Source organism: Dicentrarchus labrax, unplaced genomic scaffold (assembly GCF_905237075.1).
Source record: "Dicentrarchus labrax unplaced genomic scaffold, dlabrax2021, whole genome shotgun sequence".
NCBI lineage: Eukaryota > Metazoa > Chordata > Actinopteri > Moronidae > Dicentrarchus > Dicentrarchus labrax.
In genome coordinates, this window is record NW_026136717.1 from 12,642,960 (window position 1) to 12,931,317 (window position 288,358).

A 288,358-nucleotide genomic window follows, 5' to 3' on the forward strand; every position below is an offset into this window, starting at 1 on the left:
TAGGTGTCAAGTGATGCTGAATTCATTTACTGTTTAATGTGATATCCTCGCTGAATTCAACACCACATTCATAGCTAACTCGCTTTCTGTCTCTGCCAGGCAAAGGCAAGGAGAGATGCTGATGAAACAGCAGTCACAGAACCTGACAAATGAGTTTTAAACCCCAGAACATACGGGTGCCACTTCTGCCTAGTGCTTGCTGAATTTAAGCTAAAATTAAATATTCAATCAGATAAAACAACCTAAGTGTCTTAGCACTCTTTTCCTCCTCTATCTGTTCATCCTGTTGTGTGTGTGTGTGTCCGTAACAGAGTGCCAGTCTGATAGCAAGATACTACCACATGCCTCCTCTGATAGATGTGGAGTCACCTTGTTTTCTTCGCCCCCCCTAGCCGAGTTCTCCTTTTGTAGGTCTGATGACTTCATTGCACCACACACCAAAGCTAGCGTAGATAGCCTGAAGGACAGCCAGACATAAGAGCATGGTGATGCAGAGGTGCTTTGTTTGTGTGACACACTAAAAGTCGAGAAGAGAAAGTATCCAGGGACTTCGCCTGGAACATAAGGAACTAAGGGCAGCCAAGACTTTACTGCACATAGTCAATTATTTTTTGCTCTAACGACTTAAACGCTTGTCCTCTTGGTTAAATGGATTTATGTTGTGAACGTCAGCAATATCTGAATGAATAAAAGTAAAAACATTCAGAATGTAATACTCCATTATTTGCTGATACTGGCCGATACATGGAAAGTTCTGGCACTTGTTTTTTTCCCCACTTCAGGCGCCCTTCATCATCATCATGCCTGTTTCTGCATCTCAGTCACATCGGACAGTTTTTTACCTTGACAGCTAAAAGCTAGTGAAAGCAGTGACTGATCAAGGCAGCGATGATTCCTGCAATAAAAAAAAAGGGAAAAAAAGTCAGACCGCTCCGAACGAAGAAGAAGAGGATGATGAAATGAATGATGAAACAGATGAGGTTTTAATCAGAATCTCTCTATGCTGGCACTCCGTGGGAATTCTTCACCTCATCAGCCCTCTGTATCCTCCCCCACTGGACGACGGGCAACCTCCCATAGTGCCTTGCTGCGTGGCCTTTTCAATAATGTAGAGGGGGAGAGAAGGGAGACAAAATGAGAGAGGAAACGATTTCCTGGCGCTGTGGGAGCCCCCTCTGTGACATTTACCTCGAGCAAGACCCTCAATGTGTGTGTGCGTGTTTGATGGCCCTGTTCCAGACTAATGATACCCCCCTCTGGCACACTCACTAGAGGCACAAAACTCTCCTGATAGTGATGCCACACATGTCCTTTAGAATCACACTGACGGCAAAGGAGGAAGAAAAGTGGGGAGATAATAGCGAAGAGGGATAGTAAAGCATTTGGAAGAGAAAAATCGGAGTAATACGCCCCCCACAACCCCCACCCCCTAGAGTGGAGCTCAGGTACAACAGAAGGGCGGGAAGTGAAAAAGGTTAATGAATAGAGGAGACAGTTTTTGTCAGCAAGTGACAGAGAAGGAGCAGGAGCGATCATCCTGTTTAATCCATCAGTTCCACCTGTTACCATTTCATACTTCATTAACTGCCCCCCCACCCCCACCCTCGTTTTCAGCACTGGGTGGTCTCCTCTGTCTCCGCGGGGAGTCTCCTACCCCCCACCTGGACACATGGCATCTATCATTACCCCCCTGCTTCAGCTCAGGGCCTCCAGAATGTCACACAGCTGGAGCGTGAGGCTGTGAAGACAGATGAAAAAGAAAAACCCTGGTGAATGTCATTAAAAAGACAGAGCACACTTCTGCTGCCCACAATTTAGTTAACGTTTTAGCGCTGCATAAACCAACTGTACACAGAGAGGTGTGTTTTAAGATGTAATGAAAACAATCTCACCTCAAAGTCCATTTGTTAGCTGTATCATATCGCACGATCTTCATGATCAGAAGGAGTTGGCCCACTTGTCAGGAAATTATAGATGTTGAAATCTGTTTCTTCAGAGCTTTTAAAGACTTCTCATCCATGTTCGCTTAAAAGCTGACGTTCAGTGTTCGTTCTTGACCTTGGAAACAACGTAAGGCTAATTTATTCTTCTTCGTTTCTGGAGCTTTTGATAGATTTTGATACCTCTGCTTTTAACATGGGCAAGAAGTCCTTGAAGTGCTCAGAAAAAACATTGGACCCAAGACCCACCCTGCTTAGTTACTTCTGTGTGATAACAGTGGTCATCAAAATTCTTCTGCCAACAACCCCAACCCTAACCCTATTCTCTTTCTAACTCCTCTAACCCTTACCCCAGAGGGAGACTATGAAATCTATCTTTGAATTAATCAGATATGATTATGACGGTAGAAGGAATAGATCCAGGGCCGATTCGCTCCATGCAGCTGTTTCGTGGTCTTGTTTTCTGTTACAAGGTATTACCTCAGATCCTGTCCTGACCTTAAACACGGTATTTTGGAAAATATTCATTCCTCAAATTTTAGCCAGACGTTGACAAAAGTGGCTGTATTGCTGCCCGGTCAATGTTGCTGTTGAGGTTACAGATAATAGTTGGATAAACGTGGAGCTCTTCGTGGAGTAGAGCAAGCAGCTCCCAAAAGATGGGCTCACATTCCGCCTCTTTATGGCCACAGTAGCCATGTTTACAACGTGCAATTTCTCCAAATGAAAAGCGCTCTTTAAGCATAAGAAGGATGCAAGTGGACAGCAGGACTAAAGCTGCTGGAATAAATACATAAAATGCTTAGGCTGGAATCCGGGGAACAGAATTGTTGCCCCTAAAACATTTAGTCCCTCATGAGGTGTATGCGCACCAACCATACCCAGCAGATGGTCCTGCCAACAACCTGAGGAAGACCCAACGTTTTGCACATGGGTGCTGAGATGGAGAATAGCACAATGCTGAAAGTTGTTCAGATGACTGCCACCTTTTACTACTTCACCCCAGATGGTGAATACATCTGTAATCAGAGGAGTATGGATCAGCCATCAACCTCTAAGGTATGTATTCATATAGTCATATGCCAACACGAGATCGTGCCAATATTAATGTCATGCTTTTTGTCATAATAATAATTATAATTATATAATATTAAGTAAGAGATAATTCCCAATGAGGTGTCCGTTATCAGGAATAAATGGTCGAAGTGGGGACAGTTGCCTTCACTGAGTACATTAATTAAATGAATTACTAATAGCTTCCTACTGTAACAATTTAATTTGACATGCTAACAATTACAGTTAATGTTAGAGCAGGCACACACTTTTTAATCCATTTGTTACACTTGATTTTATTTGAAATCTATATATATATATATATATACCTTGTCAAACTTTGGAACAAATGCATACATATTCAATAAATGTTGAGGATAAAAACAAAAAAGTTAAGAAAAATAACTTATTTTCACTGTGGTCCTCTTTCCAGGATGACAAGATAGTAATACATAGATAGTCGCAGATAACTGAGGGACTCTAAACCACCACAAGGCTCTTTAAAATACAATATATATTAAAAAGAACTGCGAGGTTAACATAGTTACACTTACCGTCCATACATACAAACACACACACACACACACACACACACATTCACAGACACCTCACCAGGCCTACTACAAACTTTTGCTCTTGTATTTTCGTGCTAAGTGATGATTTAACTTCACTGTTCACTGTTAGAAGGAGTGGGGATGGTGAACGGTCAATTCCATGACAACTGGGAAAACTCCACGTGATAAACACCATGTGGCACACACATTCAAACCACACAAATCACACACACACACACACACACACACACACACACACACACACACACACACACATACAGTGTGTGTATATATATATATATATATATATATATATATATATATATCTTCCAAGCTCACATCAAAAACATTAACCGTATTATGCTGAGACAGGGCTTTGTTATTCAATCAGTTATCATCAGCAGACACTGTCAAGTCTTTAAGATGACTCGGTGTCAGGGAGCTGGAAAGAGGTCACAGCTCAGTGTCAACGTTTGTATACACAGAGAGAAGAGATATGGCTGACTGGTCGTGTAAATCACCTATCTGTCTGTGGAGACAAACTTCAAAATAAAGTCAGAATGTGAAGGCTCTGTCAGAGATTAATGCTCAGACTCAGAATGTAAAAATAACCTGAGAAAGCTCTTGAGGTGTAACGTGTCAACCACAGTTAGATGGCTACACTACATACAACACATCTAGTATATAACAAACTTTGTTTTTATTATTTAATTATGAATCAAGCCTTAGTTGCAGATCATTCTTTCTGCTTGTATCTCGAGTCATATTGTTGAGGTTTTTGGCATTATAACACATAATATGAGGTAAGGTGTCGATTACTGAATGTACTTTCTAATATTTGACCTTGAGACATTTGACCGTGTCTTATGTGGTGATCTGCAGCTATTTTTTGCATCAAATATGACACGAAGAAATATTGCCAACAGCACTGGTTCCCAGCCTGGGGCTTGGGAGCCCCCAAGGGGTCACAAGACATAAATAAGGGGTCATGAGACAATGAAAAGGACAGAAAAGCAGAGAAAAAAATGGAAGAAAAGAAAAAAACTAATATTATTATACGCAATGAGATCTTTTTGAGATTTTTTTCTTTTTTACTGGGTAAAATAAAGTCTTCAGGCCTCTAAGAGTTACTTGTTTCACATAGTCATGACTCATAGACATAATCAACTCAAGTCTGAGTCTCACAGTCCAATGCTGACCCCTTGTGGATCCCAGAAAACACTACCACTAACTAATTTGGAAGGCACCCATGCTCTGACTAAAAGCAGCGATTAAAAAGCTGTGTGATTTTTACTTTTTAAGCTTCCTGTTATCAGTGAGCCCGGCCTGGTGGCTGCAGCCTGTCGCAGCAACAGCTCTCTGGCCAGGTCTGGCCTGCCGCTCTTGGCCAAGCAGTGAGCCAGCTGAGAGGCTTTGGGTTGGTGTGCGGCAGTGGGCAGGCCTCTCCTCCACATGGCCAGGACATGGAAGGCCTGGGTGGACAGGCTGTCCCCAGCCCGGAGCTTCACCAGCTGAGCAGCGCTACGGCGGAGACGCAGGGACAGCACCAGAAGGGCTACCTCCTCCTCTGATAGCTCCCCAGACAGCCAGAGAAGGAGAGAGTCTGACAGGGAATCTGGTGGGTGGGCAAGATAAGAAGGATAGAGGTGAGGTTGAGAATTGGCTTTAGACATTTCTTGGTGCTTTTATATTATCAACACTACCCAGCTTGGTTTGGAAGATTAGAAACATTTTTAGTGTCTAGGGCTCAATAAAGATATTTCCTGATACTGATGTATATCAAAATATAGCAAATGTTTGCGAAAGAAATGTAAAATAATCAAAGTGATGCAACAAAATGTGTTAAACTGTAACATAATGCATATAACACCAATTCATTAAAGCATAAATTCATAAAAATTAGTTTTTGTTAATTCAAAGCAAGCAAATTAATTAAAATTATTCATTTGGATAATTTGTAGAGCGACAGTGGTGGAAGTATACAGATCATTTACTTAAGTAAAGGTAGTAACACAACAATGTAAAATACTTTATTATACTTTGTTATACTATGTTACAGGCAAATGTCCTGCTAATATTCAAAATCTCACTTAAATAAAAGTATTATTAGCCAAATGTGACAACATTTCAACATGTTCACAAGTTTAATGTAAGAAATGCTGTGAAACAAACAAATAAAAGCAGGTTGGTGTCCTAGAATTATGAAAAAGTTGAATTTAGAACATTTTGAAATCAGTTCATGAGCATTAAAATTGGTTGTAATAGTCTTTCACTGGACAATGACTCTTGTTCAACATATGCAAGTAACCAGTAAAAATAGCTGTTCGATAAATGTAGTGAAGTAAAAAGAAAAGTGATCGGTATAATATATCCTTCTGAAATATAAAAGAGTAGAAGTATAAAGTAGTGGAACTGGAAAAACAAAAGTAAAGTACAAGTACCTCAAAACTGAACTCAACTGCGACTGTACTGAGTTACCTAGCCAGCAAAAATCTGATCATATATTGACGATAAGATGAAAGCAACCAGCAGCAATGACAACTTCACACTGAAGATGTCACCACTGGAAGAAAAGATGGATTCTGCTCAGCCCTGCAATACATTTTAATTGAAACTGTAGCAAATGAATTATAAATAAAAAGATATTCAAGCAGAACGTGTCACCCACCCGTCTCCTCGCATAACTTCACCCTGGCTATGATGGGCCGATTGATGGTTCTCACCTTCTGAAATGAAAGAGAATAAAATGCTAGAATATTCTTTTACTGTGAAGGTCAACACCAAGTACACTGTGGAATTCCTTGTGAATGCTTCTGCACCTTGGGTAAAGTCAGAGACAGCTTACAAACGGGATCTCCCAAGAATTTTGTGTCCGTGGGGACTGGTCTGTCACCTCGCCACTCCATCTGACCTCTGGTGACCTTATAAAACATGGCCGTGCCCTTATAGTGTGGGGAGCTGTAGTTCCCAAACGGGTCCACTTCTGTTAGACGCACCGAGAGGTGATTCTTCTGCTGACTGTGGAAGGTGATTCGCTCGCGTGGGAGATCACGTCGGCCGTTCTGAGTTCCTATCACAAAACACGGACGTGCAAAAACCTGTTTTAGTTTAGTTAATTAGTTACCCGTAGCTCAAACATACCTCAGATTGTAAACACACGTGCATACTGCAGGCTGCCTGTGCATAATCCATTCACTTTATTATGTGGTCTGTTGTATCCAGCAGCTGGAAGACAAACCGGTTTTGACCTGTGGTAACTTTATGACTTCCCCAACAACAACAACAGCCGTTTTATTATTTATGTTGTTGCTGTAGCTTCCTTTAGGGTAGCTTTTTTTTATGTATGTTTTGCTACATCAAACCTTCTTTTTGTTTCTTTCCCTTCATGTGAAGTTCAAGGCGCACATTCAGCACCACAAAGTGTGCAGAGACGTTTTGAATGCATGGATGACTCCACACTGTTAGAATACCAATCATAGTCAACTGTGCAAACAGTATATGTCATCTTTAACCACTAGTTCAACCTGTTCAAAAGCATTGAACTCTTGAACCCAGGCTTTTCAGGAAGTAGGGTCAGGTGTGTGCGGCCAAGGTAAACAGTCCCATATCATGATCCATCTGGATCAAGGTGGTCAGACAAACATTGTTGTCCCTAGAGCTATGCTTGCAAAACTAGAAGAGGCTTTTCAGATGCAAAAAAGTAATCTGTTCATTACGTGTATGTGGAAAAAAAGTGACTAGAAAGTGAGTTTTGTCACTTTTTCTCACCTTTTGTAAAAAAAACGTTAAATTGATTCTTTTTTGCATCTGCAGAGCCCTTTCTGGTGTTTTTTTTTCTCAGTGTTCAGGAAGTTTTTTCTATTATAAGAAACTTTTGTAATTAGTCAGCAAGTCAACCTCAGGTAGAGTACCTGTGGAGGTGATGTTGCCACTGAATCGCAGGAGAAGCTGGTCTCCTTCACACATGGAGATCTCAGACGAGGTCTCCGCGAGGCCCCCGTAGCCCTGGGCTTGCAGTTTTGACAGCTCCCAGCTGAGGTCTCTGCTGGGCAGAGCCACCACCAGGACGGTGTGAGGCTCATCTGGTCTACGCTGGAGCACGACGGTGACCGCGTGGCAGCAGACCGACTCCTCCAGCTCCTCTGCCAGGGAGGTAAGGTGGCACGGCTGCAACGGAGAGAGAAGACGAACCACCAGCAGTCTAAGAGGAGGGAAAGGAGAGTCGGAGACGGAAGCAAAGTTAAGAAGATGAGCTCAGCGGAGAGATTAGATTGTTGCTGAAAAGAGGGAAGAGATGAGTCTGTTATCATGGGCCTGAATATAGACTTAATATACTTAAAACAGAATAAAGAATTCATATTACCTACTGTTCAAATATTATTCCCTGGCGAGGCTGTTTTAGATAAGAAAGATGAAGAGAATTTATAGCACATGAGAAATAACTAGAATCCATCCTTATTGAAGGAACAGTTCCCAATTTCCAACTAGGTTTTAATTTAATCTTGGTGACTAAAAACAGAAAGGCTATGGCATATCTTTATTTTCTCATTGTCTATGACTTCTTTAGAGATTACTTAACATTTTTTACCATGTACTTATGTTCTGACATACGAATGCTAAAGCCTGGAATTCAAAGCATTTAGGCCCCCCTTTATTCATACTGCATTTCTTAAAGCCCTTACGTGAAGAAAAGCTTGCTCTAAGTCTGGTTAGTTGTACTGTTCCACATTTCTTATCATGCTGTGCCTTCGACTGAACATGTCTACTTGAAAGGATATGAGGTGGAAAAGTGGTTGCACGAGTGGTAAGTACTTCTAGATGATGTCTTGTCGATGTATTTGACTCTCGATTCAGCAACGCGAGAAAGTAAACAAAATGTGATAATTATGTCCAATGTTGTTTTCCTAAATCAGTATGCAAAAGGTTCTTAAAGTTAAGAGTATTATACGGAAGCTCAAAAAGGCAAGTGAATATTTTTCCTTGTGATAATTGGTTTTAAATTTATTTATTTTTTAATCTTTGAAAACAGGTAAAAAACTTTTTTTGAAGATAATTTTTCAAGTTTACTTTTATTTCAGCTGTGACAAGGTAAAAAAGAAAGAAAGTGAAAACTGGTTAAAACTAATTTTCACTTTCACATTTTAAACTTAAATGTTGTTCAAATATTATTTTTTACCTGTTTTCAAAGATGAAAAAAAAAATGTACTTGCCTTTCAGGGCTACCGTAGAATTGTCAATTATTACAACATCTTTATAAAGAAAAGAAAACACTGTGTGGACCAGCTTAACTAAAGGAATCTTACATTCGTGTGAAATACTGCTGTGTGTAATTTTGTATTACTGTCTGTTTGTTTACTGCTTTTCTGATTGTATCTGTGTGACTGCAGATGAAAAGCTTAGCTTAAAGCTAGCTCTGGAACAATACATCAGATTGTAACATTTAATACTGTAAATGGTCCCTGACAAAAAAAAGATATAATAAATGTCACTGTGAAATGTGGAGGGTAGTAAAACCAAATGGTCCCAGCCTAAAATATCTCAAATATAATATCTCAAACTATTCTCAAGTAGTATTACTTTGTTTCTTATTCCAGCATCTCCAGAGTTATTCCCGTAAGGCTTCACACATCAAACCCCATCATGCTGAAGTTTCCAACAGAGCTCATTGTCCACAAGTAGGAATCCACAATTTTCAGAGCACTTCAAAAAATGAAGTGTTGTCCTGAAATATGCAAATCCACTAATCCCTAATTTTCTGTTTCTCTGTGTGTGGCCAGGGGCAAAGTGTCCTCCCTCCTCTCTGTAGTGGGAGGACTCCTGATGACAGTCACAGCTGGGAGTCGGTGTCTGGATGTGGCTTTGAGGACGGCCCAGAATCCGGCTAACCTGCTGCGCCTGTCCAACACACTGATTGGCCTCATGGGCCTCAGATACCAAATGCATGTGAGAAAACTGCAACTGCTAATGTCAATTAATTTATAATCTTTAAGGGAAAATGACCAAAACATGCACATATGGCTGTTTTATTCTGCTTAAACACTGAAAGATCCTTGTTTACTCTAATTACTCTCAACTTTTTTTTTAAACATTAAAGTTTTGAGTCTAAACATTGTAATTATTTGCTAATGTTTTCTGTATCTTGCAGGCTAACTCCATGGCAAAACGCAAACTAAAAAGGCTGTATTTCACTGACAGGTGTTGAAGAAGTTACTCTCATAAACAAATAATATTCATTGATTTTTTTTTTTTTTGGCCATTTCCAGTCCTGACTTTATTAAATATTGTTTATTTTGTGGCCTCTATGTGTGTTCCAGTTTCAACAGCCTCTTTGACATTATAAGAACAACACTGCTACAAACTCCTGATTTGAAGGTTTTATGCTGGTTTCCTGCGTCCCCTGAGCAGCAAACAAACCTGGAGTCGACCTTTGCTCACTGCATCTCGGCAAGAAGGTGCGTAGTCAAATGAAAACAGTTTTTGGTCCTGCTTCATTAATCTGCAGTGGCTGAGAGTGTTTTCTGTTCTGTGGTCAGATGCAGGATATATTACATCCTCATTTGTGGTGTGAGCAGCCAGCCCGTTCTGACGCTGTGCATGGGAAACAATGGCAGCAAGCTGAAAACCTACAATCCTTCAAATCAGCTACAGTGGTTCATCAACTTCACCAGCAAGACAAAGGGAGATGTGGTAAGAGACAGAAGGTTACAGTTTGGCGTCACAACACAACTCGTGTGCTTGTAGGATATCGTTAAGGGTCTTCTGTTGATACAATATTGTATGTTTTTTCAGATTTTTCTTTTACTGGGTGGACACACTGGAGAAATCTGCGCTGGATCTGCCACAAATTCTGCTACAAATGAGCCTACGAGTCTGACCCTGGGTTTCTCTGTGCTGTCTGTAGTCCTCCTTTGGATGTTTCTGCCTCATATTGCAGTTTGTGCTCTGATCTATTTAGGCTGGAAGGTAAAACAACATAGCCACAGAGTGCTGCAGTCACTGATATGCTCATCATAATGCTTTTTTTAATCACAACCAACAGTTTGAGGTTAGAGAAAAGATGCCTGTGCTTCAGCTCTGAATACTTTATAAAACAAGGACCTTTTTGTCTATATCCAACCAGGAGAAAATCATTCACGCTTTCATATCTAATTCACAGTAATTCTCTGTATTTTCTGAACCAAGCCTTTCTTTGCAGCCTTCGACTGGTCCAGAGCACAGCAGCAGGGTTTCTAACAAGATCAGAAAACCATATTACCTTTTCTCTTGCCTCCCTGCAGTGGCTCTTTGTTAGCTTTACAATTTAATCTACCATTCTAATATTTATCCAAAAAGCAATACGTGATCTTGATCAAGGACATAATCAAATATCATAAAGCCAACCCCACAATCCACTCCGTCCATTTATATTTCCAAGAAACAACTGAAACACATTTTTACTCATTCGTTTTTTATCTCTTATTTTGATTCTTTGTGAGTTAGTGAGCTAGTATTGTACAGTGTGTATGCATCTTTCTTGAATTGTGTACTTCTATTTTGGTCCATTTCCTGGCTTTCCTATTAATCCCTTTGGATTACCTGTGTTAAATTTAAAGGACTGTAAAATCATAAAAATAAATTTAAGTTTAACCTCTCATTCTCAATAGTTTTAATATTCATTCATTAGCCATTCACATTTGCATTAATAAAATACATGTTGCAAACCTGTCAAAGTGCTCGATCAACTCTAAGGACACCAGTCCGTTTTGCTGGTTCCTGACTGTGACTTTGTCCAGGACGGTCCACTGTTTGTCCCTTGAACCCAGAGCAATCAGCAGCTCATTGGACATTTCCTTAGACTTCAGAGAGGCACCCAGGATCCTGAGAAACAAGTAAAAAACAACAATATGATTTCATATTTAATATTTATAACAGGACTATGAGTCTACAGCTATGTTTGCATCTTTGTGAGGCTGTGCTTTGATGCTAAATCCTAACATACTAAAACTCTCACAATGACAATGCTAACATCCTGATGTTAAGCAGGTGTAATGTTTGCCATATTCACCTTTTGTAGTTTAGCATGTTAGCTGAATTTAGCACTAAACACACAGTGCAATTAAGGCTAATGGAAAGTCGTTATTTTTTCATCAAAATCACAACCTGATGATGGCACTGGATGAAAAGTCACCAAAGTTATGACGATACATTATCTGGGAACCATAAATGTCTGTACAAAATTACATGACAATCTATGCAATGGTTGAGATTTCGGTTCAAAAAGTGGTGGACCAACTGACCAACCAACTGACTGCCTTTTTTGCCACGATGCCAGCATGCTAAAAACTTTTATTCATTATAGATGGTTTGCAGTTTTCAGTAGTTAAAGCATGATTCTCATCTGGGAGCTGCCTCCCACATCTCTGGTCTTTTATATGCAATACTGATCCTCTGATATCTGTATTTCAGCTCATAGAAAAAATACAAAGAGGCTACACTTCACTCACCTCCTTCTGTGGGAAGCTGGTTGATCCCACGGTGAAAAAGCACCAACAGGCCGAGACTGATTGTCATACCCCTCCCCTTGTCCTCTTGCGTGCCTCTTCTTTTCAGGGTTCGGGGGACAGGGAAGGGTGAGAGTGAGGGGTCTTCTCAGGGGCTGAGAGCATGGATGGGTGAGGTAGAGTAGTGGACTTGTAGACACCACCGACTGGTAGGCGTCACTTCTGGACTTGATGGCACCCAGAAGGACGGCATCAACCGTCTGGATCTGAGGCAGATGAGGAAACAGCTGTTTTAGGCAGCAGTTTGAAAAGAGATGCGGCGTGATGTGAAAATATATTTCATTCCACACTTTTGTTTTGCCGACAGCATGCTGTTTTATCAAAGAGAGACATGCAGAGGGGGAGCTGTTGGTTTTTTGACGTAAGATCAAGAGACGAACTGCTGTGGTGAAGTTAGTTCACAGATGATTGGACTCAGAAGTCACTTCAAATATTGGCCACAGCTGTTCATTTTTCTACCTCAGAGCAAACATCTGCGAAAACTCAAGTCTGTGAATTATAAGCAGTCTATCTGTTTCTCCTTCACTCACTTGCTTTTTATATCCCCCTTCCCTTAATATGTTTTTCTGTTCGCATTTTTTACAACAATTTCAATATTTTTTTGATCATTTAGTTCTTTTTCCAAAGCTTTATCTCAAATTTACAAATACGTTTTTACCCTTTTCTCAATCCCAAACTACCCTCAACAAATCGGTTGAGCAAGCCTATGTTATAACACACTTGTATTAAAAGTAGTAAGAGACAGATGGATAGTGATCAAATCATCATCGCCATACCATGGTTTGTGCCATTACTGGGGCAGTGAAGGATCCTGGGAGGTAGTTAAGACAGATTCGGGGGTCCATGGGGAGCTTGAGGGACAAACCCTTTGTAGGAACTGTGTAATTTTCTCTTTTCAGACAGGAAACCACTGCAAACAGGCCCAAGGTGTACACCCTCACCTCTGCAAATGAGCCCTGGCAAAGACATAAGAAAAACAAACACAATCATCTTTTTGGACATCAAGTTTTTATACAGATGATACAATTATCCATGCAGTTGACTCCTGACTAAATCAAGCTATCACTGACCTCCAATGTGCCTTTCACAAGTTATAATTTCAACTATTATAATTAACCCCTGAATGCACACAAACAAATTAAAAACAAATGTAAAGGTGATACTGTCCGCTCAACAAAATGTAGAACATTTCAAACAATGTGTGGAAGAGAATTAGAAAAGGTCTTCTTATACAAATATCTTGAAATATGGCCGGATGACAAATAATCCTTCATTATTGTCAATGATAAACTTATAAAGAAACCTAAACCCAAACTAGGTTTTTATTTAAGTTTTAAGAATTGCTTTCCCTCTGGAGAAAAACATCTTACTTTTATCTGTTTACATCCTGTATATGCATGTTTTCTACCTCTGAAAAAACTTTTTGTACTACGCGCCCTGGGTTTGGAATTATTTAGAAGAAACACTGCCTTCATACCACACATTCAAATGCTACATTAATTTTTTATGAAGCATGTCACTGTTTTCTCCTCTTTATACCTCATTGTATGCTATGTATATGCACATCATTGTGCTATAAGTAAAGGGTTTTTTTATGACTTTGTGTAAACTACTCTACAGTGCCATTTTCAGGTCTGTTGTGGAAAAGGGATGTACCTCAGGATACCTCCTGACTAAATGAAGGTTAAACAAATTAAATTAAACAAATACATTTAGAAATATATTCTTTAGTTAATGACAATAACATTATAGAGTTAGTATAAGTAATATAGAACTTTACCCTCTGCCCTCCATACGGGCCCTCTGTTGTTACAGGAGTGATGTAACTTGTCCTCCTCTCCCCATCAACTATCTTCACAGCGACATCCCTATAGTTGCCACGGTAACGTGCACAGAAGGGCACAACCACAGTCACAGGGAAGTGGAGGTTAGCTCCGTCCTGAGCTTGGACCCTGATCACTCTGCTAACCAGTTCCTCTGAATCGGCCACCATCAGGCAGCTCAGGGTGTCGGCCACCTCGCATCTCAGGACTTCAGCCACACCCATAGGTGCTCTGATAAAGCATGCGTCTGGTACATCTGAACGGCTGTCCTCCTGTTGACCTGTGAGCCTAGAAATAATTTTAAAATAGATGATATGTGCACAGAAACAAAGCACGCTGTACAGACATGATACTGCTTGTATATTATGCTGTTACAGTATTTGCTCTAAATATTGTTTATCATCTTTAAGCTTCATTTCTAGCAAAAAGTGCAACCATCTTAAGTATTTCTGAGATGCTGGAGCACGCATATTTCCATATCAGCTTCTTCCAGACTAAGCCTCTGCCACTGATCTGAATTTTCCTGATTTGTTTGGCTTTTGGACAAATGTGGGCATTGACCCGGCAGTGAACTGCATGAAATAGTCGGCAGTGGGAAGGCCAAGCGGTCCAACTGTGTACAATTTGTGATAAACCACCGCAGAGAGTTTGCTGCTGTATCAGTGAGCAGGAGAAATAAGGAGAAATCGAATCACGTCCAGACTCACGAGCTGGCCCCATACGAGCTTGCATGTTTTACTGCCTGTAAAAATCCATTATGTTAAAGAGCATTTATGCTTTCAGCACAGCGCAAGTTTACTCAAAGTGGAATATTACAATAATGTGCTATAATTGCATACTATGCAACCAAACACTGTGTAAACCAGCACAGCTTTATTTTTGATTGTAAGTTTTTAAGTAAGCTATCCTTTTCTCATCCAGGTAGGGATATTCATTCTCTGCATTTGACCCTAATAATAAAGGATAACTTAAAAACTTTTTCAATGAAGAGCTGGAACAAGCCAATACAGAATATATGATACTCTCAGACAGCATGGATGAGGAAAAGGATTTTTAACTTCCTCAGAGCAACTTTAAGGGAAACAAAAAAGAAAGTTAGGTTGAGGGTTAAAGGGGACAAAAAGGTAGTAATTTCATGAACTTACCCTACTGTGATCCATTCATTATTCATCTCCTCTTTGCCCTTGTCATTTACCCTATTCGTGTCCTTTTCTGTCTCCTCACAGAAATCTGTCTGTCTATCTGGAGAAACACAGTCCTCATTATCAATCCCTTGACTTTTGACCACTAATTCTTTCCCTGTCTCTTCCACATTGTTGCAGTCAGAACTGCTGAATCTGGAGTCCAATGTTTGTTCAGTATCAGGTAATGACATCGTATGACTTTGATCATCTCCATCTTCAATGTCCTTTTTACATCTAGAGTCAAATTCAAGGAAATTATGGGAGTTCAAGGGGTTGTTGTCATCTTCACGTTGCTCTGATGTTTTTGTATCTCCGGTCTCCTGAAGGGCTGCACCCACAGGTGAGGCCTCCTCCGCACATGATTTGAGTATTTCTTCATCCAGCTTAGTTCTGATTGTGTTCAGTTTGTCTATAATGTTCTTTATGTCCTCCCCAACACTCAGACAGGTATCACTGAAGGAGTCTGAACAAGGTGTGACTTTACATTCGCTATCTGAAAAAATAAAAAACAGGTCAACAGAACAAAGGCAATTGTGTGTTATATCACAACAAAAATATTTGTTAAAGGAGTGTAAGAAAACTTTAGAAATATACACAATAAGCCTACATCTCTGCATTTCTGTAAAGAAAAAAAAAGCCTATTTAGTACGAATGATTGTTAGAAATTATGAAAATGCATAATATAGACAGAGAAAACTCTCAGATCAACATTCACAGGAAACAATCTACTCAAAATGTATCCAAATCACTTGTTGTTGTTTTTTGTTGCTGTCTACGGATATTGTTTTGCATTGAATGTAATATGAGATATCCATAAATTATGTCACATAGTCAGGGGTTGTCTCTTTACTTAATGACAGAAAAGGGGTCCCTTAAGAAAAAAGGTTTGGAACCACTGAGTCGGATAAACTTACAAACACCTGTTGTAGATGGATGTTGCTGATCACTGCCCCCTGCTGGAGACTCGGGGAACATGTGGGCACATTCTCTGAGAACTTCTCTCCACGCTGTCACTCTGTCTGAATGAAAAACACTCAGCTCCCTCAGCACTCCCAGAACTTTCTTCTTGCACTCCTCCTCCTCCACCTCTCGCTCTCCATCAACATTTCTACTACTCTCTTCATCCTCTCTTTGACCTTCTGCTGGACTGAGCATCCCTTCTTCACTCCCTCTCTGCATTTCCTCTCCTCCGCCTCTTCCTGGTTCTTCTCCTGTGCATCTCCCGCCTCCCACCAACGCTCCAATGCGATGATCTCTGCGACGTCTGACAGCTTCAAGCCCCCGAATAGTTTGAGTCAACGTGTTGAGGAGACTGTTCTCCCTCCTCCTGTCACCAAGAGACTGAGCTTCATCCATCTGTTCATTCAGGTGCAGATTCTCATCCAATGCTCAGCTGAAAAATACAACAGATAGAGGTCAGAAGTGTCTGATTTGGCCTGTTTTCTGCCTCCTTTTTCAGTCCATCCTGCACATGGCACAAGCAATTCACTCCTTTAACAAAATGTTGGTGAATAATATCAAATATTCACTAAAAATACATTGCATTCCCTTGTGTACCTCCTTTTTATATTTGAAGCTGAAGCCCCGTTGTTCGCTGTGTCCTTGGCATTCACTGTTGCTGTGTACAGCTTTCCTAGTTTAGGAGCCAATGCTGTATTTATATGGCTGCCAGCAGTAAAACATGTTGCCAAGGCGACCGCTGGAGGCGTGGCGGGGAGGGACAAAAGAGGAGCCACAGAGTAAAAAGACTCACAGGGAGACAGAGTGCTGTCCTTCGGACATCTCATCCCTCTGTTCTGCTCTTCCGTCACTCATTTTACTGCAGGTACGCCCAGACAGTAAAAGCACAACGTCATCTATTTAACTTCACACACCCCTGAATCATAAAAAAACAGGTAGTAGTTACTCATTGATGAATTTGAGAAAAACTTTTATTTTAAATACAAGAAATGTCACTTGTTTAGAAGGCATATGTTGAGGAGGAGGTTGAACTCACAGGTGGCAGAAGAGCAGGTTTCTGAAACAAAAGCCGCCGACAACAACACAAAAGCTGTCATTTCGTGGGTTTTCTGTGGTGGTTATGGTGTTATAAAACCTCTGTGGTGGAGGTATTCAGGTAATTTACTTAAGCCACATCATAGTAAAACTATAGTGTTGCTATCCAGCTATCTAGGTGTTGATCCAGTGAAAAGTTAATTTCAGAGTGCTATATGATTGATAATACATTGTTATATTGGATACAGTTTGTAAATGCTGTGGATTGTCCATGCACAGCGAATGATATAATGATAATAATTTTAGGTACTTTATAAACCACTGGGTTGGTTTAGAGTAAAGCAATGCACTGTATTTTATAAGATCATGTGTTTTGCAAGTAAAACCTTAATCTGAAACGTAATTAGAGTCATATAAATGTACGGAGTAGAAGTGTAAAGTAGTATAAAATTAAAATACTCAAGAATAATCTGAAAATGTTTACCTAAATACAGCGTTTGAGCAAATGTACTGAAGTCAACAATGTCCTGATGTTTACGTTACATCCTAATGAGAACAACACAGTTTAAAAACCTTTTAGTACAAAGCCAGTATATTTACCAGACAGACAGTGAATCTACAATTATAATCCACTTTGGTTGAATTCTCTTTATTAGTCTGAAGAAAAAACGTGTTACGTGCACAATACCAGGATCCTGAAACTGAAGCAACTAAATGGAATTCAACCATCGTTCATTTTATTATTTACACGTGCTTTTACTGTGACATGTGAAGATGAGAAAGGCCTATTTTGCTCATTACAGTACAGTCACAGTGCTGCAGCACTCTGTCCCCACCATGTGGCTGACTCTGCATACTGCACCTTTATATTTCATTATGTATTTTATCACTTTTTATTTTTATAAGGAGTGATGATGCCCATCGATGGAGGAAGAAAAAATGAATATATTGTACATATGATATAAAAAGGGTGGCTGTGGCTCAGGAGGAAGAGCGGGTTGTCCACTAATCAGAAGGTTGGCAGTTCAATCCCCGGCTCCTCCCCCAGCATTTCAAGTTTCAAGTGTCTCTTGAGCAAGAAACTGAAACCCAAAATTGCTTCCAATGCTGTGAATGAATGTTAGTTTCTGTTTGTGTTTAATCTGTCAATTCTCTTGTTTTCTTATACATATTGTCTTATATATTTGTTGTTGTGCATCATTGTTATACAGCAATACAGCAATACCATGTACAGTATACAATCAATGTTATACTGCAGTATACTCCCCATTTATGTAATGAAATATAATAAATAATGTTAGATTATCATAATGAAACAACAAGTGTTCGTCCCCCCCCAGAACTCGTTTCATTAAGTGTGCAAGTGAGCCTGCCGCATTCCTGCCTGTGTGAATGTGTAGCCCGGGGCCTCGGGATCAAGCTGGGACATGCACGTATTCCCAGCAAAACATCACAAGTGCCTCCACTTTGCTGTTCTCCAGTGCTTGTCACATGCAAGCACACTTTTTTATTGTAGAATTAGGCTTACTTAGAACAAACAGAGCTCAACGAGATTGACTTTTCTGTCAAAACCAGTACGCAGATCCTTTACTTCAGTATAAGTACTATTGCCACACTGAAAATACTAAAATAGTAAGTAAGTAAAAGTAAAAGTAAGTATTATCAGCAAAATGTTCTTCCTTGTATCAAAAGTGAAAGTAGTCATAATGCAGTAAAATGGTCCCTGTGTCTTACTGTTATATATGATTTAAATGAATATTACAGCTGCATGTTGCATTTTACTATTACTTTATATGTTGTTGTTTAATCTAAAGACATGCATCATACTCAATAAGATCACCATATATTTGTAGCATTGCTGTCCTGTGAGAACCATGTATAAAAAAAGTCAACTTGTATTCAGCTTTGTGACTATACATTTTCCAGCTAATCCAGGTGGGTTTTTAAACAGTTATTTAACATTAACATTTAGTTTAAGAAGAAGGAGAAACGTCTCAATCCATACTTCACTTTATTAGAAAAATTCTAATTCAAAATGACAAGATATTTAGCTGGACAGGAAGGGGAAAGTAACTGGTAACTAAAGCTGTCACACAAATGTAGTGGAGGAACAAGTAGGAACATTTGCCTTGGGGATATAGTGGAGTAGAATAAACTGGAAATACTCAAATGAAGTATTTCAGTAGCCTAAATCTACTTGATTCCACCACTGTTAGCAGTCTGCAATAGGGATTTCTGCAGTTTAGGAGTTTTTAGGTGAGGACTTTTTCCTCTGAGCTCTTGGCCCTGCGCTGGAATGGGCGTGGAGTTGCTCTCAGCACAGAGGGGACGGAAACAGACGAGTGTCTAAAAAGCGCGATGTGAGTACCGTCAACGGAGACTGTGAGCGGCTCAGAGTGATGACAGAAAGTGAACACGGTGCGCGGATGATGCCCCGAACTTTCCTCCTGTTCTTAATCCGCAGGTAAGCTTTACCAAGCACCGCGCGCACGCACGCACGCCGACGTGCTACGTCAACACTCCGACTTTGATGTGTTCATTTATCGCCAAAAAGCCGACCAAAGTGGGCGCGCGACTGAAATATCTTCAATTAAATTAGCTTTTTGGACGTTAGCAGCGGGTTTATGACACTTAGCGATGACTCGGGGAGATTTAAAACAAGTGTAATAAGAAGGTAAAGTAAAAAAACTGCGTCACTCAGACTTAAGTTGGTGTGTGTTACATTATATCCACTGTGGTGTAAGTCCAGTAGCTGTAAACACACACGAGCACATCTGGCACGTGCAAACATCAGCGGTGTTGTTGCTTTGAGCTTTCAATGAAATCACACTCTTGCCCAACAGCTTTTTCACAAAACTGGGCTTTGCTACATTTTTAAAAGGACTCTTTGATTCTTTTGAGAAATGTGTGTGACCGCATCCTCAAAACAAACCCTTAATGTTGAGTTTTTAAAATATTTAAATATCTCAACACTAGAAGAAAAAAACCAAAAAAACAAGCACAGGTATTTTTTCTCAAACCAGGAAGGGGACACACATTGGACTTTGTTCAAAACTAAGTATGAGAAGTATGAGGTAGGTAGGTAGGTTGTGTGTGTGTGTGTGTGTGTGTGTTGGTGTGCATGCATGGGCGTGCATGCTGTGACTCACCCTCTCTACCTTAGGACCATACCTGTGGTGGCAGCCACACTTTCAGATCTAGTTTTGTTTTGCAGAGGAAACAATATCTTGGTCTAATCAATTGTTGTTCTCCTTGTATGCATCATGTGTATGTCTGCACACACATGCATGCACACACACACACACACACACACACACACACACACACATTGCTTCATATCTTCCCCTGCCTGTGTGGCATGTGCAGGTGGTTTACCCTGTGAAGTTCTCTTTTTGTTCTGTGTTATTGATCTGCACACACTGTGGGCTTTGACACCGGGCAGTAGCTGTGGATCACAGCTCCTATATCCAGCCCTTTTAATAATGTTTGCTGAATGTGTGGGCTCTGTGGCGCATAGCTTTTTTTTTTTTTATGTGTTTGCACGTTGTGTGAGTGGGTGTGCAGGCACCAAAAGGCAGAGATGGTAGAGCAGGCCAGGTTAAAATGTAGGTAGCAAGCTTTGGCGTGTGCCTGTGCTGGCTGTTAGCCAATACAGGTCCCTGCATGTTAACACTGCAATACACAGCTAGGCAGGTCTGTTAGATTCTACTGGTCTCTGTTGTGAGATCTTAATACAGCAATGCGTGGAGTTGTGGACTTATATTGGGCCTATGTGGCAGTGTAGCAGCTAAGGTGTGATGTGTGCGCTTACAAGATGTAAAGCTTTTAAAGGCCTTTGAGCACATATGAACACAACTGATGTCAACACTGTGACAAAAATGTTTTTTGCCTTGTGCAGGCAAGAGGGGAAAATATTCTGCATTCTCACTGGGTTACAAAATAGCGTGGTCATTTTTTGTTTATGTGCATTCTGTGAACTACTTGCATATTAGGCCCGCAATTGTAAGCTTTGTGTGCAGAAAAGCCACAAGATTGTGTTTATTTGAAAGCAGAAGTAACACTTCATGTCGCTTGTGTACTGTAGGTTTGCAATGCAAAAGAGAAGTGGACATGACAAGATGTTGACAATGATGTATTTTCCTGTTAGTGTGTGTGTGTGTGTGTGTGTGTGTGTGTGTGTGTCTGTGTAAGAGAGAGAGAGCCGTTCTTCAATTCATCATCTGAAGTGATTGTGTGAAATCATCAGGAAACAGACATTTTAGTATAGCTTAGCATTAGCAGGATTGTTACCTGTGCGTGTCTCTGTGACGGTGAGCTGTGATGTAAAGCTTGGATTTTTATCTGCTGCTGTGGTGAGTGCTGTAAAAAAAGAAAAAAGATGTCAGTTGGACGTTAAGGAGAAATTCAGTGTGTTTGTTATTTGATTCAGACTTTAAGGCGAGTGTCGTACCAAAGAACCTGACCATAGAGCCACACTATGATGGTGATGTGATATTTCATCATAGCTATTGCTGCTTCCTGCTGTTTCATCCCTGAGTGTTGCAAATTTAGGTTTGGTTCTGTCCGCTGCATAGCACGTTTGCTCACTTGTTGATGAATGTACCGCACGCTCATCTGGTATTTTCTGAGAGGGCATGAAGGAACAGACGGCCAAATTTAACGCCTGTTTCCTTTATTACTAAGCGTACATGGGGAGATTTTAAACCGCGCTCATGTGTTAAAGGTAGATGTGAAGCAAGGAGACTGTTAGCCGAGCTTAGCTTAGCATGAATGTTTAAAGCAGGTATGAGAGTGGTAAAGATCCTCTCGTCTAACTCTGGGTAAGGAAGGCGAATGAGCATATTTCTCAAAACGGTTACCCTAATGAGTCGGAGAATAACGTCATCAAAGTGCTATTTAAAAGTAAAAATCGACCTTTAAAGTTTCACCTGCTGAACTCCCCTCTAAGACAAAATCAATATCCGCTCTGAACAAGTTTGGCCTGTAGGAAAAAGCACATCACTAGAGCCTAATAGATATTTTATTCCTGTTAGAATTTCAGAGGCATTTCAGAGGTTAATAATCTTGTCTATGGTACAAGTACAACGATTAGATTCAGTTTGACAGCACTTACAGCCTCTTAAGTTTACAGCATTTCCCTTCTCCCATCACTTACTTTTATCTGTTTTTGTGTCTGCAGTTTGAAGCCGGACTACTACATCTTCTGAAGGTTTTCCTCATGTGGCAGAGCTGAGACTAAAGCATCATGTTGGAGCCTCCAGAGTCTAGCCAGTCTGAGATTGTGGAGTGGTTGCACACCCTCCGCCTGTCCCAGTACACTTTATGTTTCCAGCAAGGAGGCTATGAAGCTCTGGAAGACTGCAAGGGCCTCACAGATGAGCACCTACTGCAGCTTAAAGTGTTTCCGACGGGCCATCGCAGGCGCATCCTCCGAAGTTTGGAGGCACTAGGGGTGAAGCAGCAGAGCGGTGGAGAGGAAGATGAAGAGGGCGGGATGGAGAACGGGAATGGCCAAAGGAAGCCTGTGCCACACCCGAGACATATCTTCCTCAAGGATAAAAAGAGAGGGACTTCGTGTCAGCACCACCAGTCAAACGAGAGGAGAGATTTGGAGGGGAGTCAGACTTTACCTCCAGGAGCAGGACTGGGAACAGAAGTTGAGGACGTCCCGGAGAGCAGACCCCTCCACCCGCCTAAACCGGCCCCGCGCAATCCCCAGAACATCCGAACATCACCCTCTGAACATATCTGCGTCCCTGCCTTTGTGTCCTTTCGCAGCGATAGCAGCAGCAGTGAGTCCCTCTCCATTTCTGAGATGCCCTCCGACTGGGAGATATCCTCAGAGGATCCCTCGCTGTCTAGCACCGACTCCCTCTACTTTCCTGCCGAAGCCTCCTACTCAGTGCTTACTGAGGACAGTGGAGGTTTTCAAGGTGAAATGGTGGAAAACTCCATCTATGAGGCACAGCCCAGTTATAAGGCTCCTGCAGGGCCGTGGCTCACTCGCTCCTACCGGCTGAGGCACCGACCAGTCCCTGAAATCCCAATTCAGACCATACTGCCACTTCAGGACAGGTAAACTTACAGTTAAACTTGCTTATTCCCTTTATTGTCAAGAGTCAGATGAGAAAATTGATACCACTCTCATGTCTGTACGGTAAAAATGAATCTGTAGCCAGCTGTGGGGTTAGCTTAGCTTAGCTTAGCATAAAGATTGGAAACAGCTAGTCTGACTTTGTCCAGAGGTAACAAAACCTCTAAAACTCACTATTCATTTTTTAATCTGCACAAAAAAACATAACTAGTTTTTACCCATCTTTGTAATAAGCTAAGCTAACTGGCTGCTGGCGATAGCTTGGGAGTGATGGTTTTACGCTTTTGTTTTTGTACAAACAAGATATAACATGTGTGATACTCACAAATCAACATGTTGTATCTTGTTGGTGTTAATAGGCAGACTTCGTTAAGCTAAGCTAACTGGCTGCTCTCGGGAGCTTAGCAAAAATGAGACTCAATTCTGCTCATCTAAATAATCCTTGGAAAGGAAGCCAATAAGTATATTTAATAACAATGTGAAGTGAATTTTTGAATATGTTTAAAGCCAGGCTAGCTCCCCCAGTCTTTACGCTAATCTAACTGGCTGCATGCAAATGTTGAACTATTCCTTTAAGCATGAAGTTTGCCTTTATGAAAAATGTATAAGCAGTATGTGAGAACTAATCAAACAAGTTGGAAGTGCAAGGTGAAAAGCTCCTGGAGAAAAACATTTTGTCACAGCATGAATGAATATGAAAATAAGACTTTTCAAAACACAATGAAAACTTCCTCTCTCTCCTCACTCTGTTTCACGAGAACCTGAGGCCTTCATATTCAATTCTGCTTTCCACGTTAATACCTTAATACTATATAGTGTTGAACTCTTGAACTGTAAAACAGACTTCCACGTTCCTATTGGGAGGTCCTGTAAGGTGTTATAAATGGTGTTGCCTATTTTTCCTCACGTGCTGCATTAGTGATTCTAATCCAATGATTCCTCTTCCGCCACAGGAGCACACCACCAGCGCAAACAACCAGCCCTGAACACCTAACCGGCTCCGAAGGTCCCACCGGTGCAAACAGCATACAGAAAGGTACACAGTCTTTCAGCTGCATCTGCTTCATCTCTGCCATGAATATTTCATTCAGCAGTAGAGTCAGCGGTGCTGTTGTTTGCCCGGATGAAAGAAGTGAAAGAAGATGAGGGTAGTGCGTGGGTGGGGTGGGGTGGAGGTGTTTGGCGGCGGTGTCGTGGGAAACGGCGTCGCCCCCGTTTCAAGCGCACATCTCACAGGGAATATGCTCTCTCACATCTTGTCCCTCAGCGAGACCCTGGTGTGTATTCCTGTAGCCCGGCTCGCCAAAGTTTTTTAAGAAGTTGTTTAACTTTGCTTACAACGCACAGGCTTGTAGTACAACCAGTACAAATATATGTTTTGAATTTTTCCTCCTCCCTCGCTGGATTTATTGGGCTTAGTCCACCCTCGCGTCTCATCTGACGAGACACTACGTGAGCTGCTGTCTGTGCCGAGGTAGACGCGTTCTCCTAGGATTATGTGACGCCTTCCTGTGACGACAGCCTCTATGAACGTGCGCCGAACACCTGTGAGCATGTCAGTCTTTTTGGGGACCGTATCTGACTACGTTGTGACATTCCCTCTCCCAATCATCTGCGGCATATCAACAGTTTTCTGTCCGTTTTCAACACTTTATCCTCCCTCACGTTTTTTTTGGCTTCCCCCTGCCTTCCTTGTTCCGTGTACCTTTACTGCAGCAGTCTCTTGGTAGACCTTGTTTTTCCAACTTTTTCACTGTATGCAACAAGACTGGGAGTTAGACTAGAGAGAAATGCAAGACAGTGAAGTGGGTTGGGAGGAAGGAAGAGGAGATGGATGCAAAACAGGCGGAGAGATGGCGGAAGAGAGGGAGCCGAGGCGGTCCCAGAGCAGGGAAACAGGGAGCTCAACTAGCGAGCTAAATCTCCCTTCACAGCAAGGTCTAGCAAGGCGTTATTTGACATATTATTTTACCCGAGCATATTTGAAGAGTTTATTCCGAGATGAGATCCAAACCTTGGAGGGAAAAAAAAGTGCTGTGTAGTCCCAGAATTGTTGTTGTATTTAATCAAAACTTGCTATTGGAGGGTGACAGAATTTTAATTAACACCCAAACACATGTTAAAAATAAGTTTCTTTCACAAGGAAAATGTCATTGAGAAAACACATCTGTCTGGTGCTTCTTCACCAGCTCTGCAGCAACACAGCAGACCAGACAAATTATTCAGTGATCAAGCAAATAGTAAAAAATTGCAGCTGTTGGTCTACTTTTAAAGGCATTAACATTAACTTACGCCTACATATACATTTAACATACACGGCTCTGTTGAATGCACTTCCCTTTTTAAGCACTATACATGTGTTGGGGTGTTGTTCCTGTAACATTGCTGTGGTGTTGACAGGCATGACCTTGACACATGACCGCCACCCCTTCGTTCCTACAACAAAACCCATAAATCTCACACAAAACTTTTACTACACAATACTGGAGAAATCAGGTTATATATTTAGTAATTTATATATATATATATATATATTCTTTTTCAGGCTAAGTTAGAAAACTGCAGCAGCACAGCAAAACTGAACAGCTGTTGCCATTTTTAATCATCTGTTAGAATATTTCAAGTTTTTTTTTCACAGAAAATGTATAAAACAAGTGAGGTGGGACTCTTTCCTCCCCTCCCCAAAATCACACAGCTCACAAAAACAGTCTTCTTCCTGAATATTTTTGAATCTGCCAACCTCAATAGGCAGTTCTCAACTATCCAACAAGGGATTTTGGGGTTCTACACTAAGCAAGATGTAATATATGATTCAGGGCCATTCTAAAAAAAAATATGCATGTGTGCCAATGTCTGTCCTTGATAGAATATTTAAAAACAATTTGTCAAGCAAAAATACCAAACTTTAGCCGGTTTCAGCTTTTCTGATACGAGAATGTGCTACTTGTTTAAACCTAACACAAGTAGACTCTGTATGACAAACACAAGCAAACAAGCGAGACGATTGGTTAGTGTATTCTTAAAGCGTTCCACCGAGTCATATTCGCTTTATTCCACTTGAAATCAATGAAACCAGGCTATAGGAAACAATACTGCTTTGGTCTACCAACCAATCAACAAAACAATCATTAAACAATTATTATAATAAATAATTGCTACATGAATTGATCACGATGGCTCTCTGTGAGGCAGGGTGATGGTTTGAGCTTAATGCTAATTAGCATGCTAATATCATCACAATGCTAAAATGCTGATGTTAGGAGGTACAGAACCATATTCACCATACCAGTAGACCATAGATTAGCTAAATAGCTCTAAACACAAAGTACAGCAGAGGCTGATGGGAATTTTATAGAACTGTAGATTATTTGTTATATTAGTATTTGCTCAGTATTATCTTTCTTAAGTAGCCTAACAACAACAACAACAACAACAACATGAACAATAATAGCAACATGATGAATGTAATCTAAAAATAATAACCCTTATTGTGATGATTATCTTCCTCATTGTCATCATTTAGAAGAACAAAATGGTGATTAAAAAGAAAAGAAAAAACACTCTTGACTGCTATTATTCTTGAACTATTCGCCAGTGTATTCATGGTACCAGTGACTGAAATAATAAATTGTTCGGTGACTCATTTGAATTCAGACGGTGGCTGTTTGTGCTCAGTGTGGGAGTGACACAGAGGAGTGATAATAACAAACTGACCTGTAACTCCCTGACTTAAAAGAGCTTGAATGAGGCTTCATTCAGAGCAAAATCAATCTCCTCACTAACTCCGAACTGATGCCCGCGTCTAGGTTGTTTCCCAGACTGCGACTTGAGAGAGCGTCTGGTCAGCGGCAGATAAAGAAGCCTGCGTGGTTGACTGGGAGAAACAAAGGCAGAAGCTGGAGACGGAGCCAGTGAGGGAAGAATAGAGAGAATCAGACAGGAATTGAGTACAGTAGCGTCCGGCGGCCCCGCGGAGAGAATCACCAGTGGCCTGAAGGTCGGCTGATAGATGATGATTGATGGTTGCTATCTGCCCACCAAGCCTGTCCGTGGAGAGGCTGTGAGTGGATACTATCATCAAGTAAACTGACCCTTTCATAAAGCCCTGTACGTGCCCTTTGTGCCCCTTCTGTAATGGCCTGCGTTGTTTGGAAGTGTGTGTCTCTAAAGCTTTACTACATTCACAACCGTATTGGCGCGAGTGCATGCACTCATTTGACTGTCCATTCTTTTATGTCTGTGTTTGTCTCAAGGCATCTTTATGTGTCTGAGGGCGTTTCGATCTTCGTACGCCACCGCCTGCGCGCGCGTTTCTGCTTCTCCGCCTGTGTCTATGTGTGTGTCTCGCCCCCGTGGCGGCGTCTTCTGGCCCTCACAATCCTCAGGAGAGGGTGGTGTCATTTTTCACAGTGACAGGCAGTGGCCCACGCAGGGTGGCCCCGGGTCTCCAGACTAATAGTGTCTGGCCAGAGTCTCTGTCCTGCTTCTTCTTCTTCTTCGTCTTCACTTCCACCGACCACCGACCACGGTCCCTGCAGGAGCCAAGACAGAGAAATGGCCTTGGCAGAGACTCAGTCTGCTTGAGGCACACTGAGGAGGATCGTACTCCCAGTTGGGCTGAGAAATGGCCGAGGCAGAGAGATAGGCATGCTAAAACAAAATTTAATTGGTTTACTGCTTACATGGATCAAGGGTTTGCACATTTATTCAGATCAACGAGTTGGTTTAATCAAAGGGCACTATAACATCTGAGTGATTTAAAAATCTAACTGGAACAATCCTGTTAAGCTCCTTACTTTCATGCACCCCGTTTAGGCCTTCACTGCAAGTTTTAATGCCGTGACAAAAACCACTATTGTGTTGTCTCTGTGTCCTTTTTAGCTCCACTTCAAAGAGCCTTGACGCCCATTGCTCCCTATGGAGAAATGTTCCTGTACAACAATCCTGAAAACACTCCGGTAAGACAGCGTACACTCCCACTAGTGGACAGTGAGTAGCAGCTCACCAAAGAGGAACAGACATTTCTCAGATCTTCAACACTATCAACGTTGTTTCAGCCACAGTCCGCACACCAGACTTCCCTCTCGGTGTTAATGCTGTCACCATGGACACGTACCAGAGTGGAAAATGTGCTTGTTTCAGTTTGCCCTCTGAGGTTAATGGAAATGTCACCTAGCCACTAAAGTTAACATAGCTTAGTGCAACAACATGATCACAGTGTCTGACTGAAAGATGGACACTTTCTTTTCATCTGATGCTAATCTCTCCTGTGCTCTGTAGGACCAAGGCGCTAAAGAAGGGTTACATAAGGGTTTTAAGGACAAGATAAAAAAGAAGAAACAGAGGTACGGTATGCTGATACTCTGAATGTATAAATAGAAATTCAAGTGCTCAGAAAGAGAACTACTGACCACTCACTCACGTTTTTGTGTGTGGTGTTGCACATTGGATACACTGATAAGATTTTATCCTGTTCTGCAGCTGCGTTCTCGAAACCACATTGAATTCTCCAGCCAAGTAATTATTTTATCTACTCATGCAAGTCAGTTTGGTGTTTTTTAAACAGAGTAGTGCTGAATATTCAGATGCAGATTTGTGGTTTAAAAAGATGTAGCCACAATATAGATGCAATGTTTAGACTGATTTATGAATCATAAATATAAGACAGTAGTCAGGGTGATAAAAATCACCTTGACTAATAGATTAATTTAGATTATAATGCCAATTATGGAGCTGTAGTAGGAGGAGGATATCAGCTGAGCTCAGCATGAAGACTGCAGGCTTGGGAAAACGGCTAGCATGACTTAGTCCGAAGTTCAAAAGTGAGTGACTTCCTGGAGTTAAAAAAAAACCCTCCAACATGGGTTTTTTGCATTTCAGTTTATGTGTGACTTAGACAACTAAAATTAGAACTTTGGATGGAGTCAGGCTGCCATAACTTACCATGTTTACTGTCTTTATGTTAAGCTAGGCTAATCACCTCGTTGCTTTAGCTCCATAACTGACCACTGACTGATCTTCTCATCTAACTCTTGGCAGAAATGTGAATAATAAATAAAATAAAAAAATAAAATTTGGAACAAATCTCCAGTGCCTGGCTTTTGGCCCACAGTTATATTATAATATGTTTTAACAGAAATTAAGATTTGATTGATTGTTTAATTAATATATACACATATTGTCACCCTAAAGGAGTAGTTTGAGATTTTAGGAACATATCCTTATTTGCTTTTTCCGATATTTAGATCAAGATCATAAAGACTGCAAGCCAGGTGGAAGGGCTAGCTTGGCTCTTTGCGAAATGTTCAATAAACTTCTAAATTTGAAGTAGGGCTATATATATTGTTTGTTTGAGGTACACCCAAACAGAAATGTAACATACCATCATGTTATGATTTAACTATTTCCTGACCAGGTTCAGTGACTTCCTGTTGCCACTGGGCAATAAATAGTTACAGCATGCACCATACACCACATAAAACCAAAATCTGTCCTTGAATTAGCTTAAATGGTGCTAGTAGGCAACAGTTGCTGTTTCTCCCTGCTCCCAGGCTTTATGCTAACTTAAGCTCATTGCTTCCTGACTTTAGCTACATAATTAACATTTTAAGTGTCATACCTAAAATTCTGAACTGTTCCTTTAACGTCATTGACGCTCCTACAGAAAAAAGGTGTCCAAACCGAAAGAGCTAAAGGAGAAAGGGTCTCCTCCTGCTCCTCCGACTATCCCCGACCCCTACAAAGACGAATACTCAACGGTGGACGAGTGTGCCACCATTTTGCCGCAAGCCGGTTTGGACCAAAGCTTTGCAGTGGCTCCTGGGGGCCTTGATGTTGGATCAGCTGCCTCTGGCCCTAAGGACGAGTCTCTAATCATGGTGGAGTGTGACCTCTACTCGGAGCCTGCAGAGGCTCTGGGCGGTGAGGCCAGAAATGCACTGCCTGATATTTCTCCATACGCATGCTTCTATGGAGCCCCCAAAAACCAGGTGCTCAAAGTGGGTTGGCTGGACAAACTGTCGCCACAAGGGTAGGTTACAGGTGATGATGGTGCTTAGAGACATTATGAGACATTAGAAAGTCTTCTCTATCTGATATAAAAATACATGGAGCTGCATGAGACTCTGGTGAATGCCAGTTTTACTGCAGCTCCACATTGCAGAGGGCAATGCTATTCTTATTTTCACAACCTTTCACCTCCATAACCCAAAATGTGCCTCAAGGCCACTTCCTGGCAAGTGGCAAGTTAAGTCACCACAGTACTCCAACCACTGCTTCCTGTTTCGTTGCAGACCTTTTTCATTCTGCTCTATTTTCTGCTTACCCTTTTATCTTTGATGACTATTCAGAACTGATAAAGGGTATTAGAAACGGGAGCCTGAAGCAGATCTATCCATAATGCAGTGCGCAGTCGAAAGGAAAGGAGAGAGAATTGGAGATAACCTTGTAGTATTAAGGCGCACAATGTGTTTGCTTTCACTTAGTTTGGCTTTTTCTGGCAAAATTACATTTTCTTTTCCAGAGTCTCTTGGTGCCACCCAAGCTATCAATCATTTACTTCCTTGTTATATTCTCCTTCACCACAGAATATTCATAGGTTTGGCAAACTGCCCTTGGGCTGTTAAATATTTAAACTGAACGTGGCCATTTGTTTTGATTATGGTAATTGACAGCTGTTGATACAACTCTTGACATTAATGAATCAATGGCACTCTTGATGAAATATGAGGAGCTGTTCAGGGCAGATTTAGTTACTGGCTTACTTTGTGACAGTTATTTATTTCATTTTTTTTTTTTAGAGCTGCAACGATTAGTTGATTAATCAATTAGTTGTCAACCATTAAATTAATCGCCAGCTATTTTGACAGTCGTTTTGAATCATTTATTAGGTAAAAAATGTATGATTTTAGCTTCTCAAAAGTGAATGTTTTTTTTGTGTCTTTAGTCCTCTATATCTATAAACTAAATATCTTTCACCCTTTTCTGACATTTCATGGACCGAACAACTACTTGATTCATTGAGAAAATGACTGACAGACGAATTAATAATAAAAATAATCGTTAGTTGCAGCCCTGTTTTGCGGCCACTGTTTTTGTATTTGACTTAAAACTAGCTTAGTTTGGTTGAATGAGCCAGATGGATTGAATTTGCGCCTCTTCTTCACCTTGCAGAAAGTGTGTTTTTCAGAGGAGGTGGGTCAGATTTGACGGCGAGAGCCTTGCCTACTACAACAATGACAAGGTAAGTTCGAGAAAAACACATGCACGTCCACACATCCCCTCCCCTCCTCCCGCTTCCTGCTGACACACCCACACCCTCCGCACGCACACTGGCAATTTCATTCCTCCGTTGCAGAAATCCATACCACCAGCTGCTGAGCCAAGTTCTAAGTGTTCCCTTCTCTTTCTCCTCCTCCTCTTTCTCATTGTCATCATCATCATCATTAGCTTGGCAGGGTAAAGAATGGGGGCAAGGACAGAGCGACATTACGCCATGCGTGACAGGCCAGCACTCTCTGTGCCCGCCCAGCCATAGAGTAAAGTACATTGATGTTGGCACCTGACCAGTTCCCCGAGAAAGAAAGGAGGAGTGGGGAAAGGGGAGGGAGAGGGAAGACTCTCCTCCTCTCTTTTTTGCTTCCCTCAGCATTCCTCCCTCCCCTGTACCTCTCTTCATTCTCCTTTTTGTCTGACAGCTGAGTTTGAAATTTCGCTTAGCACTGCCTGCCTTGTGATCAGAGAGAGGGAAGGATGGAGGAGGAGGAAGAGAAAGGGTGAGGGTGTGGGGGGGGGGTGAGAGTACGGGGGTTGAAAAGGTAGAAACTGGAGAGGAGGCAGATGAAGATGCATGCAAAGATGGCAGCTTAACCGCCACCTGTTTAGTCTAGACACAGTTTTTCTTGAATGTCACAAACTTTCTGGATTGTGGAAACATTTAGAAGTTAAATTCGTAAATGTTTTGCAGAGGACACACATGGTACTTTACGTGACCATGTGTGTCCTTTGGAACTTGCATGCTGTTCAGTACTTTCTTTTTGAATTCTTTTTTTTACATTTTTAAATGACCATATGTGTGATTTTGCAACAATCTACTACACTTAACATAAGTGTAGTAGATTTATTTTTTATTATTTAGATGTAGTAGATAATACACATACATTTTGTATGTGTATGTATCTAATACAGTAAATATTGAGGCTGCATTAGTGTTTTTCCAACATTACATTATTGTTGTGAGGTGATTAGGGTGGGGTAATGTTTAAAATGCTATTTGGTGCCATTCACTCATTACTACTGACATTGATTTTGACGTCCACAGTGTTTAAAATCATCCTTCTACAATATCTGCGTATGGCAACTACAGCAAGTGTTTTAACCTTTAATATCATGTAGCAAAATATGCCAAGCTGCTCAACGCATCATTATTAAATAAACATCTACCTGAATAAAATATAACCCGAAATTGGAAAAAATCTGGCCAAGTTCTCTGTGCCAACTTCTGATACTTGACTCTTTTCAATACTTAATGCTACGGATCCATTTTAGTCTGCACTCCAAGACTATTGAACTTCACTACCCAGCCCTGGAGGTAAGGCAGTGCAGGCTTTGCTAATCAATCTGAACATAAACCGAATTATCACGCAACAATGATGTAACTCTGACAAACAGAGAGCAGATTGTAGATATGGTAAACATAATGTTTTCGGTGATCAATTACACCACTAAAGTACATTTCAGAAATCTGCTAACTGATTTTACACCAAACAGAAAGGAAAACAACAGACATGAATAGCTTCCTTTGGCTTAGAAAAACATTAAAATCAGTTGAAAGCAGAGATGTGAAGTATACATTATTTGGATTTGAGGTGTTAAAAACTTGTATAAACCCTGGTATTTTTCTTTAAAAAAAAGACCTTTAATACATGAATTCTGTTAACTGAGTCTCTAGCGGCCATAACCTACCTGACTTAATGTGCTTTACCTTCATGTTCTCGCTAATGACCATTGGATGTATCTTGGACTAAGAACAAACACATTTCTGTGTGTGTGTGAGTGTGTGTGTGTGTGTGTGTGTGGTGTGTGTAGTGTGTGTCAGTGTGTGGTGTGTGTGTGTGTGTGAGTGTGTGTGAGTGTGTGTGTGTGTGTGTGTGAGCGGTGACCTCAGCGCCCCTTCCCAGGGCCGGCTCGTTTTTGCTGCAGCAGTATTGCACAACAACACAATCAATGATGTGGGACCTGTCTGATGCCGGCTCGTTAATCACTTACTAATTATAGCCCGCCATGCTCTCTCGCTCCCTCTGCCTCTCTCTCATTCCCCCCTCGTTTTCTCTTTCCATTGCATTTGTTGCTTTATTTATCAGGACACGCTCTGTCGCCGGCAGAGTGGGAATCGGCAGGGAGGCCGGCGAGTCAGCACTTTATACTCCGTGTCACTGTCGGTGTAGGCACGGCAGTTTTTTGGGAAGATGAAAGTTTGCCTGTGTGTGTGTGTGTGTGTGTGTGTGTGTGTGTGATAGAGGGAACAGGGATTGTTGTTTAGACTTTTTAAAGTCATCCTGCCAATGTGACTCTCCCCTCTGAGAAAACGGAGGGCTTCATCATGTTTTGGGTGAGCGGAGAGGTCGAGTACAATCTCTCTGTCATCCCTGCTTTGTGAGGCCAGCTGAGGCCCCCGTACCACCCTGCGCCGCCACCCACTGCCACCTCCGCAGGCTGAGCGTGGGGGTAGAAGAAGATTGCACGGGCAGAGAGGAAGTCTCTCAGCATCGCTTTATGTCAGAAATTGAAATATGAGTTGATGGTTTGCTTTCCCTCACTGTGCAGAAACATGAGTGTGTGTGCTATAATACCTAGTGCAGACTTCAAATTGCTATACTGCTCATTTTTTAGCCCACATTGTTGTGGTGTTGACGTAGGGGTGCAAACCTACGCTATTGATCTCAGACCATAAGTCCATTGATTATAGGATTACTCCATTTGAAGGAATACTATTCATCTTCAGTCCCCCAGGTGCTCTAAGAGGCCAAAACTTGCTCCAACAGTTTGTTGTATCACACATCAGTTTACATACATCAGTATAAAAACAACTGAAATGAATTCTAATTAAACTCAGCTGACTCTGACTTTATCGTATCATGTATACATGTAATTCTGAGGCTGTACTTTAGCACATTTGAGCTAAATACTAATGTCACAGTGCTACAATAACATGTCTACAATGAAGACTAACGTTTACATACAGCTGAGAATGATAATAATGTAAGGTTTTTTAGATAATTGGTCAAAAGCCAAAGAATTGTGGAACTATAATTTTAAACAAAAATACATCCTTTCAGTTCATTAGCAATAAAATACAACCTTGCTTCTTTCGGTACATACAGGGGTTTAGCTGCTGCATCCTTACTTGGTCTGTTATGATCAGTAGCTAATGGTGGCTAATGCTAGCTAACGTCATATAGATAGTGCTCTGTAACTTACGGGACTGAGCCAATTCAAGATGGCCACAGTGTTGCTGTTGAGAAAAAGTCGCATATAGCCTCGCTTTAAAATTTAAACCTAATGATAGAGCTAGAGGAAAAGTCAGATGATCACCAAAATTATGATATAGTTCTCCCAAAAAAGTAGCTAAATGAGCTTTTTAGCGTCACCAAGAAAACGTTTGTAGCATTTTTGAAGCTCAAGGGCAAAAGTATAGAATCCATTTGGACTTGAAGCCTTTTGTCTCAAATCTTAAAAGACTGTGCAATGTGCACTTGACTTCAGTTTGGACTGCAAGTAATCAAGACTGATTGGTTTGATCAGCTTATCATGTTGTCCAATCTGCCTGTACACAAAAAAAAAAAAAAAAAGCCTACACACTGAAACATTCCCATGCTTGTTCTCTTTTCTCAAACTTTCAACACCCCCAAAACTCTTTTTGTAGTTCAAACCCCTCTGGGATCTGTCAGCCCCAGACAGAACTAATCGCACTTAATCACAGTCACAGCTTGAAGGTCTCTGGCCGCGGTGATGTCATCATCGGGGTAGCGGAGGTGGCGTGGGAGAGTAGCGAGATCCTCGGTCTCACTTCTCCCTCTCTGCAGCGTTGTATCCAATCCGTCTCATCAATCACCCCTTTCGCCTGATTTCGTCAACACTGGGATTGACTTGGGAGAACGCTTTGGTCCTGAGATGGAGTCTTCAGGGTTCCGATGTGGTGTCTTGTCTGTCTGTCGGTCTGTGTGTGTGTGTGTGTGTGTCTGTGTGTCTGTGTCTGTGTGTGTGTGTGTGTGTGTGTGTGTGTGTGTGTGTGTGTGTGTGTGTGTGTGTGTGTGTGTGTTTGTGAAAACTGTCCAAAGCCTGGCTTCAGGGTAGTGAGGGGAGGAACAGAGGAGGGTGGCTGGGAGGGATGAAGGGATGAGAAGATGGGGGAAGGGGGTGAGGCTGAATAAAAGGCCAAAGGGGAGATGAGGTTTTAGGATCGGGGATCAGTCTTTGAGTGTATCAGTCTCCCTGATTGTCTGTCTGTCTGTCTGTCTATCTGTCTGACTGACGCTGCAAAGCTCTGTCTTGCCAAGCCTGACAGCTTCTCTGCTTACTCCCTTTGGTGCCTTCCCAAGATGCCCCTAGCTGACGCTTACTGTAACACCCCAAGTGTTTTTCATATTCTTTTATTTATCCTTGGTTTCATTTTGATCACCAGAACCCAAAGTATGTGATACCCTCAGTAGAATCCGCAGAGAATTTATCTTAATTTTCATTCACGGTTTCGTACATTTCCAGGTGTTTATTTTCATATGCGTTCCGCGGCCTGGTTATATTCTGATATCCAAGAATTCTTAATTATACAGAGAGTCTTTTAAGAATAGATGTAATTTTAATTCACCTCAAGGTAGATTCAGAAACTTGAATATAAGGCGATAGTTTTAAAGCTGCATTGATCAACTGAATATGTAGTGAAAAGTGAAAGTTGGTGCTTATAGTGGCGCATCCACAGAGAATTATCACCGGATGTTGCAGTTTCCCTCGAATCTACAGAGTAGTTTTGTTGCTTCTTTCAGTTCATTGTTTTGGTATTCTTTTCTGGCCCTCAACTTTTTTAAACTTTAAGTAAAACGCCATAGAAACTTGTATGCTACCTGCCCAGCACCAGTTGGCTGACAGATTAGCCTCTGGCCAACATAGAGGAGCATTTAGCAGCTAAGGAGGCAGGTATTTCCCTCAGGAGTTGGTAGAGACCAAAAACTGAGCTAAAAGGAGATTTAATGTTGGACTTAGAATCATCAGGTGAACACAGACATGACTTCAAATGAATGCTAATGTTGCTCCATGTCTGCTAGATGTGGAAAAAAGCTACTGTACATAAGGAGATAATATGTTGTTGTGTAGGTTTTGTTGTTGTGTTTATTACACTGGCATAGCTTTAAGCATAGACTTGATTCTTTGACTTGAACCGAACTTAGGCCGGAGATATACTTGCACATGATGGCTGCCTTGCGTATCCTGTGTCAGTTTAGACCTTTGGTTGTGTACCTCCTTAAAAAGCAAGTTTATCTCTGGCTGTACAGGACCAGTGTGTAGGATTTGGTGGCATCTAGTGGTGAAGTTGCAGACTACAACCAACTGAATGCCTTCTTAGCATGTAGGCGAATGAACGGAGGTGAATAGCTCTATCATTAGTCGGTGTTGGGTTTGTCCATTCTGGACTTCTGTAGAAACACCTCAAAATCTTGTAACGGTAAAAAATAAATAAGGCAAATAAACCAGGTTGTATTTGCATTGACACAATTTTTTATTATTTGACTTAAATTAATAGGTTAATGTAGACATTTTTGAGTCAGGTTTGATAAACTACCAACAATATTCTGTAAAAAAAACATTCAAATGGTCAGCATTCAGAGACCTGGAAGTTTTGCAGCTGTCTCACTTTATGAAGTCTTGTTGCTTAACTTGGACTTGCCTCAAAACAGCTCTGCATGGGATTAACATCTCTAAAATCATTAAGGCACCCCGCTTGGTGAAGCAATGAGTAAGGATGCAGTATTGCCCACAAGCCTCGTCTCAAAGGTGCAGTTTCCTGCTGCCACCAGTCGGTGTCCTCATACCTCCATTGAAAATTTCACCGCTTTTGGAAATGCCAGAACCTTAACTCCATGCTTGGTGGTAAAACCTCTTTCCACCCTCTTTTACCCTCCTCCCTGCTTTCCCCACATGGCGCCTCCATTATTGTGGGCTTTAGCTCGATTGCTCTGCCTTAATTGTTTCCTGAAGTTTTACCGGGTTGTTTTCGAGACGTAGAGAGACACAGTCATCCACACAGGATAGGCAGTTTCTACAAAGGGGACCAAAAAAAAAAAAAAAACCCACAAGAAGTGACATAGGTTGACAAATGTTGGGTGGCTAGAGTGAGTGGACGTGGGAGTGAGAGAGTTTAGAGTGGGAGGTGGGGGTGAAAGGAGGAGGCCGGAGTGAGGGGGAAATGAGTGTGGAGAAGATGTTTGGTAGAGGGAGGCGAGTCAGGTGTGTCTGTTATTGGAGAAAGAGAGATAGTTAGGCCTCATTGAATCCTTGGCAGTCCTTCCTCTTGAGATTAGTCTGTAAACATTGTTTTGTGTGTGTGTGTGTGTGTGTGTGTGTGTGTGTGTGTGTGTGTCTGCGGGCGGGTGGGCTGCAACGAGCGGTGTCGCGGCCTGATTCCACCGTCTCAACGCTGACCTCTTCTTTTCACCATCTCTCCGCTGACTCCGCCGTTGGGGTATTTACAGATGCACAACTCAGCAATTAAACAACTCTCTCCTTCATGACCCCAAAACTAGAATTAAAACAATTAATTACCGTTAACCCATACTTGGGGTGTAATTATTGGCGCCAAGCTAATTCATCCACACACACACACACACATACACGCACGCACACATGCACTTAGTTTCTCCTTTCCTCACCTTCCTTTTAACTTCTGTCTAAATTTAGAGAGAGAAAGAGGGAGATATCGGTGTGAGACTCCTGGGGAGAGAAATGCACAAGGCTGGCTGTCGGTAATTAGGTTGAGCCACTTCTTGCCATTGTTAACATCCTGCTTTAATATGAGAAGGACCCCTCCCTGACCCTCTCAGGCGTCTTCATTTCGACATGATGTCTATCTTTCCCACATGCCTCCCTTCTTTTTTTCTTTTCTTCTTTCTCTTCTTGATTATGGAATTCCACTGTTGCCTCTTCTTCTGTTTTTATCTTTCCTCCTTTGTGTCCCTTCCCGCTCTTTCCATTTTCTTCCTCTCAGTCCTCTCCTTGGCCTTTCACACAAACCTAATTTCTCTCTTCTTTTTTTTTTTTTTTTTTGAATTTTATGCTCCCTCCATCCATCCATCCCTCCCTGCACCCACCCTCCCCTCGCTCTCCCTAACCGACTGTGCCGGCTGGTATATTTTTGGCTGCGTGGTCTCTAGAAATAGGCTTTTGTGGATGGCAAGGTCACTCGGCTTAATTAAGAATGGCGAGTGGGAGTCAGAAGTTCACTTCCTTTTCTTCCTCTATTCATCCTCCCTTCGCACTCTGCATCTTCGCAGAATGCGACGGCGGCGGTACAGTAGAACGAACGTACAGTAATTGCGCATGGCAATCACCCACAAGCCATTACATCGCGCACAGGACTGCAGAGAATCAAAATTCAGGTCAAGCCCGTTGAAGAGCGACAGAGAGAAAGAGAGAGACATGGTTTTTTTTTTTTTCATACTTTGCAATGATAATGACATTATCGACATGAATAATGCAATGTCTGCAACGACCCCCTTTTCTTTTTTTTTATAACCCAGTGATTTTCACGCCGCTACCGAAGCGTAATGTGCTGTCCTCCAGTTCACTCTATTGCGAGAACATTACAATCTGAGATGTTCTTGGCTTTTTCCAACTACTTTAAGGGCATCTCTCTGTTATACTCTCCACATCGTGGATTGAATACTGATTCGATGGCGGGACCATTCTGTCCTCGCTTCTTTAGAAGTGATAATATTGATGTCTGATTCCTTTTTTTTTTTTCTTTTCGCTTATTCTGTCTCCTTTTCATATTGACAATGACCCAGTACTTTAATTGCCATTGTCAAGGGAGACTGTAAAGAGGGTCATGAAGCCTCCAGTGCATCATCCTCCTTATTTGGATGCCTCCACTGGAGCTGCTTTGGGAAAACATGGGGGTAATGAAACAATACACACACAATCCAACCCAATCCCACTTTACCCAACAAGCACTTCCTGTGCTTCACCCAAATCCCCAGTACAGCGTGCCTGTGTCTTTGTAAGTTTGTTTTCTGCTTGTATATTTGTCTCCTAACACCCAAATGACAGCACTCTGAGTGTTATTCTTGTGTTTGGGGCTTCTTCAGTGCAACGTTAATTCACTTTTTGGGCCGTTTCCTGCACCTCCATTTCAAAATTGCACATATTTCAAGCCTGTAATTTGAATTATTTGTGTTCATGTCAAAGATTGCATCAATGCAAATTTGTCCTGGCTTGCTTAACAACTCGTACGAAAACATATAGTATGAGTTTCCTGTTTGTTTTCCTGCAAGCAGCTTTTTGATTGAAATGCTTCTTGTCCAAGAGCCTCCTTGCCATTTATCAAAGTTATTGCTTGAAAGGGAACGGGGAAGCTATTTCTGCAAATAAATTTGACGCTGTATTGATGGGTTATGGCTCGAGTTTGATGAGGATGTCTGTCAGTGGTGTTTCAGATTGAATGCGATCTCAGCCGGCGGTAATACAACTCAGAATTACACATCTATTGATGCAAACAATGCGCTGGAAAACAGTAATTGCGGCTCTACAGATGCAGATAATAGGAATAAGCAACAATTCGATAACATTATTAGCATGCATGAAGCTGCGCAGTGTGTCAGCTTTGTGTTCATACACCTATTTGGTGTGTGTTTTGGCAGCGCTCTTATCTGTCTGTTTGTGTGTCCCCCTCTGTGTTTAGGAGATGTACTCCAAAGGTATGATCCTGGCCAGCGCCATCAGACAGGTGCGAGGGCTCGGTGACAACAAGTTTGAGGTAGTCACCTCCCTTCGGACCTTCATATTCCGGGCTGAAAGAGAAGGTACGACAAGTGCATCCTTCACCTTTTCTTTTTGTTCTGCCTTTCGTCGTCATCTATCAGCCGCTCATTCTGTTCTCTCTGCTTGTCAGTCGGCCTCTGTCGCTCTGACCGTCTGATTCCCTGTCTGGCCTTGTTTTTCTCTCTCGTTTTCCCCTGTCCCCCCTCCTGCTTCCCTCTCTGTTTGTCTGTTTCCCGTCTCTCTCATTCTTACTTCACTCTCTCTAAATGTCTCTGAGGTAATCTTCTGTCTCACTTCTTTCTCTCAAGTTGTGTCTTTTTCTCCACTTGCACTTTTCTCTCTGTCATTTTCCCTTTTTCCTGATACCCGCTCTTTAAGGACATTTTCAGTGTGATTAGAGGTTCTGCATCAGTATCAAAATCATTTTTGCAAGATGGCCATATGTAAAGAAATATCTGCATTTTGGGAAATGTGCTTTCTTTCAGAGCGTGATATGAGAAGATCAATCTCATGTCGGTGTGTTAAGTGCAAAGTTGGGTTGTTTAGCCTGGCTTAGCATAAAAATTTAAGATGGCTCCGTCTGAATAATAAAGAAATGCAGCTTCCAAAAGCATGAACAATTTATTGTGAGAGTTTGTAGTTTTAGGGGGAGTTGTGTGCTAAAGTATTAACTAGCAAACAACATCTGGGTGTAGTGACTTTGTGCGTAATCAGACATTTACACATTCTTCTTGATCGCCACTCTCGTGTCTGTGTGCTAAATATGATGCTACGGCCAGCAACCGCTTAGCTTAGCTTACCATTAAGACTGGAAATAACAAAACAGCTAGCCTAGCTCTAAAGCTTACTAATTAACCCGGTATATCTAATTTGTTTCAATCCCTGTTACAATTTCTGTTTAATCTAATGTGCGTTAAATTCAGAGCTGGATTCAGGACCCGCCAAGCGTAAAGACTGGAGGAAGACCGCGCTGACATGGCTAGTCTCGCTCTGTCAAAAGTTAAAAGTACACCCAACATCTCCAAAACTGACTAATGACCATGTTTCTTTTTTTAGCATGTACAGAACAAAAATTTAAGATGATAGCTTAAGAAGAGTTAGTAGGCTTGTTATTTAACTTTGGGCCGAGGCTAGTTGGGGGATCGGTTGGGTACAGTGGTGCTTTGGGAGATCTTGGTGGCAGTAATGACTTCATGTCCCTTTCTGAACCTGCGTTGTTCTGTCAGTCTAAAGGGGCAGAATGTGTAAAAGAAATGAACAAATTCTCAAATCTCAGCGGAACCATCGTTTAATAGTCTCGTTCCTCCTTCCCCTCTTCATCCCTCTGTCAGACAAAACGAAGTAAGACTCGTCTCTTCTTATCGTCTTTCAGCTGGAAGCTTTGTCTGTGTCGGCCTTAATGAGAGGGGAAAGAGACACTTCCTGCTCCTTACCTCCTGCCTGCCTGATGGCAGTCCATTAGGCAGCTCAGGTCAAACTGCTCATTCGCTAATCGAGGGTCCGTTGCTAGGGTCAGACGCCGAACGCCCTTTGATTCAGGCGGATGAGTGAGATTGGAGGAACGTGAGTTTTGCATGGTTGTGGCGTTGAGAACCTTTGACTCATTGCGTGGTACAGGGTGAATATTTGAGAACATGGTTGAACTGAAAGATCTTTATTGACCAGATCATTGAGACCTAAATGCAAGTTATTGATATATTGACATCTGTTGGGCTAGGAACAGAAGGATCAATATTTGACCTTGTGATTATAGGCATTGAGTATTTGCTTATTGCTATTGATTAGTTCAACTGGTCATTTCTTATTCAATGCTCGGTTAGAAATTCGTCAGAAAAATGTATAGATAATATGTTAATGTGAAGCTGTTTCCTCGCCCAAAGCTGCAAAAAAACAAATCGATCACAGCTTAAAGATGTACATTATTTACCCTTACTTTACTTATTTTTATAAGAGCATTGCATTATATACGTTTGCAGCACCACTTAAGTCAGAAAACAGCCATTCTAGACAGAAGTGGATGTATTTGATACAATCTAAAAACCATGGATTTAAGTTATTGCTTTGTGGCGTACTAACTAACTACATGTATGTATGGTCAGCAGCAATTTCATGTTCTCGTAACTACAGTGGTGGAAAGTAACAAGTACATTTACTCCAGTTCTGTACTTACTGTACTGTAACATCTTGTGGTACTTGAGCATCTCCATTTTCTGCTTCTTTGTACTTCTACTCGATGACATTTATTTCATACCTTCAGTTACTTTGCAGATTTCGATTAATAATACACAGTATAATCAACAAATGAATAATGATGTATTATACATTATGGCATACTCATAAATTACCTGGCAGTTTATAGAGTGAAAAATAAGCTGCACCTTTACCAGTAGCAACAAATGGGCTGTTCTGCATAATGAGTACTTTGGTACTTTAAAGGTACACTGTGTAGGATTTAGTGTTATCTAGCAGTGTCATTCCAGTGTTCGGTGGATAATTCAGATTTGTTTTACTACATGGTCCTGCGACCTACCAGCACCTGACTGTTGTTGGCAGTTCATGGGGAGTTTTGTGTACAATTCCTATATTTAGGTGATTATACACTACAGTGGCTGATAATAGCTAATAGAACCCCCTATGTTACACACTGTACCTATTAAGTATATTTTGATGTTGGTACTTTCACTTAAGTAAATGTATTGCAAGACTTTTACTGACAAAGTAGTGAAGTAACACATCTGAGTACTTCTTCCACTACAGTCTAACTACACCTTAAACTTCTGTACTTGATTCTTCTACTACAGTGATTCTCACACTTTTTCACATTAAGGACCCCTAAACTGAGACAAATTAGACCACGGACCCCCGTTTTATACGATTTTGTCCCAGGGTCCCCCATCGGATAGGACTATTAGATGTTTTACAAAGAAAGTATATGAAATCCATGACCAAAATAGTCATACTTTCTGTCATTGTGTTGCTTATGGACAGAATTATAGTGAAGGTTTTTCCTAGGGACCCCCTGGGGCTCCCAACACCCCACTTTTATTGTTTAGGTCAATAAATAGAGGAAAACCTATAATCTCCTTAACGGTTAATAACAAACACGCAACACTTTCTATCATCTCATGCATACACTGAATTACAGCCTTTTTTTATGCGTGTTTGTCATCAACCTCATTTGTTATCATACAGACAAAAAATTCCATTGGATCTCACTTTCAAACTATTTTGCATCACCTCTGCTTTACAAAGCAACATAGCCAACAATTTTAAGCCCTTTTAAACTTTTTTCCCATCTATTTTCACCACACTGAACACCAGCCACCCTCCCTCCTCTCCCCACTGATCCAGTGCATCATCATATCGATGACTGCCAGCTTTTTTTGTCTGCTTATGAGTTGCGGGTCCTCAGCAGCAGCATTTATCACACTGTCTGCTAGCTGATCGTCATACGTCACGCTCAGCTGTCGTGACGCGAGCCGGAAGGGGGTGGGGGGGTGGAGAAGGCTGTCTGATTTGGAGGTGGCCTCTGACTGCCTGGGATCGGTGGGAAGCCTCTCGCAGAGGTGGCTGCTGCTGTCAGAAAAGAAAGAGTTCGGGGGGAGAGAAGAGAGAGGGAGGGAGAGAGAGGAAGAGTTAGGAGAAAACTTGGCCTCATCACCTCATGCATCTTTAAACAGGCCCACTCGCCTTGTGGCGGAGAGTCATCAATCTTAGGGGAAACACATGAGAAAGAGGGAGACAGAAGGAGACAGAAGGGAAAGAAGGAGTAGGTTAGTGAAGTGGAGGTAAGGAGCTGCTGGGCTGATGCTATAGAGGTGAGAAGGGGGGGTGGGAGAAAATGGGGGAGTGATGGTCAGAGGAGTGGGCGAGAGTGTTAAAGGCGTCCAGCAGGGATTATTAGAAGAAGGGGGATAGGAAAAACAAGGCAGAGGAAGGGCTTAAATGAGGGAATAACAGGGACGGAGAGAGGCAGACACGCAATCTCGGTGCGAAAAGGCAACAGAGAGGTAAAGGCGGGAGACGGCAGGGGGAGATGAAAAGGGCAGAGTGAAGATGGAGAGAGGGGAAAGGAGGAGGGAGAAGTGAGTGAATAATTGAAGGCCACCGGAGAGAGTGTGCACACAGCTGTCGGCTGATTCTCCACTTGGTCCGCAGGTGGCCTCTTCCCTCAGGTACTGTCAGCTTGAGAGAGGAGAGATGGAAGGAGGAAGGAAGGCAGGCAGGGGGAGAGAAGGGGAGAAAACGGGAGAGGGAGGGGAGGGAGTGATGCGGAGAGTAGTGGCAGCGAGGGGGAGGAAAGGAGAGTTTGGCAGGAAGAGACACGGCGGAGAGTGATGGAAAACGGTCAGGACAGGGAGGAGAGGTGTGGAAGGGATGCAGACAAATACGCTACAAGGGAGAAGATGGGATTTATGGTGTAAAGAAATGTTGATGATTTGTATTCTGATGCTTTGGCAATTGCCTTTCTACAAGCCTGCTCCTAACACGTGTTGGTTTTGTTTGAGATGACAGCAAAGAGAGTTAGAGAAAGATGTAGAGAATAAGTTGGGAGAACAACAGAATGGTTGGGAACAGGCCAGAGAGAGAATGATGGCAGAAATATAAACTCCCGAGGACATAGAGTGGGAGTAAAATTGTATAAACTGTAGTGCATATTTCACTTTGCATTATTTTACTACCCAGTGGTTGGTTTTAGTTTTCCCCCTTTCTTTAAACTTGCATTGATTTATTTGAGCACAGGGTTGTGTTTATGTCTGCCTGATGAATGTACGTCCAACATTCACTCTCCTTTTTTTTGCTTTGTTTTGGTCTCCAAAAGGAAAATGTTGGACTCGTAAACATCTAACTGCTCTTCTGTTTTCATTAGCTAGCCACTGACTTTGTCTGCTGTTTTCAGGCAGTATGCAGCGGGTTTCTCAAAAAAAATTTCACAAACGCTCTTTAGACTTGCGATAAGATGATAATTCTCTGTGGCTTTGTCACTGTGAGTGACACACAAAGTAAGTTTTCTCATTGGAAATATAAAACATGAATTAGTGTATTTAAATTTTAAATTTTAAATAAACTTGGCCTTACAATGGAATTATCTTTTTGTTTCAAGCTAGCTTATTGGCTAGCGTGGAGTATATGTTACCACATATGTTGACCCGAGGTCCACTATGCCGAGATAGCAAAGCTTTCCTTAATAATTAATAATGATTTAATTTAGATTTTAATTGGTCCTGACTAATAATGCTGGATTCTTGTGAAAACTTAACATGCACATTTTCGATAAGGTTCCTATGAATTGGATTATTGTTTATTACACCAGTTTATGAACACAACATTTTAACAGTTGAAGTATGTAGGTGTCTTAAGTTGAGCAAACAAGGTAATACAATAGTGAGTCTAAATGACTTCAAAGATATAGTATCTATAGGATTTCTGTACTGCTGTTTTTATGTTACTCATCAACTGACATATGCAGATACCAGTATGCCTGTGGTAAATGTTTAAGTCCGTGTTGTGCATGTATGTGCTGGTGAGACAATTTGAAATGAGAGAAAAACAAAGCAAATGACCACAATCCCTCTGGTCGCTGTATTTTTTCTTCTTCCTTTTTTCTGATTTTATTCCCGTTGATGGAGACTGCGTGGGCGGCTTCTAAGATCTCCGTCGAGCGCTGAGTGGACCTGGCTCTCATCTCATCCACTTTCAGTGAGGATTATCTGCCTCTCTCCTCGTCTCTCCCCGTGCAAAGTGGAATAGTCTTTCAAATACGTGGCTATACATACAGTCCTTAACAAGCGGCAAAGGTAGATGTGGCTGTCGGGTTTTAGTGGAGGAGAGTAGCTGTGCGTTCTTTTTATATGCCTGCAGAGGTGAGGCCATGTTTGCACACAGAGCGAAAATAATTTTGGCAAGCACGCCGGAGGTTCATGTGCGAGACTGTGTGCACAAACAAACAAAAACATATATCATATGCAAGACACATTCAGGCGGACAAGGCAGAGGCACATATGCTGACACACAGGCGTATAGGCATGCCACTGTTTCTCTCAATCCTCCCACCTCCTTTCCTCGCTCAGATTGACAGCTTGGTCTGAAGAGGAGAGTGGAGGGAGTGAGGAACGGCCCTGAATAAATGAACAGGCAAATAAGAGAGCGCGGGACAGGTAATGGAACTCAGAAAGCAGGGTGGGAACGGAACAGTAAAGCATGGTGATGTAAAGAGCAGTCAATAATTGAGAAGGGTATTCATTATTGATATCACCTCTTTGTAAATTCATAAGAATCTGGGGAGTAGCCTGACCATTGCTGAGTTTAGGACCAGGCAGCGGATACAGTATTTGGGAACTTAGAGGGGGTAAGTGTGTGCTGGGAAAGGATGCTCAGAGGAGAAACTTTTCCTCAGAAGTAGAGAGGCTTGCATGCAAGGTCAAAGACGGGCACATGTCAGTAGAAGCTGCAGGGGGTCAGAAGGTCACAGTCAAGAAGCTAAATAAGGTCAGTTGAGGACAATATCAGGTTGACAGTGGCCACAAAATGATTGACATGACACTGAGAACGCTCCCTCTGCCCACCCCCTCTCTCTTTCCCTCTACAGAGGGAGAGACCAGCAGGTCACTCCAAAGGTAATGCAAGCCCACAGTTAGCTCTGTCAGACTAGAACGTGGAAAAAGACAGAGCAGTTTTTGTCTAAAAGTAATATAAATAGCACACATGCACAAAGTAAAAATCATATTAAAAATGAAAAACATCCTAATTTAGGATTATTTGTGTAATCATGACAAATGATAGCTTCTGATAAAGTACAAAATGTTCCCCCTGAAATAGCCCATTGAAAACCTTTTCATACCCATTGCATAAATTAATTTAAAAAAGATCCAAGGATAATTAGACTAGATCCAAAACGCGGTCAACCCAAACAAACCCAAATAGAGCGATAACACTAAAAGCAGCACAATGAGCCACCAGCAGTCAGAAAGACTGGGAACTGCACTTTGTGAAGTAAGGGGTGCAACTAATTGGCAGACTATTTTCTTGATCGATCGGTTGGTCTGTAAAAATGTTTTAATTTCTCAAAGTCGAAGATGAAGTTGTCAGTAGTTTTTGTTGTTTGATCAAATTGTCTAAAACCCGAAGACATTCAGTTTACTTCCATGTAATAACTAGAAAATGTTTTGTTGATCAATTCATTAACTAATCACTGCAGCTCTAGTGAAGTGCAAGAAAAACTTTATATGACACATATTGACATTTTGACACACCTAAGATCTTAGTTGCCTGTAACCAAAGTTGACCCATGAAGACCTAAAAAAGTGCCATGACAATCCATTTGTGTTGAACAAACTTTGCATCTTTTTTAAACTTTGAAAAGTTTCCCACCTGCCACGACCGCTTTATGAAGCCAGATTTTTTGCCTCTAAGTACTGTTGGTTCAGGCTTCTTTTCCTTGATATATTTCCAGGGTTGTAGGCGATGGTTTTGTAGAAAATTGGTAACCACCACTACGAGCATCTGCAGCTAAACCATTCATTGACCTATTGATAAGCAGTACGATGTTGACGTTCTTTTTTGAAGGAAATGTGCAAAATAGGACTTAATATTAACTGCTATAGGCTATTAACTGTGTAAATATGTGTACCATGTGTATTAGTCGTCTAGGTAATGAGATGTCCAGTACATGGAGGTCTTGGTTGCATCCCTCTGAGGTGCTTTAAGCAAGACTCTGCTTCCCTACCAGCTCCAGGTCTTTTTGTCCTTTTAGATTAGCGGTGGGAAGAAAGCGGAAAGACTTTGTTGAGATCGATAAAGAATCACAAAACAATTATTCTCTCTATTCTTAAATTGGCATGCTTCAAGAATTTGTTAACCACCCACAAACACTTCCTCGTGCGCCTTTAAGCCTACACAGTTAATGGTACAATTGATTTTGGTGACATGATTTGTGTCGGTGGTCTTTCTTCTTTTGGCAAAGACCTGGCTCATAATAGGAATAATACTGTATAACAGAATGAAACTAAGAAGTGATCACACCAAGTGTAAAGGCTTCTCCTCTGTACCCTGAACATTTTTAATAAAACACACAAGAACTGCTTGGAAGTACACACATCAAGTCCTCTGTTTGGGGGGAACATTCATGCGATCCTCCATCCTGTGCTCAGATTCACGGGTATCCAAAAATACATTTCCTCTCCGACCACGCTGACGTTCACTGAGCATCACTTTGTCACTTCAGAAAAGTGTCTGTCATTCTGTCAGAGTATTGTTTTTGGATGATGAGTTGATAGCCACACAGGTTTTTGATTTGAAGTGCATTTACTTTTCAAAAACTTTCTTCCTTTATGGTTTCTCTTTGTCAGAAAAAAAAGGAAGCCTTGTTGCCTTTTGGCAAATCTGCAGGTCCATCCCGACTGATAGCTTAGTTTCATCAGTTTACAGAACAGTTTTGATTCCTTTTTCTGTCTTGTATTGAACAGTTACCACAGTGGGTGCTGCTTTGGACTAGTGGTGTGTGTCTGTGTGTCTGTGTGTGTGTGTGTGTGTGTGTGTGTGTGTGTGTCTGTGTGTCTGTCTGTGTGTGTGTGTGTGTTTACAATCCTCTAGTATCTCTTGTGTTTCCACTTTGCTGGCTTTGATAGCACAGTGTCTTGGGTGGTAGGGGAATGGGCTTTACAGAGCCGGTTTCATGTCTTCTTTTATGTCGGTTTGAAAAGTTGTAGAGGAAAGATATCTGAGAGGCCTTTTGAGTGTACGTCGTTTGAATGTAAACTTGGGATGGAACAAGATACACCATGCTACACTTGAGCCATTTAGCTGTGCTGTAATCCAGGGTGATATTCAATAAATTAGAGATTCAGTGTCCTGTTCAAGGACAAATTGTTTTTGAAGTCCCAGTTATAGGACGCTCCCCCCAAACAGAGATTGTCCAGTCATATTTTAGCAAGGTACTGCAGGCCTGTAATCTTTGAATTTCTCCATATGCATGTGGCTGTAGTAGCAATACTGTTAGCAGTATTGCTTTAAATGGTGGTGTCTTTTTTTATTTTAGCCTTTCAAAAACCACAAAACACAGAAACACAGAAGTGTAAGGAATGGATTAAACAGTGTATTTGTTCTGCTTTTAATGTTAGCATGTCCAGCTAACTAGGTTACTACCTTCAGTAAAGTAAAAACCAAGGCCAAGAGCATTGACAATATATATAATTAACGGAGCTTCCGGGTTTGTGAAGTGAAGCCAACGCAGATGGCCTTAAACCTGTGTTCTATGTAATGGCCAGCAGGGGGCGGCTGCATTGGCTGCAATATAAAACTATAGCCGAGAAATTACCCGACTTCTCACTTGATTTATTAGCTCAGTAAATTGTTTCTTAATGAGTTTATGATGTCAAATGCTGGTTTCAAGTCTTCTTCCATACATCATGAAGTTAATTTTCGTAAAGAATGGTGCAATTTAGAGTAAAACAGTTGATAAAGCAGGGTATACTTTTAGGCGTGGTTACCTTGTGATTGATAAATGTTTCTCCTTTTACGTGGACCATCAGTCATCTGTTAGCATGATATCATGTAGCAACCAAATGCATATTTAAGACCCCCTTTTTAAAGAGTTCTTACTTTAAGTGGCAACAGCTGTGATTTTAGCTTGCACAATCAATTCAGTCAGTGGCTAGAAATGAAAATCCTGCTTTTGTGTGTCTGTCTTAAATCTAGGATCCATTGTTTCAATAATTAATAAGAATTTCGAAGGTAAGTCTGCCACCATTATCACTGTAAACTGTATGTGCCGTGTAAGAACATAAAGCTTGATAGGGCTCAGTGAAGTTGTTCTAACCACAAGAACTTTCTAACTTTTTTTTTTTTTTCAACAAATCAAAGTGCTAGTCCTTTACAGGTGAAATAAACCCATCTGTGAAATGTATTCACACCTTTCTGTGACTTTGTCATTTTCCAGGTTGAGATAAATGAGTGGATTCACAGAACTATGGCTGCGTCTCATTAAAAGCATATTTTTTAATTATATATTTTAATTAGGTGGTGTGTTTGACTCAAATTACCCCGGCTACATCTCGCTCGAGGCTTGCAAAGCTCAGAGTAGCAGCTATCTATATCTCTAGTGCTAGACTTTGCACTTTTAAGCTTTGCAGGATATTCTTTTTTTCCAGGGGCTAAGTTAATTTTCACCAGTCGTAGCTCATCCTGCGTTTCAATTACTTTTCTTTAAGACTGAACATTTCTGTATCAGTATGAAATGGAGTTTAGCAGCCAACAGTCCAGTGTAACCCACTGAAGGGGATGCAAAAATGATGAATTAACAATATGATTCAAAGCCTTTAAGATGCCCCAGTCTCTCTATGTCTGATTCTCTTCTTGATGTCGTTCTCTCTCGCTTTTACTCCTTCACACACTTGTATCCACATGCATCTACTTCTCTTTTTGTCTCTTTCCGTCTCTCACTCGTGCACATGTCCACAGGGGAGCGCCAGGAGTGGATGGAAACTCTTCAGACGGCCACGCGCCCCCCCGCCTGCGGCTCCCAGAAGCGCTCCAACAGCCTCCCCCACCTCTCCTCCACAAACAAGCGAGGCTTGCTGGAGCTTCGCGGTTACAAAGGCAGAGTGCTTGTGTCCCTGGCGGGGAGTAAAGTCAGGCTCTGCAAAACAGAACAGGTACTTCCAACACCGCCGGGACTTCTTCTCTACAGGATGACAGCTTCCTGTTTGAAAAGGGAAGATAATAATCACAGCCTATTTTGAAGCAGATGAGGCAGAGATGGAGATGTTCATGAAAGATATAGAGATGTTCATGAATGTCTAATGCAAAAAAAGTAAATATAATGTCTGAAAATGCCCCAGGGTTCACTGATATTTATTGCGCTCCATTTTTGGTGGGTACAAGCACGGGAATGACTGAGTGTAGCCAACTTACTTATGCAACTTTGTTGACCAGACATGCAAGTGCAACTATGATCAGTGCAGAGCAAACTGGAAAAGATGTGGAGAAAGAAAGAATATATAGTTTGTGGAAACAAAACTTTATTAGCAGATAGAATTGGGACAATCGTTTCCTTTCCACGGCCGGATTAACCCACTTGGGAGGCAGGGTCAAAAATGTGTGCGTGTCCCTCAACAAAGACAGGTAATGATATAGTACCCGTCTCTAGGATCTTACCTTTTGGGTTGACATTCTGCTTTTGTGGTGGATGTTCCCAATCCTTATATTACCACTTACCAGCTGATGAATGCTGGGCTTTGCATACTGTCGAAGGTTTAGGGCCCTGGCGCATGTCCCCTGCTCCTCTCATCAACCTTAAAAGTACTGCAATCCCAGGCTAGTCAGCCAGCAGCACTATAAGTGGCAACAATTGCCCCTGCCCTTTTTTCTTTGCTCTTGTGCCAAATTGCCCTTTGTCCAGCCAGAATTTTTGGTGTTCTGAAGAGTCACTTCCAAGCATCATTGTTGCCCAAATGTCACACAGTAAGCACCAAATGCTCCTCTGGTCAGCCCAAGTGACCACAAGTGATCCTCTGATGTGCCAAGTGCCCCTTTTGGTTCATCCATTTGCCCTTTTGCGGGCAAATGGATGCCAGATTATTACTGCTCTGGTGTGTCCTATAGGGCAAACATGAACCATAACGGGAACTTGTTCCTTTTTCATTTTGAGAATCTGTGCGCACTAATCTCTGAACAAGTCCACCAGAGGACAAAATCCTTGTGATTCAGATAACAACAGTGTCTCTCCTCTGGAAGCACCTTTTGTCAATCTGCAAAAACCCTGAATCCTACACTTCCCATAATGCAACTCCAAAACATCTCTTCCTTTCGCCAGCAGCACTGCCTTTCTTCTGGCGCCACCTTTTGGTTCATTTTGTCCAATTAGTGGTAAACATCTAAGATTATTAGATTTCTTTCATTTAAGTTTGATTTGCTTTAATAATCGTGGAAGCCTGGGTTTGCTGTTTTGTGAATGCACGTGTATGTGTATTTTTCTCAATTGAGAGAATGATGTGAGGGTTTGAGCATATTCCTTTAATTTCACACAGTCCGCGTCATAACATCAGTCCTCACATAACAGACACAGTGACGGCAGTTTTGATGAGAGATGTATACAGTGAAGGTTTGTAACTAACATATGCAGTAATGCGATTCATCTTATTGTTTTGTGGGAGTGTCATTTTGTTTTACACTAATTTAATTTGAGTGACACTTTTGCATTGTAAGTATTGCAGAATAGGTCTGCAATACTTAATGTTATGTCTGCAAGTTCTTTTAATATTTAATTATATTTTAGCCCGTTTTCCCCTCTTGTTAAATCTGCACTTAACCACTGATTCAAGAAACTAATCAAGTATTCACAAACATTTTATTTGTCTAAATATACCCTTTGGTTAAAGTGAATATTTATGCAGTAGCTGTTTGGACTATTAATCATGGTTTCTTATTTTATTAAGCAAGGCATTTTAAGTTCTGATTGATATTCTGTGCTATTTGTACAATAGCACATTTGTGGGCTGAAATCTCCTTTAAATATAAGCGACCAGCCCCTGCCTTAGATGGCAAGGGCTAAGAGGAAAAATAAAACTTTCCACATGCAGTATAAAAAAGGTTAGTCTGGTCTTAACCTCAGTACTGTGGCAGTTTCTCTATAAATCCTGAACTTCTCTTCCAGCAAATATCGACAGTGCTGCACCTGCCTTTTAAACTTTATGTGGCTTAATTCCCATTACTCCTGACTTCATGTGTACTTTATAATCCCTCAAACTGCTCAGTGTCATATTTATTCTCTGGATACTAGACTGTTCTTGTTTTTGCAGCTTCTGATGAATTTCCACTTTCAGTGGCTACTCTAGTGATTTACTCTTGCGCTTCCATAAATCTTTTGAGAGACTTGCATAGTCGGATCGAAGCAGCAGAGGACGGAGTATCCAGACTTTTAGGCACTGGCACGGGTCAAGTTCAGAAGGTACCTATATATATGATGCGTGCTTGCACACACAAAGTAAAGTTGTGGCTGGTTGTGTCCTGCACAGAATTAATAAAACAAAACTCACAGGTAGACAGGTTTGCAGCTGATCGGAAAGGATTCTAGATCAGGAGAGCAGTGAGGCTGAATCACTGATACATTATTTGACCAGCCACTGTTCGTATAAAAACAGACACCTCCACCTTTTTGTTTTGCCGGAAAGTTCTGCATCGTAATCCACTCTTGCTAGCTTCAGCACAGAGTCCGATATCAGTCTGATATCAGTCCACACAGCCACATCTCTGTTTTTAACTTTGGAAGGAGCCAGGGTAGCTGTTCCCCCCTGTTTACAGGAATGGAACACATGGCAAAATGTAAATTTGTCTGACTTGTTTTCACAGCACGAGTAGTACCCATGACTAGGAAACTAAGTAAAATTTGTTAAGTTCCCTTTTTACACACTGCTAAAATATTACCGGCTTCCTTGTAGTGTTTTACCCTCGCATTACCAACAGGCCCATAAAGTCAGTGAACTCCTTTAAGTAGCCTACTTGGTGTTATTCTTACAGCTCTTTCTGATAACTTACATCTCCTCTTAACTGCAGAATAAAGAAAGAGATAAGTTTTCTCTTAGTCATAGCTTCTCCTGAGTCTTTCTTGATGTGAGTCCAATTAAGCCCTGATAGTCCCTGCTCACGTTCACAAGACTCTGTTCTCTGCCCACTCCTGTCCCGTCTGCAAGATATCCTATCTGAGATGGAAAGATACCTCATACTTGGTGACACTATTCCTTAAAGTGCCTCGCACGTATTTGTGTGCGTATTTGATAATGCTACCCGCATTCAGCTCATTTCCATCCCTCCTTGGCTCTCATTTTGTTTCGCTCGCTCTTTTAGTTTTGTTGTTTGCCTTTCATTATTTTCTTCATTAGCGTGAACAAACATCTTTGTTAGAATTCTCTTTTGGGTATCACTCCATGTCAGCACATTTCCACTTCCTTGATCTGAGACAGCAGGAGAAACGGGGAGAGGGTGGGAGGGGGTGGGGGGGGGAATCAGACAGAGAACAAATTAATTGTATTATTTCAGCTTACAAGCTAAATCCCCGACATAAATGCGGCAGCAGCGTAAGTGCGTTTTGCAGAGAGGGAAGGGAGACTGCAAATGAAAGACAAGGGAATAAGAGACAGACACAAAGGAGATAGAAGTACAAAGATGAAGTGAAAGGGATGGAGGGGCGGGGGCACTTCGGTGCAGAGGGCGCATGAGTGAGAAACGAGCGTTGGTGGTTTGTAAGAGAAAGGAGAGCGTGATGGAGAGCGAGAGCGCAGGGAGGGAAGTAGACCGTTGCCCTGTTCAAGTTCAGTGGAGTGGAGTATTTAATCTAACATGATGAACGAGCTATTGGAAACATCATCCTCCCAGCTCCTCCTCTACCACCCTACCCCATTTCTCACAGACCGTAAAGCCCTGTGATGAAGCTGTGTTTAAGGTCATTTAAACACCAAGGTAAAGAAAGTCAGACGGTGTGCAAAGTGTGTCACGTAAACAAGTTTTCACTCCGAGAATGATCTCCCTGCCACGGGCTGCATACTGTAGGCAGATTGGTACAACCAGGGTAACTTGTTTCGTGTCTCATCATCTCATACATCACAAGTCCTCTCTGGTTTGTGTTCACTCCGGTAGCTGAATGATTGATTGACTGTTGGATTATCATATTTCTTGCTGCCATCTTGTATGTCATTTAGGTTCCCGCTAGCTTAGTGGAACCCAGTATTGCCAGTGAAATCTTGGTTGAAACAAAAATGCCTCCCACATATCTTTTACTACTACTTAGCAAAAGTTACACATACAGTAGAGCCCTACTCTGGTGGGAAAGGTACTCTGAGTATACAATAACAGCAAGAGTGAGGATTTAATTAATCTCTACTTTAATTAAATCTCTTTCTCATTTGCACCTCTTTAGATCTGCTTTGTAACAATTAACATCATCCCAAGACAGCAAGGCCGTTTTGTAGAATTTGTGACACAGGAGCACGTCTCGTTTCACCAAGGCCCTCGTCTTGTAATGAGTTTTGTTTCTTTTGGCATACCTGATGCAGCTGAAAGATAATCAGCACATTTTAAATGCTCTACTGTATTGTGTTGAGTGCAAGTTACACCTGCATTATATTTATTTATGGCTAACTGGATGCAGCACAACAAGTTCATATGGTGAATGTGTTGACAGTTGCTTATTTACACATCCGGCAGACACAGAGCGACATTAGCATTCATTTGATGGGTCTGTTCACCTATGAATGCTCAATATTGGTCAATATTAACTCTTCCTTTAGCTCTATTTGGGTCTCAAACAACTCTTGAGGAAAAAATTTTTCTTTTTAGCTGCTAAAGGCTAGCTACAAAGTCTATACCTTTTGTCCGCCATTTGGTACGAGGCATATAGGGAGTTTGGCATGCCTTTTTTTTTTGCTAAAAACTGGAGCCTTTTCACATTTCACATTACACTACACTAGTGCTGTCAGTTAAACGCGCTATTAACGGCGTTAACGCAAACCCATTTTAACCGCGTCAATTTTTTTAACACGAGATTAACGTTCTTTTTAGCCTAGTTTAACGCGTAGCATGCTAACATTTGCTAATTATCACCAATTGTTTGCACATTAACAAAATATACTGGATACCATTGGAGCCAGAATGGTGTCACCAAAGTCAGTAGGATTTATCTTCTGGTGACCATCAAGGTCTGTACAAAATTCCGGAATCAGTCCATCCCAAGGTTTTTGAGATATTTCAGTCTGGACTGTGGTTGACAGGCTGAACAGCACTGCCACCCGAAAAGGCACGTTGCTAGCATGGCTAAAAAAAATATTGACGTGTGCATCTTTAAATATTAAATCAGATTTACAAAGTTTGATCTGAACAAGCATATGATTCATGCCAGATCCAGCTAGGTTGGCACTAAATTGACTCATTTGGGATTAGAAACTCAACCTCTGGACCTTTTACTTTTGCCAAACCTGCTCTTCACCGGCTGAGCTAAATTCACACTGAAGCACAAGTCAGACTTATAAAGTCTTTATAGACGTGATCCACATGAACACTAAAGTTTTATGAAATATTGTCGACCAAATGACTGACAGACCAACTGAGTGACTTTTACTCGCTGCTGGTTGCACTTCAAAATCTCTCCTCACTTAAATACATGATGTTCTTACTTGAAATATTGACTAGATGCTTCTTGTTCAGGTTTAGTACAAGTGCATTCATCACTTGCCTCTTTCTGTTTCTCCACATATTCAGTGGAATTATTTGTCTTTTTATCCTCTATCATCGATTGTAGCTCCTTGCCGTTCATGGCTTCTCGGTCTCACTCCTTGATGTTTAAAATAATCTTTCAGTCTTTTGTCTCCATTGAGTGTGTGTGCTCTTTTAAACCCACCTACCTCTGCGAGACGCAGTCTTTGCCTGCATGCTTTTAGAGCATCTTAAGCTGTTGAGTGGACATGGAATTGGAGATAGAAGTAGAGGCCGCCTTTGCTTGTCTGGCTTCTTTTTAGAGCTGCTCGGTGCTGCGGAGCGACTGACTCACACAATAAGAGGTTGGAAAGCTTTGAAAGAAATTATAATTGGATGCATAGCTTGAATATTCAGAGTGGGCTTTACTCAGCACTTACCAGGTAAAGGTTATTCATTTTAGGTGCAAGAGAAATTCCATTTTCTCTCACACTTAGCAGGAATCTGGTGTGTTTTCGTGATTTGAGTTGATGAAGTTCTCTTGAAATGCTTTATGTAACGTGGTATGTGAGCAAAAAAGTGCATAAAATCACGCATGCGTAATAGCAATCGCCCGGGGCCTATTCCCCCCCGCCCCCTTGAGCACCATTATTGCCACCTACCCCTTGGCTGTTGTAATTGGGTGAGTTATTTTTACTGCCTTTCCTTCCTCTTCCCATCCCTCCTTCCCTCCATCCTTGGTGAATTAATTGGAGAGGGCAGGAGGCCACGGCACATATTGGGTAGGTAACGAGTGGCGAGGGCTGGACGGCCGCTAACACCCAGTGCTCTAATTGGCTGCCTGAGAGGGATGAGGGTCATTAGGTATAGGTGACTGCTTTGCCCTCTCTGCACAGACACGCACACTCACATGCGCATACATTCAGAAAGGCGTGTATGTGCACATACGACACGTCCGTCTCCATATATCAGTCCAGTGTGAAACAGGATACAATAATACATGTAAACCACTTCCTCCTTCTGTTTTTAAATCGCACCCGCTCGCTGCCTTCAGATCCTTGGATGAGCCGAATGGTTTGCGGGAATGGGCTTCGGATGAGGTTGGTTCCATGCCCGCAGCTCTCATTACCACGTCACGCATCTTCAAACCTCAGAAACATGCAGACTTTAAAAGAGCAATGACCGTACGTAGTTATAATTGATAGGGTGGAGCGGCAAGTTTCGGCTGCTTCAGAACCCTCACATCAAAACTTTTAGCTCAATTAGGACCCGGCCGTACAGTGGACTCACTTGTCTCACTCTCTGTCTGTCTCTTAAGTCGTCCTCTTCCAACCTCAGAGTGTCTTAATTACGCAAAATGCTTCATAGGATCTGATCTCCACGCTGCCGCTGTGTTACTACTCCACTTGTTCAGTATCATTGTGCGGAACTGTTCGGGAAGGAGAATAATTGCTTGGATCTTCCGCCGCAGTCCTCTAAATTTGTTTGAAGTAGTCTAATTGGGGCTAATGATGGTCAAATGAAGATTTTGACAACATTAGCCCCAATTGAACCAACCCACACACAGCACTGAAAGATCAGGTTGGAAATCCTGCAGCGTGCAAATATTTAAGTGACTTCCTCCTTGGGTTGCAATCTGCAAAATTTGGCTACACCGAGAAGTTTGCAGCTAATTAGTTGAAGACTTCTGCAAGAGACGTGGCAGCGCTCTCCCCCACATGCATAAACACACACACGCACTCGTCTTTGCTCTGCTAGGCCGTGTATTCCCAAAAAGCGCCTAATCAACAAAGATGGTGTCGATTCATTTTCCTCTCTTTGTTTGGTGTAATTAGTGTAAATTGTTTTGCTGGTGAAGAACAGCTAGCACAGAAAACACACATGCTTTATAGCTGGCACAGCGTGGCAGCGTTTAGCGCTCCTCGCTAAGGCGGTGTTTTGTGATCCGCTGTTGAGGAGTATTGGCGCAGGTCCTGCTTTTGTTCTGGCTCTTTCTACACACACTCACTTTTCTTTCTGTCAACTGCTCAACTGACCCCTCACCCGTCTCACCCACTCCCTGCAAGGATTACCAAGACCTTCTTTCACTTATGCTTTCTCCCTCCTTCCCCTTTCCTTTGTGTTCTCGCTGTTTTTCTCTCCCCCATCTTTTGACTCATATTTTTTGGCTTTGTCTATGTGCCTCAGTGATGGAGTAAAGAGTGTATATTTTTTTTCTTTTTCTATTGTAATTTTGGATGCCTGTGTGTGTTTTTGTGCTCTATTTTGATGTTGTGCCTATGTGTGTGTGGGTGTTGATGCACTTCTTTTGTCTTCCTGTCTGTTTCTTCTGTCTCAGCTCAGAGCTCAAGGCTATAGAAAACGGTCTAAACTGCTGTGAGTGTTGAGGGTGAAGCGGAGAAGGGAGGGTGCGATGCAGAGTTATAGTGGAGCTTATGAAAACTGTGCCTCTGTATCTAACCCCTATTTCTGAAATGGGCCTCAGAAAACACTGAGGCTGAAAGCTTGGGTTGGTTTGATTCCCCAGATGCACCTTTGCCTTTCGCAGAGCTTTGCCGTTTCACACAGGTATACACACACATGCACACTCCATACAACAACACACCCTATAGCCTCTCTTTCTGTCTTGCTTTAACTCTCACGTCTCACACACACTTGGTTTTGTACGTCATTGGTGAGAAGGAGAAAAAAAACCAATGACTGTTTGGTGCGTTATTGGTCTGTCACAAGTTATTTTCAGCCGGCCTCTCACACGTCTAACTCTATGTCCAGTGCCATTTCCAAAAAAAAAACAGCCCACAAGATGCCAGGCAGCTGAGACTGAAAATGTCCCTGTAGTTATTGTGGATCTTTTTTTTAGTGTTTGTTAGTTTTCATTAGACCAAATGACATTCAAACCCCATGTGGGAAACAAGTTGTGACTTTAATGAGGCGACCTGTTGATCCCATGTTATTAGAGAGAGCCTCTAATTTGGCCAAAAACGGCTTTGTCGTGGTGTCTAGTAAAGGACCCTAACATTTGGGGCCATTTGGGAATACATTTGAGTTGAGAATTGAATAGTTTCTGTGTTTATTTTGAACATTTGCAGGACACATTTTCTGGCTATAAAAGTGGGAACGTGATTCAAGACAATGACTAATGCTCAGTTGACATGTTTCTTAGCTGTCCATCCGTGCTTCTATTTTCCGCCTCTTGCAGGTCCTTGTCGGGGTGGTGCATTAGCAGGAAAGGTATTCCTTCCTATCTATTTCCCAGAGCTCCTCATGGGAGCTGTTGGAATACATGATCCCAGTTCTGGGTCTGGCCCACGGGTGTCCTTCTAGTTACCTGGAATACCTCCACAGGGAGGGGTTCAGTGGGCATCCTAACGCGATCAAACCACCTTAACTGGCACCTTTTTTTTTTGAAGGAAAACAAATTCTAAAAGGGTGTTAAATGCTGAAAATATTTCTTGGTGAACAGCGGCAAGGCTTGCGGTTTCCTCTTGCTTCCAGTATTTAAGCTAGGCTAGACTAGGCTAATTGACTCCATACTTAACGCATAGACATGAGAGTGGTATTGATCTTCTCATCTCTCTCCAGTAAAAAAAAAAAAACAAAACAAAAAAAAACAAGGCCATTAATTGTGGGTGTTTTTTAAAGTGGCTCCATCTCTCTGTTTGTGTTTTTTTCAGGACTTTAAATCAGGTCTCGCTGTAGCTGAAGTGGAACTGACTGCTGCCAATATTAGAGACGCGGACCGCAGGTGCTTTGATATCAACACACCCTTCAAAAACTTCTGGTACGTCTGGACTCGCACTTGCACGCATGTGATTGTGTACATGTATGCATATCTCTTTTCCCGAGTCTCTTGCCCATCTTCTACCACAACAAAGAGCTATTCATGTGTCTTTTTATTTCTTCGTGTGAGAGAGAAAAGTGCGCTCTTTTCTGTTTGATCTCAGGGCTCTTACCTTAACAGATACTCTGTTTCTCAATGCTGTTTTCATCATCTGAAAGGCGGATGTCAGTGGAGGAATATTTCCTTGAATACAGGTGCCTCAAAACGATGTATTCAACAGGTTGACACTGCAGCCCACCTCCACATTTGTTTAAAACCTCACCTGGAGGTTGTGTGTCAAGACCTATTCGTATTCCTGTCTTTAAAAAAATCTCCCTGCATTATCATCTCATTTTAAACATAGTTTGGGAAATGCCCTTCACATACACTAATCCCCTTGCTACACTGTATTTTAATCTCAGTAATCACATCTCATAAACCATTTATAGTCACAAATTACTAAAACCAAAAGACAAGGGCAAGCATTTTAGTTAATCTGCTCTTATACATGTAAGTATTTTTTTATAACCCTGGCTTTCACTCAGAGGATTAATTCAAACCTGAATGTTTTTAAGGCTTTAAAATAACAAAACTCATCAAACTTATCTGCCTCCTTTTTTTTCTATCTTTTCAGAAAGATGTGCAAATATAAAACCATTATGTATCATGAAGTTAAAATAAGCTTGAGTGCCATTTAAAAAGACCAAAGTGAGTCAAGTGAGCAATAAAGAACAAATTGATGAATGAGATGACATGAATGTTGAGAATCTTTGCTGAGATCCTTTTCCCACCTATTGTTTGGTGGTTTTGATCCAGTCCTGTTAGTTCTGCTCCATTACCCTGTTCACACTGACTTTTAAAAAGACTGACTGTCATTCATTGGACAGTTGTGGTCACTGTCATCCTGCTACAGGCACCTTCTAAGGGGGGGAAACCACATTCTGGTTACTGACAGAAGGCCACCGCACATTATGTGTTTCTTTATGTTGCTGTCACAAAGGACAAAAAAAGAAATTACTCATTATTATTATTACTTATTACTTATTATTAGTTCATACTGCAAACTAACACCTAATGTTATGATTATAGATGTTGGTTAACCTTTTCGGCTAATCTGTTTGGTTTGGTGGATTATGTCATATTAAGTTTGTCCTGACTGAGGGACTCTCCAAACCTTTGTTTGCTCAGGTTTGGATCTGTGGATGAGTTGGTAAACTTGTTTTCCCCTCAATTCAGTCTTTTTTCTCACGTTCAATCTGCTAATTGGTTAGTATCTGATGCAACAGGGAAAATAGGGAAAAAAAAGGGGGAAAAAACTTATGAAGAGCAACAGAGGAGGGATCCCTTTTGCAGGACAGACATGAAATAGATGTCACATATTGGACTGTTAGCCTCCCTGAGCCGCTAACGTAGCTACCACACAGCCCCTAACTTAGCTACAACACAGGCACCGTGCAGAAACTTTAACAAACGACATGAATGTGCTTCTAGTGACTGTAAAATTGAGGGGTTTAGATACACTTTAATATCACAAACAAAAATAAAAGTTTCTGATACCATTTGTTATTTTTAAATGATTCAGTCATTTGAAACAAATGTATACACTTTTATTGTTTACAAAACAAAATGTAGTTTGTTTTTGTTAGAGATGTAAGTCGTGAAACTAATGAGCAGGCGTTGTCACAAAGTTAAGACTCTGCTCTAATGAGAGACAGAGAATCTCCTCATAAGTTTCTTTTGACTGCACTTTAGTGGCACTCTGTGTTCTCCTGTCAGTTCTCTTTCACAAACCGGCCCCCACCACCACATGGCAGACTTATTGGTCATTGCAATAAACACGCTACATGAGAACAGGGTCCTGTACAAAAATCACTACGTATAGATTGGGATTGTTTTTTTATTGAAATCTCCCCTGAGAGCTTCGCGCAGGTATCTCTGCCTCTGTAGGGCACAAAGCCTTTCAGGTGACTTCAATCCCTGAGGGCCTACAATCAATGAGCGCACTGCTTGTTTGTGCTGTAATGGCCCATTTAGAATACAACCGTCACAGCTGCCCGGACAAAGCACGGCTTGTTTGTTTTGTGCGCGCTTGTTCGCTACTTTCTCTTCTTTTTTTTACCCCTTCCCTTTTTGCCCGTTGCCTTGTGTAAAGATTTTTTCCCCCCTCATTCCTCTACCTGTCTGTTGTATGTCCGATCGATCTGTTTGTGTCAGCTCCCTTAATGGTCCCATCGTTTGGCAGCTTCGTTATTACGCTGGACGTAATTGCCATTTTGTGTGAAACAAAAAAGAGGTGGAATTAAAATGAGCTCAGGTCTCCCGAATTGTTTTGATGAGGTGATTGCTGAAAGGGTTTTTTTGTGTGTGTGTGTGTGTGTGTGTGTGTGTGTGTGTGTGTGTTTGGATCAAATCGATTGGTAGCCCTGGGAGCGTTCTCCTACCTGCTCAAGGTGGGGATTAGTGAGAAACTCATCTAATCACTTTAAGCTGTGGAGACTCACTTTGGCTTTTTCATTGTTTTGCTGCCGTTAAATGGACAGAGCGTTCAGCCCGCTGTGGTAGATGCAGTTGCAGACTTTTTATGAGTAGAGAGAATGACAATGAGGCGGAGAGGAGATGTTACCAGACAAAGACACTCAACTTTGGAGAGAAGAAAAACTTTGTGCTCTTCAGATCAGAAAGCACCTACTAAAGTAAAGCTGCAGATAAATGCCTAGCTCAAGGGCATATTGAAGAAAATCCATGTTTGTCTGGTTTTGTTTTTGTTTGGTGCATACAACTCCATTGTATCAGTGTGGCAGCAGTAAAAAAAACTCTATAACTACTGTGACTGTTAAAACACTACTCATATTGCCAGATGTACATGGAAAAATACTGGCTGCTTTTTTCTGTCTTAAACAAATCTTAAGTATTTACAGCCTTTTTAGGACCAAATTTAATTTAACTTAGAATTTTGTCTCCGTTCACTTACATTGGAATCATGTTCAAAAGCTGTATTTTTATCTACATTTACAGAGATACTGCAAATATGACCCGATGGCGATGCTGAAAATGCTGAAATTAAATGAAAATAAATGTAACTTTTGCGCAACTGTGTTAACATAATCGCAGTTCTGACTTATGATTGATTGAATCTGAAGTCGGATGTTGTCTCAGGATTGTTTAGACTCCTCAAACTGTTTCACACTACCTCATTGAGTCTCTTACGATCCATCAATCAGGCAGTTGCTTGAGAAAATGTTGATCACAATGTTGTCATCATTCTGCCTCTTGAAGTGTTGGACACTTCGACGGCTTTAGAAGATCACTCTTGCTCTCTCATGCCTTCCCCCACTTTTTCCTAATTTTGTTTTAATCTTTTCTTAACATCCACCTTTAATCCTTTGGGTGTAATGATTAAAGAAATTTCTCTTCTAACTTTGGATCGGGATAACTCATTTCAGTTTAATCTTTTTTGGCTTTAACTGTGAGGACAAAAGTTATTTAGAGGTGTCAGTGACTGGCATTCACCGGTAATAAATGTAATCGGAATGACTGGTTGTCATGTTTTGAAATAAATATCAATGCTCCTCAGCTTGGACTGATGAAGTCTTATTTTTAAAAATAACTTATATTTAATAATATAAACCATTTTATATTTGACTCCCTTACCGTTATGTCCATTATGCATGCATGCAAAAGGAGCCGTATTCATCATTCATGAAGAACTATTAGATTTGCTCACTTACATGTAGCATGTAGGGTAGCAGAGGAGAAATACCTTAAACAGCAAATAAGATAAAGGACACCAGTGGGAGTAAACTTAAATCTAATGCTCAATTTAACTGAGAATTTTGAAAAAAGTCTTTCAAGCCACTGCACATGGAAATTGGATTCCCCAATTTAATTGTCATTTCACATTTTATACAAAATACATTTTCATGAGAGGGGACTGTTACTAGGTCCTTGGGTGGATGGGGAACCCTGAAGCTGACTGTAAAGAGCAGTATTTCCAACTCCAGACCATGAAGGTCATGCAGACCAATTGAAATGAAATGTTAGATGTGCTTTTTTAATAGAATAGTTTGACCTTTTGGGAAATACGCTTATTTGCTTTCCTACCAAGCGTTAGATAAGTCAATGATAGCACTCTCATGTCTGTCTGTTAAATATGGAAAGCTTTAGCCAGGGGACAGTTATCTTAGCTTATCATAAAGACTGGAAACGGGGGAAGAAACAGCTAGTCGGGCTCTGTCCAAAGCTAACAACCTATCAGAACCTCTATAGCTCAGTAATTAACACGTCATTCTTTTGTTTATGTACAAACAACTAAGTGTAAAACCAATGTTTTTCAAGTTGTGTGCCAAACTATTTCTTGGCTGGGAGCAGTGACTTCCTCAAGTCTCTGCTGGTTGCCTGGGAACCTCACAGTGATGACAAGGTTCCAGGAAGTCACTGCACCCTGCCACGAGATGATCTTACCTTTGGACAGTGCCACACTCGCTGTTTCCCCTAAGCTTACCATCTCCCCTTCTTGTATTTAAGCTAACAAAAAGACTTCTCAATCTTCTCATCTAGCTCTTGGCAAGAAAGCGAATAAGCATTTCCCCAGATGTCAAACTATTCTCCATAAATTGTTACATAAACTGTCAGGTGTTTGACGGCTAAAAACGGCTGATTGCTCTCTTAGTTTACTTTCAGCTTTGATAACTTTTTCGGGATAATTACATGGAAGCAGCGTGAATAACATCAAAGCTCTAAGAGCCCTGTGTGGTGGGGAGGGAGACGATGCAAGCCTGAAGCCTGTGGTTGTGAGGGTGATTGACATATTTCCACAATAAGTGCGATTGCTTGAAAGTTGTAATTTTGGGGAAACACAGCGCTTGCATACAGCTTAGTTATACCTAAATTTAGAATCGTAGCAAAGACACCAATTTTATTATTGATAGCTTGTAAAACATAGTAATTTCATCCCTGCTCCACCTCTTACATTTATGTTGTCTTTCATATAACATTAGCTGTTTGAATTCTTTATGTATTATTTTTCCTCTACCACCTGTTGTCCTCACAGCTGTGCATTATTTTGCGGCTTCGGCCTTCACTTCGCATCTAAAACTCTGCAGCTTAGGGAACATTTCGCAAACTCTGCCTCCTGCCTCCCTTTGGTCCTCTGTGGTCGTGGAGGCCATGTTGTAGTTCACCAGACGATGTGAGCAGTCATCTCTTTAGACGGGCCCTGGGCCAGAGTGCGGTGGGCACAGAACGGCTGAACCCAATCAACCTATCGATCTCTGCTGGGTTACTTGGGCGAGGCTGGCCCGGTGCACATCCTCTGCTCCGGGCGAAAGCTTCCCCTCCCCTCCCCTCCCCGTCCTCTCCTCCCCCCCACCCCCCGACCTCATCTTCCGTCTTACTTCACACCGGTCGCCAGGTTGCCATGGAGACCAGTGGTCCCATTTCTCCTGTCTAAGTGCTTCTTTCAGTCAAGCTAGGACCGTCTCTCCTCCCTCCTTCCTTCGCTCTCTCAGTTTTATATATGCGCTGTTCTTGCTGTCCGTCTTCTTCCTCGCACATGTGCACAGATTGCTTGTTGCATACACTTATCAGACTCTCAGCTAATTTTGAGTTACTCGGCACATTCAGCAACTTCTTCAGAGTACATCATGTCCATTAAAAAAACCTGTGCTGCCTGTCCCTGCGAGGTATCTTTATAAATGCTTGTTAGACTGTAATAGACATTTCCATCTTTCCTGTGTGTGTGTGTGTGTGTGTGTGTGTGTGTGTGTGTGTGTGTGTGTGTGTGTGTGTGTGTGTGTGTGTGTGTGTGTGTGTGTTTTCCAAAAAAAATCTCATTCTGGAAAACTAATGAGTAAGACATAGATGGATTGAGAGACAGGTGAAACTCCTAATTTGGGAGGTTTAACAGTGCAGGCCTTTACTGTATGTGTGTGTGGTGTGCAAATGTATTTCATATATTTTGGATTTTTCCTGACCTTCCAACTCTTCCCCTCATCAAAAAATCTCATTGACTTGACTTGTCAGGTACTAAGTTTCAAAAAACGTTCAAAATGTGGCTGCTCTGACCTCCCAGGTTGTAGCGGTACATGTAGGTGAGGTGTGTGTGTGTGTGTGTGTGTGTGTGTGTGTGTATGTGTCTCTGTTGACTTTCTTCAGCAGTACTTTTTATAAAGTCAGTCAAAAAGCACATTGGGATTTTTTCACCCACGATTCCGTTTTAACGAGAGCAGGTGAGCCGTGTGTGAGGAAGCTTGTTGTGAGTGAAGTAGCCTTAAAACCAGCGTGGTCACCGAAAGACATCGGTACCAGCTGATGTGTTCGCTGCTGTTCACTCTTGCTTTACCTGTGTCTGTGCTTGGAAAATATACAATATATCTGTGACAGAGAACGTCTCTCTCTCTGTGTTTCTCTGGGAGATTTGTCCACTAGTTAATCAATGGCGGATACTTCCCGGGATAGAGAGGTTCTTTGCTGAAGCGATGGTGCAAAACAGAACATGACGGGCCACCACAGTTTATAATGGGAGAGGCTGCTTGTAGGGCTATATACTGCCCCGTCAGGACCTGAAGAATTGAAAAGCCGGCACCTGCTGTACTGCAGAAAAACAAGTACCTCGGCGTCGACTTGGTACCAAAGTATCAGTTCTCGTGACAACTCTAGCCACTGCTCTTGTGGGAAGGCTGCAGGGCTTTGCTCTCATTCAGCCACAAGTGCACTAGTGACGCCAAGCACTGATGCTGGGAAATAAAGGTTTAGCCCGCAGTCAGTGTTCCACTTCATCCCAGAGGTATTGGATGGGGTAAAAGGAGTTTATGTGCAGGCCAGTCAAGTTCCTCCGCACCAAACTGGCATCTAAAATATCATTCGATGTGTTGAATGCACTAAGTTACTGTAACTGGGTTACAATTGGCTTTCTGCAAAAACCTGGTTTCTAAAATGCATTGTACATGAAAAACTTTGTTTCCATAATTAAGGGGATTAGAAAAACATGGTTTCCCCTGCTAGAATTCTCCCGACAAAAGTACATTTTTGGTTATGTACAGTATGCATCACTAGGTTTCTCATTGGCTTTTTACATGAGCACGTGTGCATGTCAAAGACTGAAGTCAGGGAAGGTATGGCTGCGACAGGCTGACAGCAGTGCAGAAAGAAAAGATCATTACACATAAAGATGCCTCCTCCCATTTAAAATAATTCCATCCAAATTCCGACAAAAACTAAACTCACACAAAGTTCAAAAAGTCCAGGTAACAGTCTACCACCACTGCTGTTAAAATAATATAGAATAATACAATATTCCCGTAATTTGAAAATAATTCCAATACAATTTTGGCCATACAGTGTAATTGCTGACATGAAGGTGAAGTATAGTCTCAGTCACGATTAATGCAAATAAATGTACCTTCATGTGGGAGCACTTTTAAATATACAGTATACTTCTATTGGTATGAAAACGTTTGAGCCTCTAACTGCACTGATGTCAGCAGAAGAAGCAGCATCATCACTTATAATACCACTATATAACATAAGTGTTGTTTTAAATGTATATCCAGGCTGTTAATCTATGTTGATTGTCCTTTTCCGTCTCCATTTCTCAACTTTCCTGAATCTGATATTAGAAATAATATCCTGAAAAAATATCCTGCATTAGCACTTTTATAGATCTTAATGGTGCAAGGTAAGACGGATTGATTTACCTGCCCAGTCGCCCCCTCTTCCCACTCCCCTATCAATTTCACCAAATCTATTGCAATCACACATAGGCATACACACTCAGCAACCCCCCCAAAACTACTGCAAATACTGCACACCCCCGTAACCCTGCCAAGCTATACTATGCTGTTTAATTGCTCTCTCAAATCAAATCAATAACAGTGAGGCATGTGTTGGGGTGGGGGCAAAAAAAAATCAATTGTTGCAGCTTCACGGCCGAGTCAGAACGGGAGAAGGAGGAGTGGATTGAAGCAGTCCAAGAATCGATCGCTGAGACACTCTCCGACTATGAAGTGGCAGAGAAGATCTGGTTCAACGAGGCCAACAGAAGCTGTGCCGACTGTCGCGCCCTGCAGCCGGAGTGGGCGTCTGTCAATCTGGGTGTGGTCATCTGTAAGAAGTGTGCAGGTAAGGGACTCGCGTACACCACTTTACGCTTGGCTTCCTTCAACTCTCTGATGCAGACATTCACGTCCTTGATCCAGGCACACACAAACACCGATAAACAACTATACATATATAGTACATGTAAACACGTCTGCCCGCACACAGATCATTATGTGAATCGAAGCAAACACCAACTCCCACGTTTTGTAATAGCCAATATAATTTATGACAAAATGTGGGGACATTTATTACATATTGGGTTCAGGCTATTTATTGACATTTGTATTAAAAAGAGCCAGATTGTTACAAAATGCGGGTGTTACATTGTGTTATTACATAATGTGCCATTACACACCTTGTATATGATAGTTCTTAAAACAGTATGGAGTATGCGAGTATGGACCCCTTAGTTGTCGCAAGATACATTTAAGATATATATATGTATAAGAGAAAAAACACTGTATTTTATGGGTAATGATTTCTTAGAATTTTTCCTGGAAAAAAACTACATAATTTTGTACCGACTGTAGGAAAAATCTTGGTTAGGATGTAGTTTATCGTGTCTAACTGGGTCTATATGCAGTTTCTTTCCAAGGGAATTTAAACCCAAATAAATATCCATTCATTATTTCTTACTTACAACTTTATTCTTTATATATGTTTAATTGGAAGCTGGTCTGTAAACAAATTTCACATGAATGTTCAGCGGACCTGCTGTGCACCATTTAGACTCTCCAGATTATCCTAGTAACTCATTGCAATTTGTCAGTAAAACCACGTGTCTGAACTTTTTTTACCTTTAATTAATCACATAGGTTTTTACAACAACCTTCATAGGACATTTTTACAAAAATGATGTGTTTTTTTTTTTCTTTCAACTTTTCACAAAATCTACTACATTTTACTGAAATGATCTGAGTAGTGAACATCATTCTTTACTGAACTGCTCACCACTCACAGACATCTGCAACCTGTGATGGGGGATGACAAGTCAGCACTGTCTGGCTAATGGAAAGTCACAAGCCAAAGCGAGTTAAAAAGACCGTTCTCTTGCTCATATTAATTAATATTATTTATTCTTCTCTGTCTGACGTCATAGCGAGAGAAACAAAAAGAGACCAGAAAGTAAGAAAAGCTTGTTAGCACTCAATTCTTAATCTGTACGTGTGGTCTGGTGTTTGTTTGTGTCTGTGTGAGTATGTACTCTGACCCAGAGGCTCTTTTGGAATAAGTTCTCAGGTGATAAGCCACTTATGGGAGTTGGTGTTTGCCCTCTGGACTCTCTAATCTATTTGGCAATGCTGGATGGCTCAGATGAAATGACAACAAAGATTAAGCCACGGGCGAGAACTTGGGGGATCCCAAACTGCTTCTTGACCCGCTAAACATGATTAGAGAGAAGCAGCGGCCATGCTTGATCTAGAGGGATTGCTGGTTGGTGTGTATTTTTTTTTCTTCTTTCCTCTTGCATGCTCCTATACATATTCCCCTCTACAGATCTTCTCCAGGCCTGAGATTTCTCCAAGAGTCTTAAAGTTTTAATGCGATTCTTCACCTCACCTCTGCAAAGCCCATGTAATTGGTACGCATCAGATATCCAACATCCCTTTTCAAACACCCTTAAATGATTTCATTTGCAGGGGTGTTTAATATTACATTTTGTCGACACGCTGGGAGAGTGCGGGTGAATATCTGCAACGAGGAAGCTGTCCTCACACTGTGCTCTCCTTAAATTAGGTGGTGGTCCATTTGGAATACCAATGACTGCTCGCGCTTTTAATTAGCGCTCTTATGTCATGGACAATAAAGAGAAATGCTGAACAAGAGAAAGAGGAAAGAAGTAATGAGAAGGCTAATGGTGAAAATGATCCCACATTGGTTTTCCTCTTTTTGTGCCAAGACAGAATGAATTTTAATAGTCTGTAGCTTCCCTCTTTGATGTGAAGCTACAGACTATTAATATTTTGTCTTTGTTTGTGGAGACTTGAAGGACAGCTAGGGTCCAATATTTTCCATTTTATTAAAAAAAGATGATCTTTGTTTATTGTGAATCTTGTAAAAACATCAAAACACAATTCCACAAAAACCTGGATTAAAATGTTAGGAAAAAACTTTTTTAAATTACATGAAGAGACACAGATTCCTAACCAGTTGCTCATTTTTTCTCCCATTTTTCTTTCTTTTTCTTTTCCCTACGATAAGCATAGTTGTCCTTGTCAAAGGATGACTTTGTTTGCTGTCTTCTTGCAACAATATAACCATTACTGTGTGTAATCAGCTACTTAAGCTACTCAGCTAAAATAATATTGGTATTATCTGGTGAAAATGACAAAAACTAAAAACTGGTAAGGCTTAAACCTGCATTAATTGATTTTTTTGGCAACTTGGGGGCAGAGCAAAAACGTTTTAACTTTTATTATTGTTATTATATTTTTACTTAAGATAATGTTAGCAAACAATTGCCTATTTACACATAGAGCAGACATATAGCAACATTAGCATGCAATTTGAGTCCTTGGTCTAGCCAGAAAAACAAGGTAAATTCAAAATTCACTTTCCTTTTAGCTCTGTTTTGCTCTCCACCAAAGTCTGATAAATAGTAGTTGGCTGCTAAAACTTCCCAGTTTTCACTGAACTTTGTCTGTTTATGGATCAGGAGTGTTTATGAGTTTATCAGAGCTTTTGTGAAACCAAAACAGTAAGCTAAAAGACACTTAAAAGGCTGAGAGCTGAAGGGGAACTGCAGAGTCAGGTAATAGTTCTCTGTTGGTTTGTCACTACAACAGACCTCTGTCACACTACAGATCATGTATCATCATCATAGTCATTTGATCCAATGTTAATATAAAAATATTGAGTTGTGTAGCTCATTCCCACTCCTGTTGGTGGTGGTGTTTCTCTTAGATGGTTAACTGGAGACATAAGCCCATGTCCCAGCCCTTCCTCAGTAACTTTACTTCCCCAATAACTGAAGCTGTCCCTCTTTCTACACTGTTCCTTGTGTACCCTCCCACTGTGATACCCAGCCACCCAGAGGAAATGCCCCTTTCCGCACATATAATTGCAATAAACCAGGATGCAACTTGTAGACATGTACGCTGGTAGTTGCCATGGTAACCCACAAATGCAGTTCTCATTGCTTTGTTTTGTTTCCTTCTGACTCATCATTGAGTGAGGGGAAAATGGCACACAACAAGTACAGGGGGTTGGAAAAGTGCTCCATGAACTGTCACTTGGAAAGTTTTTAATTGGGGCTGAGATCCTCTGCGGGTCGGGCAGTTTTTTTTTTTTTGTGAAAGCTGCTGTGATGGGAATGCCCTTTTGTGTGTGGTTTTGGTTCTATTAGAAAGATAAAGACATTTACAACAGGCTATTTATATGGGAAAATCTCACCATGTACCCAGTGGCATGTGCAAATGCACACTTTTTTCAGCTTCATTACCCTTACACAAGTGAAAATGGTCCTGTGGTGCTGTGTGACGCAGTGGACCAAGCGTGGCCGTAGCAATTCAGCAGGTGCCCAGAGTGAAATGTTTTCCCTCCGTCACAGGTAAAAGTGACAGAAATCTGGCGCCCTTTTTTTTTTTTTTTATCAAACTGGACTCGTGGTCTCAAAGACTGCAATCATTCCTCTCTTTTCAGTGTCACTTTGGACAAACCAGATATAAACACAAGTCTGACCACATGAATGTATCCACACGTGACACTTTATAGTGCTTTCCCACATGAAACACGTACAGTATCACTGAGAACAGACAAACATGGACAGTAGGGTTATATTATTGTTGGTGAATTGTAAACAAAATTCTGCTATTAACCCCAAGATTTTTTTTTTTTACTGAATCAGTTTAAACCATCTTGCTCAATTGCTCCTAGGTCATTGTTAAAATGGGTTTGCTAAATTCTTGTATTAGAAAATGATGAATTCATTCAGGCACAACCTCCTGGGTGCAACAACTGCATAGTCTTCCTTTCCCTCGACAGACTTTTCATGTTTTTTTTTTTATCAAACTAGGTTACTCAGAGCTTATTGAAAGTTCCCATTTCAACACACGTTCTTAAGTAGGTTGTAGATCACACATTGCACATGTTCATCTGCGCTAGTAAAAGTCCTTCACAACATGCTTATGTGCTTATGTAAGTGATGCCTCCTCAATCTAAGTGCCACATTTGATACACTAGATAACACAATGCTTATAGTACATACATTGAAACATTAAGGATATATTTTCCTACCTATTTAATTAAAAGGGAGACAGAATTTTGTAAATATTGTATTCTCATCATATTCCTAATGGTGTTCCACAGGGTTCAATACTTGGTCCACTCTTTTTTTCATCATACATGCTTCCGCTCAGCTAAATTAGAACACTACATGATGTAAATTGTCATAGCCATGCTGACGACACACACTGCACATATTTCTATCGCCCAATGATCCCAACAGTTTAAACTGTTTAACAGACTGCCAGCTGCCATGTGCAACAACATTATAAGTTAATCATTAGAAAACTGTAGTTATTATAGAAATGGGTGCTGATTCTAAAGACATAGAATAGAAAACATTAGCAGTAAAATGCTGCCTGGGTACACATGGAGGAATGAATATTGGTTCAGCTGTCCAACTGTTTTGGCAGGAAAACTGGGACTGTCCTTTGTTCTTAATGTATTCCCCATTTGATCAAACCAGACCACTATGGGATATGACCTGGCATATCAGATTCAAAATCCTATCTGGGAGCAACGAGACCAGTCAGTTAATGTGTCCTGGTGCCAGATTTAAAAGGCACTACAACTCAGGATAGTTAGTTTCTCTTTTTAATAACTTGGGTGACAAATAACTTAATGATTTCTGGTATCTGTGCTCTCTAAATCTGTGTCAAGACGGCCTTTTCACAGCTCATGGCCCCACATTTTCATTCACAGCTGCTCTACTTGAGCATAGAAGACAGTAATGAGATCATGCCAAATCTAAATCTAAAATTATCCTCCTTTACACACAGGACAATAATTCATATTCACACATACAGCGTGTTTCTTCCAGATGTATTATGCATGTATGCTCTGTCTTTGGCCATAAGCAACCCCAGAAGCTTCTCGTAAACCCAAATAAACATGCCGACCCACAAACACAATGAATTACTCATGATTCATTAGCAATTAATGGGCCTCGTTCTGTGCTTTCATTTCCAATTAGGAGTGCTGAGGGGACTAAATATGTCTGTTGTGAGTGAGAGAAAGGGCTTCCAGTCATGGTCTGTTTCTGCGTCTTGTAGCTGCCTGTTTATTGTTTACTCCATCTTTGATATGTGATGTGTGTTTGTTCAGATACTGCGGAGATTTCCATGCATAGATATATTCCTTACAGTCCTTGTTTTTTTTTTGTTTTTTTTTCTCAAGTGAACCTTTCAGGAACCAGAAGCGTAGCCTGACATTTTTGAATGTATCTAATATCTAACTGGTTCATTAAACCCAGCGGTTGTTTGAATTTCTGAGTGTGAGTGAACTCGTGTTGATGACTGTGTCTTCCTGTGTACCAGGACAGCACCGCTCCCTTGGCCCAAGTATCTCCAAAGTGAGGAGCTTGAAGTTGGACAGCAGTATCTGGAGTAATGAGCTAGTGGAAGTACGTACTGTATGTTGTTTTGTACATTATCCAACGCAGTGTCGCACATTAACATTACTCCTACTTGGCCATTTTATATTGGAATATACTGAAGCTGTTTTGACGCATACCCCCTTATCCCTACCAATAGCTCTCCAAATAATTCTCACCTGTACTTCTCCATGTTCCTTAACCCTCAGCTCTTCCTGGAGGTGGGGAACAAGAACGCTAACAGTTTATGGGCTGCTAATCTTCCCTTGGAGGAGGAGCTCTACAGCGGGGCTTCGGCGGAGCAGCGCGCCACGTTCATCCGCAGGAAGTACAGGGAGAGGAAATACCGGAGGGTCCTCGAGGGCTTTGATGACCTGGAGCAGCTTAACCAGGTACAACTTTCATGAAGACAAAAATCAGAACACTCAGAATGGATATTATAGAGACTGTGTTTCGAGGTATTCAGCCAGTATTGGTGTAACATGGTGACATATTCAAATTTTAGTTCATTTGTATTCATATATTAACACTTTGAGGTGTTCTTGTCGTCTTTTACTGGCCATTGAGTATCTCTTCTTGACCAGTAACTGTCTCGGTAGGACAAAATACTTTGCCTTATATTCTACAACCACTTTGAGCACTGTTCTAACCAAATGTTTGCTTGCTTCACCACAACAGTAAACTGTATGCGCCTGTCCGGGTTTTCACTGCTTTTCTCTGTAAACAAGTCGAGCAGATGTGGTGCAAGTAGAGTAGCTCCTTGCTGACTCCATCACCGCCATGTCAAGTTATCCTCAACATTAAAGTTAGGGTTAGTGTTTCATTGACTGTGTCTTTAAGTGTTGTCTCAAACACACTGACTACATTAGTCTGTTGACTGTTGCCAGAAGTTCTTTTTCCTTTTGAGTGTTGCACTCTCTACCTGGAAGTTGTGCTGCATTTCATATCTAGAATACATTTGATTTAATGTGTGCATAAAATTCAGGGTGTATACCTGACTGGAAATGTCAAAATATCTGCTGTTATGGGGGCCATCGGAAGGTTGGTTTATATCTAAAATATCCATTGCTAGCTATTTTCCCAAGGGTTAGCAGTGTTATGTCTTGCTAGCTGTCTTAGTTAGCATAAAATTGGCTAGTAACAAACAACCAGCATATCTTTAGATGTACTAGCTTTCCCAAACGACAAACAACCAGCATGATGTACTATCCGGTGGTTTTCGGCAGTTATATCCTGCTAGCTACATAGTGTATAAAAGAAATAAATCCATTTCAGACCTTGAATATGTTTTCTACTTCTACTTACCTATTTTTCTATTAAAGTTGGAGCAGAGTTTAACAGAAGTTCACCAACCATGCAGTGATAAGTGGTTCCTACAATAGTTTCATCTGTATATCTAAGAAGCATGGGACATGGCATACTCCATTAGCTAAATCCACTAAACCTGAAAAAACCCATATGTTCCTGACCTTTTGACCATAAGTAAAACTGCACTATACGTTTAAAAATGCCAAAGGGGAAGTCTTATCGATCTCAAGTGTAAGCAGGTTGGCTGTAAGGCCTTCTCTGCCAGTTTGTGGTTAAGAGTTTATTGCTCTGGCGAAAATGCTTTTTTTGTTTTTTTGGCTTCTGCTTAAAGAGAGGGTCTTAAAAGTACAACGCACTGAGCCTCTAAACAGCTAAGTTTCCACCTGCGTCAGCATTTACGCAGATCAGCTCCCTTGTATTGTTTTCTTGAGTAGAAATAGAGGGATGGAGATGTAGAGAGAAAGAGGGAATGAGGGGGGGAAGTAAGGAAGAGATAAACTAGCTAGCTAAGTGGAAAAGTGGATTAGGATCCACAACAGAAACGCTTGGGTTGGTTTTATTGCAGCTTTTGCTGGATTTTGCTTGTGTGTATATGTGGGAGTGTGTACATGCGTGTGAACATGTGTGCTTGCTCCACTGAGGATGCGTGAATTTGCTGTTTTAGTGGGAGTTTTTTTGCAGGGTGGTGAAAGAGAGGAAATGTGACAGACACAGAGAGTGTGGCTGCCTAAAAGGGTTTGGCCAGTGGAGGTGTGTGTGTGTGTGTGTGTGTAGGGTGTGTGTGTGTGTAGGGTGTGTGTGTGTGTGCACATGACAGAAAGAGAGTGAGAAAGAAAGGACAGAGGGAAATGTGGGTGGTTGTGTTTGCTTTCTCTCTGTCTAGTCTGGCTTTATAAATGGGCTCAACAGATTTGATAGGGATCAATGTGTCATATGACAATTATACACACTATGATTCAACATACTGTGTATGTGTTTAAATAATAAAAACTCTTTAAAGCAGTTGCACTTATCTTAACATAAAGTAATAAATCACCAGCAACCTATAAAAAAACAAAACAAAACAAAACAAAAAAAGAGTATTTTTAACATAAACAAGGACACTGAGTCTAATCTCATTGGACACGTTGTTCCAGTTCTGTGTCACACTTACTTACTGTAACACAAGTGTGCATACAAAAAAATAAAAGCTATATAAAACCCATTCCTTTGGGAGTCTTCTCTGGAACAAAGACAATAATTTCCTCATTGACATTCATGCAATTTTGAAATCACGCGATGGCATTTTAACAAGTTTTATGGGCCCAGCGGTCATGAAACTCACTCAACACACGCAGTAAATTACTGTTTAAAGTGTCAGTTCCAGTAATGAAATGAGAATAAAAAGGTAGTGAGGTGATTTACACCTGACTCTATCAATATGTCTCTTACATAATCTCAACCGTGCACGCTCATTCCCGTTAAGGATGTTTTCATTCTGCGTCCGTTTTTCATCATTTCGTGCCCTCTCTCTGTCCCGCTCTCTCTGTTTCTTACTCCCATGTTCCCCATTAGAAGCTCATATCCCAGTGACCTCCACAGAGTCTCCGCAGGCCACATGACCTAGAGAAGGGGGGGTGTCAAAGGACCTTCTTATATCATTACACACACACACACACACACACACATAAACTCTCTGGTGGCTGCAGTAATTGCTATGACACGGAAGGTCATTTCCAGAGACGATACAGAATAAGGCCAGGTTGCATGGGACTATTTTGCCTTAATCTGACCCGGTCTTCTGGTGAGCATGTGTGTGAGTGTGAAAGACAAAGCCACTGAGTGAACAAACTAATCATATCTTTACATCTATATATATATATATATATATATATATATATATTTGTATGTTTTCTGTTGAAAAAGATACAGAAACTGTGCACACTGATAGAAATGCATGTGTGCTTGGAACACACACACACACACACACACACACACACACACACACACACACACACACACACACACACACACACACACACGTACTTAAATATCTTTATCCCTGTGCAGGTCCTTTGCGTGGGTGGGCAGGTTATATTGACAGGTACTTTGTTTGTGTGTGCACTTTGCCTGTGTGTATATGCGCAGCCTCACCGCAGCCACACTTTCAGACAGATCTTGCTTGTTTGTGGCAGATCGATGCAGCTTACTGACTCGGTCCAAGTCCGATGAAAGGAGAGGTTGCTCGTTGAAATTCCGCTATTTGCCACTCGACTCCTCTGTTGATCCACTTTGTTGCGGGTCATCGTGCACAGTGTCACATCAATTGACTGGACTGATAGGAAGAGACAGACGGAGAGAGAAAATATTTTCCTCAGTCAGACTGTATTCTTCTGAGTCTTTTATCTTGCTTCTCTTAGCTGGCTTTCGCTGCATGGAACAGGTGAATCGTTTCAACAGAGTGCGCGTGCATGGCTAGACACAACATATATAGGTACAGTATGGTTTCTGCTCCCATTAAAGGAGGAGTTTAACATCATGTATTTATAGAAGCAGAAGTTTGTTTAAGGATTAAGTGCCAGCCTCCATGGGTGAATGTTGAGGCCAGTGCAGAGGTGCCTTTAGGAAGCACTTCTTCTTATGACCACTGGATGTTGTTACTAAAAAAAAAAAGTCTTCCGGCTGAAGTGCTTATATAAAAGGACACAGGCAGGGAATATAGGAATATAAGAACGAATTAAAGAGTCAGAAATGTCCACAAGAAGTTAGGGCCTCCTTTCTTCTTATCCCCTTGTGGCAGTTTCAAAACTTCTTTCTTTCAGGAGATATTAAAGTTTGTGTAGAAGAGAGATGTCTTTGATTGACAGGTGTCTCAGCCTATCACAGCCTGCTGTGCTGGTAGCTGTTTGATCGTTCAACTCTCCCAGGCTTTCTCCTCTTTGACTATTATTTTTGTGGATACTGGGTTAGCTGGCAGAAAATGTTAAACCCAGAATCATGTGTAGTCCCCATTTTCTTTTTATCATTAAATGGCCACTTCACCTATTTTACACAGAAGAGGTGAGTTTATTTGTCACAAAGGGTTCTACTCACCCTGTGAAAACAGTTGTAGGATATCTTTTGTCGTGATATCTCGGCTTTGCTGCACAAATTTGTACCTTTTTATTCTTTTAATATGACTCTTACAGTACCCTCTAAGTTGAAAATAGTGTTAGTGTAGGTTGTAGTTTATTTAAAATTGGAATTGAGCGGAAGTGATGCTAACCTTTCCCCTTTGTTGAGGTCTGATGGTGATGTACAGTTACTTATGTACTTACTGTATGATTATGTGCACTTTAACATGAATTTAAATTATAACTGTAGTATATATTTTTAACCTGGCAGTCATACATTTTGTACTTCATACTTTGTGTCATATTAAAATTATAGCATAGCTTGAAAACATTTAAAGGCAAAGTCCACAAACCAGTGTGTGTTCCTATACATGGAATATAATTTTATGTCATTCTACATGTCATTCTTAACATTACATTTTTTTATTATTGTTTAAGTTTTGTATTTTTTCTCAAAAAAATGTCAAACTGATGCTTGATTTTTATTTTTAGTCTTATTATCAGTTTCATATTGTATGTAGCTTACATACTTGTTTTAAAACAGTATGCTTGTGTTTCCCTTTGCCTTGGTATGCTCTGCTGCTGTTATTTGCTCAGCTCATTGTTATTCATGCCTCTATTCCCACATTTCTCTTCTTCAAAATTGTTAGTTTCATTATATTTAATATGGCCCATTTGTCCTGTTCTTATTTGCTATATTCCTTTTTTCAGGGATTAGAGATTTAATGATTCCCACAGGGAGTATTAAAGTTTGATCTTATTTTAACTTCTCTTTTGAGAGCAGTGGGCAAAACTCAATTCTAAACTTTATATGGTTTCCTGACGCCACTTTATGGACTCTTTGTCCTCTATCAACCTGCCATGCACACATAGACACACAGAGCGACACCAAGCTCTGTCGCTCTGCTGCTCCTACTCAAGGAAGTGAGACCATACTCACTTTTCTGAGGATTTTCACAGGTTCTTTGTCTGGGATGTGAAATTTTTAAAGGTATTAATCCAGCTATAGAAAGCTACTTAGAAATTTAGTGAGCTGCAACTGCACTCATTCAGTCTTTTATTAGTCTATCGCACCAAGAAACGTTAAGTGACAGGTGGACTTGCATAAATAGGATTTGCAACCTCTAAAAATCACAATTATTTGACTTACAGTATAATCCTGCACATGATTGAAGAACTTTATAAATGGCGTTGAGACCTCATGGGACCCGTAGTAGACCCTGAGCCAAGGCTTTCCGAGAGACACTCTTCATGTGCTTTTATGTGTTTACAGGCGCTGTGTGCAGCTGTGGTGTCGCCTGACGTGCTGCAGACCATGGCGCTGGTGTTCAGTGGGGCAGATGTTATGTGCGCCACCGGGGATCCGACCGTCTCCACCCCGTATCTCTTGGCCCAACGTGCCGGACAGAGGCTACAGATGGAGTTCCTGCACCAGAACAAACTCTCTGGTAAGCAACTATGCGTGCCCCCCTTTAAATTACTCTCGACCACGCCTGTCAGGATTGCCCTTCCTACCTGCAGTTTACAATCATTAGTCAACAGAAGCAGACTTTCATCTCTAGCCAGTGATGAGCCAGATTTATCAGGTGTAGTTAGCTAGTTAAGGTATGCTAACTGTGTGAGTTGGCTTTTTGATTTTATTTGCTGACATATTAAAATAAGAATTGTGCGAATTGTGTCTTAAATATGCACTAATATGCAACAAAAAGTTAGCATCCTCCGTCACCATTAAGCTCCGTGAGACATTGAAATAAAGCAGCAGCACTGTTCTTCAGGGGAGTGCTAGTTAGCCCTAATATCATGGCACATTATTAGAAGTAATTATGCAATGTAGTTAAAATGTTATTTTGTTTTAACATACTGCTACTATATTACTTGTTACTAAAGAGTTAGTAAAAGTAAGCTAAAAGTAAAAAAACAAGCTGTACCAAAGGTAAGCTAGTTGGCCGATCATGCTAACGTTGTGTTTAATCGACTTCTTGAACGTTTGGCTCTTGTGTTTATGGTTTTGGAAAAGGTTTGTGAGTGCGTACTGTTTCACAATGACTGTACACACTCTTTAATTCTATAACAAAAGGACAAATACAGGAAACTTTTCCATGGCCAATGTTCAACCCAGGTGAGGTGAGCTATGAGACAGAATAACTTATATATTCTCCTAGTCAGACCTAAAAAAAAAATAGAAATAAAAAAATAGACCTGACACGCTCACATAAATCTGTGAAAAGGCCTTTAAACTAGGTGTGCGAGTTGGACTTTTACAACCGTCGGCGCCAGATATATTCAGCCCATTTTCTTTATACTTTAACAAGCCAATCATGTTTAAAACTCACACTCACCGCTGCGCCGCCATGTTTATAAAAGCACAGTGGGAGGTTTTTTTTCCCTGACTGCCATGAATAGGAAATGAAGGCAGAAAAACCCACAAATATGAAACCACCATGTTAGGTAAAAATTTCTTTCTCTCTCTCGCTCTTTCTCTCTCTCTCTCTCTCTCTCTCTCTCTCTCTCTCTCTCTCTCTCTCTCTCTCTCGTTCCTACTTTCACCCAACTCTCCTTTGTATTACCCACCTCATGTTCCTGGCATCGGCGGCGTGGCACAGATGTGCTGCGTTCTGCGGCTTCCTCGTGACGGGTGTGTTTTGTTTGTGTGGTTCCGCACAGGGCTGATGAGGAGAATGTGTTTGATTAAAAGAGCGAGAGAGGCCGTTGGCTGGGGCTGCGGGGAGACTTTCTCGGGTGCTATATTTTACATAATGTATGCGCTGCATCTGTGCTCACTCGCCGGCACCGAGCCTGTTAGGGACTCCTAATTGCTAGCGTGGGTCACCTGGTCGCCATGGTGACGGCCATTACTTGGAGGTGTGCTAGAAGACACATAGAGGAACCCACACACACATATTCACATTCACACGTGTGGTATTGTCCACCTGAAATGTGTAGCATGCAGGCAGTCTGTATATGCTCATTATGTGTCTGGAAGTTGTAGGGCTTCATCATTACCAGGCAGACAAATATGGAGCTAACCAGAGTCTTCCTGTAAAGAGGGGTGTCCAACTAAACTGACTGACTACTGCAGGCGAGAAGGACCTAGGTCAGCAAGGTTACCAAGAACCCAAATGCCACTCTGCCATATAGTCACAACTTGAAGAGAGCTGCACTGACTCTGACCTGAGGCAAGATCTCCATTGCAGCCAAGGAACACTGTAAATCTGTCAGTGGCCACAAGGCAGCTCGCCTCCTAAAAATATGTCAACCCAGGGTCACATGCCACACTAAAGATGGTGTCTTTCCGTGTGCGAAAAATGACCACCAGCAAACAGATTTTAATTTTCAGATCCTGAAACACCAGCCCAGTATCCCTCCTTTTTTATATTTGTGCAGAACATGAATGTTTAATACCAATGCAGGAAGCAGCAGTAATGTATGCCATTTTACATAATCGCAATCTTTCCTTAACATTATTTAACATTAGTTCACCATTCCTCAACCCCACCCTGAAGAAACTACTGCTTTGAATCACAATGCACAGCCGTGAAGTACGTTTCTACAGTTTATTATGAGCCATGATATTGACTGATCCCAATGGTATGTGTAATTTACAGCATGATTGAATATACGTGTTATCCATCAACACTGCTGTACAAGTGACAGTATGTACATATTTATCCAAGGATTAAAAATAATACGCCAAGAACAGACTGTGCCACTCCTTAGATCCCAAGTGTTTTTTTTAACTGATCACCTGGCTGAGGAACACTGCCATCCTTTATAGCATCATGAAAAAGCTGCTTGTAAAATAATATAAAAGCACATATCTAAAAATATAATTTGTGAAACGACAGTGAAGAAATAGACTATTGTTGTGTGCCGGAAAGATTAAGGCTCCACACTAAACACTGTCCAGACTCCCTGTTTGACATTTTCCTACTGCCGGACACATTGTCACATCACACAAAGCTGTGGAAAGTGGCGTCTGCATTGTTTTCTGCTGCATGCAGCCCCCAGAGCTAGCAGAAAGAAAGACTTGTGAAATTTCTGATTGAACAAAAAATTGAACTTTTTCAGTTGCTGTGCGCAGCGTTATGTCTGGCAGAAACCGGGAGCAGTTCAATACCCACATGACACCATCCCTACTGTGTAGCGTGGTGTTGACAGAGGGAAGATAGAGGGAAGAATAAAAGGAGGCCACATAGCAGCCGATATGGAGGACAAAACAGAGTTCAGAGTTGTTTTTCAGAGTTTTACAGACTCCATCGTTGGGTTACAGTTGACAACAAGACAATGGTTGCACTCGTGCGAGGTTACGTAAGGACAAATGTTAGTAGGTGTCTCATTTTTTTGCAGCGTTGCGTGCGTTTCACTTTTGGCTGTGTACTTAGTGTTTCTCCGTTTTATTTTAGCTTTATAAAACACCACAACAAGGGTGCACTTCACCACATGCATGGTGCTGTAAAACCGGAAACTACATTGAGCGAAATGACAACAAACACCTTTCTTTACCAAATTCACTATCCCCCTGGTGAGAGACTGGGATAAGCCGGCAACACACACTCGTCTGACACGCCGAACAATCCTCACTTGTAACAACTAAAGTCTAAATTGGAGTATCTCTTAGTGTGAAGAAAAACACTGCTGCTGCATCTCTTCACAGTGGGAATCACGCTCTCGGTTTGTAAAAATAAAAATAGGAGAACCCTCCATTTCCCCTGGATACGGTGTATCAAAACAAAGCTGTCAGCCTGCTTCTCCCAGAACCTCTCCACCGTCCCTTCCCCTCCTTGGCGGCTCATTTGTAACTCCAGCGTTAGGACATTCACTGATGGCAGAGCATTGGCACTTCATTAGCTCCTTCTCTCTGCGTCTGTGCCAGTGCATGCTTGTGGGCCTCGATGGACCATGTTCTTCCGCCCACACCTGCCCGCCCCAAACCACCCTGGGATACCGTAGGAGCATGTGGATTTACATATCCCCATCCCAGATTTCATTAAAAAAGCCAATGGCGGCTCTCCGAGGCGGTCTCTCTTCGCATTTTAGGAACCCATGAGGGCGGCTTCAATGATGGATCTATCCCTTATAGTCAAAGGCTTCCACTGAGGTGGTTTCTTGTATATTTTTAGGTTCCTTTATCATTTTTTATGTCCAGTGTATTCCCGTATGTTACACTCAGGAGGCTACACAGGCCACATGAATACAAATTACACCATCAAAAATGTGTATGTAGCATAAGGTCCCGCAAGTGTTGTTTTCATCACTGGGCAAGGGGCAATGATTTTCGATTTGGTGTTCAGATGTGGAAAACATTTTTTGGCACTGTTAAAGCTAAATTTAAAAAAATGAACATGAATCTATTTTGGCACAACTCATGTCTAACCAAGCTGTTACCAGTGTCCGTCCTGTCACTTGCCAGTGTGAACAAATACTGTGGTTACTGTACTTTAATCTTAGCTGGTACCACTTTTTTTGAATGCTAATTTACAGCCTCGGTGGTTAAGGAAACACTCTGTAAGTAGGCAGTGTTGGTTTGAAATTCGCCCCATAATCACCAAAATGAGCATTATGAATCCAAAAATGGTGTCAATTTCCCACATCTTGCTGGCTAATTTAGCAGGTATGGAGACCTGATGGTGTGGCCAGTGTTGCTGTAACATCTGTGGCTTAAATGGACCACACAGAGGACCTGTTCTGCCAATGAGGACAGTTTATTAACACACAGAAGAAGTTTCAGACCTTGGACTTGTTACTCTGCTCTGGTGCCACTGGTCCCTGTGTGACTGGGTGGACAAGTTAGTATTTGGATCTTAAATGTTGCCGGTGCGTAACTTTAACAACTGAGCTCCACCTGCCACACTCGGGATCCGTTTAACCCTTTTTCGATGAATTGACATATTTAAAATTTTACCTTTTGGCTGCAAATAAATGTTACTTAAAGTTGTTTAGTTGTATTTCGACCTTCATTGGTGGATTGTAATTTCAGGTAGCATTGACCAAATTACACGAAACAAAAATTTTTTTAACAAAGAGGTTCTGTTCAGCCATCTTTACACCGCCCAGTGTCACAGAATGTATTAGTGATGAGTCAAAATGGGGCAGTGCAACAAGCTGTAGACAGAACATTGACATAATATCTCTTGAAAAGATTTTCATGGTGAACGTCAGCAAACAGTTTCTTATTTATATATCCAGCAGACAAAGAGCAACATTACCATTCATTGGAAGTTTCTGTGTCCACCTGGCAAATCTAAGTCCAATATTAACTCTCCTTCTAGCCCTGTTTTGGTCCACCAACACCTGAAGGAAATATCTGGCTCTTTAGCTGCTAAATGGTGTTCACTAGCTAGCTGCTAATTGCACTGCAGGGCAGGTGGCGTGCAGTGAGTCCAGATCCTTTAAGCTAAAAGCAGCTCCCTGCTGCGGATCAAAATGAATTTGATGGGAAAAGTTGTGGAACTGAAAAGCAAAATAATGAGCTGAAAGACCGTAAAAAGGGGTAACCGCAGAATTGGGTGATATTTCTCTGTGGTTTTGTCACAAAAAGTGACACCTTTCACATAAACATAGTCATTTGACCCATTGTTTATATAAAAGGATTAGGATTAGTGACATCTAGCGATGAAATTGCAGATTCAGCCAACTGTGTTTGATTTGTCTGTTCTGAGCTACTATAGAAGCATTGGAGGCTTAGTGGAAGAGGAAATATAAATGGCTCACTCTAAGATAACGTAAACACAACAATTATTATTTTCAGGTGCTTATACACTTATGAAAACATACCTATGAATATTATATTCTATTCCTGCCAATAGATCGAGTGAATGGTAAACACTGGACTTTTAAATAGTGCAGCTTTACAGCAGCTGTGTACACATACTATCTACAGACACTGGAAGAAAGTGTTGCCTTTATCCCCTTGGACTGTCTTACTTTTCTACAAACAAAAACTTAAGCCATTAGAACTATTCATAACTCATATAAATTCCACAAATAGCGGCTTTAAAGTTGCAATTTTGATTCCTGCTCTAAACAACATGCAGCGAGACAGTGAACCCCTGCCAGCTCTTTCACTGTAAATCTCTGGATAAAAGCATCCGCTAATGCCTGAACTGTAAACAGAGCAATGTAAACATGTAAATTGTGTTTTATGGCGGCCCTTCACTCCACCCAGGAGGCCATTGTACTGTAAAACCAAGCTAAACAGCAATACCTCTTACTGTTGACATCACTTCGCTTCTTCTTAAATGACACACCATGGATTTGGAGGCAAAGAAGTTTTATTGTTGCCACCCTGGCATCCCTGATGCCTCGAATCTCTGAATCTCGCGGCACATTAAAAATTTATCCAGCAGGCTTTCTGTGTGGATAATAAAAAGATGGAACACCAAGACACACACTCACACACACACAAACACACAAACACTAAATCAGAGGCCATGTTTCATCTCGGGTCTCCGTTCTACCCTGTTGTTAGCAGCATCGCAAGGCTCTGCCAGTTTCTTCTGTGCTTGTTGATGTTGTTTATGTTTTTAACCAACACGCAAACTGTACACTTGACTGTTAGAGGTCAGGAGGTCACAAGCAGCTGCTGAGAGATTTTTTTTTATTTTTGTTTTTTTTATTTTTTTTTAATTAAGGCATTTTCCCTGGTGGAGTGTCTTTATGTGGATGGTTTTAATTTCGAAGGGACGTGCTTTTGGCTAAAAAGTCTTCGTTTGTGTGTGTGTGTGTGTGTGTGTGTGTGTGTGTGTGTGTGTGTGTGTGTGTGTGTGTGTGTCTGTCCTCTGGCTAAATAGCGCAATGAATAAATTGGTTTAATTTTTACAATCATGTACCTTTTTACATTTAATCTAGTCTTCTGGCCTCTTTTTAAAAAAAAAAATCTTTATCTGACTTGTACATGTTATCTGTGCTTGCCTTGCATGTGTTCAGCCATTTGTGTTATCATTTGCTGTGTGTGTGGCTTCACTGTCTTTGTGTGCGCGCGAGTGCCTCTGATTACCCCACTGTCCACTGCTTGTCGGGGACCACTTTGTGACCGTTGCCGTGGGCGACCAGATGGCTAATTGAGCACTCTGTCATGTCACCTTCCTTCACTGGGGACTGAGCCAATCAGCACAGGCCAGACTTCTCAACTGCCGCCCCCACAGACATCACAGTCCCATCTTAACAGAGTCCAGCTTTAGGGGCCCAGAGGGACTATTTCGAAGGCTCACAGAGAGCGCCTTGTTACAACTGATACAGCATCAAGCCACTGGCTTATTTACATTCTCTGAACCTGAGTGGTTGGGAAATTGTGTGTGTGTGTGTGTGTGTGTGTGTGTGTGTGTGTGTGTTAGACTCACTTCCCTGCAGTTTGCTGATTAAATTCTCAGATTCCATGTATTTATGATGCTGCTATTGGCAGACTGTTCTGTGTTACATTCAAAGCTAAATTACAGATGTTGCTAACTAAACTGACCAGGGCTTTATGTCACCTGCTCCTGATTGGCTCTGCATTCTTGGCATGGCATCAAAAATGTATTGGGTTTGTTAGAAATGGCTACAGTGCTTAAAAACAGTCGTATCATGCCAGATTTGACCTTGATTTGAATGCTACTTGCTATGAGCTGGACTGATGAGGGGTTGATGATGGTTTATTTATTTATTATTTATAATAACCATGTTGGAGGTCAATCGTCAATTAGTCATTTAATCAGGAAGTCTCATTGATCGAGACCAAAGAGAGACCTGAGAACAAATTACATTTACATCACAACATGACAGTGCAGTCACACAAAGCAGTTGTCACACACAGACACACTAATTAAACCATTCACAAGTAATTTTAAAGCTTAGAGGAGTTTCTCTGACTTTAATTAATTGAGCAGTTTGTTCCAGTAATAAGGTGCATAGTACAGAAAATCAGTCTTTGAGTTACTATGAGGAACTTTTAAAGCCAAACCAAATTAACTGCCGTGATTTAATTAAGCTCAGTTCATGTTAGATAAACAGTACATATTTTAACCGTACATTTTTTTAAAATCCCATCCCAAAAACATAAATTATTTTTAATGTACGCTAACCAGAGTAACTACATGCAGGCAAAAACAGGCAAATGACCTGTACTGCTGTGATGTAGTGCTGCACTATAGTACAGTCCTACATCACATCTGGGTGTGGCTACACATGCAGCTACTACACCTTGCTGTCACCTAGCTGTGTTTGTTACTGGTTGAACAACTTTCTACCTTTAACCTGTTTAATGTTAGTGTAGCTATGCTTTTCCTCCATTTCAGTCTGTAAAGGCCCTAAAAAAAATGTTAAATCAACTTCCAATTATAAAAGATTGGATTTAAAAATATTATTATATTATTTTGTTATTTCTTCAGTCCAAACACACATCACAACATCAAGATATTGCTCTGCTAGCTACCAATAAGCTTTTCTTTTTTTAGTATTTATCTTCAAAATCCCTCTATTTTCTTTTCCTGTAAAAACATAAAAATATTTTTGAGGACTCATCTTGAACTCTGGGGGCGGTTACATAAATGTATCCAATCAAATGGGATTTTGGGTGAGTACCAAACCCTGCCAAAGTAAAGAGAGGGATTTTGATATAAAAATACTCAAAAATCTTTTTTTGACGGCATCCAACAAGAGATAAATTAATGATCAACACAGGGACACAGGATTAGACTTAGATTTAGGAATGGACGTGTAGTATATTTAATTTTATATCACAAAATATATATTACACATATGTCAAAATTCTCGAACAGAATATCAGATAGTTGACACATTTCTTAGATGCTTTAAACATTATTCATAATGGGAATTACATTCATGTCATCAGTAAGATTAGGCTTCCATTTCCTTTGGGTGCTTAAATGTGATATATGACGTACATTTTACTTCATTTTTTAGAATAACATGTTACCGTATTCGTAGTATTTCACTGTAATTCAAAGATTAATAATGTGTGTGAACACACTTAATTAGTTTGACACAATCCCCAAATAGAACACATGCATTCAGAAGAAGCCGCCTTGTTGAATTTACTGATTGTTTTTCTCTTTGGCCCTGAGATGAGGCGCCAGTGGTGTCAGTAAAGGGTGGAAATGTCGCCTCAATTAAAAGTGGTTTCAATTAAAGTTATTTTACCTTGCTTGATGAGAGAGCTGGAGGTAGTAAGATAAAATCTGTAAGATATTGCCAAGGCCCCAGCAGAAAATTGAACCTCAGAATTGAAGCTAATTGAATTTGAGAACGATAAGGTTGAATGTGGGGAGCTCTTAAAGCTAGCAAGAAAGGATGAGTACAGGGAGTTTAGAAGAAAAGGGGAGAAATGAGGCAGCAAAGCTTCTAATTTAAATGGACAAAGATGAAGAGAGGATGGGGCATAAAACTCATTTTTAACCGATAAAGAACATGGAGGTTTGCGCTTTGAAATGCTCTAAGAACATCTTATCTTTGACTTTGCAAGAGAATAACCATGTGACAAAGTCATGACTAAATAAACAGTTTGTATAATCATGTTTTATGCTGCTTGTGGGAAAAAATAGATAATCCTGTGCAGCTTCATTGATGCCCACAGGGAAATACTGTCCACATGGAGGTCAGAGCTCAGGTTTAAGAACAGTTACCATGAAGCTGGTAGAGAGTCGGTGCACTTCAACAGTGGGGTCTCATAATTGAGCCAAGAATCCACGTTTTCTGGTTTTTAGGGATTTTACGTAAATGAGAGTTGGATATAGGGATAGAATCATATCTGGGATTAGTGCTATCTGGATCTGAAAACATTCCCACTTTCCAAATCCAAACCTGTTTGTACGACAACAGTATGGAATAACAACAATGGTTGACATGTCCCGGAAGCTGGAATGTTGACTGATAATATCAAGATAAAATCTGTTGCTGTTGCAGTAATACGGGCAAAATGCTGTGTCCCACTGTGGGACTGCATAGGTGATTTAAAAAAATTGACTACCATGGGTAACGATTCTCAGTTACTGGTCGACTGATGTAGGTTGTTCAATGGCCGATGGCAATATTTAGAGAGCAGAGCGAACGATGGCCAATATATAACGCCTGTATCAAAAAAGTCATGTGTAATTCTATTATTCCATGCACTTTACAATCTAATATACATGGTTATCTTAGCCAGTTATATGCTGTTTTGTTATTCATTAATAAAACAGATAGATAGATAGATAGATAGATAGATAGATAGATAGAGACATTTTATTTAAAATTAGCACTTAAATATTACCGGTGGAGGTGAAATGGTGACAGAGAAGTTCAAGAGAAAGATCAGATTAGTGCACTGCCACCATTGCATTCATTGGGAAAACCATTTCCTTGCTCATCTACTGTGTCTCCCACCCTCTTGTAGATTTCCCAAGACTGGAGCAGTGGTCGGAGAACACCACCCTGTCTGACGCTTCCCTCTTCATGGATGGCTTCCTCTACATCTCCTCCGGCCCCACCAAGACGACACTGGATCGCCGTGGAAGAGATGGTGAGTGTAAATGCCGTTTTGCAAACCCCTGGCAAGGCCAATCAATCCATCAATCCATTTGTAAGCAATTTAAACTGCGTGTTTGTCAGAGGTCTACTCCAGTTAAGCGCTGATCGATCAATCAGTGTCAGTCTGTCAGCTGTCAAACTGCCAATCGTTTAATCCGTACACCAAACAGTCCAGTCAAAACGATCAATGAATCTGTCTTTCAAATACGTTCTGCATTGGTCCTCTGGGAATGCTTGTCAGACAGAAGTATGTTCTTAGACGACCTAGCAGTGAATGATCCACAGAAGTACGGGGTAAATTAGGGCTAGGTTAGAAAAATTTTAATAAAAAGAAATAAAAGAATTTCTGAAGTCCTTTCTACTTCAACTTGAATGATGCTTCCCTGCAATGCTTCAGAATTCTCCGTCTTTTGTTTTCCAAGGCAGTTTAAAACTTTTAATCAGGCTCCATTTCACACTCAAACTCTTCAGCTGCCACTACACCTCCTGCTCTGCAATGGTCCCACTTCTCCAAACAGCTGGAGCGTTTCTTGGGCCCATGGGTAATTAGGAGAAGGAGCCAGCTTTGGAGGCTGCCCCTGGGGATAGGGGGGGTTATTGGGGAAGGTGGAGAAGTGGGATGGAGAATGGGGGGAGGTGGAGGAGAAATAAGGGGGAGGAAGGTGTCCGGGTGGTGGGAGATGACAGCTTGCAGCTACCTGCCACTTGGATGAGCTGAATCTCCTACATCTTGGGTAAGACATCCATCTCCATTTCCATAACACCACACACGCTCCGCTCTTATTGGTGGGTTGTACATGCTGGCTAATGAACAGGGCTGAGGCCGGGGAAATTGCCCCTTTAGTGAGGACTGGAAAAAAATCCTACCAGTGTCATTTGAAATTCTCATTATTTGTACATTATTTGTAATAGAATTATAATTATAGTATAATTCCAATGGATTGCAATTTGGGTCTTAATTTCAGAGTTGTTGGCCGTCGTTTCTGTTGGTTGTTGTAATATTGTACTCAATTGCTGACATCTGGGAGCATTGCGACCCCACTACAATGTCTGATGGGTCAAGTAACAAGAGTGGTCAGATGATCAGACTAAATTAACCAGATTGTGGACATTAACCTGAAAGTGTCGCCAATAAACCGGTGGCAAATTTTACTATTGACATTTGTTGTCTCGTCCAAGAAACTGGCTTACCATTGAGTTTCCACAAAACCTTTATTGTGGTTTTGGCTTCTTGCCCGTCTGACTTGTTTTTCGCAATGCTATGTCCCTACACCTCAGCAATTAACTTGGTAAGTACTTGTACTAAACCTGAATTGATCGATTTTTTTTTTTTCTGCATAAACAAGCTGTAAACATATTGGCATATAATCAACCAATAAAGTACTATCACATACACTTTTTCTAGGCTCTATTAGCAGAAATGAAATATAATATGCATAGGTATGTTTTCAGTACTGTTAAATCAACTGAATATTGGAATAATTATGTTTTTGTTACCTTAGAATGAGCCTTATATGTTTACAGACGCCGCGGGTCGCCTTCCATGGAGGCCACCATATTTTTACACTCCAGAGGGGACAAACCAAATACTGGTTCTAGATTTCACCACTTAGGGGTAGCAGGAACAAGCTTTAAACACAACAGTGACATATTATCACTGTATATTGTTATGTTGATTGTGATAGCAAACAGTTGTATATTAACACATACAGCCTACGCAGAGCAATATTATTAATTTGGAGTCATGTTACTGCCTACCTGCTGAATGCGAGTCATATTCACTGTCATTTGACCTATGGACTACTATGTTAGCCAGCTAGTCGCTAACTAGTAGACAGTTGATTCATCAGAGCTGTTTTGCTGAAAACAGGTGCCTGCATCTGGAAATTATGCTGATGAAGGTGAACCAAAACCAGCAAAGTTGCAGGCAGTAAAACCAAAATAATAAGCTGAAAAACACTAAAACGCTCCATAGAGCTGGGGTGAACTCCAGAGTTGGGTGATAATTATCTGTGGGTTCATCAGTATGAGCGACCCCTTTTACATTCCAAGTAATTATTTTGTCCATTATACATAAAAATATAAATGAGAGCAGCTTTAAGTATTTGTCTTTTCAGTGTGATCCCTTATGTTAAAATAACTGCAGAAAAAGAACACTATTCTGTTCTTATATAAGCCCATTGGTATAACAATGTATGGTTTGTACAGTTCAGTGAGCTCCTGCTTGAAATGGAGTAACGCAACAGGTGTCCATTTTGTCGAGGTCCATTTTAGTCACTCTACCACTTCCAGACGCCGCACCCTTCCAGTTGTCTCCCCTCAGATAAGTGCTCGTAATATTTCGGCCGATAAATACCTTGTTATTTCATCTATTATGCAGAGCCGTACAAGTTTGGCTTTTGTGCTTTAATGGCGCTTTAACTGCAGCTCCAGCTGCTGAAAAATTCAAGGGGGGTTGTGAACGCTCGATGCGTTCCAACTTCTTCAATCATGAGGAAGCGCTGTCAGGACTTTGTGAGCATGGAGGGATGAGGTGTTTTTGAATGTACTCCAGGATGCCTCTCGCTCCCAGGCTAATGGTTTGATGGTCTATAGATACACCCAAGTTCTTAATAATTCATAGGTTGTGCTCAAGGCTTAATAAAAGCACTCTGCCACGGCATCTTAAACTTTGCCTCTTTTTTTTTTGTGTCTGGAGACGACTCCAATAGGCTTTCATGCTTCCACTGATGGGAGCTAAATTCAGAGTACGACATAAATTAATTTGGCAAGCAATTTTGGTAATGGCCTTGACTGAGGTGGCACAGGGGATCATTGTGCCAGTCCACCATAATGAAAAAAAATACTGTGCAGCTTAGCATTTAGTGGAAAAACAAACGTGTTCAGTCATGATGCAGCTGGGAATATAGATTAGGATTAGAAAAACAATGTTCCTTGTTGTTTTATTTGTGCAGAAATCAAGGTCGAACTGTTTTATCCTCCAGCATGGCACCACTTTATTAGCTGTTCTGCCGAGCTACGCTACATTCAGGTTTACGCAGTTGATTCTAGCGTAAATGAAGTCTCCCCCTTAAACGGGCTGAAGAGTGACTCAAGATACTTTCAAATTAAAGAGTGTGTACATGCTTTGTGTGCATCTGTGTGTGTCTTTGTGCCTCTGAGAGTCTTGGGAGGAAAAGAGAGACAGTAGGCAGTTACTGTCTGAAATGGTGAGTGGCAGCAGGGAAATGGCACCCCTAATTTCTGATTAGTTTTGTCTTTTTCCTCATCAGCTGCGCTCTGTTTTTGCCTGCAATAGTAACGCTTAACTGTTGGAGAGAGAGGGTTGGAGGAGGGGGGAGGGGGGAGGGCATTACGTTAACAGTTTTATTGAGGACACATATCTGAGCCCATATGAACATTCAATTACTTGCATCTACAAAGCTGGAGTCTGGAGTTTTTTGATAATGAACCAAATCTTCTTTATGGGTAAAAAAAATAGTTTTCAAAGGATGTTAAATGATTGGAATTTATAAGCAGTCATATTTATGTTATTCTGTTTTATATATTATGAGGAGCACAAAAAGCCTATTTAAACAATTTGTCTTAATCTGGTATGCTTTTTGGAATATCTTCATTACTGTGCCTCTGCTTGCTTAAATGAGTGAGTACTGCTGTTGCTTAGGCCGGAAATACATGGCAGATAGTGTTTTTTTTTTCTTTATCTTATGCCATATCTGTCCATTCCTCCCTGTAATGAAGTGGGCTGTAATTCTGGCACAGACAGATCGTTCAGATCCCTTCAGTTTCTCGATTTCCATTTCCAGCCCCCTGACAAGCTGTCCAGCAGATGTCTTCATCACAGATATTTTAGTCTGATGGTGAGATAGGCAGAAGATTGGCGGAAGGGGGAGAGGTGGGAGAGTGAGGGAGGGAAGCGGGTGATTTAGTGGAAAGGGGCACGGCCTGCTTTTTCGATGCATACTGAAATGGGTGTCTGTGCAATGTCGATAAAAAGTTTAGGGGGGACATTGGGTAAATCTGGAGTAGTGCAGTTAAAAATAAAGCTTGAGACACAATCGGAGTCAAAACTTTTGAGTAAATATGTTATTCTGTAACTTTTATTCTGGTCCATTGAGTCAATAAACAATAAGACAGTTTAATTGCCACATTGATGACTTGATTAGTCTAATCAACCAGCTCATCTTGCGTACTCAGAGCATTTAGCGAATTTTACAAATTGCCCAAGTAAGAGAGGAGGTGGCAAAAAAACCAAAACAGAATAGAGTGATTCCACATTCCACATCTTATCTGGAAAATGCTATGTGGGGAGCGCTCTTGGCGTACAAGCTAATTGGCCCAATTTAGCTGGTGGAGGCATGTACCACGGTTGGCTTCCGCTAGCGTTGTCTCTGGCGGCTGGTTGTGGACTCCCGTGGAGAACGGCTGGGCCACAGGGCCATTGCTGTGTGTGGGGAACAGCTGGCAATGGACGCAGCTGCTTGATTGTAAATCAAGCACTATTGTTCCCTCCATTGCACTGGTGCTTGTGTAGAAGCTAGTGCTATCCCACCCGCTAAGGAAATGCTGAACCACAAACAAAAAAGGGAAGAAGGATGCTTGCAATTCGGTGATGTGCAGGTCTTTGATGAAGTCAGTTTCCTGGTGGAATATCTTGAAGGCATCCAAAGACATTCACTGCTGCATTAAGAAGTAACTTGCCACAGATTCCAACACAGCTGAATAATAGTCACATTTAACTGAGTGAAACTCATTGCAGCTATTCCACATTTACACGGCAGTCACACCACAAGTGTTATATCTTGAGTTATATCGGTACAACCTTCTGCCTGGTTTGATTTATTCTTTCACTTTCAGGCCTCCAGGAAAATGTCTAATTTCTGTCAACATAACCTCTTCTGTCTTCACAGTCTACTGAATCCCTTATATTCACTCAATTCCAACCCAAACGAGATAGCTGTATCTGAAATGACATTTCTCAAGCATTTGTAGTCTCTAAACACCTTTTGCCCCCCCTTTAATCGCTATCCCTTCCAAACCGTCTGTTTCCCCAGCATGTTAAGGCCTTATGTGAGTATCTGTTCCTGTAAGTCTGCTGGCCATTATTAGTATAATTCTTCACAGACTGGTCGGTCGAGTGGTGAGCCCATTCATGTGTCCACACTGTCTGGACCCAGGATCCCGTAGCAATTTGCTTCCTGAATTCACAGTGGGATTTTTAATGTCTTTCTCCTTGGACTTGAGAGGAAATTAAAAACATTTTTCCCTTTTTCTATAGCGTAGATAAAAGATTTTGTCAGACATTGTCTGTTCAAGGAGACAGGATCCGGATGCCAAATGTACCAACATCAAAATGAGATCTATTAATATTTCTGATGTAAAAGGACAATCAAAACCCTAATTTGCATATTTCAAGTTCTATACACTTTGGGATTTTACATGCCCTTGAACAGAGGTTTCCAACAGTTGACTTTTTAAAAATCCATGTCCTATTTATGTCATTTTTAACCCTAGGTTGAAGAACTATTGGTCTGAGGTAGTGGTTCCCAACCTTGATGGTTCGAGACTCCTTTTAACTAACTGCAACCCATCATCACCAGTTGCATGTGTTAATAGGCTGTAATCTTGTCAACCAAAAGGTCATTATTGCTACTATATGTCACAGCCTCTCAGCCCACCAGACTCAATTGACAAAACCAGTATTTTTATCTTGCAGACAATCATAAAACATACTTCAAACTGGACATAAACAATAACAACAATATAACTCACCAAAACATTTGGTAGTCTCTACACTGTCCTCAACAATCACAACTGGTTTGGTTGAAATAAACCCTTAATTCACTGAGTTATGTAATCTTTGCACCAGTCAAAGTATGTCCACTAAAATGCTTTTGCCACTGTCTCAGTGATTTAGTAGTGTCTGAACATTTTGGGAAGATCACAGATATAGACCTTTTGTTTAGCAAGAAACAACCGTAATATGATTATTGCTTACCACCAGACTCCATTGACAATAACTGTAATTATACCTCGCACATCATCGCAGCATTGTAACTTCATTCAAAGCAGACAGAAACAAAATAAAACTCACCAAAACTGTATTTGTTTTTCCATTGTTCCAACAATCACCAACTCTGGTTTGGTAGAAATTAATCTTTAATTCACAAAGAAAGATTAGAAAAACAGCCACTTCAGACACTATCCTCAAAGCCAACAGTTGCACACAGAGAGACTCACATTCACTAACATGCACACGCGGCAATACTCACAGATCAAAAGAAGGGGAGGGAGTGTGACGTCATTCTGTACTAAGGATGCCTTCAATCTACTACATATTTACATACCAAATAGTTATTGCTGCTCTGTTAATATCAAAATATCTGATATATATAAAATAATCATTTAAAGTCTGTGCTAAGATAAGATAAGATATACTTTTATTAATCCCCATTGCATAGTAATACATCTAACAATTGTTGGTGCCATCAGAGGAAAAGTCAGGGGGTTGTAAGTATCATTAAGATTTTGAATGGCAGTACCACAGTTTGTACCAATCATTCTTGTAGATGTTGCAATATTTCAGTCTGGGCCAAGGCTGTGGACCAACTGAACAACTTTGCCATTCGTACAGATGAAAAATAGGATTTTGGGTGGCAGAAGTATATTTTTATTTCTGCTTTTGTATCCACTTAACCATCTTCTGACCCCTCAGATTTATCTTTTGGCTCCAGTTCAGGAACCATTAACATTAGGCAATTACTGTTTCTACTTGCCAGTACGTCAGTTCGTCCATAATCTAAACTTTTTAATAACCTCTGCAACCAAAGGATCCATTCTAAAGCAAAATATCTAGATAATCAGTGCCTTTACAGCTGTCTGGCAGCTTATGATAGCAATTGACTTCAGTTAAGAAATCAAGTGTACCTCTTAAGAAGATGATTGCGTGAGGGTTTCTGATGGTACACATGAAACCATTCATTTATTATCCTCTTAGAGGAGGGACAGAAGGAAGGAAGGCGAATTTCCAGCAAAGTGTAGCACAAAACAAGAACTTAACTACTCTCCGGAGGAAAATGATGGACATGACATTTTGTGCAGAACCTTAGCAATCCAGGGACACATTTGCAACGGAAGTTAGTAAGTGCATTACGATCTTTTTCGTCGCCAAGACAACAGTGCGTCCTGTCAGATAGATTGGACTGGTAATGACTTTAAATACCAGAGTCAGTCTCTTTCTCTCTCTCTCACTCCCACACACACACACTCACACGCCCATACGAACTGCTGCATGCACGGTAGGTTTCAGATAGAGACGATGATTCTTCAGCTGCTGGAATTATTTTTTCTTGAAGCAAAGTGGGGTCAGAAGAACAGTATTTTTGAAATGCCACAGTAAGCAACAAGATATGAGTCGTTTTGCAGTCTTAAAGCCGTTTGCAGAATCGTGTCCAAATTGTTTTTTTGAGACAGAAAATACAAAGAAAAAGTCAGAAAGAGGCGTGCAGAGAGGCAGTGCAAGGGTGAATAGAGCAAAACTGACATCCTCCTTTCCTATGCTTATCACATCCTTTTTCTTTTAACAGCCAGTTGTAGACACTTCCTTTTTTTTATTGGAACTATATCTGTTCCTTCAGAAACATCACACACAGTTGGCAGAGGAATGCACAATTAGCATATTCATGAGATGAATACAGTGGAAACTTTGGAGTCGCAAGCGACAGGGGGTGGGTGGGGGGGGCTGTTTGTGTGTGTGTGTATGGTGTGTGTGTGTGTGTGTGTTTGTTGCAGAACAAAAAAGCAGATGGCACAGTGACTTTGAAAATCCAAAATTAGGTATGTTTTCATGAACTTCATGCTCATTGGCTATGTAAATCGCACAGTCAGACAATCATAAAAGACAATGTTGTGTGTTTTCCCGCTTTTCCACTGAGATCATGTTTGTTGATTGAAATCTGTTCGGCACTCGTAGTCTCTTTTACTCGTAATTCTGTGCACGAACCCCCTATGCTTGAAATAGATGGCCTCTAATGGCTGGAAAAATGAAGGTCCGACTTCCTCACATAAGTTATCTGATTGCAGTCATGGAGTTAAAACTTTGTTGTGGACACAGACTAAGTTGTCAGTGAGCTGTAAGTGTTTTGTTGATTTGGAAATGAAGGCCCCAGTCTGCCAGTTGTCTTCAGACTGTGGTTTTACTAATTACAGTATGGATGTTCTCTTTTCTCCAGCGTTGTTTCTTGGATGTTTATTCTGGAAGGATATCAGCTTAAAATGCTGGCCTTCAGGTGGTGTGATCTCTTTATGTCCACATGGTTTGGCTTTGGATTTGAGTTTGAGTTAACTGCACCCTTAAGAAGAAGAAAAGCGGAGGCCTATGACACTGTCGCATCCCCATACATCCATCCATGTGTGAAAGCTGGATGCAAAGAGTGTCTTATCTCCGAACTTTTCAACGATTTCTTGGTAGTGCTGCCTTAGCTCGTAGAGAGTCATTAGCTGTGTTAAATAGGGCTGGAGTGGTGCTAATTGTTCACAAACCAATCACTAACATTGCAGGCTCTAATTAATTTTCTTTTTCTGACTCTTCAAACAATAGGCAATTTGTTACATTTTATCAGTATGCAACTGAATGGCTCTACAGTAGTAATCCAATAGAGGAAGCAGACATATTGGATAGTTCTGGGTGCATAAGTAAAGGAGCTATAAATCGTCTTAAGTTGGCATCAGATCAGTTTACAAAATTAATCCTCTATTGAATATTTTTCATCTCTTACATGGAGCTGTGGGACTATGTGAAGTCAATAAAGAAAACTTCCAACTTTTTATATTTAAAAAGTTAAATTCATAAGCAATACAATGCTATGTTTGCTCAGCTCAGTACACTGTGAGCTTTTGCTGCCTCAGCCTTACTTGGTCTGGTATGACTATTAGCCTTCTGTTGATAATGTTAGCTAATTTTAGCAAACCTTAGGCAGGTACTGCTGTACGACTAACGTTACTGAGTCAATTTACTTTGCTATTTGTGCTATCGTTTCAGCTTCCGTAATCACTTCTCCTCCTGGTGGTTAGATAAAGCATTGCAACTGGTTTCAACACATGGTGCTTAGGGGCATTACAGATGGCTGCTACTGTAAATTAAACTACACTTTAGTATGTCACAAAGCATTTCAATACTTATTTTCTAAAAGTAATACCTAGTAAAAAAGAAAAAAAAGTTTTTGGTGTTTCCATTCCACTTGCTCTTATTTAGGTTGCATGGTAATGATGTCTTCAAGAGGAAAAATGTGAATTATGGTATAATTGCTACTTGTGGCCATGGGGCACACTGTTCAGTAAAGTTACACAGTCTTGCTTAATATGAAGAAGATTCACAGTTTAGAGGCTAAAAGATAAATGTAAGTCATAGTATAATGAAATGTCACGTCAAACACAAGCAGCCTAAAACATCATATGTTTAAGGAAGTATCATTACAATCATGTGCTGCCACAGAAATTTGGTTTACAGTGAATAAATGGGTGAACATAGTGTCATAATCTCCTGCCAAAGACCAATGTTTGCATTCCTTCTCCCACCAACAATCTTTCCCTAAATTTAACCATGCTGTTTTAGTTAGTTGTCTCTTTTAGCTCTATCAAAGGGGATACAAGATCAGCAAAAGCATTAAAGGGGACATTTTGGAATGTGTATATTTCAGACATGACACGCCGTTGGTGTACGCTGGAGGGCGGCTTCCTGAGTTACTATGAGAGTGAGCGAAGCCCGTCAGCCATCGGCAGGGTGGACGTCACCGAGGTGGTTAGCCTGGCTGTCAGCAACACGGAGACAATGACTGGAGCTGGGTATGAACACACACACACACACAGACAAAAACACATGAGCACATGATGAAAACATTTTATCTCCAAACTTGTATTGTAGCTTCATAGATGTTTGTTTGATTTTGAAAGTATTTTCATCACCTTAACTTTAAAGGATCCTAAACCTTGAAAATCACCAGAGTTTGACTTCATATATAACATTTAATATGAATCCAAATATTGTGCATTAAGTGTTCATTTACAGATAATTCAAACTTTGCAGCAATTAAGCCGGGTTATCGGGCTTTCATTTACACACATCCTACACACAAACACACATACAGTACACATACAAACCTACTTTGAAGGCTTAATTTGCATCCCCCACGCGCAATCATAATTTATATATATTTTTTCCAACCTGCTTTAAGGACACAATTTTTACATGATTTATTTTATTTTGTTTGGCTAAATTAGTATTTATTGCAAATGTAATTGTAGCACATGTAGCATAAACACACAAACACACGTGTAAACACAAGCTCCTGCATAGTTTCTCTCCTTCGTCATATGGCTCATTAGCATAATCTTAATTTGAGCATTATTCAATTTAACAGAACCCATCAGGGCTTTATGAGTGCTATATTTCCTGTTTACTTTGGCGGGGGAATGCAGGCGAACGGCTTTAACTGCATTCCCTCCGTTCGCTTTACCGCGCCACCTCCCCCTGTCGCTTCTCTCAGATTATGATTCAGTAAAAAAGAAAAAAGAAAAAGAAAGTTGCTCCGACAACAAACTTTTCTTTTATTTCTCCTGGAAGTGTTACAAACACACAGCGAAGAAACAGATGCCTCCGTCCTCTCTCCACTCCCATTGGGTCATACTGTTTGTGTGTGTGTGTGTGTGTGAGTGTGTTTGTGTGTGTGTTTGTGCGTCTGATAATGGCTTATGATTAAAGCATAAGCCAGGTCCTTAATGACAGCAGCAGATGTTATGAAGAGGGAACAATGCTTTTATTTGTACATATTATTTATACAGCCATTAGAAACACATCTGGACAACTAAAACTGTGACCTTTCAAATGAGCTGGACACATATGAACCGTCATGACCGGTCACAATGATAATATTGTGTATGCGGGGCCTCAACAAAGTAGCAGTGCTATTTTAGCTTAGCGCGTACAACCCAGTTACAGGTCACGACTTCGCCCCCAGAAAGGCTATTATTTCTCTGTCGCCAGCACTCATAATGGCTGTACGTTTCACTAGATTAAACTCTGCCTCACTCCCTCTCGCTTCTGCAACTCCCAGCGTTCCCAGCATGCCGAGGGACGCCTCACCTCTTGACTGTCTGGCGCTCATGAATATTAACGTATGCAGATGACACACTCCCACCAGCAGCCTATCGCCGCGCTACAGGAGGCCGTAGGTGTCGCTTCCATTAAACACAGCATTTGGGTAATTTCACCGTGGCAGAGGACACCGTGAATTATAGCACGGCCCCCGACACATACGTCTGCTAAAGTTGTATGAATATTACAAACCCACTCCTAAGGAATTAATGCAAAGGGAGTGTGTTGGCTGGCGATAAGTCGAGGTATTCTCAGGACTTTTTTGACTCATCTCGCCTGTTTCGACAAGAGTATTTCTAAGTCGATTCTGACCTTCAAAATTCAGCTGAAAACCTTGGAAACAAACCTTTTCTGCTCTTTTCTCTCTTTATTTTTTTACACCATTTCTTTTTCTGTGTTGCTCTCTTTTTTGCCGTCTTCAAGTTTTTTAAAGGCTTTTAGAAGGACTTAGTCGCTAACTTTGCCAGCGAGATGAGTTACATACGTGAGGGCTGGGGAATTAAGGTTTTCTCAGAGCACACAAAAGCCTTAAGGAGAAAATAAAAGGCTACAGAAATGCATATAGATAACTTTATGCATTGTTTAAACTACAGGTGAATCTTGTGCTGCAGACTCCTCCACAAGGAAGAGTGCGGTTAAGCTCAGTCAAACTTTTACTTTACCACTAAAAATACTTTTTTTTTAACTGCAGCACGCTCAATAAGCACATGAACTGCTGAATTGTAATTAAATAGAAAAAGTTGAATATTTATCAATTCTTTAATCTTGTAATTCCAGATGTCCAATAATTAACACATTTGCCTTTGTCTTAGCCAATTACAAATCCACTGAGGTTGTACTCTGCTCATGTCAACAATGTTTGGAATGATTAATTAATTAGAATTAAAGAGAAAGTCTGTACAGTTGTAAATGACTGAAACCGCTGATTTGGTCTTTTTCTATAGTAACATAAAATAAACAGGCCGTAGAACGTTGTGCAACAGTTAAAGCATTAAACCTTCAGGCTGTGGTAAGGTAGGACTCTCGTATATGAAGATTCTGGGGAAATCCGGTTAACACGGTGAAATTCTGCTCCCATCTATGCGTTTAACAGCGTTTCTATCAGCCTTTGTGTGCGCCTGTGTGTGTGACAAAGACATCAGAGTATTGCAAGTACTGCCGTGTTATCAGTGTGGTTGAAAGGAAAGATCAATACTGCTCCTATTCAAAATAATTTAACTGAAAGTCTGACTACGAGTGAAACTAAGATCAGATAAAACCCAAACAAGTCTCTTTCCACAGCTGAACAGTAATTAACGTTTCATTTTATGTGCATTGCCGACTTTACTGCTCTTATTTTTAGGTGCATCACTTAATGATCTGTCTTTTATTAAAGAATTGATCCATTGTATTTAATTGTTTTTTTATTTGGTAGCTAGATGGGCTCCTGAGCTACACTAATGTCCTTTTGGGATATGTATTAAATTGTGTGTCATTGTTACTGCTGTTGTTGTGGCATTATGTCTGGCTTGTTTCCACTTTGAGGTATGATAAAGTTATCAGATCAGCGTGCATATATACAATAGGAAAGCCGGTGTGCCTTCTCTCTACAGAGTAAAAGAAAAAGGAATCATATTCATCACCAGAAAAAAGCCAGCTTGGTTCAATATTACAGTACTAAGTAAGGGAAAAATCTGATCTCTGACCAGTCGCATGCTCAATTTTACAGTAACCAGGTTATTCTAGTACCTTAACCTGAATTCTCCCAGTAACCTGGTCTCTTGCGTGCACATAAATAAATAAAAAGAGAGAGAGCAGGTGTGCAACCTTTGATAAAATAAACAAGAAAACAGGACAGAAGAAGGAAAACAAGAGCAGGAGAGAAATCAGTATCCAAAAGATATAAAGCATCTCATACATGAGAGACACAGAACATTTCAAATTGAAAGACAAGCACAAGAATGTGTCTCTTCCCTCTCCCCAGCCACTCCCTCCCTGTGGGAGTCTCATAATGTAAGTGTTCGTCTCTTATCCCTCTGTCTTCTCCTTCTGTCCTTTCTTTATGATACCATTTGCCCGGCACATCGACGTACCCCTCCGCCGCTCCCTCCATCCCTCCCTCGCTCTCCCTCTGGGACCCCTCTAACAAGCGCCCTGCACACCTGCCGGCAAAGAGGACAAGAAGGAGGAGGAGGAGGAGGGAGGAGGCGAAGGGGGTGAGGTCACGCAAGGGCACACAAACACCCATGTCTCGCCTGTTCCCCTGACACGTGTGAGAAGAGAGCGACTCAGCGCTGCCGTGACCCACCGTGACACGCCACCTTAAACACCCAGCGCTGTAGCATTTAGAGGGTCCGATGGAAAAAGGAGCTACCGCTTGGCAGTGCGCGTTCAAACCATTAAGATAGTGATACTCTAACCTCTGCATCTGTATCTATCTGAGAGAGAGAGCGACAGAGAGAGAGAGCGACAGAGAGAGAGAGGGAGAGAGAGAGAGAGACAGAGAGAGACACAGAGAGGGAAACAGTAGGAGAAAGACCAACAAAGATTAATAGCTGCCTTTTTGCTTCCGACAGCAAGGGTTTTGCCTGAAAGTAAGTGTGTGTGTTTGTGTGTGTGTGTGTTTGTGAGTGCATGAAGGATTATATATTTGGTGTTTTTGTTCATATACATACGCAGGAGAGTGAATTTTCCTCACAGACTGACTGACACACATCGTACAAAAGCACATTCACAGTGTCAAGGCTAAATCTGAATATCTGAGCTACATTATAACATGGTTTAGGCAAAGGCTTCCCTGTATCAGTGGGAAAGGTGAATGTCTCTACACATGAATAGACAAAAAGAGAGAAGAAAGTTCTATTTATTTGCAAGCACATCATATCTGGATTGGATGTGTTGAGAAATGCAAGGATATAATAATCAGAAATACTTGACAATTGTGGTCATGTTACAGTTGTTCCCATTTTAAAATATAGGAAATAAGACGCATATAAAAATATCTGCATTATACTACAATATATAACAACAATATATAAGCGTACATATGTTTTTATATATATATATAAATAATGTTTTACATACTGTCCCAAAAACAAATTCCACCCGCCACCAGATTGTTTATTAGTTGTGTGGCTAATAGTAAAAATGCAGTATCAATACCAGAGTATTGCATAATAATTATTGCACAAAGTGATTACTGTTGCACAGCTGAAGATATAAATGATCAATAAATGACGGGGTTCTAGCTGCTGACAAAGGTGAAAGAAGCCTATTGAATCAGTGTCTGACATTCTGAGGGAAGTTTGATGGCCACAGGCAGGAACGCCGTTGTTTTGTCGCTCTGTGGCGCATCTCTGTGGACCGAGTCTTGCACTTAATGCCCTCCTCTGAAAATAAAGACGGCCTTACTTGTAGAAGACTTCAGTATTCTCAGCCCCCTGGATGGATCCACAACCTTTGTGTGTCACGTTAAGCCACAGAAGGCTCAATACCTGAAGACTGGAAAAGTGAAAGAGCTTCACCCTTGTTTATTATTACCTCTGAGGCACCCTTTTAGCAAGCACTTGACCTCCAACAGCTCTAGTGAGCTGCTCAGGCGTCAACACATTAGAGTTATCACTGTACAACACAAGGACACACAAAGACATTAAAGTGGCAATTCCTTTTCACACACAGAACAGACCAAATGATTAGATTTAGATTGGAAGGAAAAATAAATATAGTAGATAAAAACATCCACAGTGGGCTGATCTCGTCCCAAAGTCTGCGTCCACCAAGTTTGAAACGTTCTACCGGCTGCTGCATGTGCATCCGCTGCCTTTGCTGCTCCTCATCCGGTCGATTGGAAGCAAGTCGCAAGTCCAATCAGACACAATTCAATGATTTTTCAGCAATAAAGCCAAAGAAAATAACAGATTAAAACAGCATTTAGAAGGCGCTACCACTACATGCTGTTACAAGCGTAATAACACAGCCATGCGTGTGTGCAAATACACAGATTTGGCTGTTTCTTTGCCTGCTTTGTGTGTGTGTGTGTGTGTGTGTGTGTTTTGTGTGTGTTGTGTGTGTGTGTGTGTGTGTGTGTGTGTGTGTGTGTGTGTGTGTGTGTGTGTGTGTGTGTGTGTGTGGACATTTTTCCATTCCAGATATCTAATAGCGAGTCGTGTGTCTCTGGCAGGACTGTGTTTACCGTGGAGCTGTACCTGCAGACAGAGCGAGCGCTGATTGTCGGAGCTGAAACACAGGAAACGCAGCATGACTGGATCCAGGCGCTAACAAAGGTGACACACTTAGCATACAGCACGCACACACACACACACACACACACACACAAAACACACTTGTTTTCTTTGCCTTCCTTTTTATAAGTTTGTTTTTTCGCTTAAAGTTACAAAGAATAAATGTGCCAGAAAAGTACAGTGCATCCATCCAGTACTTTTTTTCATTCACTTTGCAGCGTGCACACACACACAGTCGCACACATTGTCCTCGGTGAGCCCCGTGCTTCCTGTGCTTCTTTCAATAAGACAAGTGGTCTTACTATCTCTTCCCCCACACGCTGACAGGATCTTGTAATAACACCCTACATAAATATGTTCCCTATTCCCTTTTTTATCTCTTTAATCCCAGGCAACCCAGTCACAGATAGTGGGAGGTATAGCTGCATTAGTCCATATGTCTCTCCATCTGCACCATGGGCCTTTCACACCTCCGTATTTCAATTTGAATCACAGAACAATGGCCAGACAGAGCCGAGCGAGCGGGAGGGAAGGGAATGTACTTAGAAAATAATTCAGCAAGGGAGCAGAAACTGAGCAAAGGTTTATCCCTACAAGCAGAAGTCTGTACCTGTTGTGTTTCCGTGTCGCTCATTTGTTTTGAGGTGACACAGGCAGTGGAAAAAGTTTTAAAAGTGAAAGTTTTTTCATTTGAGAGCCTCTCTCTCTCTCTCTCTCTCTCTCTCTCTCTCTCTCTCTCTCTCTCTCTCTCTCTCTCTCTCTCTCTCTCTCTCTCTCTCTCTCTCTGTTTATCCACGTGACTCGCAGTGCTTCGTCCCGCCTAAAGTCGAGGGACTGTTGCAGAGAGACAGCGAGCTGATTGGCAGACTGCTCTACAAAGAGGGCCATGACCTGTACCACTGGAGGACAGGCTGGTTTATGCTGGAAGGCTCTGCCCTGCACTTCAGCCCAGGAGACGAGGAGGGAGAGGAGGAAGTCCTTCAACTCAAACAACTGCAGGAGCTCAGTAAGCGTATTTGCATTGTTGTTTTTCTATTTCAGCACACCGTGTCTTGCCGCCCTGCTCTTTAACCACAAGCACGTAGGCATTAAGTTACATTCCTTGTTAAATCGGATGGAGTCTCAGAGGTAACATAATAGCTCGTCCCTCAAAGGCCAGCCTTATTTGTTTGCAAGGGGTCAGTGGTGCAAATTAAATTTCAGTCCCATCTTTCAGCATCTGTTTTTGTGGGAAAATCAGATTTTTTTAAATAAACATTACAACAGACTAAACCTGTTGCGAAAATTTCCCAGCCCAAGGGCAACATTGTCCTCATCTTTGAAGCCTTTTCTCTTGTAAAAGTGAAACATGACGAATACTTCCATTAAAACACAACATAAGTCCCACATTTGTGTAATGCCACAGGCTCTTGGAAGCAGCCGCAATGCTTCTCTCTGGTTAGTTTGCGTCTTTTCTCTTCATCTTGACATTCTGTGACAGCGGTAATTCTTGGCTGCTTGACACACGATTCTGTTCCAAGAGACGCTTTCCACTGTTTCTCCACTCGTCGGGAATTTATTTCCTCTCAGGCAGCCGCACACATTACACGAGCCATCTGAGACGCCTGTAGGTGAGGGCTCCCTATAGGCTTTTATGGCTAACTAACTCTTTAAAAACCACACTATAAACAGACATGAAGAAACTTGCTAGCCTAGCAACATTAAAGCTACAAACTTAGACTTTCTCAAATGTAATATTCAGAAGAAAATATCTATATCTGGTCCAGTGCAGTACTTTGCAATGATCTCAGCATTGAAATGAATTTATTCTGCTGAGAAACTGTTGGTAGTGCTGGTGTGGTGCCCGCACTGAGCTGAGCATGATTTACCCTTTTGCATTAATATATGTGTAAAAGAAACACTCATTTTTGGGTAATGCATTTATCTCAGCTCTTTCCCAAATTACCACAGTTTACACAAGCAAACCCGTCCCTGGTTTTAAGAGCTTCGGTGCAGCTTTTTAATACTCAATAAATCAGGTTTTAAAACCTCACAGCCCAGAGTGACCATATCCGTTTATGGTTGATAGGGTTAGTGGTCAACTGCGGCAACTCAGTGATGAATTTGTTGAGATTTTTTGGGCTTTTTAAAATTCACTCTCACCGTTTTGATATACCGAGCAATTTCCAAAAAAGCTACCAATCCGTAACACCCTCCCACCACTTGCATTTATAACTACTTAAGGACCTCATGGGTGCATGCGAGCAACTAGTGTCAGAAGACATTTCAGCTTCTCACACCATTACACAGATCTCTGCTCTAATTGGCTAGCTTAGTCTTCCATTATAGAAATCATCCTTTGAGGGGACTGGAGGAGAATGACAAGATGCCACAGACTTGTTTATGAGAAGATGTTAATATGAGGTCAGTAAAGGTTAATATTATGTAATGCGTCATCAAGCAAGCATCGGCTAAAATAGGATTCAGATTTCCCTGAGCTGTTGAGCTCACAAATTGTGGCATGGAAACATAATTTTGGACGGACTCATGTGAAATAAAAATTATATAATATTCACAGTATGATGGTGTCATGCATGTAGCATTCTTTCCGCTGCCCACTAACATGAATTTTTGCCAATATCTCCACATTAGTGGCAAACACCAGTTATTTAAAGGATAGAAAGTGGAGGGAAGCAGCCAGTCACGGTGGAAGTTCACACATACTTTGGCAGATCGATCGATTGCACCAGTGTGATGTGCGAACAGAAAGAAGGGGGGGTGGGGATCAATGGATCTTTTTAATCCATTTACACCTCGACGTGGATCAAATTGCGCAAAGTGCCGCCCGTCTTCTCACCTTGGGGCGGGGTAAAGAACTGCAGCGGTGCTCATTTTTATTCCCGGCTTTCTCAAACCATATTTGTCACAGCCGGGGAGCCGCTAGCGCCAGGAGGGACTGTGTTTTGTCAGGGGATGGTAGGTTCTGGAGCACTGAAAGGATCCCTTTAGGAATCACAGTCTGTGACATGGGATTAACTGTTATTTTCTCTGCAGTGACACCACCACATGAAAGGTGCTCCTGTGTAGCAGCGAGGGATTTGATAAGTACACTTTTCAATTAAAATCCCAACATGCTTCCAACATGCGTCAGGAGTTCATTGCAAGTGTGATTCTGGTTTTCTGACTTAAGGCTGGCAGAGTTATGACTCTTTTCTCAAAAATTACTATAGAGCTGTTACTCATTTTATCCTTAATTGCCTTGTCTGTTGTTCATTTTTTTTTATCTCAACCCTACGACTAGGGCAATCTTTACTGTCTTTTGCTTATTGTTCAAATTTAGTTTATCGATCTTTGTCCGTTGTTCAGTATTCACTCCATGAAGCACTTTGTTTTTGAAAAGTGCTTTATAAATAAATAAATTCATGATGAAAAAAAAAAAATCCCCGAAGAACAAGAGTGAACTACCTCTCAAAATGGCCTCCTGGGGGCTCAGCTGTGTACTTGAGAGAGGATTGATCTTTTTGTGATGCCTTGTGTCAAGATGTCTGCCGCACAAATAACTCAAACCAAAGTAAAATGAGGGGAAAATGACAGATACAGTTGGATAATCATTAACCTGTCACAGTGCACAAATCAGCCTTCCCACCCAGAACTTTTCTAAAATGAACGGTTTTCAAACAAGATAAGCACATTAACTTTGAACTCATTTGGTGCAATTTTCTCAGTGGATTTCTCTTAAGGCTGTGCCTAAATACAGAAGGAAAAAACGTTAATCCCACTGCTCTGCTCACTCATCTAAAAATTAAGATAGGCATCAGCACAAGACTGCAGTCCTGCATATTTAGTAGTAAAATTACAATGTGTCCACACTGAGGTCCGTTTCAATTTTAAGATATATTCCAATCACAACTAGCATGTTCAGAAAGAACTGTTAGTGATGATTCATGTACATTTGGAAGTTAACTTAAAATACCAGTGTGCAGGATTTAGTGGCATCTAGTACGGTGGTCCTGAAAGGTCCTATCTAAAGCCAGTGTTTGGTTTGTCTGTTCTGGGCTACTGTAGAAACATGGTGGTTCAACATGGCAGCCTCAATGGAAGAAGACCTGCTCCCAATGTAGATAAATACCTCTCATTCTAAGGTAACAATAAAGCAATGATTCATATATACAGGTGATTGTCCACTAATGGAAACATATCTATGAATATTATGTTCCGTTTCTGCAACTACATCCTCGTAAGGTTACACATTTGACCATTAACACTAACTGATTGCCAATACCTAATTCTGATATATTACCTATGGTAACCTACAGCTACACATAAAAGTTAATATAACCAATCCAGTGTTGCTAAGATCTTATTCCAGATATAGCTGTATCAACACATACTGTATATTAGCTATTAAATATCAAGAAATGTCTTTTAGAGAGTACACTACAGAGTCTGTCCATTGGAAATGTCCCGTCCATTACATATCTTTTGGTAAATTCAGAAATGTTTGTCTTTTGCAAACGTTTATGTTTGTCCAATATATTGTCATCAGATTTTTTTTCAAAATGCTATGGCAGTAATAAACATGTGATCCCTTAACTGCTTTCCAACCATAAACACAGCCAGTTGTGTTCATTGGAGAGTTGGTTCAATGCAGAGGAACTACCGCTGAAAGTCTCATCTCTGGGCTTGTAATATTACGATGTTATCATATAATATGTCAAAAATAAACAACACTTAATGCTCCCACTGAAAATGTTTACCAGCACCCTAAATCACCCTGGGAAAAAAACATATTGGAAATCTCTTACAGGACGGCCAGTATAAATTAAAGGAGAGAACAAGGCCGCAGACTTAGTTCCTTATCACACAAACATATTAAGTAATAAAAAATGTCCCACTGAGCTGTAAGATGGATAAAAGAGTTTTGCTGTGTGTTTGTTCAAACGGCGATGACAAGTGTTTTGCATTTACCTGATAACGCTGTTAATAAACCTCTCAAGTCAATATCCTTCTCTGAAGTTCTCTCCTTTCTTGTTGTTTGGATCAAAATGAAATATTTTGCCCTTGAAAATCTGCCAAAGAAAGTAAAAAGCAAATTGTATTTGTCAAGAGAGACTTTTGGGGATTAATTGTTTTGTTTTGTTGTAGCTCAACATGCAAAGGCCTAAACAAAGGACTTGTTAGCCAAAGTAACACTGTATATGTAATTTTTTATTACCAATCCTCTTTCTTGTGTTAACAATTACACAACATTTCCTGTTGCTGGATATAATCAGTGTTTTTACAAAAGAAGCAGGTGCAGGGATTTGGTATTTTGGTAGAGGAAATGGAAAGAACATATTTTTGTTTCTTACCTTTTTTTGTGTGTGATGTGATTGTGAGATGAACCATTTAAGATACACAGTACAGGCAGAGAAACCATGTCCACAGATAGCATTTCTTTTGAAGCCTCTGAGATTGAAATTCTTTGATATAAAAAAAAAATAGTTCAGTTTTGTGGGAAAAGTGCTTCTCATTTCTGTATGTAAAATACGAAGCTGTCTTAGTTTAACCTGCAACACGTCGTTTTATTTTTTTTGTTACGCTTTGGTTTCGGTCTGGGTTAAACAAAACTAGGTTTAGCGTAGCTAGCAGGTCATTAGCTAAGTTTAGCACAAAGCACCTGAAACAGGGGTGAACAGCTAGCTTGACTGTGTCGAAGGTAAAAGAAAAGTCCTACAAACACCTTATTAACACCTTTTGTATCTTTTTCGTTTAGTCTTGACAAAAAACAAAGCGTAAAAACATCACATTGTAGTTTAAGGTAAGCTAACTGGCTAGCTGGCAGTAGCTTTTTCACCATACAGACTCTGGGTAACAAAGTGAATGTGTATTTGCCATTTTGGTGCACCGTGACAAAATATAGCATTATTTAGTAATGCCGGGTTGTGAGGGCAGCTAGTTAGCTAAGCTCTCAGTCCACGTTCTTCTCGTTTTGATCGTTGCTTTTATATTTACATCCATTATTTGTGCTCAACCAGTGGGAACTTGAGTGTGATGAAAGTGCCACATGTTGTTGCTAGGAGATTTTGGGACTCAACTGCAGAGCCTTGTATCTTTTTTGTACTGTCTTTCTGTTGTGTGTGTGTGATTGTTGCCTTGATCCAAGCAGCTGTTTGAACCCACAGAAGAGATTATGGCAGAGCTTTCCAGTCCCTTAGCCCTGTTTTTCTGTATCCCTGCACTGTTATTTTTAAGATTGATTGTACCAATGAAGAATGGCAGGAACTCTGTCTTTTTTTTTTTTTTTGTTTAGTTTTATGTTAGATCCTCAGTGTAATCTTATTTGGTTGCATTTGCTCTAAGTTTATGTAAAGCTTTGTGACCACTGACACCAGTATGTAGGCCCCACTTCTCTTTAAACCACTTTTAGTAAGTCTGTAACACTTAAACTTTATCCAAGTTCCCCATTACAGCGAGGAAGTGCTATTGACTGCCATTGGAAGTGTTTACGACACTGTACCGTTCCTTCACTGTTTTTTCTACTTTATGTACATTTGAAAAGACTTGTCAGATATGTCTAGACATATTGTGCAGTGCATTATTTGCCATGACTGCTGCATAAAGTAAATTAACACTTAAGAGATGGGAGGCCTTTCTTTGACAATGAATGCATCAACTTTCAGGTTTCATGGCTGAAGCTTCTAAGTGCTCGTGCTTTTCACAAAGACTGAACAACTGTAAATGTCAGACCTAAACTGTACTCAATGCGTTATGTTACATCATTGCGGAATGCGGTGTTCTTTAAATATTTTGGAGCCTGCATTACCTACAACCTGTTGCTATTTTTTCTCCCCCCAGCTGTCTCCACACATACGGAGGGTGAGGAAAAGATCCAAGTCCTGCTGATGGTGGAGGGCGGAAGGTATGTCAGTCTTTGAAAAAAAAGGTGCTAATTGGCAACACAATTGTGATACAACAACACTATGCATTATGCAACGCTGTTGGCTTTGATTTTTGCATTTGTCTTGTTAGTCCAAATGCACTTTACCTACTGTAACCATCCGAGGTAATTAAATCCTCGCTGGACTGCCCGCGTCAGTTACTGAGATGAGGTGAGGCGGCACCTGACACAAGCCAACAGTTTTGGGCTCCCTTTTAGAGTAATGCAAAGATACTTTGTGTTTACTCCGTTAATTGCCCTTCGTTTGTGTGTTTTTGATCAAACCTCGGGGGGGAAAACCGGTGAATGTTTATGAATGTGTGTTCTGTCAAAGTGCTTTTGGATTCCTTTAATCTTGTTGGTTGTGTATTTAATGACTTTCCAAATACATGGACAACTTTTCCTCCTAAAATATGAAACACCATATTGTTGCTGGCAATTATATGACTGTGAACTTCATTAATAATTACTTTTCCCCCCCTTGTCTTTAATAGAACAGTTTACATCCATGGCTTCAACAAGATGGACTTTACACTGTGGCACTCTGCCATCACACTGGCTTCTGGCACAGATGGCAAGGCGCTCAGCGACCAACAGCTGACTAAAAACGGCGTCCCTATTATAGTCGACAGTTGCATTGCTTTTGTCACTCAGTACGGTGAGTTACATTATATTTACGGCAGAGAAAAGTTTTAAAAAATTGGTTCTGCATGACTATTATTATGGTTTCCCCCTTGAGGAGCTGATTCATCCAGTGTGCTGCGCCGTGATGAGAATTTCATGCTTTCTAATGTTGTCTGGCATAATGCTCTGACATTATCTCGTATTTTTAGAAATGTAGAAAATGTTGTCCAACTGTTCGCCCCGCTATTACTGCAGGATCCAAAATATAAACACAAAATCTATATTACATAGTGCCTGTTGCTTTATCAATGCATGATAAATGCAAAAAGGGGACTTACACAGAGCCATTATAAGTGGTATGCAATGTACTGTAATGAGAGATTGGCATAAAGTTAACTCTGACTGAAACTGTAAAGTGGTACAAAAGGTTAATATACCTCACAGTGGCAATTTTATTCTACCTGCAATTTACATTCAAATGTGCTTATGTAACGTTGTTAAATCCCACAACTTAGCACACATAAGGTTGCCCTATAATTGTATTTAGTTATATAGAAATCTATGAACCGTCATTTGTTGTTGCAGACGTTACACATCAGAGGGTATTCATCATCAGACAATGACTATGTGACGAAATAAAAAAAAAGTTATAAAGTAAGTGAGCTGTACCAGTCAGTATATTTTATTTCTTATATCATCCATCTATCGCTCCCTAACCAGGTTTGTGTCAGGAGGGGGTCTACCAGAGGCCGGGGGACCCTGGTCGGGTGGCCCTGCTGCTGGACGAGTTCACCCGGGATGCCCGTAACGTGAAGCTGAGGGAGAAGGAGCACCAGCTGCAGGACGTGACGGACACCCTGAAGAGCTTCTTATCCCAAGCAGAGGATGCACTGCTGACCAAGGAGCTCTATCCATACTGGGTGTCGGCTCTGGGTGTGTGAGCTGTTGGAGTGACATGAAAAGCAAATGCTAATGTTAAAGCTATATCTATAGCTACTGTAGACACACACAGGACATGTGGGGTCAAATTTTGCTTCACAAATAATGTAAAAAGTATGAGTCTCATTTCTCTTATGCGCCCATGGTCGGGTCTCAGTTTATAGTTCTGTGTTTACAGCAGTTCTCATTTGTGTACTTTTCAGATGAGAAGGACGAGAGGCAGAGAGTTAAGAAGTACTCCACCTTCATAGAGAGCTTGCCAAAGATAAACAGGTCAACCCTCGATGCTCTCCTCCAACATCTGTACAGGTACACGTACACACACACACACACACACGCTTCATACTGGAGACACATTCAAAGCTTGCGCTAGTGAGGCTATTTCATGGTCAAGGTCGCAGTCGGGAAAAAGTTTATTACCCCAGAGGAGAAATGCATGCGGTTAAAAACTTCAAAAACATGTCATGAAGATGCCAAAAGAGTCAACAGTGTAGTTCACCTACAAGGTGTTTTAATTGAGTATTCTGCTACTTTGTATGTCTACTCCACTAAATTTCAGAATAAAATATTAAAATATTGAATAAAATATTTTCTTGTATCTAAGATTTTATATAAAAGTCTTATGATCAACTTAAACATATCCAGTGTTTCACAATAAGCTCAGAGAAAAGTCCAACATTTATTTAAACAGATTTGTGTTTCAGAACTTAGTTTTGTCCCTTCTTGTCTCTCCCCTTAATCATAAGCCCTCAGATTTTTCTTGTGATAATTAAATCTGTTCGTTAAACTAGTAGCTTAATAATAGCTGTCGTATATAAAATATATCAGTTAGAGGGGCCTTTTACTGCAGAACCACTATTTTTTACTTTGATACTTCTTCTTTAATTCTTTAAGTTTACTTAAGTGTGATTTTAAATGTAGGACTTGTAATGCAGCATTTGTACATTGTTGTACTGGTACTATTACTAAGGTGAAGCTTCTGAGTTCTTCTTCCACCACTAGTACATCCATTATATAACTAGGAACTGTGAATAATCTGATCCCTCCGTCCGTCTGTTGGATGAATGATACAGTAATGAGTGATACAGACTGATCAGCGGACACTTCTGCAGAAACTTGACGGCACGTAATTGGACATGAAGATGGAGCAGGACACTTTATTTATACATGGCCATCGCTGAACAGTCTTCATCGTGTTCTTGATTGGACTCGTGGTCCGTAGAACAGGCGCAGCTCCACAGATCACAGGCGTAACAAGTACGGAGACTCTAAAGGTCCTCTGCCCTGAGCAGCCCTAGGGTGGCTATACGTCACCTGCTGATTAGCCTGTTGCCCCTTCTGCTCTGCTAATGAGTCACTCTGCCCTTTTTGTCGTGTGTGTCATTTATTTTTTTGCCCGTCTGACCAGTCAGGTAAGACACTGCCTTGTCAGATCTCGGATTTAGTCAGAGATACTGTACTTGCTGTATGTGGAGGGTATATTACTGTATTAATATTATTATTATTAATAAATTAAATTATATATTATCAAGCTGAAAAGGAGAGGTTTGTTTTTGTCACTGCAGCAGTAGTGTCCTCGGGTTAGAAATGATGACTCAATCCCATAGTGCTTGTACCGTTTTGTAAGTAAAGACAGATCGAGTGGCTCGTTATTAAAAAAACTCCAGCAATTAGCAGTTGAAGGACAGGACACAAGTGGTGCTATATGTGGCTATAGGGGCCTCTTTTCTGGGAAAACACTCCCTGTTTATTATTACTCCATAACGTTGAGGATTTTTCAGACTTTTAGAAATTGTGAACAATGGGCTTTATGTGTAGACATTTCTAGGAGAGAAAATGCAGGATGCAGCTCGAACTCTTATCCTGCTCAACTGGTATGGAATGAAACAGTGCTTCTTTGTTTCACATACAGAAACACTGTACAATCCACAGTGTCGGTATTACACACAAGGTGCGGGAGCCAAAGCTGCAGACAGTCTTGATGTCTCATTCACTGATGCTCACATTACACATTGTTCCCTCAGAAACCCGCAGTGGATGCTTGTGATTTAGCCGCATTATGTTAATGATGTAGATTGTTTGGAGAAGACTTAATTGTCCCTTTGCTGAATTTGGACCGTAGCCTAACGTTTCACTAAATTCTGTGCGTGTGTCTGAGCGTACAGTATGTGTGTGGGCATGAGAGAGTTACTGAGCAGGACAGATAGAGGGCTGTTTGTGTTTATTCTCTCTCTCTCTCTGTGTGTGTGTGTGTGTGTGTGTGTGTGTGTGTGTGTGTGTGTGTGTGTGTGTGTGTGTGTGTGTGTGTGTGTGTGTGTGTGTGTGTGTGTGTGTGTGTGTGTGTGTGTGTGTGGGTACATTTGGGTTCCTCTAACCACTCTTCCCTCTGTGATTCAGGATTCAGCAGTGCTCCAACCTCAACCACATGCTGAGCGAAAAACTGGCCTCCGTCTTCTCCTCCTGCTTGTTCCAGACTCAGGGACAAACCCCACAGGAAACTAGCGTCATCCGTGACCTCATCAGCAACTATGTTACACTCTTCAGCGTGAGTCAGAAACATTTAATGTGTTTATTTCTTTGCCATTTTGACAGGAGACGATGAGAAGGGCAGAGCTGAGCGCGGTTATATGATGTGGGTCTTCCACCTCTAAGTTAGATAACATCCAGTTTTACTGCATAAACACCTATTACATAATTTGTAAAAATATCATACAGGTAAAAAAAAAAAAAAAAAAAAAAAAAAAGAATATCTAAGCCCAGATAAATAGCCCACCTGCCTGCTTTAAAACCCTACATGGTTACCAGTCATAGGAAACTATTCGGTTACCTAGATCAGCGTTGAAATTCGGAAACCAATGTCTTTGCCGACTGCACACATCTCCAGAAAAAACAGAGATTATGTTGTAAAAACAGGTCACCCAGGACAAAAAAATACTAAAGCAACCTTGTTCAGGACTTCTTTAGCTTGAGGGCAAAATGAGAGCAGGCTCATGACGCCCAGTTTGTTCTATATGTGAGGAGCCATTTGTGATAGCAGAGAAATACAACTTTAAAAACAAAAACAGAGACATCAGATTTTTCCCTCTGACGGAGCAGTCTTTTCTCGCTGTTATATAAACGAATTTTACCTGTGATTCAAGATGCATTAAGTGCGATACACTTGAATGTTAAACCAAACAATGGCATGTAGTTTGTGAAAATTATGATAATCTTGAGGAGTTTTTATTTTTGATGCCGGTTTTGTATGATGAAACAGCTGAAAAAGTAAACAAACCCTAGATGCCTGTGATCCGTCCTCTGAGGCCTGGGATAGGAGATTTTAAAATCTTCTGCTTATTGTGAAAAATGTGTCCCAATAAACAGTCCTTTTGAACAATGACAATCAACAAATGATTGCCTTTTTAAATAGTGTTATATTTCAACAAAGTTTCTTTCAGTTTTAAATTTTGTATTGTTTTATTTTGTTTTTGACTTTTCTTTTTTCAATAAACACACAGTGAACATAAAACACCCACTACCCTTTACACAAAATAGCAGAAAGCAAGACATAACCAGAACTATCAAGAACAGTTGGAAGTAATATTGGGAAATACAGCCTCTTTCGCCAGGAGGGTCGAAAATTAGGAAAAAAAACACAAAAAAAAAAAAATCAAAAGTTCTTATTGTTACAGCTCTCTTTGAGGTGCACTACAGCAATATGATACTGATGTTTAAAAAGGTTTTTAAAAGTTTGGGACTGAGCAAGACGGTAAGAAAAAAAAGTCAAAAAGGAATGTAGAAGAAGCTGACATTTCCTGACAGATTGGGTCCACCTCCAAAAATCCTTAATGCAACACACTAGCATCTTTCCTGCCAGGTAAACACCTACTTCTCCAGCCCACATGTTTAAGTTTTGCCTTTTTTTTGGACAGCAACAGTGAAGAGGCAGACAGCACAAAGGGGGAGAAAAGAGTGGTTCGGACATGCAACATAGGCAGTGGTTGCAACCATGCAGCAGGCGCTATAACCACTCTGCTACCAAAACTCCAGCCCTCGGTGTTTAACACGGGCTTTCTGTTGAAAAATTGCACTGTCTCCGAGCCCAATCTGATGTACGCTGTACCATCCGAACAGGAAAATATACACATTGTTCTATAAACAGTGTTATCTGTTGGCTAAATCACCCCTAAGATATTTCTGCTTATATCAACCGTAGGAAAGGTGTAGTAGAAGCAGTCTAATGCACTCCGGCTGCTGGATTTAAGGAGAACTCTCCAATCAATCACTGATGAAAGAATTCTAACATTTAAAGCATTCATATATTACCATATTGCATATCTAAACCAAGCTGCAGGCGTGACTTTATTTACACTCTCTAACTTCAACCATCTGGGGAGCAGAACTGTTTTTGCCAAATCTCCACAATAGGCTTGACTTTGCTGATGTGTTGGATGGGCGGGGGTGTGGGATCAATGTTACCCTTGGAGAGCTGCCTGGCTTACGGGATACGCAGCACAGAGTGACTGCTAATTCCCAGCAGAACGCCTGGATCCCTCTTGTTCTGACGTTTTAAAGGAGGAGCATTCACTCCAAATCGGTTCGGGACGCCGTCATTCGCATGACAAATAGCCATTAAGCTCAACCAATCACGAGCCCAATAGCGGTGAATGCACACGCTGTGACATAAAAAAAAAAAAAAAAAAAGAGTGAGACATCTCGCTAATTAAAGCGCCAGTTCTGTGCTGGATGTCGACGGGGCCCATTATCAGGCCTAAACACACACACGGCGAGTTTGTGAGTTTTCTTTTTCTTTTTCTTTTTCCTCCTCCCTCCCCCATCTTCCCTGCCATTCGCATAACTCTAACAAAGCAAATTGTTCTCTGAAAATGATAATGATGTTAAAAAAAAAAAAGTTGGAATAAAAAATATAATTTCCCACACAGAGCTTTGTGAAGGAAAAGAGTATTCACTTGGCGCTGAGCTGTGTCAAGCACTCACAGCCAACTTCTTTCTTCAAAATTAGTTTTAGAAGTGTTAACTGAACGACCCAATTCTACAGTTTGCGTATGATACCTTTTTTTTCTGGTTTAATCTAGTCTTCCATATATTGTAGTTGCTGAGATTAGTATTACCTTGGAAAACAGTTTTATGATTCTATCCGCCGATTTAATGTTTCTCTCAAGTGGACCTTACGTGACCAGAAAGTTTCTCAGTTTGAATTGATGTGTTTTTGTGCTGTTTCCAACAGGTCAATGAAGACCGGGTGCAACAGATGGAGAAAGAGAATAGTTTCATCACACGCTGGAACGACAAGAAGGACGCCACAGTGAGTCGACCCTGCAGAACCCAAATGGAAATCACCGACGGGTGTTCTGTTTGTTTGTGTGTGTATTGATTTGCCTGCGTGCGTCAGGGTCTCTCAAATCAGGGATTCATTTGAACAAGTTTCCTGTTTTTCTGGCAAAAATGAAGGGGGCATGGAGGGCTGAGGGGAAGGATGAGGAGGCAGGGGCGGGCGGGTGAGTAAAAAGGGCTTTGTTCCTGTTAACCTTTACGGCAGGTACTTTACGCCTTGATGCCTCAGCCTAGAAAAACATTTGGTTGAGATAACTTGGGGGGGAAATTAAATCACATTGCCGCTGCTGTTGTTGAAATCTGAAATAAGTTGTTTATGCCAGCTCCTTTCTGCTCCCCTTGCCCCCCTTTCTCTCCTTCCTGTCCGTAGGCTTTCAGAACATGTCTGCTGCTCTAGGGCAGAAGGGTTACTCAGTGGAAAGAGAGTGCTATTATAAAGCTGTCTGAGGTGAAAAGTTGGCCAACGTTTCGGTTATGGACACGACTTTGAAAGTTTTACCTGGCAGAAAAATAGAGACGTTTCTAGTTTCTTCATTAAGAACAATCATTTAGTGTAATTACAAGTCAGCATGGCAAAAACGCCTCTGTTGAGATAATGGGAACGCTTATTTTAGGGATGATTTAACATTTTAGAGAAGTTAAACAATGCTTAAAGTCATTATTATGTCACATTAATCATCTCCTTTTATATAGGACTTAGTTGCTTGGTCTTATTTATTTATTTATTTATAGACATGGCTTTACAATGATGTCTGCGGGGGTCACGGATCACAAAGTAATTGAACCCAGTCAAATTAACAACCAATATGGAAGTTAAAGTAAAGTTAAAAAATTTCAATTTTATTCATCCATTCCATCTGGAGCTACTTTCTAGAGCTGTAGCTCTCAACCTGAAGAAAAAAAAGTGTTAAAAATGTGATTTATTTATAGTGGTTTGTGGCTCAGGTTTATGTAAGCTATCTTTTTTACCTTGGTGGCTTTGTATTCAGTAGACTATTGGAATGATGTGAAATGTAGCTATTTGGGGTCTAGGTTATCAGAAATAGAGCAAAAATACATTTTCTTTTCAACCTTAATCATAACAACCAATCATGAAGATGGTTGTGAAAACATGTCTCAGACCATCAACATTCATCCAGTAGATTTCTCTTTCTTAGAGATCCAGCTTTGCTCCCTGTATCTTAGACTTTCTCACCCTAGGGTGTGCATACTCTACAGGTTATGAGACTGTGATGCAAAAACGTGAGATTATTCGTTATTGGCCATGAGAAGCATGTCATTTTCAGTTTGCATATTGGCTGAAAAAAAATCCATATGGTGCATCCCTAAAAATGGAATCACTTCCGTCACCTTGCAAAATTAATCAAAGTGATGTCTGGGTTGGCAATTTTATTACAAGACCAAGCACCTAAAGCTTTTCTAGCAGCATAGTGAGGTTGTACTTTTAGTTAAAAGCCAAAAGAATGCTAACATGCTCAGACTGCCAATGCTAACATGCTGATGTTTAGCAATCAGTGGGAGCATGCTCACGTGCTAATACACACTAAACACAGTGCAGTTGAGGCTGATGGGAATACCATTAGTTTTTGGTCGTATAAAGTCTCAGAAAAATTACGATTTTGATGGCGCTAAATGAAGAGTTAAAGCATCACCAAAGCTTTCACAATTCATCACAAGATTCACTCAAAACCCCAAATGGTAACCTCACGGTGGCGCTAGTGGACAAGTCAGATGATCAGAAGGATGAATGATCCTCTGGGGCCAAATTAATGTCAACCAACCCAAAAAAACACACATACTTCGAATGCCGGCTAAGATAAGAATATTTTAGACGGAACTTTTCACTTTCTACAGCATGCACATTGCTAAGAAGGAGAGGGTAGTACAGGTAGGATTTTAAGGCATGTGATGTTGCTGAGCAAATGGCTCTTGGTTCTGCACTTGAATACCAAGACAGTGTGAGCTTTTGACATTTTCAGGAAGCTCGTCTCAGAGGGCTTGGGCCCTGCAGGTGCAAGGTTCTGACCTCATCTGTTTCCATTTAAAGCCAGAGAATGACAAGGAGGCCTGCATCCTGCAAGTGGATAGTATGACTAGACTGAGGGAGTAAGTAAATCACTGATATAATGAGGTGTAAGGCAATGTCATGCCTTGTAAGTTAGAAGTGGCACTTTAAAATCAATACTTGCATTTACAGCCAGGGTGAGTGCAGTGAGGGTATGACTTTGGTAAAGATTGGAAATGCCTTCATTTGGAATAGAACATTATTGTTTTTCTTACTTGTTGCTGAGAACTCTGCCCATCTGCTGTGTAATCATTTAACACTTCTTTTCGTTGCACTTTGTTCGCTTACAGCAACGGCACGTTGTCAACACAACTTTATTTCCTGACTATCCGTTTTCGCTTGACAAATTCTGTTTGTTAAGTGTGCCTGGTCTTCCTCCCATCACATAACAATGTAGGAGGAGGAGGGAAAAGTGTACTTAGCGTGCCAAGATGGCCCTATATCTGTGTGTGACATTTTGACAATTACAGCTTGGCTCCATTGCTTCGAATGACTGTAATTCTTTCCATGTCATTTTAAGGCCACGGGAGTCAGAAGTGGGTTCCTCCCTCTTATCAAGCGATAGTTCTCCCGACTCAAGCCAATAATGGATCTGAGTTCACCTGCACATTAAGATGACAAAGAAAATGTAACTGTAATTTCCAGATGGCCAAGGGAGGAGAAACCTTTTCGTGCCCACTTAGTTGTTTTCTGGAGATGGATTACCACTCCAGCTTGGCCAGAAATCCAGATTTGGTGCTTTGACTATGACCCTTTCTAATTTTTCTGGTTTTTACCACCAAGTTTTTTAATTGAATGCAGAGAGGATTACTGCTCCAACACATGGAGAAAGGTGTGATGATTTGCACTGACAAAGAGGAATATTACTTGGAATTTGACCTCTTGAATGTCGGGCTGAAAGGCCACTTAAAAGTTTAATTTCACATAGGTTACATTTAGTTAAAAGGAGAACTCTAGTTCCTCTTCTATCTATTGATGTGCAAGTGAAAAATTCAAACAGCAGTAGATCCTCCGGTCTTGTAGTGTAAAGACCGGAGGCAGGGCAAACGGCTTGCTCTGTTCAAAGTTCAAACACATGCCTAGCTCAAAACCTCTAATGCTAGTCTTAATGCTAGGCTATGCTAATCCTCTACCTAGGTTTAACTTTAAGGGTTGCCACAAAGGCTTAGACACTTTGATCTTAGATTTACTGAAGCATCAATTTGGAAATGGTTTTAACATTGGGTAAAAACAATTTTACAGTGTGGAATGTCTTATATTAATAAAACACTGAGAATTTTTTTTTTTCACAGTGAGGCCATCCTTCTCTTGGCATCTCTGCTTGGTTCATTCTGGCAATTGGTTTATTTTTTTTTTCCATTCCCATAATAACCCCAGAATATTTTTCGAGGTGAATGTCTTCAAAACATTTTTTAAACTGACAGCACACTTTAAGTTGACACCTGAGGAGAGCATTTCACTTCCAGCGTAGGTGAAACACGCGCCCTACGATTCCACCTTTACAGGTTCGTCTCGCATCATGTTCTCTTTATTTAGCCGGGTTTTAACGCTACCAGGATTTAGTTTGCCTCCAGCTCCGAAAACGACCTTTGGTTTCCACAAATCCTCCTAACCGTCTCTCCATTTAGATTCATGCCACACTGGAGCACAAATTTAGAAGAAAAGCCAATTAATCAAGCTGCATTGTTTTGTAATTCAACTGATCTCTCTCTCTCTCTCTCTCTCTCTCTCTCTCTCTCTCTCTCTCTCTCTCTCTCTCTCTCTCTCTCTCTCTCTCTCTCTCTCTCCCCAGTTCTCTCCAGCTGGGGACTTGATCTTCGAGGTGTACCTGGAAAAGAGAGAGCCGGAGAACTGCTGTTTAATCAAGGTATAGGAGTGTGTGTGTGTGTGTGTGTGTGTGTGTGTGTGTGTGTGTGTGTGTGTGTTTTAATAGTAATCTGTACTTTCAGCAGGGAAGTTGGGTATGTGTGTGTGTGTACGGCTGCTTTCCGATAGGTCCCCCGTGGTAAGGTGAAGAAGGGAGGGGGAGAGATGGTAGTGTGGGATGAAGGCAGGTGAGGAAGGAATGAGGGCTGAGGGTGGGTAGAATGAGAGGTGCAGAGGTTGATAGAATAGGGCTGAGACGTTCGTGGTTTAACCTGATGGGATTACCGCCGCTGAAATAAATCAAAAGCGAACTAATCAAAGAAACGTCTGACTTAATTGTGTGAGTAATTGCATTTCACGAGGCAAGCAGGCCGCTGTAGGTTACGGACTCCTCTCACAGGTCGCCGGCAGCGGCAGAATAGGGATGGGGTTAAAGAGGAGAGCTCAGCACCGCGGTTTCACTTTAATGCTCTACGCTTTCTCTCTGCGGAGTACAGTAGCACATTTGCTTTGTTCGGGTAAACCTAATAACTTGACAAAGAAGCCAGTATTTAATCAGTGCACTGTGTTCGTTGCTGCGAGCCAGATAGCAGTGCAGTTAGTGTTACATGTTAAGTATTGAACTGCTCTACATAGACTAAGATTGTTAAAGGCAGTAATATTGATCCAAAGAGCTTATGATGATGTGCTCACTCTGTTCGATTGTTTGCCTCTTTTCTTATCTGTTTTCTCGTTGGCCTCGGTATCTTTTTATCTGCTTTTTTGCCATAGGTCTCTCCCAGCATGCGGTCCGCGGAGCTCGCAGAAACGGCGCTGAGCATGAGGAACGTCACCTTTAGCGCCGACGACCTCTGGACCACCTTTGAAGTCATCGAGAATGGAGAGTTAGGTACGAAAACACTGCGTTTCCCACAGTGATTATCTCCACCAGAGAGTCCTGGTCACAGTCAGGTCAAGGTGTTGAACAGAGTCATAGAGATATATAATTAACAAGTATAATTAACATGGCCGGGAGTATGAATGAATTTACTGCCTGCTTCCAATACTGCTGCCAACTTTTTTTTTCCTTTTCTTTTTTGGCCATTTTTGCCTTAATTCGATAATTATAGAGTAGATGCAGACAGGAAATGTAGGGGGAGGTAGGGTCCCCGTGCCAAGAATCAACCCGTGGCAGTAATGTGGTACGCTCCTGAAGTCACTTTCAGTGAGCAAGGGAAAACTCTTTAAAAATTATATTCATATGTGATTATTTTGCATTAGCACAATTTGTTTTTGGGTAAACATGCAGCTACTTTGATGACACTCTATATATCGTCATATCACACAGAAGTGTTCAAATTGAACTCATAGTGTCTGCAAAATGTTCATTCAGAGGGGCGTCTGGGCCTGGTGGGGGTTAAGAAACGGAAATGCTTGTTGCAATTTGAAAGAACCTAAAGAATTTTGCGAATTGAAACACAGTTACATTATGTTTAAGTCTTGCTTTAGTAGAGTTACAGTCCATCCAGAGCTTTGACCTTTGACCCTGCACAGGTGCCTCCTCAGTTTACTTCAACCGTGGGAACTTCCCTGCACTGTGCTGCAGTTTAATCATCAATACAAACACTGAAACATGTTTTTCTTTACGCCACGCTGTTGAAGCTTACACAAAAGGCCTGTTTACTAATTACTACTTCTACGAATCAGTTTGAAGAAATTAAACTAACATTTCATTTTAATCAACTGGAAAAGCGTCTTTGGTAACAAATACTACATCCCTCCTGTTTGTTAGATAGAGGGGTCATGAAATCATTGATTCTTTAATTGAAGTGCTCGACTCACAAAGGCCTGACAAATGTGATAATGTTTCTCTACAGCAATCTCTGAAAATGATTGTCTCTTTGTTTTAAATTAACTATATATATATATATATATAGCTTATATCCACTCCTACTAGCTGTGGCTTTCATTCCAAGGGATTATGGAAAACGAAAAGAAAAATTACTATTGCATGTGAACTCCTGCAGGACTTGGACAGAAAAAAATTATTTGTATTAGATGACAGGCACCTGTTGTATGATTAAAACTGAATGAAGCTGTTTTCTGGAGACCCTTTCAAAGGATTTTGGAGTAAAATATAAACTGTTTTTCATAAATTACAATAAAGGTTACTCTCTTGTCAAGTCTTGGCGCTCAACCTTCTCCCGTCATCTACAGTACATCCGATTAGTGATTGATGCGCCACATCACCATTTAAATGGCTATTCTCATTCAGGGCATATACAAAGATCACACTTTTTCACACCCAAGGACCTGGTGAGGGTTATCTCTCTAATGAAGCAGTGTCCGTGAACATGGAAGCACACTGAGAAATTAGCCAAGCATCGTCAATTTGATGATATGCACATTAATTAATCATTTTTACCATCATATGTCAGGAATTACCTTCATCTTCCTTGCATGATTGACCTAGGGAGCTGACCCACCTCATCTTCCATTAATATGCACCAGTGGCACGGGAAACGGCGAGCAAGGGGAAGTCAAAGTTGAGCTTTGTCGTCAAGTTGCTTAGTTGGCGGTCCCCGTGCACTTTTCATCAGTTCACTGAGAGTTTACACCGCGCTCTTATGTTTGTTTTTCTCCACACAAAGTTACAGAGGACACGCCGTCCTCTTCTAAAAATGAAGGTGTGTTGAATACTGAATATATTTGCTGACGGTTCAGCATAAATTCCATGGCAAGACAATATGTCTGTGGAAGAGTAAACAGTCAAGCTATTTTGAAGGCGGTAGCGTGACAGGTTTTGCTCATAAAACCACAAAGAAGGGAGGGAAAGTGCGTTAATTAGCCATTTTGGAGGATAGCTACAGATAAACACTGTTATCGAGGACAATAGGCAGAAAAGGGGAGCTAATATTTGTTGGGAAATGAGGAACTAATTCCATGGCCTGGGTCTGCAGAGATTCCAGAGAGAAGATAAGCCCACTGCTATGAATAAGTTATGCCATTGTGGCTCTTTTTACCTCTTTCGGTTATGAAAAACAGGGGAGTGTAGAGACGGAGGCATCAGAGCAGGGGTGGTGGTACACAAATTATCTACTGTTTTTTGGCTGATAGCATGTACCCTGTTCACCAATTAGAAAGAGATAATAGGTCTATTTTGCACATGAGTGTGTTTTTATAATCGGGTCCTGATATGCTGGAGATAATTTAAACTACTCTGTGATGAAAATGGGGAGAACAACAACATAATTCTGTTATTTGGTTAACTAGAATCAGTCATGGATTTTATGTGAGGTAGTAATGTTTTTTTAAGCATTTTTAATTCATTCAAGATCAGAAGATTGAATGGTGTTGTTGGTGGTTGACTTTTTTGGGCCATTTTCTCTGGCCATAGAGAAGTGAAGTCATTCTAGCTGTTACGGAACCGACTAACTCTCTTTTCTTGCGGCTACAGCTCTCAACATGGCCAAACTTGCAATGATTTTCACCCCTTTTTATACTTTTTCCATTGTCCTCAAAGTCGGCCATGTTAGTGTTGGTGACGTTTATGAGAGATGTAGTTCACTGAGTGGAAATGTTACCTTTTATACTTTAATTTTTTAACGTGGTGATATAAATTCACAAATATCATGACTGTAATTCAAAGCACAATTCAAACGAGATCAAAGGTTATTTCTCTCTCGCAGTTGACTACTGTATGTGTAAGTTTTTTTCTGAAATAAGGCCCCAAGGGGGACACCAGGAGGAGCAGATTCACCTGTTAAACATGCCTCTCCCTCTGACCTGATGTCTTTTACAGAGCGGCCGTTGCACCACAGCGAGAAGATTCTTGAGCAGGTGCTGGAGTGGAGCACATTGGACTACCCTAGCTCTGCTTTTCTTGTTATAAAGAAGTTTTCAGGGGCCAAAAGAGTGGCTGATGGGAAAGGTAGAGTGTGCAAACGATGGTACAAAACCATTAAAGGAGTGTGCTGGTTACGTGTCATTGATTGCAACTATTTTTTGTGATTATTTGTTAATATATTGATTACTTAAAAAATGAATTGTTAAGTCTCTATCAGTAATATCCAGCATATACCACACGAGGTACCTCTGCACCTGGAGTATCTGGCTAGCTGCAGATATAGTAGCTAGTTAGATAAAAGTAATGGATAAACAGTTGAAATGTAATTTGACGTTGCTTAAAGCGACTAATTGTTTCAGCATCAGTTGATAGACTTGTGAATCCACTTTGGGCTGATGAAAATGTTCCCCTTTAATCAGCTTCTTTGTGTTTCGCAGCGGACCACAAGCAGTTTATAAAAGGCGATTATCTGAAGTTCAACGACGGGTCCTCCAAACTGCTGTCGGGGCACAAATTCCAGGACAGATACGTTGTGCTACGTGCGGAGCAGCTTCTGCTCTACAGAGATATCAAAGTAAGTACACTTTTATTTTCAGCTTAATCTGCTGCCACATCTACTGTAAACACTTGCCACCGTGGGTTTTCGCATGCAAACACAAAGTATCGGGCGGACAGAGAGTGCCTCGTATCACGAGGGAATTGACGAGGTTATAGAACCGCTTAAGGAGAACCAAAAACGTGTTAGGATGGCGCCTACATAACTTCAACCAAACAGACCGAACTCCACCCAAACTCTTTCTGCTTCATCTCCCTGGCGACATGTCCGTCTCTGGCATCCAAATCTTCGAATTAGGGAGGAAAATAAAACACACTGATGGCGGCGGACTTCCCACTCTCTCTCTCTCTCTCTCAAAAAAAAAAAAGGAAGAATACGGTGTGCTTCTGAGAGGACCAGCAGGCCCGAGTTCCCTGGAGGGCTTTTCTTCCCAGCACATTTCTGCAGTTTGAAACATGGGATTCGTAAAGGAGTGTGGAGAAGTGTTAATAATTGATGGAGGTGCAGTAACTCTGGCAGTAGGGGTAGGAGTGTAGCAGGGAGGGAAAATGGTGAGGGGTGTGTGTGAGGGTGCTCTCACTGATAGCTTTCTTAAATATCAGGTTGCACAAGAATGTGGCTAATTACTGCATAAATGCAAAGAAAATTAGAAGTGTTAGTGAAATTTAATTGATATTCTTTGGCCTCTACAATTATTGCCAGGTCTGTATTTAGCGCAAATTATGTTGGATGGAACTGGGAATGGATGGTGGGCTGTGATGTGTAGGTGTCAAAGGCAAGCTATAACTTTGATTTTGTTCGCTTTGTTCTCTTCTACTTTGTTCTTTGTTCTTTGTTGTGTGGAAGAAGAGGTTTTGCTGGTAACGATTCAAATGGATCGTCGCGTTGAGATGCCGCACAGATAGTTTGTTGGCATTTTATTTTATTTTGAATTATGTACTTAAGCTGAGTTATTAATGTGCGTCTAACTTTGATTTTTTTCCCCTTCATTAATAGATTCATGTAAAAAATTGTTGTTTTGTTTTCTTTTGCAGGGCACCAAAGCAGAGAAAGTGATCCAGCTCAGCTCTTTGAAATGTTACCTGGGCCTGAAGAAAAAGCTCAAACCTCCAACAAGGTAAACCATTTTTAGTCAGATGTTTTGCATAAGTTTTCACTCCTACTGTCGCTATAAATGAATACACTTCATTTGAATGCACTGCTGACCATAAAGACCTGATGCTGGGTCATTTAATGAAGTGCAAAAAAGAAGAAATCAGTGACTTACCACAACAAGAAAGCAAGAAAATGTGCTAAATAATATGCTGTCAGCTAAACACGAAGGCCAGCCACTAAATTAAAAAGGTCTCCTTAAGTATTAAAAATCCATCAGGGAGATTTTTGTCTCATCTTTACATGTTCTGCATAAAATATATGCATGAAAGCAGTGTTTTGAAAGACACATCCTGTTAGCTTAAGTGATACACATGTTTGTGTTTGTCCTTTGACAGCATTACTGCTGTTAATGGATAAAAAACAATCCGAAATAAGCATATGATTGGCTGCTTCAGCCAAAATAGAAGGCTGTATCCGGTATAAGCTGCAAAATACCTGGAACAATATGAATTCAGTCTTATAACTTGTGGTTTTTTTATTTTATTTCAAGCTTCTGTAAAGTGCAATTTATATGCATTTAATCATTTGCTGCAGTGTTCTTTGTTTCCATCGGTGGAGTGGCTTTCATTATCATAGATATTACTTGAATGTGGATGATAAGAAGTTGTCAGATATCTCTCTCCCTCCTCTCTCCCTCCACCAATAAAACAACAGGGCTACAAATTTTACACCTGCTTCTCCAAGACGTTAAATCACAGACACAACTGCCTCCGCCACAGCGGTCAATCAACTATTATGAGCCACTTTTAGTGGTCATTTGTACAAATTTCCATTCCCTCCTTGCACATTTCTTCTTGCGATAAATAATGCATAAAGCCAAACTATTTTTCCAGTGCAAGAATTTGACGTCGCTGCATAATTAAAGTGTGGTCAAACATGACTCATTAGTGCCAAAACAACTGCTGCACAATCTCCGAAAATTCACTCCTCTGTGTTATTAAGATGAACTAGTGATTATTTAGCATTGCTGTTGCCTTTTTGAGTGCACTTGTCCTTAATTGTGTGCATGCGCGCAGTAGTTTTGTGCGTTTGTCGGAAATATATATTGCCCTTTCTCTCCACTTAAAGTTTTGCGTCACCGGGAGATACCCAAGCTGCTCCTGACCCCATCTTATTTTTCACTGTAATGGAATTGATTAAATGTAATTGCATTTTAACAAATACAAATTATCAAACTCTGCTTCCGTGAGTAGAAAACACTGCTGCTAGTTTTATTTTAATGATCTTCCTATTATTATAATTTATGACACATGCCAAACCTCTCAGCAGCTCTTGTTGGTCAAACAAAGAGGATATTTTTGAGAAGCCAAACCCTATATTTCACATTACCCGATTATAATTCCTCATAATTTTCCCCATGTCGGAATTTCGAGTCTAGGGAAGCGTGAAAAATGAGTCCGGCAAAGCGATTGTCTGCATTACGCCGTCCTTTAGGGGAGAAAAAATGGATAAGAGAGAGGGGAGTGGGAGATGAAGAGGGGGGGGGGGACAGAAGGAAAGAATAATACAGCGTGGTATCATAGATATACTGTTGAGTGGGCTGTGGGAGAAGTGATACGGTGAATAAAGAAATAAAGACGGAGTGCTGAGGAGAACGGAGAGAGTCATAGTGAGAGGGTTAGGAGAGGCAGCGCTCCAGTACCTCATTAGGCGGAGTTGTATCTGTGAGCGGCCTACTGCGGGGTTGGATCGGCTGCCTTAACTCACAGGAGTGGTGCTCCAGGCTGCGGGCTCTCTATCTCTGCCCCCTCTTTTGCTTTGTTCTTCCCCCACTTCTCTGCTCCGGTTCAGCAACAGCTGTGAAGGGTTTCAGGGAAGGTATATTCTCCAGGAAGGTGGTCTTTTCACCTTCTGCTGCCTCTGTGCAGGTTAATTCACGCATGTATACATGTATATGTACGCTTTCTTTAAGCATAGAAAAAGCCCACAGTGCGAGAAGAGGGGCTCTGTATTTTGCAAGCAGCATCATACAATTAACCATATTCATATGTGATCATTTAATGTACAGCAGAATGTTCATTATTTAATACGGAAATGCTACAATTTAGAGATTCGTTCTCGCATCTCTCCCAGCAAAATGTACTTTAAGGCGAGCCACCTGTGCTTTGTGCATTGTACATTTTGGTCCAGAGCATACTGAGGTCTGCCCATGCATAAACATGTGGGCTGAAACTGCACTGATTAATCTAATTAATTCCACTGTTTAGCACCTTGCATTTGTAGTGGACTCATTTTTTCCTCTTCACATTTTAATGAAAAGGTTTTGACCTGTTGCTATCTTTAACAATGCCTTCTCAACAATTTTCTTTCTTTCTTTCTTTCTTTCTTTCTTTCTTCAAACATTTTTTATTTTTATTTTTTATTTCTACTGGAGTTGGATACTTAAAAACTCTGCGTGTCGTTTCGCAAAAAAACCTGTTTTTAATCTCTGCCTTCAAGTGAAGTTGGTGTGCAGGACATTGTAAGTTTCAAGTTTGCAGAACCAGAATCTCCAAATCTGACCTGTGTCCTTCTTGTTCAACAGCTGGGGCTTCACAGTCTACACTGATAAACAACAATGGTGAGTGCCGTGCAGAAGTTCTCCAGTTCAATAAATGATGAGTGTGACTTTTACCCTAACTCCACTTAAAATATCTCTGAAACAGAAAGAATGAAGTGGCACCGAGTTAAAAAGTTGAAGTTAAAGCACTTTGTAATGATCCAAGTGGGTTAGTAGTGGGGCCATTTGCAGTTAAAATATATTACTGATGGTCACATGGGGAGCGGCTGCTGTCTGGTCCACTCATAGGAAATTAAATATACACTGATTTCCCCCCTTTTTTAATTAATATCTAGTAAGTAGCTTCCTTCAAAACCATTATCTGATTGCACACTTAAAAAGCTGCCTTCCACGTTGACAAATGCAGTTCCTTGACAAAAACCAGCTACACTCATAGCATTTCAGATATCAAGATAAGCTTATTCTAATACATTTTTGGATTTATGTAAATAAAACGTGTCTGACTAGGATGGAAATATTCCACGTGAGGATGTTAGGCTTTATTTTTTACCCATACAAGCAATGCAGCTCTGGGGATGGCTTTGTTGATAAGAATATAAATATCTAGTTTATTTAAAGCTAACATACTAAACTCAGATACTGACCATGGTAAACATCCACATGTTGTCACTGTGAGTTAGTATGCTGATGTTCAAGCTCAAAGCATAATGCTGCAACTAAGAGCCTAGCTGTTAGCATGGCTGTAGAAAGTCTTGCTAGCTTGAATGCAGCCATTTCTTGACCTATATTTTCCTGTTTCCTGTTTACCATGTGACACAGGTGTCTGCAGAGCTACTTTGTAAAATGTATGTCATCTGGATGTGAAGAAGAGAACAATGTTATTTAAAAAACGACTATTTATTGTTTCCCATGTGTCTTTAAGTGCTACAGTGTGTGCTAAAGAAAAAAAGCCCTCGCTATTATTATCAGTTTATTGCATTGTATTTATATATTCACAAATCACCAAATTGCTTTGAAGTTCTTTAAAAATATCATCCATAACATACAGTATAGCTCAGTACCGTACATGACTACATTAGCTCAACAGAATACTGTACAAACGGGAATAAATGACAGGTATTATTTAAGCCGTCATTCAAGATTGTTACTTAGAGCACTAATCACTGCTGCCAAGGGATATATACCCATGCAAATTCATGTAATCATAGGCAATGGCAGCCAGCCCACGTATGGTCAAGTCTATTTATAGTGATAGATGAACTCCTACCTCAGAAGACACCGTGTCCACTGCTGTGACTCACCAACTCCAGTCACCTGGTTAAAATTAGTGTGAAAATAACGAGGTAGAATTCAGTGACCGATGTGACCGAGCTTTCCCTCCTCAGGCATTTCTGCTGCGAGAAGAGGGAGGCGCAGGTCAGCTGGGTGAAGGACATCATCAGGATGAAGGTAAGATGACGTGCAGTGACGTGATGTTAGAGTGAGGAATGCACTCATGCAAAAGCTGGATGAAGCAGTGTAATGAGCGGGGCATGCAGTGACTATAGGCGTGCAGTAGAAGTATGTTGCTGTTGTGTTGCAACCCAAAAATATCAGTGAATGTGACATACACATTGCGGACACATCCTCCTTTCCCCCCTTCCTTATTTGGATGAAAAATACACTCGATTACAGACCCGGAATAAATCATCTTTTACAATCCATATCTCACAACAAGGAGATATGATAAATCATATTTCCCCCAATCATCCATTTCCATTGTGCTGTTAGGCAGATGAAATACATAAACAGGGAAAGAACTGTAAAGTTTTCGAGGTCACTCAGCAATAACATAAATCATTTTATGTGGAAAAGCTGTAAGAATAAGGTCAAGGCGACCATAACAATCACATTGTGGTACTTAGCCCCAAGATACAGCTAAGTGTTGTCGCTGTCAGTCGCTGACACAGCACATATGACATAAATAATGCAAGGCAAAGCAAACACAGGGAGAACAGCTACGGATGTGTCATATTTTTGCATTATTTTTCACTTTGGCATTCATTCCTAACTGCTTAGTGAAATAACCGTTGTGTTTCCTCATTAGACTAAATACATGTGTCTATTTCCTGCTCGTTTCCAAGTAAATGACAATAACTCGAGTATAACACTCATCCTCAACTGGAATATCTAACCGTATCGAGAGATTTCACAGCTCTGTTATTGTATGCTCAGCACATTTAATCAGTATTAGCCCTCTGCTCGGCTTCCTTTATGGGAACCCGTCTGCGGCACAGTGTTGTTTATCACAGGCGCTTACTGTAAAAGCCTTTTAGTGCCTTAGTTTGGGTTAGCAAGTAAAAAGGGCAACACTGTCAGGGAGAGATTGATCTAAAGGGGAAGCCAATTTTTGTCTGTTGTTTCAAGGTGTTTATTTCAGTGGGCTCAGTGACTTTTCTCTGCTCTTTGCAGAAGCTCTTAGCTCTGCAACAACTAAATCTATAGCAGACTGGAGCCGGCTAAAGATATTAGGATTCTCCTCCCAAATCCGCTAAATATCAGGATTGTCAGCTTCCAACACGGGGGGCTTGTGGGAAGGACACTGGACTTGTGGGAAGGGCAAAGAGAAAGTGTAGATGAGAAAGTAGACAGAGCACTTCAGTGTTCTTGATTTCCTTTCTCTTACCTGTTAGCGAGTATTGTGCTCCGACAGTTTCCATAGCAACTACGGATGGAGGACCTAATTTTGAAGCAAGGTGGATTGGATGGTGGTGAGTGTTTGAGGGTTGGGGGTGAGTGTAAAGGTCCAAGGACAGGTCCTGGCAGTGATGAAATAAGGATTTGTTAAAGAGAGACTGTTCTATAGGTCTCGGGGTCACAGTCATATAAAAGGAGACATTGTTAAAGAGAAAGTTTAGCCAGAGATCAGAACACAGTCGGACAGAGGATCGTCACCCTCTGGCTTTCCCTCAGTTTTAAAGAGCAGCAATTTATACCTATACATCCCGTCCCGTTTCTTCTTTACTCTATACTAGTTATTTTATGGTGAAGGAAACCACATGGAAACTGTGAATAAAGAAGAAAGAAATAGTCATGGATACACGTCTATAAAAGTGCAGAGATTTGTGTGTTTATGTGTATTATCCTTCACTTCGACTGTTGAAGAAAGCACAAACAGTACTGACCCAAAACATATATAGCTAAATTAAGGCATTTTCTTTTTTTAGTTATGTATGTTTTTGGGTGAGTCATCATGAACTGTCTACATTGTCCACATTGAATAACCACCACAAATAGGTTTCTGCCTTGTTTTTACCTTACTAACAATTTCTGCTGTGTGTCTTCAGTACGGTTCTGACCTCTGTTCAAAGAGCGTTAACTCAAAAGAAGCTGCAGATCACAAATCCCCTGGAGGGCGAGCTGAGGCTGAAGGCCGGAAGAGTCAAACACAAAACCACAATTCCAGCAATCAGGTGAGACACCAATGACACATGATACACAGGCTACATAAATATAAATGCCATCATGTTTGGCTTTAAAATGTTAAAAAGCTGCTTTAGACTGCATTCTATTCAGATATAATGCTGTGTATATTTACTATACTGTCCCACTACACTTGACTGAACATTTGCTCAAACCGTTTCCCTTTTCTTTTGTTTGCCGTCAGTTTTTCTGCTGCATTCAAGTTACATTGGAAAAAGCAGAATGCCTCAGCTCAAACAAATCTAAAACTATTTCAGTTCGATGACATCTTCTATCACCATTGTGATGTTGATGTGAAGAGTTTCAGCTAACGGCACGTCTCATTGGTTTGCAGTGTCAGTTGGACCACCAGTTTGGTCCACACTGAAAAATATTTCAGCAACTACTGAATGGATTACCATGAAATTTAGCACTGACGCTCATTCCAGCACTTTGGTTTATGGCCAAACATTCAAACATTCCCGTCACCCTCAGCTTTACTAACTAGCAATTATTAGCATGCTATTACATATGCGAAAACGCAAACTTTATACCTGCTAAACATCAGAATGTTACCATTGTCATGTTAGCATTTAGCTCAAAGAACTGCTGTACCTAAGTCGAGTCTCAACAAAGCTGCTAGTATGGCTGTAGACTCCAAAATGATTTCAGTTTTATTAGTTGCTATCACCATTTTAAGTCTGATAAGGGCCAGCAGTTGGGGGGAGTTTCAGTTTTCTGTGTAACTGTAATGAATAAGTTTGCACCAACACAGCAAAGTAGGACATGATATTGTGATTTCAGTTATCATGATGGTAACAACTCAGGTTGAAGTAGTTTTATAAAGGAGGTTGTATTAATTTACAAACAGGGTTGGGTGCATTACTTGGAAAATTTAATCAATTAAACATTTTTTAAAAAAACAAAAACATTCTTTCACTAATTCCTGAACAGTAAAGCTAAATGACTTCTCACATTACTCTCTGTTTCTCAGTAATGTGCAAATGTGAGTACAAGGAGCCCTCCTTAAATGGAAAATATGGTAACAGTGCCCTGTAGTTTGTAGTTACTTGTATTCAGTCTAATGCAATTCATCTTAATCTGCCATACTTGCCCACAGCCGACAGACAGGAGGAGGATTTCTCTTGATGATGGCAAACCAAGGCCCACCAAGGATGCTCCACCACGGATGCCCAACCCCAAGACAAACACCACAGCCAATTCCCCAAAGCACACCGACATGCTCAAGGCCCCAGAACTTCCGTTCCGAAAACCCTCTGTGGATGTTTTCCAGCCTCAACACCTCCCATCACAGGCCCCATCCAGACACTTGAAGCCCATGCCTTTGCCCCTTCCTCCTCAGAGTGGCTGTAAGACCATCAGCAAGAGACCTGCTCTGGGTGGGGAGGGTATTATGCCGCCTAATCTGCTGAATGAACTGAACTCAGTGCTGAGCAAGACTGGTCGCACTGCCAAGAACAATGACTGACAGAAGGTGAAAGAGAGGTACCTTGAACGGTCAGTTTGAACTGTAAGGCAAACATTACAGAGCTGAGTAGAGAAATAAGACTGTGGAGACTGACAGAGAAAAAACACAAAATGCAGATGGAGCCAAAGTCAGTTGCTTTCGGGGGGGGGGGGATCATAGCCTGAAGCCTGCTTTTGAACTTGGATATATAAAGGGATGCCGTTGCACAAGGGGATGTGGAAAACAGGTGCAGGAGACACTGGAGGTCATGCAGACCTCAGCTGGACATGGCGCTGACCCAAGCACTACAAAACATGATTTATATGCCGCTCTTCTAAACCCAGAGCATGTTACAAAAATATGTTCAGCTGTCAAACCTCAGAAGTTTCCAGAAATGCTTGCTTCACGCTTTAAAGTTTCCAGTTACTTTGAAAAGGCTTTTTAGACTTAGTCTGGAAAGTATTGTGATTAATTTAATCCTTATACAGTCAAGTTAATCTGTAATTAAACATTCCCTATAATTTGAATTATTAGTGGCGGGGTCCGCCATTAAAATACCCAAGTGCAAAAGAAAAGACTTAGGGCCCACTAACCATTAACAGAGGCTAATAGACTCACTTTTTTGTAGACATGAGCTGCAATATTAGCTGGTGGTAGTGGGAAATCTCATGTGTAATTATTTATTTATAATTATTTTTAATATATAAATATTTGTTTCTAAAGTTATCCACCCATTTTTCACTGTAAACATTAACTGTATAGCTAACTAGCAGTTTTTTTAAGTCTATAATTCTGTGGTGCACCACTTTAAACTTTGCACTGGCTGCCACCAAATCTCATTTTAATATACAGTATAAATATATGAATAAATATCTAGTTCATGTTCTGTTTTAATTAAAAATCTGAAGCATACACTGAATTGAAATGGACTACGAGTTAGCACAGGTGTCACCAGATCTACAGAAATAGCAGCTTAAGAAGATTAAGATACCCACTTTGAATGTAGTTCAGCACAAACTGGGTTTAACTAGATAAATTAGATGAAATATGTCATTAAGACTCCACTCCACAGAAACACCATCAGATTTAGTAATGTCACACTTAATCAGAAGCAGGCATTGAGATATAATTTAACTGGCTTCAACCTGAACAGAAACATAATTTTAGCTTTTCTGTTGAAGTTCAGGTATAAAATTAACAGTCCTGAACAGATATTTTTGCATGTAATTGTCTCTTTTAATACTTAGTGAAAACACATGCTTGTATGTGGGGTATTTATAATTGACTTATACATTCAGAAACTGAGGAGAAATACTGCGCACTGTCGCAAATGAAACATTTCTATTTTTGTAGAAAGCTCTGGCTAAAAATGACCTTTAATGTGTTTCTGCAGAAATGCAGATGGTGGGAACAATGGAGACGGTGGAGGTGTCAGTGTGTGTCACAGACAGTGAGCTACGCTCAGGAAAATTGTTTTGGGAGAAATTGTCCGTTTTATACTTTTTATAGCAATGAAGCTACAAATACACGCAAATCCATCAGATAATTACAGTTCGGTAAAAAAATAAAATACTGCATGAAGTAGAGCCATTAGAATAATACGAGGATGAACGAAACCTTATGTGGTGACAGAAATGTGGTAAACCAAAAAGTGATAAACATCGGTGTTGTTGTTTAATGATAATTACCTTCATTGCTTTCAGGTTTAATATGCATCATGATTGGATTCTTTTTTTCCTGTCCAATTGCAAAGAGGTCTTTATCTGTGTTTTATTCCTATTTTAATATTGCAGCTGGTCTCTGCAGGTTTACATAATGCAGTCATTTGGTAAATCTGCTCAGTGAATATAGAGATTTTATATTCCATTAGATAGATCTCACTCTGTTGTGTTCTGTGAACATATCTGCAAGATTTAATAGATGAGTTCCTTTAAGCACGTAGAGCAACTTAAGCCCAGTTGTGGATTTCAACATGAAGATCTTTCATCTTTGGCTTATTTATGGATAATTATATCATCATTTTATTCATAGATTTCATCAAATTCTGCTTTTTCTCAAGTGAAGTGTAAGAATAAACTCCCCGTCTCAAGTCACACGCTCGTGTTGAATAATGTATAGCAGTCTGAAAATGCACACGTAGGCAATTGTCACACAGGTTCCTCCATGAAAAATTCATATTAACATTTTATTTTCATTATGCCTCATGCACCAGCTGCTTGTCCTTTGTTTCATGTCCTTATATTCTAATCATAGAGCTACCACATTTGTGCATTCGTGGTCCGAAGCATTTCTTATTAGGGCTTTATTTGCACTGTGCAAATGTGTGTTTGCTTCCCTCGCCCATATTAGTTATATTACTGTATTCATTTCACTAAAAATGAATACGTTCCTACTTAACTGGTCTGTTGAGAGTCATTTTCATTCCAATCTGCTTTTCTGTACAATATAATCTTTTTATTCTGATGTGTGATAATATACTGTGTGTATATTGTACAGTATTATATTGCTATTTCTTTTTAAAATCCCATTATTACTCACTTGAGAGTCGTGAAGATAATAATCCCTTTAAAATTCTGCACCAAACTATCATGTCATGTCTCCTGTATGAACTTGTACTGATGCCATCTCTAGATCCTCTGCATCCTTTCCTTGGACTGTCATCTGTATGTGCATTTACCTCTGTTGTCCTCTGTGTCTGTACAACCCAGCATTTTTGCTGTCCCTCTGAGGCCTATAGGGTACGAAGGTCACCGTATGGTGGAATAGAGTTCAGTGAAAAAAGCTCTGCAAAGTCATTATATGTGTCGACATTGACCATATCTCTCTGTTGAGGTAACAGCTTGTGTGGCTGCAGTGGAGGAAAAGTTCCCTTCCTCAAGTAGTGCACTTAAGTACAATTCTGGGGTACTTTTTACTTCTTGTACTTGTACTTGATTGTACACACATTACTTGTTTAACATACTTTTTTACTCCACTACCTTAATTTGACAGGTAAAGTTACAAGTTACTTTTCAGATTATTGTACATTAAAAATATACAATTGCTTTAAATACAATACATTTCACTTTCAAAAATCAAACCAGAGGTCTCAAACCTTTTTGGCTTGTGGCCCCCTTTTCATTTCATACGTTTATGAGTTTCCCCTCTAAACTTTTCACATGGTTTCATTTCAATAACTGTTCAAAGGTCAGAGGTCAAATAATGTAATGAAAGTAAGCAAATGTTTGAGAAAGGTCCAGTAAAATTAAAAGAAATGCATGTAGTAGTATCCTTATGCTTATCCTTTGCAGGGTCACGAGGGGGGGCTGGAGCCCATCCCAGCTGACATTGGGCAAGAGGCAAGGTTTACACCAAGGACAGGACGCCAGTTCATCACAGGGCTGACACATCACCTTAAAACCAGTTCCACCTTAACCGATCTGAGCAGTTGAATGCTACATATACACTGATACATCAGTGTTAACAATCCTGTAATGTCACATATATACATTACATCCGCCTTTCCCCCGCAGAACAAGTACTTTTTTGGACATTTTTTTAAGTACATTTTACTCTTTAGAAATAAAGAGAAGTCCAGATAACTATATTGTGATGGCACGTCTTCCACTGCACTGATTGGCTGCTTCATTAAGTTCACCTGTACAAATTTATGCAGTCCAATACAACATCTCTGCAATACAGTACATTTTTGTGTAAAAAAAAAAAAAAACTTCATAAAGGTAGATTGCACTGTTCAGGTACTTAATGTGGCTACTGAGGATATGATCAGCATATTAAATATGCATTGTTGAAGATTAAACAAACTAATAGTATATAAAGTGGCAGCTGCAATAATAAAATGTTGCTAACATGTTACTGTACAGTAATAATACAATAATATGTAACTCTCAGAAAATGGCCATTTTGATGAATTAATATCAGTATTTTTTTATACTTAACCAGACCATAGGTTTTGCATGTTTTCAATTCACTTCTTCTTTGCATCACAGTTAACAACTTTGCAAACCATGCTACTGTGGTTTAAAAATGTGGGTGTATTTTATTCAAGCAGCCGTTGGCTTCCATTCATTTAAACTGCAGTGCCAATTTATAAAAAAGGCAGCAATAATTTAAATTTTAACCAAATTCAGTGTAGACCTGACCTCACTGGGATGGAGTGAGCAGTTAAGAGGCAGCTACTTGATCTGCACATTGTACAGAAATAAATGGAAACCAACAGATTCCTGAAGAGCAGAAAGAGACTGCGCAGCATGTATTTGAAAATGGTCAACAGAAATATAAAGGATTTGTAGTGAAGGAGCTAAACCTTGTACATTTACTTTATTTTAATTTACTTGTAAAGGAGTTGTTCTTGTGTTGTGGTATTGCTACTTCGGCTCACAGTAAGTAAAAGATCTGATAGCTTCTTCCCCCACTGGTTAGCTGTGTGCTCTGAGTCATAGAGTACATGCATGCAGAGGTGTACAGTGGCAGGGTACCTGAGCTGTATGCAGTGTTCACACAGACAGTGATGAGAGAGAGAGAGAGAGAGAGAGACTAGACAGAAAGAGAGTGAGCTGATATGCTTGAGAAAGAGGGAGAAAATGACAAGTTATTTCAAAAGAACAGACATGAGCCCTCTGATTCAACGTGAGATGCTTCTCAATTAAACCTGGAGCCTGTGGTTTTTAAAAACAAGACATGTTGGATTTAATCCGACTCGGTTTTGAAATGCAGAGGTTATTGATCAGCCCTTGGCCTTGTGGAAGTGTCCACTGAGGCCGCGATCTGATCTTTCCCTGTCTGCCTTCGTCTTTGGTGTTGGCTTGCTTTGTCTCCATCTGTGAATAATATAAACATCAAGAGCAGGAATGAAAGAGAGCAGATGAGTGACGGGTCTCAACATGGCTGTAATGCCACTGTAGACTATATTCCAGTCTGCTGAGAAGCACTAGCTTTCAGAAGCAGGCATGCAATTAAAATGTATATCCTTTGCAGCCATATGTCTTACCTTAGATGATAAGTCATTTTTTGAGGTATAGAGAAAAGAAAATGGCTAAGATACCATATGACTTAAAACACACAAGATGTCTGTGAGGATAGCACACAAAAATGAAGTAATCTTCTTTGCTTTATCCCAGACCACTGTAAATCAGAGTCTGTTAACTCTGACATACTGCAGCTGTATAACATGCACGTCGAGCCATGGCCCCAGTGATTTACATTTCCAGAAAGGGTAAGCCTTATATTAATGGAGCCGTCCATTTTAGCAGCTATAAATAGCGCACTGCATGAAGTTGTCCCACTGCTGGCTGCTGCTTTACGCTGATCCACACATTCTGCCCTCTAATCTCAATTCTATTAATGTCTCGGGTGATATTTACGACACATGGACCCTTTTAGCCTGACACGGCTGTAAAGTATATGTTCAAACCAGCCAAGCTTTATCTAATTAAAAGCCTCTGCAATTGCAATTCAACTGGGATTGAGTCTTTAAAACCTCAATCAGTTTCACTCCCCCCACCCAGTTGAGGGAGGGAGCGAGACGCCACAGAGCTAATAAAGAAGGGAATGTTAAACATTCCAATTAAACATTGCGGGAGTATTAGGCTGTAGATCATTTTCATATTTTTGCATCATTGGAATTGTAGGAATGTTGCCAGATGGAGGACGCCACCTCAGTGATAACTCTGTATTTGTTTGGGTGGTAACCTCCCTGTCCTGTAACTGAAGCATATTCCTCTCTAATCATTTTGCTTTTGATTGTAGGCATAGTTTCGACTTATTCTTCCTTGGCAAAACTTGGTACCTACATTACCCACAATGCATCACAATCAGCCTAGGACAGTTCGGTAAGAGATTCAGGGGTGATATGTTAGTAGCAGCTAATGCAGCCTTGAAACGCTAGCTCCAAGCAAACGTGTAGTCTGTAGTCTCCTACCCCAGCTGACCCTGACTCTAGTGACATCACTTGAGGAAGTTGACTCTGGTGACATCGCTTGAGGCAACTTATCAGATTTCGTGCAGCTCCCTTCCGTGACACAAAAGGCTTTATACATCTTTTTTTCCCCCACATATGCAGTAGTACTTCCTGAGATCTGTCATTCCTCCAAGTTGACTTTGTTTGCCATTATTGTGCAGATTTTTTTTTCTGGCTCTGGCATGTTTTTTTTTTTTTTTTTCAGTGACACGACCTATTTGAATCTACGGAAAGCCTGTGAAAACAGTTGTATAATACATTATGTGGCTCTGGAGGAAAAGTCTTTGAAAATGTGCCTTGTGATGTCATCAGGATTAACATAAAACTTAAAATCTTGAACATAAAGACGTATTACAAGGTGTTGACTTGGAGTTTGAAATATGTGGGCGTTTGTAAAGCAGGAAGGGTTCAATCACGTTGCATCCTGGGGAATGTAGAATCCAGTCTTTTTGGAGCTTGACTCAGTATAGTGACTAAAAGTTAGAATATCTTTGCCTGTGCTCCATCGCTTGTGACCATTCTTTTTTAAATCTCTTTCAAGTCCCCCCAACTTTCTAGAGGTGCAATAATAAATCTCTGGAGTACCCCCTTAAAGATGAAAAATAAATCCTGAGGTTTTAATCTCTGCACATAGACACGCTGTCTCTCCACTGTGAACACTGTGCACTGCAGTGGAGGAGAATGATTCTAATATTGATACAACCACAGCTGGTGGATTCCAACAACCAGAGGATTGCAAGGCTGAATATGAGGGTCTTTGGGACTGTGGTGAGGGTTCAGCACTCTTAGAAAGAGAGCGTTTGAAACAGCCAGACAGAGAGAGAGAGAGAGAGAGAGAGGGAAGGAGCTGTGAGCTGATCAGGGTGGACCTGCAAGCCCTGCGGTCATTTCCATTTAGTAATCCACTCCAGAGGTGGAATGAGAAGCGAGGCCGAGCCGACCTCTGCGTACCGCCATCCAATGGGCTGCCTTATTTCACTAGCGAGGGAGCGGGTACAGGAATGGGTAGGTGTAAGCAAAAGAGGAACAAGGTGGAAGGAAATGAGTGAGAAAAATGTAACTAATGAAAATGGCAAGATTGCATACCTGAGCGTTTAACATAGCAAGAAAGAAAGTGCATTAGCGAGAGAGGGCTAATGCTTGGCGATCTCCTGACCCCTGTGTCCCTGTATTGGCTTTCTGTTCATGTGTGGGACCTTGACCACGCTATTAAAGACCAGCGGCACACCACATAAGACAGTCAGCAAGTTGTTGAGCACCATCATGCCCCCCCCGCCAGCTCTTTAAACCACACCATTCCAAGGACACAGATATAGATTGGACACCATTGATTTGAATTGGTGAGACGAGCATAGTTTGTTGCCTCATTCTGAGTCCATTATTTATTTATCCCTTTCTAATCTAGAATGCCGGCTCATCCACAGTAACCTTCATCTCGAGATTGTTTGGTCTAAACTAAGTTATCAACACAAGCGGGAAGGGGAGGTACACAAGTGGCAAACAGGAAGGGGTTTAAACATTTGCTTGTTAAAGATGCATAGAGTTTCTATAGAGTGGCGGAGGAGTCGTCCTCTGAAGTTTAGGCCGTCTTTGGCCGGTGTTAGGTTAATATCTGAGATACCATCTGAGTTCAGACATCTCATCATTATTGCATTTATTTTCATTCAAATTGTGGCCAGGACAGGCACATTGCATGTACACATACTTCTAGTGTTTACATATGTAGATTATTCTGGGTTACTGATTTAAATTCAGACTAGGTAATTGTGGAGGTGGGCGTGGTTTGCGCTCAGCTGCAGGAGGGAGAGGTGTGGGGAAGGCCTGGGAGAGTGGCACCAGGTGAGTTGATTACCTCACCTGCCAATGATTGTCTGATGACTCTACCTTTTATCTTGGCAGTAGTGTGCTGGATCCGGGGGAGACACACGCCGAAAGACAGGCCTCTGGGCGGAAGCTGCCGCAGCGGTACAGCTGCATTTTGTGCCTCAAATAAAGAGTTGCGTGAACCGACAGTCTGGTCCGGGAGTTTTGTGTGCTGGGGAACCCCGTCTGTAGCACGGCTTGCTACACTGGCGCCCAACGTGGGGCAGCACACGGAAATGTCCGATCCACAACCGCCCATGCAGCAGCCTCCACAGCAGCCGCCTCCGCAGCCGGTCCCGCAGCCGCCTACGGAGCAGCCATCACAGCTGATCACACTGCTGGGAGAGATGCTGGGGCAGATCACGGCAATACACAGCCAGCAGACGGCAACAAATAGACGGCATTTGGAGGCACTCCAGAACCAGGCGGGGAAGCAGAACCAGCTGCTGGAGGGACTGCTGGCCCGGTCGGGGGCACAGTCTCCATCCCCTCCATGCTCCTCCTTTTCCGGCATCACCATGCACCGGATGACAGCGGCGGATGACCCCCAAACCTTCCTCGAAATGTTTGAGGCGACGGCGGAGGCCTGTGGCTGGCCGGGCGGCGGAGTGGGCCGTGCGCCTGCTTCCCCTGCTGTCAGGAGAGTCCCAGACTGCGGCGCTCGGCCTGCCAGCTTCTGCTCGGGGGAGTTCCGGAACGTCAAAAGAGCCATCCTAGACAGGATGGGTTTTTCCCCCGAGGATCACCGCCGCCGGTTCCGGTCCGCCACACTGGGATCCTCTGACCGTCCATTCGTCTTTGCGCAGCAGCTGAAGGACGCTGCCACCAGGTGGCTGCAGCCGGGGGATCCAGCGGTGAGAGGCTGATGCTGGAGCTGGTGGTGCTGGAGCAGTTTGTGGAGGGGCTCCCGACCGGGACCGCGGAGTGGGTGCGGTGCCACCGACCGGCGGATTTGGAGGCCGCCATCACCCTCGCCGAGGATCATCTGGCTGTCCACGGTGGGGACCGAGCCCGGAGAGGCGGCCCTCTGCACCCGCCCGACCCGTGCCGGCGCCCCGCAGGAGACCTCCACCTCCGCTTACCCCCGACTGGAAAGTGTTGCCCGGCCTCTGCCTCTGCCACTCAGTAACCAAACCTCTTCTCTCTCTCCTTCCCAGGGTCCAGCCGCTACGGGTGCCGCCTCGGCCCACAGAGGGTTCCTCAGGCGTCAGGGCAGGAGTGTTGGCGGTGCGGGCAGCCCGGGCATTTCCGCAGGGAGTGCCCTCTCATGGAGGTCGGACAGGTGGTCCGGGTTGCTGGCCCACCAACACCCTCCCCGGTCCAGGAGGGACATACAGCGTCCCGGTAAGGATCCAAGGGGGTATACATCAGGCAATGGTGGATTCGGGCTGCACGCAGTCTATAATTCATCAGCACCTGGTTCGACCCGGGGCTTTGGTAGAGGCATCGTGGGTGGACATTAGATGTGTACATGGGGATATTCACAGATACCCGGTTGTACCCGTGGAAATTAGATATATGGGTAAAAAGCATATTGTTAAGGCTGCGGTTAGTTCCCGCCTGACGCACCCCTGATTTTGGGCACGGATTGGCCTGGGTTTAATCGATTAGTGGGGCAGTGTGCAGGGGTGCGTTCACGGCCGGTAGGGACATGGGATATGTGCGCTGTGCTCAGTGGTGACGCGAGGTTGTCCGACGCTGCAGAGGGGGAGGGGGATCGTGGTGCCTCCGCCAGAGGCTCCACAGGTCCCCATGTTGCGCTCCACGGAAGATTTTCCACTCGAGCAGTCTCGCGACAATACTCTACGCTTTGCCTTTGACCAAGTGATAAAAATTGATGGTCAGTTGGTGCACCCTGATGCAGCGCAGACATATCCGCATTTTGCATTGGTTAGGGACAGGTTATACAGAGTGAGTCGTGACACTCAGTCAGCAGAGGAAATCACCCAGTTGTTGGTGCCGGAAAGCCGCCGGGAAACAGTTTTCCAGGCGGCTCATTATAACCCAATGGCGGGGCATATGGGGTATGAGAAGACACTTAACCGGATAATGGCCCGATTCTATTGGCCTGGCATTAGGGCAGATGTACGCCGCTGGTGTGCATCTTGCCCGGAATGTCAGTTGGTTAACCAACCGGCCATCCCGAGAGCGCCTTTGCGCCCATTACCACTCATGGAGGTTCCATTTGAGCGTATTGGCATGGACCTCATCGGGCCATTTCACCGGAGCGCACGAGGATATCGCTTTGTATTAGTCCTAGTGGATTATGCAACTCGATATCCGGAAGCAGTGCCTCTGCGCACAATCTCTGCAAAGAGTGTGGCACAGGCACTGTTCCAGGTCATCTCCCGAGTTGGGATCCCAAAAGAAATCCTAACGGACCAGGGCACCTCGTTTATGTCACGTACACTCCGGGAACTTTATGGGTTATTGGGCATCAGGTCAATTCGGACTAGTGTGTACCACCCTCAGACCGACGGCCTTGTCGAGCGTCTGAACAAAACCCTGAAGTCCATGATCCGTAAGTTTGTGCACGATGACGGCCGTAATTGGGATAGGTGGCTAGATCCTCTGTTGTTTGCAGTGCGCGAGGTGCCCCAGGCCTCAACGGGATTTTCTCCCTTTGAACTGCTGTTTGGCAGGACACCACGGGGGTTCTGGACCTTGTTAAAGAAAGCTGGGAGGAAGGTCCGAGCCCAAGTAAAAATGAGGTTCAGTACGTCCTGGACCTGAGAGCAAAACTCCACACATTGGGCCGGTTGTCACGGGAGAATTTGCTCAGGGCCCAGGAGCGTCAACAGCGCCTGTACAACAGAGGAACTAGACTCAGACAATTTGCACCGGGAGACAAAGTACTTGTATTACTCCCTTCTTCCAGCTCCAAATTACTCGCCAAGTGGCAAGGGCCCTTTGTGGTCACACGGCGAGTGGGTGATGTCGATTATGAGGTTGGGCGTTCTGACAGGGGAGGTGCAGCACAGATTTACCATCTCAATCTCCTTAAAGCGTGGAGAGAGGCGGAGCCTGTTTCTCTGGTGACCACGGTGAAAGAGAGAGATGAGTTGGGGCCTGAGGTCCCAAATTCCACCAATCCTGCCTCACTCCATTGTGGTGACCATCTCACACCGTCCCAGAGAGCAGACGTTGCCGCGTTGCAACAGCGTTTTGCTGACGTCTTCTCCCCCTGCCAGGACGCACAAATCTCATACAGCATCATGTTGAGACTCACCCGGGCGTGACAGTGCGTTCACGGCCCTATCGGTTACCTGAACACAAAAGAAAGGTGGTTCAGAAGGAATTGAAGGCCATGCTGGAGATGGGGGTAATAGAAGAGTCCAACAGTGCCTGGTGTAGCCCCATTGTTCTGGTACTTAAGAAGGATGGGTCTATTCGGTTCTGTGTGGACTATCGCAAGGTGAATGATGTGTCACGGTTTGATGCTTATCCGATGCCTCGGGTCGACGAGCTCCTGGATCGGTTAGGCACTGCTCGCTTTTCACGACACTGGATTTAACCAAGGGCTATTGGCAGATTCCCTTGTCTCCAGAGTCTAAGGAAAAACGGCCTTCTCCACTCCGTATGGATTGTACCAATTTGTCACACTTCCTTTCGGGTTGTTTGGGGCCCCAGCCACTTTCCAGCGTCTCATGGACCGGGTCCTGCGTCCGCACTCTGCGTATGCGGCCGCCTACTTGGATGACGTTATCATCCATAGTAACAGCTGGCGGGAGCATGTGCAGAGTGTGGCGGCGGTGCTCGAGTCACTGAGGCAGGCGGGGCTCACTGCCAACCCGAAGAAGTGTGCAGTTGGACGGAGGGAGGTACGGTATTTGGGGTACCACTTGGGCAGTGGGCAGGTGCGTCCTCAGGTAGACAAGACAGCAGCAATTGCAGCCAGCCCACGGCCCAAGACCAAAAAGGAGGTGAGGCGGTTCCTGGGGCTGGCAGGTTATTACCGGCGGTTCATTCCGCACTTTGCAGACTTGACCAGCCCCTGACCGACCTCACTCGAAAGGGTGCCTCAGATCCGGTCCAGTGGACGGAGCAGTGTCAGCTGGCGTTTGAGAAGGTAAAACAAACCCTCTGTGGGAAGCCTCTTCTTCACACACCTAACTTCTCTCTCCCCTTTATCCTGCAGACTGACGCTTCGAACAGAGGGCTGGGGGCCGTTCTGTCCCAGCAGGTGCAGGGTGTCGACCGCCCGGGTGTTATACATCAGCCGGAAGCTGTCGGAGAGGGAGTCTCGGTATAGCACGATCGAGAAGGAGTGCTTGGCGATCCGGTGGGCGGTCGAGGCTCTGCGTTATTACCTGCTGGGGCGCTCGTTCACCCTCTGTTCGGACCATGCCCCCTCCAGTGGCTCCACCGCATGAAAGATGCCAACGCCCGGATCACTCGGTGGTATCTGGCCCTACAGCCATTTAAATTCAGGGTGGTCCATAGACCGGGGGCGCAGATGGCCGTGGCCGACTTTCTCTCCCGCTCTCCCGGGAGGGGGGGAGTAGGTTAGGCCGGATGACGCCCCGGCCTAAATCGGGCGGTGGGGGTATGTGGAGGTGGGCGTGGTTTGCGCTCAGCTGCAGGAGGGAGAGGTGTGGGGAAGGCCTGGGAGAGTGGCACCAGGTGAGTTGATTACCTCACCTGCCAATGATTGTCTGATGACTCTACCTTTTATCTTGGCAGTAGTGTGCTGGATCCGGGGGAGACACACGCCGAAAGACAGGCCTCTGGGCGGAAGCTGCCGCAGCGGTACAGCTGCATTTTGTGCCTCAAATAAAGAGTTGCGTGAACCGACAGTCTGGTCCGGGAGTTTTGTGTGCTGGGGAACCCCGTCTGTAGCACGGCTTGCTACAGTAATGTTTGAGAGATACTCCCTTTCTTCTTTCAAATGACGAGTTTAATTCGTAATAAATGTTTTTCTTTAGCACAATTGCGTCCTGAAAGATTGAGTTTGCATTTCATTCACCACAACAGGCCTGTTTTTCTTAGTATTAGGCCATTGGATAGTTTTTACGTCTTCTTTCATTTATAACTATTCGGCTATGTTTAACCCTTTGAACCTCCCCATTTTCAGCACTTCTTTGTTCCCATTGTAGCTATCCTCAAAGCTGTTTTTCAGAATAATGTGTCTGTAATGTGTAAGTCTGAAGGTGCAATTAGCCAGAGGAAGAAACAATCACACAATTCCATCTCATAATTGATATTAAGCCCTTCTATATGCAAATGATTGAAAAAGATCCAATCTCGCCATTTTATTTGATAAGGCTGTGAACTCTATCATAATACATATCACATAACACACACACACACATGCACACACACATACACACACATGCACACACACACACACACACACACATATCTCCCCGCATCTTCCCCGAGCGAGGCTGGTCTTTTCTCCTGATGGCGAGATAATGACCCTCATTGGTGTGTGAGATTTCTGATTAGCAGAAGAACAACAATGACTGCTAATTACCACCTGAAAGGCGAAGCTGCGCTGATAGAAGCTCCTTTCAGCCCCATGGTGCTGCAAAATGGTGTGTGCGTGGGCATGCACCTGTGTCTGTGTGTGTGTGTGTGTGTGTGTGTGTGTGTGTGTGTGTGTGTGTGTGTGTGTGTGTGTGTGTGTGTGGCTTTGTTTACATGCATGTGGTTTATTTCCCACTAGAGGATATAAAAGAAATCCAGATAGAGCAAGGGTGAGGGACAAGTGCTCTAGCGAGACATAGTTAGAGAGGGAAAGAGACAGAAGGGACAGATGAAAAGAAAAGGCGGTGATGATAGAGTTGTTCCAGCTCATAGACATCAACTGTTTTTTTTTTTTCAGACTCATTTAGCAGAAAGACACCTTCCTTGACTTGTCTGACCAGTGGACACATGTATTATAGATTTTGGGCAAAACTAAGAAAGAAAGCATGCCGGACTTCATAGCAGCACCATTGTCAGAAAGCACAATGTAGCGGAACAGAAAGCCACACAAAGTGATATCTTCACTGTTGCTAGGAGATGCGAAGAGTCACTAAAAGGGGACTGATTGTCTCAGATGAAAATGTAGTAACAGTGAATGTTTTTTTTTTTTTTTTCTCCTCAGACTTTTGAGTTACAGTTGAGAAAATTTTAAAATCACTGTCATTTGCGCTGCAGTGTAGCATGACTGGGAACACCTACTGAGCCCATTGCCCTCTGAATTCATGTTTTCCAGGCTAAACTAAATCTTTGTGCCGCTTCTCATACACTCAGAAGATTTGTTGGCTTTGATGTGTCCCTGTTGCTCTGACTGTGGGTCGGCCCGTGGCCTCCGGCAAAATGTGTCCCAATGAATATTTGATTCAGCTTGATTACCTATCGGTTTGGTTCAATATGGTATGCATAATGAAGCACAATGCAGCTGCATCACAAATGCAGGCCGACAGCTCAGCGCAGGGGTTGACGTGTACCTGTATGTGGACTTTCAATTGTTCTCCGAGAGCAGCTACAGAATGGACTCCCTCCCATCCGATATCTTTTCATCTTTGCTCCCACCGCTGTTCTCGATTCCACCTCTTTAATTGATCTTCCATTTTCCTAACTAAGTTAAAAGCAAGTATCTGATGGAGATGCCTTGGAGGTAATTGGATTAGATAATGGAAAAGTGTCATCCAACACATGTCCATTTTATCAGACCTCCAAACGTATCCCATCTGGCTGTAGTGTAACTGTATACTGTAGTGTGGTGGTTCCCAACCTTTTTTGGCTACCATTTTCTTAAAGCTCAGTTATATTTTGAAAGAAGAACCGAAAAGTTCATAAGCAACGAAACACACCTTTCTCACACATTTCTCAAATCCATGCACTTAGGGGTTTGGCTGCTACAACCTTAGAGAGTGCTGCAGGGTTGACAGATTTTTGTAGTCCCACCCAGAAATTAGCGTCGACCTGGTTCCGTCGACAAAAAGCCAATGGGACATTTGGGATTATTGCAGAAAATAATATCTTTGGCGAACAAAGGTTGATGATACTTACACATTTTGTTCAGCAAGATAATCTTCACTAATGAACACCACTTTTATGATTTTCGAAGCATAAAAGAGATCAGCAATTAAAAGCTAACATTAGGCTGTAAATGAACTAAACCATGGTTGCATCAAGGTCACTAAACCACTGAACTTCCAACTTCCCATTCAATCGTGTAACTAAAATCGACAGATTGAAAAGTTTGAGTTAGAATAGTTTGCAACTGCGTGAGTAGGTATTCGGTTTGTTCATGTTTAATGTTGTTTAGCTGTAGTCTCGTTTTAAGACCTAACTCATTTCTGGGTTTTGGGATTCATTCCTGCAGCACTCTATTTAGTTTGGTTTGCCCATTAGCTTATAGTGGCTAATGTTAGATAGACAGTACACTTTATGGCTCTTCTGCAGTTGCCACATTTTAGCATGTTACAGATAAGCATGGCAGGGTCTTTAAAGCAGTGCCTGAAATGGGCCAGTATATACTGAGTACTGGAACTTCAGATTTTTGTCAACGAGTACCCTTACTTCTTATTACATACCCCAGCCTGTGAGTCCAGTTACACACCCCTGAACAGCTTTATTTTATTTTTCCCCACGGCATTCTGCAAAGACCCACCATACTGTGGCCTGTGACTGGCTAGCGTTCAGTGCATCTGTTGGTTTGGTTGGACAGGCTTAGACATGAGGAGTGAGATGGTTAGAAAAAACCTAAAAAGAATAGGGTGGGGCGGAGATTTGAATGGGAATAAAATAATGCCCTAGCCTAGCTTCGGGGTTGTGCTGAGTTAGCGTACTGGCACATTTTTGATCCGATTCTGGCGCCACTTTAAAGCCACTGACTCAAGAACATTTTGGGAAATAAGGGGTTAGTTCAGTGTACCATTATTCTCGCACAGCCAGAGCCAAGTAATCTCGCTTTAAACCAAAGCAATGTCTCCATGTAGCCCCTCATCAAAGGTGTAATGTCTGTGATTCTTCAGCAGTTTCACCAAAGTTGAAACTGTTTTGTTTGAATAATTTTTGGGGATGGTTAAAAAAAAAACAGCATTTCACAAAACACAGTAATTATGTCAAACAATCATAATGTTGTGTAAATAATACATTCCTCTCCCATCCCCTTAATCTTTTACGATTTGTCTTCCCGTTTAGAGATCCCGAGCCCCTCAGTGGGAACCACTGCTTTATGGTAGACTAAAGATACAGTGGCAAGCTGTCTGGTGTTGCTCGCTGTTCTTCGCTGTGGTTTATTGCAACAAAATCCTCCTGTCTCTGATTTTGATTCCTTTTGTTTCTTCAAAAACCTCCCCTTCTATTTGAAGCATGAAAGTTTTGCCAACGTTGTTCTTATAACTTCCAACTGCAATCGAACGTTTCCTTCCAGCCGTCCTTGGATTAATCCATTTTCTCTCTCCCTCTCTAACGAGCCTCTTTTCTGCTTAATTAACATTAGTCGGGGCTTGTTTGTGCAGGCATGCTATTCAGGTCATGAATAAACTAGGGACTGGAACTGGTTTCTTTTGCATTCTGAGAACTGTTTAGTTCCTCCATATTCATCCTGGCTTATCGGGCGCATTGTCTGCATGCGTGTGCAGACTCGTGTGTGTACGTGTGTGTGTGCATGTGGTTTCCTAATGAATAGTGGAATGCTAATGGTGGTAAAACAGTGATTTCTCCAGCTGATTGGGTGTAATGGATGGTACTCAGAGCTCCTTCATAATTGATGAGGATGTCTTGTGGATGTCCCACTGCTGTTGTGCATTGATGGTGGTGTGCGTGCATGTGTGTGTGTGTCTGCGGAAGCGCAGTGTTTTTGGGTGGGGCCCGAGACTCCGGAGAAGTCTGTTCTTGTTATTTCTGCAGTAGCTCCTGTCAATTCTTATTAACAGAAGCACGCTCCGCCGTCTCCATAATGTATGACTGGGTATTGCGGGCAAGAATGGTGTCAGATTCCCTTATCAAATTGAAAGAAAACAAAGCCATAATCTAATTGTTTGCAAAAGGAGAATGGGATGATTAAATCTCATTGTTTTTCATTTCTCTCGGAGCAATAGAAAGAGACAAGCGAAAGAGGGAACGGGGACCCATCACAGCGCAGGAAACTATATAAAAATGTTAGTCTTTTCTGTCTACGTTTGTCAGAGATTGCAAGTGAAGTGTGTGTGTGACTATGGAGGTAAACAAAAACACAGATAGACAGACAGTTCACACAGCAGCAGCATCTGATGAAATAGTCTAAACCGCATGAAGACAGACAGCCAAGGACATTTGGCTGTCGCATGCTGCCTGTACAGTACGTAGTCTTTATCTTAATGAGAGATGGTGTTTACAGGTTTCTGCTCATGACTTCGCTACAAAGACATTTCATTAATATTGCTAGCCAACACGGCTAGAGACAAACAGGAGGCAGAGGGGAGGAGAAGGAAAATGGCTTCTTGTTTTTATTGAAATAGGTACATTTTGAGATGACAAGGTGAGGAGCTGACTGCAGGGTTACAGTCTGCAGTGGAACTTTATGCCCACGTGTTGATCCACTGTGTGCTTGTACATCTGAATGTGTGTGTGTGTGTGTGTGTGTGTGTGTGTGTGTGTGTGTGTGTGTGTGTGTGTGTGTGTGTGTGAACAAAACAACAATCTCGGCTGCAGCGCACCTGCGAGGTCCCGTAGAGCTAGCGCACAAACCTGCAGATTACCTTGGGGCCCCGCGGGGTCTCCCATCACTCCTACACAAACTCCCGCAGTTAAACACATCTTACTCACTCGCTCCTTCTTTCTTTCCTCGCCTTCTGTCCTGTTGTTATGCTTTCATTTTGCATCATCGGACTCCCTCGGCACCTTCACCGCTATCACATTTTTCACTTGTCCTCCTCTCTTCTCGCTCCATCTTTTCTGTACTTCTCTCTGTTTCCCCTCTCACTGTTTCCCAGGCACCGTGCCAACCTGATGCTCCACTCCAACTCTTGCCTTCCATGGCTTTCGCGAGCTCTGACAGACGGAATGCAGGCAGGCAGGTAAAAAAGACAGATTTAAAAAGATAGATATTGGCTGAAAACAGGGAAAAATAGCCACACAGGTCCACCATAACTGACCAAATAAAAGAGTGTTAGAAGTCAACTGGAATCATTTGTGTAATTGTTTTGTACTAACAAGAAGTCCACAGTGTGGAACAGCATGAGAAGAACTTAAAAAGAATGTATCCGGTATGCAGGCACCTATTCTAATATCATGCGGTTTAGTATGACCTACTGAACAACAATCTGACATTTGTAAGCCCAATGTCAGCTAGGATTGGCCCCTGCCCCCCTCACCCCCGTGACCCTCCCAAGGTTAAGCAGGGAGGTTGATTGACACCGTTGTTACCCAGGGTGCTGTTCATTTTTGTTACGGAGCACAGTAAGTAAGTAGAGGATGGTTTCTAAAGTATGGCAGCTAAACTGAAAACTGGCAGGGTCTATCTCACAGCTGTGGAAGATTATGTTCTGTTCGGGTGCATGACCTGCGCACTCTGTACTCTGTGCACTGTGAGAATGATGCTGTACCTTATGGGCCATATTATAAAGTCTTACATTTTGCTAAGAAATGTAAGTTTTATTTAGTTTTCAACAGTGACAGCATTAGATATTAGTGTTCTCCACTGGGCTGTAATTGTTGGTTCCAACTGACCATGATACTAATAATTTGAGTGGTGCAATGTCTGCCTAGTCCAAGCACTATAAAAGTTCTACTACTGTCGTGGGAAGCAGCCTCACAGAAGCTAGAAGTTTCTGCAAACATGTCCAGAAAATACTTTTATCCTCTTTAAAAAAAAAACAAATAATAGCCTTTATATTTCTATTTCTTTACACAAAAAGTGTGGAAAAATAAAATGTCTTTAATCCGTGTTATGATTGTTATGATGTATTACGCTGCACAAGAGGAGAAAGTGTTAACTTCCAGGTCTGCAGAACGAGGTTACTTGTTTATTAATATGGGGAAGCAAAAAAACAAAAAAAAGTCTGAGAGCAAATATCAATGGAATAAAAGAACAAAGGCATGTCTTTAAGAGCATAAGGGGGCCCTTGTTTCTTTTCATTATAAGTTGTGGTCTGTAATTACACCATTACAATTGTTGAAAAAAAATATGCCTCGCAAGCAGCTCACATTGTTTGGACAATCTGCGAGTCAAGGGTCACTGTTTTATTTATTCATTTTTGGCTTTTTAGCTTAAGCTGCACAAGCCGAGAGAGAGACTAGCAATTACGAAGCCACTGTAATAGCTGATTCGTCATAAATGGGGGAGGAGGGGGCGATAAGTGAAGAGGGTAAAAACCTGGATGAGAAAAAGGAAAGTCAACTCTGCAGTTGAGGTTGGGGAAAATAGATTAAACAAAGAAATGAGCAAACTCACGCTGAAGGAATGGGAGATGTTTGTTTCATTCTCCTCACTTCTGGATATGGGGAGGAAAAAAAAAATCAATTTGGGGAAATTCAATAGTATCTTTATTGCAGCCAGCGTATGCATTGGCAGCAATTATTATCAGCATGCAAGCCGGACACCGAATAACACAATTCCGTTATTGATGACCAAGATGAAACGGACCCCTGTCAATATTATTCAGTTTCATCCATGCACTGTTTTGCGGCGAGCTGCAGTGAAAAAAAAAGTAATGAAATATAAACAGTATCGCAGAGGCTATTGGCATGCCAAAAAACTTGATCTTATAAAAGGAGAAAATGAAATAAGATCAGAGTTTCCTCAGTCTGGAAATCTACTGTACTGTAAAAGCTTCTGTAAATGTAATTGGTCTGAGTTTCATAAGATGAAATGTAAGTAGATCCATGAGCATTTACTGGTAAGTGGCAGAAAGGGAGGTAGGAGCAAAAAAATACAAGAAAAAGTCAGAAAAGAAGTGATAAAGATCAAAAAAGTTGGAGCAATGATGTGAAATGGGAGTTGGAATGGCAAATAAAGCAACATTTGACTTTTTCTGACAACACACACCGTTCTGGGTCCTGACTTCCAGACGGATATCAAATTTGTTCCCGAATGGTGAAATGCTTTCATGATCCACTACCTCTCGTCAAATTGAATCTGGTCTGCTCCCTTCCCTCGGCTGATAATAAGGTGGGAAAAAAATGTCTCAGGTTTTAAATTATAGAGATAAAAATGTACACATTTGCATCTGCAATGGCAGACAAAACACGTTTCATGAAAGCATGTGATGGTATCTTTGTAAAATTAACTTCTCCCACTGCTTCCATATAATCAGCTGTGAATCGGCATCTCCTTTAACGTACAGGATCACAGCTCCTTCTTACATTGTAATGAGTATCGTGGGGACTCATTTGTAAAAGCATTCTCTCACACAAATGCATGCTTACCATCAAATCTAAGTCGAATTTGTGATCTATGTAAATGTAACATTTATCTTAAAAAAATGACATATATTACTGTTTTTATTCAAGATCTAATACTGCATTTATATTTTGATTTACTGCATACTTTAAAATAATGATATGGCAGAATTTCTTTCTTTTAACCGAATCCCCTTGATCATCACAGTAGACACCAACAGCAAATTTATCCTTTTAGAATAAAACATGTTTGGAAACTAAATTCTCTCTTTACTTAAATGAGCCCATTAACTATTTGCAGTGTGTTTACAACAGTTACATGAACATTATATTTAGGTTGAAAGGATCATGTTGTCTGCATGTCTTAAGAACTAATGATTAACTGAATGATTAACAAGCATTTTATTGTACTACGCAAGTCCATCTCTTTAACAGGCCGAAGAAAAAACAACAGACAGTATTTGTACATTGTGTGGTCGAGTCTGAGTGCAACACCGCCGGATTCAGTGAGAGTCCTGGCCTGCTTCCTTGTCTGTACACAGTGTGGTTGTATCTTGTTTGCTGTACAGTACTGCTGTGGGTGATCATGTGGAACCCAGACTGGAGCGCTGGCCATGTTGTGTGTGCTGTCATCTCAGATATGCACAGAACATTGAGGAGTCACAGATCACTACCCCTCAGGGAGATGGAGTTTGTGTGTTTGAGAGAGCAGGGAGCGTGTGTGTGTGTGTGTTACAAAAGGGCTGGTTATTTTACTTCTCACGTACTTCTCACCTACCCCCTTCAGTCTTTCTGTCAACAGACTCACTTGGCACCATTACCTGACCGACTCAAGCCACAAGTCCTTCACCTGAACAACTAAAGTCACATGAGTAGGATACTATGGCAACCGTGGCCTGCAGCTCATTGGAACTTGCTAAATTCTTGTTTTAATCTGTATTTTGTAGTAGTGAATGATGTCTGTTTGGATTTAAGGGACTACGCCTCAGTTTCCACCTCATTTCCAGCTGCCAGGCTGCTGTAGATAAGCCCCAATGTGCGTCCAGCACCGCAAACGGCAACCAGACAAAGTTAGTGTCTAGCTTAGAGGAGCATTTAGCTGTTCAAATTGGACTTATATTCAGAAACATACTTCAACAAACTTCAAATGAATGCTAATGTTGCTCCATGTCTGGTGGAAAGGTGAAAAGGCAACAGCTTGCTAACCCTTTAATATACAAATGGCCTTGTAAAGTTGCCTTAATGTGTCACTTATGTTTTCAGCATGTTAGACTGCCCCAAATTAGCCAAAAATTGACTGATAAACAATTTAATGTACTTTTGATTCAAGCCGTCTGCTTATGTATAAATACATAAATGATTATATGACCCACAGGAACCATAAAGTATACATGATTTACAGTTACCATATCTAGAACTTCTGTCAGTTACCCTTAATGATGTCGAAGGCTTCAGCATCATGAGTGAATTTTCTTTTTCTGGGCATTGGTCTTTAATTTTCATTTGGGTCTCTGTCACTCTCAATGACACGACATGTCACTGCGCTTTACAATCCGACTGCTGACTGCTGTCAGACGAGTTAAAATCTGCTGAGGTTAAGGCTAATGGTTAAGTTGTCTTTACTATGACAGTCTATATTCACCAGGGCAGAGAAGGAAAAGCAGGAAAAGCGCAGTCAGTGTCTGTACAGCTCGACGGTGCTTTGCTGGCTGATCAGCCTGAGCCTAAATGTCGGACTGCTGATCAACAAGTCGTCATTAGCAAACACAGCGCGTAGCGTTTTACACACGATATCTGAAGCGGTGTCATGAAGGGGGCTTGCCATTTGTCTCCGACTGTCCATCGGTATATCCTGCACACACAAACAGAAACGCGCCTGTCGACAATAAAGACCAGCCAGTGATGGGTTTTACATCACTGCGAGCACGAGATATGACTAATCACGATTATACGCGAGTAGTCTATTCCAGGCCGAGCGAGCCTATCGCTGCATAATCAGGGGAAAAGGAGAGAGAGCGAGAAAAACTCCTGTCACCAGATATTCGGGTGGAACCTAATATTTGCATAACTGTGTGTCAGATAAGGGGGGGGGACCATTATAGCGTGGCACAGCCATAACCAGGGGGCATAGAGAGAGCAAGGCATTATGGGGGCTGATTGGGGATGGTGTGTGCGGTGATTCCATTAAAGATGGAGAGGAGATGCGAGAGAGGAGGATTGAGAAGTTGCAGCGGGGGGGGGTGTCAGACTTTCATGCAGAAACATTGAAAGTGTTCCTACTGTATGCAACTTTTTACCACGGGAATAATGAGCACTTTATGACATCAGTTCTGTGTCGCGCGGTGGAAAACACCCAAAGAAGACACAGTGGGGTATGCATACAGTCGATAGTATTGTATTGAATACTCTGCGAGCCTTATAATCATAATCCCCTTAACTCATTGCTGTTATGTTTGTTGAGTGTTTTATGCTGAAAAGCTGATCTTCACTTTAAATCCCTGAACCGCTTTCATTTTTTTAAAAGTTCTGCCGCAACTAACTTTTTTAGGTCTCTGTCACAGCAAATGAGCGTCGCCGGGAATTATCAACACGGGCAGCTTTTTCGGCATGTCACCTCCTCTCTCAGTATGCAGGCACATGATTCTGTCTAGACAATGGTAGACAGGCAGCTGCCTCCGAGCGCACAAACACACACACGCACACCCATGCAGATTCTCTCGCCGCAGAAGCGTTCTGTCCCTTTCATCTTGAGTAGTTGCTTTGAAGGACCAAAACTAATAGATGAATGTGCCCGGCTTATCAATCAAACCGGAGCAAACGGGAAATCGATAAGCGCGGGCAAACATTTAGAGGAATCCGACACGTATGTATAACTGTGTGCGGATTTTGCAATGATGTCCCGGGGAGACGCCTGCGTGCTGACCCAAATTTCCTTTGACAAGCGTTCACAGCTGCCACTTACACACTCACCCTCACCTTCAGCCCGATAACCAGCAGGTTGCATTCTTAAAATCCCTCTTTTTCCTCCCTCTGTCTCTCCCTATTTCCCTCTCTTACCACACCCTGACACATCCCTCCCACCCCCCTCTCCCTCTCTCTCTCTGTTTTTTCTCTGTTTATCTCTCCCCCCCCCCCCAACTCCTTTCCTTCCACGTTAACTTCCCCCTCACAATCCCAGACGAGAGCGCAACGCAAACTCCTATTACGGGCGCCGAACACGCCATTTGAGACACATCAACACAAAGGCGGAGAACAAACAATAATTAATGAGACAAAACTTTTTTGCTGTTTTGTTGACAACAAAGCGAGCGGATAAAAGGGCAGAGGGAAACATCTGGAAAGCCTGATGAGGTGCGTTTCAAGTAGGACAGGAAGCTCTTCTGCCTTCCGGGCATATTAGCAAACGCTTAAAAAAAAAAAAAAAGGAAGACATCTTTTATTGAGTAAAGGGGGCTCTTTCAGTGGGGGCCCCTTCACCACCAAACAATCAAAGAGAATTTGTGAGCACAGCTTTGGAACAATCTGGGCCTATATTTAGAGAAGGGAATGAATCCACGGGCGCAGGCAGTAATCAGATAATTAGGAAAGCAAATTAAAATAGACAGATACAGTCTGCTTGCTGGAGGCCATGTTTAAATTCTGCCTTTTTTCCCCCCTCTTCCTCCATTTTTTATTCTTTTTCTTTGCTAAGTCTGTTCTTGTGTCCCTCTGCACCTCCAGCTACATCAGCGCAATCAATACCAAGGTTAGTTTTCACAGCACATCTTCACTTCGACAGATTAATGGATGTGTGTCTGTGTGGATTCTTTTTGTGCGCGAGCCAAAAATGATGTGGTGTTTCCATACACGACCCCGTCCAGCTACTATGGCCCGTGGCATTATTTGCTCTGTGGTCCGTCAAAGTCACGGGGTCAAAACTCACAGCTCGTAGCCTCGGGCTGGACGTTAAGATTTGCAGTATGGCTTTCTCTCCCTTCCAGCTCCGAACTCAGTGGAGCAGACCCATGGCACTATATCAGTCTTCATCACCAGTTGTCCATCATCATGATTTTTTTTTTCACACTTTATCTCTTTTCATGACAAGCTTTGCTGTTCTTGTCCAGCATCATTCATGAAATCTCTGTGGCTGGTTTCTTCCCTCCGCTGGCCTACCACTGAATCCCACCGGAAGGGTTTTCTTCTTCTTCTTCTTCTTCTTCTTCTTCTGTGCTGTACTTTTTTAACGTTAAAAGATACAGCAATAAACCTATTTTCCTTATCTGTCTATTCATATTCACCATCGCTGTCCATGCTTCCTTTTGGTCTGGTGCAATGCGCAGACCAATTATTCCATTTTTTGTTGTGGTGCAGCTCCCTTGCACTTTGTATTTGCATATTTTTTGACTATGCCTGTAAACAACATTCGAGGTCATAAACTTGTAGAAAAATTAATCTTTTGTGGCAAACTTGATCTCTTAGATAAAGAAAAAACAGAACACGGCTGCCTGCAGACAGGCAAAATAAACGTTCCTATTAATGACTAAATAGGCAGCAATCAAGCTCTAAGTTTCAGTATGGAGGATTTAGTGGTATCTACAGGTGTAGCTGCAGTTTGAAACTCACTCGCTTCACCCTCTTTCCATGAATATTATATTCCATTTCTGCCAGTAGATCCTCCCATATGTCACACACTGCACCCTTTAAAGCAACATTATGTAAGATTTGGTGTTTGCGGCGATTTGGCGCCCCCTGTGCAATACCACTGTGGTAAATTTGGACAATTATTAGTGTGCATTTGTTATAATTATGTCACTAATGATCAGAAACTAGTAAGTTGACAACTTTGCTAACACAGCCAAACATCAACACCATGTAATGCTAATAACGGAAGAATAAATGACCAAATATTGTTTGTTAGGCTTGCATAATCAAGTACTTAACCTCTGACTACATAACTATTTTGAGATGAGTTTTTAAGAACCTATGAAGAAATTTACTCACAAACTTGCTCTGTCCAAACTGAACTGTGAACAGTATACTCACCTTCTGTTATTATATCTACATACTAACTGGTTTCACGCTAACAGGTAGGCTACCTTGTGCCAACTGCCAACCTAACAAAAATAAACTTTACAGAAAGACCAACAACTCTATGGTATCTTGTTGTTGTTGTTTGTTTTGTATTCTGAGATGTTTGCTTCTGGAGCGGTTTCATCCATTCGCAATTAGTTTTCGTCAGCTGTAGAAGCTCCTCCAGTTCCTCTGTGCATTTCAGTATGAGAGAACCGGGAGAATTCTGTCCATCAACAGCACACTGAAAAATGAACGTAAGCAGGGGGCCTCCTTTCAGCTGGCCACTCTTTTACTTCACATACTTTCAACACACAGTGCGTGCATCATAGAAGTGCACTCTATTTACCGCTCCTATGTTGACATTTGAGAGTTGACCTTTGAAATCAAACGGTCGCGTAGGCAGGGACCCGGGATGGCATTAATAAGGGAATTTGGCGCACAGTGTCGATTTAAAAGTCCATTAACTTTGCAGAGCTCTCTGCATACCAACTCTGCTCTGTGTTTTTCCCCAGTCTACCGCAGCTAATTGCCATTCTGGGTAGGGACGGCTATAAAAGTTCCCGTTTAGCCATGCACAGAGGTTCCTAGGTGCACCTTGTGGTGTATGAGACAATATAACCCTTTCTCCAAATAAATAAGATAAAGGGGGAAAACGGGTCTACAGGGGCAACTGATTCTGCATGCTGAGCGGAATAGTTAGTAACAGATGTTATCAAGAAGTAAATTCCTGATCCCCCCTGTGCAATTTCCATGTTTTGTCTCTTGAAATCGCAACAAATCATCAGCAGAGGGGGATGAAGGGGTGACAGAGAGAAATAAATACACAAACAAAAATAATGATCGAGGCGATAAAGTACTTTTTCTGCTGTTTGCTGAGGGAGAAAGTTTAGATAATTTACTTGCAACTTTTTGCTTAGAGGATGATAGATAACAGAGGGAGGGATCTGCGTCTGGAGAAAGCTGGTGGTGTTCTTTCCTTACAGTGGAAAGATGCATCTCTAATACGACATATGCAGACTAGTTCACTATTAGTTTGAAGTTGATATGTCTAGATTTAAATCTTTTTTCTCTTTGATATTCATTGATAATTTGGCCTTCTTTCTCATCACTATTTTACCAATTAACAGTTTTATTTTACTAACAGTGATAACTGTTACTGCAAAGGAAGAAGTGCTCCAGACATCTTTCTTTTAAATAGAAAAAATACACATTATTATAGCATAATTATATCAGATACTTTTGTACAATGCTGATAAATAATTGTGCAGCTACAGTATATATACAGCAGGGTTTTAACGGTTGGTTCTCTTTCTATTTCACTTCATTTACTTTGGATAAGTTCAGTACATGTGTCAAAATCATTAGCCTTTGTAACTCTGTTGTGATGAAATTTCATACAATTTTCTGATCAGGTAATTAGTTATGTGCAAGGACAAGACTCAAAACTCTTCATCTCTTAATTGTAATTCCCCATATAAACATGATGCTACATCTATGTCGGGGAAACATTGCAACAAACTACTTGTGTGACAGTAAAATTATGCATTTAACATAAAAAAAAGCAAAAACAACATTAAAACTGCTCCGACAATTACAGTTTACTAAAAAAAAAAGGTAGGCTACTTAATTACATGCAACTATCCCATAAATATATTGCCAATTTATTGCCTTTTGGACTTGGTCATCACAATAAAAAACACAAAATGTTGAGGTGAAGTGAGTGAGTTGGAATCTGCAACTATAACGCTAGATGCCACTAAATCCAACACACTGGACCTTCAATTATGATCTGCTATATGATACAAATGTTTTTAAAACAGAAACATACTGTTATGATCACTCTTAGTTTTCCTCAATACACATTAATAGTGACAGAGCACATACAGTGTAGTGAGGCGGGGAGGCTGTCCATGGTGCTGAAAAGACCAGAACAGCTACCCATGTGCCAGGACCGAAGAGGTTCATTACTGTGTGTCTGAGTGTATGAATCCGCTGTTTCCTCAAGTGATTGTTGTTTATATGTGTGTCTGTGTGTTTATGCTCATCTGAAACTCTTCCAGATCCTCCTGTCTTTGTGTTTGCCCCGAGGGCTCCCCTTCATTTCGCCTTCACTGAGGGGAAGCCATGTGTAAAGATGTAGCTCGCCCCATTCCAACAACAAGACACATAACACAAAGAGCTAACACTGGCTTCCACTTCCATGCACTCAGCTGTATTACATGTCAGACCACGCCGCAGTCACGAAAGCCTTCAAACACTCTTCAATGAAGATATGACATGTTGTTTCTAGGAATGCATTGTTGTCAGGTAGGAGCCTTGTAACTCATTTTGTTTTTACTTGAGCAGAATGTCCTGAGGGATTCTACAATATCATTCTACTGTGAAAGACTTCCCTAAACACCTGTATAATTTTAAAAGATGTATGGTTTTCGTTTCTTAGAATGAAGCCATTTTCCTGGAAGTCAACTTTGTAACTGACAGGAGTAAATTGCCCACACCAGGGAACTTTTTCTCCATATTCCGTCAAGCTTTTGGGTATCTTTTCCATCAGAAGCAGATGTTTGTGAATCCACATAGACGTCTGAATGGCGTGCCCTGCTCCCACAAAAAAAAAACAAACAAGCAAATTGAATCAACTACTTCCAAACATCATTGCAATACCCTGTGTGTAGGGTAGGGAAAGGGGGGAAATAGAGACCTACAGGGGACTTTTGTGACAGAGAGGATGTGGGACATAAAGAAATGTGCACACAAAAGGGGGACTGAGCTGATCAACACATGCTCACCATGAAGACTGAGGATGTCGCATAGTTTTCAGTGTGTGTCACTGTGAGCCAAGTCTGTAGCAGCAAAATGGCTGTATTTGGGTCTTTCTTTTCACCCCAAATGGAGTTTGGTTTTACCACGCTAAAGCGCCTTCCTCTATTTCTCTCAATGTAAAACACTAACAGTTAGAAGAGTGAAAAGTAGGCTAATTATTGCGGGAAGTTTTTTTGATAGTGGTTTGATAGTTTCTTCCTTCCGAGCACATCTGCTGCCATGAGCATAAGTTTCTTTCAGATGAATAAGTCTATTGAACCAAAGTGAGTAGTGAATAAACATCCCTGATAAAGTCCTTCTTTACTAAAAGATACAGCAAGAATTCTCAGACGTGATAGACCGGCTTTGGTGGAAAGGTTTAAAGCTGAATAATGTGGTGCTGCACCTGATAGTGTCTATTCAGTTGTTGTGGAAGCAATTTATAATAGAATGATTCCCAACCAGGGGTAGCCTATTTGGAGAAGCCTTGGATACATGGAAAGACTGTGATGTAACTTAAATTAAAAAATAGTTGAATTTATGACTTGATTAAAAACATAAACATAAAGACATATCCATTTTAAATGTATTGTCTATGATAGAGTGTACACCTCCCACTAACGTGACACAGTTATAACACCTTAAAAGAGATTGCATGAGAAGTATAGTCATAATTGTTAGCTAAAATAATGGGTTGAAATAATTAGCCAAAAGTTATGGTTAGACAGTGAAAATAAATTGGTGATTCAAAAACCAAATAGTTAACTAGAATAGGCTAATGGATGATAAACGGTGACATAATGAGCTGAACAGTTGAAATAGTTATCATAATATATTATTACAATTAAGGGATAAACTGTTTAAATAATTCACTAACAGTAAACAGTTGAAAGAGTATAGCTAAAAATAATGGAAACAGAAAACAACACAGCAAAAAGTAATGGGTAAACAGTTAGAATAGTTAGCTAAAAAAATGGATAGATAGTTAAAATAGTTAGGTAAAAGCTAATGAATAAACAGTTGAAAAGATAGCTAAAAGTTAGCCCTATGCAAATGGTTGAAATACTTTGCTACGAGACAATTTAAATTGTTAACTTAAAGTAATGGATCTTGAAATAGTTAGCTAAGAGTAGGCTAATGGACAGTTGGAACTCTTATCTAACGGTTATAAAAAACAATTGAAATTGGAAGCTAAAAGTATGAAAACAGTGAAATAAAATAGCCAAAAAGTAATGGATAAGTTGAAATGATGAGCTAAAAATAATGGATAAACAGTAAAAAAGTTAGCTAAAAGTATTGGATAAATGGTTGAAACATTCTTCATTTTAACAGTACCTACTTTTATGTTGTGTTACACGTTCACTTTTAAAATGTAGCTCAAATGAACACACTGTGAACATGATGGCTGGTGCCGATGGAGGGGTGTTTCTCCTCTAAAAAGGGATGTGAGGGTACGTCGCACAAAATATTTTGTGAACACGCTGCTCTAGTATATTTTCCCTGACTCTTCTACACAGCATATTCAGTTATCAAATATTGAAAATGCTCATTCGGTCCATTTATGCAGTTGACTTACTGCGCCATGCTATGTACTTTCATTTGCTTCCATCACGTTCTTTAATTTGGACATCATGCTGTCTGGGGTATTAGATCCAAAGACTGTAGAAGGGGAGAGGAGACTGATATATGGGTGGGTGAGGGGCTTGGACAGAAATGGTTAAAGCTTTAGGAATAAATTGCAGCTAGAGGGAGAGGGAGAAAAAGTAAGGGAGGGAGGGGAGAGACAGAGAGAAAGAGACTGAGTAATGGGGGAAAACCTGCCGATAACTGATAGAAACACGGTGAGGCCTCCGCTGTCATTGGGAGCCAATTTAAAGCCCACACATCCATTAATCCCATTGCTGTGATAACCGAACCATAGCCCCCTCCCTCCTTCTTCTTTCTCCCCCTTGTGCCTCCCCACTTCTTTCCCTCTTTCCCCATTGACGGATGGGATGCAACACGCAGTGAGCCAAGAGGGCCCTGATAACAAGGCTCTCATATCAAGTTGCTCCATTATTGAGATGCAGAGAGGTATCAAGATCGGTGGCTTTCTTGTCGGAGTTTGTCACTGTCTCAGATTCACGGCACGATGCTGAGAGGAGGGCAACGCAGGGATGAGAGGGTGGGATAAGAAGGAGAGGAGGGAGGGGAATAGAGGATGCTTAAGAGAAAACAAAGCAACTCAAGTGGTGCTGAGACAACATTTTGGCGCTCAAGAGATGATCCTGAAGCGGTGAAAGGAAAGAAAAAATGTTGAGGGCTTTTACAAAGTCTTGTTTGAGTCTCAGGTGGAGAGACGTACAGTGTTTTATGTGCTCCTTCAGAGAGGTGGGTGGGTGGGTTGGCAAGATCGGGTACGGGATAAATATCTCATTCAGTCATAAAATGAAAAATCTGTGGCTTGAATTATTTATTCATGGGTTTCAGGGAGGAACAGTAAGAGACACACACAGAGTACAGAAAAAGAGAGTGAGAGTACTGAAGGGAAGGGGAGAATCTCTTGACAATAACGCAAGAAACCGACTCCATTTGTCATCTGTTGCGATGGAAATGATTTTACTCACAGTGAACGCAGCTGACCTTTGTTTTACATGTCCCTTAAGTCGATGTCAGAACATTTATCAATGTGAACCAGGAGTTCTCGGCTAAAAAATGCGGATGTTCAAACGCGGAACTTGTCTCTCTGGAGATGCCTGCATTTGCAGGTATTAAGAATAAAACGAACGCGCTGAAAGATGCCACTATTTATCCTGAGGTACCGGGTGGTCGCCATAGAAATCACGTCTGAATTTCAAAGTCTTCCTTTGTAACTTTTTCTGCCACCTCGCTAGCTTTGATGATCGTGGCACATCACAAGAAAAGCGAAGATCATCCAGAAATGCATTGTGGATGTAATGGCGGCTTTGTTCCCTGAGAAGGCACATTTAAAGGGGATTAGTTGTGTGCAGACAGGATCTCCCTCCTACAACCCTTTGATGCCTAATGATGGGCGGGCGTTTGGATTGATCTGGCACTGTGTGGGCCAGATGAAAGGGGAGTTTTAGACAGGGATCTGCTGCTTTCCTCTAGAGGTCTCTCCCCTCTCCTCCACCCATCCATCCACGTCTCTACTGTGGATCTACCTTTCACTCTTGATGTATAAATGGTGTGCTGGTATTTATCCACTCCCAGGCCCTCTCTTCATTGCTTCTCCCCATTCATCAATCAACAATGGCCATTCATTCACAAAAACCACCTCACTCCGGCTGCTGATTAGCTATACATTCATTATCAGTGCTATTATCTTTAATATCGTCGCCATTGGTTGACAGTAGTCTCTCATTTTTTGCTCATTTTGCCTTCTAAACCCTTACCTTGCTCTTCTCCTAAACTCATTTTACCTTCTACTCTTCTTCATTTGTTCCTCCAGCCTCATTTGAATAAATTATCCTGGGAATTTCCCTATTCAATTAACCGTTCAGGTCATGTTCAAGCTCTCGCTCCCTCTGCTTACTCGAGCTCCTCTCGCTCTCCACCGTTCTCTTGATCATCCTCTCTCTGCGGGGAATTATATGCTTCTAATCCATCAATTAAGGATATCAGTGCATCGCTTCTCTGCCCCATTAGGGGCTGTGACATCGTATGACTAAGTACATAACCCCTCCACTCGCCTGAGCCCTCACTAATATCAAATCCAATCTGCTCCTCTCGCTTTCTGTCTTCAGTTTCACACCCTGCCATGCCACATGTCAGGATGTCTTCAGGGATGCATGTCAAAGTTCACACCTTGTCTATTTGAGAGCTTTTTTGAAACCTCCAATTTGTAGATCTGGATGTGTTGAGGTATCTATTTTTCATAAAACTGTGAGTGAGAGAGAAATCAGAGCTAGTTTTGCCAAAACATTTTTGACTCAAAGTGGTTTGAAGAAGTACATGAGATCCTTTCCAAGTAATTAATGTACACCCTACCTCTCCTTTAAGCCTTCAAAGTCAGAAACAGCTCTGTGGTTGTCTTCTAGATGAATAAACACCCTGCTTTACTCATTTGTTAGTGAAGAGCAAAATAAATCACTCAGAACTTCATCTTGAAAATTAATTACAGAGCCCCAAAACATAACCCCAAACAAATCAAACACTTTGTCCTTCCGCGAAAAAAAAATCAAGATTAAAGTTGAAAGTTTTGTAAAAGTGTTAAGGTTTATCGTTTTTAGATGTTAAGCGCTCTTCATTTGTTGAACATATGAGCTAGTGCAATTACCAATGCAGATGTCTGTTCTACATCCCTGATGATTGCGGGATCACACAGTTGAAAATAATGAGGTCTTGTTTACTAGTGGTTACAGGCAAAAGGCTTTGATTCCTGCAAAAGTTGCCCTCTCTGAGCTTGCATGCTGCAGCCAAAGGTGAAATACTGTAGATGGATTTGTAAAACACTGCAGATAATAAGTAAGCACCGCTCTCAGGCTGAGGAAGAAAGATAGAGAGACATGGAATTCATCTGATCTAACAAAGAACGATCGCTTGTGTTATGGTTGTAAAAGATTAATGTACTGCTGGGTTAGAATAGAGGGGTATTTGCTGAGACATTTTTGATTGAATTTAGTGCGATCCACTACTGGTGCGTCACTGCACGCCCACTCGGATCACACAAACAAATCACCCACTCAGCTGTCTGCCGTCAAAAAAAAATCTTAAACACATAAACTTACCCAGGGGAACGAAGCACAAAGCGTACCGCTCACTCCAGAGAAGAGGCCATCAATATTTCACGGCCCTAGCCCAACCCTTAGGTGAGCATGCCGGCCTGGCAGACTGTGTGCTAATTGAAAAGGAAAAGGCTACACTGATTGTGTGAGGCCATTCCTTTGAAGTGGGCCTCCTCCTTTTTAAATGTTTAAGTAGAGCCTGTCTGAGTCCTTTCCGCCTCCGAAGCCGCTGCCGCCTCTCAATGAGAGCAGAAACACCTAGCTAGCTACTCAGACAGGGCTGTGCTCTGTGGCATCAGCAGAATGAAACAACTTAATTCGTGGGTTTTATATTCATAAAGGCAAGCAAGGCTGGTATAATGAAATAAATAATTCATAATTCATATTGTTGGAGCGTACCATCTTTGGGGACAGATTAAGTCAATGACACGTGGGCAATGGGTGATTGTGAGATGGGTAGGGTTGCAGCCTGGCGTAGCAGTATAGCTCTCTGGGTAAAAAGAGCTGTACAGCACCTCTGGGTAATATCCACAGAATTAGCACATAGAATGAGAGATTGAAAATAAAAGAAATAAACAAGGCAAACATCTGAGAAGTGTATTGGACAAATCATATAGCACATGTCAGAGATCAGTGGGTTATTGCCTCCCACATATGAACTGTAAATTTGTACAGCGTGAGCAACTCAGAAGGGATCATTTGGTTTAAATGATATCATTCAGTTTATTAGACAGTATTTATTAATAGGGATAATGGACTTAACCGGTAGTTGCACGAAAGAGTCTTAGTCGCCCTACTTTTCTTTAGTCCGATAGTCGCAGAAAAAAAAAAACGCCAAATCACGTTCAGGAGCTGCGCCTTGTCACCGCGACGAAAGTATCAGAGGATTGCTGCAGCACGGACCTTTTCTCTTGTAACACATGGAATCACTTTCTGTCGTGCTGCTGCATATGCTAACTGTACTAGCTGGTGCCACTAGCTAGTTAGCGGCCCCATTAGCTGACTGTCCCCAGACAGATGACGAATGACGGGGGAGTTTAAACACTACTTGCATAGGAGCGGGGGGAGCCTGCAGGGAATGAATGAGTCGAATAATCGACTAGGAAAATCTTTAGTCGGCGGCAGCCATAGTATTGTACATATGTCTTCAATGCCAACTGGATATAGCAGTATAGAAATTATTCCCAACTTGACATCAGGACCCCTTCACTGGGTTGCAAGATGATTGTTGTGAGGGCCCTGATAGCTCACCTGGTAGAGCACGGGCCCCATGTACAAAGAGTCCTTACCATAGCAGCAAGGGTTCAGTTCCAACCTGTGGCTTTCCCCAGACCTTTACAGTTCACTAAAGCAATTCTGGTGCTTCACCCTCCCATTCCAAGTGTGAAGAAACTACAATGGTGGTGGATGTGCGAAAAATGCAAATGCCTTATCCAGACAATATTTGGTTTGTCCTTTCTCCATGGTAGGCGACCCACAGCATCCTTATTCCTATATTCAGCTGATCATTCCTATATTCAGTTGATTCACACAAATGAATACCTACCTGTGCATATTATATTCCATTTCTGCCAATACATCCACATAAATGTTACACACTGTAACCTTAAAGGTATTCAGATAAATCAGTCTAATAAAGGGAGTATCAGTGTTTGGTGGATGCAATTCCCTGACACATTTAACACAAGTAGAGATTGCTTCATTTGAAGGTGTCACAAGCCAGAAAGGTTGAGAAACACTGCAGTAGCTGTTTAGGCTAACATGGAAGTGCATTGAATGTTACAGTGTATCCTTGGTGCAAAACACACACAACCACACACACAAACCACCTTAAAGGTAGTAGCAAATCTGTAATCAGGACGGATTGAATGGTTACCACCACTTCAGCTGTAAGCAACTCCATCCTTCCCTCTTTATAGCAGAGCTGTGTAAAGATCTGCTGACAATGTGCCAGCTACCCCTCCGAGACCAACCGTAGAACTGGGAACTCTCTATCTGCTCCTCCCCCCTTCTTTCCCTCCTCCACTCACTAGCTGCTTTTCCCTCCACTATCCTTATGCTTTACCCTGTCCTCCACTTTTTACTTCTCTCCACCCTCCGTCCCATTATTTAATTCCTGCTTTCAGTTTTCATTTCCCTCCCACTCCTCCCTGCCTTGCAGAGATGGTTGTTGATAAGGGCAGGGGAAGGGAGCATTTGTTGCGAGGGGAGTTGAGGAGTTGAGCTGAGGAACATTTAGTGCTGATAAAGAAGAAGCAAGTTGAGTGAAGTGAAGTATCTGGGAAGAGGAGAAACAGGCAGGTGAGAGGAGAGGTGTGTGTTTTTTTTTTTTTATTATTCCTTCCCCCAGCATAGGTAGCAGGCTGAGTTGCCAGAACCGTAGAGAGTGTAGTCTTTAGAGGCTCTTTTTGAAGTTGAGCCCGAGGATTACCACGGTTGCTTCCTCAGCAGTGGCAAACCCTGTGTCTGATTCCTGAGACAGGGGGAGAGGCAGGGAGGGGGAGGAGGCAGGGTGCTGATAGAAGAGGAGAGGAGTAAAGTTAAAGCCCTCAGGAAATGGCGAACACATGCAGCTGAAAGCAACCAGTATGCGAGGACAAAAGCTGGACGGAGATACAGAGAGAAGCGGGTGGAGGTGTGCACGTGTGCATGTGAGAAACGTGCTGACGAATGCTCATGAGGTTCTACCAAAGCGAAGATTCATGAGTCACTCATTAGTCACAAGCTTGTTCATTATTTAACACCGTTCCCGAGCGACTCCAGGTGAGCTAGTTCCTATCCAGGGCTCCTTTATACATGTCACGCCTTACGGCCATGACCTTTTACCATGTGAAATTATTTACAAGATTAGGAAACCAGGTTCTGAATCTTTTAGACCACATTTACACCTGGTATTGATATGAGAATCTCACAATGTGGGTAACTATGGGCTTTCTTGCTCAGTCAAATCTGCCCATGTTTTGATCAGATCACAATTTGCAGAATAGGTAGAGCTGGTGGACCTGTCAACAAACATGGTCTGTCCCAGGTCAAGAGATCTGATGCTGCCGTGTGGGCTGTTTCTTTTTACCTGTACCAAAGACGGGATGCTTCAACTTGCTTGAGATAACAGGAAAAGGTGGACTTCAGAGACCTTTCAACTCCCCATCCCTGGCATTAACATGTGAACTGTATCTAGATAAGAGAAAACACATGATCAGAATGCGATCGGGGCGGCCAGACCATATGTGGAGACGGTCTTGGTCATCCTAAGCCAAGTTTAAGCCGAGTCTACTCTTGCTAGCTTAAGCAAATGTGGAAAAAGCTAGTAGCAGAAAATCTTCCTCTTCAAAAAGTGATTGAAAAATGAATGACTCTCTGCTTTGCTTTACTTGAACTGGCACGAACAATAATTGTTTAGAAGTCCGCCAGCCCACCCAACTAATATGCATATTGAAATCCAATCACTAGGTGTAAATGTAAAGGCCTCTGGATCAGATGTCATTATCCAGACATGTTGATACCAGATGCAAATGTGATCCCGGCTAAGATCCGATCACATTGCAAGCGGGACCACATTTACACCCTGTGTTAACATGTTTTTCCTTCGTCCAGGTTATGCAGAAACAGATATATTAATGCCAGGGGGTAAATGGGAGTTAAGCTCTGTGCAAGGTAGGAGTGGCTGAAAGTTAGTTTGCGACTTTACTTTACATACATCAGCGCTGGTGCAATGGCGCAGGTGGAGAATTGAGGGCTTAAGGGAGATAGAGATAGACAGAGAATGTGTCTGTCTGACAGAAAGATCGAGGGGAGGGTGGAGGAGGAAAGGGGTTCTTGAGATGGATTTAAATCATCTATACACCGCTCGCCCCGGCATCCACAGGCATGACACAAAACAAAGCGTAATGGGCTGGAGGAGGCCATGTGTGACAGGGTATAGAGAAGCCACAGGGAAGGGGCAATGGAGGGAAGATGCTGGATGAAGGGGATAGCTAGGAAAAAGAGACGGGAGAGTTTTTGAATATTGCACTCTGCCTGATAACATCAGTTGACGTTATTAGTAGACGTCTGTTAATATCTGTTCTGTCACCTTAATTTACATTCCTCACCGCATTGGCAACATGGCAGCAGAGCTAATGAATTCAACTGTGAATGAAAGAGTGAGAGGCAGCAAGGAAGGTGAGAGAGAGAAAGAGAGAGAGAGAGAGAGGGAGGAAGGGAGGGAGTCATCCTGTGAGAAGAGCACATCGCATACTGAAGCAACTCTTCCAGCCGCTGACTTGGAAATGAGTCACAGTACTCTGCTCGACTAATAAAATCTACAGCAAGTGTTATACTGTTTCTCCTTGTTTAACACCAAGGCAGAATGTGTTGGGTCATAACAATGAGGTGGTGAAGATGTTTTAAATATACTTGCCTTGTGGATCTCACAGGGCTTGTTTCCTTTATGCACCAGCAGAGGGGGGTAATGATACATTAAAGAGGCAGAGGCTGCTTCACAGCTGCAGCTTTGCTGCTCCAGAAAGCATTTTTGGAATAAAGTGAAAAATAGACATGCAGCCTTTATGTTCTTCAAGCTTTCACACTCGTGACTTTTAAGGTTGCGTTTAGCAGTGTTTATTAGACTTGTTTGTTTTGCTTGTGTTAGCTGCTCCTTTGACTTTGAGCACCAACAAGGGGGTTTATTAGTCATTAAGCCAGCAAGATATCAAGGGAGGGAGGTGCATTTTCCCCAACTTAAAGCTTTTCAGAGGCGAGGTGGAGTTGGGATAATCCAGTAAAAACACGCCTCACACAGGGGCTATGCTGAGCCCTCGTGCTGACTTTGGATGTGTGCAGCGTGTTTGTGTGAAAAAGGTGTGTGCATGGAGGGGCTCTTAGTGTATTTGCAGAGTGACTGGAGTGCATAACACAGCATATGAGACAGCTTCAAGCAAAGCGGCGCTGACATGCAGGATTATGTGCCGCTCAGGCTCACGCCGCATCCACAAGCAAATCAACATCCAATTGGCGGACTCTTTCTCTGCAACATTTGATTCAAAATGTGGTTTTAATGTTACACAGGAAATATGTCAACTCTCAGAAACCTAGAAACAGTATTATGTTACATTTTTAAAAGTGTATCCAGTAGCGAGTCTACCTTTGTATTCTGTCTGTGTGCCGCTCATGCTGCTGGATTCTTCAGTGATAAAACATTCTGCAGAGAAATATGTCGTGAGTGTAAACTGGGGGTTGCCAAACTTTTTCGTGTCAAGGACCAATTTATGTTATTCAGCTTTTTTCCTCCCTTTTTTCTTTATTGAAAAAGCACTGTTCAGAATGCATTTTATCATGATGAAAAAAGGGTTGTTTCCATAACAACCAGGGGCCACTCTAGACAAAGTACTTGTGTCTGACACTCAGACAGTTACGGCAGACTCCAACACAACACAGCCAAGGTGTTTCCATACACACTTTTAATGATCCCAGCAACATTATATCCTCTTGTTTCATTATTTTGCATTATCCTATATTTTTTGTATTGTCAACAAATCCCATTAAAAGACCACGAGCCTATGTACTTTAGTCCATCTCTGAATACTTTGCGATTTCTCGGGCATTCAGCCCCAAGCCCATTTGTTCTTAGCACATATGGAAACATTTCAAAACAGGTAATTAATATGAAAGCTAGGGCAGTAGCTTGTAGCAAAGCACTCAAAGACGAGTAAATAATAGTCTATTTGGAGTGTATGTGGGATTGATTCAAAACAAGTTACAGTGTCTGGGTTCATGGTAATGACGTATCATGTCACCCAGTTTAGCAGTGTGACTCAATGATGTGTTTGAATAGTTTGTGGAGGATAAAACTGTATCAGGCTTTGGCTAGAAAGCTATTGCTATTTTGGTATTTTCATTAGAGAAAAAAATAAGAATATTGCCAGGCTTACCCTTTTCTCTGTGATGTTTCAGCTCAAAGAAGGTAAAAACTTCAATATAAAATCTTGCATTTATGTAAACTAATTCAAACTAATTGTATTGCAAAATACAGATCCTTGCAAGATAGTTCTTAGACTTTATAAAAAGGCTCATTCAAAATTGAAGTGGTTAAAACCTGAGAACAGTCTTTTATTTTATATTCTATCACAATGACTACAATAAAACTAATGAGCCCCTTTATTTGTAAACCTCTGCATCCTTGGTCCGCAGCTAAGCAGCCACTCAGCCTGGCCACAAAGCCTCTTGGAATGCAGATTGTAGCTACTGTATAGAGCGAGAAAACATACAATTTATTCTCAATGACAGTGACACACAGAATATGAAAGGGACATTCACTCAGAACACACTCAAATATGTGCTCCATGTGGACAAAACCGCCCTTTTCTGCTGAGAGTGCATCCACTACTGAGTGAAAGATATGCAGAAGTGGCACTATACATAAAAGAGGCAAGCAGTCAAAATATCTTCTCTGCAGGTGACATAGCACAAGGAAGCCGGTATTAATTATTCCAAATAAAATGTATGAGGCGCTGCATGTAGATTTACCTTTACTGTAGAATAGAAGCCACAGGATTTTTTTTCCCCTCCTGCATGTGAAACTGTTGCCATGTAAATGTTTTCATTAAGCATGTGGAGACAACAAACAGCAGTTAACATGCAATGTGACACAGCAACCAGTCGATTGTTTAACCAGTGCGAAGGATAGACATGTTAGTTTGAAAATGACAATTATTTATGCAATCACCGTTAATTGTTCCACTTTGCTATTGTACTTCTGCCAAGCTCATAAGTCAGAAAAGAAAAAAATCCTTAACTGAAAATACTGGAATTCATTGCTATTTTTGAACTACCGCAACACACAATGCTGACAACCCTCCCCTCCCCTGCGCGCACACACTCACCTTCCTGCTGAGAAAGATAGAGAACCCAGTGCCGAAAAAAAAAAACCCCATCTCTGCTTTTTTAAGTCCTCTCTTATGCGAAATAAATTAGGCCTCTGATGTATGTTGCAGGGCTGAAACACACGTAGTTGATGGCTCTGTGATTAGCCTACCAGGTGCATGTTACATGATGAAGATAATAGCGGTGAGTTAATTAGCATTAGCATATAGTACATCTTGATCATGTAGGAGTGTTGTTTTCATACCGCCCGTACAGGGGGGAGGGGGGGGAATCTGGTGTGTAGCCGTAGGATATGAGGTAATTAACTTATCTAACAGAGACATGTTCTTGAGGCTCCTCTTCCACGGAAAATTGGCTTAGACATTCCTTTTACGCCCCATATAGGCAAGTGGAGCAGTTTGAAATAATACCACTGTAATGGGGACAATATAAGAGTGTATGACTAAAATAGGTATTCATTAACAAGTCGTATCTCTGCTAGGATGTATGCAATGGGAGGGAGAAAAAGGGGTTGGGCAGCTGTCTTAAGATACAACATTATAAAATATGAAGCACATTTGTTAATTAATTAAACCCTTATTTGCATTTTTTTTCTTCTTCCTAAATAGTGTTGTGTACAGAAGCGAAGTAGCCAAAAATAGTGACACCAGCAAGAGCAAAAGGCATTTAAGTTAATATGCTCGCTCTGCTACAATGGCTGCAGTTCTGCATCAAATTCACATCAGTGCACTCCGCAACTACTGTGGGAGGTTGTAAACAGTGAACCCAGTCCATCGGGGGGTGGGTGGTGGTGGTGGTAGGGTGTACCGGGGAATGATGAATGTATTGGCACAGCCGACTCTGTGTTGCTCTTGTTCTCTCCAGTCATTCGGAACATCAAGTGCTCGCCGGTGTTCCCTATGACTTTGCTCCAGCGGATGTAGGTGTACGCCGCCGGCGAGTTTCAGCCACCTGAGGAATTCCCAACAGAAGGGGCCAGGCCGAGGCAACTCGGATTCCCTTTAGGTTTGCCTCCTCCCTGGCTTTGATGCCTCTTAATAAAAAGTGGCACATAAAGATTTATTAAGCAACCAAGCTGAAAATATTCCAGTTATTTTGGCCCGCTGTCCAGAGACGCCCCCACAAATCTCACAGGTTTGAGACCTGCAACAGGATTTTGTTTTCTCTGGGCGTCCTTGAACAAAACAGTGAACCTGCATGTGTTCACACATTATAAGTAGAGTGTCGAGTAAATACCGAGTGGCGGAAAGAAAGGTACCGCTAATCATGTACCGTAATTTCCGGACTATAAGCCGCTACTTTTTCCACACGCTTTGAACCCTGTGGCTAAAACAATGATGCGGCTAATCTATAGATTTTTACGGGCTAACATCCTCCAGGGGGCGCTCTAGCAGGAAGCACAAGAGCAAGACAGACAGGTGGAAGAGATAATGCACAGAGGAAGACGCTAGTTTGATTGTGTTTTGATTTCATTCAGTTTGAATTCATTCAATTTATTCAGTCATTTTGCGCATCATGCACACACCCTCATGGAAAACACAAGAAGAAATGCACATGATGCAGCTTTTAAGTTAAAGGCAATCGATCTGGCTGTCGAAGAAGAGCTGCTGCACGTAAGCTTGGCATCAATGAATCGATGGTGAGACGTGGGAGACGGCAGCATTTATTTAATTAAAAATTTAAAAAATCTTACTGTGTACCATCTTTCTGTGTAAATATCTCATGTTACAACGTGGACACCTTATAGACAAGTGCGGCCTATATATGTAAAAAAAAATTTTTCTTTTTAAATTTAGTCAGTGCGGCTTATATTCAGGTGCGCTCAGTAGTCCGGAAATTACAGTACTGTACTTAAGTAATGTACGCGTACCTAAAAAATTGCACAGTATTTTCTATCTTACGCAGTAGGATTTCAGACGGAAATTTCTAACCTTTTAATCAGCTACATTTCTCAGACAACTATAGTTTGCAGATTGAGATTTTACATGCAAATAATATGATCAACCTTGAAAATATAATGACGATTCATCATACATTAAACTGCCAATAGAATATAAAGTAGTTCAAATGAGCTCCACCTCGACCTACTACGCTCTCCTTACATGTTAAAAGAATAGCTTTTCATTTTCCCCCCATTCGCTGGCTGGTGTTAGATGAGAAGATGGATACTGCTGTCTTATTTGTCCGCTAAATATAAGGCTACAGCAGGCAGCAAATTAGCTTAGCTTAGCATAAAGACTGGAAACAGGGAAAGTACTAGAAGTAAAAGTAACAAAATCCACCTGCCAATATCTCGAAGGCTCACTAATAAGCACGTTTTACCTCGTTTGTTTAATCCATGCAAATTTCAAAGTGTAAAAACTATTTCTTTTTAGGAACAGTAACATCCTGGAATCTCCACTGGTTGCCTGGCAACTGCACAGAGCCAATGAAAAGTCTGCGAACTGAACCTTCCTAAAATGGTGAATTGTTGTTTTTACTCTTTGGTTTTTATGTGGATTAAACAAGCGAAAAATGCTGTGTGCTAATTGGTGAGCTTTTTGTTACCTTTGCAGGGAGCCAGACTTGCTGTTTCCAGTCTATGTGCTAAGCTAAAATATCCAGCTGCCTACAAGGGTAGTAATCAGAATACTTCTCCCACCTCTGTAAATACCTCAGATACAAATGCATTTTCAGAGGGCTCAGGGCGCCGGCCGACAGATTTGTCACACTTACCAGCTAACACAGTTACACAACTGGTGATTTCAAAGAGTGAACGATCACAAAGAGCTCAGGTAAAGCCGTAGTGCTGAGGGCATCCAGCTGCCTTTTGTGAGACGTTTTGTCGTCCCAATTCTCTCATTTGTGTCTCTTTCCAGTGATGGAGTCACCGGCCTGAAAGTGCCCCAAGGCTAAAGAAAGGTCTGGCATAAGATGGAGGAGACTCATTCCCTTAATTGTAATTAACTGTCACAGATCTTTTTTTCTTCCTCACTCTTAAGAAAATATTGAGAGCTTCTAAATCCTTCACACCACCTGCCAGGTGTGGACCTGAGGAGACTGCAGTCCTTCCACGTGATACTTCCAAACAAATAAAAGGTAAGATGGAGTTGAGAGCCACAGCTGTGCAGCAGAGTACGTGCTCACCTGTACCCAGCTGTCATCCATAATCAGACTCCGCTGTGTTGTTATAATGGACCTGATATGCCGGTGCTCTTACAGTGTTTGGCAGCTTGTCTCATGTTACAGACAGGCAGTGTAGGAGGCGGATGGACACCCATGCTGCTTTGCAATCTGAGCAGGATTTCCATCTGACCGCGCACGTTAACCCTGGATTACTCGACATCTTCTCGGTCATGTTCAGGTTTTCAAGACACACCGCACCAGAGAGCCACTGTTGCCTTGCTTTTGAAGAGAAGTGAGGCAGAATAATCCATACCGCTGCAGTAAAGTAAGGACAAACGGGTGGACAGAATTGGTTTGCGAGAGCTTCAATCGGGATGAAGAATTACTCTCATTATTTGTCATTTTCAAATATATAAATGTTATACACTGTGTATAATTGTTATGTACTATGCAAAACATTTGGGAAATAGATCAACTAGTTGTTAAAAACTGCCATACTCTGGTCTGGCTTTCTGAGGCACCTGTGGATTCTAGGGTGGCAGAGGGTATTACACATTTTACTGAAATGTGGATATTATTTAAAAGACAGCGTGAATGCAATGGACAAAGCAATGACTAGGCCTGTGTTGTGTATATGTGCACAGACACAGAGAGTGTGTTATTTTGCAATTTGGCAATGCAAAAAAGGCTGTTTGATCTGTCAGCCTGTGATTTGTTCTCCAGTTTATTTAACATAACATACATCTGCCAATGCACAATTCATTTCGAATAACATTTCTGAGTTTTACAAAATGCCAAGGACAGAGCTGCATCCCACATTCAAATGACTACAAAAAAAATGTCTTGTTTCTCTTACAAAAGGCTTGGAATTTATCAGTAGAAATGGTTTTGTTAAAATGGATCACATTCTACCATAAAGTGAAACAAAATATTCCTCCCCTTGCTCCCGTTAAACACAATAACTGCATTGGCAACCTCTCTCTCAAGTCTAACAAGCTAATTAACAAACTTGCTAGTTGCAAAAAAGAAAAAAAAATTGCCCATCGAGCAGTAATAGTATGTTTGGAAATCATCCTACAAGCTGTTCACAATCAACCTTTAGCACTTGGAAGCAAAATGAAACATTTGAGGTAAACTAACAGCAGGGATTTGCTAAGTGTTGATAACAACGCTATGGTATCATGACGACTACAACTAACATGCCATCTTTACAAGGCTCCATTAATGTCATAGATCACTTTTTATACTTCTTAATTAGTGTTTACCATAATCAGAATGCAAATTTTCTAATTAATGAGGCTCAGTTAATTAAATCCTTTAGTTGATGGGGATATATAGGGAGGTATTTTTTTTCTCTTACCAACCAGTAGCATGATCTAGTCAGGACAACATAATTTTCTAGTCAACACTAAAGCTAAACGGTTGCTAGGAACATTTTTCATGACTATCAAAGAAATATGGAAATTGTTTTAGGAGGATCTAGCGACAGAAATGCAATCTGATATGCATAACTACGTTTTAATTAGTGTATAATCACCTGAAAATAAGAATCACTGTAGTTTCTCCTTTGTGCTTGGAAGAGGAGGATGAAGCGAGGGAGTTGTAATCTGCAACTACACCACTAGATGCCACTAAATTCTTCACACTGGTTCTTTGTTGAGTTTTTTTTTTATCTCTAAATTGACTAATAACAACCTATATGGTAAGTCTCATCTGTACTCTTTCTATTTTTCATGGATGTAGCAAGGTAGCTAGTCAGCGTTGTTGGCAGATGGCATCCCCATAGACCTTCCCTATTTTAAAGCCACTTGGAGCAACTTTGGGACCCCCACTGGATCTTTTTTAACAATAAATACAGCCCTCATGGATCCAAGCACTGGAAAAAAAAACGTAAGCCATTACAATCCTTTGAAAGACATTCACACATAATCATATTCAAATTCTATACATATATAGTGGCATAAATTATTCATGAGTTATTTATTTGGGGTGTGTCAACACAACTCACTCTTACACTAAGGGTTATATACTTCCCATCCAGTGGGAATAATGTCAACAAGAGTGGAAGCTATTTGGATGTCGAGGCTCCCATAGCGTTCAGGCCAGGTTTTGTACCCTGAGCTGTCAGCAAAAAGGATTAGGAATCCACCCAGGATTTTTGCTGCTGGCCCTATTTTTTCTGGTGTCTGCTTACCTTTCTGGATCCCCAAACCTCCAAAAGCATAAATATATGTCTTCTTGCTATTTTGCCCATTCCTGTGGCCTCTCCTGGGGGCTTATATCATCATCTGCCAAATTAGATACCACCTGAAGTGGAACACAGAATCCATTTTCTGGCTGTTTTTCTTGGGTGATATGTAAAAACATAGTTAAAAGTTAGTAGCTACCAAACACTCTGTTGCTCTGTATATTGAAGATTTGCAGTAGCAAAGATGTATTATCTGTCTAAACAGTTTTCTTTGCATCCCCAGAGGTAGTCTTTAAGTTCCAACATGAAGGAGCTATAGTTCTTATCATTCTGCTCATTTGGGTGCAGGGTTCATCTTTCATAAGCTGTTACTTGCTCTTGGGCATCCTTCTAACACGAACCCTCCAAGCTAACATCAGTATACAGTATTTACTGAAATTTTACAAAAGTTTTTTGCGACAGAGTAAAAAGAAATACCTGGAAATCTAACATAAGAAAGCAAAATTCAACAAAGCAGACACTGGTGTGACTGAACTGTGCTGCTTAAAATTTTAGCAACTTTATATTTAGCTTTCCTTATTTTGTATCGCTCTTAGTAAAAGTATCATTGTAATCCTTTATGTCATAGAAAAAAACTGGTCCATCCTCCAGCCACAGTCTCCGCACTTGGTCATTCTATCCACTTGTGCAACAGTAGCAAGGATTTTGGGTTAAAGGAGGCCGGCTTTGTTGATGCTGGAGGTAATCCTGTCAAAATCACCCAGGCTATTCACACTGGAGGCAGTCAGGCTCTCCCTGATCATCCCAGCACGGATGGAGCCGCGGTGTCAGTAGCAGGTCTGCTCAGCAGCCGGGCGAGGCTGGCCAGTTGTATGTTTACCCCTTTTAATCCCTCCTGCAAGGCTCGCTCGAGCACTGTGGCCAACTTTATTAGATCTGTGTGCGTCTGGCCTTTCCTCCGGGACAGTGTGTCAACGTGTGTGTGGGGGGGGTTGTAGCGGCAACTTGGCGAAACAGGTTCTTTACCATTTGTTAAAGGTCAGGTAAAGGTCAGGCCTGTGATTATACACACCTGCTTTTGCAGCTCTTTCTTCAAAGTGCTATATTGCAGACTGGTAATGTGGTCTCTCAAGGAGAAGGAGTACTCATGCCTACCTGGCTTGAATGGGTCAACATACATCAGACAGCCACTCTTTCCCAACCCTCGTCTCGACCAGGGTTGAACGCTAGTCGGCTTCGGCGAACTGCCAGTCTGTTTGGGAATTTGCCTTTGATTCATGACTATGCACTTGAGCACACGTCAACCACCTCAAAGGAAAGCTCATCTGTGGTTCCCATTATATTTTATTTAGAGCTGCAACAAAAAAGATTTAAAACTTTAAAGGGCAGTGACTTGCATATGAAGGAAATCCTGTCAGGTGGTGTGCTGTTCATACGGTGTGTGCTCATCTCAGCAGGAAACAAGCAGGAAGTTCAGAGCTCAAGGATGAAAAGTGTTGTGAAAGTATGAGTAACTTTTCAAAACTAAACGCTCGCAATGGTTTCAAATGAATTGTGCACTGTGTTGCCCCAAGGAGCTGCTTAATTAACAAAAAAAAAAAGCAATTATTACTTTATGCAGTCGTTAATTGGGGTTTGTCTGAAAAGAGAATATGAAATGCCAGGGAAATTAGAGTATTAGAGAGCTATTAATGCATTGACTTTATGTCAGGAAATTCTAAATAGGAAATTTGCAGTGCTTCTTCTTTACACATGAATAGATTTAAACATCTGAGGGTCACAAAAGGAGTGATCACGCTGTCCCTGTTACAAATAAACACGTCAAATCATTTTCACCCTAAATGAAATGGAGACACTTCATTAATTCTATTATAAATTCTGATTAAATTTTGCTGTAACATTAAATTAATGAAGCACACATCCAAAGACACCAAAGATAATTGAAATCTATGCAGATTAAACTAATATACATGTAAGTAATTAAATTGATGAAGGAAATTAATTAACTATCATTACTAATAATATATTCATGTTTTGTTTTGTCTTATAATATAAATACAGCAGAATGCATCTCTATTTCAGCATGTGCCAATTACGAAAAACATTACCATAATAAGCTATTATTAAGACTTAAGATGGGAATGTTTTTGGTCATACCTGCTTATTAATTTAAATGAATTTGAGGTGCAGTAATAGAAGCACCCCACCACACACTCACAGTATATAAATTCAGAATATTCTGATAAGCCTTCAGGGAGATACAGGGTGTAAGCATAATGTAAGCATAATGCCACTGCAGTGGGGATATTTCTTCCAGTGTCTAACCTTTTCCACCAGCTGAGCAGCCTTTAATGTTTGGTGCAGATCTGCTTAATTTGAATTAACTTCTAAAGGAGGAAGTGGTGCAACCATCAAGTATCTCTATACTCACACACTCTCTCACACACACAGCAGTGGAATTAGAAATGTGTTTTAATGATCTGTGGACTAAATAACAGCAGGTGGTTGAGCAGTAGGACTAAAGTTAAATAACTAAATGTGTTGGTACAATCATTAAAAGTAATACAGCTCTCAGATGGATATTTTTGTCCTACTTGGAATTATTTAACACTTGATTTAAGTTATGATGTACTTTGAATTAATGGTGAATACTTTAATTACAGACACTGAAGTACCAGAATGGTGAGGCCTCACAAGTCTATCTAGACACATTTCTGTGTAGCAGTTTTGACCAGAGGAGATCATAGTGGTTGTCTTGATATTTAATTGAGACAACTTCACAGACATAATACTGTATCAGAATTTGCAATTAAAATATAGTTTTAGGAAAAGCATGCATGCTACATTTAAGGCTCACAGCTTTGCACTGTCTAGCCAGTCTATATTTAAAGATGACCTCATGCAAGTACAAGCCATATTGACAAATGTGTTGAATTTCTGCTTGATAATGACGTTTGTTTTAAAGCTGTGCCTATCAGTATTTTCATATAAGCAGTTACTCAAATTACTATGTGGAATGCGATAGGTAATCATATAAAAGTAATTATTATTAGAGTCTAATTTATGGAGCATTTTTTGCATCTTTGAGCTTCTTGTTTTGGTTTTTCAGCCAACACTTTACTGTGATTGTTGAGTCTGACCACTCCGATCAAACTGCTTTCCACAAAGTTAAAAACTAGCTGGTAAAAGAAGTGTAGCATCTATAGCATAAAAAGACCTAAATATACTGTAAGTCTCGACTGAAGACCAAAACATAAATAGAAGTGTAAATAGGCAACTGTTTGCTAACATTTTAGCCATTTTAACTTCATACGGCCACAATTTGTCATAGGTGTGCATGGTGTTAAAGAAATTGTGGATTTCTGCCCCAAGATGGCCAAAAAACCTTTCCCACCGGGGATCAAATAACATATTTCTGATTCAGATTCAGATTCAGACCTCACTCAGATGGAAAAACAAAACACACCGTCACTGCTGTGTAATGTATGTTCTCATCATGTTTCTGTCTATTTTCTCCTGACACCCTTCAGGTTCATTTTGGATTCGAAGGACATGCATGCCTGCCTTGTTCAAGTATGTGTTATTCCTACTGTATTGATCCTGAACCCCCAAAAGGTCTAGAAATATATGGACGAGTGCATGTATGTATGTATGAATGAATGGACATGGAATGATGATTATAGGTCTATCTTTATCACATATGTATAAATATTTATGTGTAGTTCTGTATGTCGTTGATATTATGCCTATTGACTTACTGGTTTGTTATATTTAACCCTGATAGGCATCAGTTATTGAGTGCTTGTTCTGTGATATTTACTGATGCCACATCCTATATGAATTTAACATTGCTTCATGTCATATACAATTTGGCTTACTTTAATTTAGAGAACCAATCAGGCATACCATGTTCCAAACTTAATATCTAATTTTGGACACAGCAGGCTGCTTCTTAGAATTCCGGCTTCCACTGCCAGGTTTTAGTTGGAGATGATCAATCTTCCAACATCAGCATTGTGATTGCTACTTCAAACTGCAACACATTGTTAATGCAGTTTCTTCAACTGACCATGGCGGATTTGTCTAAATTAGTGCCCATGCACACACCATTACCTCTGTTCTGGCCTATTTTCTTCTTCTTTTCCAGTCTGGCATTCTTAAACCTGCCAGGAGGTTGTTATTGATGTCTGATAGAAACCCTAGTCTTATAATAAGTGCTCAGATTTGCTGTAATGATACTGTATGACATTCTGATACATTGTGACCATTACTTTTTCATTCACTGTCTGAGTTATATAGCTAATTACTCTCATAGGTTTCAAGGAAAATTGAGTCTGAAATGGAATTTCTGCGGCAGCGTCTCAAATGACACACTTGTTTACCCGTTCACTTCTGAGGACAGAGTCACAACAGGTGACTGCAACTGTGCCTCTTGATAAGCACTGTAATTGTGGATAAAAGGTACACACCGCCTTACATCTCATCCAATGCAACTTTTTCTCTCCATGTCAATGCCTAATGGCTTTGCAATTGGCTTTTAAAAGCAGCCATGGTGTGGCCTTTACCCCCCCAAACTTTTTCTTTTGTGCTTTCTCTATCCGCAACATTGTATTTCGCTGTACCATTTCTGTCACAGCACTTTGCTCACAGAACACAATTAAATTTGTTTGACTTGGCCAGTAAATAGAGGAATGGCCCACTAAATTCTAAAAAGCACACCATGCTCGCACAATAAAGCAGTCCAGAGATAGAATGTGAACTTGGCTATATGGGTTGTTTGTGGTTGCAGTGTTCTCTGGGAAGGCCATTAGCTGCTCTGACCTGTGCTGTTAAGAGGTGTCAACCATGATTTGTATTGTACATCTTTGGTCTCCATGGTTCGGTGCTGATGGTCTTTAAAAGCCCCAGTGGGGAACTCTCGATTATCATCTACTTATGGACCATCACTACACTGTCATTCACTTCACCTGCATTAGTTCGTCAGATGTAAGGTCAAGCATGACATTAGGGCTTTATTTTGAAGTGTATCTACTGTTTTCTGACTGGCACGCTGCACTCACCATCAGATACACAGGAGTTTCCCAGTTCATGGTAGGAATGTCCAATTTTTCCAAAGGGGAGTTTCTGATAACAGGTGGTTGAATGTGTAAGGGGGCATTCAAGGATCTCTCCTTGGTGGCTTGCTGGTTCTGGGTCAGAACAGTTTTTTTGCAGCTGTGTCTCTTTGTCTATGGTCTTCTTCTTTTTTACAAACTCAGTAGTGAGAATGATATGGAGTCTTTTTTTGATAGCATTACAACATTCCTATCTACCATTTTTTTTTCATTTCTTCAAATGTCTACCTGTTGCTGTATTCCACATGTTCTTATCAAGCTAATTTTGTAGCAGCTGACGTATGCAGTGTCCCCTTCACAGGCCGGTTTTTGTGTTTGCCTACTTGACAAACATCTCTCTTCTTTGGCTGTATTCCAGAAAAACTAAACTTGAAGTATAAATGTAGCTATGATTTGTCACTATATGGCTAATTAACCAGCAGCTGCCACTTATTTAGACTACGTGTTGATGTTAAGCTCACAGCTCAGAAAAAGCTTAGTTGCTGCTGGTTGCGTTGCTTGCAGGTAGGATGTATACCTTATATGATCTGACCTTCTACATGCTCCTTGTCATTGCTATATTGTTATATCTAGCATTCTTCATACCAGCTTTTTTTAGACTTCTCCTTAAGGAAATGATAGAGAATGATCCCACGTATATTATTATTTCCAAGGAGAAGTGTTCTGTCAAAGACTGTGTCTAAGAGCACGAGACAGTTCAAATTACCCTGGTCAACATGGTGATGATTATGCTGTCTTCTTGCCTTTGTGCCATGCCAATTATACTTGCTGAGGTACAAGAATTGTCAACTTGCAGCCAATCAGCACACTGCTTGCTCCCTTAGATAGTGAACTCCTGAGAGGATTCTTTAGAAAAGATGCCTTGTCTTTAAAATTGCATACTTTTCCTCAGCCTGTGAATAGGAATTAAGGTGATCAGGGCATCAAAGTGCACAGTTTGGATGTTAATGCTCACTATAGGCCCCGTTTAGATTTCAAATGTAGACACACAGGGATTTTCTGCTTAACAACCACCTTTATGTTAAAGCGTCACATAGCATAAAATCCATTCAAATCTGAGCGAAATGATAATAAGAGGGCTGAACGATTTGAGGAAAGTGTCCTATGACCAATACTGATTTATTTAAATTTAGAAGAAAGAAATTATATGTGATGCTTGTTTTGTACTTATTAGTAAGAAATGTATATGTACCTTTCTACATCAATAGAGCACAGGAAATAATTAAGATCGTTTTTGTTGAAGTCCTTCCTGTTTCTTCTTCTTTTTGTTAATTTCAATCAGTTAGAGGAGTAGTTCTCAAACTGGGGGGGGGCAGATAGAGCCACTGCAAGGAGGGTGTGGATGACCAGGGGGAAAATATGTAGTGAACTATGTTGACTGAATATGATTTATGTATGATTCAATTGCACTGACATTTCTTTCACTGCTATCATTGTTAATGATTGATACAAAGCTTAATTGCCTAAGCTAACATTAACATTAGCTTCACAGACTGACAGGATGAGCTGCTTCATAGCTTTTAAAGTTTTCAAGGTTATACGCTTAAAAAGATTATATTTAATGCATGAAAGTTTTACTGGGAGATTTCTGACAGCACTGTTCACAAGCTCATATACGCTCAACAACTGCCAAGTAACCTGCTAGCTAGCTGTCACTATGTCGGTCTTTTATGAACAGCAAAGAGGCTGCCCACTCCTTAGTTTTTCAAACATCAACATGTTACACAGTGGTGTTTCCCCCCTGCACAAAACAGTCTTTGGCAAAGAACTACAGTACAGATATCGACATGCAGAGAGTAAGTATATTAACCATATTTTGTTGACCAAAACGGTTTAGACCTACATGATTACCACACAATCAGACGGGATAATTCAGAGAGTTAAGTAGCTGTTTCGGCGATATGTAGCATGTTCATATGTTACCTCAGGGGGCAGCATTCATGATGTTTACTACAAATTTCATATTTGGAATCACATTCAATACAAAAATATAATTATGTTTCACTGATACGGTCAGTCTTACTGTTTTTTAAATCCATTTTTTAAGGCCACAGAATCCTCTCAGCTCTTTAAATCGGACTTTATGTGGATTCAGCCAGAATCCTTCCCTTTTACTTTTTTCTCAGCCGCATGACTGCTGCCCTCACTGCTGCTACACTGATAGAACTATACAGCAACTGCGCTGCAGGGAGAGCTCCATCTGAGGGGTTTGAGGGCAACGCTGCCATAAATTCAGGTGGGTGAGAGGGAGGTGAGATGCACATGAAATTGCTTGCAGCCTACCCTTGCACACTCTGAACTCTTAACTCCAATGAGCTACTGTTCTCCCCAATAAATAACACATCATTGAAACTGTGCCAAACTGCCATACTTCAACCCTTCAATATCCACCCTGTGGTGTCTGAAAGAAGAAGGAAAGACGGGAAAAAACACTTTGATGAATGCCAAACCACATTTTGTTTTCTTTTAGTTTGAGTAGAATGGATTTTAAGGTACCCACAAAATAGCACTGAACTTTGAAAAAGGCCTTACTCAGTCTGTGGAAATCCCATTCCCCTCAACCTACCTCCGTTATCTTCACTTTTTGTCCAGCTTCCTTTTCCTGTCTCTCTTACTCTGTCATTTTTTTCCCCCATGGGGCGAAAAATGCTAATTCTTTCAAAGGAGTCATGGGATTCTGCTTGCCTCAGTAACTTTTCTCCCCAGATCCTGCATTGGATATATTCCATGATGTGTTATTGCCTGTGATGGAGCGTAAATTACATTCTGTATAAAACCAATCCAGTCCATACATAGATCACAGCAAGAGTTTATTTGTTAAACAGACACACAGGTGTCTCCTTTGCCTTTGTGTTCCTTTTGCTCTTCTTTCTCCACCACTAATGGGGGTGCATGCCCAGCCATCTGTGAAGGACAAGGGAACCTTTTGGCCGAGACAAATCGCTTTGGAGCAGGGCTGTAGCCTTCCACCACCTCCCCATCCCCATCCTCTCCACACACATACGCACAGATGAACGCACATACAAACACACTGTCCCTCTCCCTCCAGGGTAACAAGGGAAGCGTCTGTGTTGGGTCCATAGTGTTCCATCAGGAGTCAGCCAACTGAGCCACCAGTCTAATCCCTACCAGCAGCCCACATGGCTGCACTGCCAAGTTCCAATTAGACCTATAAAAAAAGTCCTCAATTTTTTCTGAACAAGGACCTTTATGAGGGGTGTGCCCAGCCCTCCGTGACCCCACCGACCACCCGATATAACAATGTAGCTATAAAAGCAAGACAAGATGGGGGAAACAGGCCAGAATTATAAGACACCCCTGAGGGGTGACACTTGTAAGGAACAAACAAAGCCCTCTCCTCCTGGTGGGAAACAAAGCAGTAACTGCCTGCTTGGCAAGCTGCAGTGACTTGAAGAGACAAAGTTCAACCTCGGAGGATCTGAAACCCAAAAAATCGTTGCTTGAAGTCAGTGACGACTGGCGGGTTGAGCAAAACACTGGGTACAGCAGTGCGCCCATTTTGAAAATTACAGGGGTTGGTCCAACGCAAGAGAGGTCAATTATTTGATGGTAATCGTTCACTCCAAGTAATGTATCATTTCAAGCAAAATGATAGTGGGTTTTACAGTGGGTCAGAGAAGCCAATACGTATTTCTGTGTGAACCATTGTAGTTTATATTTCTTGAGCTTAAATTGTCAATACAAACAATTTAAAGTTTTAAATTTCACACTTCGATGTTCGACAATTGGTTTGTGGTTTTACTGTCAATCCAAGCGGTACCACTGATCAGAAATTGTGACTACAGACCTTTACCCTAAAGTTAGAGGCTGACAAAAAGCTATAACAATGGATTTATAACTCCTATATTCTATAAACAGGACCAATATACTGTAAATGGAGAGGCTCTTAATAGCGCTAGCTCTTCAGAGGTAAAGAGTTCTGCTGACAACAATGTCATCGATAGTGCTAGAGTGTATACGTGAATATGGGGTGTTGCATTGCCTGTGTCCAAGCCTACTTATGTCCTAAGTGACCTTGCTAAATAAAGACCAGTGGATTGAGCCATCCGCTCTCCCTGTCCATTGCTGGAGCACTGAGGCTTGAAGTATACATTTGCGCGCCGCATTACACCCTCTAATAGGCAGTCAGTCAAAATAACACGCTGCCTGAAATGTCAGCGTTTACCTTTGTAATAACAAAGCTTCCACTGAAATTAATAGATCCTCAAGCTCGTCTCTGTATCTGAGTGTCTTCAAACTGTCAGAGGCAGAGACCCTGAAACCACCAACACACACAGACACACATACACAGACACACACACATATCTATATTCCTGCACATATATGCACTGTTCCACACCGCATCCCAATGTCCTAACACTGGAAGTCTATGAAGAATAAAGCATGACTGCCATACTAATTTATGGATTTGTTTTGATGTAAATCATGTTTGAATATGCTGGATTGGAGCACTACTGTGTCCAACAAAGTCCTTTAAGTTTACTGAGAGGATTTTGTAACATATTGCACCAAAATTATACTTACTGTACTTCATTAAGAAATATACTTGAATAATATACAAGTATAATTAAAAATGTATTAATAAAAACAATCACAATATCTAATGCTGGGATTAGACACCATAACAGCCCAATTATTTGTTTTGTTTGAGCCCTGTATGGGGCAACGCTCAAAAATGAGTATTGGGCGTCAAAGTGGAAAACAACCAGTTAAGTATCCGTTTTTTTTAGCCTTCTCTCACCTCTTTGAAAAGATCGGTGCTGACTGACAGAGAAACTTTCAAGTTCCTTTTCAGTTACAAAACTGTATTTACATATGCAAACAAGTCGTAAAATACTGAAAGCCATGATACATATAGTCTGCAATTGAACTCTTTGATCAGTTTATCTGACAAGGGGACCATCTTGATGATCATCATCTGCATGATCATGATTAAGTGTGTGTTAATTGATCAAGAATAGGGTGTGTAAGATGCAATATTATATTTTTTTTAACTATATACATATAACCTTTTGAGCTCAAATTCTTAGTGCACTGTATGTTGAAAGCCGAAATGCAGCTACGCCCAAATGTATGCATTCACTCCCTCGTGCACGTTTACCCATCCCAAATGTTCTCAACTCTTTCTAAAACTTACTCAATAGTTAACGGCCCCCTCTTGGCTATGTTCAGTGATCATATGCATAAACAGGAGCTGCTATTAGTGTGCCACCAGAGTGCATTCATGTGTATTCACGGGTCAATGGGAAAATGCAGCATGTGCCCTCACCTCCTCTACTGTTGCTCCCATATACACAATAAAATGAAATGTTAATGGATGCTAATGAAATGGCTAATTGTGGATTCGGTGCAACCATGCGAAGCTCACTCTCTAGGCCTTGCTGTTCATCGTTTATCACACAAATGCCTCTTGAGAGTTCGAGGGGGGGAAAAAAGAGACAAATAATAATGATAATAAACATTAAAAAACAATGAAACGACAATTATTATGCATGCGGACCTGGTGCTGTGTTAACCTGCTGTGCAGTGTGCGTCACGCCAGCTCAGAGGTGACATTCCTTTGTGCTTGTCCCCCAGATTGTGGTGGAACTTTTCGGATTGTGAGATGGAAAGGGAGCTTGCAGTAGGCTGGCCGGCGGCGATTTTTCACCTCAGAAACAGTCTTGCTTGTCAGTCCCGACAGAGACAGCCGCTGAGGCCTGCTAAAGCTGAGTAAAGCTTGCGGCTGTCTTTATCTCTCGGCCTGTGAGCCCAGAGTGGTTTCAGGCAGTGATTAGTGAGGCGGATCCCACGTGGGTCACCCCTTTGCTGGAGGAGATCAGTGCTGGAGATTTGAGGCATCTGGGCACCTTTGTAGTAGAAGCATGTGAGTGACAAGAGAGGAGAGGAGAGGTGGACAGAATGGAAACTGGAGAGAAAAGGAGACAGGCAGATGGAGACGAGGTCTGGGTAGCAACAGGAGGAGATGAAGGCTGTATGATTAGTTTTCTCAGGGAAGAGTGTTTGGTATTTTCGGTTGAGAAAAATAGCCTGCCAGCGTTTCATAAGACCTGTGTCATGCAACTGCAAGCTATTTCAGAACAGCTGAATATAAATATGAGCTAGAAATTATACATTTGTTGGAAATAGTGCTATAGCGAGAATCTTTGTTGTGATTATGAACCATTCTATTGTGGCTCTATAGATGACTCAATGTCAGTCAACTGTCCAAACTGAAATATCTCAACTATTGGATGGAAGGCCATAAACTGATTTCAGAAAGTTTCCAGTTGCATCCAACAAATAGTCAGACACATAACCCCTTTTTACACTTAGGTTTTTCTATGGATGAAACAAATGAGATATACCGTGTTAATTTGTGAGCTTTCGAAGCACTGTTGGGCAGTTTTTATTACCATTTGACAGAGCCAGGCTAGCTGTTTCCCCCTGTTTCTAGACTCTGTGCGAAGCTACGGTCACCTGCTGCTGGCTGTAACCTTATATTTAATGGAAAGCGGTATCAATATTCTCATTTAACTCTCCATCAGAAAGCTAAAAAGCAGAGCTATTCCTTTAACTAGCACCATCATCACATTAAAATGTCTATTTGTCCAATACTTACCAAATACCAAATAGCTTCAAAACCTAAAATACTGTTACCATTGACCACAACTGGACTTAATGTTGAGTGCTTATTGGCAAATGTTAGCACTGACATTATAAGCATGTTTCATGCTGACATTTGTCTCAAAGTACATCTTCACAGAGCAGCTAGCATGACTGTAGTCTTGTTTGCAATACACTGTAGACAGAAATTGTCCCTTAATGCATTCTGGCCTTCTGTGTTTTCTCAATCAATACTGACAGTTAATATTCAAATGAAAAAGTGCATTTATAGTCCAAGCAAGCATATACCATTGCTTGCTGGTTCCTCCCAGTATTCTGAACTGTGCTGTCAATCCTACCAATGTCAAACCTGTGTTAAACCAACTGCACAATGCTTGAATAAGAGCAGAGGTGACAAAGTGTAATTGCTTTAGAGCAGCAGAAACCTTTGTTTACTTTGATGAACGATTGTAGATACATATTCAACAAGACTCTTATCATCCAGGACAACTGATTCCGCAATCTGCTTAAATGGCAGCAAAAACGAATGGCCTGCAGGAGATAGCCCGCAACTTGTAAATGAGGAAAATGTCCTTATTGTATGAACCAATGGAGCGAGATGGTATCTGAGAAAGTGTAAAGGTGGTAGAGGAATTTTGCAGGCCACAGCGGTAGAGATGAGCCCCAATTTCATCACACTTCCTCTCATTTGGCTTTTTGAGCGAGCTGCCGTGGACGTTTCTCTTTTGGATTATGTTAATTACAATTCTGAACGTGTTGAATAACCTTTTTATGAGGATGCCGATCGTTTTTTACGATGGAAATTGAATTTAAGCAGGTCATCCACCTTAAAGATTCTCTGTATGCGTAGTTATTGAGGGGAGAAAAGTTTCATTTGATTTGGCTGTCAGTCAGATACACTTTCACCATTTTCCCCAGGGTCATGTGGTCTTTTTGTATGTGACTGTGTGTGTGAGCAGCAAAATGACCTCCTATTGTCTAGTAAAATGGTTTCAAATCAGAGTGCATTCACTGTGGTAGATTACTAATCCTACTAAACCCCAGTCTCCAAAATAAAGGACACTTAACCTACTTAACAGGTTTGTTAGAACATGTAGTAGGAATATGCTTCAAGGAGTAATTTACGACACTGAAATCGGCATTCATTTCCATATTCTCATGGCTCTCGCTTCGACTTTATAGTGCTAATTATGCCCATTACAGTGTCATTGATCCCCCCACCACCCGTCTTCGCCGGAGAAATAGAAAAACCCTGCCATTTGCTTAGTAATGAAGAAAGTTGTTCCATTTCAGTGGACTAACCTCCCATCTGCCTTTATGCTGCTAAATGAAACTGATTTGCCTTTAAGACAATGCGTCTTAAGTCTGAGAGAGAGAGAGGGATGTGGGAGAAGAGAATCATAAGGGGGCACTTATGCATATGTTTGATAAAGATAAGTGACGTCCCATCTACTGGTCGTTAATGAGATCTTTTGCAACAGGAAGATGTATGTGGCTCTGGCGTGGTGCACACTAGTGGGAAATGACTGCTGAAGGGGGCTGCGGAGGGAGGCACTTCATCAAGTATAATTGCTGCCTTGTACACACTGGGTCCCCAAAGGCTCTGGCTACTCTGCAGACACCAAAGACCTTCCTCCTTTAACTTCCCTCTTGCTCTTCTTCCTCACTCACTCTCTGCCTCTCACTGCTTTCTATCTCTTCCCCTACTGACCCTGCTGCCCCCTTCCTCCCCGAGTACATTATTTCCTGTTAAACAATGCTAATAGAACAATGTCTCGCTGGTTACAGAGTCTGAATGCAGGCTTGATTAATCAAAAACACAATGACTTCCTCCTCGCCATATGTCCCCTGTGTTCCCTTTAGTTTCACGTGTAGTATGTTCTTTTTTGTCTATGCTGTGCATTTATTCTGGGAAACAAAGTTACTAAATCAAACAGGAATAGCGGCTCTTTTATCTTGCTTAAGTTGTAACATTTTACTGTACAGTTCATTTTTAACAAGAAGTCTTTGAAATGGGGCACCGTGCTCTAAACAAATACTCTATTTTTAACATACATGAATGCAAACAAATTAATCTTATATGTTTTATGGCTCGAGTGTTACAAGTAGTTTATATTTACAGCTGCTATTATTTTTCGATACAGCACAATTTCCAAAAAGTAAAACCTCAGCAGCCCTGCTAATCAGCGATATTGTGTTGAAATCCCTCTTTTGGTAGCAGTTGGTGTGTGTTCACCAATTAGTAAATAAAAGGGGGCTTTGTATATTCAGATAATTATGGCATAATGATGAGCGTTTGAATGCAAAAAATATTCAGAACAATCTCAGAAATGGCACCAGATACAACATATTTGTTGAGCCTTTCATTGGATTTTGATTGATGACAAGTCTCACTCCTGTCTGTCCATCTGTCTGTATCTCCTATCAGCTCGAGGAGACAGTAGCGCTCAAGTAAAGAAGCAAATATTACAAATATCCAGCCAATAGCATATAGTCGGAAAAGTCTACTTTTTCTTGCAGACAGCGGCTTTAACAATAGAACAACTAATTGGCGTATTCTGAAACGGCACCAGCAATTTTGGCACGATACCCTCACGGCCATTCAAGGGATAGTGGGAGCACTGGCACATAATCTAAAGCATTTCCAGTAGGGTCCTGTTCATGTTGGCAAAAGGGAGTGGAACTAAGTGCAACCATCAGCCAGACCACGCAGATTGCATGGCACATCAGTGCAGCGCAGCCTCTTCCAGGAATGGAAAGGGTTTGTTTCTTGCCAACGCTGCGGAGCAGCCATGTTCATAGCAGGTTAGCCTCTCCGCTGGGTCCATCAGGTGGGCTTGGGAGAATGAGAGGGATGGAAATAAAGGAGTGCATGACTGGATCGGCAGATGGGGGATATTCTGTACTTGGTGCCATACAGCTGCGACTGCAGATAACATATGCCAGGGAAAGGGGGCAGACAGAGGCTCTGTAAACCATGATAATCCAAACAGTGTTTTCTAAAGGAGGGCCAATACTAAGCCTAATGGTACTTCAGTTGAGCATTATCAAAGGTATTGGACACATTACAATGCAAATGTGTTTATTTTGTTGCGTTTACATGCGACAATAATGACACTGCTGCCAAAAACATTTCTATGATTGCATCAATAGATAGTTACTCATAATAATCCTGCTGTCATGACTATCCAGAGAGTTTTGGATTTGTTTTTTCCTAAAAAGATAATTTGTTTATTGACTCACCAAATGAAATTGAACCCAAAAAATATTACAGCCATAACTCATCTGCATCACATCATATCGCAATTAAAACAGCATTTTAAGATGAAGAAAGGAACAGCAATTTTGCCATTCAAGATGGAAAGGAGACAATGACGCACACTGCTATATCAAAGCAGCTGTGAATCACAAGAAATTGCTTTGAAATCACTTTGTCCTTTTTTACTTGGGTACTTATTTGGTATAAAAATGTTATTTACCAAAAAGAAGGAATTTATGTTGTATTGATTTAATTATTTAGTGTATACTCTACTGTATACCTTGAGTTACTCTGTGAATGGGTGCACACTTGGTATGATACGTAATGGGGGATCTTGGGTCCTCCCCCCAGAACAAAAGTTTAATCTAAAGCATTTTTTCTGCATTTCTACTACACCTAATCTCTTGGATTAAATCAACAGCCACATGCAGTGGTCTAAATTAGTTAGACTGAGGGTGCCATGAAAACCAAGAATGCCTCAAGAACAAAATATAATTGGGTAGATCAGGACAAGAAAGGATTATTAGAAATATTTCATATTTTAAATTATATTTACAAAAGCATCACGTATCCTTAAATGGTAGTAGTTGAATGCTACTAGGTGTGTTTAGCCTCCACTAACTCTTACATCCCAAATAATAAAATAAACAAATGCAAAATATTAATAGCCGCCACATTTGATAGCCCATCTCAGGTGTTATTTTCAGTCCATGATCACTGTTGGAATCATAGTAGTTTACATTTCCTTGCACAAAAACTGAGGAAAATTCAAATTTCACTTCGACTATAAATTCAGTGCAGACCATTTGACTGGAGTCAGTAAATGTATGTACTTTGTTAAAATGTTAAAATACAGCCTTTATGCCCACTATGTAACTACACAATAGTACTTAGATGCTCATGAATTCCAATTTCACATTAGGCCTACTCTTTCCATTTTGATCCAGTACATCACTTACAGTACTTAACATCCATAGTATATACATGTAGTTTGATGTAACCACATTGTAACATCAAGTACTTTCCCCCTCCTCAAACTTTATTCATGCACACTTCACACATCTTTTCGTCGTATCCACTTTAACGGCTTGTCATTTTGCCAGTGACACGAATGCTGTTAGGCGACTGAAATGAGAAGTGGAGCGAAGGGCCAAATCATGTCCGCAGCATGTCCAAACAAACGGAGCAAGAACTGTTGGCCAGCTCTTCAACAATGGATCCGCCTATCTCCTGCAATGGGTACCTAGCTCCCGCAGCAGCTGCCAAAGCCACTTCAAATGTCCCCCACTTCAGACAGGATCCTTTAGAATAGGTTCGAGCACCATCACGAGACTGAGGCTTAGCCATGAGAGGGACTAGCTTGCATAATTCTCACGAATGTGCTAAGCCTTTGAACTCCATTGTATGCTGAAAATCATGCAGTATTGCAGTTTACTCTCTAACTACAGATGATGGAGAACTATTGATTTATGAATGGAAGAGAAGCTTTCAGAAAAAAAAAGAGATTGATGGGTTGATGCTTTAGCCTATGATCTAATTGCTTTTGGTGTCTTCTCTTAAGCAAAACGAAAACCATCTGGTATTGAAGAAAAACTCGTTGCAGTACACAGATGTTGCTCGAAATTTCAGTGTACAGTAATGTAGCAGAAGCAATCGGTAAAAATATACTAAACAAGCACTGTAACGGTGATGGAGCAATGCCACTCCTCTCTGAAGCTGCTGATTCCGTTCTTGAACTTTCCTTAGAACTGGAAAAAATATGGCACGCAACAATAGGCTGCTGTGTGCGTGGGTGTGAGGGAGTAGGAGGATAATACACAGGCAGCAGTGCATAAGGGGGCCTTTGTGCGATAGCCAAAGTGAAGTGGGCATCTTTTCAACATACAGCAAACCATAGATCTACCAATATATGTATGATACAGTGCAGTATCCCTTTGTGAAGAGATCATTTGGGCATTAAATCCTCACAGTATATTCAAGGTTGTTGAGTAGGCGAGGCAGGTAATCCCCTGAGGGTACCTTTTTGTACGGGATCATGCTGTTTGTAATATTCCTAGAAATTTAGTCCAAGTGAAATGAAATTGAATATTTTTTCTGCTAGAGACATATCTGCTCTGTAAATCACATGTTCCTGTGTTTGTCCGGGATTAAAAAGACAATACCAAAAGGGGATTTTATATCCATGGGTTTCATGATGGTGCCTGCCATCCTTGCATTTATCCATGATAAAGGCCTTTGATGCTCAAATCTGAGCCAATAAACAGTAGCAAGTGGTCTTGACAGTGTTGACCTTTGGCAGACAGAGAGTCCAAAACAGGGGAAGCTATTATTTCTGTAGCTGTGTTGCACCATTCACTTTTGTTTAACCTCCTCTGTCGGAGGGAACACTGTTCCACAAAAGAGCACTGGTTTACAGACAGTTATGAGACATGAGTCGATGGTACAGATATGTCTTTTGGACAAACAGTGTGAACTGACTGTCCCGTTAGCGCCCAAGCAAAGTTAATGACCTGAAAGGTTTGCTAACTGACTGTTAGAAAGCTTATTAGCATGGAGAGCTTTGTTTTTTCTACATGATCTAAGTTTTTATTGGACAAACCATTTGCCAGGGGGTATAAACAGAACAGCACGTGAGGCACACAGCTCATATGGCAGTGTGGCTGCTCTAACCTGTTAACATGGTTGTCGGAAAAAAAAAGTCAGTGTAGCAAAATGATTTTGAAGCTTTTTTATGGTTGAAAAGTTACATAATTGGACTAATAGTTTCTGTGTGAGATGAGGTACAGATGCAAGGTCTAAAATAAACCTCAAAATAAGAAAAGGATGCATATTCAATGCAGAATCATTTAAGACCAGCCTTTCAGTCGTCAAGGTAGGAGTTTTTACATAAATCGAGGACAACAATTTAGTAATGTGGATTCTTTTGAAATCTTAATTCACATACAATTATGTTTAGAAGTAATCGTCTGCGCAAAATGTACTTCAGCCATTTGCCTCATACAGGAAGAGGCTAGTCTGATTAACAACCTATGAACCTGCACATTGTGGGAACTCATTTATAGGAATTAATTTGCTGTGCATATTGGAAGGCTCCTAATTATCAATTGTACGTCATGTATTACAGTAACCCGCCTGACCTCCAATTACAATAGCACCAATCAGAGTGGGGTTAATTCCAAGCGACGATCAATTTGGCCCAATCATTTTGCTCCACTCCCATGGGTGACTGAGTCACTTTGAAGCAAGCAAATGTATTTCCAGCCAGCCCACATCAACATATTACCTTGTTTTACTGTCTCTGTTAATAGAACACATTCATCAAAACCACTTTGCATATTGCTATGCTTCTAAATGTAGTGTTAATGGTACTGTGGTAAATGCATTCTCGAGCACAGAGTCGTTCTCATTGAGATTAATACAAATGGACTATGACTGATACTTTATTCTATGTTGTTTTTATCTGTTGAATATTTTTTCTCGCCAATGTGATTGGTAATACCTGGTGAGTCTCGATCAGAACGTTGCCCTCCGCTGCAAATTAACTCTGTCCTTGACTTCTTGCCTGATAAAATAGATTTTTTATGTTATTTCACATAAAAACATGGATAGACAAAGTTAAAAAGAAATTAAATAAATTACATCGAAAGGTCATCAGTGAACTTGTGAGCATGAAATCGTATTTCTTTACCGAATGAAAGGGTTCTGGAGAAGTGTGTAAAAGCGTTGACATTAGAGTTTGTATGTATGAACCCTCCAAGAGCATACTTAAAAGGAAGGCCACAAGTTATCCCTTGAGTGCATTTTCTGCTGAACAGCCAATAGCAACTGTCTTTGAAGGCAAAGTACAATGGAGAGGGAAACAAAAGCTTTGCTCCAGTGTAACCCAGGAGTAAGTATGTAGGACTAAACAATGACAGCATGTCCTTGAGTTATAAATATATAATATCCCTCAGGTGGCGCTTGGAGACAGCAGCTTCTGATTGGCTTTGGTTATAAATCATTCATTACAGTTCACATCAATAATTAATATTCCAACCAAGCCTGAATCCTTTATGTAAATACTGTCACACATTGGAAGGTTACCATTGTAAACTTGCATAGACAGCAGTTTTTGAACTTTTGATTGCCGGCTTAGGGTGCCGTGTTTGTCTCTGTATTCTTTTTAACTAAGCTGCCAATAGGTAGAAAGCAATGACACACAAGGGTGCGGTGAATAATCTATAAACTTTATAAACGATTTTGAGGATGGGTGTACTGATTATTGGTTAGGCACTTATGTGGTATTTGTGCACACTAGGTTTGTTGTATGCCAGAGTTTTTAATGACATATGTATAATGAACTTCCTGACCTCACATAAAACCAATGTTTCTGTCTGGGTCATTCCTGCTAGAGGCCACCAAATTCCAACACACTGGTCCTTTAATCTTTCAAACCCACACATTGTTGTTTTCATAGAGTTGGTGGTAGTGATTTTCTGCCTTTGCACAGAACCAGGCTAGACGTTACTCTCCATTTTTAGTCATTTTGCAAAGCTAAACTAACCAGCTGCTGGTTCTAGGTTTGTGTTTACTGGACAAACACAGTGTAGATTTTAGTGGCATCTAGCGGTGAAGTGAACACCGTTTGTGTCTGCATTTGACGACCTGGGAATGAGAATGAGCTGTGAGTGTATATTCCATGCCAATAGATCCTCCTAAATGTTGCACACTGGACTTTTAAGGATCGATAATATCATCTAACTCTCTGCAAGAGCGTGAACATATTTCCAAAAATGTCAAACTATTCCTTTAAAAATAGCATAGCTCTACATCTGTAGAAGATAAACTTGTAGCCATTATTAATCTCAGTACAATTGTATCAAGCTACAAAAAATCCAGTGTTGCTAAAAGGGTCAGAGGTCATTTTACTTTAACACTTTTTGTTTAGCTTTCATCCAGTACCTGTGCCATGCACGGCGGCACTGATGATACAATCAATCACAGCTCATTAATGGCAAGAAATGGGCTGCTGAAACAGGACCATATGGCTCTGGCTCACAACTCCCAGTATCCCCATCTGGAACCTGCAGGAAAAAAACTACAGTGCCTGTCTTTTTCCTAAATAGTTATGACTATATGACTTTTTCTAAACTTTTATTTTGTGTGCATTTTTAAAAAGTAAATTTCCTAATTTAGTCATTGATCCTTGTTAATTACAGCGAGAAAGCTCATAATTAGTGTTAACCAATGAAATGATTGTTTGTGCAATTAACTGCAGTTAAGCAGATTTTTTTTTTACCTGGCCACACCTGGATTTTGTTTACAAAGCATCTGGTAAAAATGTTTTATTTAGAGCTGCAAAGTTTTATAGACCAAATCAATAATTGATTAATAGAGAAAGCAATTAGCAGATTTTATCAAAAGATTTGGAAGAGAGGGAGGACATCTTGGTACTTGTGTACTGCAACTATCTCAACATGGATGGATAAGTCTGCCTGTGTTGCCATGCTTTAAATGGCCAAGCAGTAGAGAAAAGAAAAGAAACAACAATACGCCCTTGTCTGTTGCCTGCAAGCAAGATGTGAATTTCGATGTACACGCTGAAAACTTGTATTTACATTACATTTGACATTGACAGAACGCACCATTACAAAAGCATATAGATTGGTGCTGATTGAAAATGGGAGGAAAGTGTCTGGAACTGTATTTTTTTTTGGTTACTTACTTCAAAAGCACTGCATAAATGTGCACTCTCTTCAATTTCTTCACTGCTCTGATGCTTTGATCCCACTGAACAGTGCTAAAACAACATTTAAGCTGTGGATAGTTTTTAGGAGAGAGCTGTGATACTATTGATTCATATTAGGTGTCTGCCGCTGTTTGTGTAGCCGAGCCGCTTTTATCTCCCATCCCGTCGACACTTATGTGTCGGCAGTAGCCACTACAACTTTCCTGATGGACACGAGTTGGCACTCCGGTATCCTATAAAATGCTTCAGCAGGCGATAATATGGGCAAGAGCAAAGCACAGGACTGCAGACCGGCACTTTTGTCATGTTAATGTGACCGCATATGACGCTTCGCAAATAGGATTTACTGTACAGGGCCCCCTATGAAATGGAATTGCAGTCTCATAAAATGTACTTTTAAAGAAATTGTGTGAGGGAACTCTGGGCAGTAAATTAAACTCCTCTGGCAGGATTAGATGGAGGGGGAGGTGGGCGGCTGGATGAGTATGTGGGGCAGCTGGAGAGCTCCTGCTCACAGAGGTCATGGATCTGCTGTGATTCCACACCTCTCCATTTCAGCCTTTATTCTATTTTATTGCATGTTTTATTTTCCTCTGAAACAACTGTCCAAAGCTGTGACATAAGGAGCTGCATGAATGGGGGCATATACAACAAAATGCCTATAAAGTGGATTAAAGAGTGTGTGTAAGATCATGCGCGCGCGTGTGTGTGTGTATCTGTGTGGGGAGAGGGAAAAAAACGTCCCTTCTTTGCACATAAACCGAACAGTTGGGCTTTGTGTAAAAAGTGTGAAGTTGATTTGCAGTTACCTCTCGCTCGTGTAACATTTTGAAAGTTGAAGACCAATTTTAGGATGATTCTCCACACTGCAGCCTCACAGAGCTCTACTCATTAGGCCACATGTATGGTAGCAGCTCAGCTACAGTCCATGCAGAAGTCATCCAGGACCTTAACATCGCGCTGGTCACTGACATTTGAGTGCACTTCAAGAGCCCCCACACTATGCCTTTTTAAAACCTTCTCCTCTATCAACTCCTAAATCCCTGAATCCCTGGCCCCCGTGTATAAAGCTCTCAGTAGATATCCAGCTGTGGCTGCTGATAGGAGCTTGGATGAACTCTTAACAAGCTTGTGTGTAAAGATGCAGGAAAAGGCGAGAAATCACTTCCTCCTGCTTTTCCAAAAAAAAAAAACCCTCATCTCTTAGGCATTTATTCCAACCTCTGGCGTCAGTCGAAAGTTGTCAACACAACCACTCAACCTTCATGTGTCAAAAGCTGAGAGACGAACTACTCCCAATATCTTAAAGTACCCCCTCACTGCAGTGTGCAATTCAGGGCAGTGGTCACAAAACTAACTGTTTTTTGGGTCCATCTAAGGTTGATGTTGAACACGCATGTTGGCTAAAAATCGAGTTACATTTTTCAAGATTGTATCAAATATAAACTACAGTGGTACCCGCACAACGGGTGTGTTGTAACATTCATTCAGTGGTTGTTTGTCCTATACAAGCCAAACTTTGATACAAGCTACTCATATTGCAGCCAGAAAGTCTTTGTTGTAGTTTAACTTGCAGTGATTTCTTTCTGACTTTACTACAAAAAAACAAGGTGTGCTAGCAAACAGAACACACAGAAAGACCACTGAAAAATAAGTGTACTTCTTCTACTGCTAGGACTAGCTAGACTTACTCAAAGGCACCACCTGATGGCGAAAGCTGCAGAGCACATTAACAAACATATACACAAACAATTCTGCATAAAGTATGTAAATTATGAACACTGCAGCCTAGAAAATCATATTACACCTGTACATTTAGAATCTAAACATCACCTGCATATAAAGAAAAAAGCTGTGTACTAAGTATACTAATTATATTATACTGAATTCTACTATATTAAAATGCTGTGGGGTCCCTTATAAACAATATACAACAGTTAACAATAGAAAATACCAAAATAATAACCATTAACAACCTGCCAACTATCAGTTGATCTTTCACATGGTGTAGGCTCACTATGTGTATAGGGAATGGCCATCTGCAGCAACGATACACATTCAGAGCCAGAATACAGTACATTAAAGCAACAAAGAAAAAAGATTAGTTAACCATACATCTAGACCCAGGCTTACTGTTCAAGTTTTTTAAAATAATCTGCGCTAGTACTTCATTCATCATCAAAAAACCTGAATATTTTGAGACAAAAGATTAAAGTGAGAATAATTTGTATTAAGGCCTGTAATAAATGTATGTTTTGAGTTGTGAAGAAAAGAACATTAAATCACGAGGGCAGCTGCAGAAGCATTTAATATGCATGTAAATGTATTAACTGCTAGTAAACGACATCTCGAAATAAAGTACAAAATTCAGTTTAATTTAAGGTTGGTGCTTCCTCTTCTCAGACTAGTCTCGTAGTCAATATGAACTAATGAAAAACATTCAAGGAGCACTGATGCTCTTCTGAGCACAAAGGATAGCACTACCTGTAATAAGGTACTTTATTTTTTAGATACAGGGCTCAGGAATTGTTGCTATGGCAGCCAGTTACTTTGGTGTCATCCTAGGAGGATCAGTCTTTTTCTGATTACAACAAATAAAAGATACAAGTTGATTAATAATGTGCTATTTTGTTGCTTGTATGTATTTTGTGTTTATCATTTGAAATAAAAATAAAAAATTGAGGTGATGTGGTGTATTCAGATGACAACTTTATTCTTTTTTAACCAAAACTTATAAAAGAAGCAGTGACGATTAGCATTCTTAATAGATCAAAAAGAAAACCAAAAAAGAGCCTGTGCATCAGATATTAAAGGCCCTGAAATCCATTTTTTAAAAATCAGATTCTTGCTATGAGCGATTGGGTATCACATTAACATGAAAGCTTCTGCCAAATATGGGATATTTCAGATGAGAGATTTTGAAATTTGAGTTTTCAGTTAGTTAGTTAGCATTTGAACTAAAATATGATAACAGTTGTGAGGCTGTTTTTGTATGTTGCCACATCTCTGTCAGTCAAATCTGACCTTTCCACTTGTAAACTACACTTATTGTCTTGTTTAGTAGTCTTGAAGAAGACCCACAAGGGATGTACACATTAACTTGATTAAGTTGATAAATAATTATTTGATGAACGGAAAGCAAGCTAACGTTGTCTTGGGCCACCGTAACGCCGGGTGGCATTACATCATAAACTGGAAAGTCAAGGGCTATGCTCGTCTGCAGTTGTCCACTATTTTAACAAGACATAAAACATAAGAAACCAGTAATGAGCCCATTTAAATCACTCAAGTAAGTTAAATTATGCATTGTCATAACTGAATGTCATACAGAAATACTTTATCATTTTAAACCAAGTTTTTGAGGGCTTAAAAATGGTTCTATCTCAGGTCTGCAATTGGCACATTCCTTTAATTTGGTCATTCTGAACATAAAAAAGTACATTTTATGGATTTTATTTAATTACAGAATGGCTATTGCACTCAGACAGATGTTTTAACATCTGAATATAGCCTCTAATGGACATTATGGAGTTGATTATACCCCTGCAATCAAATTTGCATACACTGTTTTAGTCCACCGAAAGCTTGGCGTGTCCATGTATATGTTTGTAACTGAAAACAGCAAAACCACAAATGAAACAATTACCTGTGGTGAAGGATGGCCTTGTTTCCTCCTCCTTGATGTGTCAGCTTCTCTCGTGAGCATTTCCCCCATGTCCTTCCTGCATGAACAAAGCTAGACTACTGATTATTTGTCCACATACAGTACAAGAATGGATGCATTAGATGCATTAGATTAGGTGTCCAGAGTTTGATAAGCAGATCCTCAAAGCATAAAAAATATATTTCTTTACAAAATGTAGATGCATTTAGTTTCAAGTGAAAAAAAAAGTATTGCAAACAAAAACAGGACCAAAAACTACTGTAGTTCATGTTACTGTAAAATACCCCCCGCATAGTCAACCAAAGGATTTGCACTGCAGTACAATATTTGACAACTAGGTAGGTCAGCTTTTGAGGAAATATTGATTAATAAGAAAATAAAAGTTTCAAAACCTTTGTACAAGCAGTTTTTTGTTCTGTCAGACATTTGGGAATGGCAGTTACTGATTTTTTTTCTTTCACCATATGTTCATGGAGGAGAGCAGATTTGAGATAGTGTTACCTCTTAAAGCAAAGTTTAGTCTGAAGTGTTGTCACACATGATATATACAAAAGGCTTACTCTGCATTTAGGAGCTGGCATCGCAGCATGGGCACTTTTAAATGCTCACACTTCTCTTCCACGTAGTTTTTTTGTTTTTGTTTTACACAACTTTAATCTCTTTCCACCATCATCTTTGTTTCTATACCTCAACTGTTTCTCCTAAATTTGAGACGTTTCTTGCTCCCCTTTACAGTCTCTGCGCTTTTACTCTCACTTCACTAACACCCCCCTCTTCCCTGCTATTTCACGCATCATTTCTCTGTTTAATTGCTGCTGGCTGAAACCTTCTCCATATTCCCCTGCAGCTCAGCATTCCTCCAGTCCAATGCTATTGCAGCCTTGCGCTATTCAATTACCCCTCGGTAGACTAAACTAGGCAGGGCGGGCCAGAAATGTTTGGGCTCTCAATCATTGAAACACCACTCTGGACAGCGACCAAACATCAGCGCCTGGAATGATAAAACAAAGCTCCGCCGCATTGTTGATCTGAACTTGAGGTGACTGAGAGGGGAGCATTGTGCAATATGACAATCTACTGGTTTTGTTTTTTGTGAGATAAAATTTTAGTCATTCTGTCTCCTAAAACTGGAAAATATGAAACCAAGAGGTTATTAAAGTTGAACTGAAATTATAAGTCAGTTCTGGCTAATATACATCCCCTGTGTTTGTCTTGGTCTTTGTAGTTTTATACAGTAAAACTTTGGCACAACTTTTGCTAACATTAGCTGACTTGAAAACTGTGTAAGCTGCTGCTACAAACTGGTATGTACATATGGTCATGAATGTGCTTCTAGTAACTGTCAAAGCTCCAGCAGACTCTGTTTCCAGCACGGTAATGGAGGGTCTGACACCAGCTCCTCAGTTAGCTCTGACTACTGGCAGCTGTATTGCTGATACACTGAGCTGTGGTCAGTCTGTCACCCTGGTTGGTGTTACCTCCAACGTCACACACTCCATAGCCAAAAGGCGACGCCCCATATATGATTCTCCAGTGGCGTCCTCTGCTGCATTCTCCTGGGAGGGAGGGAGCTAGTAGAATTTAAGGGGTTTAGTTACACTTAAATTAGAGGAATACTTAGTTTTAAAATATGTATTTATGGATATCGAAGGTTTTCCTTCAAGGAGTTCTTACGGGGCTTAATGTTTTGCATTCCCCGAGCAAGTTTCCTATTGTATCATTTAGACGCCGTTTGAGAGCTAAATAAGAACATCATTGTGTTTTGTCTTCTTATTAGTCTATTATGCTGTGCTGTCACTAATGCTGGGTGATGGGTTCGTTTCCATAGAGACATCTTTTGGTCCGCAATACAAAAAGCAAGTGAATAATAATGAACCAACTGAGTAAACAAGTCAGTCTTTGAATGCCAATGCATGAGGAGATCCAAACATTTGTCTTGATCATGCATATTGTTGGGGAACTTTGTCAAAATTAGACTTGCATGAGTGGGTTTAATTTGAGCTAAAAGTGCGGACACCATATTGTTTTGATGTCATTTTAGTGTCAGATGAAGAGAAAATGAGGAGTTTGTTACAGAGACCCTAAATACCCAGCATCCATCATGCTTCCTTAATCAGGCTAGAGTTGTTTTGTTTGAACAGCAGCATTACCAGAGACAATTTCAAATACCTCCACAGTAAGCAGCAGAGGACATGCTCATATTTGCAACTGTAAGCATGAATATGAATACAAAGCCAGAGTAGGACGTTTCTAGGCCACACACACACACACACACACACACACACACACAATATGTTAACCAGCAAAGCAAAATACACACAAACACAGCGCTTATCGGTTTCTCTCTGAGGCCTCACACATCGTAATGGCTCTATCTGCGTCACGCACACACACATTCACACAATCCACCGAGGTATCCAGAGTAATTATCAGGCTGTTAATGATTGCCGTGCATCAGCAGTGCTCCAACCATTCATTACAAGAGCTTCTTCAGGCCCCTACTGGGCCCGCGAGACTGCTTATCACGCACCACACCACTTGATGGGCTTAATGCAACCTATTAACCAACAAAAGTCTGGATGTGAAGTTAGCCAAACCCCTCCCATCTATAATACACTTTGATTTATGTTTTTGTATAAGTCCAAAGTCAAGCACTGGATTGGGATGAGATGTATTGTCAATTTTTTATCTTCTTAAGAGAAGATGTTGCACTGAAAAACTGTAATTACTCTTGTTAGAGCCACAGTAGGATGTGAGGAGCGCGGTCACAGCTAATCCGCAACTGAAGTCACTTTTAAAGCAAGCCCAGTCTGAACAGCAGCAGGGTCTGTGTGGCACATATGACAAGAGTGTAAACATGATATTACAATGTCGGCCACGCAACCATGTCTTGACATCTAGTAGCCTCTGGAGTCACCCCTTCTATCCCTCAATCTATCTCACCCACTTATTCATTCCCCCCTTTCTCCTGACACTGACCCCTGTCACTACCCTGCACAGAGGTTTTTACCGTGAGACGGAGAAGGTCGATAATGTCTTTGCACATCACAGCGGGCAGATGTCACCACGGCCATAGTGAGGAGCTTTCCCTTGTGTCCGGCCATGTGAGCATGCATGTAAAGGTGGGGGTGCCGTGATAGTGGTCCGTCTTTGTTGTAGACACGCATCTGTCCTAAATGGCAGACTAGATAGGCCTTAAGTGTTATGAGGGTTATTTAAAGAGTCCGTTCACTGAAATTGCAAAAAAGTATATTCTTTAGTATTTTCAAGTTAGTTTCAAGTTTTGAGATATTTGTCTCAGAGAGCATCAAAAAGTCAAATCAATTTCTTTTTCTTTTTTTTTGCACTCATACTTAAAGTGTTGAATTATTGCGTGTAACACATTGGGATAGCCATGAGATATGCCCCCAGAACAGCTTATTCAGCTCGGATCAGTGTTATAGACAACTATAATATTTGTAAAACACACTTGAGACACATAAATCCTTGAATATTCCAGACATTTGAGATTTGTCTGAGAGCTGTTATTGCAATATTGTCTGTGGAGAAAAAAAAAATGCAAGAGCAGATAATTAGCCTAGAGTTGAGAGACATGGAGAATGTATCAAAACTGCACTATTTTGATCAAAGTATGCATGTAATGCCATGCCTGTGAAAATCTGATAAATGAATTTTTTTAAATAAATTGTCATTTTTCATTATTTTACACAGTAAACATTTACTTAAAAAATCAATTGAACAAATTTGCTATAGCGCTAGTCTAACCAAGCCTTTTCTTTCCACTCAGTTTGAGAGCAAGCTTCCACCAGTTTCATCAAATGCTATTTAAACTGTTTAATTACTTCCTCAGTGTAATGTATTTCCTTTTCAAACACGGTTTTAGAGTGGGACATGGAGGCTTTTATTTTATAGGAGCAACAAATGGGCGGGGTATTAGTCAAAGGTTTTTTATTGGCTGGAGTTCATAACCCCGCCCAGCATCAATGAGGATGCACAGGTCGGGACTATTATACAATTAAAAAATCAGTTAGAGTAAGAAACAGGAAAAGTTAAAGCAGAAAAGAAGATATAATTCTAACAAGGTTAAGACTAGGCCATGCAAGGTTAAACGCTACACTTTACATCGTGAAAAAGATAGATTCAGATAAGCGTGGAACATATAATTGTAAAGAGTGTCAAACATGTGATGTTGATTGTAGAAGGTTTAATATGGAAAGGGAAATACTGCAGGACAGGGTGATGGATGTGGAAAGGGTTTGGAGTAAAGGGGGTCTGTTGGGGATATGGGACAAACAAATACAGATTCAAAGGGATTTAATCAATTATTTAAATGAAACAGGTCTAATAAACAGAATATAATAGATGATGATTTTACACACTCCGATACAGTAGGTGGCAGCATACACCTTTAACGTTGGTTTGTAGCCCGCCAGAAAACCAAAGAAGCACAGGTTTTCCAGGAAGTAAAATTTTTCCAGGAAGTTAGGGTCCACATGGAGTCTTCCCATATGCTAAACAGTTCATGACAAAATGCTGTTCGTTCCCCTTTGCAAAAACATGAAAGCTACATCTATTAACACAATGAATCCACAATGAATTTTAAAAGGAAAAATGTCATGATTAAATTGGCAGCAAAGGGAGGAAGGCCGAAGACTGTTCAAACATCTCAAACAGAGTGATAACTTTCTGGAAAGATGTATCCAAGCTTACCGCTTTCAACCAGCAACAGGATTTGGACTAAGCTTGACATCAAGACCAGTGGAGAGAATCCTCTTGACTTGACTGATAAAACACACAGTTGGACGTTTCGGCTCTGGCCACCCAATCTCTGATGAAAAAGACCAAGCAAAAGGACTTCTACAAGGCAACAGGCACCTTCAAGTGAGAGAAGCGATGCATGGACCTTCAAGTAGAACAACAAACAGTAAGTGCAAGTCTTTATTATTTGCATTACGTTTGTGTTGTGGTGCTTGTGTTTTCTTGGCTGCCAGCCATCAGTAGGCCTTGACTTGGCCGCCGTGGCATGACTGGACTCTGGTGCTCACCAGTCTGCAGCCCAGCCTCTTCAAAACGAGCCTATAACCCCTTGTTTTTTTTGTTTTTTTTGTCTCTCGTTGGCTGCCATGCCTTGTCTGGGCCTAAATTGTCTTGGCAGCCATGCCTTGGCTTGTTGTGATGTCTTCAACTTGTGTCAATGCAGCTGTATTTAAGTGGATGCCAATAAGCCAAACTGCTGTCTATCTACTAAGTGGTAAGTTAGTTTCATCTGCCTGTTAAAAATGTGTCTGTTTGGTTCAAGATTGACACATTGTTTTTATTTCCCAGGTAGACGTACAAACAATAGGTTTGTGTTGTGTTATTTCTAGGCTTCTGAGTACACCTATGCTTGTTGTGATTGTGATGGAGCGCACTGTATTAAAGTGGCTGCCGTGCCGAACTGCATTATCTGTTTGTGTTGTTTCTCAGCTGTTATGACCCCCTGCGGCACATTCAGACTGAACTTACAGCAAATCTTTGCCTTGGTATAATTTCGTGAATTTACTGCACAGGCTCTTAGCGCTAACCTGACAAACTGACTCAGTGTGTGTGTGAGTGTGTGTGTGTGTGTGTGTGTGTGTGTGTGTGTGTATGTGTGACAGCTCTGACTCAAACTGATATCAAAACTCACCAGGAATTCCAGTTTCTTCTCTTAGTTTCATATTGGTCATGTCTCACTGATGTGTCTTTGTTGCAGTTTGCGCTGCCTTGGGCTAATGTGTCGTTTCACGTCTGCTCGTGTCTCGTTTTTGTACCTAAAGTCTAAAATTAGCTTGCTACATAGCCAGCTAGCTTTTGCTGTTGCTGTCTATTCGAATACAGTTTGTCGCAATGGCTTATTTTCCAGGGAGACCTACAAAAGGTAAGTGTCATTCCTATTTTCTTTATGCTTGTGACGCTGTGTTGTTTCTTGGCCTCCGTGCCACAGCGCCTTATGCTTGCCACTGTGCCGTGACTATCCCTTTTTGGGCCGCTGGTATCGTGCTGATGTCGGCTATTTACTTTCAACGGCCAATGAACTGGTTGCAATTAGACCTGCTGCAGGCCACTGTCCCACTGCTGCGATGTCTGTCTCTGATCAAGTGTGGTTGGATACATATGACTGAACCTCTGCAGTATCTATTTTTGGTCTTTACAATAAGTCTAGAAAACCCTTGCTATGTTTGAGTGATGTTTGTGTTATTGTGACTTTGTGGAGCTTAATGTAGGCTGTCATTGGAGAGGAAAGCCAATTAAAGACACGGAATACTTTTTATTGTAAGTTTAGTCATGTTGCAAATCATTATTATCTCACAAAACACAACATTTTTGTCACATCATAAAAATCTGGACTGTTGGCCTTGGTAGAGGTCTGCACTCTCCAAGTGTCTTTCTAGTTTGCATCTGTTTAGGCTTGCAAGGTTTCCATCCTGTACCGTGTTTCGGGTCAAAGTAATTTCAAACGGTGGCATTGTCCTATTTTATGTGCTTCATAAATGCAGCCTTTGTAATATTTTTGGCAATGAGCTGGAAAAAAATAAGCATGCACTCCATGTGGGATTCAATTAATATGACAAAGCCATAGATGTTTGGTGTGTGTTGTGCTCACCATTAAGTGTGTTATGTGCTGGTCTCCATCAGTAATCCAAGTTTGGCATCACATGAGTTGTATTGGTGGTAGAAAAGAAAGTTTTTATCATCAAGGGTTTCATTTGAGTAAAATCTGGCTTTCAGAACAGCCAGTTCCTCCCTAACAATTGACCTCTCCACACATCACCCACTATGTGGTCTGTCCTACATTTTCTGCTAGGTCAAAAACTGCCCAATTTAAGTAATTCTCATCAAATTGAGGGTGTACTGTGTGAGAAGACATCATAGCTGTCCGCTACATCTCCAAATAAAGTTTTGTTTTTCATCAGGACATTAAACTGACTTCTCAGGCAGCCAACAAGACTGTCAAAGTTTAAAAATAGAACACATTCTTGACCACATCCGTACTATTTGAAAGAAAACGTGACACCTGCACTCATCATCTTGCACCTTTCAGACCATTCTGTGCACTCTAGTCATAAGGACCAGCAGGGAGAGGGGAAAAAGAAGGGTGAGGCAGAGTGCTGAGCTGCCAGTCTTTGAACAATTGATGTTTGAACAATGGCTGACCTTGCCCACCATGGATATCTCAGGCGCAGATGGGAGTAAAAGAGTGAGGAGGTACATTTTTAAAAAGCCGTCCAGCCTTGATTTATGTTTCGGCCTATATGTTAGCCTTGTCTTGGAGCCAGGTCGTTTTTGTTGCGTTCCACCCGTTGCCATGTGCTGAATCGTTGGCCGGACCTGGAGAGATGCTGGTGTCACTGCTGTTTTCGGAGGTACTTCATCTGAGCTTTTTGTTTGATCTGCTGACACGTCTCCTTACCAAAACCTATCAATACACAGCTCTCCCTCTTGTGCTATAGTATAATGTTGTCTGTGGCTATTGGGTGTCAAGAATGACTTAAGTGGTCATTAGTACCGATTGTTCAGCCTGGCTTTTTAGTTAGTATCACCAATAACGTGTGAAGTATTCATTATTTTGCATGTGTATATCATTTAATGTTAAGCAATTTATACTGTAGTTATAATTTTCTCATTTTTATTGATTCCCATGTTAGAGTTCAGTCCTCACATCCTAATCAACTAACAAGACAATTAATACCCATAAATTAAACCAGAGAAATTTCAGCTGTAAAGAGTTTTCTATGATTGTTGATGACCTTGGGTAACCTTTTAATAATTTGCCACTATTGACATGACAAAAATAAGTCCATTTAAAACAAGCATTGTGCTGAATCTGTGTTCCCTATAAATAAAACCTGTTTATTAGTTATTGTTGCAATAGGAATGAAAATGAAAATTAATGAACCTATTCCAGCTGGGCCGTAGCTGCAAGTGGAAGGTCTGAATGCTAATTGACTTATTTACATCCACTGATAATGAGCATGTTAAGACTAGGCTTAAGTGGTGATTATTATTTCCTTTGGCGCCTGTGGGAACCGCTCAGGTTGATGCTAAATACATAAATAACCCTCCCCACCACCACTCCAAAAGATACTTTAACATTCTTACCTGTCAGTACGGCTACCATGGCATCATCTTGCAATGACAAGCTTTTTTTCCCCTAGTAATAATTGAATAGGAATGTTTACCATAAGAGAGTTTGTTGCCTAAGGCACAACAGTTTCATGCTAGTGAGGCATGAGGTGCCTGGGTGGGGAGATGTGTTGGCAATAACACCACACACAAGGTGTCGGTCTCAACAATTATAAGATCAATTCCTGGTGGAATCATGTCATGAACCCAGGAGGAAGTTTTGTAGTCTTAGCTTATTCAGCACTGTAAGGCAACACACTCAGCACAACATAGCCCCCCCATGTCCTGGCAGGCTAATACATTTTTATTACTTGTGTCAGGCCGTTTTAAGGTACCACACTATGCAAATGATGAATTCTTCCCCGGGTATATTTTATTGCTGACAGTTTTGAGAAAAGCTGAGTGTCACAGTATAGATTTTCTTTCCTTCTGGCCTTGGTTGGAACTATTTTTTTCTCCATGTATGTACTGTATCTGAAAGCCTAGGTGTTTGGGAATATTTCTGCTGCCAGTTCCACCTCCAGACAGCAGGAAGTAAAACTTTATTAGGATGTAACTGATGAAGGTGAGAGAACTGAAACGAACCAGATTTAGCAATTTCAATCAGGTTGCACCGAATCTCCACTTGTTGCCAAATGCTGCGGAGATGTGTGATTGGGTGGGAAAATACCTCCTTAATGGTGGCGACTCTGAAAGAAATGGCTGGAGCGGTCTCCTATTACTTATGTTTCTCTCCAGTCTCGGCCTCACCTAATGGGATATGCCTCAAACTGAACAATAGTTCCATTAAACGCCAAGTCAGAAACAAGAAGTTGAACACCAGGCCTTTCAGACTGGCGAGCCGAGCTGAAAGATGGAATTTCAGCTGCTTGAGATTAAAAGCCCACAGCAGCAGATGGAAGTGGAAAAGAATGAGACGAGAAAGAGAGGGAGAGAGCGCGCGCAAGAGAGAGAGAAAAAAATAGTAGACAGAGGGAAAAACGAGGAAGCACAGGAGCAAGACAGAGGTGGCAGGCAGTCAAAGTGGCAGTTACACTGTAAATAAGATCTCCCCACAGGGTGCTTAACTCTGGACTGCCTTTGTCTGGCCTTTAATAGCTTACAGGGCTGAGAGAGACAGATTAGAGCAAAACTGCAGGGACACAGAAATATAGGCTTTGTCTACAACTGGGATTTATCTCCCACCCTTAGTCTGAACTTTGTTTTCCTGTGGGCCTCCACTGTGTTGACTTGTAAAACCTGAGTTGTGTCTCAGTTCCTGTTGCCTACTGAGTTTGAATCATTACCACCTCAAAGAGATTATCCCAACTCTTTGAATGCTCCCTCTCTTTGTCTCCCATATTTCACTAATAACTCCGCCTGACAGCGGCATCCGTATCACTTCCCGCAATCAACTTGTGCAGAATTGATGGACGTGGGTAGTTTGTGAACTTTTGTAACTTTATTGGGATGCATTTTCCTCGTTGAGGCAGAGTAGCATAGAATGAACCGGGCTCATTAATCAAAGTGCAGCCTAAAGGGAAAACATACTGGGCTACATTAATTTTCACAGCAGAGTGGCTGAGGGAAATGATTAATATATTACCATGAGGAAACAGGTTAAGAAGCCCTGATTACTGTCATATAACAGATCAATGTGAAGTTATGCATTATTTACCTATTTTGTCATCGCAAAATGAGCTAGAACAATACAAAATATTCAATATACCATTACTCTTCATTCCCTCTCAGCAGATCGAGAGAAAAAATAAATAAATAATGCTTTTTCTACAATTTACACAACCGTCTAGTGCAGGGCTGAAAAGGGGGGGAAAAAGTGTAATTTACATAATACACCTCGCATTTAAAATCAGGTGTCGTTAATAATGAGCACTTGTGTTTGAAGGAGCTCTTCATTAGTGTGAATGAGCATGTGATTGCCCACGCTTTGATGTGACTTCACACGGCAAAACCGGATTGGGGTGGCTAATGAAGTTCTGAAAAACGGCCGCCGAGTTCAGCGAATGTCAGCGCTTCTTTTGACATTAAAAGTTAACAAGAGACCCTAAGTCCCTTTTTCATGTGACACGCGCAAGTTTAGGGGCGCTTTGGATTGCGGAGTTTGAACAAACCAGGAATACGAGGCATATGGAATTGCACATTGTGCATCATCTGCGAGCAAATAGCACCCACATAGACTCAAAATGGTGCTACTTGATTACTTTCATTCTTTATGGCTGACCGAGACAGTTCATGGGAATTAAAATTTGATAAGATAATCCAGTTAAACCTCCTGTCACTGTACCTGTTTTGCCACAGCTGAAATGTTCATTAGACTCTGATAGGCCCCTGTAGCGATCATTTTCTTCTTTTGGTTGTCCAAAATACATGATATGCACGCGTTTCTCAAAGTGGTCTTCGCAGCAACAACACGGGCACCTGCGTGTTTTGATGGCAGTATGCTAATTAGCTGCTGCATGAGCGGATGCTCCTTCCGAAAGAGAGGAGAGCCTAATTAATTTTCAGATTCGAGCTTTGATGTGTCTAATTGCTCTAAGCTTCCCAACTTCATTAGTCAGCGAGCTCCCTCGGTGGACAGTGAAGCCGGGTCCCTGCGGTTACCGAGGAGAGATTTACCTGTGTATTTTTAGGCCCTGTTATTATTAGATGCACTGTTACTACTGTTGCATCTCAGCCGAGTCTAAAACCAACAAGAACTTAGATAAAATTGTCCTTTCCTGGTGTGAAATAAATCCAGCGAAATCGATAATCATCACCTCTGTCAGTTCAGTTTATCGGCACACACTGGGTTTGTTTTTAAAAGTGTCTAGAAAGGCGCAGCTGGCGTTTGAAGGACAACAATGAGGTCTTCGGATGAATGTGTAAAGGTTGGGCTGACCTTACTTTTCCCATCCCTCTCCATTTTCCAGACAGAATTCAGATTTAATGCCCCTGTCTGTGTGTGCTGTGCTATGGTGCCATTTCTGCCAGTTTTCAAATTTGATCCATTTTCAACATCTGTTCATTTAGTAACACAAGAAATCTAGTCTGTAAGCATCGTTTCTCGATAGTCAACCAAATATGATACAGAAAATAAATTTAGACTCTGCTGTGACTTCACTTTTTTTCTATATATATGTATATGAGGAATGGTACATGGCCTCTTTGCATTCTGTAAGCAAATGTGCAACATTTCTGTTTGTCTACACTCTGAAGGGACTAAGAAATATAAATGTTTAGCATTCAAAGGCAATGTAAACAAAGCCAGTCTCTTGCCTTAAGAAAGGTGAGTTCTGATACTGTACTGTTCTGATACAATCATATGAAAACAATTAATCTATTGTTATTTGCACGTAAGTTCATGAGTTAAAAATCAGGAGTTATTCAATGATCTATTTATCACATTTTGAACCTATAATCGTGAGTTCAGTCGAGGAACTTAAGATGATGAGTTGACTAAATGCAATAAGTTGTTTCTAAACATATATTCTCATCAGCATATTTTTTTCCCGCATCCACTGTGTGTGTGTTAAACGTTTCACGCTCTTTTTCTTCTTTTATTCTAATTTGAAGACGGTGACACGCGATGGAGACTTGTTATGTCAGTGTTCTCTCCCACTGAAATTAATAGAATGTTAGTAGTTGTAACAGTGGATAGTGGTCTCGGCCTGAATGTGGCTGCTGTCAGCTGTGTTAGAAAACATGGTACATTACATAGTGTGTAGCTCCTGAAGGGCGATGAGACTAATTCTATTTAACTTAAACACAATTATCTACAACTATCTACAGCAAAAATTCCGTGTTGGACAAACTCTATTTTTTGTGTATTGACTTTTAATTTGTCAGTGCAGCAGCATACTGTACATTTGTTTTAATTAGTATAGTTATTATATATGTATATATTAGTAGAATGTTAATCAGCAGTTTCAAACTGGGCGGCTGTGGCTCAGAGGCAGAGCGAGTCGTTCCTTAATCGGATGGTTGTGGGTTCGAGCCCCGGCTCCTGGTGCCACAAGTATCCTTGAGCAAGATACTGAACCCCGAATTGCTCCCGATGCCGTGCGTCACTGAGTGAATGTGTGTGTAAGGGTGACTGTGGCACGTAGTCTGGTCCGAAGACTAGAAAGGCGCTATACAAGCACAGATCCATTTACCATTTACCACTTTGGACTCCTAACTAACCAATAACCCAAATTATTTCTAATTAATAATCCGTTCCCTGCATTCTATATAACATATACACAAGAATAACTTGTTAATTACAAGTTATTTATTTAAAAGAAAATTTATTCATCTGCCAATATAACTTATGTCTATTAGGACACAGTCTACACAAGAGGAGGCAGGGGTGTTCCTTTATAAGTGAAAGGAACAACAGGCAGCCACTGGCACTTAGAGAGGACTGGGGTATTGCCCATCACCATCTTCACTAAGAATGTGTCCATTATACTGTATCTAATGAGTTGATCTCCCAGCAATCTGAACCTAGTTGACATTCAGAGGATGTACATGCCAACGGGCACACTGGAATATGTTCTCCCCACTGCTGCCAGATGGAGTGTTCCAATTGCCACCTCATTACTTGAGACAATATTGATTTGAAGGGGAAAGTTTTTTATTGGCGTGCCCCCCCCGTTATGTTCTTAAATTTCTTAGATGAATCATTAGGGGGGACATTTTTCTGAAATTCTCTGATTGGTTGTGAGTAAATGTCACACACTGTCATTGCACGTCCTAATAGTAGCTCTTTCTCCCCCTGTGTATATTGGGATGTAATGACGATGGCAATGCTGCACTGCTTGCTTAAGCAATTTGGGAATGAATGTATTGAAAGCTATTTCATGTCTAAAGTGACAATAATTGTAAACCCCCCCCCAAAAAACAGGTCAGTCATGTATAACCTCATTAAAGTGGCCCTTGTTTGCGAGGCCAAATGAGAACATTGGGTAAGGGGGATGCATTTACTACAGGAATACCCTAAAAACCACAGAGGAATACGCTGAAGAGTGCTTGCTTGTGAGTTTTTTTCGGGGGTGGGGGCTTGCCTGGGACAGCAGGATTGTCCTCATTAGTAAGCTTCTTGGTGATGTGTGCCGGGCCCTGGAGTCCTGGGCTGAAGCTCTGGGACTTGCTGACTTGTAAAACAAAAAAAAAAAAAACTCCACCTTTTCTCTCCACTTTTAAATGTACCTTTCTCTGAGCCCGTTTAGCACCTTTAGAAAACTCCAAGAGAACGATTGACCTCATCAGTTTAGCTGTTTGACCGTGTAGGGTCATTTTCTGCAAAGAGATAAATAATTGGCTTCTGGCCTTCTGTCTTCACAGTTGTATTATCATCATTTTATAAATAAATGTGTTTCACAGGGATACGGCACAGGGGACTATTGTTGTGTTTGTAGATATTCAGCAACTATTATTGCCTCTGCAGAAAGAATTATTCTTATTTACATGGGACAATAAAGAGCTGTATATTTTACAGTACTGACCTAGAGGCAGAATTGGCTGGCTAGAACACAAATAACCGAACAATTCCTACTAAAGTTCATCATTGCGAGCCTATGCTATATAAAGACACGCACATTACTGTAAAAGCTCTTTCCACCCCTGGGCCATCTCACGCCTCGATTAAAAACTGAGTTTCCTCCAAAGGGCCACCAACAATGTTTTTTAAGTCATTAACTACTGTACAAGTCCCTTAGCGAAAAAAAGCGATCACTTTTCATTTGGCTCAGGCTGTGGTGCATTAAAAGCCGTTGCAACTGATGATCCATAATTCAAGTCTCATTTTGACACAATTCAGGGGCCCCTGCATTTTGATTTGTGCTGAACAAACAAGAGGGGGAGAGTCAGCAGTCATCAGCAGCTTGTTGGATATTGCATTTCTTAAACAGTGTTAATGCACCCAGTCAACTTCCATCTGGGGACCGAGATCCATAAAGGCCTCAAGGGGAAGTCATCATCACTCCTAAACCCACAGTGTAATGGGATATTACTCGTGCTTTTATTTTATGCAACAACCCAATAATGTCTCATTACACTGATGGTCTTTATTAACTGTGTTTGGTAATTGTGACCTCTACCATGCCAGGTTGTTGCCTAATAATATGAGTGAATATTATTAGCATGTGGATCTTAATACCACTTATTTTGCTAATGGTTCTAGGACAGAGTGTAGAGCATGACAGTACTGTTATTTACCATTCGCTAAACCCTTCCCTATGACTGCAATTGTGCAATCATAGCTTCCTTAGTAATCTTAGCAACCATCAGTACGCGTGGCGGGCCTGTCAAGCTTTTGATTTCTCCACACGTCAAAGTGGCAGGGGACTGTAGTAAGAGCATGAATTTGCATTTAAAGAATGTGAAGGGTGGTGTCTCCCCCCTCCAATCTTTTCCAAAATCAAAAACACAACAGCGATTGCACAAGGAATGCTGTGAGTGAGAGTTTTGGTATTGACCGACGAATATATATATTATACCTGCACTTTATTAATCTAGAAATGTATTAAAGTTAGTAGGTAGTGATTCCCCGGTGCCAGTGTTTAGGGTGTCTGTGCCCGCCAAAACTGACACTCACGCTTGCTGCACTGAACAAAGGAGCTGTCACTCAAGGACTCTTTAACCTATGGGGACACACCCCCTTTAAAAAAAAAAAAAAAAAAAGAAGAAAAACACCCACCCACGCGAGAGGGTTTGTGTCAGAGCTGCAAACAAAAAGTCAAGCAGCACAAACGAGAGAGCTGGCAGCGTAACTGCAAAGCCGACACTGAGGGCAAAAGTCTGATCAGTGAGAAAGCAGCAGACCAGAGGGAAGCGTAAACAATAGGACATATTATCAGAAAAAGTTGTCTGCAAGATATAAGTTTTACTTTGGAAATGACATTCTTTTTGCTTCAGTGGGTTTTATTCCGTCTTAAATTCGTATCGAGGCTACAGTTCATCATTCGCCTGATATACTGTGCCACTTGATCCAGAATCAATGATATCATGCACAGGATGAGAGAAAATTCTAATTTAATAGACAGTCAAATATATGAATATTCCCGCAGTCAGGATTTTTCACTTCACTGCACAATCTGTCTGCTTAGTTGCGTATTTACATTCCAAAACACTGGCACTCATTAATTAAAGAGGAGACCAAAGTTCCCTGCCAGGGTTATGTTGGGGCCGATACGCCCCACTAAACCATTTCCATTTGCCCTTGGCTTTCTAGGTGAAGCAGAATGAGGGAGAATCTCCATATCGCGTTTGTTCTTGTCAACCTATGGGCAAACGTTCAACCAGCACCGTCATATATTTGCATTATAATTCGCTGTACCCAAGCGGAAAATAGTTTATATTTTCCAGTGAGAGTAAAATGCACCAGAAGCAAGTATAAAAGCTTGTGTGTGTGTGTCTTTATAAATGGTTTGTTGTGGTGTTTGATATTTTATTTCAGCATGGATTTGTTGTCTGGTGTGTGTCTTATCTTTGTTCATGATGTTAGCGGCCTGTGTGTGTGTGTGTCCGTGTGCCCCAGGGAAAGATGTTACAGACAGTGGCAGTGACATGCTCAGTGCTTAACTACATGGGAGTTGCACAAATTGAGCATGACATGCTGCAGACTGAAGACAGTTAGCAGAAAGCAGCCATGCAGGACTCCACATTGCTTATAAATGAAGCCTCTTCCATAAACCTGACTGAAAAGGTTTAAAAATTAAAACTTCAACACCTAAGCAGATGCATAATACAACTTAGCAAAGGAAGAAAATGAATTACCTCTCCAAACAAACAAGATGCTGGACTTCTCCTAAATACGTGTTGGGTTCAATGATACATTAGTGGAGTTGTTCACAAACTTTTTATGAGATTGTCCCCCTTCAGAAGCCAAAGAAAGTTCATGCTCCACAGCCCACACATTTTTAGCAATAGATACAATGATAGGGGAACCAAAGGAATCAAAGCAGATTATCTTTGTAAAAGAAAAATACTAAATAACATTAGCAAACTCTTACTTACTCCTACATAAATCACATTAATTCAACTTGCACCTATGTTGGCTCCGTGCCCCAGCAGGGGGGTCCACCCCACAGTTTGAGAACCACTGCATGAGTAAAATATGATTATTTATTACTTTATGATATATTAGAAACAGATATTTGAGTTATGTAGCTCATACTCGAGCCAATAAATCCACTTTAGACTCGACCTCAAAGGCATTTCTACACTGTAAATCCTAACGTGTCTTAATAAAAGAAGTCCTCCAAAAAATGTTTAGTCACTCATTCCCATGAATTAAACCCAACTCAGAAATAAATGGTTTGTATTGTGAACTCATTGTGAATATGTGTAGTATTTCAAGTATTGGTGATATAATTTCAGTTTGTTCCATTGGCTTATTTTCTTTCATTTTAATTTATATCAGTACAAAAAAATTAAGTCCCAGAACCCCAAAATGAATTGGCCACCATTCTGATAATTGATTAACTGTAAATGTTTTTTTATTTATTATTCTTCCTTAGCTGTTTTGACAGCTAATGTAGTAGTTTGCTTTAGTAGAAAAAAACAATAAATTAAATTTAAGTGGTAACATTTGTATAAAGAATTTGCATTAAAGGGAAGTCTTACTTTTTTCAGATAAATATCACATTTTAATTAAGTTTGGAGAAATGGTGCATTGGCATTTAATGTACGTAGTAGTTTTAAGTACAATTAACTGAATTAAATGACCAAATACTAAAATCACATTTTCATGCTTAACTTGTTGGAATTAATATATTTAAATGGTTTAATACAATTAGTTTTCTAAAACAATTTGAGTTAAACAAACTCATGAGGTTTTACAGTGTAATATTTTGTATGCCTGCATTTACAAAACTTCAAAAAAGAACAACAGGCCTAAAAAATGACCAGAACAAAACTGAACATTATAGAAGCCTCATAAAGATTCCCTGCAGTGTTGTTTTATTGTGCTGCATTACTTTGTACAGGTGTAGCCATAACACAGTTTAGATAACATCATTTGTGAAAAAAACTAAACATGTTTAATTTCCAACTCACTTAGAAATTAGGCCCAAAGAGTCATACTGACAGCAACTGCGAGTTCCTGCCTCACTGCCAGTGTTACTATGGCTACATTGTCACTGGCACTATTGTGAAAAGAAGCCTGGTGATTAGCATTCTGGGGCTTTCGCTAGTTGGAAATGTCTACTGTCACTTTATAACAACTATCACACTAAAACCACCCCAATATAACACCGTTAAAAATCTGTAAGTATGCGCCACACTCTTGTTTTGTCACAACCAAACAAAGGGTATTCACAACAAATAATAAAATTACACCCTGAGCAAAGAAAGTCATGAATTAGTAATTGTAGGAGCACAGTTCTTTTGTGTCTGATGTCTGATGTGATGTTCAACTCATTAAGCATTCTAAACAGTGAGCTGGGGTCGCGTGTATATGTGCACCTCGCAGTGTTATCTAATAACTGGCAGACAAATGGAACACAAGCTTGTTTTTTTTAGAAACATTAGGCAAAGGTTGTAATTAACATGCAACATCCACTATTCACTGCAATTGCCTCTTTACAATTGGTGCAGCACAAAGCTTTCCCTACACTTTTTTTGTGACAAATCCATTTTCAAAGAGCGCAAATCCATTAGGATTCATTGACTGGAGAAATTTAACACAATAATTGACGTGCTTCGGCCATGTCGTGGCATTATATGCATTTTCCCTGTGCCTTGGAAGCACAACATTACCGACCCACACACAATATTATGGTTGCCTCTGACCTCAGCTAAGTGTTGTTGTCAAGAAGTTATTGGCTTTACATGTAGTCAAGCAGTCAGCTGTGTAGAGTTGACCATTTTTAAAAGGCTTACTATTTAAGTGGTTTTGTAGCTCCTGTGTACTGTTGAAATTTCTGTGGTTTGTTTTGTTTCACTCCGTCACTTTTGTCCTCACTAGCAAATTGCAAACTCACTGTTTCTCATCCTCTTCTCTTTGCTGTCCTATTAGAGCTGTAATGAAGTCCATTGTTGTTGCTGCTTAATGCAAATGGGACAATGCAGATGGATGTTGGCGAATTAGTTCTAAGTGTTGGTAGGGAGGTGATGTGCTTAGAGGAATAGCTGCAGACAACAAGCGCTTGACAATGGCAGCAGACCGTACCTTAAAGGTGCCATTTCTATCATGTTGGAAAGGTTCTGATTATGGTTAATTCAGGTGCGGCATGGAACAGGTGTGACAGCCCAATAGAAATGCAGAATACGTTTACAATGTTGATGATATGATGGGGATGCAAACTCAAAATCTTGGGTTCAAAAGTTGTGCGACTCTCTGAAGTCCTCTCCGAACAACATCTACTAACCTAGAAGTGTTTGCATGCCATATACACCGTTTGCACTTACTGTAGTCACTTAATGTGTTTTGGGTGGATCAGATAGCTATTGGATATAAAAAAAACTTAGTGTAGATGTGTTCATGAAGCACTTTTGCCTCTCAAGAGTCTGTTCTTTATGACAACAGCATCCAAAGTTACACTAAAACTATGTGAGGAGAGAAAACTGATCTGTGAGAGCCTGTGAAGATGCTAAAACATATGTGTTACTCATAGCGTATAAATATGGTTCATTCATGTTTGTGTTAGGTCATGGATAGTTGCTCGCTACCTAGGGAAACAGTTTTTGTTTTAACTGAACTGTTGCAAAGTGCACGAGTTCTTATTTTTTTGGCATGTTTTGGCGATTGCCAAACAGCTTGAGATATATTACCAGTACCCTCTGGATTGGAGGAGGTCCAACCCTGATTTGCATGTCGTCCGGGAAAAACTGAGACGGATTGCAGTCAGATCTGTGATCTGGCTTTCTTAAAGCTGAGGAAAGATGGTAGCAAACTTGAGAACTGTACACAAACGAAAAATGAGATCGGAAAAAGAGTACACCAGATTTAAACTCAATAAAATACAGTAAATTTAGGTAGTTTCACTGTATAATTAGACCTTGTTCCTAAGATATAGGCCTTTAACACAGCAGGTATTTTGAATTGTCATAGTAGGAAAAACATATTTATTGCTAATAACATTAACAACATGTCAACATGCACAATACCAGGACCCTTAAACTGAAGCAGCTAAATGGAATTCAGCTATTCATTCATTATTTACACTTACACTCTAAATATACTGTGACAAAAGCCTATTGCAGAGCATTTGGAAAACAATGTTTTGCCCTCACATGCTGCAGCAACATTGCTGAGATTTTTCTGCATTTACTCCGCTTTGGGACACAGCTCCTCTTCTTAGGCGGCTATTCCAACATCTTCAGCATTTCCAGTGAAACAATGAGTTTGTGTAGACAATAAGCTTGTGAATAAAACAAACCAGACAGCAGGCAAACTGTTCAAGCATCTGAAATTTCCTAGCACGCCTGTGACCTTATGGGCAACACGTCCGGAGAGGATCCACTAATGTCCTTTATTGATGAATGAACATGCATTACACTCTTCAAGTGAGGTGCAAATTGACTTCCATTGTACTGCGACCCCAGACTGTAGGTCACTGGACAATACTTTAATGGCTAATGTTTTGATTCAGGTGTCCAAGCTATCTGCAGTAGTTTGTGCCAGACGCCCTTTGCTGTTTAATAATTGAACTTGAAGTAAACTTCAGGCAATAATAGGCCGCTGTATGCATCGACTGCAACCTTGAAGCGCATAAGCCGTTTGTTTATGTTTACAATGTTGTTTTTCCCACCCAATTATTATTTTCGCCTGATAAAGAAATGCAAGTTATCCAGCAGCCTTCACTTCAGCAGCGTGGCACAAAGCAGATTTTTTTAAGGAAATGTGCATGACGGAGAGGCCGATTAGCGTTAGATATGAGATGGAAAGAAAGGGAGGAGGAAGATAAAATGTAAAAAAAGAAAGAAAAAAAAGAATGTGTCGTGAGCTGAAATGGAGACTGCTGCACAGAAAATAGATATCTGTAGCACATCAGCGTCAAACATTACACTGCCGGGTGTGAACCTGCAGCTCATCCAGGCGATTTTCAATTCCCATTGACACTCAAAAGATAATGAGCTTATAGATGTTTTTAAGATGTATTTTTGCTCATGTCTGTGGCAGGGATTATAGTTTGGAGCTAATAATGCTTGTCTCTTGCTCTCACAAACAGAGCCTGGTGGAAAAACTATCTTGACAGTCTAAAAAGCTTGCAGATGCCACATTGTTTCTACACAATGTTCTTAACCGTATGCCATCCAATAGCTGAGAAAACCGGAGATCATTTGGACTGTATTCTTTGTGATTTTTATCTCCATGACATGTGTTGCATTCATATTTAAGGAAAAAAACAAAGGTCCTTAGAATCCCACCCTCATTATTCTGACACATATATAATTATGACGAGTGGAAGTCACTGAAATGATAATCACAGCACCCGGGTTGTCAGGAGTCACATCCATCAGTGAGAGATGACACATCTAACTTTACAACACCTACACGCTATCAGTTATTATCAGTATGCAATGCATGGAAACAATTCTTTCTACATTGAACCTGTTTATTGACCAAAACTGTCAATTAAATATACTAAAACTTTGGTCCAATATAGCACACACACTTAGAAAGTTAGCTTCACCCACTGGTAGAAAAGGACTGGATTACCAATCAAACTCAAAAAGATTGCTTTGACCCAATGTAACTTTTGTGTTATTTACTCAAACTAAAATATATTATTTTGACCCAGTAGCAGACAAAACAAGCTAAAGTTCTACTTAAAAAACTGTCACAGATGTATTGTTAGTTGCATATTACGCCCCACAGCTACAAAGGATACACACAGAATAAATAACCAGTAACAAATAGTGACAAGTAAGTTTAAAAGAATGCTACACTGTGAATTCTCAAGTAAAAACCTGGTCAAATAATGGCCGTGGCAAGTGCAAACAAATAAAGGCTATAGCGTCTGATAAAGGTTTGTCAGATATGTTCAGTATGGACATTCTGCAGATTTTGTAGATGTGCTTATTAAACATATGATTAAATATGTTGAATATGTTTATGTTGATAGAAATTCTGGCTGCGTTTTTGCTTTTCTCAAAACATTTAAAATTAGAAAAACGTAATTCCTAGGAGACAGGATTGCAAACCAAAAGTTTGAATAACTGTGCTCAGCTGAGATTTAATTAGTTCTCCTTGCAGGAAGAAAGAGATGGTTCAATAAGGGCAGAGTTGAACCAAAGTAAGTTCTTACATTTGAATAAAATATATAATTTACAGTAATTGTTGAACATTCTTGCTGTTCAAACGCCTGTAGAGTGGTCTTTTAGAAGGTGTTAAAAACCATACATTCACCTTTTAAATGAATGGCGAATTTTTGTGTGAAAAAGGGAATTGGAAATAAATTAGGATATGAACTCTGTGTCCTTAGATGCTCCTGCATTGGAGCTATGAGAGCAGTAATCAAGGGGTAGACCTGCAGTTATCCATATAGGAGACCATCATCATATGTTTGCACATGAAGTCCTGCTCGGGATGTCGATATAAAAAGGTCTACATTGCAGCTCACTCTACCTTCACAGGCTCAGAGAGGCATGTTTTTATTTTATTTTCAGGGTATCTCCAGCTTTAGCACAGAGAATATTCCATGTAAAAAATGATTAAACTTCACTAGAGGGCATCTCAGTGGTCTCCTGGCTCCATCTCCAGCGTCTCACCCAACACTCTGCCGATTAAGCGGAGTACGGCGATTTCTAGCATGTCATGGCCAGCGGGGCCATGCGGAGTGGATTGCGCCAGGGGATCCATTCGCTCTGGCACAATGACGGGGGCCAGAGTTTGCCATGGGCTCACTCTATGATGATGCAAGGAATTTTTTTTTTGAGAAGGGGTAGTGTTGTGAGTGAAAAGGTTTCTCTCAAGCTGGGGATATGAAATTGAGGCCGGTAGTGTCATTTTCGGTCATGATTGCTGTAGGTTGGAGGAAATGGGAGATTTTCAGGGATAACCTGTGAATTGGATGCATGGAGTTTGGGCTTTCAGGGACTGACTTCTTTGAACAAAACCTGTTGCATATTTATCATGTAGTGTATCTGTAGTGAGTTTTTCTCCATCTATAGGGACTGTAAAACTAGTTGTTTATATTCAATATATCTTCACACACACACTAGTTACGTGTACTTTTGTTTTCCTTAAGGAGTTGACAACACAGCTTGTATATGTACCTTTACAAAATAATACTCAATATGTGTGTGCATGCAGACACAAACACTGATCAAACCATGCTTAAAAAAGTCCTAAAAACTTGCCTCAAGGACACCTACTTGAGGATTTGTAATATCTACAAATTCGCCCCAAGACCATCATTTCCATGGCGTAAACCATTCCATATGCACTCTCATGTAATCTGAATGAATTTATTGACTTTACCCCTGGATGGTGCTGAATATTCAGGGCATGTCAAAAAAACAAAGTGGCATGTACATGCACATTAATACAAATCAGAATCTTCTCCTCAGGAACAATTCCATAAAATGCAAATGATGCAGGTGACCTTGCCCAGTGGGGAAATGAGAGGGAAGAGCTGCACATCGTTGTCAACAGAAGTGATAGAAGCAGAAAATATTCCCTCGAGGCAACTGGACCATCTCTATTCCTCCTCCCCTAACCCTCCAGGGCTGGCGGAAAAAGTTTCAAAATGTTACAGAGCATGAAAGATTGTTAGCTGTTGGATATTGACATATTTTAATGCAACTGTGTTTCTCCCAGTCAAGCAGGTATTATCTGCATAGTGAAGCGCTGTGCTTTTAAAAAGAAAAAAGTCTGTGTAGTCGATATGAGTGCGTTGTCCACCGTCTGTGAATAATGGATGAGGGTGTGAAAGGAAAGGTGAGGTGCGAGTGGGTGTATTCATGCATGGTGTGCTCCATGAGGCTGGGAAACACAAGGATAACGGCTGCTTTGTATTTTACATGCACGTACACATGCACACAAAGCAGACACAGACGCACACATTAATCGCACTCTACGAGCTACAGAACTAGAATTTTCTAATGTTAGAAATCACAGAGGTTTTCTTAATTTATGCACTGTTAAAGCAGCAGCTGCTCCACAGACGATGAATGCTGTGATGACTTATGGAGACAAAAGATGCTAAGTCGAGTAGCCATGCCGGATAGATTCTAGCACTGCTAATAGTTCTGAACCAGTGTTACTATTGAAGCAGGGCATGTTCGCGACTACTTATATACTGTCCATGTTCAAAGGAAGAACATGTGAGATAAAGGGGGTGTTTTTCTACTTGCAATGCAACTTATATAACATTTTGGCTATGCTGCTCAATTTAATCAAACATGATATGATACTCTATTCCGGAAAGCCCTTCTGGAAACTGTAGGGGTCAAGTTTTGCAATCACTGCGGAAATGAAAGTCTTTTGTGACAGGAAAGTCAAGTTATTCCGCACAACTAGTGGCAGCTAATGCAGCTTTGATCATCCCAATGTGTGGCCCAAATAACGCCAGCTTTAAAGATTTAAGAATCACTTCTGCATTTCTAAATTGTTTATCAGATTAATTACTGTATATTCTCAGGAAGCAACACTCTCTTCTAGAAATTACATTTATATACAACAGCAATGCAACAGCACACTTAACATAATGAGTGTTTCTTCATAATAATTTGTTTTCCCTTTTAAAATCTTCTTGAAGCAGTACACTAGCCACTTGTTACTGTTTTTGCAGTAATGTTCATGCACTCAAAGCATTTGGTTAATGTACGTGAACGGTCACGGTGTTTTAAATAATCAAAAATTCAACACTGACATACAGCACAACAAAATTCCGGGGTTGGTGGTTCGAACCCTGCTCCTCCTGTCCACTTGTCGTACTTGGAGAAGACTGGGTGAGGTAAGCACTTTGGATATAAGCAAATGCCATAGGCCATCTAATTTCCCTACTTAACCCTTCTGCATGCATGTAAATAAATGCATTTCAGAAAGACAGGGTTGAAGGAAGAGCACCTTTGAGAATGAGATGCTATATTCACTGGTTCATTTAATCACACATGACAATTTTTGCAATGCACGTTGCTCAAGGGGGTTATAATTGCATTCTTTAGAAAGTGCAGAGCTCTGCACAGGCAAAATACAGTGTGCCCATACACTTGTTAGTGAGGTCAGGTCTAGATTGGTGCATTGTGTGAAAGAAAGTGACTTGATTTTCTGACTGTGGTAGCTACATCACAGCATGAGGGTAACAGTATTACTGTGCTTCCACAGCACATTTGAATTAGCTGCTAGAATTCTCTGGAAAGAAAATGTGATATGAGAGTAAAATCTAAGGTTGGATAATGGAGGAAGATGATTTTGAGGCAGAGAGACAATAAGTGGTTTGAAAGTAATGCACAGTAAGGATACAGAATCCAAAAGTCCAAAGCCCTAAATCAAAGCTCACTTCAAACCCCAAGTATGTCACCCCGCTTTCCATCTCTCTGTCATTGCTCTGCTCAACAGTCGTTCGTATCATCGACTTAGACCCCAATTCGAGCCACAAAATGAAAAACAGATAATGCCTTTGCACTCTGATTCTTCAGCGGGTACAACGTGTCGTCCACATGTAAGCGACTTGACATTTGATGGGAAATGCGCAACATATAATGCAGCAAACTCGGGTGTCAATTTCACACCTATCGTTCATTTGTCACTATAGAATCCACATCTGTGTTCGCCTGCTGCTTGCCACACTATATCCAATACACGTCAGCGCAGGAAAATTACAGGAAATTAAAAGTCCCTCACATCATACAGATGTATGTGAGCCCCAGCAGAAGGTGAATAAATAAAGCAGCGATGCAGGGAAGTCGGAGCTAAGAGCATAGCACAAACCTTGATTAGTCGCTCCAGGGAGGAGAGAGACAAACATGAAAATGAAGGGAAAAAGAATGAAATAAATTCATACAAAACAAGATAAGCATCATGGAAGAGAGGCATCTCAGAGGAGCCGCATTAAATTACAAACAATCATGCCAGTACTCGGAATCTGGTGATGTGTCTTCAGCTTCAGGCATATGTATTTGTGTGAAGCAAGAATCACAATTCATGATCTGGGGATGGTCTGTCCAACTGTAGGCCAGACTGAAATATCTTGACAAATATTATATGGTTTTTGGCCATGAAATTTGGTACATTTATGGTCCCCAGAAGATCAATTAAATAAATTAAAAATAACTTTAGTAATCCAAACTCTGTGGTTGTGTCTGTCCCTGGGGCTAGGTTTGTTGTGTGGTCTTACATAGAAAACAATTGTTTGGTGATTTTTGGTAACATGCATCAAATATATATATCTTGAATATTAGTGTGTTAAAATAAATAAATCCTACCATTTTATCATGCTTATAATATATATATATATATATATATATATATATATATATATATATATATTAACATAACAAGCTAACATGCAACTAAATGTTGCTTACATCCAACCTTTATCCAAATGTGACATATTAAAGTCCAGGTGAAATGAAAAATTGTCTTTTCAATCGTTTTAAGATGGCGTTCTCAGTTATATTGTACCCCTATTTAACAATGTATGCCAAACAATTAACAAAAAGTCAATTTCTTTTTACCTTTGGATCAAAATCCAACAGTTTTGTCTTCATGTAAAACAAAAGGTGACGCTGGGTGCTTATCTAAGCATGAGTTAAACGAATTCAACCAAAAATATCTTGACATTCACCCGTCAATCATTCATTCATTCATTCAATTCACCTCTTAGCGACACAGAGTGAAGATTCATTAGTTAGCTAACTAGCAACAGCATGACTAGCTACGGAGCGGCGTGTTTCCAGGGGCCGGGCCTTACTCCTTATTGTATGAAAACACAGCGTTATCACTTTTACAAAAGCACAACTTTATCATTGCTTTAGGTGAAACTGGGTAATATTTAATTAGGAAATATTGTCTGGTTTTCCCTCTGACGTCCTCTGGCTGCTCTGGCTCAAGTGTTGCTATAGCTGCCCTTAGCATGCAACAGGACGGAGCTAGCTTAGCAGCCTCCCAGTGAACCCAGCCTCCGAGACAGACGAAGACCAGTTTGATGACAGCAGTATCGAGGTGATTTATTTCCAGATAGACTTGTTTCTAAAAGAAGCTAACACTAACTGTAATGTCAGATGTTGTAGCTTGTGCAGCTAATGTTAGCGAACTTGGCCCCGGGGTAGCAAGAGCCAAAACCGGTAATAAAAATAATTCAGCTAAGCCTGAAAGCTTAGTCTTACCTAAATGTACAGAGGATAAACTTGTTGTATCTAATAACACTCTAAGGCCAAACCTATTTTTTTTTTTGCCACACGAATGGTAAGGGTTATCGTCCATCCACAAATTTTATCTCCTGGTGTGTAATGCACCTCGCCGCCTCACTGTGAGTATAAACTTGTAGTCTTGCTTTATACACTTCAGGCTACATAAAAAAAAACATGCATTGGGAGGAATCATGTTCTAGTCACTCTCGCAACAGGCTTGACTCTCTGAAAATTACAGGTTTCGAGCTCTGCGTCACACAAATGACTGGTATTATGGTGATGGCAGGGAATAAACAAGGATGTTGGTGTAGAAATGGGTGGAGAGACAGATGGAGAGGAAGATGCGGAGGGGTTTGATCACTTGGGAGACTTGACCTCCTTTTCTGCCCACTGTCAGGAGCTTTCATTGAGGAGACAGTCAGAGGGAGGCAGCCAGTCATTCAGTCAGTCCAGTATACTTCTATACTGTCCACCCCCACTACATTCACAGTTAGGAGGATAGGAGAGTAGAGGCCAAGCAAATTTCCACCCTGGCAATATGATGCTACAGATTTTTGGCATGCTGGCTTGGGGAAAGGTTATAGCGGTGCCCATTGAGGGGCAGTATGAGAGCAGATGCCCTCCACTGTGTTCTACACTTCTGTATCCACCTCCTCATCCTCCTCAGCCTTTAAATCTTTAGCTTGGGCCACAGCTGGGCTACAAAGCTGACAATGAGCTTTTCATTGCTGCCATTCACCTACACACAAGCCACTGTAATTGTTTCTCGCTTTGATTCTCGCTTTGATTGTGCATCCCCCGGCAAACCGCCAAGCAAACCTAACAAAGAAACCATGGGCCCTGTTATCGCCGCAGATGAATGGGTGTATACTCGGTAAATATTTCAGCGAGATGGAACAGGAACAAGAAAGGGGGAGGATTTCCAGTTGCCAGCTAAAATCAAACAACCCAACCTCTTGTCAGTGGTCCAGCATTTCCGTGTCGTAGTGTACAGATGTCTCACCATCTGTAGAGGGTCTTGTAGAGTCCAAGCCTGCATGGGTTAGGTTAAAGGTAGCTGGTACTTGCCTTTACCACGGGGACTTGAGGGGAGAACAAGTAACTAGACGGTGAAGGATTCTTGTGACTTCCTTTTGAGAATATAGTAATAAACTGCCAAGGCTACGGCATGAAGGTTTGAGAAAACACAAATAAATTGAGAGTAACTGACAATTGTATAGATAGCTGTTTGAACAAGGCAATGAAAGCATTTCACAAACAGACAGAAGGCACTGCAGCAGAGCGATGAAGAGTTGACAGACGGTTACAACACAGTGAAGTATGCACTGTGTCCTTGAAACACGTGTCACTGTGAAACTCAATAATTGTCTACTAGGAAACACAGAAAGCGCATCTCCAGAGGGAATTGACAGCAATGATTTATTTGCATGTCTCAAAGAGTCCTTTACTCTACGTGGCTCTCATGTCAGGTGTCTCTGTCTCATCTGTCACACATCCAGATGAACATAAGACCACGGCACTCCAATCTGTCTCAGGCAATCGCTCATGTCATAATGCCACTATATGAAATGATTAACTGCCATTTTTAATGCACACATGGTTGTGAGATGGGCAACAAGACAACAGAACCATGTGAGCGCATAGGGGATCTGTTGTGGTATTATAACATTAGCACACCATGAGATTGGGAATGAGATGAGAGTTCATATATCTAAGTCAAACTTTTGAACTCAAATGGACATGATTCTACTGGAAACGGACGTGCTTGCAGAGTTTTTTAGACCTTCTTGAGCTAAAACACTCAATGCTATACCAGCATAAGTGATTCTTTTGACCATTTGGGGGCAGCAGAAACAAGCTGTAAAGACAACACTGACATATTGTTACGTTGTCTTGGTCCTTAGCTGATAAATGCTACACTATGTTCAACAGCTATTTCGCGTTGTCTGTGTGCCACTTGGTGCTGCGCAGGAAGCGTACAGTGGGTTTTTTAAACAACTATTTCACTAAAAGCAGGCGAAAAAATAATGCAGAAAAAGACGAGCGTCGAGAGAAAAAGCAGATTAAATCGCCTGTGAGTAAATACTACAATGTGCAGGAGAATTAAGTAGAATTATTGTGGTGAAACAAGAAATAACCTACTAGAAATAGAAATACAGTTACACTGTCATTCTGTGGGAAACACTGTATATTTGTTAAGCTCTTAGCTGTTTCCAATAACCAGAATAAGCTTTATTGCCTTTAATTGATAGTGACAGCTGAAGAGTGACAGAAAATGGGGGTTGAAAGAGACGGGATGACACACAACAAAGGGCCGCAGGTCAGATTCAAACCCTGGACTCATCCTTGGTACAGGGGGGCGCCAGCTCTACCAGGTGAGCTATCTGGGTGCCCCGAAGATATAACATTTGAAGAGGACAGACTGTTTAACAGATGCACTGGCTGCTGCTGCTGTAGAACCAGGGCCAAAGGGGAGACTTTCACGGTTGCCTATAAAGTGGAGCCACTTTAAATTAAATGGTTTCTAAATAATGCAATTTTTACAACTAAGGCTGTTTGCTTGTTTAGCAGATCATGCTTTAAATGATGGAAGTGGTGCTTATAGCAGTCAGTGATACTGACTGTTTAAAGTCATGTGTTTAGTTATGTTATTTATGATTCTACTTTTACAGTGGTAAACTCAGAACACAGAATTAATGCTACTGGCCAATGTATCAGAAATGAGGTGTTCCTGATTGCCCATTGAATGGCAATTTTTGTACTCTTTATATACCCTGATTAATGCTAACATTTTTAGCCATGCTAGTGGTTTGGCTCTAAGAATGTTGGTAGATCTGCCACTTTGGTTCCACAGAGAATCCTAGTAAGTTTGATGATCTACTGACTTTTTTTCCATATGTGCCACCAGCAGGTTTTATTCATTATGTATCATTTAAGGTTTCCAAATGATCCTATACTTTAGCGATCCCTGACTTGGACATTTGTCATTTTACTTTTGGATACAAGTGCTGTATTTCTCTAAGAACCAACTCTTTCCTCCATTTCACCCCCCTTTCTCTCACCAACTTTGTGTTGTCAGTGTGTCTCTGTGTGTGCTTGGTTAAGTTTTAGCGCCCCCCCCCCAATCCCAGATGAATTTAACTGGTCAAAAACAGCCGTGTATCCAAACACCCACTGTAGCTTTTTACTGTTTCTGTTTTTCAATTTGTCAAAAATATTTTTCTGCCTTGCCAATAACCTTCTGACACATTAAGTGGAGTCACTTTGGGCTTTTTTTTCTTAGTTAAACAGTTGGGAAATGTTCTGCAGCCTCCTGAGTCATAAATTGTTCATCTTGGCTGAACACAAATAAGTAAAAGAAAATTACAATTATGGCTATTCTCTGATAAAGGCAGAATGCTTTGACAGTTCACTTTGCAGCCCAGTATACGGCTGTGTGTCTGTTAATCTGATAGGATAACTCATCTAACTATGGTTTGTAAATAAGATTTTAGTGGAACAACATACTTTTAGACCACTTTAAGTACAGAAATAAGGAGCCAGGCTGTTTTTGTGCACATTTTAGCCCATCAGCTATAGCTGCCAATACCACTGCCTATTTTCTGAGCTGCTGATTGATACCTTCCTAGCAGCCTTTCCTTGTCCATACCCTTTATGACACTATGAGTTTACAGAGACTAGCAGCTTGCCTGCAGATCAGTAATCCATCAAAGTGAACATCTTTTTGTCTCTAGTTTTTGGTCTAACTTATGTTATGGCTGTCAGCACAATGCTTTCAAGCAGCCAGCCATAAATTCTTGAATTTGCAGTTTCCCAAAATGCAACACCTCTCAGATTTGGGAACATGTCACCTTCAATAAAACACTTATTGAATTTACTCATTTATGACAATGTCAACAAAAACAGAACATTATAAACTCTCTAACAGTAGAAAGCTGGGGTATTGAATTGCAATATGTAACTTTCTTAATATAAATTTAGGAATGTAAAGATGTATCATAAGACAGCTATATCGCAAGACAAACTTTCAAATTGGTGAGATGAAAAATGAATTGTGATATCAATCGTGGTATCAAGGCTCAAAGACTTCAGTTTCACTTTTATGAAGAAAAGGACATATGCATTGTTTTGCACAGTTTATACCCTTCCTAAAAATATTTAAAAAAATATAAAGAGAAAATATATTTTGTAGATTTTTGTCTGACAAGGGAATCTTTTTCAGTGATAATTTGACTTTGACTATTTTGTTAAAAGAATCTCATCATAAACTCAGTATGGAATTGAATTGTGAGTTGATCGTATGGTTACATCCAAGAACACACCACCAAATGCATAAAAAAGCCCTTATTTTACAATAACAACACTGCTATCTAATGGTTGGGGGTTTAAACACAAAAAGTAATGGTAGTTTTGAGAATCTATACAGTTTTGGGCTATTGTTTCTTCTAACACTTCTTCCACTGCTGATCAATTAGATTGTTACACATGGAAAGCAATAGGAGAGAAATCAGCCTAAAACCATAACTTATGCTTTGGAAAATGGCTGGTTAGAATTAGAGCTGAGATTATTGGTTGATTAATTGATTGGGCCATCAAAAGAAAATTAACTGATGAATCATTTAATACTATTTTCTCAAATGAATGCCCAACTGGTTCCAGCCACTCAAAGGTGAAGGTTTTCAGTTTTTCTTTGTCTTACATTGCTGGTTTATTGACTGTCTTTGGGTTCTGGAAAGTTTTTCAGACAAAACCAGCATTTGACGGCGTGATTAGGAAAATGTTCAGATATTCATTAACCCTTTAAACTCTGCAATAGAAATGGTCCGCCAGTGTCTACATTGGTATTTTTGCTTATTGTGATGTCATTTCTTGGAGTATCTGCAAATGCTTCATATCCCTAAAATCTGTACAACCTAAGCTAAAAGGTTATGTAAGTCAATAACCCATAATTATCGACGCCTCCAACAAAATGATCTTCATCCTCACTAAAGAAGGAATCCGGACCCGAGGAAAACGCTTCTTCCTCAAAATTCATCGTCACCGCCCGTGAACAAAACGCAAAAGACGGAAACCATAGCTTTCCGCTGCAAAAACAATGAATGCTCTAGCTATTATGGTTATTGTTTTAGATCGATTTAAACAGGATCATGCAAACAACGATCTCCTGTGGCCAGTTAGGGGCCGCCCGCGGGAGGTCCGTTTTGAAAGGGTTAATAATAAAACATCAGATTAATTGTTGATGTAAAGAGTTGTTAGTTGTTAATGATGCATTGTTTGGAGACAATGCAAAACTACCAACATAAGTCGCCGCCTCCGTATATCTCCTGAAATAACATGGAAGCATTGATTGCCAATACTGTAAAGCAGAGAAACAAAATCTGTTTTCTCATATTGGGACCAAAATCTGTCAGCCACATTAATTCCATCTGATGGAAAATCACTCATTTTAAATGACCAATTTCTTTCCAAAAAGAACATCATCCAAGAAACGTTGTGTCGCACACAGCTACGATTTACTCATCCCGATGGCCACTGAAGTCTTGAGTGTACGCTTGCCCTGATGGTTTGGATGGACTGGAATCAGCACTCCTTGTAAAGGGTATAACAAGAGCTTATCCTGGAGGGGTAATTGCTTGCAGGGAAGGACATCCTTTGATGGAGCCACGGTCTGCTTATCTCCCACCCAAGGTTCCTGCAAAAAAGAAAAAAAAAAAAAAAAAAAAAAAAAGGAGGGAGGAAAAAGAACTTCAAACGTGGTTGTAATGAAGCAATAACAAGCTGCTGCGAGATGTTTTTTATGCATGTCACCATGGTAACAGCAATTGGGAGCCTAATGCGAAAGACATCGCATTAAATTACATTAACGAGAGGGGACCGAAGCAAACTCTCATAAGATTTTGATCACATTGTGATCGGAGCTGATGACAATGGCACACCGTGTGCTTTTCAGGAGGGTGAACGAGATGAGATGTTGCTGATGTGCAACTTGTTGTTGACGGAGTGAAAATTCGACACTGCATGTTAATCTGTACACTAAAATACCTTTTGCTTAAGATGCTGGTATGAAATGTGCTGAAAGTTTTTTTAAATTAGGTTTTATTCCAGCATCTTCCTTTATAACATATTAGTATTATGGGTAAGACAGTAACAGCATCAACAAAATATTGCATCAGTTTTATTTTTTCAAAATAAAAGGGTGTGTTTGTATTTTAAAGGGTAAAGTAAAACACATTGCCTGAGGAGTATTACATCAGGAATTAACAAATCAATTTCCCCCCCTTTATTTTGCTGCCACAGTCCCATATGGTTCGCTTATATGAATGTGTGCCTGCAATCTCTGTGAATTGAATGCCTGATTTACTAAAGCAGCCAGTTAATCAGTGGCTCGCTGCCTTCTAGACACATTCCACGAGTGACGCAAAGATTAACAGGTCTAGTTCAGCTACTGGGATTTGTCTAAAATCAGCAACATCAGATTAAAAAAATACAAATGAGGTGACGCCGTCAAAGGAAAAGCCATTAGCGAAATTGCAAAAGAAGCCTTATGTCTATTAGTCATAGAAATATGACTAGCAAGTCATCAACCTTTAAACCTTGTAAAGCAGGGATATGTGCAAGGCATATCTCAGAGGTTTATGAAGTCACACATAAACAAACGTGCAATAAATGTCAAAACTGTAAGATTGCAATTTGTCGGCTATAGGTCACTCACATACAGTAACAGGGAGGTCAAAAAAGACAGTCTTTTAAATCGCAATGTCTCTCTGGTCACAGGTGATAGTGTTTATCTGTACATATATGTCTGTACTAAAAGATTAACTAAAAGAACGGAAGGAATTATTAAAACTCTCTACCTTTTTTTAGCCTCAGCACGGCATGCCACAACCGGTGGCTGATTTGTATTCCGCGATCACATTGTCGCCCATTCAAATAAGCTCAAACACCGTCCTGAACACTTTGTCATTCACCCCCACCATCTCTCCATAGAACTAAATTACACGTTGCATATTCTTTGCCCCTGGGTTTCGAGACCAAAAACAGGAATAACATAAAAGATGCCTAATGTCAAATTTCACACAACAGCAAGCTGCTTTCCAAGCAGTGCCATGAATCATGTTTAACTACACTTCACCAAAAACTTTTTCTCATGCCTCTGTGGCCCCCCACTCCCCTAGCCCAGACAAATGGTAGACATCATCCACCCCAACCCCTTTAGTTATGTAGTATGTGAAATCCACCTTTTCTTAAGCTACTGAGAGATTTAACTTGTGTGTTTTGTGTGATATTTTAGGGTTGGCTGAGAGATAAGTGGCGAGTTTGCCACGTGCAACAAGCTCTCACAGCTTTAATAAACAAAATAAACTCACCAAAGGTCAAGAAAGGAAAAGAAAAACAAATGTTTTCCTCATTAAACAGAAAAATACAACTGTACACCTTCTGAATTCAAGTTTCTCTCAACTCAACTTGTTAACTCATCTCAAAACACACTTCTTTCAAACCAGAGTAACACAAAGAAACTCACCAAACCGTCTTTATTAGCCACTGTTCTGACAATCACCAACTCTTGTGTCTAACCAGCTAACAGAGTTAAATGTGAAAATATTCTGGCTCTCAGCTGTCGCTGCCACTTTGATCCCCGAACTCCCTCACTCCTCTACCTGCTTCATGCCTCTCCTCTCCTGGCCTCCACTTCTTCTGTCCCAGGCTGTCCCTGCTGTGTCCTCATCTTCCCCGGAGCTGGAGTCTTGTTCGGAGCCTCTGCAAATCACCTTATAACTGTATTCCCTGTCGCCAAACTAGTCAAAATGAACCCTTAATTCACCGCAGTTAGATGTGAAAATACTCTGGCTCGACAGCTGTTTTTCCTCTCACTCGTTCTGTGGCTCAGTATTGTGCCGCTGAACGTCTGTCACTGAGGAGCTCTCGTTCTTCAGAGGCAGACCATTAAATTTGCAAAGTAAAATAACAATAATTGGCTAACAAACAAAAACACAAACCGGGGGTAGACTTAGCCAATCGCGGGCCTCCAACAAAAGGTCATGAGATAAATCTGAGGAGTTTAAAGGAGGACACAATTAAAATTTGGGTTGAAAAGGTGAATACATTTTTATTAACTTTTCTCTATCCCCAAATGTTAGTTTTTTTTAGGAAACACTGCATGCTTTTATCTGGTTCCTGAACAATATCAGTTATAAGATCATTCTAAATGTTAAACCAATTTTTAGCTAAACTACCATTTTAGCATTTAGCTTAAATGACAGAACGCCCTCAGTATTTTAAATTGAGCAATGATGCAAAAGGTACATAGACTCACTTTAAGTAAACATACTTAGTTACTTTCTACCATGGCATACATGCATTCACAATACAACTGTGACAAAGAATATAATATGGGTAAGTAAAGCCCCAGTGCAACCTTTCGGGGGCAAAATATGTATTCATCATTGTTCTTTTTGCCCAGAAATGTGCTGGGATAGTTTGCATGTGGTCCACTGTTACATATGATGTTCTTTTTTTTCACATCTCTGCCCTGGTAAACTGAATTTCCCTTGGGACCACACTGTTGTATTTTTTGAAAACTGTTAAAAAAGTAACCTAAATCCACACAAAGACTTTTTCTTCTTTGTTTCTTTGCAAATTCTCAGATGTACTTTATATAGAAATACCAAGTCATGAATCATGTCAAGTGAGATTTACTGTACATTTCTGCATTCGCTGACTTCCAGGGACCTTTTGTGTTTGTGTCTCTTTCTCCTTGTCTGCCTCCCTCTCTCGCTGTCTCTTGCTTTCTCTTTTAATATCTTTGCACTTTGTGAGGAAAATAATGCAGTGCGAGAATACTTCTAATTCACCCCTCAATTGCAAAACAACTTTAATGTGCACCGCTGTTAATAGCTTGTGACTGAATAACCTGCCATTTAGTCAAACTTTTCTGCGAGGGGGCTGGAAATTATGCACAGCCATTTTGGAGAGCGAGGGAGAGGAGGATGATGTGTAATAGAGGGGACAGGAAGCTATTGGCAGTGGAGGGTGTCGGGCATGGGGAGCATTGCCCTCACGACACGAGACAGAGCAAAGAAAATACAAAGTACCTAAAGTGCATCAATTTTTCAGCATCTGACAGAACGACACGCTATTTTTCAGATTGGGCCCAGAAAAGCTGAGCACTTAGATCATCATTAGAGTGCAATTTTACAGAACTCCCTCCTTAATAGCTTCCTTATATTTCCTATTCCTGTGCATTGTACGTCCCTCTGACTGGTGTTATGGAAGATTCACTGGAATGTCTGATGAAGTAAATATTTCTGTTTATTATTTATTTTTTCACATTTTTTTCATTATGGTGACATGCATTTATTTAAATTCTTGTATTGATACCATAAGATAACAAAACTCAGAGATTGAAATTCACATTCATTTATACGTATTATTTAGTCACTCTAGCCCCCTCTAGGGGGCGCCAAAGCTTCACCGAGGGTTGCGAGGACCTTCTTGCTTTTAAATGGGTGTAAGAAAACTTAAAAAATATACATAGGCCTATGTCTCGTCATCCTGCATTAAAAAGGTACGCAGGAGCTAACAGAGCAAGCAGCAGGGAGAAGAAAACACTGAATTTGCAAAAAAGAAGCCTGAAGTATGAATGATTTTTATAGAAATAAATCAACATAATAGACAGGAAATTGTATAACAAATTCCTAAAAATAACACTAAAACCCATCTCAATAATCTGCTCAAATTTCATTCAAATTGTTATTTTTACACATATTTCCTGCAGTTATTGCATTCACTGTTTCATCATTTATCACGTGTCCTGTACTGTTATTGCTATACATTGAATATAATATGAAATATCTATAAAATATGTAATTTACTCAGGGGTCAGCAGTTTAGTCAATAAGAGAAAAGGGGTCCCTTAAGGAAAAAGGTTGGATGTAAGGTATATTTAAACTACAGGTAACCACAGCAGTGCTACTTGTACTACTACTACTGTTTCGTTTTCTTTACTTTATCTTGTGAAAGTTGAAACAGACCACACTCAGCCTCGGTACATGGGTTGCCAGCTCTACCCACTGAGCTAACTGGGCACCCGTAAAGTGACATTTGCTCGTCCAATGTGAAATAGGTCTGGTAACCTGGTCTAGCACTAGTCACAACAGCTACTCAAACTTATTTATATTTTATTTCTGCTGCTTTATACTTACCCCTGGCATTTTATTCACCCGTCTTTTCAATAAAAAGTGACTGAAAATTGAAAATAAGGCTGCTAACGGTCAATTAGCAAACTCTGAGAGCTCTGATCGCAGCGATTACTTTCTTCAAGCAGAAGTTTAAGTAGTTCTCTTTATTTGCACTGAGGACACAGAAAGAGAGGTCTGCTAAAACAGTCTTTTTTTTTCATCTTACTACTGAGGTTACCAGCAAATTCTTCTCTCATTTGCATAAAGGGAATTTTTAGATTCAAATTTCAACCCCATCCTTTTCTTTTGTGTGCATGGTTAAACAATAGAGACGGGTAATAATTTCAAAGTGTTCCAAACAAAGGCTTTGCAAAAGTTTTGTGAGGTAGAAAAGGAATTCATCATGTTTTTTAATGCCTTAAGGGTGTATACAGTGCATTTTGGTGACAAAACAAAACTGTGTTTGATTACAATGAATACTCCGCAGGGTACCTTTAAAGCTGAACAGCAAGGAAGCAGAATGAAGCGAGGATATAGAGAAAAGTCCTGGAGGTGCCCCACAGACAGAGAATAATGGGAAAAGTTATAGGACACTTTGACATTGATACATTTTCTAATTCAGAAAGAATCAGAAAAACCCGCATTAAAATAAATATATATTCCGTGTGAGTCCATGGATTTAATTCAGAGTCAGTGGGCCAAATCCAAAAAGTGTCACCTGATGGCATCATCTGGTAAAGTCACAGTGCTCTGAACTCCAGCTTATGGAGACAGCTTGTCAGTGTTTGTAGACACTGATGTTACTATCCAAGATCATGAATTTGAGAGTACAAAATATATCCTAGGGTGGGTTTCCCTTTTAAGAGGAGACTTCTATCAGCTTCTACTCTGAGGCATTTCAGCGCTACAATCCTCTACCGTGTCTCGGTTTCAAACACATTACGTGGAGTTGGACATACAGTATTGTGATAATCTCTGAAATTCTCAGTGTGACTTGTGATGGGCTCACCATAGGAGCAAAGCTACATCAAACCGAACCTTGCTATGATGAGAAAGGCAGTGTGTCTCACTGGGGAAAACAAACCATTAGCTCTTTGAGAAATTCATCAAAAGCCTCCCTTTTAACAACTCACAGCAATGTCATTGTAAAGTTGAGGTAATCTGACATTGCAATTGCTTTTGTGATTTAACTATGAAATGGTTTTTGTCCTCTGGTGGAGTATTAGAAAGTACCATGATTGGACTAATCTTTGGGAGGTAAATGAGGGAGTGTATGGCTGTGTTGTTGTAATGATTAAAGAGTTTTAGCTGATTACTCTGTCGGGGCGAGAGAAAAAGATTTGTATATCTGCACGTGCGCACCACTGTATTTGTTCCCCAAGTGTGTATATAAGGTCGGAATAAATGTGATGAAAGCTGTTCTGGTTTATCCCTGGACCTTTTACGCTCTCTTCTCTACTTTGTAGTTGAGAGAGCCTTTGTAGCCTGGACATATGATGCTCAAGTGTTCTTAGACGGGGCCTTAGAAGAGGGGATGAATGGATAGAGTGAGATGGACATTGGGGCTACAGGATTGAAGTGGGTACCAGGCAGAAATGGATTTGTAAGGAAGGGGGATAAAGGGCATGGGATAGCAAGGGTAAGCTTCAAAAACCCTGTTGTTGTTCATCAGTTGTGACTGCACTGTTAAAAATTAGAAATATGTTGTTTTTTTCCCCTTTCTGTCATGTTGACTGTGAACTGTGTGGACATTACATTTTATGAGGTTTACAGTCAGGAGAAAAAAAAAGTGCTCTTAAGGTGATTTATTTATTCATGTTTTATTTATAAATTTCATCCTAGGCTGGTGGGGGAACACATTACCATTCAACTGTTTGTGAAAAACGAAACATAATTAAGCTGTTTTTCACATTCAGTGTTTCATGGCCAAGTGTGATTGCAGTTTTTACTCTGCCAGCAGCAGGGCATAAGGATGGTAATGCTGGTCGCACAATTCATCCGTCCAACCTGTTTGTACAGAGCATGTTATTGCGATGACTACTGGCTCAATTGCCTTGCAAGTTTCCTTAGGTTTCCATGGTCCCCAGAGGATATGAATACTAATATTTTTGTTTATTCCTTTTAATTCTCCCCATGGGATGAACCTTTCCATTTTTAACCATCTTGCCAAACAGTATGTTAGAATGAATGATAATTAACATCTAACAAAACTATTAAGTGACACAGATTTACTCATGGTTCCCACAGGATTTATCGAGATGTATCCATCCAGTGCCACCATGAAGTGTAGCTATTACCGCCACCAGACTTCAACCAAATCTGGACCTGTGACAAGGGTTACACAGGAAGAAGTGTGTGACCACTATACAGTTCTGTGGATCGATAGAGAGAGCACCAAAGTTATCATTTTTGCTTGTTTATTTCTTCATAGAATTGCATACAATTTCCAGTCACATTATCTTTAAGCTCTCTGATTAAAGTGCATGTTAAATTATTGAATAAAACATTCTGCCTGAAGGAAAATAAGTGCACATTAATTCAAAATAATTTAACATATATTCCACATAACAAAAACTGACTCAACTCAAAATATTAATATGTACCAAAATAATATATCTCAAAACACACATTCACTTTACTCTAATACCTACAGTCACTTACATATGAACACATACAGTCCTGCTTACACTTTCTACAACATTCATACTCTCTGACACGCTTCCACTTTTCAAAATAAAAACTAAACATAGCACTTCCAACCAACTACATGACATGTCTGGTTGTAGCTGAAATGTCTGAGAAACTATTGGATGGATTGCCATGAGATTTGGTGCAGGTGCCCACAGTACCCAGAGGATGAATCTTAATGATGTAAGTGATCTCCTGACTCCTGAAATATCTGAACATGTACTTGATGGATTGTCACTGTCATCAGGTACAAATTTCCATTAGCATGCTAACACTCAAAAACAAATTGTGAACACAGTAAAACTTATATCTGCTAAACAACAGCATGATAACGCCATTATAAGCATGCTAGAATGCTGTTGTTTGAATATTTAGCAAAAGACAAGCATGGCTGTAGACTCTAGATACCTGACCTTAAAACCATTGATGAATCGTTGAAATTTTGATCGATTGATAAATAATGAAACACTTGACCAACTTCCGGTTCGTAACTCAGGAAACCGACTCGCAGATCGAGTTCGGTGGACAAATAGAACGCCACATAATAAACCTTTTGATTGACCTCACAGGCTTTTTCAATCATCTTTGTCAAAGTCTAAAGAGTGTGATGAATACGAGTCAAAAATTGTCTGTATATTGTTCATGCTTTTGTGTAGTGGAGTATTCTGAAAAGATTCTCCAAGGAACCTTTACTCCTATGGAAATAATATGCTGTGAAAATATTCAACAGTTACATTGACCTTGGGTTCCTAAAATCTGTTCATCTAACCATCTAAATTTTATTTTTTGCTTGCTTTCTCTGTGATTGTACTGTAAAATCATTATCATTTGGCTTATAGTAAGTAAGTGTGGACATTGCATTTTGTGCAATCTCAATTACTTGGCCTTGCCTAGTAGGCGAATCATTACCATAGAGTTTGACAATCCATCACTCCTACATGGTCACTGAAAAATCAAGTATTCTGGATGCATTAAGCACTGTGTCGTATAATCTAACAAAGAAACAGACAAAACTTACCAAATTCAAAGCCAAAGCACTTCTCAAGCTTCTTCTGAAGATTTTTTTTAAATAAACTAAAATCAATCTAAAGTGAAAAGGTGAGGACATTCAAATATTTTACTGCCTTTTTAGACATGAATAGCCTCTTCAGAAGCACATTTGATGAATTCTAACATCTTTTTAATGAATTATATAATCTGTCAATTTTATAACTTCACCGTGACAGTATATTGTCAGCATATTCTAAACTTTGGCAAAGAAGACAGGCTATCTCAATATACAGAGGATTTTCCAGAATATATTGAGTTTTGAAACACCCTGCGCTCAGGTGTACGATGGACCTGTCAGCTGTGAAGAGATACCACAATGACATTTTCATTTTTGGTCTGTTATTTCACCTCATGAGACACTTGACTTATGGTAAGACAAGTTTTTGCTATGACACTCCAGCTGACAGAGAATTGGCTCATTAGCTTTGGTTGCATTTGTGACATTTCTGCTTCATAAATCCAGACAAATGTATTTATAGAGTGCTTTAACAAATGGGTTCATCGCAAAGTGCCTTTTAGAGCAACAAAGGCCACTGATTGCTGATAAACAGGAAAGAAAAATTTTAGTTTCACTACGTGACCAACAGAAATAAGTAAATGCAAAGAAAGCCGAGAGAAATTATTATATAAAATGAGCAGACGGTATTTCATTGTTTTCTTACACGGACAGTATGTATCAACCTACACATTCTTTTCTGCATTTTAATAATAATCTTGATAACTAATCAGTCAATCAAGGTAATAAAAAAAAAAAAAACTAATTGTTCGGCAAGTTTTTGTGTTCCATACACCCAGTGATACAAACAAAAAGAAAGAAAGCAGAGCTATAACTACAAGGATACTGAAATATCTACAGGGCATAGAAGCTGATTTTTGTTGTTGTAGACAGTGCTTTGCAATGGACCCTCACAAGCAAGCCTGGTTAAAATTTTGATCATTACATATTTTGAGCTTTACAGTTTTACTTTTATTCTACATCCAAAGAAAAACAAATCCTGATATCGGATTAAATTGGCCATGTTTTGAATGTGGAAACTGTAGGGATGTGCGGCGATGGCAGGACATCATTCTGCTCTGTTGATTGCCCTGATTTTAGTTTGGACAAATTGAATTTCTCTCATTTTGCATTTGAATGGAAGCCCTGCTACTTGAACAGTATTAAACTGATCAAAACAGCACTGAAATGAATGAAATGAACCTTTTTTTATCCTGAGACATTTGCTGATTGAAGAACAGGAAGTGTTTCTTGCATAAAATAAATGGAATGTAACTCTATGTCTTCAAGTAATGGCTTTTTGATCTTTTCAGTAGGAGGCAGGCAATATATACTCCGCGGTTGTGCATGATGAAACCCCATTTGTGTCTTTAGCTCCAAGTTTTGTCCAACACATGAAGCTAAAATTGTGTGTGTGATTAAATTTCTCATTAGCAAAGTTGCCCTCGAAACTTTCAAACAATTTAGTCTAGAGGCCATCTTGCTAAAATATCTTTGCATGAGAGAGGACCAAAATGGAGAAACATGCCACAACAGAATGTTCCCCTATCTCTGTCTCGTTACGACTGCTCCTATCAATCCATTCATTTGGAGATAATTAAAAAGTTGCCAAAATAACAGTGTTCAAATCTGTGGGCCAGAGCCATTAAAACATTTTCTCCCTCTCTCTCCGCTGGTGCAGCTGCCAAGCGAGGTGACACTCCAAAATGGCCAGCTGTTATCAGCGCACTCCACACCAGTTGGTCTCAATGCTTTAGAGAATTTGTTTAATAAGATTTTTTCCCCCTAAACCCGCCATTTCCTTTCCTTTTGCCTGTGCCAAATTTGCCGGCATGTGGGGATAAGGGGGACCAGGAAAACCCAAGAATTTAAGCGCTGTTACTATGAAAACGCTGAAAATCCCTCTGTCTAATGAGTCGTCAGTGCTGGCAGGATGAGAGCAGCGTGAAGAGTTGTTGCTTGTATTCTGTGTATTTAAGATGGACTGGCCTGCTGTCTGTCTGTATCAAACCACAGTGTGTGTGGACTAAAACGTATTGAAATAAAGCAGCACCAAGGACATATTCTCTTTGAACTAAAAGACGTTTAGAGTAAGAAATTAATGTTAAAGAGCAATAATTGTTCTGACTAGGAAACCCTTGAGGTCAGATTAAATCAGAATAAAGTAAAATATGTTGAACCAAATTGGGGGGAAAAAAATTCCCTTCTTCGATGTTTTAAGCTCATCACACATTTCTTACTGTCACGCTCGTGGAGTCTGTTATTTTGCGTGACTTTAAGCCAAGAACATTAAACGGGCCCTTAGCAGATTTGGGACAGCGCTGAAATGGAGTTGACCCAATCAGCAGCAGTTCAGAATGAATGAAATGGTGGAAAACTCTCCCAGAGTCAGGGCTTGCTAATTAAAGACGTCCATCAGTGGGGTTGTTCCTGCCAGCACGTCCGCCGTTCCTGACTGTGGCTGAGTGGCACCAAAAGTGTTTTGCTTTTATTATATTCCAAACGAGACACAGTTAAAGCGTAATTAGGAATGTAAGCACAGGCAACACACATCGCATCTGAGACACACACACACACACACACACACACACACACACACACACACACACACACACACACACACACACAGGAGTGACTGGCTGAGATTTGCTGTGTGCTCATGTCAGGCTTTCATTACTTTCCAGGGAAAAACCAAACAATCGCACAAATCATGCTAGCAAATCCCCTTTCCCTTTACATGACTCCAGTTCCCCCACTGCTACTCACCCTGCAGCTAGAGCCTGGCTGCTTTGTTAAATAAATCCATCACGATAAAAGTGTGCTCACAAAAAATAAAGTCAGTATCGCGCTGCACAGACATAGGATTTAATTTAGGAATTCTTGGAATTCTGACCTGACAAATTGAGATAAAGTAATCTCACCTGAACACCCAGCAGATAATAGCATCTCAAGGTTTACCCACTTCAGGTTTTAACTTAGTTACTGAAGTCACCAGAAGCCTGTAGTGTTTTCATTATTTTCCTCAGTGCAAATGTCCCTGTATTTTATTTTATTTTGCCCCTCAAAGTAAACTTAGAGCAACAAAAGAGCTATGGTGATTGCTTATTCATTGTTTTCTATACCATATTTCCAATTGTTCTGTGACGTTTTTTTCCTCCTGGATGTTGGGAGCCGAGTTCAAAACATGTGGCTTCAGAGATAACAAGGACCAAGACACAAAGCTACAGACACAGTTCAGCAGTGTTGCAAAGAGGTGGCAGGAGAACGATCCTGGTTCAGTGGGTTGTCTGTTGACACTGCTCAATGTAGAGCGGATGTCATCAAAACATTTCAAATGCAGTCACAAAATGATTTCAGAATAAACTATTGATACTACATTACACCAGTTGATTACAAAGAAGAGTAATGTATGGATTTTTAATTAGTTAACTTTTAAACAACATAGAGCTTTATGAATTGTTACCTTTTGTATGATAGGCTATTTGTAAAAAGTTTTGGAAAGATAAAATAATGACAGTAGTAGTGGCGGAGTCCGCCATTCCTGTGGTGGATTCAGATTTCCAACTTAATCATGGATTTGCAGTAAAACGATATAGGATGCGTGCAAACCAAACATTTCCTACTGCTGAAAAAACCGCAACCCAATGCCAAACTGCGGTGGCCGAGACAGACAGAGCAGTGGTGATTGAGCAGGGCTAGAGAGTGAATTAAGAGAGGAAGCGGTATCAGCGAGAACGCCGGTGAATCAAATAAATAAATGGTTATTTTCTGTACAACCATGCCCACACCCCTGCATAACCTTGCGGGAAGTGTCGCAACACCTGATTTGGTGTGAATTTGGCAAGAAAGAAAATACTACTTCCTGTATGCTGAAAAAATGTATCTCTATGTTATCCAATAGCTTTCTTGACAGTAAAATTCACTTCATCAATAAGAAATACTACAGTGCGGCAAAAAATAAATAATATTAGTTCCTGTTATGTCAGCTCTATCCACTATACAATTGAATCCAGGATTGTAAGCTATAGATCGTGACCTCAAAACTTTTGTTCTTATGACAACTGAGAACAGAACAGCAGTAATGCACCACTGTAATTCACTGCCTGGTGAGAAAGCAGGAAGGAAACATTACTGTCAGGATGGAAATGTTGTAATGGCAGTGTTTACTCTAAATGAAATTGCTCTTGAATAAAATGAAAGAATTTGATCAAACAAATACGTGTAAATCAAGCAAACGTCATCTAACCAGCAGCGACTGTGCTTTGGATGTATAGAAACGGCTGAAAGAGGAGCAAGTAAATCATGAATTGTTTAGTGTGTACTCAGCAAATTATAATCAAAACCATATCAAAGGCTTTTCCCCTCCTGAGGATACAATCAAAAAATGCAAATGCAGAGCAACTCATATGCTGATGTAATTTAACTTTACAGAAGCAAGCAGATAATGAGCAAAATTCAATGCCTCCGCATCCTGCCCGTGCTTTTATTCAGACGCATATGTCATGAAACATACTTTACACTAACTGGAATTAATTGTCTTTAGTGCATGGCTTGCAGTCAAATGAGACAGGGGATTATGCTGATTGTAATGATGGTGCAGTGTAGGCTAGATACAGGGTCAGGGGTGGTATAAGCAAGTGCTTTAAATGCATGAAACCCCAGGAAATCAAGATTGCTGTATTTCTTGATTGCCTCCAATCTGCGATTTTAATGTTATTGCTATTGAGATACATCCACTTCTGTAATGTTTAGTTTCTTTATTATCCGAGTGTGTCAACACACTTTAACTTAATCACAGATGCAGTTGCACTTATTTGTCACACATTACAGCTTTTCAGACTTGATTTTCCTGTATAACTGGAATAACTCTAAACAAGAAATAATCAAATTAGTAGAGTTAAAGCATCTCTAATTGATATTTTATATCAACAATGTAACAATGTAAAAGGGGTTGCACATACAGTATAGTGATGAACCTACAGAGAATTATCACCTGAATCTGCAGCTCCTCTCAGCTTTACTGAGCTTTATAACAAGTTTCAGCTCATTGTTTGGCTGTCCGCAACTTCACTGTTTTGCTTCGGTCCTGCTGCTCTCATTGTGTCGTTTTCAGCTGCAACAAACTGCTGTTTTCAGCGAAGCAGCTCTAAAAACCCACTGTACACTACCACCAAATAGCTAGAACCTAGTATATAGCCATATGTTTCCCTCTTGGTAGAGACCAAAAGAAGAGCTAAAAGACAGTGAATATTAGACTTGCATTCATCAGGTAGCCAGAAACTCGATTCCAAATGTGTACTAATGTTGCTCCATAACTGCTTGACGTGTAAATAAACAACTGATGCTAAGTTCACCATATGACCTTAAAAGGTTGTTCACGCTACCCCAGGAGACCAAAGACCTCAGCTGATTGCAGGATTTATGTAATTGTGATGTTTATTAATGAGGGTATGATGAGGGTACTGAATTTCCTTACATTTGCACATGTGTGCTTAAAACACATGCTTTACATCACTTTACAGTCATAGAATCAGTATGAAATGTAAAAAGTTAACATGATGTTGTATATTGTGGATGCGTACACAAAACCCAACCACAGATCATTCTGGTTATTTTTCATTTTCATTTTCATTACCTTACAATGAGCCATTTTTACATACATAGAGTCTGCCATGTTTAACTGGCTCTAGATAGGGTGTTTTGCGAGGTTTCATGGGCACCATAGTGATTCCTTTTGCAGTTTGATTGTTCTGAAATATTTCTGACAGTTTCACAAACTCTACAACATAAAAATGCAATGTCTAACTTATTTCATTAAAAAAAGACAGAAAAGGATGTGAAATCTTACTGATTCTGTGTTGCTCCAAATGAGTTAAGGGAGGCTGTGTATTCCCAAAGTAAAGCAGAAATCAAACCTAAATTTGTAGTGATGAGATAATAAGTATAGGCTATGTATGTGCAAATACTATCTGGAATGCGTTGCAGTGTTCATTTCATCTTCTCAGTGGGTTTGCACCAGCATGGAGGTAGTGGGCGGGTGCACAGTGGAGGCAAATGGCTTTACATTTTTGTCCAATGTTTTGAGTCAGAAACAGCACAGGAAGTCCTAACACTGGTCATCTGACAAGTTATTAAGATTAAACAAGCTATGAGCCAGTCTAAAAGGCATTTACACCACAGTATTTCCACTACACGTTAGCAATTCAGACGTGACACTCATTTGAATAACTCACACTTGAATAACTCTCTGGTCAGCATTTAGTGTTTGAAGCCACATTAATGTTTTCATTCTGTGCATGAATTCAGAAGACATCTGGCTTCTTCTTCGTCAATCTGTGCACAGAAAGTGGCAGCACAGTTAGCTCCAATGGACAAAAAAATTCTAAGCTGCTAAGCAGTATTGAGAAATGTATGATTTGATACAATTTTAAACTTGTGCATATATTTATTTTACTCGTCAGTAAAATAATTAATGACTGTCATTAAATTTAGACATTTTAGGCAATTGACACATTGACAGAATATTGTGCATAAAGTTACTGTATATAGAGTTAAATTACTTTAGCCACAACTTATTGAGCACTTCGGTGAAGTACATTTCAATTTCAAGAATTTGTCTTGCCAAAACAACATCCATCACTTTGGTGGTCCATTTTCTTTTTATAAAAATTTAATTTTAAGTTTAATTTCTCACTTAGAGGCCAAAAACACAATTAAACTTAAAGAAGGGACAGCGTGCAACATTTATAAGGATCTATTAGAATATAATACCTGTTGCTATGTTTTTATTAGTGTTTAATTATCTAAAATATCCACTGTTGTCATTTTCTTACCTTGGAATGAGCCGTTTTTTTTATCTACAGAGGGAGTGCGTCCACTTCCACAGAAGCTGCCATGTTGAACCGCCATTTCTACAGTAGCCCAGAAAAGACAAACCAAACACTGGCTGTAGATAGGGCCTTTTTGGCCCTTAGTCATGGCCACTGTAGTTACTTCTGCACGAATGATAACAATCTGCACTTTTACCACTAGATTATTTTTTTCTGCTTTACAAGATAGTTCACAAATTACAGACAAGAATATGCTTTTCAGACCCAACGCTTTCAGATAGATGTTTGCAATTAATTAGCAGGCACCGCAGCACCGCCCTTCATCGTTAAATACTTGGGTATATCAGTAGGTTTGGGGCTATAAGGGCATCTTAAAAAACCACCAGCTGTGTAGTCTCTGTTCCAAACCAGAGTATGGACCAGTTAGGGAATGAGAAGAGCCAGAAATCTCAGCACCTGGGAGTGTAATTGTTGAGATACTGGGATTGATAAACAAAGCCAATACTGCGGTCAGGTCCATCTAACACTTTACACTGTCTTATCACGGCAATGACCATGTCTAAGCCACAGGGCTGTGTGGATGTGTGTGAGTGTGTGTCTCAGTGTGTGTGTGTGTGTGTGTTTGATAGAACCACTCAGGTGTTCTCCCCTAGGCCTCCAAGATATCATCAGTCATTATCCTCGTCATTCATCAAACACTGCAGGTGCACGTGAGCATGGATGCCTTGCCGGTGCTCCCCCCCTTTCTCTCATGTCTACCTACCCTTTTTCTGCTGCTCTTTCACTCGCTCCCCCCGTGGGGCCTTTCCAAACGTAAGTCCCGGGAGGCCAGGGGAGATGCAAATTTGTACATTCTGGAGGAGCATGCTGATGTAGTGAGTGGAGAAAGAAAAAGGAAAGGGAATAAATAAGGACGAAAGAGAACCGCAGACAATATTTCAATTCCTCCCTCAGTGTTGTGCCCGCTGCCTTAACCCTGAGGCACAAATCCACACTGAAAATCAACCTGTGTGATCCCTGCAATGTTTTGGATACTTTAGTCTAATTTTGTGAACATTGAAAGTCCTATCTGTTCTGGAAAAAACATCTCCATCCATCTCCATCCAACCCACTTTAAAAAGCCCCCTTTTGGGGTAAAGACGCTTTCACAACGAGCCATCATAACCAAAGCTTTCACAGTGGGATTTGAGGCACATAAGGTACACAGATTATGACTATTCACTGTCAGTGTCGTAATTGGCTAAGTGATGCTGGTGACAGTTACTGATGGATCGCTGGCTTGAGTGGGAGGCTGCCGGAGTACAGTCATAGGCTACAGTATAGTAGCAGAAGTAAACATGACTGTCATCTCCAACTACATCTCTGCTCAGATCGCACACTTGGTTACTAATAGGTTATTCAGAGACAACACTCGGCCCAACGCTGGTGATTCAAATATGCATAGATGTCCGGATAAGCAATGTCTGGCCACCCACTTGGATAGGGAGGACTGAAGGAGCAACTGGACTCATCAACCTTAAATTTAGTTATCACGAACGCTGAGGTTCAGGCGATGTGACAAAATAATCATTAGGCACGTCTATGAAACCTGAAAAGGAATGCATAAAAACTTGTATCTAATTGTGATCAAATTGTAACCCAAGATATCATTTATGTCTATTGGATCTTCAGTTTTCGATCCCCCAAAAAGGGGTTTGGCCTTGATGTTTTGCAAAGTACCCATATGTGCCTGATGTATTGCAGCCTGCAGAGGGTGGCTGCATTCATCCTTATAAAGCATCAGTGTCAAGCCCTCCATGGTAACAGGCTACTTTCACAACACCGGCAGAAAGCAAAAAAACATATTAATTATTATTATTATATTTGATGAATTGATGTTTTTTTTCTTGACACTCTTGATGGTAATTAATAAGAAGAAAATCTATTACTTGTATATAATACAATATTGGAGCCTTTCAGCCCCCCACCCCACTACACGGTAATTGCGCTATTGCTAAACTAAAGTAAAATAGGGTTAGCCAGAGAGGAAAGAAAGACAGGAGCCAGGATGAAAGCAATCAATTCCGAATACCACTTGCTAGCAGTGTTTCAGAATATTTTAATACTGGTATGTAGCGTGGCTAGCGAGCTAATATTCTAATAGCAAGTTCAACTTCATTTTATGAAAAACTAAAGAAGTGGCTACTAAAAGTAATTGTAAGCAGTTATTAGTAGAACTTTATACTGAAATTTGAAATCGACATTTGCAACACTAGTATCAAGAATTGTGTTACTGTTATTATTATTATTATTATTATTATTATTAAGTATTAAGAAATATTGTGTACTTAAAATGCTTGAAATGTACAATGTCTCTAGAGTAATAACTTTTGAAATAGTTTAGCTGCAGCAAAGGAAACTAGATTGAGTTAGTTTATAAAACTTTATTATGCTAATTTATGTGGTGGCAGACTGGGCTAGCACCTGTTGGAATATGATTCACTTTCATTTTGCAAATAAAATATTACCAGTCACCTCTTATTCAGTTGTTTTGTATAATGAAATACAGTAATAAATGTATCATTTCTCAGAGTGAGATGACTCAACATTTTCAACCTTATTGCCAGGCACCCAAAAAAAACTACGACAGAAATAATGTTCTATAAAGCTATTAGTGACAACTTCACACATTAATTACAATGTGTTGAGAAAAAGGAAAACTGTGTGAAAAACACTGATGACCCTGCAGATGTGTTGGTTTAGTTGCTGATTCAGTTATTCGTACAGAAGTGACAACAGATGTAGTAAAAGTGGAAGGGGGCCCACTGAGGCTGCTTTTGCACGGGCCCAGGATTTCTGTGCTGCACTACTGGAAGTGAAGTTATGCTAAGCTAATTTATTTAAAATTGGTCATTTGAATGCTTCATTCAAGTTTTATGAATATTCTAGGGCTGAGTAATCTTGACATTCAGACACACATACTAATACACAATTTTCCGACTATTGTTGTACATGCTGCACAGTATTTGGTCTAATGAGTTCTATGTGCTCTACTATTAAGTTAGGCCAACCTTGGGCCCTGAAGCACACTTGCTTGGAAGGAGACAATTTACTAAGTAAAAAAAAGAAGAAGATTAACCAGTTGTAAGAAGTAATATATTTTTCAGCAAGAACTGAATTTCCTAAAAGCAGAGCTATTTTCAATAAGTAGGGTATCACTTGCTGGGTGTTCTAGCTGTTCATTTAAAGGTTCTTTGTGGTGACTGTCATTGTGGCTCTTTTAACCTCACTTAACTCCAACATGCACATAAGGCCAAAACATAAAACCCAGTGGGCTGTTTAAGCATGGAAACCTGTTTCCTGTAATTGCCACTTGCATTGAGAGACGCCTGAACACACAGAAATCTCCTGTCAGTGTCATTATAAGCATAAATGCTTTCAGATGAATGAACCCTCCCCTTTTCCTGGTGATTCATGTGAGCTTTTCAGATGGACATAGCGAGGTTCTCTCAAGCATACTTAGGGGTACCTCTTATGATCAGTCCTTATTAACTTCTCAGGTTGTTTTTCAGTCTGCTAGATTTATCTTTTTAGTGGTTCCACTTCCTGAATCTCTGAACTAGTCTGCTCATTTTACACGATCCCTCTCCTTTTATCCGTGTTTTGGAGCTTCAGACTTATTAAAAGTTTAAAATGAACTATTTCTTTTAGCAGATGAAACTTCATAATTGTGAAATACTGGGCGGTTTTTGCCCTTGTATTTTTCAGTAATCTTAAGATATATAGCTATATCATGCACAGCAACCACACTATAGCTCGCCATTGCAACTTCCCAGATATACTCTGAGACGGCTTGCATCCTGATCATCTTGTTTACATTTCTTGTTGTTATTCAGCCTTGTTTCTGGTCATCGTCTGTTCTCTCCAAAGTCTTGTCCCCCAGACTGACTTGGCTCCACCCCAGCCCGAACGCTGCCTAGTGGCTGATTGAAATGCTTTAATTGGGGTTTGGATGATACGAGCCAAAGACATGTGCCTCTGCTCTGTGCCTCCTCTGCTCTCCCATCCCCACACTGCCTCTTGCCTCCAAACTTTCACTGCCAGGGCCACAATAGTAGGGCAGCAGAGAGTGTTTTCTCGTTTGTGAGGCTGGCGCAGCAAAGTGGTAAACACCAGCCTGCAACAGAGGGGAGCCATTGGTGCAGGAACCAACTGTGATGATTTTAAAGTGGGCGCAGGGCATTATGAGTTTGTAGCCTTCTCTATCACCCCCAAAATGAGTTTCCTAAACCTGATATTATGTTGCGCATCTGTTGTCACTGACTTTTTTCTGGTCTGAAGTGGTGTTTGTGTTGTTAATGGGACACTTCCATTCACCCCTCTTTAAATGTTTAATATGACATCTGCGTTCCTTCATTGTGATTTTATTTATTTATTTATTTATTCCATTTATTTTTACATGGAGCCAATCAGACATGCCATTAACATTAAATGAATACATCTCTATTCCTTTTTCCAAGCGCCCAGATGGTGACCAATGGAATTGTTCCTCCAAAACAAATTAAGGACGAGAGCAAAAGTACAGATGGAGGGTAGAAATTAATTTCTTGCAAATTACATTTCATATGTAGATTGCCGTCGCATTAATGGTCTGGTTAATGCCTCTGCAAACGGGGAATAAGAGGAGAGAGCCCAAGAGGGAAGCGCAAAGAGGAAATGAGAGAGGGAGACAGAGGAAATGAAACGAACGAGAGGCAGAGGATGAGTTTGAAGAACAGAGAGAGGGATAATGTGCTGAATACTGGAGGGAGCTATTGTGCATTGATATGAACTCCACACAGGCGATCACAACCTTATCCAGGTGTCTCCCACTTTGTTTTATGAGAGCTTGGAGCCGAACACAGCTTCTGCTTGGCACTGGACTTTGCCCAGGTGGAATTAAATAGAAAGCAGCCCTACCCCCTGCTTACCCGCACCATCACATTTTTTCTTACCCTCCTAAATCACGAATGCAATACATTCAGTGTGTACAGGCTGGAATCTGCAGTAAGGTGATGGTGCCAAGCAAAGAGAAAAGAGAGAGGCAAGAAGGGAGGTGAAGGGGAAGAAGTGTAGAGTGTGTGCGCAGTGAAGAAAAGCATGCTGACAGAGCTACTGTAGCATGGGGAGCACTTTCACTGTTTCTGTCCCTATGTTTGCATCTCCTTCACACACAGACGTAAAAAGACTACAAGAACATTTGTCACTTACCTAAATAGCCTGCTAGGCCTACATACATTATCATGTGCCAGCCATGGAAGATTTCTTGGCCCTTTGCAACTGCTGCACATGTATAATTACAAAGTCTTTGTGAGGGTAATGAGAAAGTGCATAATACGCATAAAGATTTGAGGCACTTACTGCAGCTAGATGCTCTTGGAAGATACAGATGGTGAATGTAAACTTGAGATGAAGGAGTCCTGCTCAGTGGCATTTACTTAACACGTTCATGATAAAGAATAGACAGTTGTTCAAATGTAAGCTAGGGTAATGCCTGTATACCTTCAGTCTTTTTCATTTCAACTTATTTTGCCAAAACCAATAGAGTTGCACAGTGGGTGGAGCTATTTCAAGCACCCCATGTAATAGAAGTAAAAGTCCCATTTCTTTTCTAGTCAGCGTCACTAGACAGTGTTAGGTGATTCACAGTTGGAGCATATTGATGCTCAGATGAGCATGAAACTCTCCTGGTTGAATCATCTGTGCAAAAGGGGAACAGCTGTGTTGTAAAATACCTGGTTGGTTGATAAAAATTCGAACGCACAAGCTTGTATTCATGAAAACATAAGGTGAGACGTTAACTACAACTCCCAAGGTGCTTTTTTAGCAGGAAATGTCGAATCGCAGAGGTTGAAATTCGGTTAAAGATTACGCTGTTGAGAAAACTGGTAAAACTATGTGACTATTGCGCTTTATATCAGCTTGAATTCAGGCCTCTGACCAGCTTTTTTTCCATAGCAACCGCAGCCACGGCTCATGGTTATTGTAGTATTCAGTGCAGTGTAGGGTTCATGGTTGAGGAATGTAGAAGATATCACTAAATTAATAAACTTCAAAGTGGAGAAAAGGTATCCAGAAACAGTGTCTCCTCCCATTTTGCATCTCAAATGAAAGTTGGAGTCTCTCACACATAAACCACACTTTGTAGAAATTCAAAATGTTGCTATTAGTGTTTTTTGCTCTGAACTTGAAGGGGCTATCTTTCCTTTGTTTAGAATGAGCCGTATCCCCTCTCGTTCTTAATCTGGGACTACCAAATGAGCCCCATTATCATACAGGCGGATGGAAATTAGCTAATTATTTCCCCACGACTAATGGCCTCACACCATGCCACGTTAGCAAATGTGAGCAGGAGAGCATCAGAAGAAAAGCACAAAGGAGGCTTCTGATTCACAGCCATAGACTAAATATCAGAAAATACCAATGTTACAGTTGCGTTAGTTGTTGAAAGGAAAGAAATATATCCATATATTGTGTTTATTTATACGTTGTGTGTGTGTGTGTGTGTGTGTGTGTGTGTGTGTGTATATATATATATATGAATTTGTGTTTGAACATATATAATGTCTAAAATTTTGAGGTTGAAACCAACTGAATACCCCTTGCCTCACCTCCAAAGCGTGTAGGAGAAACTAGTGGCCACAGAAAACTTTCTCTCTATAGAATCAGTGTTTGATTTGTCTGAGCTACTGTAAAAACATGGCGGTTCAACATGGTGGACGCTGCTGAACAGGACCCGCTCCCTCTGTAGATAAAACGGCTCATTCTAATGTAATGAAAACACAGCAATTCTTAATTTCAGGTGATTATAAACTGAATGAATGAATATTATATTGCATGTCTGCCATATTCTGCCAATAGATCCCCTTAAATCCCCTTCACATTGGACCTTAAATACAAGCCTACCTCAGCTCTCGCTACCTTTCTCAGTACTGTTACAGTACAATACTGTCAGGCTGTGCATTTACAAGCCTTCATGTTAAAGTTGGCTGAACGAAAAATGACATCTTTGTAAAGTTTTTTTTTTTTTTTTTTTAAATTGTTTTACTTTCTCTGTCTTGCTCCATCATCCAGTGCTATTAAGGTTTTTAGCAGTGCTTTTCCAAGACCACATGTTGTAGAAGAGCTAGAGTGCTGTACAATTATCAAGCTCTCTAATGGTGTCCCCTCTCACGTATGGCCTCAAAAGGCTATTTTCTGTTAGTGGTCATGGAATGGGGGAAAAAAAAAGACAGAGGCAGCCCACTTCAGCAGAGAGCAAAAAAGCTAGTACACATATAAATGGAGATAAAACTACAGGAACTCACCGGTGGATTAGAAGAAGCAATTCCCCATAGTACTTTCAGAAATTTTATCTACAAAAGAAGAAACTGAACAAAGTGAAGCTTCGTTCCCGGACAAAATGCCCACTGTGTAAGTGAGAAATCAGCCCTTTTACAAAATAGCTGAATAAAAGCTCAATAGACGTAGAACAAAAAGCAATATTTATAATTGTCTTTTAAATTAAATATTTAGTTTCTATATTGGGTAAGAACTATGTTGTCACATTTGAAGGATGTTGCACAAAAACAACATCCCCGAATATCCACCTCGATTTTGATTGGCTCGGAGGTGATTTTATGTTTTCAAATTATACTCCTGGCTGATGAGGCATTATCCAAAGTGTCGATCAAAATCCATGGCTAATTAAGCCCAGAAGGAAACTGGAGCACACTGGATTTTTCTGTAATTATTATTTATTGGGTGCAAGGACTAATTTTTCGATGCAGTGTGTGTCTTCATTAGAGTCAAACAGCCTTAGTACAAACTGAGAGTATAAATAGTTCTCACAAGAATGTGATTGGCTTGATTGGTGAAGAATGGAGGGAGTGAGACACTCGTTTTAACCGATCATCTTGCTGCAAGAATCGTATTAGGCTTAGGCTGGACTAATTTACATGTAATTACATTATAATCTTTTTAGAGAACAGTCTCACCACAAGGTCCATTTAGTAGCTATTCTGGAGCTTTCAGTCATATCACATGATCTTTATCAGCAAATGCCTTTTACCCGGTTGGCAAGGAATTGTAGATGGTAAAATTTCCATTCTTTTCTGAGCACTTTGGGGACATATTTGAACCACAAGATCCATTTAGGAGCAGTTCTGGAGCCTTTAATTATATTATATGATCTTCATCATTAGATGTAGTTGGCCAGTGGAATTCTTCTTTCTAAGTATAGATTCTATGATCTGCTGGTAAATGAAAATTAAACAAACAGTATCAGCCATAAAAAAATGGCAATAGTCAAGAGGTGTCAAGCCTCAAGCAATATTAGTATTTTATTCCATTTGGCTCACAATTAACATTGTCCAGGGCAAATTACATAGTAGCTGCATACATAAATGTGACACTGGACCAGAGTAAAGGTCATAGGGTCACCAAAATGGCTTAAACCATTTAGTTGATAATGCATTCTCCGTCGGTGGTCTCAGGTTACATGCTTGTGCATACAGCAAATATTTTTGACTGTAGATGGAGCGTGTTTTGAAATTTTAAAATTTTGCCCGGTGGTGGTGCTAGAACAAAGGTCACAGGGTCTCCAAAATCAACATTTTGCTCACTCTGAGAGCACAGAGGTGCATGGCAGATGTTGTATCAGAATGAGTAAGGGGTCAGGAGATGAAACAAAGTTTGCCCTGAAACGGGTTGAGAAAAGGTCTTAGGGTCACCAAAATCAATAGGTTTCTTCCTCTTGATAGCAATGAATACAAGAAATGTCAGTTTTCTGGATCTGTTGGTCCCAGACAAACAAACAGCAAGGTGGACACATAGAGGTGACTATAAACCATCTGTGGAGGTAAATGGGGCATCATTAAAAATACTCTTCCACTGTTCCTCTAGGCCACAACTTTAACTCAGAATGCATATTAACCTCCAGCCAGAATAATTTTTTTGTTTCCCGCCTCAATCTTAAAGCTGACCCAGATACAGGGATACATGCATTGATGGATTTACACGTATTAAAAAATTAATATGCACATTATCAATGCACTGTCTGTTCTGGATAATTATGTTGACAGCTGGCAGTAATTATGTTGACATGGCGCCCTCTGTGGCCGTCATATCAAGGAGGGAAGGGATAAAAATGGTTCATTCTAAGGTAACAAACGTAATGATTCTTATGATTGTACACTAATGAAAACATACCTGTGAATATTATATTACATTTCTGCCAATAGATCTTCTTAAATGTTACACACTGGACCTTTCAAACACATCTTTTAACGCAACTATATAATATAATGTACAGTTTCTCTTATCGATAAGATAATATTATGGAATATTTAGCTTGTTACCCAATTATAAACTGGAGAACCGGACTTTGGGTCTGGACCAACACAAGGGGTCGCCAAAGCTTTACGAGCGGTGAGAGGCCTTCTTGATTTTAAGAAGAAAAAAAATCACCGTAGGCCTACACTGTGTTCCAAATTATTATGCAAATATGATTTCAATGAAAAAAACATTAGATTTTTGTTTTTCAATGAAGGTTTTCAATTGTGCTGCTTCCCATGTCTGTTCAGATCACTGCCATCAATCTCAGACAGGTTTGTCTTTATTAGTTTGCCAGGTGAGGCTAATTAATGGGAAACTACTTAAGGATGTTGTTCCACATTATTAAGCAAGTCACAGGTTTCATGCAATATAGGGGAAAAAATATCTTTCTGCAGATGAAAAGCGTGAAATAGTGCAGTATCCCTCAATAGGTATGAAACCACTGGATATTATACGAAATATTAAGAGAGATCATCGTCCTATGAAAAGATTTGTGTCTGATTCAGAGCGCAGATGGGTTCGTTCAGATAAAGGCGCGTTAAGGAACGCTTCTGTATGGCTAATTCATCGTATTAAGTGAGCAGCTGTGAAAAAGCCACTGATGAGTAGCAAACAGGTATTTGAAGCTGCTGGTGCCTCTGGAGTCCCAAGATCCTTTGGACACAGGATCCTCCAGAGGCTTGCTGATGTGCTTAAAGCTGTATTTCGGCCACCCTTAAACAATGCCCACAAGGAGACATGATTGCAGTGGGCTGAGAAATACATGAAGACTAATTGTCTAACAGATTTATTCACTGATGTATGCCGTGCTACCCTGGATGGTCCAGATGGATGGAGTTCTGGATGGCCACCATGTCCCAACAAGGCTGCGACGTCAGCAAGGAGGTGGTGGAGGGATGTTTTGGGCTGGAGTCATGGGAAGTGAGTTGGTAGGCCCCTTTAAGGTGCCTGAAGGTGTCAAAATGACCTCTGCAAAATATGTGGAGTTCCTAACTGCACATTTCCTGCCATAATATAAAAAGAAGAACCATGCCTTTCGGAGTAAAATAATTTTCATGTAAGACATCGCACCATCCCATGCTCCAACAAATACCATTGAGGCCTAGGCTGCTCTGGGCCCTAAGGGAGAAAGATGCAAAAAATACAACAGATTTCGGTTTTCAATCCTTTTGTTTTGAAACTCTGTTTTGCATAATAATTTGGAACACTGCATTTTGAGTTATTTTGCAAAAAATGCCATTGTCATCATTGGTAATTGTGTTTAATAAAATCCAGATTATGCTATAATTGTCGAGGAATAAAAAATCCTATTGACTGCCAATTATATCGACTGGTCTATTTAGTAAGAAAAAGAAAAAAAACAGTATATGCATAATCATTTGGAATATATCAACATTTCATTAATTTCTGTGAAGAAAATTAAATGGAATTGTTATTTTCAAAGTTTAGAATAAAATTTTAAACCTGATTACAAGCTTATTATTAGAATTCACAGAGCCTTTACTCTGTGATTTGAAATTAAAAAAAACATAATGCAGACAAAGCATTGTGTAAAAAGTTTCTAAAACCCATCTCTGATTCAATATTCACAGGGAATAATCTGCTCAAAATTCATCCAAATTGCTTTATTTTACACAAATTATATCACTCGGTGAGGCGTTGTCAGTTTACTCAAGGGTAGTAGAGGGGTCCCTTAAGGAGAAAGGTTGGGAACCGCTGTAATAGTGTAACAAACCAAATCAGTCTCCACTGTGCACACATTTTGAACGGCCACACTCAGACAACTTCTGTTATGATATTACCTTGTTATAAACACAACACATTCTGACCAGTCACCATGACTGTTATAACAGCGCCATGACCAGCTGATGCAGAAGAACTGATCTAATTAGTGTCACTATGTAAATAGTGGGGGATGTTTGTCTGACTGCTGTAGAAGAAAGTCTCTAATTTTCATCCAGCTCTGTCTGTCCTTTACACTGTGGGTTATATTATAACACTGACCAGACATTTGTTAAAATGTAAGCACAAGCAAAGCAAATTTCCATCTACACATCATGAAACATCCCCATTTTTGGTATAGGCAGGAAGTCAAAAGACAAAATAATGGAGTCAGAGCAATAGGCTAGACCATTAGTCAAGTATTATAATAAAAATCTTAAGTTGCAGCCCTATTTGTGTTGATGTGAAGTTACTGTTGGACCATAGCGCTGTAGACTGATCACAAAATGGGACTTTGAGTATTCTTTACCGTTGTGGAAGTCGACAACGTTAAAACAGTGTTGCCTCACACTGCTCCATGCTGTCAGGTCTTATTAAGTTTAGCACAGATTTAAAGCTGCAGACAAACAGAAAATAGCAGATGGTTTTCCTTTTTGTTGTGGATATCAGGGACTGCAGAATACAGAATAATTCTTGCTGGCAAGTTATGCCAAGCTTCACACCACATACAACTAAATCAAACAGAACAAACAAATGACCAAACATCTGCTAATACTTCAGGTCACTGTGCTGTGTTTTCTGGTGTATTCTTTCCATTGGGGAGCTACTATACACTGGGATTTGATCAGACCCTCTCCTGACCCCAGTTTCTTCTCCCGTTGTAGCAGCTCTTTCGAGGACTCCACGTACACATCCATCCCCTCCTACTGCTCCCTGACCCCTCAAGCACTGCTCCCTCCATTCCCCCACAGCAGTCACCTGAAAACACTTTACTCTTCGCTCCTATGTTATTCACTTCAGCCTTCAGGCTCCTTTTTCTATGAAGCTAGTTCTACTGGGCTTCACCTGTCTGGACCTAATGGAAACCACCGCTTTTCCTACACCTTTGGGCTTTCCTCGACTGATAAGGTCAAGACCTCCAGCGGTCAGTATCTCAGGATCGTGTGGTTTTTGTTTACACGTTGAGTTTTGGGTTTGTTCTCCTCTGTTGGGAAGTTTTTTTTCTGTCCTCCTTCAACTCAGCAAGCCTGTATTTACAGTGTATGTGTGTGTGCTTGCATGACCATGTCAAGCCTCAGCCCACTGATGTTTCTCTGAGCTTTCTCCTCAGCCAAAGGAGCACACAGCTCCTCCAACATCCAACTGTCTGTATCCACTTCAAAGGCAGACGAGACTAAGACAGCTGAGCTCAAACAGCACAGAAGCTTGGATACTGCCTGTGGGTTCTCCCATTCAAAGACCACGACCTGAATGTGTGTTTGTGTATGTGAGTGCCTACTGCGTGTGTGTGTGTATGTGAGTGCCTACTGTGTGTGTGTGTGTGTATGTGAGTGCCTACTGCGTGTGTGCGTGTGTGTGTGTGTGTGTGTGTGTGTGTGTGTGTGTGTGTGTGTGTGTGTGAGAAAGAGAGACTGAAAGAAACAGTGAGTGGGAGACATGCACATATAAGTTCAGACATGATGTGTGACACAGTGTGACACATGAAAGACATAAAAAAAAAAAAAACCACACACAGTCATATTCAGTGCACAGGGGTCAGGTGTGGAGTGCCACAAACGGGTGACATGGCACAGACAAGAGGAAGACCAGAGGAAAGTGGCCCCCGGGGGGACGCTGCTGACAGCCTGATACTAGTACAAACAAACCTTGTGTTTGACATAGGACACGCATTCAACCCGAGCCATTCATACCAGACTGCTGTAATCTCTCTGACTGTAATTCTACACACATAAACACTAAACCATAGATGAGAATAATATTGTGGAATAATGTCCAAGGTGACTGTAACTGTTTTTTTTAAACCACTATGGCATGTTAACAACCTCTCTATCATAGTAATTTCTTTCCACATACCAGAACATTTTTAACCATGCAGGTTGCATAAAAGTAAGGTGTCAAAGAAGTTAAAAGTGTCTAGATTTTATGAGGTAATAAGGATATGGAGATGTTGTATAGATCTTGTACTTTACTGTACTCTACATTCTTTAAATATGCTGCATTTATATGTGAGTTCTGGTAAAAAGATATTTTTCATTGTGCAAATATGTGTTGACTGAGACAAGCTTTGACACTATTTCTTCAGCAGGGAAGATGCTGTAAATTCTTTAAAAAAAATATATGCAGAGTACATAAAAACAGACACAGAGGTGGACATATGAAGTGAAAAGATTAAATTAATGTAATTGAATATTTATAAATAAATAAAATGAAAACACTAAGTAAATCAGGGTTGTCTTTGAGACCATAGTTGATCCTTAGGTTAGTGCCTCAAGGGTTCAAGGTTGGTTGGGCCTGTTTGTCACCCACTGCATACATAGCTGGTCTACTTAGGGTCACACCCTGACCATTGGGACTGTACTTTTTTTTTTTTTTTTAACCCTGTACATTGTGTTAAGTCACACTTTTTAACCTTCCAAAACAAAACAGACTTTCATGCTCTGGTCGGTCTGAACATTAGCACTCAACACCTGATCGGTTTTGTAGGTTGACAATACCAATAAAGTTCTGAGCAAGATGAAACCCGAAACAAAAGGTAGCATACTGATCTCCACTGCAAACAGCTACTGGCAGGTCAGTAGTCTGCATTTGCTCATTCTTGAACTGAACACCTCAGCTGTGCAGCAACTTTAGCTAACTGGTGTCTTTGTACCCCTGTGGTTCTCCCTCAAAGGCTTGTCAGTAGAGTGCAAGACATAATCACGCTTTCTCACATACATAAGGATTTCCCCTTAAGCTTGCAGTAGTGGTGTCCTTTCAGGAAACCAGAGTGACTGTTAACACACACACACGCACACCTTCCCCATCAACTGTATGTACTGTTTGCCTTCGGAAAGACAGCCAGAATTAGGGAACAGACATATAAGAAGGGGCATATCTATAAGCGCCACTTTTCTGTACATGTCGTCTTGCTGACACCCAAACAAGCCATTATGGAGTTCTTAATGAGATGAAAGGGAGTAAAATCCAATCAAAATGGCATTTTGAGCTACAATGCCTCTTTCGGTCTTACTCCTCCGTAATAATTAACATTACACTCGAGCCCCAGCAGATGAGGACCTTGTAATGAGGGTAGTGAAGTAATGATATCCCATTATGACATGCAGATCCCTTGCTGAATGCACTGCCAGAGCTACACTCTGGTGAGGCGGGTTACTCCTTCAGAATACACTCAGGCAGTCGCAGTTGAGTCCTTCATCCTCATACAGCTCAATTTAAGAACATCAATATGACCAAGGGCACCGGCAAACACAATTGGTAATTGAAGCAGTAATCATATTACATTCAGGGCCAGGTAATGTTCATTGCCGTGCTATTGAAATTGATTTTTGATGCACGGGGTAGACAATACCAAGTATATTAGCAACAAGGGGAAAAAAACGTAACCATGATAGGTCGGCATAATACGAGGTTGCGTTGAGTCAGTGGCCTGTTTTTTTATTTGATGTTTCTCATTAGCGGCTAAATGGAGAAAAGAGGATAAGAGATTTAACTGAAAGAGATCTACGAATGACGAAAAGAGCCATGGCAAGTGCGAGAAATATATGAACACCTGGGTGAGACAGGTGTGTCCTTCTACTGGGAGCCCCAACACACATGGTTTGTGTCAAGCCAAGGTTGCAAGGAGGGGGTGCCTTACAGTGATCAAAGAAAAAAAAAAATGACAAGGACCTAGGTAGTCCTTTTTATACAAGGTAATTCCAGTCTGTAATAGAGGCCAGTGGCCTTGTAAGTAGGTCTAGGTAATAAGAAAAACAATCAGATAACCGAGTAATAACTTTGACTTCACTGTAAATGCTTGAAAGTGTGAATATCTGGTCCATGAACGCAACATGACTCACTGTCACTTGATCGAAAAAGACAGGTGCAGGCATCAAAAGCAAATTAACGTCATATTGCTATATAAGAGTTGGTGTGGTTGCCACTGCTTTATTTTTTTATTATCGCCATTTAAAACCATTCCAAGCCATCTGTTGATGATGTTGCAGGATTAAAAAAAATGCTTCGGTGATCAGCTGATATAATTACATGGTTCAGCATCTTTACTGTGTGTATTCATGAGAGTAGGCTTGCAGCAGCTGAGTGGCATGTGTTATTACGTGACGTTATTTATTGCCAGGTCAAGACTCTGAACTTAGATTAGCTTCCTCTCAAGCCTTTTAATGAATAAAGGTAATTGGCCATGTCTGCTAGAGCACCTAGGCACTTGTGTGATAGTCATAAACAGGGTGCTTATCCTTCTATCTTCTATCCTTCACTGCTTTACAGAGAGGAGAGGTGTGAAAATGGCAGTTAGAGGAATTTCAGTTGAGGCCCGGTCATTTATTGTGGTTTTTAGCTAGGAATTAACTAGATATTGGACACTTTGAAGCATTCACAGTCCTAAAGCACCCAAACAGAAAAGAATATTACAGTAACAAAGCATGAAAAGTAAAAGTGCCTTCTCCCTTTTAATTCTCCCTATTGTACTGGACAACATTTCTAGATTGTTACATATGCAAGCGACTCACAACATTTTCATCTGTGGGAGTTTTGACCAAACCCAAGCTCCCTCCTCTGCTTATCCTTCCCGGGCTTTCACCACGCATGCCACCGCTGATAGTGTTCTATTGGGTTTTATGTTATGTGTCTTATCGGGTCAGAGGATCCCACTGAGGCATGCCGCCATTGTCGGCGCTGACCTCCCCAAAAGTCACACAAAAAGGAGCTAAATTGAGCGGTGGCACACAAAAAGCTCCAAGGAGACCCCATTTGCAATTCAAAGGCAAATTAGCAAATCAAACACTTTGTCATTGCCAAAGGAAATTGATGTTAAAAAATTGAGTGACATGTGTTTAATATTGAAAACTTACCTTAATCAACACATCATCAGCTAAAAAAGTAATAGCACTTGAGTGAAGGTAACGTTTTGACCTTGGAGGCTTTTTGAATGCAACATCATCTACATAAAGACAGATTTTAAGGTCATCACTGTCATATCCAATCTGTGGAGTGACTAGTCAGGATAAATCAAATTACAAAGATATCAATGACAACTGCCCTTGTACTAAGTCAACGCTTTCATCCATATGTACTTAAGTTTTCTGCAGTAATCAAGCGGCAGGGTCTCACAAAGTTGAAAGTAATGTGAATAATAAATGAGATGGATCCCAGACATGGGTAGATGCTTAACTGTTTAGACAGGACAGTGTCAGGCACATCAGAGAGTATATTATTATGCATCAATCACACATATCTGTCATTCAACACACATACAGAATCCATTCAAAGATGGAGGACACAGCTATGCTAGCAGCTCTGCGATGGTTGCACTTAAGGTACAGAGCTGCGCTGAGATAAATGCTAATGCCAGCATCGCGACATGCTTACAGTGACAGCGATTACATGCTGAGGTCTTAGTTTAGTTAGATGCTACAACTCCTGTATAGAGACAGTGTGACGCACAGCTCATGAAGGCAATCGAAGTAGAGGTTCTGATACCAAGAGCATTGCAGTCTGAAACTGCAGGAGCCTCAAGCCAGGTTTTACCTCGTAAAGAGGTGCCAGCTAATTACAGCATCCTGGAGATGTTTCAAGAAGAGAGGAGAGTAGGTGGACTTTAGCATGGTGACCCTGAAGTCAACTGAGGCCGTATACCAAATTGCATTGCACATCTCAAAGGCTCATACAGGAACATACTACTGAGGACACAAAGGTATTAACATGCATAAGATATGATTAAAGATATTCTGAGATGGTAACGGTATGCAATTTGTTTTCCCCCAGGATGGCAAAGTCATGACCCGTCAAACTCTGCCTCTGATTGGCTTACACTGACATTCTTGCCTTAACCCTAACCAATCTCACTTCACAATCTCATGCCTGAACCTAAACAACCCAACCAACAAAGGCCACAAGTACTAGCCAATCAGAGGAAGAGGAGGGTGGATTATGACTTTGCCACCATGTTTTTTTTTTTTCTTTTTTCTGAAGGTATAGTGTTGCAGGAAGTGGGTTGGTTAGTGGATAGTGGGGCAGAGTTGTTTCGATTTTCTCTGAGTGGAGGCCCACAGGGTCTGGTGTATTGTGTTAGCATGCTAACATTTAGCTAAAGCTTGCTAATAGGGAACATGAATGTCTGTACACAATTTAATGGCAATCCATACAGTTGTTGAAGTATTTCAGTCTGCAATCAGCGTGGTGAACTGACTATCTTCAGAGTACATTCCTGCATTTTACTATATATGTTACGTATGTCATCATACCTTTCATGAAGTGTCTGCCATCATTTCTGAAGATCTATGATTGATTAGCACAGAAATCCATGACAGTAACTCTCAAGTTCACCTCTGGATCCCAATCAACCAAGACACAGACAGTGTAGTGAATGGGCTGTTGAGAAAGGTAGAGTGTGAAAGAGACAGAGGTAGTAGCTCCTTCTGGTAAATGAGCTCATGTCGATGCAAGTGACCTGTAATTATAGATAAAAGCCCTTTGCATCAGACCATCATGTGCGTCATTGACTCCTCTGCTCTTGCTTGGACTCTTAAATCACTTATCAAAAAGAACTGGTACAATTCCCCAGGTCCTTGTCTATATTTGCTGATACTTCACACACCTATTTTACATACACTTTAAATACTCCACATCTTCGCACAATAAATGCTCCTACACCTTGACTCTCCAGCGAGAAGAGTGTTTTTTTTCCTGTAGAAAAGCAACATCTATTGAAAGTGAGATTGATTAGTGTGTAAGAGCATCCGTCTGTGTAATGGCAGAAAGAGTGAAGGGAGATGAAGATGGTGGGCGAGAGGACGTCACGATGTGTGAGTGTGCTCATGTGATTGTGAATTCCGCCGCATAGTTGATGCCAGGTAGCACCAGTAGAGAAAGTCATAGTAAGGGTACACAATATAACAAAGCCACTTGTGCCTGTAAACCAGCCCTTAGAACTCAGTGTCATCGGAACACATTTGAAAAGAAATCATAGCTTTTTGTCTTCTGTCTGAAGTAGAGATTGTTGTGAAAGAGACTGTGATTAGATATGGATCATAGCTGACAACTAGGCTAGCTGTTGGAAGCACAATACTTACCAGCATCTAATTGTCATAATACAAGTACCTACTGTGGTTTAGTTAATAGAATTTCACAGGGTGCTCATTCCTTTGAAGCAAGTAGCCAGTGTAGCTTTGATACCTACCACTCTGGCTTTGCATACAATAAATCATAAACAAGATTGGAGGAATTGTAACAAGACATTTTCAGGAATGCCAAGAAAGAAACCACATTAAAATAAATGTGATTTATCAGCAGTTTAAGAGTGTGTTATGATTCTCTGAGTGCATTATCTGGCATGAAAAAATGTGGTCCACTTGACTGCTTGATGTGTGTTGTAAAGAAGCTTACTGTGAGACTAAGGTGGACACATAGCATTAGTTATTCTTCTATTTTGCGTATACTGTACCTGAGAGCAACTTTGACGATAACTGACTGTTTATGTGTTTGTTTAGTAATGGATGTTTGTTTATAGTATTAGCTCTCAAAAGGCTTGAAGTGCTTGTTATTAGATATTATTTGGGTTATTGAAATAAAATAAAATTTTGATATTAAAAATATTTTTCATTGATTACCTGAATATTTTATATTTTTTTAACCTGATACTATTTTTAAGAAAAATTTTTAAAAAAAAAATTTTTAATGAAGCCCTGAAGCTCTGTCCCCCCCACCCCATTATCTGGCATGAAATTGTCCCTTTACCCTTTGTGTTTTTTAAAAAAAAATTTTATAAAAATAAAGGGGACACAAAAAATTATTTTTTTTTTTTTTTTTTTTTATATATTAAAAAAAAAAAAAATTTTCTTTTTTTTTTAAAAAAAAAAAAAACCCCCCCCCTATATTAGAAACTTAGCCTTTTCATGTTGTTTCAAAGACATTGCCTGCGATAAATGTCGGGCTGCATCCTCAAAGGGTTTTAAAAGCCAGACAGGAAAGGTCTGGATCTTTCATCTGGCATTCACTAAGTGTACTGAGGAAGAACAAGAGGTGTGAGAGAGCATGCACCGGTATTGATGGTGACAGAGTAGATACCCCCCAACCCCAACGCCACATGAAGCCCGATGCAAATGGTCAGGCTCCCCTTGAGTGTCTGCATGCTTCCTTAAGTGTTAAATGCAACACATTATTGAGCAAGTCACTGTTTGAAACACTATTGTACTAGATGTCAAATTTGGGTTTGGACATAAATTAAATTTAAACCTGCTAAACATCTGTAAAATATGAATTTAATACAGTTTTACCACCAAAACCTTTTAGTAAATTACCTAAAATTATTTGTGTATATACAAATTCAAAATGTCCCCAAACCCACCACTTTCCCGGATGAGACAGACAGAAAAGTCTTGTAGTAGTTGTGTAGTGCTGTTGTGAGACGAGTCTGCTGTTTGCCGAAGCAAAGTTAGATATTTTTATGAAAATACAATAGTCTGATGTTAAATTAGTATTATCATAAATTGTATTGACCACGAGCAATCACTAATTGTCCTGCACCTGACAAGAAGACAAGTGTTTAGCTTGCATTGGTCATAAGTCGATTAAAGAGTTTTTCGGACATTGATATGGTCAATCTAACTTGAACATCAATCTAACTTGAACATCCCAAATAGTCCATGCATGTGCACATTGTTCCCTCAGACATCAGTAAGGTGCAGAGGAGTTCTCTAAAGCAGAAGCATGTCAAAAACAGCACTTGATGAAAATGGTACATTTAAGAAAAGCCATGCTAAAGTAGGATCTTTGATATTTCCTTTCATTTTCAAAGAAACACCTTCTTCCTAGAGCCACCCTAAGTCAAGAGTTTGCTTCATTCTAAGGTAAAGGTTGCATAGTAGCAAAAACAATGCCCCTTGTACATACACCTTTAGAAGTCCACTAATCGTTTTGTAATTGCAGACATTGTGCACACAGCATGATAGTACATAGCAGAATGCATCATCTCTACGTTGCATGGCAACAGCTGAGCCCAGGTAGCAGGTGCGAGCATTATTTTATTCAGGAAGTGTGTGTAGCCCCGTGCTGGCATCCATAATGGAGCCAATCCTTCAGGGCTGCATGTGGATCTCCAAGCAGCTTGAGCCCTGAACGCAGAGGTGCGTTTGCTAACACGGGGGTTTCATTAACCCCCGTGTTAGCGAACAGTTATAATGTTGGCAGCTGCCAGATGGGAACTGGGATGGTGGGATGGTTCACGTCATCACATAATGTGGCAGGTGTTGTGCAGGGAAAATCCTGAGTACTTAATGTTATTGTTATGAGTGGGGCAACATCCGGGAACAGACAGAAAGAGGGAGAAGCAATGAACATCCCTGGGGGAATAATTCTGGCATTTCTTTGCAACTCAAGATCAATTTTACAGACAATGCTTATAAAATAACAGTTTATTAGTCATTGTTTCCTCTGTTGTTGTTGCATTCTAACATTGCTTTGGAATCCATCATACGGATATAGGCCTTTTAGTCGATTAGGTTTCTTTGTAATCTTTCTAATAAAGTTTAAAATAGAGCTGGTATATGAAGGGTGGCGCTCCATAAAGACATACTGTCTGTCAGTTAAGTGAGTGGCCACAGTACATCTTCTACACTCTTCTTCAGGGCCACTAAATGTTGGGTCATGCTCGATCAGAACTAGTAACAGTTTGTTTTGTCAAAGTCCAATCAAAAGTGTGGCCACACTCGAAGGCAGAATGAAAAGCAGGCCGTCTTGTCAAAATATTGGGGCACTTTTGACCTTTTGTCCCTATCAAGTCGATGGAGCGGTGTCATCTTTAAAATCTGCACAAAATACTGGAGTCTCCTCTGCTGTATCCCCAGATGCAAAGGGTAAACTTTTTTTTGCCGATTTCTGGTGATTTAATACTAAGCTAGATAATTTTTTATTTTACATGGGTTTCTTTGCTTCGAACTTAAAGTACACGTATTGACTCAACTATACAGAAACATGAGATAGGCATTTCTAGGTAAAACACTACCTAGCAACAAGGGGCAAACTAGGGACAAGTCTTAACCCCTCAATCTTGAATCCATGTTTTTAAAGCCTGCCCATAAGTAGCTACTTGTGCAATAGCTCATGTTCCATGGCCAGAATTGTGAAATTACAATAACACTGCAGTTCATCTCTAGTGACAAAAAGACAATGAGCAATGTTGGTGGAATCATCACTCATGATGTTTTGATGCTGGTCATCATACTCCTCATCTACATAATTATCCCTATCTGGCCTCAGCTTTCAGCATTTGATAGCATGGCAACACATGAAGAGTCACTATTAGAGAGCCAGACCTCCATTTCAACCATGCTGAAAGTCCAGGGTCAAATGTTTCTTTCATTAATTGGTGGATGAAGTTGAAGTCACAGAACACAAAAGCAACATTGTTGTAGGTTTCTTACCCTTGGACCAGGACAGAAGCAGAGTTGTTGAAGGAGGCATGTGTCATGGATGTGTCATCCCCACAAGCCTGTGGGTCTGAGCATCCAGAAAAACTGATGAAGCCTCAGATGGTGGTCTTGGCTCAGGGTCAAATGTAAAGGGGTTGGCCACTCCTGTTTGGTGTCAATTTTAACATACTAATTTAGATTCATTTAAAAAATAATGTGCTGAAAACAGAAATTAACACATATCTTAATTATCTGTTATGGCCTCACTTTAAACTAAGTAATAGGTTTAAGTTCAATTAAAAATACATGTAAAAATGTCTAAAGATTTGGAAGTAAAACAGTTTATTGATTTCCACCTTTAAATATTTCTATTCAATGTTTTGCTACTGTGCCACAACGTAATTTTTTTTAGGTAAAATATCTTCATTTGGGTGCTTTTCCAAGCAAATATTCATGTATGTGATTATTTGCGATTAAATCAGCATACATTTCTGCCACCCTTTAAAGTCTCCATACCACCCTCTTGCCACCCAATATTTCTCTAGATCTGTCCATCTTGGCCTGCAGGAGCTCTAAACCATTCTGTGTCCAAAGTTTGCACACTTTGGAAATTATTAATATTTGGCTAAGGTTCAGAAAATGGCAAAAATGGGGCACCGTTCAACCAGCCCTGGGGTTATTCTGGTGGCAGCAGACATATCTCTGCATTACTAGAGAATGCATGGCTAAAAAGATAGAAAGATAGGGACCCCACTGGCGCCACCAGACCACCAATAAAGCCAAGCAGTGAATGCATGCCAAAGGAGTCTTCAAAGCCAGACGTGGCGTGTTCCAATCCAAGGCAGCTGTAGCGTGATTTGTGGGAATCCACCACAATCAGAGTCCACAGTTGGAAGGGCAGAGCCTTGCAGCATTCAGAGACAAAGCCTTTGCTTGCCACTGTTTATAATGTTGTTGGATCTTGCTTGTGAGTGCACCAGTTGGTGAAAGAAAGTGAATGGAGGGAAAGCTAACCGTGTCTTCTTTTACTGCTCCTATTTTGATGTGGCTGTGCACGTATATTCAAACTTCTTGGATCCATGAAGGTGACTCACCTACAAAGCATGTGGGAAATAATCATAACTCCATAAAATAAAGTTGCCACCAAGGCCTCTTAAGCTTATGCACTTGACTCTCACTTACCTTTTTCTCAGACCCCTGTCCAGTCAAGTTACCTCCAACTGATTCGTTTCAGTTCAACTATGGATTTTTTAAATATGAGGCGTACTGTGGATGTAAGCCTCTGTGCAGACATAATTTAGCTGTCGCATGTTTGAGCTAGTTATAGCTTCCTCATTCTCCCCTACTGTCAATATTTACACAGTAGACAGTGGTCAGTGTTCATCCTAGACCCTGCAGAGATTAATTTCCCCAAGGAAATTAGCTACTGATGCGCAGCAGTGTAAATTTCCCATGTATGGTGAATTGAATTACCTATCCTCGATCTGTATTTATAGAGAAACACATATTTTATGGCTGTGCCAATTATAATATATTTTGAATTATGGAATGAGCTTCTTAAGAGAGATTGGGGCTGCATACAATTTATTACCACAGCTGCCATCACATTGAGAAATGGGCATGACATTTGCATTTCCCAGTGGGTTTTGAATAACACGTTTTATTCTATTTGGATAGCATTAAATTGGGAGTGTAGGGCTTTATGGATAGGAGGTAGTGCCTTTAATACAGGCTGTACAGACGACGAGATGAAGAGTTGATCTTCAGTTGAGTCCGTCAAGTAAATGCACTACAGTACACTTGAACAGCACATGTCTTTAATTTTAATAATATAGGCTCATTGTGAATATGTGCATGTGTATCTGAGACCACTAAATCATTGTACCATGCTTGCTGGTGGGGGCAGAAGTGGGTCATCAGGTTTGTGGTGTTTTTGTATTTGGTTGCCATGGTTTCTTATAATTTTTTTCAACTGATGTAACGGATCTATCTCAGTACTTTAGACCACAAAGCACAAATATCAATTATAACACTGGTGTAAATGGTGCAAACAGGTAAAATGTTACGTAAGATAAACTGTTTAAATCATGTCTTTCTAGGGATGCACCGCTGTCTAAGCTCTGACAGCACTGATCGACCCTGGGGAATCTCTCTTCATGTCTCCAAGTTCCAGTTTGTCACCAGTTCCTACAGTATGTGCACTCAGAATACAGCTTTTGAACATATTTGCTGATGCCTCTTGTGAATGAGATGTTGCAGACATATCAAAGGATTTGGCGTTTTTCCACAATGCTCCTACCATCTGCTCTGCCCCGTCAACCAAGATGCTTCTGCTGGAACACCCCCCAGTAAAGCTCAGCATACTGTTCATGGCAGTCTATCAACAGATTTTCACATTGTCTTTGGCTTTCAAAATCTTTGAGTTCATTTGTAAAGTTATGCATTGTATAAATACTGATATATCTCTAAATTGGAAAGTTGTTGTGACGAGGACTAAAACCTTTAGACTTTGTCTCCACTCTTGTCTCTCAAGCAAAGATGACATGTTGCGCCTCACCACATATTTTTACCTCGGCGAAAGTGTGAAGAACAACAAAGGCAGCATTCAACAGAGCGATTGTACTTCTTCTACCCTGCCAGCTCTGACAAGAATGCTCTAGTTTCACTCATGGATGAGCAGAGAAATAAAAACACAAATGTGGATCTATGTGGATGATTAATTGAAGCAACAACGTTCTTCTTCTAGCCTTCTTAAAGAGGTTGCAGGTATTACTATGGCTGTTCAGTCACACTGTATGACAGTCTTTGATCAGCCAAAGTGTGATGGTGACAATTATGTCCTGCAACACCTTTTTTCTGTTGAAAATGTGTCATTTCTTTCTAGAGACAACTGTCAAGCAGACCAAGCCTAATATTGCAAGTTAACATGTTTCTTTGAGGTATCTGTCTCAGTCAGACAGATAACTGTTAATGAGATGAAAACAAATATAACACTCGAATGCACACTGCAAATTTGACAGTTAAAAACATGAGCAAACGCTTTAATAATTGGTCTTCCTCACACCCATGCCACTCTCAAATAAGGTGCCCAGATGTAAAAATGCACTACACAAACAAAACTGTAGGATTTCAGTTACATAAATCACACAAAACCTTGTTTTACAATCTTGAATTGTGATCTGACACCAAGATCTGACAACCTACCTAACCTTGTGATTGGGTCGTAAAAATTGCCTTGAATCATCAAGGCAAATGCTGGCATTAGAGGTGTTGAGGTGGGTAATATGGAGTGTAAATTACTTCTCTAAGCGGATGATACTTTGGAGGTGACAAACCCCTTGACCTTCTACCACACCTGATGGACATTGTACAATCATACTTCAAATTATCAGGATACAAAAGTAACCATAAAATTGTTGCACTTTCAAAAGGTTTTTTTTCTTTATTCCAAGGTGATAAAATTTGATTAGATCAAATTTGTTTTACTATGTTTGTTATAGTAATAGCTACATGTCTAAGCCACTATTCCAGACGATTAAAATAAATTAAGAGAATGCGAAATAATCAACCAGCTGTTCAATTATCTACATGAATACACCTTTCAGAAATGAGAGTGAAGGACTTTGACCCGAGATTATCCTATTTGAAATTGCAAAATTAACAAAATATCAGAAGCTTTCAGATGATAGATCAGGTTTGAAAAACAATTATCTTCACCAATCAAGCCTATTAAAGCCCTTTTGTAACTTTTCTACCTTTTAAAAGACAGCATCAAAACCCTTCTGATGCTACACTGACTTGTAATGGGGTGAATGGTGCCACTCTGTACCTCATACGCCTGTTACTGTATTATACTATGTAATTTTTGGCTCCAGGTCGGAACAAGTGCATGCAGTTTATGGCAGTAGTTACACTTCACCAACTACAGTTTCGGAGATGCTCTGACCCAGTTGTCTAGCCATCACAATTTGTCCCTTGTCAAAGTTGCTCTAATCCTCGTGCTGCCCATTTTTCCTGCGTCTAAGACATCAACTTGAGGATAAAATGTTTACTTGCTGCCTAATATAGCCCACCCACTGACAGGTGCCATAATAACCAGATAATAAGTGTTATTCACTTCACCTGTCAGTGGTCATAATGTTATGGCTAATAGGTGTATTTGAAGTTGTTAATTGTGCCCTGTGGAAATACTAATTGACCAATTTGACCTGAGCGGTGTAAACATTTCTAGAAATGCTTGCAGATAAGAGGCGGCACAGCAGCTCATTTCTGAAAGCTGCAACAATCATAATTTATTATAAATTACTATGAGAATGCCACAGTTTTAGTCAGACAGTGATTTTATATGTGTTATGGTATTGGGAAAACACTGTGGTAAACTCAGACAATATAAAGCTGATACACGATAAGCAATGTTGGTCATGCCAAATGGAAAGGGGAACTTTCTTGCATATGGGAGTGTACATTAGACCATTTTTGGTCTTAGCAGGTGTTCAGACCGAACACAGCCCTGTGTTAAGAAAACACAAGGGGCTGCTTTGCTAGCATTGCTTCAGGCACTGGTGAGACAATGAAATACAATCCAGGAAGTCCATTTTGAGTCCCATAATTGTGAATTTGGATGTTGTGATACACAGGATTTTTAGTTAAACAGCAATGTATTAGATTGATTGTATCTGATTGGCCACGACAGCCAGACGATTTTGCACTGCATTGGGCTGAATAATTTTATCAACTTTTACCAATTTTATCACTTTATCAAGTCCCACATATGAAGGTAAGGATTTCCAATGAAATCATATGAAAATGGGTTTTGTTTATTTTATTTTTATTGTTGCTTGTCTTTCCATTGTCTTCTGAACAATCTGTGTTCTTTTGGCCCAGATGATTTGATGCCATAAAGTAAAACAGTGCGACAGAACTGCGTTTACGTGAAAAAGGTAATTGTTGCTTTCTGTATTAAAAATAATAGTTTGATTTCTTGTTTTTTATGTGGTTGTAAACAGCCTGTTGTTGACGGTCATATGGGCAATGTCAGCACATTGAAGATCTAGCACAAACTTTTAATCCAGTGTTATAAATAAAAAAAGTAATGATGGATTGTGTCTGAAACAATCCATATGCATTAAAAAATATGGACACACTGAACCACACACTTTTATGTACTTTAGGTCTAGTGAATTGGTGTGAGGTGTCCTTGTGGGTGGGCGGGGTGCGAGCACTGTGTACCTGTCAGCTTATGTAAATGTGAGTCTTTATTAATGGCAGGGCAGCGGCTCTGCACCAATGACTGTCGATGTGTCGATGTGGGCCGGACCTCCCTCGTGACAGTCCTGATTAGTGGTTGCGCTCGAGGGTCATTTCAACGACTCTGCTCCTACACAAGGGCAAGTGGCATTCACTGACAACACCACTCACCTTTCTCACTTAACCTTAAGGAGTGAATGGGAAGAAAACTACAAGGAGGAGAGCAGGAAGAAATTGAAATGAAGGTGGAACGGAAGATGAAAATCCTCCCGGTAGATGATAAGTGTCTAAAATATTAACTTGACGTGTAAAGACCTTTGTCATTGTTAGCGCCCGCATCCCATATCCTAGAAATTTCACAGCTTGGTATGAAAAAGGCTTCAGAAGTTTGGAATTTGATTAATAAATGTGAGGCCAATTCATCTGTATCCATTTATAGAAATCCTGATTGCCTGCTAGTTATGATATCATTGAGGGAGCGGGAAAAAGGGACATTGGCAGTGTGACATTGTCATTTTCAAGTCTAAACTGACACCTGGGGCCACCCGGTGTCCCTCCAAATGCTCTGACAGCAAGACAATGCATGACAGCTTGGAAAGAGAGTGTGACCATACACGCCTTTGATTGGATGGCCAATGGAATAATCAAGTATTTCAGCTCATGTTCCAGGAACATTATTTGTCATTTCAACTTTCATTTGATTCATTCATTCATTTTTTTTCCTTTCCCAGCACGTGTTGAGTCAGGAACCTTTTTGCAAAAGATGAATGTTTTCCAAGATAGGTTTTTTTTTCTCTCTCTCTCTTTTTAATCAGTCTGCCACAGTTTTGGTTTCTTGGTTTTATCTTGCTTTCATAGCTGACCTAGGGAAGGAAAATAATCTTTATGAAAGCATCAGAAGATCTTAATGTGGACATTTAAGAAGTTAAGCATAAGCCAAATCCAAAGCAGCGACGGGGAGAAAAAAAGTGCGAAATTGTAGAAAGTTGGACTGCTTTGTTTGTTTCAAAAGCTCTCCTCTCTCCCTGGTAGGGATTTCTGAATGTGATCTTAATCTTTTTATTATCTTTGAAGGCATTTCACCTATAGGACCTTGTGAATAAGCCTAATCTGAGGAAAATAGCAAAATATTGAGCTCTGGCTGTGACTGATAAAACATGCTTTTTTCTTGCTGTGTTCCTTTTCCCCTTTTGAGGACAAACAGGCTCCTTTTAAGCAGCTAAAGAGCGCAAACCTTTAATCATAAGGCAAGGTGACCGCACATTCTAGTTATCGGGCTCGTTCAGCATGCTCACACAAACACCCGCACAGGCACACACACATGCATACACAAGAATGTCCGCACACATGCTGCGTACACTCTCAGATATGTAGCAATATTCACAATGTATCTACAACTGCATAGACTCACCCACACACACTACATCTGCATACAGTATACGCACTTCCCAGCACACACACACATAACTTCTGCATTGTTTTTTTTTGGCAGAAAGTTTGAATCTAACTGTTATATAACACAGCTACTCCCTCCTCCTCCGCCTCATATACACATGGAAACATGCAGGGACCTACTGTATGATAATGTATTTCTTCCACCACATTGAAATTCTGTAGATGTCAGTTCAATATTTCCCTTTCCTCGCACTCACAGGATTTCAAAAGATTGTCCCCAACTTTGGGAAGGGAAGGAAATTGCTTTTAAGGAGAGGTTTGGGGCTGAACATAAACATAGTGATGACTCTGATTTGGGACCATGGTTCCATTTTTTTTTGTAGGTTTAGCATATTTCTTTGAGAAAGCTGCATTTGGTCATAAGTCGTTTTATCAACACCGCATCAATTTTAAAGCAGGAATAAGCTTGTAAAGTGCTTACGTTTAAACTTTTTATCATTTCAATGAAACATGCATTCAAGCTTGTACTGAAAGACCCTAATAAGGACTTGCTGTTGGTCCGATGGGGTCAGGGGAGAGAAAAAATGTCAAGAAAGTCTTCAAAACCGCAATGCCAGAAGCACATTGGACAAAACAGGCCCTAACAAGACAGTCATCATAAACAATGTTGGGCAAACCTGCTGCATACTGTAAGCAGACTATTGTTGCATCTGATGTGACAGCCGAGTCTCGAGTTCAGACACACAAGCCCACAGCCATGGAACATACAGGTTTTCATTAGTCATGCTTTCACCACGCAGCACAAACACCCAGTTGCTGGGAGTCTTTTTGTAAAAATAAAATATAACAATTCAGACACCAAACCACAATGGCCAGCATACAATGCACTGAGATATATTACCCCGGTACTTGAGATGATACCACACTTAATGCACCATCATCACCATTATCGCCATAATTGACAGGTCCTCTTAAGCAGTCAGCAAGCGTAGACACCACATATTGCAACAAATAAAAATAAAAAATCCTCCTCACCTTGATTTATTTGTCATCACCCCTCTTCAATTTCAAGTTGGTATGCACTGATATAATTCACCGGATTGGTATCAGTGCTGATGCTGCCATTATTGAGCAGATCAGATATCCGCCATGTGACCAATCTACATTACATACCGTTTCTACAGTCAACGTTATCATAAGACTAAGCATTTCCTCTCTCAGTGACATTCATTCAGTTTCAGTGTGTCGTTGACTCATATTACCTTACATAAAAATGACCCCAATGAGTTTAAATTTCGCAGCAAGAAAGCAGCGGTATCTGATTGGTACTCAGCATCAGCACAAACTGAGTTTAAGTATAGAGTTTTAGGACAGAAAAGGTTGGACTGTTAAATACCTAATTTCTAGTTCTTCTCTCCCCCGTCTTGTTTACCCTGCTAGTCATATGTGGTAGCATTTCTGCTATAAGTTCCTTGCATTGCTTTTGACTACGCAAGCACCGGTGCACTTTTAATGCTGACAGTGCCTTGCTAGCAGTAAGCATTAGATGAAGACCCATTGCTTGCTTTTATTTAAAATCACAAAAGGAAGATTACAACAAATCACTGAAGGATGGGTACTGAACCCAGTTGATCTATCAAAGTCTGTTTGGTAGCTTGTGGCCTGGTCATGAAGTGGCAGTAGCAATGCTAACTAAGTCACAAAAAAAAACTACATTTACTGCAACAGCCTCTGACAACAAACCATCCCAAGGGGCTTTGTGTTGCAGTAGTTTCTAGCGAGAGAACATACTGAAGGAGCTAAAGTTTCTACCATTTTGGACCGCCCCCTCAGAGGTCAACTGTGTCAAGACAGTTTGCAACTGGTCAACAGTTGTGTGTGTTAAATGTCAGCAAAGTTGTACTTGTGACATAGGTCCTTAATGTGGATTTATTTTACTGCCATGAGCGAATCATCTCTGCATTCCATTTTGAAACTGACACCTGTTTCAAATGCTATCAGCCCATTAGGTGGCCATTATCAGTTATTGTCACTACCAATATAATGCTTCAGACTGGGCAAAATGCACCTGCCAGTCGTCCAGATTGTGCGTATAATCTATTATTATCTTTGATAAACAGTCAGATTTTCACCGTGCTCTAATTCCGCAGTCTGGTTTGAAAAAATAAATATGCAACATCCAGTTACACTTAATACACACAAAATAAAGCTTTCTGAGGTTTGGTCAGGTTTAGACAACAAAACTGCTTGGTTAGGTTTAGGAAAAGATCATGAGTTATATTACGTACCTGACGTGACTTAAAGTACGTAACATAAAATAACATACTTAAAATAAGTCAATGGTGACTTTTGGTTTCACACAGGACATGAACAGTGGTCTCCTCATCCATCCACCCCAACCTACTGCTGCTGGTACTGCACTTTCATACGTCCAGTTTACCAATAAATGATGATGGCCTACTGAGCCAATAAGTAGTTTTAGAGATTAGTAGGGCCATACTACCTCAAATCAATGCTCTCAGTGACATCTGATAACAGCCATTTAATGGGCTGCTCACATTCATAGTGGGTGAAATTGATTTTTTATTTTTTTTGTTGGAAAACAATCAAAAATGTTGGTGTGATGGGAGCCTAATAGGACTGCCATGCTGTTTGTTTGAAACTATGAACATTGAATATTCAGGAACATTTAGTGGCAGATTCTGATGCTATTAGGAAGTTATGAATTCCACAAAATATGCACAAATTAAACCTTATATAGACTCTCTTTAGTGATTTGTAGCTTGATTCTTTGTCCATATTTTATTGCAAACAGATGTCCACACTCTGCATTAGCAGATTCTAAAACAATTCTCTTACATCCGTCTCCATCTCGTTCCTCGATGTCCCCCACCTGTCACCCAAGCCAAGCAACTATGACAGCTGTGTGAACGGAACTCGAGATCGAGAACCGTAACTTCCCTCATGCCCCGTCCCTCTGGAGGGTTATGCCTAATGGTGACCTCCTCCATACCTAGATTATTTCTGTAGTTTCACCACACTCTCCCACCAGACATGGTACACCCACCTCCATATGGCATCTCAGCTCGGTACAGTTCCCCTGGGAAGCCAAAGGGCTCTCAGTTTGCTATTTCCAGACAAGAAAATCATGTGTGAGGCGAAGGTGCAGTCTGCAACTTTCTCAGTAAAGGGATGTCAGTTTTAAAAACATGATTTGGCAGCAGACAAGATAAAGACGACCACAGTCTCTGGACAGCATGTCTATTTTCCTTTTGGCCCCGGTGAGGAACTTGGAAGATGAGGTGGCAAGAGGTTGTCAGAGGGTGAGTCAGAAGGTGCTGTGGAGTTGGGTTGAATGATGTCTAGTGCTTTTAAAATATTTAATAACTTGCTGGGAATTTATTCTCTATTCTTTGTCACTTCACCACATTTTAAAACACAGAAATGGTTGTAATTAAAAAATTAAAAATTGTATTTATTTATTTTTTACCGTGAGGTTATACAGCAATATTTTATAAAACAATGCATATATGTATCATTTTGTCATGGATTTTGTCCAGTTTTGTACTGGACTGTTCCTAAGGGATGTTCTTTTGTAACATCAGAGCCTTTTTTTGAGCTTGATTTTCCACTTGTTGAATGACTCTGACATGCATGGCTGAACGAGGCATTTATTGAATCTTTTAATTTTAGAGACTACCTTTGAACAAAGCTAAACTGTCCTATTTTAGCATTAAAAGGAATTGGAAGAAACAACTGCTCGATAAAAAGCTGAGCAAACGTAATAGTTGCATTCTGATATTGTATTTTGGTATTTATGGCCGTTTGGCAGCTTTGTTTCAGTAAATATTGTCTTCAGACGATGTAAACACATGTCACATGTGTCATGCACAGAGACACGGATACAAAGGCACATGTGAAAAAAAATTCTAAAAATGTTTTTTGCAAGTAGCATGTTTTGGTGGAAAAACAGGAAATATAACAGGATTTTAATTCCTTGGCTTCAGTCTAAGATGTGTTGTAAGCAAAAATATACATTTATGCTTAATATTGGAAGTATATGTCCCCATCTGTGCCTAAAAACAGAAATTATTATAAAATATTATTCATATTAAGGACATTGCATCAGGATGGGGCATCAGAGAGTGGGCCATCAGGTTACTGAAATTGCTATTTTTGATTTGTTTTTATTTTATTATTACCGACAGGATTGGCAAACTGTTTATCTCTCCTGGCCCAATACAGGCAAATTGTGAAATTATTCATTCAGATCCAACCTGGGTCGGTACAGAAAGAAGAAATAAGCACAGGTGTCATGGCACTGACACATGAAGCTCTTAAAAAACGGTTGGAAATTAGGCCATAAAATTACCCTCTACACACAGTTCATGCTTAACACAGGAGTATACTGTAACTTTTTACAACAAACATCTGCAAAATCTCTACACAACACACAAAAGGAGCATCAACTGCACACAAAAGAGGCAAAACGAATCAAACACATGGGGCAGAAAGATTAAATCAGCCCGCTGTTTTGCACTGACCTTCACATCTGTGAGCATGTGCTGTTCATGAAATCAAATTTTGATTTATTTAATAAGGTAAAATGCTTAAGTGTACAGTTACGGTGCTCCTTAAACGTACAAGGACGCCACAGCTTTGCTGATGCTTTCATGAAGATCAATTCAGAATGCCTGATCACAATTTAATCCACAGCGTAATTATAAGACAGGGGACTGCTCCTTTGCTGCACGTTAATCTCACTCTGCCTGACGTTGTCTCTTTCTGTGTAATGTTTCCCAGGCTTTTCAAGGAAGCCAGATTCTCACAGCTGCTGGTGTTCCCATATAGTGTGCCTGCATGGTTTGGAAGCTTCTCATTATTTTTTTAAGGGCATACGCAGGGGAGGGAATCTGTTTAGATGCTATATTAATAGACATTTTTCTGAACATGAGTAGAGTTCATATGCTTTTTGCCTATTTTCTGTGCATGTGTTGCAAATATGACAGCTTGTTGGAAAGCATAGATGTAATACACATCTGTGTACACATAAGTGCAATAAATGACTTACATGTGTGCAAACAACCACAAGTGGACCAGGCTTTGTAAGGCTATGATATTCTTTTACTCACTCCTCTTTGGCACTCTTAATACACACAAGCACAAACACACACACTCACATTTGCATTTGAGCTAATCCCAGAGGTGTAATCAATGCGGAAACACTTGGCATCAGCAGTATGACAGCATGCTGCAGCACAGCTAGCATGGCAATGAGTATCCAGCAAATCAAGCCCTAGGAATGGGAACCTTATTAAATAAAAGCGGGAAGGGTCAATACCAGCTATTGACGAGTCCATGAAGCCTGTTCTTCAAAGGCTTTTCCCTTTTTTCCTGTTTGCTTTTTTCCAGCTCAGCAGGGAGACGAGTCTGCCCAGTCTGTGTCAAACTGGTATCCTTGAATGCTAATGCTACGTCCTTGGGAGGTAACTTTGTTGTGCTCCACAAGGGAACTTCAAAATCCTATCCCAAATCAGTGCACAGAGAGTTATTGTGAATATTGGACCTTGGGCAATTCTGTTAAACACACACACACAAGAGTAAACCCACAAGCACACACACAAACACAAAGTGATGTGTAAGATGTCTGACTGCCCGGGAAGTGTGTCAACATCAAGCCTCATAATCAATGAGAGCCATTCAAAGTGCTACAGATGTCTACAGCTAAATGTCCATTTTTTGTCTGACATGGCCCAAGTGCTTTGCTTCCAAGGGCAGCTGCTGCAAGAATTCCGTTAAATGACACTCTCAGACCCCTTCTACCTGGTTTCTCTTTGTCCTGTTCACCTTGTCAGTGTGTCACTGAACAAACACTTTTGCCACGGTCACATTGACAGACAGTTTCACAAGAAACACTCAAAAAACTTCAATGCTTCATGGTGAAAGAAAAGCTATAATTTACAACGTTTAGTTTAATTAATCAAATTCAGAACACTTGCGCTTGATGCATATATTCATTGCTACAAAGTAACAAGCAAGACAGCTCATGTAATGACACTGTCTGCGGACAAAATGTGTGGGACTTTCTTTTGTGGTCCTGATATGACAACTGGAGAATGGATAAATCTAAGAGAAGAGGATAAGCCAAAGACACTGGGAGCGTTTGAGCCTTTAAAACTCTTCAACATTAGTGAAGCAGGATCAGAGTCGGAGCTGAATGAACTTCAACATGTTCAGATAAATTTCGACAATAATCCAAAATGAAAACTCAGATGTAACAGTGGAAGATAGAATGATGCAAAAGGACTTACAAGAACTCAAAATGTCTGTCTTCTTTCAAAGATTGCGTCAAAATATATTAAATAGTTTATTAAATGTCCAATAAACAGTCAGAATTAGATTGTTCCTGATGTTCTTTTTTTCTAATGTAGCATTCTAAACTCTATAGTATCCCTGCACAACCATAGGAAGACACATAAAACAGAAAGCGATCAATTCTGTAAATTCCCCTTCATTTAAGACTCAATTTATCTCAAAGATATTGATTGCTTTTTTGTTTTTTTTGTTGTGGTTTTTGCCAGATTAACATTTGCATTCTCTTATTTCTATTTGTGTGTCTGGTCTGCATCCTTCAAACCTGAGTGTATTGTCACGGCGGAATAATTTTGTTTAGTTGCTTTCTCCAAAAGGAAACTACTGCACTTTGTCGCCCACAACTGCCAATGTTAAACACTGAATGCTGACTTTAAATGGATTGTAACCTGTGGGGAGAATGTACCCTGTTGCTATCCTCAAACTTTTCACATTAATGCTATTGACCTGAGTCTTCTAAGGGGGTGCAGTAGGCCTCTAAATCCACATGCACCACAATCTCAGCAGATTGATGTGGCTCTGGAGTGAGTAACTCCATTGATTTCATTTCACAGGGCATTCGATTCAGTAGATCATAGCACCTACAACAAGATTGGGTTGGCATGGATTTTCTCCACTGGGTCAAAGAGGCTTAGACCATAATTGTTTTTTATTACTTTTTGGCTCTAAAAACATACCCATGTATCATATTTCTGACTACTGCTTGATATCACGCACACATCAGTGACATAGGTCATTTTTTTCCATGCAATTTCTTCATTGCTGTCTTATATTGAGAAACTCAATATAGACATGAACCTTTAATGTATAAAGTGCAATGTTTTTGTTTAGCCTAGGTAGACAGCATGTATGAAATAAGAGCTTCAAGGTTCAAGGTGCAGGCTTTTTACCACACTGACAGGCTTTGACCACCATCAGACAATCATCACTCACTGAACTCATCATTCTTTTACCTTTCTGCTGCCCTCCATCCTTTATTGTGAAATCCTAAACTCAAGACAAAATAATGTGGATGTCTTTGCCAGCTATTAGTTTCACCGTACTGCCTATGTACAAAAGGCTTAGGTTTGCTTAAGGAAGGTTAGGGTTAACATTCAAATTAGGGTTAGGGTTAGGACTTTGCCATTTCTGTTGGCATGGCTGCTAATCATGTGGTAAAGCACCTCATGAACTCAATTCATAAAAGGAAAAAGGAAGGGTGTAAGGAAACCAATCAGGTAAATTAAGCTTGATTATTTTCTTGTTTGCGATGTCTTGTCAGACCATGCTTACATTGACACCAATACTTGTATGTGCATATCTGAAAATAATCTGAATTTAAAACAGACTGACATAGTGTTACACATGCAAACGTTCACACAGAGGTCTCATCGGGTTTCGTAACAGATTATGGCC

At 40.8% G+C, this 288,358-nt stretch overlaps 3 protein-coding genes across 5 annotated transcripts; 2 read left to right on the forward strand and 1 right to left on the reverse strand.

The window, feature by feature from the left end:
* Positions 1-4,228: 4,228 nt before the first annotated feature.
* Positions 4,229-25,302, reverse strand: dthd1 (death domain containing 1). The gene is made up of 12 exons (XM_051428834.1): positions 25,156-25,302; positions 21,380-21,448; positions 16,009-16,487; positions 15,056-15,587; positions 13,868-14,198; positions 12,864-13,043; positions 12,031-12,293; positions 11,249-11,404; positions 7,459-7,748; positions 6,367-6,617; positions 6,216-6,273; positions 4,229-5,162 (listed from the first exon to the last, which is right to left on the reverse strand). Exons 3-12 carry the CDS (start codon positions 16,448-16,450, stop codon positions 4,819-4,821), a joined length of 2,847 nt encoding a protein of 948 aa, XP_051284794.1. The 5' UTR covers positions 16,451-16,487; positions 21,380-21,448; positions 25,156-25,302; the 3' UTR covers positions 4,229-4,818.
* On the forward strand, positions 7,733-11,145 carry LOC127379358 (uncharacterized). The gene is made up of 7 exons (XM_051428851.1): positions 7,733-8,351; positions 9,142-9,222; positions 9,325-9,490; positions 9,693-9,742; positions 9,862-9,999; positions 10,081-10,234; positions 10,337-11,145. Exons 2-7 carry the CDS (start codon positions 9,188-9,190, stop codon positions 10,559-10,561), a joined length of 768 nt encoding a protein of 255 aa, XP_051284811.1. The 5' UTR covers positions 7,733-8,351; positions 9,142-9,187; the 3' UTR covers positions 10,562-11,145.
* arap2 (ArfGAP with RhoGAP domain, ankyrin repeat and PH domain 2) lies at positions 19,424-139,120 on the forward strand. 3 transcript variants are annotated; one of them, XM_051428828.1, is made up of 33 exons: positions 19,424-19,553; positions 22,269-23,164; positions 24,137-24,219; positions 28,065-28,141; positions 28,464-28,528; positions 29,848-30,213; positions 31,356-31,425; positions 40,132-40,252; positions 50,670-50,863; positions 60,068-60,174; positions 68,132-68,331; positions 73,851-73,936; positions 74,116-74,298; positions 79,580-79,754; positions 89,675-89,800; positions 99,507-99,651; positions 105,120-105,222; positions 105,988-106,186; positions 111,997-112,060; positions 112,573-112,736; positions 113,423-113,635; positions 113,845-113,950; positions 116,039-116,186; positions 118,869-118,946; positions 122,833-122,907; positions 123,678-123,795; positions 126,688-126,816; positions 127,170-127,306; positions 128,323-128,405; positions 130,968-131,003; positions 132,329-132,392; positions 134,270-134,395; positions 135,505-139,120. In XM_051428828.1, the coding sequence occupies exons 2-33, from the start codon at positions 22,335-22,337 to the stop codon at positions 135,871-135,873; spliced, it is 5,040 nt and encodes a 1,679-aa protein (XP_051284788.1). In that variant the 5' UTR covers positions 19,424-19,553; positions 22,269-22,334; the 3' UTR covers positions 135,874-139,120. The 3 variants fall into 3 exon arrangements, with proteins under 3 accessions (XP_051284788.1, XP_051284790.1, XP_051284789.1); XM_051428830.1 differs by lacking the exon at positions 19,424-19,553 and adding an exon at positions 19,652-19,763; XM_051428829.1 differs by lacking the exon at positions 19,424-19,553 and adding an exon at positions 21,297-21,441.
* Positions 139,121-288,358: the final 149,238 nt, after the last annotated feature.

Bases quoted from the DNA above. Each gene is read 5' to 3' on its own strand.
- arap2 (XM_051428828.1), top strand. From the start codon at position 22,335: ATGTTGGAGCCTCCAGAGTCTAGCCAGTCTGAGATTGTGGAGTGGTTG. The intron at 113,951-116,038 runs GTACACGTACAC...TCTGTGATTCAG, and splicing joins CTCCTCCAACATCTGTACAG to GATTCAGCAGTGCTCCAACC. The intron at 132,393-134,269 runs GTAAGATGACGT...GTGTGTCTTCAG, and splicing joins AGGACATCATCAGGATGAAG to TACGGTTCTGACCTCTGTTC.
- dthd1 (XM_051428834.1), bottom strand. From the start codon at position 16,450: ATGGATGAAGCTCAGTCTCTTGGTGACAGGAGGAGGGAGAACAGTCTC. The intron at 13,044-13,867 runs GTAAAGTTCTAT...TGTCTTTGCCAG, and splicing joins GCCCGTATGGAGGGCAGAGG to GGCTCATTTGCAGAGGTGAG. The intron at 7,749-11,248 runs GTTTGCAACATG...CCCTCCTCTTAG, and splicing joins TTGATCGAGCACTTTGACAG to ACTGCTGGTGGTTCGTCTTC.
- LOC127379358 (XM_051428851.1), top strand. From the start codon at position 9,188: ATGCTGAAGTTTCCAACAGAGCTCATTGTCCACAA. The intron at 9,223-9,324 runs GTAGGAATCCAC...GTGTGTGGCCAG, and splicing joins ACAGAGCTCATTGTCCACAA to GGGCAAAGTGTCCTCCCTCC. The intron at 10,235-10,336 runs GTAAGAGACAGA...ATGTTTTTTCAG, and splicing joins GCAAGACAAAGGGAGATGTG to ATTTTTCTTTTACTGGGTGG.